This window comes from Tursiops truncatus, chromosome 2, assembly GCF_011762595.2.
Source record: "Tursiops truncatus isolate mTurTru1 chromosome 2, mTurTru1.mat.Y, whole genome shotgun sequence".
NCBI classification, from domain to species: domain Eukaryota; kingdom Metazoa; phylum Chordata; class Mammalia; order Artiodactyla; family Delphinidae; genus Tursiops; species Tursiops truncatus.
Window position 1 is genome coordinate 45,794,376 of NC_047035.1, and position 288,358 is coordinate 46,082,733.

Consider the following 288,358-nt stretch of genomic DNA (forward strand, 5'->3'; position numbering starts at 1 on the left):
CTTGCATCTCACCACACACAGCCAAACCTGGCACCTCCTTGCTGCCAGCGACACATCTGCAGGACTATACACAGGCCCTGGACAGAAACTTTCAACACAAGTGGAGGTGCTAGTCATCCTACTTTAGAAAGAAAATGACCAGAATGTGAGTGAGCAGACTACCCATTCCAGGCCCTGGCTCCACAGCCACAGGAGCAGAACAGAAATTTGTGAGAGGACAGGAGGAAGTTTCTTCTCTTTCGAGGTTTCTCCTACCTTTTCTTTTCCTCAGCCAAGCTTGGGAAATGGGAGAAAACTAACCAAAGGCAAGAAGGCAGAAAGTGGGAATTCCCTGGTGGTCCAGTGGTTAGGACTTGGCACTTTCATTGCCAAGGGCCCGGGTTCAATTCCTGCTCGGGAAACTAAGATCCCGCAAGTTGCATGCCATGGCCAAAAAAAAGAAGGCAGAAAGCATCTCTCACCCTTTGATCATGAGAGTGAAAACAAACATGTTTCATGTTTCTCATAGCATATTCAATGCCAGGTTCAAGATGTCCTGTTGGGGAGGTGGTGTCCATACCGGAGATGGGCGTGGCCATCACACCAGTGTGTTAGCCTCCGCATTCTCGGCTTGCGTGGACTCCTACTATTTGATCAATCGGAAACATTTCCTTGTAAGGATGAACGCTTAGTTTGGTCTCAGGGCCAGGTGTTCCCCTTCAGATCATTGCCTGAAAGAAATAGTTTTAAGCTACGAAGAAAACAAGTTAGGTCTGTCTCAATTATTCTACGTGAACCTTCAGGTTCCAGCAAACCTGCTTCTCAGGTGTACCGTATTTTCATCTTCCAGTTTCAGAGATCTGAACCAATTATGCCCTGGAAACAGATCTCAGTTTCAAAGCACTCCTCTCTGCCTGGTATTCAGGGTACGAAGGGCTACATCCTGCTTTGGTAAACTCTGTCCTGGTAGGAGTTCAAGACCAAGAGTAGTTAAAGCTGGAGCCCAGAGGCTTGTAAGAGATTTATCCAGTCGCCCTGAGAGAGGTCGCTTCTCAATCCTTAGCCCTTTTTATTTATTTTTTAAACTTTTTATAAATTTATTTATTTACTTTTGTGTGAGTTGGGTCTTCGTTGCTGTGTGTGGGCTTTCTCTAGTTGCGGCGATTGGGGGCTACTTTTCGTTGCCGTGTGCGGGCTTCTCATTGTGGTGGCTTCTCTTGTTGTGCGTGGGCTTCAGTAGTTGTGGCTCACAGGCTCTAGAGCACAGGCTCAGTAGTTGTGGCACACGGGCTTAGTTGCTCCGTGGCATGTGGGATCTTCCTGGACCAGGGCTCGAACCCGTGTCCCCTGCATTGGCAGGTGGATTCTTAATCACTGCGCTACCAGGGAAGTCCCTTTAGCCCTTTTTATAAGTAAGGCTGAATGCCCTCCCTCTGCTGGAGACTTCAGACCCCGAAAGGTATTTGCCTTTCCAGAGGCCTCTTCTTTCAGGTCAGCCCCGGGCTAACCTAACCTTGTGCAGTTCTGACCGGCTCTGCTAACCTTTTATTTCACTCTCACAGACCTGGTGAATGCCTTCGTGAACTGGCCTTGAAAAAGTTTTACAGACTCCACAGTCTGGATTTTCTCTGCCAGTACTCTGTTTGCTTGTTATGTTGCAGGAATGGGACCCAACAGCCTCCATACCCCACGACTCAGCCTCGCTCTAACGAGCTGTGTGTTGTAGGCCTTCCTGGGGCAGCACCCCCTCTAACGTCGGCCAGGTGCTGCCTAGGCCACCAGAGCCCTGCCTGAGCCGGGACGCGAGTCAGAAACACTCCCCACAGGCAGGCAGAGGGAAAGGGAAGGTGAATTCCGGTGTGTCCCACTCCCCAACACTGCAGCCACTCTTGGCCTTTCCCCGGCACCAGTTAAGGGTTAGGAAGAACTTCTGTAGTGAGATCCTTTTTTTTTTTTTTTTTTTTTTTTTTGCGGTACGCGGGCCTCTCACTGCTGTGGCCTCTCCCGTTGCGGAGCACAGGCTCCGGATGCGCAGGCACAGCGGCCATGGCTCACGGGCCCAGCCGCTCCGCGGCATGTGGGATCCTCCCGGACCGGGGCACGAACCCGCGTCCCCTGCATCGGCAGGCGGACTCTCAACCACTGCGCCACCAGGGAAGCCCGTGAGATCCATTTGGCTATCTCTGACTCTGAGAAAAGGCAGTGGTGATATCCACCTAGGGGTTGTGTGAAGAAGCCTGTCTTATTTTCAGCTAATTGTTCTTAGATTTGTGGGGCATCAATTTCCTGGAAAAAAAAAAAAATCAGACTGTTAAGCTTTTGGGGGCAAACCAGAGGAAATCATAGAATTAGCGATTTAGAGATTCTCAGAATCTCTGGCCAAAAAGAAAAAAAGAGATGACAGAGAAAAAGAAATCACTGTGCTCTAGAGCTGTGGCAGAAGGCCAAACACTGGATAATGGCCACAGAAGAGATATTAATGAATTACGTTTAAACATATGCTTCTCTTTGGAAAGGAATTGCTTAGGGAAAGCTTATGCCTTAATTCCTGCTACTGCTAAATGGGAAAACCTTGACTTATTTTACCTTAAATTCTTTTAACCTTAAACTCTTTTACCAGATTTAAAAAATTCAGGCCTCCTTGCAAACATGCAAACACATTTCTGTCTCTAGATGGGCTGTAACAAAAGCAGAAGACTTAAACAATAGTCAGTTTTATAAAAAGAGATGAAATCTGACCACAGTTCACACATTTCCCAATGATTTTCTGTTTGCTGCATCGTATCTATGAGTCATCTGACACAAAACAGCTGTAAGGCCTCTCTGCTATAAGGACATGATGGTATAAGTTCCATGCTCTACCAGGAACTGCACCCCAGTTTGTGGTCTAGTCGATGACAAAATTTACATAACACTACAGCCCACTAAGCCTACCCTACAGGGTGGCTACCCCTCCCCTCCTGCAGTCCCTGGAATGGCCATACTTTGGACTGGCTCCCGCCCCAGCAGGAAACACAGGCCTCTTGGCTGCTAGTGCCAGAGTGTTGCCTGGTTCCTGACCACACCCGTAGATTTGTTTGCTTTCTTTCATTTTGGGGAGGATCTTTTTATTTTTTTAATTTATTTTTAAAATTTCACTGAAATATAGTGTTGATTTACAATGTTGTGTTAATTTCTTCTGTACAGCAGAGTGACTCAGTTATACATATATATATTCTTTTCCATTATGGTTTATCACAGGATATGGAATCTAGTTCCCTGTGCTATACAGTAGGACCTTGTTGTTTATCCATCTTATATATAACAGTTTGCATCTGCTAATACCAGACTCCTAATCCTTCCCTTCCCCTCCCCCACCCCTTGGCAACCACAAGTCTGTTCTCTGTGTCTGTTTCTGTTTTATAGATATGTTCATTTGTGTTGTATTTTAGATTCCACATATACGTGATATCATATGGTATTTGTCTTTCTCTGTCTGACTTACTTCGATTAGTATGATAATCTCTAGGTCCATCCATGTTGCTGCAAATGACATTATTTCATTCTTTTTAATGGCTGAGTAATATTCCACTGTGTATATATATATATATATATATATATATCTATATATCTATATCTATATATATATATCTCACATCTTCTTTATCCATTCATCTGTCAGTGGACATTTAGTTTGTTGCCATGTCTTGGCTATTGTAAATAGTGCTGCTATGAACACAGTGGCACATGCATCTTTTCAAATTATATTTTGTCTGTCTATATGCCCAGGAGTGGGATTGCTGGATCATTTGGCAACTCTATTTTTTAGTTTTTTGAGGAACCTCCATACTGTTCTCCATAGTGGCTGCACCAATTTACATTCCCACCAACAGTGTAAGAAGGTTCCCTGTTCTCTACACCCTCTCCAACATTGATTATTTGTAGACTTTTTAATGATGGCCAGTTTGACCTGTGTGAGGTAGTCACTACCTCATTGTAGTTTTGATTTGCATTTCTCTAGTAATTAGCGATGATGAGCATCTTTTCATGTGCCTATTTGCCATCTGTATGTTTTCTTTGGAGAAATGCCTATTTAGGTCTTCTGCTCATTCTTTGATTGGGTTGTTTTTTTTGTTTTGTTATTGAATTTATGAGCTGTTTGTATATTTTGGAACTTAGGCCCTTATTGGTCGCATCATTTGCAAATATTTTCTCCCATTCCATAGATTGTCTTTTCATTTTGTTTATGCTTTCCTTTGCTGTGTAAAAGCTTATAAGCTTAAAGAGGTCCCATTTGTTTATTTTTTGCTTTTATTTCTATTGCCTTGGGAGACTCACCTAAGAAAACATTGGTATGATTTATGTCAGGGAATGTTTTGCCTATGTTCTCTTCTAGGTGTTTTATGGCATCTTGTCTTATATTTAAGTCTTTAAGCCACTTTGAGTTTATTTTTGTGTATGCTGTGAGTGTGTGTTCTAACTTCATTGATTTACATGTGGCTGTCCAAGTTTCCCAGCACCACTTGCTAAAGAGGAATTTTTGTTTTGATACAATTTCAATTTTACAGAAAAATTACAAGAACAGTACAAGGAGCTCCTACAATCTTTGATCCATTTATTTGCATTCTTGCCTTATTTGCACTTGGGCGCTCTCTCTCTCTCTCTCTCTCTCTCTCTCTCCTCCCACCCCTTCCTTCCCTCCCTCCCTTTTAAAAGTGAGTTGGAGATGTGGTGCCCCTTTACTGCTAAATACTGCAGTGTGCATTTTCCAGGAAGACATTCTCTTACCACAGTTCAGTTAACACAATCAGGGAATTAAGCATTAATCCAATATTACTATCTATTTCATCAATTGTTCCCAAAATGTCCTTACTTTTTTTTTTTCTCCCCAAGTCCAGGACCAAATCCAAGATCACACACAACATCTAGTTGTCAGATCTATTTATTTTCCTTTATTCTGGAACATTCCTTCAGCTTTTCTTTATGTTTCTTGACCCTAACATTTTAAAAGAGTACAGGCCAGTTATTTTGTAGAATGTCTTTCAATGTGAGTTTGTTTCATGTTTCCATGATTAGATTCAGGTTATGCATTTTTGGCAGGAATATCACAGAATTGTTGGTGTGTCCTTCTCCAAGTATCCCAATCCAAGGCACATGGTATTGGATATTGGTTTATATCAATATAGCGTTGTTAGGTTTGATTACTTGATTAAGTGCTTTCTGCCTTAATAATAACTGTGAAGTTGTTATTTTTTCCTTTGTAGTCAATAAGTAATTGGGGGGCATACTTTGCAACTCTGTAATTGTCCTTTTTTTTTTTTGAGACTCATTCTTTTTTTTTTAATTTTTTTGGCTGTGTTGGGTCTTCATTGCTGCGCACGGGGTTTCTCTAGTTGCAGTGAGCGGGGGCTACTCTTCGTTGCAGTGCACGGGCTTCTCATTGAGGTGGCTTCTCTTGTTGCGGAGCATGGGCTCGAGGCGCGTGGGCTTCAGTAGTTGTGGCGTATGGGCTTAGTTGCTCCACAGCATGTGGGATCTTCCCAGACCAGGGATTGAACCTGTGTTCCCTGCATTGACAGGCGGATTCTTAACCACTGCGCCACAAGGGAAGTCCAGTAATTATCCAATTTTCTGTCAAACTTTTCCCTATCAGTTTTCTACCTCTGTTGTTTTGGTGTTCTACTGTAGTGAAGAGGTTTCCCTTTACCTCCATTTATTTATTTGTTCATTTATTTATTTATATCAATATGGATTCTTCTTTTATTTAGTGGGGTATAATCCATTACAAATATTATTTATTTTGATGCAAGATTGTCCCAGATTGGGCCAGTGGGAGCCCCATCAAGCTAGCTTCTGAGTCCTTTCAACGTGATTCTTTGAGTATTTCTTTACTTTTTGGCTCAACAAGATGTTCCAGGCTCATCCTGTACTTTTCCTGCCCCCAACCCTGGAACAAGCCATTTCTCAAGGATCCCTGGTTCCTTCAGTGGGGAATGGTATTTAGAAACCAAGGTCTGGGAGTTAAATATGCTCATTCCCACTGTGTCATTGCTTCTAGTCCCTTTTAGCAGACAGAATTAGATTATATTACCTACATAAACACACAGAAATAGATTATTTTCTATCTATAAATAGATTATTATTTCTAATAATGTATTAGAAATATATTGGAGGCATATATAGAGCTATATTAGTCATATATAGTTATATGGATAACTCCAATTCCAATGCAAAAAACACCTTTTCTGTATCTGTAATTTCTCTCCCCAACAATTGGAAATCAGACTCCCACTTACCTCGTGCCCAAGAATATACAGCTTGTAGTTTCAGAATTGCTAATTCCTAGCACTACTAAAAGTAAACCTAACCAAGGTTCGATTTGTTTACTGTTTTTTTAGGTAAAATTTACATACATTGAAATGCACAAATCCTAAGTATACAGTTCAACGGCTTTTGACAAATAGCTGTACCCACATAACCCACACTTCTTTCAAGATATGGGACATTCATCTCTGTATCTTCTCAGAAAGTCCCATCATGTTTCTTCCCAATCAGTCCCCCCCACCCACCTTAGGCAACCACTGTTCCAGTATTTTGCTTAGTCTGAAGACATCAATTAGCTGCCCTGGTTTTGAACCCCCATCTTCATCTTGTGCTCTACTCTGGGCTCTCCCGCTCCAAGGCTCATGCCACCTCAGTGCCTGGACTTAGATTTTGTTGTGCTGCTCTTCCTTGGCAATCCCAGATTTGATTTCCAGTTCCTCTTCCAGTCTTTTGCAATCTCTGGTGCCAATGAGTCTGCTCCTCCTACAGGCTAGATGCTGATGCGGTTCCTGCACTAGTCTACACCCCTCATTCCTACTGGACTTTTGACGCAGCTCCAAAGAATATCTAACCAAGCAAGGTTAGAAGCTCCTTGAGGGAGGTAACAGTGTTGTTTTCCTCCTGTCTCAGCACCAGCTCCCTGTCCGGTGACAAGACATGTTCAGTAGATACTTCTGAATTAAATGAAGTCTTCTGGGACTTCCCTGGTAGCGCAGTTGTTAAGAATCCACCTGCCAAGGCAGGGGACACAGGTTCGAGCCCTGGTCCAGGAAGATCCCACACACCACGGAGCAACTAAGCCTGTGAGCCACGACTACCGAACCTGCGCTCTAGAGCCCACGAGCCACAACTATTGAGTCCACGTGCCGCAACTACTGAAGCCCACGTGCCTACAGCCCGCGCACTGCAACGAGGAGTAGCCCCCGCTTACCACAACTAGAGAAAGCCTGTGCACAACAGCAACGAAGACCAAACGCAGCCAAAAATAATAATAAATAAATAAAATAAATGGAGTCTTCTTAGTCACTTTAACGAGGTCTTCCTTCCACTGTATCCCAGTTCCCAGTGCAGTACCAAGCCCAGAGTAGGCATTCAAATTGGCTGAGTAAATCATGAGCTAATTCCATTAAATTGTTGCTGAATCAAAGTGTCGTTCCTTTTAGGAGTCCACATTTTCAAAGAGGACAGCTATGAAGGGGCAATTCTTAATAACCCAAGTGGAATTAATCTCATGGTGGAATTACAGGCAACAGGGAGCCTGGATGCCATAAAGGGGTCATTATATTCTGCTGATGGTTCCCTTTTGCTGTCTACCTTTCCTGAGTTTTCTCTCCTATTCCATTTTCATTTGTTTCCTTTGGCCCAACAGCAAATTTGCTGTCACAGCTTCTTCTAAAGAGCCCTGTAGAAACCAGAATCTCCTAGTGGCAAATCTTCTGAAGCTTTCTGCTTTTATCCCTGCTAGCAAGACTGTGGAGGTTGACACCAGCAGGCAGGCAGCCAGGGGCTCTGTAGGGCTGCATCCCCCCCTCGACAGATGACATACATTACGGGATTTGGTTCCAACTCTTTAGCTCAGGTGCCTAGCTGTGGAGGATCTGCCTCTGCCATGCCTCTCACCCCGTTCTGACCTCATGCATCTTACTGAGATTATCTGAACTATCTACTTCCTAATGAGTCTGCCGGCCTGCTGGTTGTGATAAAGTGTAAAGCTATCTGGCCCTAATCTCAAATTTATGATTAGCCTCCTACTCGGGGGGGCCACCACCCAACCCACTAGTCATTATATTTGGAGACAAGGCCAGGGGAACATAGGCCATTCAGTACCCCATGTAGAACTCCATCCAGTTGAGCTGGACTGGGCCACAACTGAAGTGGGCGGTCTCACTTTGATCTAAAGCCAATGGTTCTCTGTCACCCTTGGCTTCAATTAGAGTCACCTGGGGAAACATAAAAAAATTCTGATGTCTAGGCCCCACTTCCTGAGCTTCTGATTTAATTAGACTGGGATGAGGCCTGAACATGTTTATTCTTTCTTATGAAATGAGCTTTTATATAAGTACAAAATTACTTTTGTATAAAAAAAGCGCTACAAGGCCATCACTAGTACATTTGAACTTATTATTACAAATTTTCTTTATAATTTTAATTTTGTGCAATGTTCCATGGAGCACACATATTTTTTTTTTAAAAAAAACCATAATCCAATGTATGTATGTATGTATTTATTTATTTGTGTCGGGTCTTTGTTGCGGCACGCGGGATCTTCGTGTGGCATTCAGGATCTTTCATTTCAGCGCACGAGCTTCTCTCTAGTTTTGGCGTGCGGGCTTTCTCTTCTCTAGTTGTGGCACGCAGGTTCCAGAGCGCGCAGGCTCTGTAGTTTGCAGCACACGGGCTCTAGTTGAGGCGCGCAAGCTCAGTAGTTGTGGCGCGCACGCTTAGTTACCCCGTGGCATGTGGGATCTTAGCTCCCCGACCACGGATCGAACCCATATCCCCTGCGTTGGAAGCCAAATTCTTTACCACTGGACCGCCAGGGAAGTCCCGAGCACACATATTTAACCAGTCACCTGCTGTTTGTTGCACATTTAGTTTGTTTCCAATTTTTAGCTATAATAAAAGGAAACAATGAGAGCAATCTTCACATAAGTTTTCCTATTTGAGGCATTATGTATTTCATTAGGAGAAATTTCCAGAAGCTTTATTACTGGATAAAATAGTATGCAAATATTTTATTTTATTTATTTATTTTTTGGCTGCCTGGGTCTTTGTTGCTGTGCACGGGCTTTCTCTAGTTGTGGGGACCGGGGGCTACTCTTTCTCTGCAGTGGCTTCTCTTGCTGTGGAGCACGGACTCTAGGTGTGCAGGCTTCAGTAGTTGCAGCTTGAGGGCTCTATGGCACACAGGCTTCAGTAGTTGTGGCACACGGGCTTAGTTGCTCCGTGGCATGTGGGATCTTCCTGGACCAGGGCTCGAACCCGTGTCCCCTGCATTGGCAGGTGGATTCTTAATCACTGCGCTACCAGGGAAGTTCCTGAAAATATTTTAGACTCTTGATATTGTCCAGTTGCTTTTTGAAAGGCTTTTAACCAATTTACACTCGTTCCAGAATGGGTGAAAATTTCCATTTTACCCAGTGTCGGTCATTTGCTAACATAACAAAGCATTTATTCTATATTTCAATGTGTATATCTATATTTGAGGCTTATATTTTTTAAAAAACCTCCCCAAGAGAACAACAGTAGGCTTGACTAAAGGTTGGCCCAGTGCTGGGGGCCCTTTTCTTCAGTCCTTGGAGATCTTGTCCAGGGGTGGCGAAGGCCCAGGAAAAGAACCCCAAGGAAATGTGCACCAAGGAGAAAAGGAGGTTTCCTCTGAAGGCCTCAGGCCAAATGGGCCCCAGCCATCCTCCCTGGGCCTTACTAGAGAGGGGCTCTTCTCCTCCAGCTGCCTTGGGTTGGAAGTGACCCAAAGAGAACCAAGAGCACATGATCCCAAAGAGGGAAAACAGGAGAAAAATCTGTTATGCCTAACCAAGAGCTTGGAGCCTCTCCCAAAATTCTGGGTGAATCTACTTCCCAGCCCTTGGTCCTGACCCACAGAAGCCTCTGGCTGTGCTGACCACCCCCATCAGATGTGCCTCCTCCATACCCCGTTCCCATAGCCTTGGTTTTTTAGATTGCTTTTTAAATTACTATAGAGCTACTGGTACAGCATAAACAAATACTATAGAAACAAAAAATGGCAAATTTGGAAAGATTCCCCCTCACCTCCTACTTCCATTCCCTTCCCCAGAGGTAACCTGATAAGTGTGTATCCTTCTAGATCATTTAACAGTGCTAGCGTGTATGAGATTGTATGTGTATGCATACAGGATTTTTAAAATATATAAATGGAATCATGCTATATGTAGTTATCGCCAACTTGCCTTTACCATTTAACTTTAAAGTGTAGACCACTTTCTGTGTTAGTTAGTATAGAGCTGCCTGATTCTTTTTCATGGCTGCATGATAATCCATTGTATATAATGAGATCATATAATGTAACACATTTTGTTGTTGGATGCTTCACTTGCTTCTCACTTTTCTCTTTGACGACAGTGCTGCAGTGAACTCATTTGTGTGCGTGTTGTTGTGCCATCTACCTGACTCCTGGTGTTGGGCTTCAGCTATGCATACCCTAGGGTGTCTCCACTACAGCCAGTACTCACTTAGGCTTTGGAAGAGCTCGAGCAGGCTCAGTCCTGACCTCTGCTTTCGTCTTATTTTTCTGCTGTTGTGGTCGAGAATACCTTATGGCCCAGCTTCCAGAGTTCTGGCAACACCACCACATCATGCAAAGGTGCAAAAAGTATGGCTAGTGTCCCTCTGACCGTTGGGAGGGAAGAAAAGAAGGCCAGCTTTTCCAAATGCAATCCAGTTGGAGAAAGTCTGAAAGTGGCTGCCTATCCAAGTGGTTTTCAAGATCCTCACTCTTTTGCCCCTGGGAACTGATATAGGAGATACAAGGAGCTGAAGTGGTGTTAGAAGCTCTCCAAAGCAGCAGAGGGAGCCAGGGAGTATGGTGTGTGTGTGTGTGTGTGTGTGTGTGGCCCTAGACTAAACGTCCTTGGCCCATGGATGGAGATAGCCAGTCCTTGATCTAATGTGTTGTTGTACTTTTGTCCTTTAAGATTTTCAAGCCCCCTGGCCCTGTAAGAAGCAGTAAGGGCTAATGAGAAGCAGGCTGTACTCTGGGAAACAGGAAATCTGGTTCCATTTATGACTTCACCGGGCCCTACCATGGAAGTCTGAACAGCTTCAGTTTGCTGCCCTGTGCTTTGGGTCTCTTGTCTAGAGGGGCCATCTGCGTCTTTAGGGTGCTGGGGTTAGAGTTCTTGTTTTTCCTGCAAGATAGTGCTAGTGTCATTGGCTGTTAAAAATGGGACAGGCTGGGGAGCTTTGCCATTTGGGGGAGATGTTTGCTGTGTTTGGCTTATCCTGCTTGCGTGTTTCTTTCTTTTTTACTTTCTGGACACACAGAATGAACATATGTTTGTAGCAGTGGAGGCAGGGGCTGAACTTCCCATGTGGCAGCCTCCTGAAATGTATTCTTGCACGCACAACTGCAAAGGCAGATGTTGACCTGCTCTCTCAACCCTTTGGGAACTCTCTGGGAAATGGTGGTGTGGTCACTGTCAGAGCGGAGCAACAAGCAAGTCTGCTTTAATCAGGGATGAGCTACGTTTGAGCAGTACTAAAGTTGCTCATGCAAAAGTAATTTATTTAGACAAATCAGGATTTTAAAGCTTTTCATTGAAGTGTAACTTACATGCAGAAAAGTGCATGAATTATAAACATACAGCTTAGTGAATTTGTGCAAAGTGAACACACCTATGTCACCCACATAACTCCTACCTAGGTCAAGGAGTAGAACATTATTGGCACCCCAGTAGACCCCTGTATCCCCCCCCTCCCATTTACTAGTCCTTTGAGGTATAACCACTAACCTTTCAACACTTTATATTAATTTTGACTGTTTTGAACTTTATATATATTTGTGAAATTTATTCACATTTTGCATAGATTCTGTTCATTATTCTCATTACCACATGGAATTCATGATAGAAGTATACCACAGTCAATTTATCCATTCTATGTTGGTGGGATTTGGGGTTGGTTTTCATTTGGGGCTATTGCACATTATGTTGCTATGAACAGTTTTGCACATACCTTTTGGTGCCTGTGGGCACCCACTTCTGCTGTATACATTCCTACAGGTGGAATTGCTGAGTCACAGGGTTTGCATACATTCAGCTTTTTTTTTTTTGCGGTACGCGGGCCTCTCACTGTTGTGGCCTCTCCCGTTGCGAGCGGAGCACAGACTCCGGACGCGCAGGCTCAGCGGCCATGGCTCACGGGCCCAGCCGCTCCATGGCATGTGGGATCCTCCCAGACCAGGGCGCGAACCCGTGTCCCCTGCATCGGCAGGTGGACTCTCAACCGCTGCGCCACCAGGGAAGCCCTACATTCAGCTTTTAACAGACCTTGGAAACAGCAGTGGCAAGAGTTAGGAATGTAGTGGGGTTTTTTTAAAAAATAAATTTATTTATTTTCGGCTGCATTGGGTCTTCATTGCTGCATGTGGGCTTTCTCTAGTTGTGGCGAGCGGGGGCTACTCTTTGCTGCAGTACACGGGCTTCTTATTGCGGTGGCTTCTCTTGTTGTGGAGCAGGGGCTCTAGGTGTGTGGGTTTCAGTAGTTGTGGCACATGGGCTTCAGTAGTTGTGGCTCGCGGGCTCTAGAGCACAGGCTCAGTAGTTGTGGCGCACGGGCTTAGTTGCTCCACGGCATTTGGGATCTTCCCAGACCAGGGCTCGAACCTGTGTCCCATGCATTGGCAGGCGGATTCTTAACCACTGCACCACCAGGGAAGCCCAGGAATGTAGTATTGATAGGGGACAGAGCACAGGGCTAAGATCAGGCCCCAGACCTCTGGTCACCTCCCAGGCTTGGATTACAGGGGAGCCAGAGTAAACCACTCACTCTCTGTGTTTCCTCAACTGTAAACTGGAAATAATCAGTACCTGCTCTATTCCTTGCTGTGGGTGGGAAAGCCCTCTGCAAAGTCTCAAGCTGCATGAATGGAAGCTGTCATTAACATGGAAGCAGGGGAGGGAGACTTTTAATTATTAATGAGAACTAAAGAACAACTATACTGGTGTGAATTTCCGTTTCCAATGAAGAATCCAGAGATTAGATTAACTGCTCTGCTAGACAGAGTGGTATTGCCAGAGGGGCCTGTAATATTCTCTCAAACCCAGACACATAGAGTAACCTCCCAAGCCTGTCCTCCTCTGTATGTTACCAGAAGATTCCTCACCTGCCTGGAGCCCCAGGGGTCCTCCCAGTTTTTCCTCTCAGTCCCCAAGTGCCCAACTTCTTTGTTTCCTCTGCATCACCCCGAGTTGTCCTGATCTGGAAAATCTGTTTGGTTTGACTCTGCCCAGCTGGGCCAGTTTTAAGGCACCAGGAGAGCCAAAGGACACGAGCATTCCACACCCTCTTGCATTATTGAATGTCAGGTTTGAGTAATGTCAGGGAGGTGCTTTGGTCTCACAGTGACGCTAAAAGTTCACAGCCATTTATTCTCCCAAAGGTTGTACTATGCTAACTTAGGGGCTGTCAAAATTAATAATTAATTGAAAGTCGTGTCAAAACCTCTTCCACCCTATTGGTTCCCAAGCAGATAGTCACACAAGTAGATGGCAGTGCCCTCTTCTGGCCAAGGCCACACTTGCATGGCTGTGGCTAGGGTGAGGGGCTTGTGACACGGGGCTGGTCGTTCATTTGGGAGCAGGTTCATCTTGGGGTTAGTCTTGGATAAATCACATTTGGGGATCCACCCTTCCTTTCCTCTTCAAAAACGAAAGATCACAACTATGATGGTTAGTTTTGTGTGTGGTTAACATTTAAATCAGTCCTTTTTTTACTCTCCGAATGTGGCTGGGCCTTTATCCTTAAGAGCAAAAACTGAGGTTTCCCAAATAATTTCTCCTTCAAGGCCGCAACATAGGAACTCTGTGTTTCCAGCCTGCAGATTTTGAATTCAATACTACAACATCAACTCTTCCCTGAATTTCCAGGTTGCCAGCCTGCTCTACAAATTCCAGACTTGTCAGTCCTCACAATCATGTGAGCCAATTCCTTAAGGTAAAACTGTGTGTGTGTGTGTGTGTGTGTGTGTATACAGTTGACCCTTCAACAGTGTGCACTTTAATCCAGTATATAGTCAGCCCTCGTATCCATAGTTCCTCCACATCCACGGATTCAACCAACCACAGACCGTGTAGTACTGTAGTATTTACTATTGAAAAATATCAGGTAAAAGTGGACCCACGCAGTTCAAACCTGCATTGTTCAAGCGTTTCAACTGTATGTATGTGTGTGTGTATATTATATATATGTGTGTGTGTGTGTGTGTGTGTATATATATCTCCTGTTGGTTCTGTTTCCATGGAGAACCCTGACTGATGCAAAACCTAGTCCGAATTCCATTTTATATCAGTGACATCTCATTTGAATATATTGAATGTAAAGAGACACAAAGTATATAGCAGGTGACTTTCTCAGTTCAGGTTTAAGTTCACGTACTAGCTTCATGAACTAGCTACTCAATTATATTTAGCCTTGGTTTCTTCATTTGTATAAAAGAAAAATAGTAATATTTACTGAATAGGCTATTATGAAGATTAAGACAAAACATGTGCGTAGAATAGTGTCTGGCTCAGAGTAAGTACTCAGTAAATGTTAGTTATTATTATTAAGATTATTGAGGGAAGTTGTCAAAGAAGGGGATTTAAAGAGTGATGGGTCCATGGCACGGGAGTTAATCTTGCTCACCTCCCCCCCCTTGTCTCTCCAAACTCTCATGTACAGGCAGTCTCAGCTTTTCACTACCTGTTCCTGGGGGATATTATAAAGCAATTTCTTATAGAGTGTCCTGTTTCTTCCCATCAGAACCCAATCAAGCTTAAAAGTTGGATTCCAATTTAATGGACTAAGCCATTATTATGTCACCAAAGCAAAGTACAATAAATCTTGGTAATTATTTAAAACAGCAAAATTATTCTTTTAAGTCTTAATATGGGGCTTCCATAAAATTTAATCTTCACGCCACAATACAGCTTATCATCAGTTAGCAGTTTTGTTTGCCTTCTGACAATTTAGAAGGACTTTCACACGATGATTTAGTAGGTCAAAACCTGTTTTTTTTGTTGTTGTTTTTTTTTTATAGGGAAAACTTTGGTATTTAGAATTAGCCAGCTGACCTCAGTTTAGATGATCCCAATTTTGTTGGCAGTATCCAAAGCATCATAGTCAGGACCCAGTTAAACATATGCCTTCTTCTCTCCATCAGGCCTGATCAGGGTGTTGACCTTAGCCACGTCAATGTCATAGAGCTCCTTCACAGCCTGTTTAATCTGGTGCTTGTTGGCCTCGACGTCCACAATGAACACCAGTGTGTTGCTGTCTTCTATTTTCTTCATGGCTGACTCAGTGGTCGGGGGGAACTTGACGATGGCGTAGTGGTCAAGCTTGTTTCTCCTAGGGGCGCCCTTCCGAGGATATTTGGGCTGCCTCCTGAGCCTCGGTGTTTTGGGCCGTCGGAAGGTAGGTGACGTCCGGATCGTTTTTTCGTGGCTGTGTGTGCCTTTCAACACTGCTTTCTTGGCCTTCAAAGCTTTTGCTCTGGCTTCAGCTTTGGGAGGGACAGGGGCTTCCTTCTTCGCCTTACGTGCCATCTTCGTGCAGTCAAAACCTGTTTTTAAAGTTAGCCAGATGGCTATATCTAGGTGGAGGGATTTGGGTTTTAAATATATCTATATACGTAGTTATTTTTAAATATATACATAAATATATACATAGATATATTTGTGTTTCCTCCAGTGATTCATCAGAGGGATCCACGAGACCCAATAGCAGGTTATATACTCACTGGGATTTATGATAACAAAGGTACAGAGTAAAAGCAGCAGGAGAAAGACATGCATTAATGGCATCCAGAGAGGTTCAAAACAGGCTTCCGATGTCCTTCCTTCTCGGAGGTCACACAGGAGTACTCTTTCTCTTACTGTTGACTATGAACACGTGTGAAATGTCTTTGCCCATAGAAGCTGTTTGAGTCTCAGAGTCTAAAGCTTTTATGGGGAGCTGGTCACATAGGTATATCCTGTTATGCAACCAACCATGACAACCGAAACTCACGACCTTAATAATGAAACCAGGTGCAGATCGTAGATTTTGATGTTTGTGCAAAGCAACCTGACAAGCAGGTATGACACAGTCCATTGCTCCAGGTGTGTATAAGAAACCCATCAATCACTAACAAAAAGAACACTCTAAGCCCACATTCCCAGCGGTTGGCCAAGGGTTAATCATGGGTCCTTGAAGACAGGTAGGGAGTAGGCAACCAGACCTGCTGTGTTAACTCTTTCCTCACAGTCTGAATTTTCTTAAATGTCTATAATTCACCTCTGTTACTTTGGTAATCAGAAAAGTAACTAATAATATAAAGGCATCTGAAGTTAATGATTTTCCTTTTTAGTCATTTAATGATGCTGCTTTGTAATCGCAGTACATTTTCCTGTAATCAGCAGAGCTGCTGAGAGACGTCAAGTCACCTTACTAAACACTTCATGGATGGCCATCAGAGCCTTCATACTCTTTGGGAAAACCATAATAACAGGCTGGGACAGAGCATGTGAGACCTAGAAGGAACCACAGCAACACCTAGTTCAACTTTCCCATCTTAGAGATGAGGAAGTAGGAATACTGAGCAGTGAAAGGACTCACCCGAAGTTCTGAATCTTAGGTCTTTCAATTAAAAACCTCTCTTGGTGGGGGTGGTGGTGGGAGGAATTGGGAGATTGGGATTGACACATATACACTATTGATACTATGTATAAAATAGACAACTAATGAGAACATACTGTGTATAGCACAGGGAACTCTAATGCACTGTGGTGAACTAAATGGGAAGGAAATCCAAAAAAGAGGGTATATATGTATATGTATAGCTGATTCATTTTGCTGTACAGTAGAAACTAACACAACATTGTGAAGCAACTATACTCCAGTAAAAATTAATAAAAAACAAACAAAACAGAAAATTTTTTTATCCCTTTATCCCTGAAGTGGGATAAGGCAATGTCTGCCCAGTTGCTTCTGACTGTCTTTAACTTGGGCAGAAACTGGGGGAGCCCTGCCTGGTGGGACTGCCTGCACCGAGTGTGCACAGTCCAATCTCCTTTGGTCTACATAGAGGCTTCCCATCTTTTGCCAGCCCCTTTCTTCTCCAGTGGCCCTATAGAAGCACCATGACTCTGTATCTAGAGCCTTACCCATGCAGTGCCAATGGTCTGGTTTGGAACCTTGCAAGAGATTAGTTTCAGCTTTACTAAAATTTCTCTTTCTTTCCCCTTCAGTTATTCTCTTGTAGTTGGGGAGGGGTGGTGTCTCTGTCTCCCCTGGACTTTAAATTCCTTGAAGGCCTCCTGGAATCATGTTATCAAGTGGTTATGATTGTGGGTAGTGAAGTCAAATGGTCCAGGGTTCACATGCTGGCTTAGCATCTCACTGGCTTGTGTAATCTGAGTGAACTACTTAATGGAAACAATAGTACCTCCCTCATAAAGTTACCGGGAATGAAAGGAGGTAGTAACTCTTAACTAGCATAGTGTTTGGCATTTAAAAATGTTCAATAAATATTGGCTATTATTTTTTAAGTAAGTACTCCATTTATTTTGGAAAACTCTATCTATTCTCTGATCTTTCTACTCCTTTTTTTTTTTTTTTTTTTTTTGTCTTTGCCACGAGGCATGTGGGACCTTAGTTCCCCCACCAGGGATCGAGCCTGCGCCACCTGCAGTGGTAACTCGGAGTCCTAACCAGTGGACCACCAGGGAATTCCCTAAGCAGTTTTATTGAAGTAATTGAGATGTAATATACACTGTACATGTTTAAAGTATATAATGTCATAAGTTTTAACATGTACACATCTGTGAAACCATAATCAAGTTAATGAACATATCCATAACCCCCCAAAGTTTCCTTATATCTTTTGTAATCCATTTATTTGTCCTCAGGCAACCACTATCTACTCTCTGTCTCTACAGATTAGCTTGCATTTGCTAGAATTGTACATAAATGGAATCATATAGTATGCACTATTTTTTTGGCTTCTTTCACTCAGCATTATTTTGAAATTCATCTGTATTGTTGAGTGTATCTATCAGTTGCTTAGTAATTTTCCGCAGTTGAGTATATCAGATGCTAGGCAGATATACCCCAATTTGTTTATCCACTCACCTACTGATGGATATTTGGGTTGTTTCAGTTTTGAAATATTAGAAATAAAACTACTATGAACATTTGTGTACAAGTCTTTATATGGGCACAAACTTATGTTTCTCCTGGGAGTAGAATGGGTGGGTCATAAGGTAGGTAAATGTCAAATTTTTCAAGAAACTGCCAAATTAGTTTCCAAGTGGTTGTACCATTTTCCATTCCCCTTAGTAGCATATGAGAGTTCCAGCTGCTCCACATTGATGACAATAGTTGGTATGATCAGTCTTTTTAATTTTGGATATTCTAATAGGTATGTAGTAGTATCTCTTTATGATTTTAATTTTAATTTCCCTAATGAGTAATGATGTTGAGCATTTTAAAATGTGCTCTTTTTCGCCATATATATATATATATATATATATATAATTTTTTTTTTTTTTTGCGGTACGTGGGACTCTCACTGTTGTGGCCTCTCCCATTGTGGAGCACAGGCTCCGGACGCGCAGGCTTAGCGGCCATGGCTCATGGGCCCAGCCACTCCGCGGCATGTGGGATCCTCCCGGACCGGGGCACGAACCCGCGTCCCCTGCATCGGTAGGCGGACTCTCAACCACTGTGCCATTCATCATTTTGATGAATTATCTGTTCAAATTGTTTACGCAATATTGATGGGGTTTTGTTTTCTTATTTTTGAGTTTTGAGACTTTAAAAATATATTGTGTATATAAATCCTTTATGTGATTTACAAATATTTTCTTGAAGTCTGTAACTTGTCTTATTATTCTCCTAGCACTGTCTTTCAAAGAATAGAAATTCTTAATTGTAAAGAAATACAGTTTATCAATTTTTTCTTTTATGGGTCATGCCTTTCGTATTATGATCCAAGGTCACAAAGATTTCTCCTATGTTTTCCTCTAGAAGTTTTATAGTTTTAAGTTTTACATGTAGGTCTATAAATGTTAGGTTAATTTTTGTGTATGGTGTGAGATATGAATCAAAGTAGTTTTTTTCCCCCTTGGATAGGCAATATTTCAGCACTGTTAAGACAATCCTTTCTCTACTAAATCACTTTTACATGTTTGTTGAAAAATCAATTTACCATATATGTGTAGGTCTGTTTCCACACTCTATTTTTCCCCCAGTGATCTGTCTTCATGCCGATACTATACTGTCTTGATTACTGTGTCTTTTCCAAAGTTGTTTAGCTATTAGATTGTTTTCATTTTCAAATAAAATTTAGAATTAGCTTGTCAAGTTTTATACAAAAAACCTGCTGGGGTTTTGATTAGAATAGCATTGAATCTATGTGTAAACTCAGGGAGAACTGACATCTTAACAATACTGAGTATTCTGGTCCACAAATATAGAGTAGCTCTTTATTTATTGAGGTCTCCTTTAATTTCTCTCAGCTATATTTTGTAGTTTTCAGTTTACAGGACATGCACTTCTGTCAATTTTATTGTTCTGCATTTGACATTTTTGGTATTAGGGTAAATGGTACGATTTTTAATTTCAGGTTTCAGTTGTTTGCTAATATATTGATATACAGTTGATTTTTATATATTGAACTTATATCCAGGAGTCATGCTAACCTCACTTATTACTTTTATAAGCTATTTTTGTAGACTCCATAGGATTTTCTGCATCGACGATCATGTCCTCTATGAATAGTTTTACTACTTTCTTTTCAATTTGATTGTCTTTTATTTCTTTTCCTTGCCTTATTATACTGACTTGAACCAGTACAATATTAAATAGAAGTGATGAAAGCAGACATCCTTCCCTTGTTCCTAATTTTAGAGGGAAGGCATTCAGTCTTTTACCATTTAGTATGATGTTAGCTATAGATTCCCTATAACAGGTTGAGGAAGTTCCTTTCTATTCTTAGTTTGCTAAGAGGTTTTTTCTTTTAATCAAGAATTGATGTTGGATTTTGCCAAGTATTTTTCTGTGTCTACTGATACAATTATGATTTTTTTTCCTTTTTAGTCTTTAATATGGTGAATTACATAGATTGATTTAATAATAGCTTTACTAAGACATAATTCATAGAGCATAAAGTTTACCTTTTTAGAGGGTACAATTCTGTGGATTTTACTATATTTATAGAGCTGTGCACCCATTACTGCAATCAGAATGCCATAACATTTTCTTTACGCCAAAGAAAAACTCTGTACCTATTAGGAGTCACTCCCTACTTCCCCCCTGTCCCCAGGCCCTGGCAACCACCAATCTACTTCTACGGATTTGCTAATTCTGGACATTTCATATGAATGGAATCATACTCAGTGTGGTCCTTTGTGACTGGCTTCTTTGACTTAGCATGTTTTCAAGGTTTATCTATGTTATAGCGTATATCAGTATTTCATTCCTTTTTATGGCTGAATAATATTCTATAGTATGGATATACCACATTTTGTTCATCTATTTATCAGTTGATGAACATTTGGGTTCTTTCTACTTTTTGGCTATTACGAATAATGTTGCTATGAACATTTGTGTACAGTTGTTTGTGTAGACATATGTTTTCATTTTTCTTGAGTATATACCTAGGAATGGAATTACTGGGTCATATGGTAACTCTGGGTTTAACCTCTGAAGAAATTGCCAGCCTGTTTTCCAAGTGGCTGTACAATTATGGGAAGGTTTTAAACTACAACTTCAATTTCTTTCAAAGATAGGGCTATTTAGATTATTTATTTCATCTTGAGTGAGCACTGATAGTTTATGTCTTCCACAGAATTTGTCACTTTCATGTAAGTTGTTGAATTTATTGGCATGAAGTTGTTGATATTTCCTTATTCTTTTAGTATCTGCAGAATGTGTAGAAATGTCCTCTCTCTCATTCCTAATATTGGTAATTTGTGTTTTCTTCCTTTTTTTTTTTCCTGATCAATCTAGCCTAGGTTTACCAATGCTATTGACTAGATTAGCTAATTTTAAAAAAATCTATGTGTGTCACTCTGTTATGTGGAAAATTACCTTCATCCAATAGCAGCCTCTAAATACACTACTAGGCAAGCTATCCCGGGGTTCATGGAATATAAAAGATCACACACCAAATCGAAGGGCTTGGATCACAAAGCTTATTAAGTCACTGTGAAACACACTGTGAGAAACAAGGGAGTGGAAATGGCTACGTTAAACAAACACTTAGGATAGGGACCAGTGGAATTGATAGGATTGTGCTACTGAAATCCTGGGGTGTGCTATGTTCCTAGGACTTCTGTCTTTCTCTTTCTGTGCTGTATCAGCTTTCCCTGCTTGCTGGCAATGCAGATACAAAGACTAGAGTTGAGGTTCGAGCTAGGGGGTCCTATGTCAGTGATACATACTTGCTCTGTTGGAGACATGAAGTTATAGCCACAGTTGTAGCTTGTCAAATCGTCTGTTGAACAGCCATGGAGGGCACATGGAGCCAGACTAGGTATCACTAATGGGTGGCCGAATTAAGGACTCATGAATATTGATATCGAATGTATCGTTGAATATTTAGTGCCCAGGCACCCCTCATGTATGTTTATTACCTCATGTACTCTTGGTTCTTCTAGCCCTTTTTCATCAATGTTTAACCCACACATGTTCTATTTACTAATTCTGACCTTTACTTGATGTATCTTATGAGTTTATCCGTCCATTTCTTATCGTCTACAGAATTAAATATATTAAAACTATACATCAAATGTCCTAAACTCTCCCCATCTGTTATTCCTTCATCTCTCTGTGACACACTCACCTACTTTGGACATGGTGTACACTGAATAAATCTTAAAAAAATAAGCAATACCCTCTTGTAGTCTTGCCATAGAAATATAATTATTCAAACAAAAAGTTCCTGTAGTTAAATACACGTGGGAACTACTGGGTTTCTTTACTGCAGGACTTGTTAGTGCCTTAACACACTCATGTAGGGGTACCTTTCGTAGTGTTCCCAAACTTACTGACCCATGGAACTCTACTCGAGGTATATATCTAGCAATTAGTGTTCTATAGAACACATCCTGGGAAATGCCCCCTAGGGGACTGCTCTGCGCAAGGCCTTAAAGAGGGCTGGGAAATGTAGATGTTTCCTAAGGCAGCCATAGACTAAGCAGTTGATTTGAAATTCCCTTGTGTACCTTATATAGACTTCAGCTTTTCTGGGTTAGAAATAAATCTATGGGGACTTCCCTAGTGGCACAGTGGTTAAGAATCCACCTGCCAGTGCAGGGGACACGGGTTCGAGCCCTGGTCCGGGAAGATCCCACCTGCCACAGAGCAATTAAGCCCGCGTACCACAACTACTGAGCCCGCAAGCCTAGAGCCCGTGCTCCACAACAAGAGAAACCACCGCAATGAGAAGCCCATGCACCGCAACGAAGAGTAGCCCTTGCTCGCCGCAACTAGAGAAAGCCCGCACACAGCAATGAAGACCCAACACAGCCAAAAATAAATAAATAAAATAAATAAATTTTTAAAAATACCAGTTGAATGAAAAACTCTATGTGCTGATACATTTTTGCTCATTTAAGTTAGGACTGTTCTGTCTTCCTCTGTCTTAGCTCAAAGTCTTCTCAATTCCCTTTATCCGAGGCTCAGATCCTCCCGTATTCATTCCAAGAAATGCCTCTCTTATCTATTCTCTGATCAAAGTAGTAGTTGGCATCCCTGTATATGGGCTAAAGTCTCTCATGGAATCTGGAGCAAAGGAGCCTTGGAAAAGCAGGGCTCTCTGTTTAAAAATGCGGTGTTCAGAGTTCCTAGTGGCCTGAGACTCTGTAATGAATAGGTCTTGTGTACTCCCAAAGGCCAGCAAGAAGGAATGGTGTAGCTGTGGGCAGCCATGAAACAAGCTGTGTTCGCAGGTATGCTGCTGACGTCACTGGGAAATAATGCTGGGAAAGCCGTTCCAGGGTGGGGCTAGCTGTTCTCTGGAATGTTGGGAACACATAGTTACACTCAAGCAGCTTCAATCAGCTCCTCCCCAGAGTAGCTGCTTGCCTCGCATCCCTCCGGAAACTTACTCACATAACCATTCCTTAGCCTACCCCAAAGTCAGCTGCTTTCAAACAGAGTATGGATGTGATTAGGAAAATGTGGCCAGGGGCAAACAGGCTGGAGGTGAGGACAGTCTCCCTCTTGTATTCATTTTCTCTGAGACAGGACTTTTTCTGAAGTGCCAGATGCCTTGAATCACTGATGGAGATCTGCATCGCAAAGGGGAAAGAATGCGGCTCTGCATTCACAGAGCTGAATTTTACCCCCTGACTCAACGGGATAATGTGATTCAAGCCCTTAGGAGGCTGTAGTGCTCAAAATATGGTAGCCGCTTAACTCTCAGGTGCTGCTTGGGTCTTCTGAGTCATCTGCACCTCCTGCATTTGGAACATCACACCGAATGAAAACGACCTGTTCACTTTTCTCTTTCTTCTGCTAGACTGTTAACACCTAGAAAAGTGCCTTCCAGGTCCCGTGGTATATTCACATTTGTTGAGTGGTTATGACATCAAGCACTGTGTGCTTTACCTGGATTACTTCATTTAATTCTCAAAACCCTATGGAGTTAGGAATTATTGTTATCCACCTTTTATAGCTGAGGAAATGGAGGCAGCAAGAGGTTAAGTAACTCACCCAATGTGACATATCTAGTAAGCGGTGTATATGGCTGGTCAGGTTCCAGAACCTGTGCTCTTTACACGCTCCTGCACCACTTCATCCTCAGTCTGTGTTTTCCTCGTTTTTCTCCACTTATCCTAATATCACCATGGAGCATACCATCCCTATCCTCTCCTCCTGTGTGGGAGGGGCTATATTTATTCTGTGATTCTCTTTGTACTAGCCTAACACAATGCCTTATAAAATCGAATGCTTTTAATCGCCTCTCCACTTGTCTCGTGCTGGGTTTAGGTATCAGTTATGCTCTTTCACAGAACATTTCTTGTTGTCATTGTCAGCCTGGATGCTAGACTGAATGGACCACTGTGCAGACCCTTTATGTTTTGTGTTCTTAATGACAACCATCTGTCTCCTAAAGCAATTGAGATCTTCAGTTATGAGGACAAAGGAAAAACTGACGCTAGGCACAGCCCTATGATACTGTTACATGTCTCAGGAATCAGTCACACTGAAGCCTGGCCTTCCTACCTTTCTCAAAGGGAGTCTGGGTGAAACTGGGGTTTCCTTTCACTATTAGGTGCTCAGGCCCCATATGCTTTAACAAGTAAATTGTACATACAAAAGAGTATTACATATCTTTGGAGTTAAATAAATAGAACGAATACTCATGTATAGCCCTCACCCCACTCAATAGAACATTATCAGACTCTAACAAGTCCTCCATGTACCCATCCCAGTTGCATCTCCTTCCAACCCTCCCCCTGGTAATGCTAATATGCTTTTCATTATACAGAGTATGGGCTGTTTGAGAGCAATAATTTTCTGATGAGTAAGTCAGATGTGATTCCCAAGTACTTTGTTATGAAAGGTACTAGCAGCAAATGGATATTCAAACTTATTTTGAGGTTTCACTTTCTATTCAATCGGATGTTTTCAGTGAGCTGTTTCCGATTCTAACTTCACAACCACTGCAGCATAATAGTGTGCTGAGAACAGATGTGTCACTAAATTGTGGTCAACATGCAAAACTGATTTTTACCACCGTGGGGGACATGTACTTTTATGGCAATGCTGTCGGAATGCTAAGCTAAGAAGCCGCTGCCTGTGGTAAAGGGCAGGACTCAAACTGCAGGAGGGACGAGGCAGTGCGCTAGCACACCAGCACCGAGGAAACATGGTTTCCAGCAACTCCAAGTACTTCGCCATGCAGCCATGTGAGAGAACTTGATCGTTCTGAGAACTTGGTCGTGGCAGCAGACATTCTACCAACAGCTTGATGAAGACTAGCGTGGCAACCCCTGAAGCACTGAATCCTTACAGGAGATCCCAAGTTCTAGTATTAAAAAATGTGCTTAAATAGCAAAAACTGGAAAACGATTACTACAGCCAACAGATATTTCTGAAATGGTTTAAGTTTTCATCATTTATTTCCTGCCACTAATGGACCCTATGAACTAATAATTTCACTGTCCCCTCCCCTCCACCATTATTGTGAATTAGAAACACTCGTGTCAGCCCAGGACTGGAGGAAATGAAATGCAGTTCTACCAGAGATTTAGTGATGTTTGTATGTAGCAGCTAAAGACCCCCAAAATTGGACATGATTTTCAGTGCTACTGAGTTTGTGAGAAGATTAAGTTAGGAAAGAACTTGGAGCTTTAAGGGAAATTGCTTTCAGAATGGGGGGAAAAGAAACACATTTGAGGCTATGAGGCAAGAACCTTTGGACAGATGCCCAGAAAAGTAGGAAGCCTTATTCCCATCTCCCCTTCTCTATCTAGCTTCTCTGTTTAAAAAAGGCATGGCTTCCTGTTCTAGGACTAGAATGTGCTCTCTTCTTTGGGGATTTTCTGAAGACAATTGTGGCTGCAATTAAGTGACTGGGATATTTTTCTTCACCTTTATAAGATGCAGTATAAGTTGCACCCTAGATAATATATGTGAAGGAAAGGTTAATTCTATGCTAAAACATGTTTAGGATGTTTTTTATCTCAGGAAACAAACATGGAAAATCTTCACTTGCATTCTATTTTGTTATAGTTAAGATAACCATATAATTTATCCTTAAATCCGGGACACTTTTGAGAATGCAAGGAGGGTACTGTTAATAATTATGCCTGGGCTTCCCTGGTGGCGCAGTGGTTGAGAGTCCGCCTGCCGATGCAGGGGACATGGGTTCGTGCCCCGGTCCGGGAAGATCCCACATGCCGCGGAGCGGCTGGGCCCCTGAGCCATGGCCGCTGAGCCTGCGCGTCCGGAGCCTGTGCTCCACAACGGGAGAAGCCACAGCAGTGAGAGGCCCGCATACCGCAAAAAAAAAAAAAAAAAAAAAAAAAATTACGCCTGGACAACATAAACCAGAGTTGTCCCAGGCAAACTGGCATGTATGGCCACTTATAAGGCAATCTTTGTGTTTAATAAATATATCATCACATTGCGTAAATTTTAGCCTTCAAGCTTGACAATCTGATTTTTTTAAAAAGCATTAACAGTGATACTATATATTAGATGTGTAATCTTTTAGTTAATGCTAGTACACTAAATAGAATCCCTCCAAGAAAGAATGTTCCATTTTTCCCTCCTGGTGCTTTGAGTATTTTGAGCATGATTATCTGTTTTATAGATAAGGTAAATCAGCACAGGAAGCTAGTCAATTGTACCAAATCACACTGCCAGGCTGAGCTCAAAACTAAAAACTCTGCCCTTGAATCCCTAGCAATTGTGCTGCTCACTGAACCATGAAAAACTGTATTCTAGAATTTGATCAGATTTCTATTACGGACTCGCCAGAGGTGGAGACTTGTTACCACCTTTCAGGTAAGAAGTCTTGTGAAGTTTGTCAACAGGCTTCTCCTAGTTTACATTAATCTTCTTCATCCCCCTTCTATAAAGAGCCCAAGTACTGAGTCCTGATCGTTCGTCATGCAGTTTGGGCTTTTTTAGTAAAGATTTCTTTGTGCAGTCAAGAAGGGATCCAGGTATTCATTAAGTTTAGTACTTGGGATTTTTCTGTGTTGCAGTAACTAAGCAACAGTTTAGATGTTTTAACTTAGCATGTCCTGCATCGGCAAGTTTAAAAAAAGAACTGTCAAGCCATACTCGGTAGAACCTCCCTTGGACTCTCCCACCCTCTGTACAGTTCCTGTACATCTTGGCTGCTCATCTACTACTAACAGAAACCTCTTTTGTCTCAGCCGCTCTGACAGCCTTGTCCAAGCCTTTCCCACTTTGGGGCAGCTGGATAAGCAGTGTCTTCAATAATCGGTAGGGCTGAAACCAGTGATTTGATCATCCAGGACCTTTTGTAACAATTCTCACATCCATATTTTAACCTACTCTTAATGCTACACCTCTGAATATTATTTGTCTTTGTTTGTGAAAATACAACTCTCCAAGTTAGCAGTTTAAGAACTGTGCTTATTCACCAGACACTACGGATATACATTTCAAACAAACACTAGATTTTTAAAGTGAATATCTAATGAAACTTATTCAGTGACATAAACTGTGTGAAAGGTCTGCTACATAACATTCAATACATGTTAGATGGATTTGACTTTCCAGGTATACAATTTTGGAAGCAGAACTACAGCACTAAGGCAACCATGGCAGGCACGTGTAAGATGGAGAACCTGTTCTTAGGAAAGCAGCATTCTGCAGCAAACTGGAACAGAACAAAGCTTTGTGATCGGTCACACCTAGGATTCTCAGTTCCATAACATACCAGCTATGTGATCTCTACCTCTTAGCTGTAGTTTCATCATCTGTAAAATGAGGATTAAGAACTGTCCTTGTCTTAGAGGTTTGTTGTCTTAATTGGGACAGTGCATTTCAACAGTCAACTAGACTTGTCTTCTCCTAGACTGTGTATATCTCAAATGCAGGGTGTTAAGAGTTCCATGAGCTAAAGTATGTAAAGTGTACAGAAGAGCTATAGTTACTAGCTCCCAGGAAATGAAGCTGGGTAAGAAGTAGGACAATACATGAAGCTCAGTTTAACTTGGCCTCTTTATCTAAAAAGTTAACCAGTTGAGTGTTTTCCTAGTTTTCCCATAGCTTTGGAATCTACTCAGTGGTTAAGGGGACAAGAACAAGTCAGGATGTCTTGTGGAAGAGAAAAGGCAAGGGTCTAGATTGGTAATCAAGGAACTGCATATAAAGGGTACTGGATATCTGAGCAAAATATAATCTAGTGGACAAACCCTGTTTTGATGCCATTGTCATGTAAGGAGACCTTGGGATTTACTTAACCTTTTTTTTTTTTTTTTGCGGTACGTGGGCCTCTCACTGTTGTGGCCTCTCCCGCTGCGGAGCACAGGCTCCGGACGCGCAGGCTCAGTGGCCATGGCTCATGGGCCCAGCCACTCCGCGGCATGTGGGATCTTCCCGGACCGGGTCATGAACCCGTGTCCCCTGCGTCGGCAGGCGGACTCTCAACCACTGCGCCACCAGGGAAGCCCTACTTAACCTCTTTTAAAGATTTCCTTATCCCTAAAAAAAAAAGGCTGTCTTTTAAATCTACCTACCTATCTTTAAGGAATGCTCATCCAAATGACCATCTTAAAAAATAAGGCCTAATATAAAACAAGGCAGAGCAAGAACTTATGTTAAATAATCCTCTTTTCTTGTGTGACACACTTTAAGCATAGCTTAGAATTCTAGATGGATGGAGATTCGATTGATTTTAGCTAACCTCAACTAGGAGATGTGGTCATCTACAATAGTTTTTAAGAATTTAAAAGCAGCAAAACTTTGTGTCCCCTCAAACACCTTATCTGTAAGTGCTATGAACCAAATTGTGCCCCTGCCACCCTAATCCGTGTTTAAGTCCTAACCTGCAACATGATGGTATTTGGAGATGGGGCCTTTATGATGGGATTAGTGTCTGTATAAAAGGGGACAACTGAGAGCTTGCTTCTCTCTCCACATGGGAGGAAACAGTGAGGAGCCGTCTGCAAGCCAGGAAGAGCTCTCATCGAAACTGAGACCTGAACTAGCTAGCGCCTTGATCGTGGACTTCCTAGCTTCCAGAACCATAAGAATTTATACTGTTTAAGCCACCCAGTCTATGATATTTTGTTATGGCAGCCCAAACTGCCATACAGTGGAACTGCTCTAGAGAAAGCAGAGAGGAACTAAGCTGAACCTGCTTTGTCTCCTCCTCATTCTGGGAATCCCAGAGAACTGCAAGATACAGTATGAAAAGAAATTGTTTAATGCATCAACATAAAAACCTGCCCTCATTGAGAATACTGTTCAAATGCGATAGGAACAAACTCTATGAGAAGGCCCAAATTCTCTTCTGGTATTAGAATTCTATTGCCTTGTCTTATCTAAAATAAATGAGCTTATAGTTAGGATTCTATTTTGCAAAAGGACTGTTGCAAAAGGACTAGTGCTAAGTTTTAAAATGGTGGTAAAAAAAGAACTTGCTTGTGTCAGGTACCCAGGCAAGAATGTGTTGGTCAAAGGAATGTCATTTCACGATGGGAAACCCCCAGCCCTGCTCCAGAGTGATCTTATATTTCACTACCTATTTCACAGCTCCACTTAGGTGGGTACTTTTAGGAGATACGTTAAGACATCAAATGCAACTTTAAAAATTTATGTTTTTTTTGTCCAAAGGCAAAAAGCAGAAATCCTTTCCGAAAACAGAATATACCACAAATTATTCACTTGTTTATAGCCCCACGCACAATGGGTTTCAAGAAAGGCTAGCAAACCTTTTCCTGTGGAAAGAAAACAGCAACTATATACCAAGTTTAATAATGTGGTTATTTTCTTTCATAAAAGAAAGCGGGGTGGTGGCAGCAGGGGCAGATAGGGAAAGGTCCCTGACTTCATGTGTAGATAACTTGGTTACAAAGCAAGGCTAGCCTTGAAGGGAGAAAAGGAAATCCTCACAGTGGACAATGTGTTGCTGAAAGATGGTTTGTGGAGGAGGGGTTGTTCCCAGGCAGCCTGTTTAAATGCCTTAGTGAATGGCAGATCACATACAGAGGGATGTCTCGGGCTGTTTTTCTTTCTCTCTTTATGACAACAAATTTGCAGTTAATCAAGCTTTGGACTTGCTCTGGGAAGCCCAGAATTGGGCTTAAAGATTAAAAGAAATGGAAAAACTGTGAAACCATGAAAATACATTTAAAAAAAAAACTTTTCAGGTGTAATACACAAAAGCAAACAAGTTTATCTTAAAAAATATCAAGTATCACATCCATAGACTATTCCTAATTATAATTACGTCTTAAAGCAACATTTGTCTTTGTTTACAAATACAGCAGCAGGTGATAAAACCTAACATCTCAAACAGATTGCTTACAATTCATAATACAAACAAATGTGTATGTGTCAAATCACATTTTAGGCAGTTTAACTTAAAATGCATAGACAATTACATACATTAAATTTGTCATTATTAAGTCAATGAAAAAAATCACAATATCAAGAAAAAATACAAAAATATCAAGGAAAAAAAATGCTTTATAGAACACGCATAAGAAGTCAAGTTTACTTAATGGCAATAAATCAGGATCTACTAATCAGTGACAGGCAGTGAAAGTGCCTTTATCCAGGGGAAAATTACAGGAAAAACATCCCATTACTTTGCACTCTTGATAGTTGCACTGACAAACTCTACAGTCTTGAAAGCATTTTCTTACTTTAAAAAAAGGTATGCCCTACTTTGTTCTTTAAATGCTCAAAGGCTAGTCTATAAATTCCACCAGCGGCAATACTAAAATATGTTTGTCCAGGTAAACTAATACTGGATGTACTCATCAATTCTGTAATGCCTCCCCCTAGGCTGTAAGCCTCTGAAAGACAGGCATTCTCTTCGTCTCTGTATCTCTGGCATCTGGCAAAGCACCTGGATCATTGACATCTGAGTGTCTGCTGAATGAATGCAGTTTTCAGATGCTGTCTATTGCCAGAAGCTTGCATGGCCATTTCTTTAATACTGATTATTTTATTGGCAATTTTTGTTATACTTGGCAGAATTCTGAAAATAAAACAGTGTCTGTCTTCAATACTAAATATTGCTTTATTAAGATAAAATTATAGTCTTCCCTGAAAGCCACCCACCACTTTCTATGCACAGTACAGTGGATCAGTGTGATTCATCTGAAGCAAGCCTTACGCTTTTCAAAAACTTGAACACTTGAAGGTCTGTGCTTAGGTTGAATTTCCAAGGTTTATAAACCAGGCATTTTATAAATCTAGCACTAGATTATTCAGGGTGAGGAAGGAAGACATTGGCACGAATCTTTTGGAAGTGTAGGCAACTGATTGATATGCAAACTAGGCACAGTATTTTAACTGAAACTCTGAGTAGAGCTATGTTGATACACACGAATAGTTTCAAAAGCTGTACATCTGACTACAACAGGTAGCACTAATAACTGTGAGGTAAAAACAGCAGGGGAAAAACTGACTTCTTTCCTAGAAAATATTCTAGTATCCCATTGTAGTGGTATGACAGACCAAGGCCCAAAATTCACCCCCTTTCTTCTCTGCCCTTTTATTATTCTCTACTGAAAACAATAAACAGTAAAACTGACAAAGAATGAAGGAGGCCCTTGGGTAATTAAAAAAATGTATTGTCTATTCCCAAATAATCAATATATTACTTTACAGAAAACAGGGCTATGGAGTCACAGCTGTAAACAGCCATCTTCAAAAGCATGAAAAAGTGTCAGGCCGGGTCCAGTTCAGACAACCCAAGGCATTGTAAGCACTCCTTTAAGGAGCCTTCATTCTCGAGGACTGAGTGTGTGAATGAGGACCTAAGGTCTATACTTTAATTTTTCATTGTCATTTTTAGGCTCAAAATTTCAAAATCTAAGATTCTAACTTCAGAGACACTATTTCTCAACACATCTCAACTATCTCCATCAAATTTATCTTAAAATTCCTGCTCTGAAAGTCCAAATGGCAGCATATTCCGTACTTCATATCCCTTTAAGACCAAACATACTTTCTAACAAGCAGTCTCTTCCACAAACCAATCTCAGCCTAGCATAACTTGTTTTAAAAGCAACATTATTCCCTTGTAAAGACAAAAACCTTCTTAGATGCTTTCCTCCATTCCTCCCTTGAAACAACTTCTGCTTTTCTTAACTCCACCCTGAACCTAAAAATACCTTTTGCCCCCAAGTACCCACAAGAATTGAGATGCCCCTCCCTCAAGTTGAGAAATGATGCTTGAAAATTAAAAAGAATGTAAAAGTAAATTCTATTCCCTTTCATTTCAATTCTTATATTTAAAAAAAATTTCCCAAAAATCAGTTGGAAAATCCTCAAAAAGCCAAGTTTAAAACGGCAGTATCATCTAGGACACACGGGGCAGTATGGGTCACCAGCAGTTGATATACTTATAAGGGGTAATAATTCCAAATCTTGTATTCATGGCCCTTTAAATCCTTTAGCATAAGATTTTCTCTGATAGTAAATGGTCTCCACAATAAGAGATTCCCAAACTTCCTACCTATTCTTCTTGTAGTCAAACGTTATCCTCTCTAGTGTTAAATATTTTATCTAAAGCCAGAGTTGTCAACTTATTCCAAGGTAGGACAACCAAAATAACCAAAAGGAGAGATATCTTTGCTGCCATCTCACTTTGCCTTTCATCCCTCCAGAGTTAGCTGACATTATGATATTGATTGATAAGTTAAGCTATGACACCTTCTAAGGCTACTGCCTTATAAACTGAAGGCTACAACAGATTCCAAGAGTGTTGCAGATAGCTGCCACTTGTCCCTGCAAAGAAGTGAAAGAAAGACTGTGCCACTATGAAAGGGCTGTCTAACATTCCCCAGTCTGAAAATATCTAAACAGATTAGTTTCAATTCTGAAAGCCTGAATCTATCATCTACTTAAGGGAGGCCTAAAGACTGAATGTTCCTCTCAAAGGTGACAATCTTGCTTTCTTAAAAGGAGGTAGCTATCAAACCATTAAATTGGCAGCATTTGGCATTCTTGACATTTTAACTGTAAGAGAAATAAACTACTAAATATTTTATTTCTAAGCAAAGGTAAGAGCTCCAGCATAAATCTCTCATATACTGGTCAAGAAAGTCACAATACATTTTAGGAACCTAATGAATACATTCAAAATTTGACAAATAACATGGTCAGTTCTATCCCAAATCTAAAAATCGGATTTAAAGATAAGGTGCCAAAAAGCTATTCTGGAGGTTACAAACACCACTTATAAGTAACACAGTCACACTGCTTTAAACTCAATTGCAGAGATCTACACTTTATGATTATCCTCAGTGTCACAGCTAGAGAATAATTTTTGAGGATGGCACTCATTCTTCTACCTATTTACCTGTCTTACCTGTCAACAAATACAGAACTGAACTGTCAGCCATAAGCACGTTACAAACAGATCCAGGAAAATTATGCAAGAGACGATGACATAGCTTAACCAGACTCTGAAAGACGTAACGTGTTTCGATCACGCTTGTACAAAGAGAACAGTCATGTCTGTATGACTAAGGTTCTCTAAACATAACTTCTGTGTTTGTGATAGACCCCTAGAGTGTGCCAGTTTTCTGCATCAGGATGGAATGAAGGGAAGTGCTCCTTCTAAAGAACCGAGGGGGAGGGGACTACAGGAAGACTCCTGTAGAAGAGTGTTTTGTAGGACTGCAAATTACTTGTTACTATGAAGCAGTTCCTAGGGTCTCTTCTAGTTTGAGGTTCAAGACAAAGGAGAGAAATATTTCCGTCCTTGAGCTCTTTCCGAAGTAATATGGACACATCATAATCTATTCTACAAGTACAAAGAGATCACCAATTCTCTAAGAATATAATTTACATATACATGTTAGCCTGCATTAAAAAGAAAACAGTTTCCATAAAGGGCAGATTTTAGAGCTGTATGACCCATATGGCTAAAAATAAATCAGGTGGAACTCAAAATGAAGTTTTTACTAAAAGCTCAAGGATAAAAATGAACTCAACATCTGACAATAATTACCAAGTTTTAAAATGTATATCCAAAAGATAACCTCAGAAGGACCAGGTTTATTTATCCTATAGATAGAGCAGCTCAAGATGTTGAGAGGCATCATTTGTTTAAATTATGACAATGTGATTGTTTTCAAAGTGTGTTTATTTAGGGGAAAAAGTGATAAGTATTTAGTTTCATAATTTAAACAAATCGAAAATTTGTTTTAAACAAATTGTATCAAAGAGCTATTCAATATACTTAATTACTTTAACTTTCCATAAAAACCGAATAAAAATCACATTTGAATGATTTACTTTTACATTTTTATCTGATTGTTTCCATCAGATGTACTATACATCCAAGCACAAGAGGCAGATATCTTCTGAGAGGTGCAAGAGTTGTTCTTTCATGAATGCCCTCTAAGAATAGTGAAACAGCAATTTTTATATATGCATTCAAGTGCATATATATATATGTACTTCAAAAAGCAAAGCGTCATCTCTTCATCCATTGTTAACTTAATGGTAAGACTGCAATAGAAAAAAGAAAAAGTAAACTTCTAGATTTTGTAAATGGAGTTGATTAACTCCTTGCTGTGGCTTAAAATAAACTTATTGCTTAATAAAGCCAAACAGCTAATCATCTCACTTATTCTGGCATACAATTTACAAAAATAATTTTTTAAGACAATATATAGAGAGCAAAAAGTTACACTAATGAAAAGAAGTTTTAGGGGCACTTTATTAAGGTATTTCTCCTTTACAATTGAGGTGGATGTTTGATTAATCTGGCTGGAGATCTGATTAGTACTTTGTTAAGAATAAATAGATTTTTTCGCCCCTATGGAGCATCTGACTTGGCTCAGTTCATAGGGAAACAGGGTGCTTTTCTATTTGGTCATACGCCCAAGAAAGGGTCCTCAACTAAGATGTCAACCCTACTCCAGCCTGGCTGACAGTAAAGCACACAGCATTACATATAATTGGCAATGCAGAGATTGGTATAATCTTGAGATCAGTACTGTTAAGGATCTAACAAAACGTTGGCTGAGAAACACTATGGACAGTTGCGTGAAAGATGGGCAACGTTACACATTCACTGCCCTGGATTCTCTAAAAATCTACCTCTATATCTAGCCAGACTGGCAGAGATTACTTTTAGTGAACTTGTGCTTTGGTGTGATGCTATAAAACAGTACTGAGAAATGTTAAAAAAAAAAAAATCCAATGAAACACATCTTTGAGTTTACCTCAAGGATGCTGTTGAGGACACTGCTTACTACATTACAAAGTCTTTGGGGATATTTGGGGCATTTTTCTATTTTTAGTACCAGGAATATTGTTTTCATCCTTTTAAATGCTTTACCTAAGTTTACCTGAAGTTTGAAAGTTACTCTTTTTTAATATACACACACCTTTTTAAAAAAGGTTTAAAAGCTTTCTAATCTTCCATCCGAAAGTGGAGACAATCTTTCAGTTGTGCTTATGGGACTATTACTGCATGTTAAATAACAAATTAAACACTCACATGGGGGCCACCGGGCATCGGTGGAGCACCGGAAGGTCCTGAAGGCACTTGAAAAGGATTGTTGGGACTGGGATAGAGTCCTGGTGTGGGATATGATCCTGCAGGGGCAGGATATGGCGCTGGTGGTCCCCAGGCTCCTGGTGGAACAGTGCCCCATGGAACAGGTGGTGCAGCCCCTGGTGCTTGGGGAGGAGGAGGGGCGGGATACGGCCCTGGAGATGGATATGGCATATTAGGGGTAGGATACTGCCCTCCCATTCCTGGTGCCCAAGGTCCAGAAGACATGGATCCCCATGGACCTAAAGGACCAGCTGCAGCTGGATCTGTGGGCGCACCATAGGGTCTTGGAAGCTCTGGAAAGGGCATATTTGGTGTCGGATATGGCCCTGTGGGGCCAGGGCCTGGCACAGTTGGGGCTGGATAAGGACCACCAGGTGGGGGGCATGATGGTCCAGAAGGAGGAAAGGGTGCAGGGGGTCCTGGAGGTGGTCCGGTGGGAGGCACAGAGGGATACATTCCTGTTGGTGCTGGTCCAAAAGGCACAGTGGAGGGTGTTGCACTTGGTGGGAGTCCAGATGGCACAGAAGGTGGAGCACTTGGGTTATTCCAAGGGTTGGAACCTGGCCAGCCTTGAGGAGGTTGGCCGGGTTTTGTATTGCTCACAGCAGAGGTTTTGGCAGGGGAGTGTTCAGGTAGCGCATCTGCCAACTGGAATACAAAACAGGCGTGTCTTACTGACCTTATTCAGGGACAGGCAATGCCAAACATAATTACAAACCCATAAAGGATAGTAAGCTATAGGGTCAGGGATTCTTCAAAAGCCAAGCTGTTCAGTTTTTTAAAAAACAACTCATTTAATACAAAATTTAGGAGTTACCTCAAACAGCAGCTTTACAATGCAAATTCCTCAGAGAAGCTCAAGTTTTCTAAATACAACTGATTAACACAGTGTGATCTCGATCCTGGCTTTACCTCAAACAAGTTATATACCCTCTCTGAGCTTCAGTTTCCTCATTTTCAAAACAGTTTAGGGTTAACCTGAGGCCTAAATGAGATAACTCATTTAATGCACTTAACACAGTGCCTGGTATGTAATTTTCAATAAATGTTGGCTATTATTAACACTATCAGGTTAAAAGAGAACAGAAGTAACCCTTTAAAAATTTTTTTACTTAAGGATTCATAAAGAAATAAATACGACAGAATGCATTTTCAAACATAGCTAAGTAAATTAGGGCAAATCATCTATCAAAATCACATGCTAAAAAAACAAAAACAAAAACAAAAACCAAGAATCACAAAATGCATCTCTTTTACATTGGAAGACTTAGGGCCCACAGTTAGGACCATGTCTTTTTTCTAAGAGCCAAAAAACTTATGAAGAGTAAATGCATCAACTTACCGAAAATTCATCAGACATTTTCCTAAAAACAAGACCAAACAAACAAAAAAAAAAAAAAAAAGAAAAAAAAAGAAAGAAGGAATATTTCAAAACCAGTGTTTAATTTCTTATATATTCTTTAAGGAACTATGCATACACTATTTTTACTTAAATGGAATCTTAAATCATTTATATAATGATTTTCTTTATATAGGAAAAATTTCCATAATAGTTCATACACCTCTGTAAACTTCATCCCTTTTTACTGGCTGCACATCATATAAAAGTGATCCATAATTTAGTTTACAGTCTCAAGTTGGTGGCAGTTTAGGTTGTTCACAGTTTGAATTGTTTTAAACAATGACACAGTGAACATCTTTAAACACCTATCTTTTCGAGTCTATCACCAGGAAAAAGTACAGAAGTGAAATACATAGTCAACAGGTAAAGTCATCTAAGATCCATCTCAAAAAGCCCATGCCAATTTACACTCTACCTTTTTAAAACTCCTCTTCACCACTGGATGTTATTAAATTTATAAATCATTTTCCATTATAATAGGTTAAAAATTGGCATCTTGTTTTAACTTACATTTCTTTAAGTGGAAAGTAGAGCACCATTTAAATTTAATACCACATTTAGACTTCTTTTTCTGTGAATATGCTCATGCCCTTGGACCACTTTTATCAATTTTTATAACTGAAGTATAATTCACTTTCAATAAAATGCACGGATCAGTGTTCAGGTAAACAAGCTCTGACAGTTGCATATGCCCCTGTAACCATCCAAGACAGAACATTTCCTTCACTCCATAGGTTTACTCATGCCACATTCCAATCAATTCCCCTTTACCACTCAGCAATCACTTTCTTAGTTTTCGCTTGTTCCTTGACTTCACATCAATAGAATAACACAGTATGAACTCTATTTTGACTTTGATCATTTTACTACTTAGTAGTACATCTTTTTTTTAATGCGTTGTAAGACATTAAGGAAATTAGATGTCTGTCATATGAGACCAAAAAAAATTCACCTATGCCTTCTAATAGTACTTCTATGGTTTAACTTGTTTAAAATCTTTCTGTTCTTTCAAACAACAATTACTGAATAATCTATCTTATTTCAACAGACTTGACAAGCTACTTTTTTTAAAAAATTTATTTATTATTTATTTATTTTTATTTTTGGCTGCGTTGGGTCTTCGTTGCTGTGCATGGGCTTTTCTCTAGTTGCGGTGAGGGGGAGCTTCTCTTGTTGCGGAGCACAGGCTCCATAGCGCAGGCTCAGCAGTTGTGGCGCACAGGCTTAGTTGCTCCACAGCATGTGGGATCTTCCCGGACCAGGGCTTGAACCCATTTGACAAGCTACCTTTAACACATTATACAGTTGCTATTGACAACAAACACTGTATATACATACATACACACATATATGTAAATATATCATGGAACAGGCACCATGCTAAGTGCTTTAGGTGTATAATCTCGTTTAATAGATGCAGATTCTATTACCACTCCCAGTGTACAGCTGGAGAAAAGGAAGCTTAGCAAGTTACCCTGTTTAAGGTCAGAGCTCGTGACAAGCAGAGAAGAGATTCAAATCCAGGTATCGTCTGACTGCAGAGCCAAGGCTCTTTTTTTTGTTTTTTAAATATATATTTTAAATAAATTTATTTATTCTACTTATTTATTTTTGGCTGTGTTGGGTCTTCATTGCTGTGCATGGGCTTTCTCTAGCTGTGGTGAGCAGGGGCTACTCTTCTTGGTGGTGTGTGGGCTTCTCTCGTTGTGGAGCACAGGCTCTAGGCACGCAGGCTCAGTAGTTGTGGTGCATGGGCTTGGTTGCTCCGCAGCATGTGGGATCTTCCCGGACCAGGGCTCGAACCTGTGTCCCCTGCATTGGCAGGCAGATTCTTCTTTTTTTTTTTTTTAAATAAATTTATTTATGTATTTTTGGCTGCATTGGGTCTTCGTTGCTGTGCGCGGGCTTTTTCTCTAGTTGCGGCAAGCGGGGGCTACTCTTCATTGCGGTGCACTGGCTTCTCATTGTAGTGGCTTCTCTTGTTGTGGAGCACGGGCTCTATGTGCGTGGGCTTCAGTAGTTGTGGTGCTTGGGCTTAGTTGCTCTGTGGCACGTGGGATCTTCCTGGACCAGGGCTCAAACCCCTGTCCCCTGCATTGGCAGGCGGATTCTTAACCACTGCGCCACCAGGGAAGCCCCCAGAGCCAAGGCTCTTAACCACCAAGTCATAGAGCCTCCATCATTTCCCAAAGGTATTGTGAACTCTATTCTTTCCTACTGATCCACACTATAACATCTCATCTTATCAGGGCAGTTTTAAATTTTAAACAAATTTTATGACCTACTATTACTGTTTATTTCAGATTTTCCTGAATATTTTCATGCTTATTTTTTTCTAGATCATTTTGTAAAAAAACAAAACAAACAAAACACAACAACACAACAAAAAAACATTAAATTTACAGATTAATTTAGGGGACATTTCATACATTTAAAGTATAAAATATTCCCATTCAAGAACAAGGTATGTCTTTCTAGTTCCCATCACTGTCATTTATTATCACTCAGTAGTTATTTTTTTTTAAATAAATTTATTTATTTTACTTTTGGCTGCGTTGGGTCTTCACTGCTGCGTGCGGGCTTTCTCTAGTTGCTGGTAGCGGGGGCTACTCTTCGTTGCGGTGCATGGGCTTCTTATTGCGGTGGCTTCTCTTGTTGCGGAGCACGGGCTCTAGGCACGCGGGCTTCAGTAGTTGTGGCACATGGGCTCAGCAGTTGTGGCTCATGGGCTCTAGAGTGCAGGCTCAGTAGTTGTGGCACACGGGCTTTGTTGCTCCGCGGCATGTGGGATTTTCCCGGACCGGGGCTCGAACCCATGTCCCCTGCATTGGCAGGCGGATTCCCAACCACTGCGCCACCAGGGAAGTCCCCACTCAGTTTTTAAAAATCAAGACTCCTACACATTTTTTGAGTTAGATTTCTAAATGGTAAACGTTTTCTTGTGGTTGTAAATTGGTTCTTCCATTATATTTTCTAATTGGTTGTTCATATATGGGAAAGCCTTTCAAATTTTAGTGTGTTACTTTTGTAAGCAGTGACATTATTGAATTATTTTATCCTGAAAGTCTCTCAGTTGACTCTCTGGAATCTGCAGATAAAGGATTATGTCATTAGCAAAAAATCATTTTACCTTCTCTTTGCAGTATTTACACCTCTTTTCTCTTTGGCCTAAGCTAGGACTTAAACAATGAAATATTAAATAAGATAGTGTGAGCACAGCAGTCTTCTTCTCAACTCTCCTGGCAATGCTTCTAATGTTTATATATGACTCATTTTTAGTTTTGAGATTTAAAAAAAATTACAGTAAGGAAGTTTCTATCTATGCCTATTTTGCTAAACTTATTTATTCCTATTTTGCTAGTTAAAAATAAAAAATCCAACACTGAATTTCTTCAGATGATTTTTTTTGGCATCTAATGAGTTGATCTTGCAGTTCTTCTCCTTTGTCCCATCAATCACAATATAGTTACATATATATTGCTTAATATTGAGCCATCCTTGCATTTACAATTTTATTATTTATGATTTGGTTATCATGAGGAATGATAAAGAAAATGAACAGGAAGCCTACTGCTGCAACTGCTATAACCCTGCTCTTAATTCATAATATTAAAAAACACATCATGAATGTATAGCAAATACAATTACCTAGTCATTTCCATGTTAAGGTTTGTTTTATACTAAAATGTCACATCACACAATAGTAAATTCTTAGGACTAAAGTTTATCCATGCACAAGTTTAAAGTCTACCTAAGACTAACATTCTTTTCAAACAGGGTGAGCCTTTTCGAAACAGAAAATAGTTCTGTATCAAAGTTCACACTAATTCTGGAGCAGAAAACCTAACCAACTAAGCAACTCAATGAATTTCACGTGGTCTTACAGTTTGCGTTTTCAGAATTACTCATCTCCCTCTTAGTTTTTGAAAAACTATAGTTAATTAATCATAGCATTACATTAAAATATATTCCATTAGTTAATAATATCAAACTGATTCACAACTCTGGCTTTCAAAAGTTTAAATTCAAAATCAAATCCTGGAAGACAGAGGAAATAATAAAGCCCTGACCAAAGGGATTAGAAATAAGTCACTTCCTGTTCTACAGAACTGCATAGTAAAGTGACCTGCCTAGAATAAACAGTGTTCATATTAATTGGAAACATTCCAATTTATTACTTGGAGAATACTTTCATCATAAAAAGGTTAAAAAATAGAGTTGGGGGCTTCCCTGTTGGCGCAGTGGTTGGGAGTCCGCCTGCCGATGCAGGGGACGCGGGTTCGTGCCCCGGTCCGGGAGGATCCCACATGCCGCGGAGCGGCTGGGCCCGTGAGCCGTGGCCGCTGGGCCTGCGCGTCCGAAGCCTGTGCTCCGCAGCTAGAGAGGCCACAACAGTGAGAGGCCCGCGTACCGCAAAAAAATAAAAAATAGAGTTGGACATCACTATTCCAATATGAGAAGAGTTGCAGAATGTAAAAAAAAAAACACCACAAAAACCCCTAGGTTTTCTTATTTCTTTTTTTTGGCCGTGCCGCGTGGCTTGTGGAATCTTAGCTTCCCCACCAGGGATTGAACCTGGGATCCCAGCAATGAAAGTGCCAAGTCCTAACCAATGGACAGCCAGGGGATTCTCCAAACCCTAGATTTTCTAAAAAACGATTCTCAAACATATGGATTATGCTAATTAAGATGAGGCCAATGCAACCTTGAACTAGGAAAAAAAAGTGTAAAATCAAGGAAGATTTTAATTTTCTTTTCAGAATAATCTAAAGCTATCACTTCCAAAACTTTCTGTTAATACTTTATGGCAGTACATGTGTGAAGAATAATCACTGTATTTTTATTTTTTAAAATTTTTGGCTGTGTTGGGTCTTTGTTGCTGCGTGTGGGCTTTCTCTAGTTGTGGCAAGCAGTGGCTACTCTTCATTGCGGTGCATGGGCTTCTCACTGCGGTGGCTTCTCCTGCTACGGACCATGGGCTCTAGGCGCGTGGGCTTTAGTAGTTGTGGCACGAGGGCTCAGTAGTTGTGGCTCCCGAGCTCTAGAGTGCAGGCTCAGTAGTTGTGGCGCACGGGTTTAGTTGCTCCGCGGCATGTGGGATCTTCCCGGACCAGGGCTTGAACCCATGTCCCCTGCGTTGGCAGGTGGATTCTAAACCACTGCGCCACCAGGGAAGCCCAATCATTGTATTTTCTGAGGAGCAATTTTAAAACAAGAGTACAAAATTTCTTTCAACATGCACTAGAAAAGTAAAACATTTCTGTAAGTGTATGGCCTTTAGAGTAAAAATGGTAATTCCATCATGGGGAGGTTTAAAAAAAGTTGAACTCCATAAATTACTAGTGACTATTGGAAAAGGAATATTTCAACAGGCCATCAAATTGTAGTGGAGTCATAAACAGTATGGGACTACACAGTTATGAAACATGGACACCAATCCTTTTATCTGAATCTTTTGACAAAGGCAAACTTTTTAACCAGAGACCATCTTCCCATCAGCAAAACAGTTATAATTCCCGACTACTTCACAGATAAGTAAAATATTTAATAATCTACAGTTATAAACAAGTAACACATTTATTAAGAGTCACTAAGGGAAATCAGGATTTTTGCATGGTTTTGTTTAGTATGGAGAGAGGATACAGTAGTGGTAATATATTGTACTGAAAATATAAATTTTGAATGAGCATATAGGATAAATTTTAGTATTGGCGTTTATCAGATACACTCTAATTTACATTTGGGCAACTCAAGAAATTGGGGATCTACAAGTTTTTGAACATTTTAAATTACTTAAAAACGTGTAACTAAAAAATTTTTTTCCCCACAACCTCATGTCAGCCGTATTTTCTACACTCAGATACTTATTGGAACATAGGTGCCAGTACTGCGTTGGGCCTTGGGGAAATGAATAGTATTGCGTGGAATAAACGCTTAAAGGCGTTCACAGTATGGCGGAGAACTACCATTTAAACAGCAGGTTACCTGGGGTAAGCGCAGGGCTCTATGGGAGCACCTCAAAAAGCTCCTAAAGGAATCAAGGAAAGGAGTATCAGACAAGGAGTCCCGAGGAGTGGTGCCTTTGCAGTCTGGGAGAACAATGAGGTGAAGAGCTACGATAGGCCCTAGGGAAAGGAGAAGTTTGTGCAAAAGCTGAGAGGGGGACAAGGGATCTGTGGGAAGTGTAAGCCAGCAGTGCCCAACCTTTTCAGCACCAGGGGCCGGTTTCACGGAAAACAAATTTTCCACGGAAGCGGGGGTGGGGGGAGGGGATGGCTCAGGCGGTAATGCGAGCGATGGGGAGCGGCAGATGAAGCTTTGCTCGCTCACCGCAGCTCACCTCCTGCCGTGCGGCCTGGTTCCTAACTGGCCACGGACGCGCGGGTCCGTACGGGTCCGTGGCCTCGCGGTTGGGGACCCCTGGTGTAAGCACTTCCAATTGGTTAGAATGTAGAAAATGGAGGAATATGAAAGCCTTAGCAGAGAGTCTCTAGACCAAGGTTTGAATGTCTCTGAGTCAGCTCACCTGAATGAACCTGTTACTTCAACTATAAAGAACGGACCAGTAACAGGAGAGACTAAATGGGACTGGTAAATCAAGTGCCTATAATAAAAGTGCCCGGAAAACAGACACATTATCTTGTCCTCCTCTGTGTGTGGGCATATTGCTTATGGTTAAAAAGAGTGAACGCCAATAGTATGACAGACTACGTAACACTGCACTTCACTGGCTGGCTCTGAACAAGCTGAGCTGTGCCAACCCCAGAGGTGAAAGTAGACAGGAGTAGCACCCACTTCATAGATTTGCTGTGAGACTTACATAATAAACAACTCTCTTGGTCACTGTCTGGCACATAGCGAAAACTCAACAAATGTTAGCTTTTACAAATTGCTACGATAGGTCCACAAACCTTTATCTACAGTTCTCAGTTCAGAAACCTCTAAAAATGAAAGAAATGCTCCCAGGTCTGGCATAAAACTTACTTGGTGGCAAAACCTGACCTGAGGCTATTTTACAATTTCCATTAATTCTCCCCTATTCGCTGAACAAATATTACTGTTGGATTAGAGGATGCTGCCCCGACTCTGCTGGTGTGATCTCTCATCTTTGCACCTTATTGTCTTTCTAAAATCTAAAGATAAAATCCAAAGATTTCTGAATTCCAAAACACACTGGTCCCAAGGATTTCGGTTAAGGGGTTGTCTCTGGGTCTCCATTCCTCCTGGAGATGGGAAAAGGACATTCTAGTACACACAGCTCAAGTTTCTGAAACAAACTAATTTTGAATAGGAGGTTCAAGACACCAGTAGCAAGAAAAATGTCTGTTCTCCCTGCCCAAAGAACACTCCTAAACAAAGAACTTCTGAAAGATTTCTGAAGGCTACCTTCCCATGTAATGAGGCCCATACAACCACCACGTGTACGAGTATTTCTTTAGTAGCAATGCTATAAAAAAATTTTTTTTCAGTCAGGTGAGTACGATTCGATGCTCCAACATTAGAATCCTCATTTATTAAAAGCACTACGCTTGGTTTTCAGAAGAAAACGGTCCAAAGCCACCAAGTGCTCCTAAATCCTACAAAAAGGGAGTATTACAGAACTCAACACTTCTCATCGTTTCTGTCATGGGTATTCATCTGAGGTATCTGCTAGCAACTCCTCTAGAAAATAATGACCAAAACGTCACAATGCGAAAAATCTTAAACTAGCGTCACAGACTCCACCAAGAATCTGTTTAGGCCTCCCTCTCCCTTTCATTGGAAATTACTGAGTGGGGGAGGGGGTCAGGGCCAAGGGGCGGGAGGCCGGCAGCCCTAAAGGGCCAAACGAACAAAAGGAGTCCGGGATCAACCGGAGCGAACCGGCCTCCGAGCGGGTCGCGCCTGCCCGGGAAGGGGTGGGGGAGGGGCCAGGCCGCTCCCCGCCCCGCCCCCAGCCAGGCCTGACGTCACGCGCGGAGAAACCCATCGGGCGCGACGTCACCCGCCTCCGACGCCTTCTCCTTGGGGGGCGAGAGGGCCGACATCCCGCAGCCGGGAGGAAGACGACAGGGAGAAACCCTTAGCCCCCGGCCCCCAAAGAAGCGACTCAGGCATCTCCGTTACTGCGCCCGCGTCCCGCTTGGGCGTGCTCCTTTGCTCCCCTCCACGACCCCGCCAGCGCCGAGGCAGCCTCACCCGGCAAGATCCGAACCCGCAGCAAGGTCTAGAAGCGGCGATGGGTCCGAGGGAACTGATCGCTGAAGAACTGAGCGCAGCCCGACCGACAGCAGCGGCGACGGAGATGGGGGCGGCAGCAGCACCAGCAGCGCGCGGCTCCTCCTGGCGCCGGAACAGGAAGCGCAGAGCTTCGAGCGCGCTGCCCCCGCCCGCGCTCCGCCTCTCCTCTGGTCGGCCGGGCCCGGCCGCGCGCGCCCCTACAGGGCCCGGGTGGCACTGCGGCCCGCCCGGCCCCGGCGGCGCGGCTGTTCCTTGCGCTCGCTCTCGGGCGGCTGTTTTCTCTCGGTGGGCGGGAGGAAAGAGCCCCGATGTTACGGAGTTCTGAGGAGTCTGGAGGAAACGCCAGTGGCCGGTGGCGTTCTGGGCACCCTGGCGGAAATTGTTAACTTGTCTCCTGAAGAGAAGGTTGAAGGCAGGTTCTGGATTCCCTACGCTGGCGGTCTTTAGGGCCAGGCCTCGAAGCTGGCTAGGTGAGAATGCAGCCTAACCCCGGGACATGGATCCGTTGGCCAAAATTGGAGAGAGCTAAAAGCAATACAGGAAGGGGAAGACGTTTGCAAATGGCTTGACAAATCGATATTAACTAAAGGAACGGATGTCTCTGCAGATTTTTTTCTGATCAGTATTTCTTCTCCCACAGTTCAGTTTTGAATAAACCTTTACCTACCTACTCTATGTCAGGCCCAAAAGATGATGGATTGACACGTGGCCCCAGCCGTCAGGGAACGTGCTAGCTACTAATGAAGATGTCATAATTATGTGGTGTACAAAATATACACACATAACATATATTTTAATGTAAAACTTAAAAGTATGCAATATTCTTACAACATTTTACTTCTTTGTTTTCATTTGCTGTTAGTGGATCGGTGGGTGGACATTTTATATAAACTTCTTAAACGACTTGTTTGGGTTTACTCCACAGCACACATAATTCTCATTCTGAAAAATGAGCAACAGAGAAATTTCAAATACCTAAGCCTGGGGAAGACATGTTTTTGGTTAGGGGCAGTGGTCTATGGAAAATAATACCACTAGTGTGAACTACCTACCCTGCCCTAATGGGAGGCAGTGAATCAGCAGTGCCATAGGAAGCCTGAAGCAACAGTAAGTCAGCAACACAGTGCTATATTTAAGTTTTTGATATTTTGCTCATCATAGGGCCTTTTGTTTTGCATTAATTCTGATTTTTAAATGTTGCACACAAAATTTTCATTACTGAGTTTATGGTCAAAAAAAATTTGTACCCACGTTGTGTCTCATTCTACTCCTGGTCACGTGCATTAGAGTGACCAACAACCTCCAGCTTTTCCCATGTTCCCAGTCAATAACCGAGCATGGCGGGAGTTCTAGAGGTAGGCCATTCCTGTCCCATGTGGGCTCCTACAGGTAACCTGTTGGGAACTACATCCACGCCTAGCATTTTTAGAACTACATTGCCCACCCTACCCAATGCTTCCTTCAGTTTCTTTCACAGATGTCAGACATGCAGTTTGGTATGATTTCCCCACCTTCTCCTGCTCTCTTCCCCTTTATTCTTTTGTCTGTGTGTTTATGTGTGTGTAAGCCCAGAGTCTTAACCACTGGACCGCCAGGGAAGTCCCATTCTCATTTATTCTTCATAGATGTCCATCCCCCTCCAATAAATCTCTTGCACATTTAATCACATCTTGACATGTTTCTGGAAGACCCAAAATGACACAAAAAACTGAAAGGAAAATGTGTAATACAGATTTTAAAATTTCTCATATATAAAGTTGAATGTGCCAGGTAACATACAGTACAATGTTTTTAAAACTACAAAGCTTTTGGATTTTATATATGAAGTTTTAATTAATAAGAAACGAAAATTTATTCAGATCAATTTATTTGAACTCACATCCAAGAAGAAACATTCAACTTCAGGATTAGAAATAAAAATGGGAACACTCTACTTCTTTTTGGGTAAGGGGTGGATATAAGCCTGATAAGAGTACTAATAGCTTTGTGAAGTTACTACTTAAACTCTGTATATTCAAGTATATATCGAGTGCGTACTTGGTTTATACAGAATTTATCCAATTCTAGCAAAGTCAGAATACTTTAAGTAAATCTCCTTGAGTTTTACACTCTCAAGTCTGAAAGCTTAGATTTGATTATAACCATGGCAAAAGTGATTATCTTTACTTCCTGCAAATGTAATCAACTTTTAAAATAACTTAGGCAAACATCAATTTCACACAAACCTTATTAAGGGTAGGAGGAAATTGCAACTGTTCATCTAATTGCAGAGTCTAAACCATAAATTCAAATTGTACCATTATCTTTATTGTCAAATCAAGTCAAGAAAGCCTATTACAGGCTAAAAGAAGTGAATGTGAATCTGCAGGGTCCACTAAGGGAATACGTTGAAAACCTATCATCACATTAGTACTTAACAGCTGTACAGAAATTATTTTCAAGTATGCTCCAAGGGTCACCTCTTAACTGAAGAATTAACCTTCAGGAAGTCAAGAGACAAGTATTATTATCTATATTTTATGTGCTAGGAAATGAAAGTAAACAAAGATTTAGGATTGAGTAATCTATTCAAAATTAAAAAGTAAATTAAAAAGACTGGCTTTATTTGAAACAGGAGTCATGTGCCTTAAATTCCTTTCCATTGGGTTATAGCCATTAGTTTACTATTCTATTTAGTCTACATTTCTATTTAAAAGCCAAACCATTTCCAAAAGTTACCTCCATTTTGTCTCCAATGTCTAATGTGTTAAGAATAGTATAGACAGACTCTTGTAGTGTTGCTCATTTCTAGTAGACCATTAAAAAAGGAAAACCTCTTGTGCTTTCTGTTCTTTAGAAATAAAAATGGATGTAAAACTGATTATGTAAAACTAAGATTGTAAAGATTTTCTTCCAAAGTAGAAACAATAATCTGCTTGACTTAAAATCTTTTATTCATTTGGGCATTAAATTACCTAACACACAATCTATTTTACATTTAAACACTGTTTCCCTTGTGTTATCTCCAGGAATATTATATAATTAAGTCCACTTCCTGTTAAATTTGCTCTACCAAAATCAATATATAACCTATTTGACTCTGATTATAGCTAAAAGTGACAAAAAAGACTTTTAATGCAAACTAAGAGTATATTTGTAAGAGTTAGGTCTCAAGGCTTTTGTTTCGTAGGAAGGAAGCTCTCTATTACATGGATCTATAAAATGATCCAAACTTCAGACAGACAGGAAGCTGATAACTTGATTTATCTTCCTAATGGCTTTGGCTCATGAATAAATGATAATGGTTTGTGTTTTTCTTATAAAAAGAAATGTAATTTGTGTAATGATATGAGTCCTATTTGCCACATTTGCTCTACTTTTCTAAAAAGGATTTCTAATGACTTAGACATTCTTTATATTATTTACAATAAGAAGTCAAAACTTTTAACTGAAAGCCATTTTTTTGACCACAGTTTGCCATTAGCTGACATTCAGGAAGGAACACAGGTCTGATCACCAAATCAATAAATCTAGCCACAGACTGACTAAAAGCTTCCTTTAATCTTCTTCCTATTAGGTCTTCCTTTAAATTAAACCCTTCCCTCTGTGAATTATTTAAGTGAATGGCATGGTTATAGAAAGATCAGATATGATTCTTCATACAAAAATGCTCAAGGAACCTAAAAAATCCATTCAGCATGTTTCAGGAATTATAGTATGAATCAAGATGCTGTAGCTTAAAAAAGGAGAGGGGGGCTTGGGGGTATTCCTGAAAGCTTCAGAGAGAAATAGAAAAGTCAAGTTTATTTCCTGGTTAGGGCAGGATGATTCCCAAAGCACATTTAAGTGTCTGGTCCAGACTAGCTATTAGTGATCAAGTAGTCCCCTTTCACTATCAAGGCTTTCCCCTGAGGTAATGCCTAAAGTCTTAATTTTAATATTTTATCTTGTTTCTTTTAGCCCCATCCTCTCTCACCAATAAGGGCCACACATTCCCACCATGCTGAACGCTTTCTCAACCCTGCAATTTACACTTTTCAAACGCTCACCATGTCCAACTTAGTTACAAAATTTATTGGGTTGGCCAAAAAGTTCGTTCGGGTTTTTCATATACGGAAAAACCCGAACGAACTTTTTGGCCAACCTGATACATTTGTATCTCCCCACATTGTTCCTTTCAAAACTTATACTCATTTACTTATACATAATTTCAGTAATTACATTTTTAACGAGTTAAGTTTCTGAATACCGAATGCTCTTCCAAATGTGTCCACAAGTCACTGAGAAAGGGTTAAACCTTTCTAAATTCCAATTCCTTCACGCTTTAAAAAATGTATTATTACTCTTCTTTTTCCTTCATGGTAAACAATTCCTTTCTCAAATCTTACATTTCTACTTTCCCGATTTCTTTTCTGTAGCAAATACCAAAGGAAAAAATACAAACCGTTTCAGCGTAAATGAGTCTCCTTCCTGCTCTCATTTATTAGATCACCTACTTCAAGGCTATATAAATGGCAGTATTTTGAAAATGTTAACAGCTATCAATACCTTGAAGGTGAAAAAATAAGAAAGCCAGAGAAAATATATCACAAGCAACCAGTTTGAATATACGAAAGGCTACTTAGATCTTGATTTTCATATAAATACTAATTTTTACCATTATAAAAGACAATGTAATATTTTTCTTTATAAAATTACCTTTTAACAGAATATTCACTAGCTAGTCATTCCTTAGGTTCTTCTGTATTGATAAAAAGTTATTTTTAAAAGAAAAATATTTAAAACAATATTGTTTCATAGAAACAGAAAGTCTCAATATCAAATTCTGATAAAAAACTATAATTATGGGTAGAGTCTTACCATACTATTAATTTTCTTTCACCAAAGATGGACATTTAGGAAGTGCTATATTGGTAAATAAGATAAGCTTCTCAGTGATCTACAAAAGCGCCACAATAAAGATGAGGTAGTATGAGACTGTCCCACTCTTGTAAAAGGGAAATATCATCTTTAGAAGAGATATTTATCCTGACACTGGTGTTGATATCCCGAGCCTCATCACTGCTAAGAGAGGTGCCATTTTAGTAGCTAACCCTCACTGGAACCAAGACAATCTTGAGATCACTGAGAAAAAAATATGTTAGAAGACAATGGTAACAGATTTTAATTTTGTGATAATTGCTAAAAAGTTATTTTAAAGCAATTATTTTTAAATGCCATCTTTATGTTATCAGCAGAACTGCAGGAAAGGGAAATGCTACTTCAACACAAAAGCAATGATGCTTAAGAAACATCTATTCTAACGTGGAAATCTAAGTCAAATTTCTTTCAATACAGGTAGAAGCAGCTTCCTACTAGAGCTAAACTAGCATCAAGAAATCAGTTACTATGATATTAAAAATGCCAACTTGTACAAAGGGGTAGACAACTCACCAGAAGGAATAACTGTCTAGGATATTTATTATTCACTGATTCTTTAAAAAAGAAGAGTAGGCTATCATTCCATCTATCTTATTATATAACATTTCTAAAAATACTTCCCCGTTCTGGGGATGTTAAATTCAAAATATTACGCCTGGTGCCCAGTATTGTTCAGTATGGCATAAGCCACGTATCTCTCAAAATGTTTCCTTTTTGAAGCCATACTAAAGACATGTTAGTTCTGAAAATAGGAATAATTATCTGGAACCTGAAGATCAAAACCATTATTAAGCTCCCTGAATACTGAGCTCCACGTTTACTTCTGCAATCTGTATTCAAGCTCAATTCAAAATAATGAAAAACTACCTAGTTCTCTTTGGTTACCAATGGAAATTTGTGGCTGTTTATATAAACTGTGGCATCTCTCCAAACTAACAGGCTCAGAGTTTCTAAAACAGAGCTAAGCAGAAGCAACAGTTCATAAGTAAATTCAGAAAAACCTTAGTTGCTTTATTACTTTAGTAACTACTAGTTACTAATAGTGTTACCATTATTTTTAAAGCTTCCAGTGAGAAAGGAACAATACTTATGTTCTGAAGATGGTAACTCTTCCTAGTTTGAGAGAAAGATCTACTCAAGGAATAATAAATGACCATGCCACATTATAGAAGAATAAATTCACCCCCAAAATATCATGTCCTCATTTGATTCTTACCGACCTGATTAATCAAATTTAGTAATTCTGCTTTACAGTTAATATTTAAAATTAAAACACATGAAGTTTGATTTTAAGCCATTTTGCTAACCTTTAACATCCCTATTAGTAAATTATAGAAGTCAATTACATTAGTATGGATTGTAAATTACAACACACTCAGCTTTACTGAAGACTTTTAAACCAAATGAAAAGGATGATGGGGAAACTGTATCCTATGTATAGGAATGCCAATGGCATAGGTTAACAAAGCATTTTATATGTAAGAAAGGACAGGATTACTTTTAAAGAAAAGTATGAAATACAGATTATTTAACTGTGTTTGCAATGCCTACCAAACTTCAAATATCCCTGGATCATATGCAAATTACAGTTAAGAAAAGAAAAAAATTAAGTATACAATCTACATGGTAAAAACAAAAACCAAACACCTAGTCAAAAATATCCATTAACTCCTAGTGTGTAACAATTATTAAACAATTATTATTGTTAAACAATTATTGTATCCTAAGAAAAATAAACTGATCTGGAAGTAAAATTTAGGGCATAAGTTTATTTTGGACTTTAACTGCCCCTGTAGAAAAATTCAAAGTGGCATAATAAGAAAAATAAAATATTAAATGAAAATACGTATATAATCACTCCTGTGTTCCTACCCTTTTCCTAGCATTGCTGTTCTGGTGCATCAATCCTGAGTACTCTAACTTTTGATTTATAGTGATATTCTTTCAGATATAATTTCATGGAAGAAGGAATTGGAAGGGCATCAATGCCATCATAAGTTGTACAGTTACAAATAACTGTTCTGCATATATGCTGCAGGGGAAAGGGGAAAGTCCGAATTAAAGGAGTGGATAAAAGTGGTTCAAAGAACATACAGGCACTCGGGTCCTTATAATGCTCTAGGAGCCCAGTTATGTCAGGAGAATGGAAGACACAAGGATCATGTGCATCAAAGCTAAAGTTGTGATTCCACTGTTCAATTCTAGCATGAAGAGAACGACTATAGCGTCTAAAACTAACGGAGAATAAATAGTCTTCCTGTGCTGAATCTCGCAGTAAAAAGGTACCCTCTGGTTTTCCTTCTAGTAGAGCTTCAGCTGCATATTTATCCATAACGCCCCAGTAACATGGATTATTATTGATCTGAAGGAGGTCTGGTACAAGACAGTGGACATAATCAATCTGGGTATGGTACTTAGGAGGTGTTTCCAGTTGCAGGGTTTCTTCATCAATTTCCCATTTGGGTTTGTTTCTTTTCCTGGAACTTGTGCAAAGTGTTATAATTTCATCATCTGAATCCATATCACTATCTTCTATACTGTTATTTGAAGCCAGGTTCATTATAGAGCCAGTCCCAGGACCACCTCTACCCGAAGAATCGTTATTGGTTATGACACAGGGCTGAACACTGGTATGTGAGAAGCAGTTGACCTCTTCCATGTTTCTTCGTTGTTTTAGTTGACCATCCCTCAATTCAGTCTGAGACAAGTCTGTGCTTACCCATTCATCTGATTTGGGACTTATAGGAGCAGTGTGTCGTTTAATAAAATGCCACCTAAAGGCTAAATCTGATCGAGGTGGGAAAGGACACTTATCTAACATGAGTTCACTGATATGAATTTTTCTTTTAGACGGAAGCCCTGAAGAGTGCCGACTACTACAATTCTTTATTGGAAAACACTGCCCCACAGCATCTTGCAGCTTCTGTTTAAGAGATCGGCCTAAAAATCTATGCCCACAGGAATGATCTAAATCCAACTCGATAGATGAACAGCTGTGCTTCCTTTCTTGGCTCCTTAAAGGAACTTCAGTTTTCTCTATAGCACTCACTGTTTCAGCATCTGAACAACTTTCACTCTTTTTTGACCAAGATAACTTCTTTCCACTCCATACATAACCATCCTTTCTGTCAGCACTTCGACTCCGACTAGTTTTGGGCCTTACATCTACATTTTTACTATTACTTTCACTATTTTCTGCCATTTTAACAAACTGTCCACAAATTCCAGTGTTATAAATACTGCTCTTTCAGTTTTTCCGGTAGAATGTTTCTTCTGGGCACTTTCTGGATATATCTAAGGAAGAAAAAGATCATTAATCGTTTGTCATTAACATTGTATAGATTATATATCAAACCCCAATTATACATAAGATGAAAAGATGAAAAAGGATAATACATTAAAAACAAACTATTAGAAATGTTGGAAGGCAGTTCCAAGATATTTTGTTCCCACCTAAATAAACTACTTTACCTTATGCTAATAATTCCATAGTGCCATGGAGTCAAGAATCTGAGTTCCTTTCCCACAGCTAGTTTCGATGTGAATCAAAAAAGCTAAGCATCCTCTCAGCCAAAATATACATCTGAAATATGAACAATTTCCGGTTTTGAGGTACATCTTATGCCCATCTCTCCTCCCCTTATTTTTTAATTTCACAGCAGACCAAGAAATTCTTTGTTAAGAGATGAGAAACCTATGAGCTGGTGTATGATGACCACTACCCTCCTTCTCTCTGTTTTCTTTCCTATTGATTGAAAATATGAACAGTTTTAAGTTATAAAAGCTGTTAAGAATTTATTAAATAAATAATCATCACTGAATACTAGGAATGTCATGCAAGAATTCCCAATGCAATTTTTGTCAACTCATTTAAATATCTGGTCAACTTCACTATCAGTCTAGGCAGTTTGTAGAAAATTTGGAATTGGATAAAAATTTGTTATTTTATACACACATACACTTCCTTATATTCTTTTTTTTTTTTTTTTTTTTGCGGTACGCGGGCCTCTTACCGCTGTGGCTTCTCCCGCTGCAGAGCACAGGCTCCGGACGCGCAGGCTCACCGGCCATGGCTCACGGGCCTAGACGCTCCGCGGCATGTGGCATCCTCCCGGATCGGGGCACGAACCCGCGTCCCCTGCATCGGCAGGCAGACTCTCAACCACTGCGCCACCAGGAAAGTCCTATTCTTCTTGATAATTTCAAAAAACAAGCAGATAAAGTTCTATAGGGCAATGCCTTTCCTATGAAATTGGCTAGCTATACTAGAATTTATAATGTAAATAAAGTTTTATTAAGACTAATAGTAATGATTGGTCATAGGTAGAAACTACTTAACTATTCTTAGATGGAAAAAGATTTAAGCCCAGAATTGGGGGGAGGGATTCTATAATCTCAAATATTTTACAAATGAAAGTTGAATTTTGAGACTGAGAAAATCAGTTGTACTCAACATTCTGATCATGATTAAGCTTCTGATTATATCAGAGGAACATTAACAATCCCAATAGGGTTTGAAACAAGCATCTGCAGAGGCAAATATAATTGGGAAGTGCTTAAAAGTGTGAACTAATGACACAGGCTTGCCATATAAAGTACCCCATTACTAAACAATGAATAGCATGGGGTGATTATACGTATTATTTTGATTTAGTGAGCTCACTGGTACGTAATAATTTAAAATCCACAGGGAAAAAATATTTGAAAATCTAAATTTGAAAGAAACATCATCACTTAGTATACCAAAATTATATTCAACAGCATGCTTTGGTTGTTCATTGACTAAATTCCACTGAACAAAAATAAACAGGCAGAAGCTACAAAGTAGGCTGAAGTATATGAAGAGTCAGTGATCAGAAGAGACACTAGTTACTAACAGCTTACACTTGTATTTTTCAAATAAAAAATTAAAAAGGAGCCCCAAGCAGATATTTTTTTGTTAACATTACATACTTTCAACTTTTTTATTCAGCATAATAATGTGAAAAGTTATCATGTAAGGTTTAAAATACCTGGTGTTTTTATTTACTTTAAAAATATGAAAGTAGCAGATTATTAACTCTATGATCAACTTTACTCCACTGGGTGTGAGCATCTTCATCTTCCTTTATTTCTATATCAAAGCTAAGTCTGTACCTCTGCTCTCTCTCTCTTTTTTAAAAACATCTTTATTGGAATGTAATTGCTTTACAGTGGTGTGTTAGTTTCTGCTGGATAACAAAGTGAATCAGCTATACATATACATATATCCCCATGTATCCTCCCTCTTGCGTCTCCCTCCACCCTCCCTATCCCACCCCGTACCTCTGCTCTTGATGACATTCCCACCTTTACCAGGGCCTGCTTCCATTGCTAGCTCTTAACTTCTCTCTGCCTTCAAAAACAACCAAGTCTCCTATAAACTGTTTTAGTGATTCCAATGCTTCCTTTAGTTATAATTGCTGCATTCCATATTAAATTTCTTAATGAGTAGTATAACTTGATTTCCTCTCAAAAAGAAAATAGTTTTGTTTTTCTCTAATTATAAAAGAAATAATGATCCAGTTTAAAATAGCTATGTGAAAATCTTTTTGCTCCATCTTTCTCTCAGAAGTCAGCCCAAAACAAGGGAAAATGAGAAATAAAAACAAACCTCATCTTCAATGAAACTAGCAGATATCCATAACCTGAGTGACAAAATACAAGGACAGAAAATGAACAGAGGAGCAATGACTGACTCAGCAGTGGAGAGGAAGGTGACACCAGGCACAAAGGCAACGTTGATGAGAAGCAAGCCAACAGAGCAGGCAAAGTCCAGGACACCCAGAGGTACGAGGTGCTACAGAAAGTATGGATGGAGAACAGGGCAGAAAATGGGGAGGTAGGTTGAAAATTTGCATATGTGCAGTTAGATGTCTCTGGTTGTTACTCTCATACTTAGAGGAGATGGGAAATTTATCAATATTATTTGGAGAAGCTGAACCAGAGAGGCTCAGGACTTTGGATACTAGGCATGGTGAGGATAGATGGGAGGCTTGGGACTAAAATCAGAAAGAAAATTCCCTGCTTCCTTCTTCCATCCAGCTTCTAGAACTCCAGCAGCCAAACTTACACCTCCTAATAGGAGACTGGAAGATACTATGCTGGAGAAACAGAATGGCCAAAGAGAAAAGACCTATAGATGCTGATAACTGGAAATCCTCCAATAAGAAGCTGGAGGGCCACCCAGGCATGCTGTGAAGCTCATCCATCCATAAGCCCAGCCTACTTACATAGTGCTTTCAGGCAGCACTGCTGTGCTTCATTTACTCTAGAATATGGCATGTCACCAGACTTTTGAGGAAAGCCTCTAAAATAAACAAGCGAATAAAACAAAGAATTTGGAGAAAAAAGTAACCATGAAAGCAGCAGGTAATAAAATAGATCTCTTCCAAGTTAAAAGAATATATTATACCAATGAATAAAATGAGGTAGGGACAATCAGAGAATAAGAAAAATTTGGAAATTAAAACCATGATTGCAGGAAAAAAAATATTCAATAGGAAAGTTGGAGGTAAGCTGAGGAAATAATAGGAAAGAGGAAAAAAATGGTTAACTAGACAGAGAAGACAAGAAAATTAGAGGATCGATACAGACGTCACAGAAAATACCAAAATGGAGAGGGAAATTATAAAAGAAAATATATTAGAAAATTTCCCAGAACTGAAGGACATGAGTCTCCATACAGAAGGAGCACAATGACTGCCCTGCACAAGGGAAAATACACACCAAGTTACATTATTCTAAAATGTTAGAACCCTAGAGATAAAGAGGTGATACCGAAGTCTTCCTACCTTATAGACAACAATACTCTAAGTATTGTATGCTTATAAATCTGTTAAAGAGTAGACCTCATGTTAAGTGTTCAATCAATCGATTTATGTATGTAACCCAGCCAAAAAAAGAAAAAAGGCTTCCCGAGGGAAAAAAGTCACAAAGGACTGTAAATAAAATAACATCTGTTTTCTCAACAATAACAGTGGAAGCTAGAGGATAGTTTCCAACCTTGAAGATAACCAGCCTAACAATCAATCAAATAGGATAAAATAAAGAAATTTTCAGACATGAAAGTAACAACAATTTTACCTCATATTGGAGGATGTGCTCTTCTAAAATAAGAGTGTAAACCTAAAACAAATGGCATAACATAGGAAACAAGGTATTTAACATATGAGAAAGGAAATGTGAATTCCTGGGATGCTTAAGAAGGGAAGTTTCCAGACAACAGGGTGTTTGGCGCTGCTGGAGAGCAACTAGTTCGTATAACCACATAAGGACGTAAGGCTCTTTGTGTAATAAGAGAATAGAAAGAGAGTAAGGAGGCTAAAAGAGAGGTAAATCCTCATCTATCAGAAGAGGAACTCAACCAATAATGTCTAATAATTGATGTATCAAGAGAGAAGTATAAGCATATGATTTAGAAATGTGAAGATAAATACCAGAAAGACAAATTATGAAAGTAGAAGCCTTTGAGATGGGTAGGAGAGGAATGCGGCATTACTTAGCTTATCTAAGCTTTTCAGCTTAATTTAACTTGAACCTATGTACACATATCATTTTGATGACCATAAATAAAAATAACAGTACTTTATACTCACTGTGAAAAATTCAAACTTAAAGTTATGAAGAAAAAAGTAAAAACTATCCATAATCCTACCACCCAGCAGTAACCGTTGTAACATTTTCAGTATCTCTATACATGTACATGACAAGGATGCAGTTCCATAGCACAATGATGGCAGACATTAGAAATATGGTTTGAGCCCAGTTTATTTTGTACTAGCCATATGACCTTGAAAGCTCAGTTTCTTCATCTGTAAAATGGAGTTACTGATGCTATCTATTTCATTAGGCTGGTGGGAATTAAATGAAATAATGTATGTGAAGTATATACCTAGCTCAGATTCTAAATGTATCAAGTATAAAATAAAGTTTAACATATTTTTTCTTTTTTAAAAAAAGAAACAGATATTACATATGTTTTATTATAGCGCCCAAGCCAGTTTTATAGAAATGGTTCATAAAGGAAAAAATCACAGAAATACCTGTCTCTAGCCCATGCTAACTATAAAATTTATGAGCAAATATAATTTTCAGGATGATAACTAATGTTTCAAAATGAAAAAGGATCAATACACTAAATACAGCTGAAACTCAACAGACCATGAAGCTACAGAACAATTTGACATTTTCCCTCAGAGAACTGATTTCCAGCCTTACTCTATACAAGTTTACATGCTAACATAACAGATTTACTTTAGCAAGGCTTACCAACTTGTACATAATAGGTAGCAATCCATCAAGTATCTCTGGATTTTAGGTTAATTGTTCTTACGTATGCTAATGCTGCAGGGATCCATAAAATAAAGCAAAAAATGCCATTGCCCTAGATGAATTTTCCACACATTTACCTATACTTAAAGAGTTAATGCATAGAAAATCTTCTTTTGACTGCTTATCTTTTTGTATCTAAGAACTACAGCCTTATATAAATTTTACATAGCATTCTTGTGATAGAAAACTGAGTTCATGCTTCAGAAGTCCCACTTTTATAAATTGTTATGGTAAAAAATATATTTGGTGGAGCTCCCCTGGTGGCGCGGTGGTTGGGAGTCCGCCTGCCGATACGGGGGATGCGGGTTTGTGCCCTGGTCCGGGAGGGTCCCGCATGCCGCGGAGTGGCTGGGCCCGTGAACCATGGCCACTGAGCCTGCGCGTCCGGAGCCTGTGCTCCGCAGCGGGAGAGGCTACAACAGTGAGAGGCCCGCGTACGGCAAAAAAAAAAAAAAAAAAAAAAAATTTATATATATATATTTGGTAAAATATACCGTATCACTATATGGGCCAGAATGTCACTTAATGTTGTAATCTTCAAAGTAGGAAGAAAATTTAACTTCTATTTATACTTGCCTAAAAATTAGAAAACTTAAAATTTATGAATATTGAATATATGATTGACAATGTTCCCATCACTCATTGTGAGATGGTTATTTGTCTGATGAGGTGCTATTCCTGAGGGAAGAGTGGGAGCTCCAAAAAGCTAAGGACTTGATGGCAACCCTCTCCATTTCTTTGTGCCCTTTTAGTGCACCGCAACTGATTCCATGTTGCTGGAATACATTTGTGGATTATATTATCCTAGGTAAGAGAATCTTTGCAATACTTTGTAAATAGACACAATCACAGAAATTTTATAACACACGAGGTTTGCTAGTTATTTCAGGGCAAAGTACTTAAGTTGCTGAAATTTTAAGACAAGTTATGTATTTTTCTTTTACAAAATGACAAGTGTTCTAAGTTTGATGACCTTTATTGGGATAATAATTGGCTCTGAGAAGCTACTTAGCAGATACATTAAGAAAAAAGGCAAAACAAAACATTTAACTGGTCTCTTCATGGTTCAGGTAACTTAAAAAAAAACTTATGCTATGGTGAGATCTTTTTAGAAAAAAAGATATTCAGAATTTCCTTCACTATCCCATGATTTTATTACAATAATGATAAAAATGCATCATGTATATAACTCTCGCATCTTTACACTTTAAACAGATGGCAAAAGATCTTCTAATCTCTTCCAAAAGTTGCATTAAATCAAAATTCATAAAATTAAAAAAATTCAATCACATTTCTCAATAAAAATAACATTATTAATTTTTTAAACATCTTTATTGGCGTATAATTGCTTTACAATGTGTTAACATTACTTTTAGTGAAAAAATTTTTTTATTTTTAAAGACTAAAAATGAGTTTTAAAAAAGTGCTTTTGGTGTCTTGCCTATACATGTAAAATCTGAATGTTAAAAAAAAAAGTGTAAGGTTCTGAATCTGAATGAGTCCTTTCAAATACCCTATCATTAATCGTTGGAATTTTATACAAACTTCATAGAAATGAAGTAGAAGATGAGATACAAAATGGAAAAAAAGTGACTTTAATACCAACTTTATGTAGTATAGAAATCAACGATGATACTTTGAAAAATGTTCACAAATCAACAATCTTTGTTAGTAACTGCAAAGAAGCTTTTTTTTTTTTTTTTTTAAAGAAGGTGAAAGAATCACTTGGGAGAAAGTGCTTTGACTCTTGATTCAATAATTAATTTTTTATGAAGGCATCTAAGTTACAATGCCCTGGGGAATACACAGTGACTTTTTTTTATTGTTATTTCTTAATGAGCAAGAGGCAAACGTCTAAAGCAAGTTTATTTAAACCTTTTTCAAAAAATCAAGTTCTCAGATTCACTAGCCATTTGATCCCAGGTTCTATAATCAATTGCACTGAACAGTGATAAACGAATTAATACCCAATGTGACCCTTCTATGCTAACAACAGATTTAAATAACATTTAGTTAGTACTCTTGAATAAGGTTGGGAAGGTGATTTTAATTCAAATTCCTTGAAAACTTTTTTAAAAGCCAGTAATTAAAGGGTTAAACTTCATTCATCTAGAAACTGCATTGTATCTCTATGATGTTGGATAACAGAGCATTATTGTACATATTAATCATTCATTGAACTACTGTGTCTACAATGCTGATGTCTACCTAAGGCCAGAATTCATGTAAATATTAAATTTGATGTTATAAAGAATAATTTACTATACTACAAAGAATTCACAAATAACTTATTATTCTGGTAGTTATTTAACCCTGGGAACTACCTTATCAAATCTATGATTCCAAAGTTTACCTGCCATTATGTGTCCCCAAAACTCCTTGAATGCATTCTGATCACAGTCCATGTTATTTGAATTGGATTCTGTGGGTTAGAGCCCTTGATGTTTGATCATAGCCTAATATTTGAGTTGGATTCTATGGGAACACTTAAGAGTCCATGAATGGAATATACTGGATAGTACAAGAGAGGTAAATTCCTTGGAATGTTAATAAAAAAACATAAAAAATGGGTTTGTTCAAATGAGAAACATCTCTGAAGTATAAAGTGTTTTTTTCTCATTACGAAAGCAATACAGGTTCATTTTCCAGTAAATATTTTAAAATATCTCCTTTTTCATGCCACACACACACACACACACACACACACACACACACACACACACACACACTGATTAGCACCACTACACCCTTCCTTCCCTTCTCCAAACTTTCTCCACTTACTTTCCTAATTATATTTTGCTTAAGTCAGTGTCCCCCAATCTGAACTCCTGTGTACACTAGTGCTAAAAGATGTTAATATACACATGTTCTAGAGAAACAGAGGTTTCCTTATTAAACAAGTTTGGGAATCACTTCCCCCCTGAAAGATTACAAGGCACCTTCAGCAAAAGGTTCCAAGAGGTCCTTCAGTTAAGAAACCTGCTTAAGCAGGTTCCTTTATTTAACTCATCATAGAGCCGTTTTGTGGAAGAAACTGTGGGAGAAACATTAACTTGGGCTAACATTAAAATAAGTGTACATTCCCTGAGCATGCTAGCTAAAGATTAAGAGAAATGTCCAGGACCTGTCACTGAAGAGGGTTAATTTAGTGTGAAGAGGGAACAGAAAACTAAGAGCTGGCACTATAAACTTCTAAAAGTGCAAGAACCAGGACTTCCCTGGTAGCACAGTGGTTAAGAATCCATCTGCCAATGCACGGGACACGGGTTCGAGCCCTGGTCCGGGAAGATCCCATCTGCCGCAGAGCAACTAAGCCCATGTACCACAACTATTGAACCTGCACTCTAGAGCCCACGAGCCACAACTACCGAAGCCCGCCCGCCTAGAGCCTGTGCTCCGCAACAAGAGAAGCCACCGCAATGAGAAGCCCATGCACCACAATGAAGAGTAGCCCCCGCTCGCTGCAACTAGAGAAAGCCTGTCCACAGCAATGAAGACACAACGCAGCCAAAAATAAAAATAAAATAAATAAATTTATTTAAAAAAATTTTTTTAAAAATTAAAAGCGCAAGAACCTTAACAGAATCTTAGAAACCAGAATATTTAAGATATTCAATTGTGACTCTTAGAGAATAAATTGGATTGTACAGATGTACTTCTTCCTTTCAATTTGTAATTTTTTAATTATAAAAATAATATATGCTCATTATAAAATATATGGAGCATTCAGAAAAGTTCAAAAAGGAGGAAAAAAACCTGTAATTCAATTACCTAGAGGCACTCAATTTAGACATTTTGGCCAATTTCCTTGTAGTCTTTCTTCCTATGAGTACAATTTAGTCTAAAGAGGAAATTTTTAAGTTATAAAGATCTATAAAAAATTAACAATCTAGTTTTTCACTATACCATATTTAAAAATGAAGCATGGTGCAGATGAAACAACAGCATGAGTTGCTAAATCATCAAACATGATCTAAAATTTAGACTTTGTCACTTACTAGCTATCTCTCCTGACTTTTAGAATCTCATTTAGCTTCAGTGTTCACATTGTTAAATCTGGATACCGTCAGCTGCCCCATGTTTTTCCTGCCAGGATTAAAATCTATGAAAACAGCATACATTGAGCTTAATGAGAATACATACTACGTTCTGTAATACGTTGTCTTCTCAGAACCTTCCATGTAGAATAAGCTAATTTCTAAAAATGAGAGATGGGAAAGTGGCAAAATTAAGGAAAAAGAATGAAAGGAAACAAAGGCTACATATAAGGCTAGAAAATCCAGACAAAAACATCTCAAAAGCCTGAGGCTGAGGATGCTTTGGCATTTGTGAGATATCATAAAGCACTTTCTATTACTCCTGATACTAAACATGCTCTTTTAAAAAGTGTTTTTAAGCTTTAAATTCTTGAAAAGTAGTATGGGTGTAAATAACCAAACTTAATTATAAAAAGTTTGTAATTTCTTACAAGCTAACTTAGTAAATAAACAGGTTTCAACAGTAATAGTAGGCAAAGTTTTTTTTTTTAAAAAAACGATCATAGATTATTGTTTTCATTGCTTTATGATAACTACGTCTGCTTATATTTAAGCTTGGGTAACAAGTTTTACCTACAAACTAGTATAATGTTATTCTAGAATTAAATAAAATTGTTTTCATGTTCTGATAAAACTAAATTCTAAGTTTTATGGCAACAGTTATGACTTGGAGAGGCAGTATGGTAGACTACTTGGATCAGAAGTTAATAGACCTGGGTTGTATTTCTAGTTCAGACAGTTGGTTAGGTGTGTGACCTTGGACAACTCACAACCTTTCTGAGCCTTGGTTTTTTTCATTCATAAAACAATGATTATATCTGTCTCGCCGTAGTAAGGATCCACTGCCACTGTAACAACACAAGAGTCAAATATTAGCCGTCTTTGGCCAGCGGAACTGGGTAGGTTGAGAGTAGGACTTTCCTGTATTCCCTTTTACACCTTAGAAAGTTTATACATGCACAAGTATTATTTACCCCCAAAATAAATTAAATAGGCTGGTAAAATTCAGGACACTTTCAGAGATATAAAAATCTTCAGATTTCTAAACTGCCTTCAATGTTTTTTTTTCAATACTCTGTTCTCAGTTTTGTTATTACTCTCTTCTTCTAGCCTTATGTTTCATAGGATTAATAATTTTTACATCAAATATCAATACATATTTTATTAAAAAGGAATTTAAAAACTCCTCTCATAAGGCAATACTGATATGCCTCCTGGATAAACTAAGATTATATGACATTTATAGATAATACTGCCACAAGTAGAACGGTAATATATTCATGCTTTCTCACCCTATTGTCCTTGAGAACAACAATATTTGTGAGCCTAAGGGTACTATGAATGGTCACAACAGAGAAATGGTAACTAACCTTCACTGCAATCGAAGCTGCGACCTTGGCATGATTTTCAGTGAGTTCATTCAGCTATCCACTCCTATGAGACATGCACCTGACACCCACATTGGTGACGGACAGCTACACTGGTTTCTTTTTAAAAGCTATATTATCTTAAATAACCAGGCAATTTAAGATTTAAGTTACACATTTCATTACCACACTATTAGTCTTGTACATATTATTTGAATGTCTGTTTCCCTCACCAAGATTGTGAATTCACTGAGGACTTTAAAATTTGTCTTTTTAAAATCTGACTGAAATAGAAATGGACATGTGAAAACATACTGGCAAAAGCAAGAATACATCTTTTAACAGTTGAAAAAATTTAATGGATAATGATTCAAACAACTCCATTTTAAATGAAACCATTAAATGCCCACCCAAAGTACCCCATTAATAACACAAGACAATTAGTTTTATACATCCATGAGTGTCTTCTATATATGGAAGAAGGTGTCATCTTCATTTTAGAGATGAGGAATCTGACATTCAGTAAAAGTAAAGAAGTATATTCAAGGTCACACGAGTAACTGTCAGTGTCAAAATTAAAATCTAGGATTGTTCAACTCTAAGGCCCAAGCTCTTTCCATACATGTGAAATTTGTAAAAAAACAAACAAACAAACAAAACAAAAAACCCTATGAATCAAATGTGTTCATTGCTAAAGCAGAGTGAAAGGAGAGAAGCGCAAACACCATTCATAGTTTTGAAGTCACATGGTGTTAACATATTTTATAGTTACGGCATTTTATAGCTATAAATCTTGTTCCAAATTGGCAGATTCTTCTTATGCTGAGCTCTGAAAAGCAGTACACTGAAATCTCACGATGATTTATTTGATGTATTATCGGACTTCTTCTTGAACCCCAGTCTATCCAGTGATATTGGATTTAAAAAAAATTAGAAATCAGTCTATCTAAACAACGAATGCTATCCAAATAAAATTAAGTCACTCGGAAAGAATCATCTCAGGTATCTTTTGCTCTTGTGGGAAATCAAGGATAGGTTGGTTATTTTTCCACAAATCCCAAGTTCTTTTTCAGCCAACCACTCTTCCTCTTCATTCACGTACCAAACCTCAGTGTCTAGCAAGCCTATTTGGAGCCCTAGTACTCAAAGCAACACCTTTCACAATGCCACCACGGTAAGAACTATACCACGGTTTGTCTAAATCTGTTCGCAAGTTTTCCCAATGGAACTAGACTGAAAAACAATGGGGAAAACTCTACAACAGAAAAACGTTTCTCTTATGTCATAAACAAGTTCCGATTGAGAATAGAAGGTGGGTAGCACGAAAAATATCATTGTGAAGGTTTTCATCAGAGACAGGTCTCCCAACATGGAGAACGTGAAGACCCAAGCAAAGCATAAACTTAATGGCCAAGACCTTAGCAAAGATTGTAAGGATCGAATGAAGTATTCAACAATATACTTTAGTTCTAGCTCTTCTTTTACATCTAAATATGCACTTCAGTGAACTTTAGGTGGGGTTTGAATAGGGAAACCCGAATTACTTTCTTCTTAAGGGATATATGTAAAGTGTCCTATAGAGTAAGCATTAATGTACACGCCAGACCTCCAGGAACCATGAACTGAGATTAAGTCTTCCTTCCTTTACCGGTATAGAAATGACAAGATGAAGGCGCCAAGGATGCCAAGATTAAAGGCTTGAGAAGGGTCTCAGCTTCCTTTTCTCGAAAGAACATGCCCAAACATCTCGTTCTCTAGCCGGGTCCCAAGGAGGCGCTGGACCCGTACGGGGACCCGGATATGGCTGCCTGTGAGGAGCGCCCGGAAAGTAGAAGCAGACCCCGCTGAGCAAGGCCAAGCAGCAACCACCCTTCCCCCACTCACCTCTCGGAGCGCAGTTTAACTGGGGCTGTCCGAGTAACTGCCGCCATCACCACCGCCATCACTCTGGGTGCTCGCTAAGCTGGAGAAGGGAGACCCAACCACTCCGGCACCTCATGTAGGTCCTCTAAGACTGATGCCTGCCTGCAAGCCCCCACCCTTCGGTGCGGGGTTCTCATCTCAGACGTCGCAGTCACCGCCCCCACCTGCTTCGCCGGCGCTGCCGCCACTTCCGTGTTCGGGTCCCTCCCTTTCTTCCTCACTCCCCCAGCAACCGGCTTTTTCCCTGCCGGCGGGCGCGCAGCTGACGCCACCGCCCAGCGACCTGGGTCGGGACCGCGCCGGGCGTGGGCGGGCCGGCGCAGGCGCAGTGTGGGAGCACGCCGAGCGCGGGAAGCTCCATGCACCCGTGCTGCTCCTCCACGGGTGCTGCTCCTTGTCGCCTTTCCTCAGTCGCGGAGCTTCGGTGAGTGCTCCCTCCCGCTGCCCGCGTGCGTGCGGCCCAACGAAGAGAAGCGTGTCCTCTTCCCGGCTTAGTGTCGGACAGACCCATCCCTATTCCCTGTTTGTGCCCCTCGGGTGGGGGAAAAGGGGCTGCCGAGGGCGTGTCCCGCAGGAGACTAACCTCCCTTCTTCCTGTTCAGCCCCCGGCTTTCCTGTCCTTTAAAATAATACTGACTTTTATAAAACATTTTCAGATAGGTAAAGGAAAAAATGCCTGCTACAAAGAAGCCGATGAGATATGGGCACACAGAGGGACACACAGATGTCTGTTTTGATGATTCTGGGAGGTAAGGTACTTTGAGAAACAAAAAGAACGTTTCAGGTGTGAATGTTAGAAGTTATTCTTGTATGTCATGTAAGCAGTTCTGCCTAAAATTACTCATCCAGATAGAAATAAGGTTGATATTTAAAACGGCACATAAATGTTCTTAGATTTACTGTTTAATTCGGACCAGCATGGCAGTTTTAGTATATCAAGAAAGCCAACGAGTGTGAAATCTTACTTCCAGAGGAGTTGGAATGATATGAGCTTTCCCCCACATTTCCCCTTTGTTCACTTCCTTTCTGCATCTCACATTATCAGTTATTTTGTCAGAACGGTAGCTGCCTGCTTGTCAAATTTAGTGGCCCATTCTAACTTTTTGGTATTTTATCCTCCCTTGCCTTTTGTGATGCTCTTTTCTTTTTAAAATTGTTTTTAACTTTCTGACAGCTTTTTTTTCTAATTTATTTCCTCTGCTTGATTCCTAAATGATGATATTTTCTCAGGGTTATTCTAGTCCCTGTTAGAGGGGTATAATCAATAAACAATCTGTGCGAGGAATATAAAAGAGTTTTATTTGAGCCAAACTGAGGACTATAGCCCAGGAGACACAGATTAAAGAAGCATTTGAATTGCATTCTGTCGGACTACAAAATGGGGGAGGCTTATAACAGCACAGACTGCAAAATTACATGTTGTTTGTGAGAATTATAATTGGAGTTGCAAGAAGTAAGGGTGCTTGTTAAGTAAGGATTAGCGTCCAATATGGTTGCCTAGTTATAAGGGGAGACCTTGAGACCATAAGGTTGCAGTTGGCAGCTGCTCTCAGATATTGTTTTGAGAACAGCTGGTGGTATCCTTGAGTATGATACAGTTAAGAAAATTCAAGTTCTTAGTAATGTAGGAACGTGTCTAAAACCGTATCCACAATGGCCACCCAGCTCCATTATTGAATGCCTGAACTGTAGTTACTCCTTTTTGATTTTTTTTTTTTTTTTTTTTTTTTTTTTTTTTTGCGGTACGTGGGCCTCTCACTGTTGTGGCCTCTCCCGTTGCGGAGCTCCGGACGCACAGGCTCAGCGGCCATGGCTCACGGGCCCAGCCGCTCCGCGGCATGTGGGATCTTCCTGGACCGGGGCACGGACCCGTGTCCCCTGCATCGGCAGGCGGACTCTCAACCACTGTGCCACCAGGGAAGCCCTGTGGTTACTTTTATTCCTACAGCAAATGACAAAACATTGTAGGAAGAATGTTCAGACTACTCCAAAAGCCCTTCAAAGGACTTCTTAACTCTAATTCTTCCATATGTTTCTCATTAATTCCGCTATTATTTCATTGCAATTTCCCACTGGCGTCTCCAGCTGGCACCTGTAACATCTCCCTCGGTGCACCTAGCTGATACACCAAATAGCCAGTAGCGACGGGGATATGAAATGCTCCTCCCATCACCACTGGAGACGGAAAGAAATTGCTCTTTCTAGCGGCTCTTGTCTGACTCCAGTTTTTTATCAGTTAACACCTATTGTCCTTGAAAGGAGGTGTTATGTTACATCAGGAAAGGGTTGGAAAGGGAGAGATGGGTTATCACTGGTTGTCTTTCAGATTTACCTACATGTTGAGGTGAGAACACTATTCATTGCACATGTTATACTACCAAACAAGATCATGACAGAAGCTGGAAGTGCAAAGAAGTCTGTCAAACTCACCAATTTTGATTCAACTAGTACTAATGTGTTTTTAAGTGAAAAATCAGGACGAATGCCAAACCAGCTGGATGCATAAATCAGGAATGTCCTGGGCAAACTGAGACTTATAGTCCTCTTATTTATTTCTTATAGAACCGAGACCAAGGTCCTTACTCTGGCCTTAAGGTCATCTTAAATAGGATGACCCCAATCTACTTTTTTTCCCCTCAATTTCCTGGCCTGCCTGCTCCATGTAAACTCCCCTATGCTTTACTAACTTCATATTTTGGTTCATGTAGTTTTGTCTGTTTGGAACTGTCCTTTTTACCAATCTCAGCATATCCAGTCCTACCTGTCCTTTAATTTCCCAATGTAAATACTTTTCTTATGAACCCTTCTGATTTTCCAAGTGGGAATTAATTTTTGTCTTCTGAACATCCATAGTTTTTTATATGGCTTCTCTTTGCCATTTACCTTTTTAAAATTATTATTTTTTTATTTAGGCTGCACCAGGTCTTCACACAGGACCTTTGTTGTGGCATGTGGGCTCTTAGTTGCAGCCTGCAGGTTTCTTAGTTGTGGCCTGTGGGTTTCTTAGTTGCAGCATGCGAACTCTTTAGTTGCAGCATGCATGCGGGATCTAGTTCCCTGACCAGGGATTGAACCCGGGGCCCCTGCATTGGGAGCACGGAGTCTTACCCAGTGGACCATCAGGGAAGTTGCACCATTTACCTTTTTTTTTTTTTTTTTTTGTGGTACGCGGGCCTCTCCCGTTTTAGAGCACAGGCTCTGGACGCGCAGGCTCAGCAGCCATGGCTCACGGTCCCAGCCGCTCCGCGGCATGTGGGATCCTTCTGGACTGGGGCACAAACCCGTGTCCCCTGCATCGGCAGGCGGACTCTCAACCACTGCGCCACCAGGGAAGCCCCCCCCTTTTTTTTTTTAATGTGAAAATCTCGTTTTGTGTGTGTGTGTGTATGTGTGCTTTCTTATGACATTAGCTTATTTTCTTTTTTTTTAACATCTTTATTGGAGTATAATTGCTTTACAATGGTGTGTTAGTTTATGCTTTATAACAAAGTGAATCAGTTATACATATACATATGTTCCCATAGCTCTTCCCTCTTGCGTCTCCCTCCCTCCCACCTTTTTTTTTTTTTTTTTTAAGTACCAATGTTTTATTTGGGTGATGCACTCTCAGAGCATTGAGAGTGAGAAAAGGGACTCGACTCAGGAAAAATGGGAGGCAATGCCAGGTGATAGATTGAGTCTGCTTCATGACAAGCCTGGAAGAGGCACAGAAGGTGTGTCCACTGGCTACTTGGGAGGTCTCCCCACTGGGAGAAATGGTGTCTTGCACCAGTTCAGGGAAGGGAGGGAAGAAGAGGGAATTTATCGTCCTGGATTTCTCCCATCTCCCATTAGTTAAATATTACCCCAGGAGCACTAACTCTTCCACATTCCTGGGTTGCTAGTGGGTACTTGAGGTGCCAGATCCCATGTCCAGTGGGGGCATTCCATCCAAGTCTGCAAATGATGGGAGGAGGCAAACTCTGGGCATGAGGCTGGTGAGTGCCGGAGAGAATCTGATTTTGTACATAAGATGTGTTCACAACAGTCCAATACTGTTTTTCTTTTACCAGAAGAGAGAATCTGACATAATGATCAAAGACCTTTCCCAAAGTCACATGGCTAGTAAGTGGTAAATTCAGGATTTGAACATAGTCTGTCTCTGGAAACTGTCAAAGACCAAGATAAGGAACTTGGATTTTATGTAGCAGGCAAAGGAGAGTGGCTAAAGGGTTTCAAGCTGGGAGTGACATAAGATAAAGAGCTTTTTATAAAGCTCCCAATCTCTACTTTGCTCCATCTTCCCATGTGGCTGAACTTGGCACAAAAGTAGGTGGCCCCAGAGATGTGAGGACACCCAAGACAGTTTTTGAGGAGCCCCGACTAGGTCCAGAGCTCATATGGGCTTCCACACTGTCTCATAATCTTTCTGTCTTCATCAAAGCCTACACCTACCAAAGAGACTAGCTGGTCAGAGGCAGGCAGGATCTGAGCAGAGAAGCCAAAATGAGGGGAAGAGCAGATTGACCTAAAGACCAGAAGCAGGAGGACCAGCCAGCCATACGTCCACTGTCAGCCGGTGGGTCTGGGGATGTTGGCACCCGCATACGAGTCCTTTGGTGTTGCCTGAGATGGTCAGATCTCATGAATTGTCGGCCGCACTGGTCACATTTACGTCGTCGGTATTTGCTGTGTATCCGAGTATGTCTTCTAAGTTCGTTGGAACGGAAGAAGGGCCAAGTGCAGTCTTCTCACATGCATTTATAGGGCCTTTCACCTGTGTGTTTGCGTTGGTGACTCACGAGGTGGGAGTGCTCAGTATAAGCTTTTTCACAGTTCTCATAGTCGCAGCGGTAAGGCCTTGAAACTGGGGGTGTTCTCCTGGGAGCCCTTTCTTGGGCCCCGGAGTACTGCTCTGCTCTCTGTGGAGCAGGTAAGGGCTGCTTAGGTAGGAAGGGGTCTTCCTGGGAGACTGGCTGTCTCACAAGAGAGCCCTGGGATTCCAAAGCCAGCAATAATGGGGATCCAGCTGGGGGCATCGCAAAGTTGTGCGGTTTCTAGGAGGCAACATCTGATCCAAAGAGGGGAGCATTGCCGGGGCCTCAGTGGAAGGCATGGTTGGATCCAATAATGTTTTAGGTGTTAAAGGGCCTCTGTTAAGAAGTTACTGTTGGGAGGCCAGAATAAGGCATTGTTCACATTCTGATGTGGGACATCATTGGGATTCCACTGGCAGGTGAGAACTGGCGGCCCATTGGGGGGCATCCTTAGATTCCCAACAAAGGTCGGGGCCACCCCTGGAATACTGGGCTCTCCTAAAGGCATCACCTGGGGCCCCTTGAATATCATCATTCCTGGCTGGGCAGGAGACATTTCCTGAGTGTAAATCATCTGGGAAGGAGTGAAAGTCACTTGAGGGCAGTAGCTCACACCGTAGTCAGGCAGCGACGTACTGAAGTGTGGCCCCATTTCACTGGCATTCTGCCTGGGTGCCTCAGCAGAGACCAAGGGGATCCTCTCCAGCTCTGTGCACTGAGGAGCATGTTGAATGCCTGATGGGCCATGATTCCAAGAGGTGTGCACTCCACTGCTTCTGGAAGATGAAGACACGTCCAAGATGGACATTGACTTCTCAGTATCCTGAGTGGGAATGCTGTGGGCAGGTCTCTGAACTGGTGCAGACCCACATGCCACTGGCTTAGGCCCTTGGCTCCCTGCTCCATCTTAACCTGGGATCAGTTGCACATCGAGACTCCACCATTTACCATTTTATTTTTGTGTTTTATTTGCTTTTGTATGTGCCCAGAGAGGACACATACCGAATGAAGAAAAGCACTCAGAAAACAATTTGGGAGTTGACAGATAGCCATTTGAATAATCGCCTTTGGATAATTGAGCTCTTCCATTCATCCATTTATTCATTCAACATTTATCAAAGCTTCTATTTGTTAGAGACTACTTTGTGCTAGAGACACAATGGTAAGCAAAGTAGACCTGGTCCCTGTTGTTACAGAGATTACATTCATTTTTCTTACATTGTTACAAATGTATAAGGAATTTTATGCCAAGGAGAAACTGTAGGAAGCATAAATTTACCTTTCATTTTACAGAATAGGAGGTTAACAGTCCTTGTTATTGAGGTTTATGTATGTAAAATGAGGAAACATATTGGCTAATACCTTGATTTTATTAGAAAACAGATAAAGTAGCATTCCAAAAAAAGTAATAAGCCTAAAACGGGGTGACTTTTTAACGAGTGTGTTTCCTTCACAGTTGTATTGTAACTTGTGGAAGTGATGGTGATGTGAGGATTTGGGAAGACTTGGATGATGATGATCCTAAGTCCATTAATGTTGGAGAAAAAGCATATTCATGTGCTTTGAAGGTATTAAAACAATTACAGCAACTGATATGAAGTGTTACTGCCATGTGATGTTTTATACATGGATGAAAAATACTTTTATAGAAGTTTTGAATATAGATAAACGTTTTCATTTCTCTTCTGAAATAATAATATTTAAAAATGTGTAATAATGCCATAATTTGCCCAAAACTTTTACAGGTAAAATCTGAATGGTTTATTAAAGGTGATTAATGGATAGTAATGATGAGCCAATTAAAATATATGCAGGAAATTATACTTTATCTTTTAAGAGATTTAAATGTATCTTTTTTTTTCTTTGAAGGAAAACTCAGTGCAGTTTCAAATTTTTAGCTCACTAATTCAGATAATGAGGAATTGTACTGGAAAAAAGGACTGTTTCATTAACTTTTTCAAGATATATACTTATTTCACATTTCTAATGTTTTATGTAAAGTAAATATAAGAATGAGATGTACTTGGAGAATGGAGATATGTTTTCAGAAGGACTTTGCAAACTAACTATCTAACCTTTTTATTTGTGATGAATTTTAAGTTGAGTGTATTGTATTTGGATAGGAAAAAAAAATCTTTCTACATAATTCATATTTTTTTCAAACCCAGACTCATTAAGGTAGATGAGATGGTCTTTAGATACTTTAGATGCTTTTTAAAAAATGGTCATATATAATGGAAAATGCATTCCTAGGAGAAAAAATATAAATGACTAATGTACATTAAATATGAGCTAAATCTCACTAATAAGTAAAGAAATGCAAATTAAACAATTGGATTTTTTTTCCTGTAAGATTGACAAGGATGAAAAATATTCCTGATCCCAGTAATAGTGAGGGCTTGGAGAAGTATTTATAAAGGAAAAACAACTGTTTTCCTGTGTTTCTCCTTTACTCTCACACTACCATGCTCACAACACTTCTGACACCAGATATATGGGGTTTTCCCCATATCAATAAGTTCTTTGCAATACTGGGTGTCCTACAATTCAGTTCAATTTTGACATTAACTGGAGTTAGCTCAGACCTCACAGGTTAAGGTCTCAGTCCCACAAGACTATCCCCCACTTCAGACACCAGTCGCGAGTATTAGGTCCCCAGATGACCTACAACTTCTGTTCAGCTTGGCTGCAAATGGGGATTTCCATGACCCCCTCCTTGGATAAGATCATTTGCTAGAACAGCTCACAGAAATCAGGGAAATAAGTTTACCAGTTTATTACATAATAAAGGATACAGATGAACAGCCAGATGAAGAGAACATGGGGTGAGGTCTGGAGAATGGAGATGTGGAGTTGGGGTGCACCACCAACCTGGAAGCTCCTTGAACCCCATGTTATTGGGATTTTTATGGAGGCTCATCACATGGGCATGACTGATTATTAACTTCATTTCCAGCCCCTCTCCCCTTCCTGGATGATAGGGGTGTGGGACTGAAAGTTCCAAGCTTCTGATCATGACTTGATCTTTCTGGTGACCAGCCACCATCCTGAAGCTATCCAGGAGCCCACCAAGACGCACCTCATTAGAACAAAAGACATTCCTATCACCCAGAAAGTTCCAAGGGATTTGGGAGCTTTGTGTCAGGAATCAGTCAAAGACCAAAGTTTGGAACAAAAGATGCTCCTGGTGCTCTTATCACTTAGGACAGTTCAAGGGTTTTAGGAACTCTGTGCCAGGAACTGAGGGTAGAGACCAATATACATTTTCTGTTTCACAGTATTTTCACACAGCAGTTGCTGGAAGTATAACTGATGAACTTTTTTTGGAATAAATTGATAATGGTGTATCACAGTTAGAATGCACACAGTCATTTCTGGCTATTTACCCTAAGGAAGTACACACATTCATTTCTGTGGACAAGAATATTAGTAAAACCATTGTTTATAATAGCAAAAGAAACAATTGAAGTGTCCCTGAATAGAGAATACATTTTATAAATTTTGGTAGTCATATAATGTAATACTATGCAGCCACTAAAAAAATGCGAGAGTGCTGTATACCTTCATTTGGAAAGATGTTTACAATTAATTGAAAAAATGAAAAATAGAGTTTCATAACAGTCTGTTATAGAATAGTCTTATGTTTGTTAAAATAAAGGATTTAAGTACACAAATATTTGTAATTTGTATATCTATAGAATAAAGTTAAAAAGACTTAACCCCAACAAGTTAATGGAAATTGCTTCACAAGAGTAGGAAAACTCACTGTCTGCTCAGGACAGTTTCGTGGTTTTTTTCCTACAATAAGTATGTACTGCTTTTGTATATGAAAAAGACTTTAAAGAAGAAAAAAATGAAAGTGGACTTATGGTAGTTTCCTAGGGCTACGGTAACAGGTACCTGGGCTTAGGATTTAGACATGTCTTTTAGGGGCCACTATTCAACTGACTACAAGGCTCATATTCAGTGCTAAAATGTTTGGCTTTAGGAATGGAGTTTATAATTCTTCAATGAAATGATGTTACCAAATAGCCATGCAAAGTTGACAATTTCATTTAAAGCATAATTGCTTATAAATACGTAAATACATACTTTATGGATTCAGTGCTATAGGGAAGTACAATTAGGTGCTTTATTTGAGGACAAAGCAGAAAAAAAATCACCCTCCAAAATAGTGAAACTGGGATATATCAACATATTTGTAGGTAGTAATAGTTAACACTTGCATAGTATTTTACGTTGTCTTTAACAAAGGTAAGGAGAGGTATGTGGAATGATCTCCATTTTATTCTTGGGAAAATCAAAGCTCAGAGGAAAGTCAGATGACATAGTTAGGAACACAGTGGGCCCAAGTCATCCTGTGCTGGGTTCCATTCCTCCCTATCCACCAGGGAGAAGAATAGTCTGACCAGATCCGGACCACAGCTCTGATCCTTTGCATGGTTTCTTTTTTTAAAATTTTTACTAGTTGACACCGTATACTGGTAGTGATTTGGTTTCCCAGTAGATTTGTTTGAAAATGACTTCAAAGCAAGGCCTTTATTCAGATCTCCCAGGTGAGTTAGTGCTGTTATATACTTTAACATTTTCACATGAATAGAGGGCTAGTTAAAGTTTTGTTAAAGAATTACCAGGATTATTTACTAGAGCTAACTGAGGATGTTTAGTCAGTATTCTACTAAGAAATCTGTCTGTGAAGTAAAGCACAGCCAAGGTTGCAAAATTTCTGTACATGCACACAAGTAAATAGTTGGTGTTTCTGCAGTTTTGCCAAAGAACACTTAGCAGTATCAGTGTTGTGTTGAGTTGGTTATAGCATATTGTTGATTCTCTTCTGGTTTTCACATTTAAATTATTGTTAGCTTAACTTCAACATTATGAATTTAGTTTATTATGGATTTAATTATATACAGTAGTTGCAATGTAGGCATAAACAGTATTTTTCACCAGTTTTCCAGTAATTGAACTTGAAGGTGTTTATCACAGTTCAAATTTGAATCATCTGAACTGTTATTTGAACAAATGTACACATTTCCCCAAATGTTGCTATATAGTAACATGTCATTGTATTACCAGGTTCTTTTCCCATTAGAATGGGAGCAGATGCTGTAGATAAGCTAAGGGTCCTAAGTGTGCAAATACGGCTGAGACCTATTGCTATAGGGTAAAGTATGTTCATTAACAAACTTGAGTAGTTTGTTTCTTTTGGTAGTTATTTAACAGAAATTAATAAATTGACCATATGATATATCGAATTGTGTATGAGGTTGGTAGACTATGATTTAGTGCATCAGGACTTAATTCCTCCTGGGTAAGTAATAAAATTAAGGTGGTAGGGCAGATCCCTGACCTTTTATGATTCTTAGCTAAAAGCTGTGCAAAACAACAGTGTTTGCAGATCATTTTCGGATCCTAAAACTTTCTATTTAGTGTTTTTAAAACACTAAATAAACACTGCGCTTCCACTGCAGGGGGCACAGGTTCGATCCCTGGTTGGGGAACTAAGATTCCGCACGCCCTGCAGTGCGGCCAAAAAAAAAAAAAAAAAACAGGAGCCGTGGATTTATGGATTCGCATTTAGACTTTACCCTACTCTGAAAACACATCTAATGATTGTTTTCTGGAAACACAGGGCAATACTAATTGTGTCCATTGTGCTCTTCCCTCATTGAGATTAGCTATGTTTTCTTGTTCTGAGTCTCCTTCTTATGACATTTGGGAATCCACAAAAACACTATTTAAATATTTTTCTTGCCAGAAGTACAAGAGAAATCAGAGGCTAAAAGTTTGGCTGATGAAGAGGGAATTAAATTTTCTAAAGGCAGCAAGTAAATTTTTCTTGCTAATAGCCATTTCAGAAAAATTATATATTGATTATTTTTCTCTTGACATGAACTACATTTATAAGTTTTTTTTTTTGTTTTTTACCGGATTTTTAACTATGGAGAGACTCCCAATTAATTAACTAATTTTTGCCAATGTTTCTTTCATTTTTCTTTTAGAATGGGAAATTGGTCACTGCAGTATCTAACAATACTGTTCAAGTGCACACGTTTCCTGAAGGAGTTCCAGATGGTATATTGACTCGCTTCACCACAAATGCAAACCATGTGATCTTTAATGGGGATGGTGCAAAAATTGCTGCTGGATCTAGGTAAGGCTCTTTGATATCAGAAAATGAAATAATATTAGAACAAAATGGCCTCATTCATTGGATTCAGGGTAACATTTTCAGGACTCTGTACCGTCTTTGTTGTTGTTATTTAATTATTATATTCAAGTCTTCTTTCTGGTAAAGGTTTTTGATGACAAACTTGTGCTTCTTTGTGAATTGAGGTATATTGCTTTGCCGACAGCCTGCTCAGTAAATGCTGGAAAAGACTGGGGAAAGATGATAGTTGGATACAAAATTTTAAAAATTATTTTTGGTACAACCTAGACTGTACAATCAGGATTTTTGTTGTTTTTCTTGTTGCTTATTTGTCATAGGAAAAAAATGTAATTGATGAATTGCTGAGTTGGAGTAAAAGGCATAATGCTTTTAAAAATGGTTGTGGCTGTAATTAGATTAGCAAATAATAGAAGCTTAAGATCTAACTAAGGAAGCCACTTTCTAAAAGTATTTATATTTTAACATGAGAAATCTTGAGTTATGTTTTTAGCATCTTTATAGACCAAAACTAAAAGGTAATATGGGTGCCAAATTTCACATGTTGCTATAAAGAAATTATGGCATTTACTCATTACTTTGAAATATTTGGGTCATAGCTTTTGAGAGTCTTTTGTATTGACATTTATTGATGTACGTTACACTTGTTCTTAGTGATTTTCTAGTCAAAGTTGTGGATGTGGCGGATTGCAGCCAACAGAAAACATTTCGAGGACATGATGCCCCTGTTTTAAGTCTTTCCTTTGACCCTAAGGACATCTTTCTGGTAATCATTTTTTTCCCTCTCTTTTTGCATTCTTTGCGAATATGTTTAAAACTGTGAAAGAATTAGCAGAAAGTTTCACACAATTGTTAAAAGCCTCTTTAATTTATCAGTTGAACCAGTCTCCATATAGTATTATGGCTGTAACTATAGAGAAATCTATTGTTTTATTCTGCAGGCATCAGCTAGTTGTGATGGATCTGTAAAGGTGTGGCAAATTTCAGATCAGGTAAGCTCATCAATTTGAATTTAAAGCTTTTTGCCTACTTCCATCATATATTGGACGTTACATAATGTATTATTGGACCAAATTAATAATTCTTCATAGTTTGTTTCTTTTGAGTAGCATTAAATACTGGTTTTGTGATCAACTTCCCCAACAATCTAAGCAAAAGTAAATATGTTGACGACTAATTGATTCTGTATCTAATCATAAAGGGAAATTCAATCATTATATATTTATAAGCTAACTACCATATGTTGGTCCCCAGATGTTGGGGATACGAAAGTAAGGCATGGGCCACACTTGATTTGGAGAGTCACATAACTTACTCTGACCCAGCCTGGTAATAGCTTTAAAGGAGGTATGGAGAAAATGCTTTCTGGATTGGCAGAGGGAACAATGAATTCTTCCTGAGGCAATCAGAGAAGGCTTGGCATTTCTAGGAATGATGTAGCTGATGAGGAAAACATCCCTCACAGATATGCTTCAGCTCATAGCCACAGTTTCTTCCCTCACTTTTGAACTATTTAAAAGGATTGACTTTGACACCTTAACATTTCGTAGTAGATCTCTCAAGTTTATTTTCATAGTTACTTTAAGATTTTAATGTATTGAGGTTTTTTTTGTTTGTGTATGTTTATTCGGTGAGTATACTGTTTGCTTATTCTACATAGGAAATACTCCTATTTGAGTTAATTATTTAAGACTTGTGCTCTTTATAACTGTGAAAAACATAAAGTAACTTAGGTAAATCAAATATTATAATTAGGTTAAAGTGAATTAAGTTGCTTTTTTCCGAGCTATCTATCAGTTTGAAGAAACCACTTATTAAATGTACTCAGTGCTGCATATCTTTTTTGGAAGAATTTTCATAAGGGGAAATAAATTTTCTTTTTTTTCTTTTGGCATTTTATTTTTCATTTTTATTTATTTAAAAAGATTATTTTTCAGTCACAAGACTTACATTTTCTTTTTTTTCCTAAATCAGACATGTGCTATCAGTTGGCCACTGCTGCAAAAATGCAATGATGTGATAAATGCAAAATCAATCTGCAGACTTGCTTGGCAGCCAAAAAGTGGGAAGGTGAGTGACTCTTATTTTGTTTTTTGTTTTGTTTTGTTTTTAAAATATTTATTTATTTACTTCTTTGGTTGTGCTGGGTCTTAGTTGCAGCACACAGGCTCCTTAGTTGTGGCATGCGAACTCTTCAGTTGTGGCATGCATGTGGGATCTAGTTCCCTGACCAGGGATGGAACCTGGGCCCCCTGCATTGGGAGCACAGAGGCTTAACCACTGCACCACCGGGGAAGTTCCTTATTTTGTTTTAATTATATGTTCCAGTCCTTGTTATCTTTGAATGTAAGAATAGTTTTTTTAATTGTAACTATTTCATTTAGATTATAAATTTTAGAGCTCCAAGCAAATTAATTATTGAAATGCTGTAAGAAACATTTCAACTTTTTAAAGGTTCTTTTCTGAAGAGTACATTTGGCAGGAATGAATTGATTTTAACTTTTTCTTTACATTCATGTTTTTTTGGTTTTTTGGGTTTTTTTTTGTGGTATGTGGGCCTCTCACTGTTGTGGCCTCTTCCGTTGCGGAGCACAGGCTCCGGACGCGCAGGCTCAGTGGCCATGGCTCACGGGCCCAGCCGCTCCGCGGCATGTGGGATCTTCCCGGACCGGGGCATGAACCCATGTCCCCTGCATCGGCAGGCGGACTCTCAACCACCGTGCCGCCAGGGAAGCCCTACATTCATGTTTAATGGGGCAACTTTGGAAACAGTCTTGTTATATCAACTCTTACTACTAGTGTTTAACATTTTGGAGGTACTAGCTGATACAGTTAGACAATAGAAAGATATGAGAGGTTTGAAAGAAGGGAAGGAGAATGCTCATTATTTGCAAATGAAATGCTTATATATGAGGAAATCCCAAGAAAATCAACTGGGGGAAAAATATTACTAATAAGAAAATTCAGTAAGGTAGTTGGAAGCAAAATTAATATACGAAACCTATAGTCCTATATACAAACAGTAGCCATTTAGAAAACATGGTGAGAGAAAATAATGCACTAACTGTGAAATCAAAAAAGATTTTAAAATTTTAAAAAAAGATAAAATAACTAGGAATAAACTTACCAAAAAATGTGAAAGAGCTATGTAAAGAAAATTTAAACATGCTACAAAGAAGAGTAAAAGAAGACTTAAATAGAAAATATGTATCCCATTCTTTTTCGTTATTTATTTATTTATTTATTGAGGTATAGTTGATTTACAATGTTATATTAGTTTCCGATGTACAGCATAGCAATTCAAAATTTTTATAGATAATATTCCATTTAAAGTTATTATAAAATATTGGCTATATTCCCTGTGCTATATAATATATCCAAAAGGATAAGCTAAAAAGCTTATTTATTTTATACATAATAGTTTGTATCTCTTAATCCCCCACCCCTGTTTTGCCCTACCCCCTCCCCTCTTCCCACTGGTAACCACTAGTTTGTTCTTTATATTTCTGAGTCTCTTGCTGTTTTGTTATATTTATTCATTTTATTTACTTATTTTTATTTTATTTTTTAGATTCCGCGTGTAAGTGATAGCATACAGTATTTGTCTTTCTCTCTCTGACTTATCTCACTAACCATAATACCCTCTAGGTTCATTCAAGTTGTTGCAAATGGCAACATTTAGAAAAACACATAGAAAAATATATCCTATTCTTAGAAATGAATTTTTGTTATAAAGATGTCAGTTCTTCCCTGAATTATCTATAGTTTTGAAGCATTCAATATAAAATATCAGTAAGATGTTTGGGGGGACCAAATAGAACTGATTCTAAAGCCATATGGAAAAGCAAAAGTCTTGAAAAACAAAAGTGGTAAAGTCTAATTCAATCAGATATAACATTATAATGCTATGGGAATTAAAAGTGTGATACTAATTCATGAATAGATATCTATTAAACAGAGAGATAGATCCAGTATATATGGGAATTTAGTGTATTATAAAGGTGGAGAAAAGGAGATTTAATAAATGTACTGGCAAAGGGCATGAATACCAGGAGGTGAGAATTACTGAGAACCATCTTGGAGACTTCCTATCACATGGTGAATCTCATTGTATAGGTATTTGCTGTATCATCTTTTTAACTTCTCTGCATATGTGAAAATTTCCAGAAAAAATTTATAAACTCAACAATATGAAAAGTAAAAAAATAAATATTTCAGTGTCAAAGGACAAATGATAAACTGAGAAAAAGTTTGAAACAATATGACAGAGCTAATTTCCTTAATATTCAAAGAGTTCTTATAAATCAATAAGATCCCAGTAAAAAGATGAACAAGGACATGAGCAGACAGTGTACAGAAAAAGATACACAGATGGCTTTTAACATATGAAAATACATGCAACCTTTCATACTAAAAGAAATACAAATTGAAATATGATTTTCTATTTTTCATTTGTCAGATGGTCAAAGATCAGAAGTTTGATATATACTGTGTGGAAGAGGATGTGGCAGTTTTTATTAGAATGAATGACCAGTAGTACTAGTTCTAGGCATATATTCTATAAACATATTTATTCATATGCACTACAGAGTATGTATAATGAAAATGTTGTATCATTTATAGTAGCAAAAGATTGTAAACATCCTGAATGTTCATTAATAGAGAACTGGTTAAATAAACTGTGGAATTTATTCCTGAAAATGGAATACTCTGCAACTGTTAGAATGAGGTATATCTGTGTGTCTTCACATGGAATAATCAGTCTTTAGATATATTAAAAACATCAAGCTGTAGAGCAGTAGGTATAGATAGTAGATAGAATGCTACTGTTTAATTGTGTGTCTACTTGTGTATAAGTACATATGCATTCTTATATGGTCTATGCTTATGTTTTTTGCCTTTGGGAAGTAGAAATAGGATTTAGTGATTGGAGGGAGACTTTCTTTTCAATGTATGATCTTTTGTGTCATGTAAACTTTTAAGGGTACATTCTGCACTAAAGTGATAGTTGGGAAATCCAGTATGTATTTCTTCTTTGCTTATGAAACAATCTAATTAATTAAAAAAAATTTAAACATAGTTTTACTATTCATAAATAATACATTTTTCTTTCTTTTTTGATAAGCATGGAAAGAATATGTCAGTTTTATTTTCTACTAATCTGTTTTTTGGAAGTATATGTAAGAAGATAAGTTTCCTTTTCCAAAGATATTCAAAGTATTTTGGCTCTGTTTCTCTCCTGCCAGCAAATAAGATGAACTTTTAGATCCAAAGGGCTTATATTCCTTAAGAAATAGTGTTAAAAATATTAGTGACTATAAGTTCTCTGTCTTTCAGTGCAAGCAATAATGATCGTCTCCCATTCTTTTTTTTTTTTTTTTTTTTTTTTTGTGGTACGCGGGCCTCTCACTGTTGTAGCCTTTCCCATCGCGGAGCACAGGCTCAGCGGCCAAGGCTCACGGGCCCAGCCGCTCCGTGGCATGTGGGATCTTCCCAGACCGGGGCACGAATCCGTGTCCCCTGCATCGGCAGGCGGACTCTCAACCACTGCGCCACCAGGGAAGCCCCATCACCCATTCTTTATCAAAATTTTAAGTAGCTTTCTGAGTTTTGTTAGTTGCCAATTAAAATACAAATTTGCTTTTATGTTTTTTAGTCTTATTTAGATGAATTTTCTGCTTTTTTTCTCTTTAAACTTAATTTAGTGTAAACTTTTGTTTAAATCATTTATCTTTCCTAATAGTTACTAGCAGTTCCTGTGGAAAAATCTGTTAAGCTATATAGAAGAGAAACTTGGAGTAATCAATTTGATCTTTCAGATAATTTCATCTCTCAGGTAGGTTTTGTAAGTGATACTTTCAGTAGGCTAATGGGAATAGTTAATGCATACTTGTCTTTAATACAATTACAGCTAAATATTGTTGGAAATGGAGAACAACTCCGGACTGCTGTGCATGTGTCCACCTTTTACCCCTCAGCCTTTCTTCACTTAGTGAATAACTAGTAGATAAGTCTTTGCTAGGTCCTATCTGACCTTTCTCCTTTGTGAAATTTGGTAAGAAAAATCTTTTAATTTATAAGAAGTCAAATTTAACTCTAGCATAGTATTAGAATAGGTAATTCTCACATTATTAGTAATATTTATTGTTAAGTGAGTTTCACTGAGACTTGTGACTATGGACACTGGAGTTTTAGAGCAGGAAAGGTTGTTAGTCTGTGTTTCTTTCTCTCTCTCTCTCCCTCCCCCCGCCCCCTTCTCTCATGTATACCCATTTTGCAGTTAGGAAACAGAGACCCAGTAGGTCAGCAATGGCTTAGTACGATTCACTTCACTTCCTAGTTCTCTTCATCTTGATGGTGACTGCTAAGAGGATAACTTGTGTTGTCTTTCTTTCTAGGATAAAAACATTTTTTAGCTTTTGCTTTTAAAATTGTGCTAGTGTAATTTTCTTGTGATAAAGTAAAAGCTGCTATTACTTTGATTGTTGAATATTATTGAAAAAGAAAGTTAAAAAGTAAGCAAACTTTGTCTTGCTGTTTATGTATCAGATTTAATTAGAAATTGCATACAATAAGGGTTATAAAAATTTGAATTTGGTAATAAAATGAGTTTTTAGTTTTAAATTATATGAAATTATTATTTATTTATTGTTTTTCTTTACTAGACCCTAAATATAGTAACCTGGTCTCCTTGTGGACAATATTTAGCTGCAGGGAGTATTAATGGTTTAATTATAGTTTGGAATGTGGAAACCAAAGATTGCATGGAAAGGTATGATTCAGTAAATCTTTTGTCTCTTTTTTGCTTATTTCTATTAGATGTTTGTTTTTTTAATTATTAAACATTTCACATCTGCAATCATTAGATTGTTAAAATGCAGACATATAGCTATGTTTATCAAAACTTTTTCTAACTAAAATTTACCTAAAGAAATGTATAGCTTATATTTTCCTTGACAGTGTTTTAAGAATTCACTTTTTAATTTTTAGGGTGAAACATGAGAAAGGTTATGCAATTTGTGGCCTGTCATGGCATCCTACTTGTGGTCAAATAGCTTATACTGATGCAGAAGGAAATCTGGGAGTCCTGGAGAATGTTTGTGACCCCAGTGGAAAGATGTCAAGCAGTAAGGTAATAAGTAATAGGGTAGAACAGTTTCTTCAAAGTCTTTCTGTGGTCATATGAATATGGGAAATACCACAAACTACATTACTTTCTTTGAAAATTATAATTTATGTTATTAGATGTTCAGTAATGCTCTATCACAAAGAACGTTTAAACTTGTTTAACCTAATGTTTCCCAAATACGTTTTACTAAGGAACTTCTTTCCCTCCATATAATATCCATTAATATTTCATGGCTTTCCAAGGAATACCTTTGTGAAAAACTAATTTTTTAGTATCCTGGTGTTCTGGGTGTTTTTAGTTAAATAAATGTTTTATAGATGAAAATTAGTTAATAACTGTAACTTAGTTTAGCCTAAGTTTTTCTGTCATGAATTCCCTTAACTCTTAGAGCTAACTATATACTTCTTATGCTTAGCTGCACAGCCTGACTGAACTGCTTTAAACAGGCTGCCTTGTTTTATATTTCCTTGTTTTTGTTCATTATTTCCCCTGAGGTGCCACTTAGCTTGCCTGAGTCCTCAAAGATTCAGATCCAGGGACACTGGGTACAATTGAGTGGTGTTGGGTGAAGGAGGAATACTGTACTGAAAAGGATTAAATGAAAATGTATATACTTGAACGTTGAAATTCCCAGCTCACTTTTCATACTTGGCTCCCAGAGTGTTGTCAGCCAGTCTTATGTTTTTCAGGCAGGAGATTGGAAGATCTTTGGGGAATCCGTGTAAGAAAAAACCAAAAGAGAGAAATTCTTTATTTTATTTTATTTTTATTGAAGTATAGTGATTCATAATTTTTAAAGGATGTACTCCATTTATAGTTATTATAAAATATTGGCTGTATTCCCTGTTGTACATATCTTTGTAGCTTATTTTATACAGTATAGCTTGTGCCTTTTAATCCCCTACCCATATATTGCCCCTCTCCCCGCCCCTCTCCCCGCCCCTCTCCCCACTAGTTTGTTCTCTGTATCTGTGAGTCTGTTTCTTTTCGTTATACTCACTAGTTTGTTATATTTTTTATATTCCACATGTGATATCATATAGTATTTGTCTTTCTCTGTTTGACTTATTTCTCTTAGCATAATACCTTAAGCTCCAAGTCCATCCATGTTGTTGCAAATGGCAAAATTTCATTCTTTTTTTATGGCTGAGTAGTATTCCAGTATCTATCTATCTGTCTATCTATATCACATCTTCTTTATCCATTCAGCTGTTGATGGACACTTAGGTTGGTTCTATAACTTGACAACTGTAAATAATGCTGCTATGAACATTGGGGTGCATGTATCTTTTCCAGCTAGTGTATTTGGTTTTTTCCGGATGTACACCCAGGAGTGGAATTGATGGGTCATATGGTAGTTCCATTTTTAGTTTTTTGAGAACCCTCCATACTGTTTTCCACAGTGGCTACACCAATTTACATTCCCACCAACAGTGTAGGAGGGTTCCCTTTTCTCTACATCCATGCCAATGTTTGTTATTTGTGTTCCTTTTGATAATAGCCATTCTGACAGGTGTGAGGTGATATCTCATTGTGGTTTTGATTTGCATTTCCCTGATGATTAGCAATGTTGAGCATCTTTTTGTGTGCCTGTTGGCCATCTGCATTTCCTCTTTGCAAAAATGTCTATTCAGCTTTTCTGCCCCCCCCCCCCTTTTTTTTTTTTTTTGCGGTACGCGGGCCTCTCACTGTTGTGGCCTCTCCCGTTGTGGAGCGCAGGCTCCGTGCCATGGCGCACAGGCCCAGCTTCTCCGCGGCATGTGGGATCTTCCCGGACCGGGGCACGAAACCGTGTCCCCTGCATCAGCAGGTGGACTCTCAACCACTGCGCCACCAGGGAAGCCCTCTCCCCATTTCTTAATTGAGTTGTTTGTTTTTTTGATGTTGAGTTGTATGAGCTGTTTATGTATTTCAGATATTAACCCCTTATCGGTCATATCATTTGCAAATATTTTCTCCTATTCAGTAAGTTGTCCTTTTGTTTTGTCAAAGGTTTTCTTTGCTATGCAAAAGCTTTTTGGTTTAATTAGGTTTCATTTATTTATTTTTGCTTTTATTTCCTTTGCTTTAGGGTTCAGCTATGAATAGCATTTACATGGTCATAATAAATCTAAATACTGTAAATTGATCCAAGCAAAATGAGAATATATCTATATTGGGTGGACAGGAGTAGGAGAATGGTGTATATGCATACAAGGGAAGTAGTGGTGGTTGAAAAATGGCACCAAATCCTCATCTTTCTTAACAGAAAGAAGTTAGTAACATCATTAAATAGGTAATTAAAACTGAAAAATCAAAATATTTCACTGGAATATGATTTACAAGTGTGGAGGAAAGTATCAAAAGAAACAGTTGAGAGCAGAGAAGTAAGTCGGAGGCTGTGCAGAGGATTGTTTTCATTTTTATGTTAAATCTTATAACTGACTAATTTATATGCATGTCTAACGTTGATAAAAAAGAAAATTAAATTAAGAAACAATTTTTAGTTCAACAACAATGTCCTGTTGTATAGCACAGGGAACTATATTCAGTAACCTGTGATAAACCATAATGGGAAAGGATATGAAAAAGAATACATATACATATAACTGAATCAACAGAAATTAATACAACACTGTAAATCAACTGCGCGTCCGGAGCCTGTGCTCCGCAATGGGAGAGGCCACAGCAGTGAGAGGCCTGCGTACTGCCAAAAAAAATAAAAATAAAAAAATAAATTAAAAAGATTTTAGTTTAAAGGTCACCTCTTTCTTATAAAACCTTAACCCTTCTATCCAGAATTGCCCACTCTCTCCTTTTTGCTTTTACTCCTCATAGTACATGTTTCTGTTACAACACCTCTCACCGTAAGTTAAAACCCTCATTTTTGATAAGAAAGTCGAAAAAAGTTCGCGCAGGCTCAGCGGCCATGGCTCACAGGCCCAGCCGCTCCGCGGCATGTGGGATCTTCCCAGACCGGGGCACAAATCCGGGTCCCCTGCATCAGCAGGCAGACTCAACCACTGCGCCACCAGGGAAGCCCCCTCCCGAAAAAAGGTTTTGACCAACTTGAGTACATAAGCTTTTAGGACTATGGATAAAATAGTTAAATATCTTCTTATAGCATTTATCAATAGTTATTAATTTAATTATTCAAATCATTTGTTTAAACATATGAATTTAGAAGTATTTTTTCTGTTCTCTCATTTCTTTAAATGTCAACTTTCCAGAACACAGTTATATGCACTTCCATCTAAAAGATTTGTGATATAGTCCCTTTTGAATCCATTAATGGTGTTCTCATTAGACTTTTATACCCAACTATAAGTTTCCATTGACTTAACATTGTTCAGTTTTTATTCATTCTGTAGGAATAATTGTGATCCTTACAATGTATCTGCTTATTATTCACTTTTTAAAGTGATCTCAAAAATTGTTTACAGTGACATTCAGTACTTGCAATGATATGTTCATGTTCCTAGGAATCAATGATTAATGTTGGATTTATTTGCCACTTTTGTTTTTCTTTTGGTTCTATTTGTTTACTTCTATAAGCATCAAAAAATAACCCAAAGACAAGCTTTAACTGAGATCATTTAAAGTAAACATCTTACCTAAGCAGTATCTTGTTCAAAATAAAAGTAAGTGAGAGAATATCTTATAATGAGAGACTTTGTAAGTACTCATAGGTGACTTCTTTTCTGGAGAATGATTGTGAGGAATAAAATTTTGCTTTATATTTGGGTATACACATGTATTTCTTTACATGTCTGTCTTATACTTCCACCTTATCCGTAGACTATAGGCATTTAAAGTAAGGACTAGGTCTTATATAAATATAATACAATCCTCATAAACATATTTGTTAATTATTTTTACCAAGGCACTTGCTTACTTGGTAGAGTTTATAGGCGCATATTAAAAGATTGCCTTTTGAGTACTTGTGTTTATCTAAGTAGTTCACTAATACTTTCTAATTTGTATTAATTTGTTCAAGGTATCTAGCAGAGTAGAAAAGGATTATAATGATCTTTTTGATGGAGAAGATACAAGTAGTGCTGGTGATTTTCTAAATGACAATGCAGTAGAAACCCGCTCTTTTTCAAAACGGATTATAAATGATGAGGAAGATGATGATGACCTCATGCTGGCTTCAGGTCGTCCTAGACAGCGAAGTCATATCCTAGAAGATGATGAAAACTCAGTTGGTATGAATTGACTTTGTGAATGTGATGATCCATCTTACTGATCAGTATTTTCAATTTTTTATTAAAACTATTATTTAAAGTCAGTACTAGATTGGTAGAATGTAGCTATAGCATTAAATACGTATGTTGAAAAAGGTTTCAAAACAATGATCTAAGCTTCTGCTTTAGCAAACTAGAAGAAGAGGAAATTAAACCCCAAGCGAGCAAAAGGAAGGAAATGATAAAGAACAGAATTCAATGAAATTGACAACCAAAAGCTATAGAAAAGTCAGTAAAACCGAAAGCTTATTCTTTGAAAAGATCAATAAAACTGATAAATCTCTATCCTGATTGATCAAGAAAGAAAGACACAAATGACTAATATAAGAAATGAAAGGGGTATCATCACCATGTATCCCATAGACCTTCACTATCCAATATGATAGCCACTAGCCACTTATGGCTTTTGAGCACTTAAAATGTGGCTAGTTCAAATTGAGGTGTGTTTTAAGTATAAAATGCAACCAGATTTTGAAGACAGTACAAAAAAGAGAATGTAAAATATCTTGGTCGTTTTTTACATTGAGTACATGTTGAAATTATATTTTAAATGCAGTATATTATTACAATTAATTATACTTGTTTCTTTTTACTATTTATGGCTACTAGAAAATTTTAAGTTACATATGTAACTCACATTATATTTCTGTAAGATAGCACTGCTATTAATAACAAAAGTTTAATAGGTGAATATTATGAACAACTTTGTGTCCATAAATTCAACAACTTAGATAAAATAGATAAATTCTTTGAAAGACACAAACTACCAAGCTAACTCAAGAAATAGGTAAGCTGGCCGCAACTAAAAGATCCTGTGTGCTGCAACTAAAGATCCCACACGTGGCAACTAAGACCCGGTGCAGCCAATTAAATAAATAAATAAATATTAAAAATTTTTAAACAAAAAGCAATAAGTAACCTGAATAGTTTGGTATCTGTTAAAGATACTGGGATTGTAATGAAAAACCTTTAAATAAAGTGACTGTTATAACTTATATGCTAAAATTAACACATTTGAACATTACCAAGTGAAATGCCAGTGTACAGTGGTAAGTTGTGCTGCATTTAAAGCATATAGGGTTTATAGGATAGCACTCCTCAAATGTTTGGTTTCAGGAGCTCATTACATTCCTAAAATTTTTTGAGGACCCCAAAGAAAATTGTTTGTGGAGTTCTATTTATTGTTATTTACTATGTTAGAAATTAAAACTGAGAAATTTTAAAAATATTCATTTTAAAGTAACATTAATAAACTCATTATATGAAAATAACATTTTTTATGAAAATAAAACAACTCTAGAAAAATGATATTATTTTACCATTTTGCAGATCTTAGCATAGAAGACAGCTGGATTCTTTCATGTGCTTCAGGATTCAGTCTACTGCCATATATTTGTTTTTGTTTGAAGTATGTGAAAAAAATTTAGCCTCACACAATATGTAGTTTGAAAAAAGAGAAGTATTTTAATAGCCTATTGAAAGAATTGCGGATATTCTTCTTCGATGTTGCACCAAAACGCAACAAATGATAATTTCTTAAAGATTACTTGCAATGTGGAATCTGAAAACTTTTCGGTGAACTTTTCAACTCTATTATTACATTAAAATCCATTGGTCTAACTTGAATGGATCTTTTACCATATTTGATTTTTTCACATATGCATTGTTAATTTGGAAAATACTGTTTCCTGAGCTTTGCAGACCTTCCTAATATTGACACGTTATCCAGAATAATATTTGTTAGTATCATTGCCAATCTCATCAGAAGTTTTTAAATATTACAAAGCAGTCAAGCTCATGGTGGCAGATACAGGTTTTTCACTATTCTGATTTTCACTTGAAAGCTCCAGTTTTATCATTGACCACAAATTCTGTCAGTTATTTTTCTTAAATGACCAGCTCACTTCATTTTTAAGAAAATGTTTGCCACATACTTGATAAACCATAGTTTATCTGGTATTTCCAATAAAAATGGTGTTACATGAAAAAATTAGCTAGTTCAGCTTACAACTCAACTGCAGAATTGCTTTTTTTTTTGAGACAACCATCACAGTTCTTTTTTTTTTTTTTTTTTTAATTTTTTGGCCACACTACACAGCATGTTTTTTTAAAAAATTTTTTGACCGTGCTGCACAGCATGTGGGATCTAGTTCCCTGACCAGGGATCAAACCTACAACCCCTGCATTGGAAGCACAGAGTCTTAACCACTGGACCACCAGGGAAATCCCCCATCACAATTCTTTATGCACACTTCCCATTTTAACACAGAGAACATTTTTTAAAAATCTATGCAAAGATCAAGATTTAATAAAATTAATATTTTTACTATTTTTACTGCAATTGGTTAACAATATACTGACTACTAATACAGATTGGTGCCACTGCTTTGATTCATGCTAAGGTACCAGCAGTTATACCCTCCATTGCTTTTGAATGATCACTGCAGATGTTAACACAGTGAAAGAGGCAAATAGTATTAAAATGTTAGTATTACTAAATATGAATGGACAAGGTTATTAGATTTCGTAATGCTTTTCTTTTTCAAGGTAATAGGTATTTATGATTCTCTAATTATAATCCTTTGTTTTCTAGACGTTACAATGATAAAAACTGGTTCTGGTTTTCTCAAAGAAGAGGAGGAGGAGGATCAGGCAGGCAGCATTCACAATCTACCAGTTGTAACATCCCAAAGGCCATTTTATGATGGTCCTATGCCAACGCCCCGGCAAAAGCCATTCCAGTCAGGTTCTACACCCTTGCATCTCACTCACAGATTCATGGTAAGCCTTTCATCTACATGTAACTTTAAAATAGTTTTATCTCACTTTTAAGCATTTTATCTCACTGTAGTTAATTTTGTGTGGTAAAAATATTTGTTAAAAACCTTGGTTAACTGACCTGGAACACTTTGATTGATTATAATTTTGTGCTTGATTTATTTTATGGTTAACTCACAGTTTTAATCTTATTTCAACCTTATTATTGAATGTTGTGTTAAATAAAATTCTGCTTTGCAAAATGACATATAATGAACATAATAAATGTGACTGTATATCTTGTAGTACCTCTTGGCTATACTTCCAAACTTTACTTCTCATATTAGTTTTTATATAGGAGATTGTACTGATTCCAGCACACTAGTTAGAAGGTGTTTTTTAGAAAGCAACCACTGGTATGGTATACTATTAGAAGGTGATAAGTGCTATGAAGAAAAAAGCTATCTGCCCCTTTTCCCCATGCCAATGGAATATATTCTCCAGAAGCACAGAGATTTTTCTGTTTTGTTTACTGATAGCACTTAGAACAAGGTATGGCACAATAGGCATTCAATATATATTTATGGATGAATGACTATATTAACTTTTTGTTTTAAGTTTGAGAGCTAAAAAAGTTTAATATTTTTATTTGTTGATTATTTGAGGTTTTCCACTGAGGACTTTGACAGTTGTCCTTCTTAAATTGTATGATCCTGGCATAAATTTGTAGATAAATATTAAAGGTGATGTTTTATTAAAAAAAAACAACCTTTTTATTGCCATCAGTAATCATCATCAAGTAATAGATCTTAATTTTTCTAATGTTATCAAATACTTTATAGTTGTATTTGTGGTAGGGGAAAGGAAACACTAGGACCTACCCTGCGTAGTGTGAGCCTGTAGTGTACATGAGTGGAAGACAAGTTTTCCAAATGGTATCAATTTATGCTGCCTTTTTTTTTTAAATTCCTGTTTTGTGTGTGTGTGTGTGTGTGTGTGTGTGTGTGTTTAATTATTTTATTTAGTTTGGCTGTGTTGGATCTTCGCTGCTGCGAGGAGGCTTTCTCTAGATGCAGCGAGCGGGGGCTACTCTTTTGTTGCAATGCACGGGCTTCTCACTGCGGTGGCTTCTCTTGTTGCAGAGCACAGGCTCTAGGCATGCGGGCTCAGTAGTTGCAGCACATGAGCCCTAGAGCATGTGGGCTTCAGTAGTTGCAGTGCACAGGCTTTAGGGCTCATGGGCTTCAGTAGTTGTGGCACGTGGGCTCAGTAGTTGTGGCTTGCGGGCTCTAGAATGCAGGCTCAGTAGTTGTGGCACACGGGCTTAGTTGCTCCATGGCACGTGGGATCTTCCCAGACCAGGGATTGAACCCGTGTCCCCTGCATTGGCAGGCGGATTCTTAACCACTGAGCCACGAGGGAAGTCCTATGCTGCCTTAAAATGTATATATTTATGCCATAACTATAAACCAGTTAGTTGGACCAAAAGAAATATGCAGTCATATTTGTAAGTAAATACATTTTTGAAATGTTTTGTTTGATGAATTTAATGGTTCAGTTGTCCAAAGGTGAATTGTAAAGTATTTTTTTATGACAGTAATATAATTTTTTAAAATATTAGGTAAAATATTCCATTTGCTAATAAATAAGTATATATGTACCTTCTTCTCATGAGGAAGAGAATAATTAGTAATTGTTGCTCCGATGTTACTACTGTTACCTGAAACTATTTAGAGGTAAGTAAGCTGTGGTTGCTCCCATAACTTAATCCCTGATACAGACTACATTATTTGTTAATTTGTACTATTTTAGTCTGTTGATTCTAAGAACTTTACTCTTTCTCAGACTTGTATTTAACCTTACATGTTTGTAGGTGTGGAACTCTATTGGAATTATTCGCTGCTATAATGATGAGCAAGACAATGCCATAGATGTGGAGTTCCATGATACCTCCATACACCATGCAACACACTTAGCAAACACTTTGAATTATACAGTAGCGGATCTTTCCCATGAAGCTGTTTTGTTGGCATGTGAAAGCACTGATGAACTAGCAAGGTAAATTCAAGATTATTAGGAAGAATTTGTTACTGTTGAACTGTTGTACTAAAATGTTGAAATTCAGTACAGAAAGTTTGTAAGACAAAAAACAAAATTATGTCTTTTATAGTATGGAATTTCAGAAGGAAGAGTTTAGTACAAATAGCAGCACACCCATAATACCTCAGAACATATGTCTGTTTTTGCTTATTTGTCCCCTTCTTACATAAGAGTAATAAACGGATTAATTGTAAACAAGCAAGCTTAAGTAGTACAGAATTTTTAGAAAATGAAAATTCCCCCCAGAATTCTACTCTCAGATATAACTACTGTTAACAATTAACAGTTAATCTAATCCCAGCCTTGGACAACTACTGATGTGGGTTTTGTCACTATAGATTAGATTTGAAACTTCTCTTTAAAAAAAAAAAGGAAAAACACACTAAAAATGTTATTAGTACTATTTGTCATTTTGACTTTTTAATTTGAAAACCTTTAACTTAGATATATTGGTTGGTTGCTAGGTAGGTAGGTAGATATAGAGACAAGAAAATTATGATGGAAAAGCAGTGGATGCAGAATCTGTATTTTTTTTTTAAAGAAGAAAAAATATTTTATTCAGCTTTGTTATTTCAGCCAGTTTGCCCTGTTAATTTTTTCAGCTGATCATAGTGCTTATACACTTGATCATAGATTTTACTAACTCCCAGGTGATTTGAAATTAAAATCCTTCTGCCTGGATATATTAGTTCCTCGCTGCTCAAATTATGGTCCACAAACTAGGGGCGTGGGTCACGTGGGAGCATGTTGAAAACACAGCATCACAGACCCAAACCCAGACCTTCTGAGTCAGAATCTGCATTTTAACAAGATCCTCAGGTGATAGATTATGCATTAAAGCCTGAGAAACACCAAATTGGGTCATTTTAATATTTTAATTGGTTTCCTAATTTACACATTGTAAAATCAACTCCATACTTTATTATTGAATTAAATCAGTTTACTAAAATAATTGCTGTTGACTCAGTGTCTCTAACTCAGAATATCTTACATAATTAGAACATTTATTTCCATGGCAATTTTTTTAAATTGAAGTATAGTTGTTTTACAATGTTATGTTAGTTTCTGCTGTATAGCAAAGTGATTTAGCTATACATAAGTATACATTCTTCTTTATATTCTTTTCCATTATGGTTTATCACAGGATATTGAATATAGTTTCCTGCGCTATACAGTTGGACCTCAGTGTTTATCCAATTCTGTGTATAATAGTTTGCATCTACTAACCCCAGACTCCCAATCCATCCCCTCACATCCCTCTTCCCCCTTGGCTCCATGTGCAGTTTTGATTTCAGATTGTTAAGATTGTTATGGTTTCCTGATTGATCATTGTTCTTCTCTTTGTTTTCCTAGATATATTATTTCAGAGTCATATACAATGTTATCCTCTTATTTATTTTATTTTATTTTTTAAATATTTTATTGAAGTGTAGTTGATTTACAATATTATGTTAATTACTGCTGTACAGCTAAATAATTCAGTTATATATATTCTTTTTCATATTCTTTTCCATTATGGTTTATCACTGGATATTGAATATAGGTTCCTCTGCTATACAGTAGGACCTTGTTGTTTATCCATCCTGTATATTCTAGTTTGCATCTGTTAATCCCAAACTCCCAATCCTTCCCTCCCCCACCCACCCTCCCGCTTGGCAACCACAAGTCCGTTCTCTATGTCTGTGAGTCTGTTTCTTTTTCTTGGATATGTTCATTTGTGTTGTATTTTAGATTCCACATATAAGTGATATCATATGATATTTGTCTTTCTCTTTCTGATTTACTTCAATTAACATGATAATGTCTAGGTCCACCCCCCCACCCCTTTTTTTTCCGGCTGAGCTGCGTGGCTTGGGGGATCTTAGTTCCCTGACCAGGGATTGACCCGCATCCTCAGTAGTGAAAACGCGGAATCTTAACCACTGGACCGCTAGGGAATTCCCATCCCCCTTTATTTTATTTTTATTTATTTATTTATTTTGGCTGCATGGGTCTTCGTTGCAGCATGCGGGATCTTTTAGTTGCAGCACACGGACTTCTTAGTTGTGGCATGCATGCCGGATCTAGTTACCTAACCAGGGGTAGAACCCAAGCCCCCTGCTTTGGGAGCGCGGAGTCTTACCCACTGGACCACCAAGGAAGTCCCTCATCTCTCTTTATTTTAAATCTGAATTTTAAATTACTGTTTAGGAAGTCAGTACTGCCTCTGATTCTAAATACTATGGTATCTACATTTTGAAGCTTAAGTTTCATAATAACTTGCATGTATGTAAATATGCAAAGAAAAAAGACTGGAAACACAAATCAGATTGTTAGCAGTGGTTGGTAATCTTGCTGGTGGGATTATGATTTTTTTTTCTTTTTCTCTTTGTTCTCCCATATTGAATTTTCTTTTCTGCAAAGAGAGGACTCTTGCCTAACATTCTGATGCTTCCTTCCTTTTTAAAAATTTGGTTGTGATTTTTGTGTGTATTTGCAGCCTAGGATCACACTCTGCTGATTTTATCCTGCTTTTTTTCATTTAACATTATATTGTGAGCATTTTCCTGTATCTTTAAATATTCTTCAGTAACATGACTATTAATGGTTTTAACGTAGTTCATTTTAAGGATATTTCATAATTACTTTCTTAAAGCCATTTTTGTATTATTTGTGTGTAATAGAAAAATAAACTATTTGATTGTTACTGGGTGTAATGATTAGTTATATATATATATAAAATATCAAATGTGAAAGTTTGTTTCTGTCTTGTTTTAATTTTTAGCAAGCTTCATTGCCTGCACTTTAGTTCATGGGATTCAAGCAAAGAGTGGATAGTAGACATGCCTCAGAATGAAAATATTGAAGCCATATGTCTTGGTCAGGGATGGGCTGCTGCTGCCACTAGCGCCTTGCTCCTTCGCTTGTTTACCATTGGAGGTGTTCAGAAAGAGGTCTTCAGTCTCCCTGGGCCTGTTGTGTCAGTGGCAGGACATGGAGAACAGCTTGTCATTGTTTATCACAGAGGTAGATTTTTTCTACTATTTTATAGTTTTACCATGACCTGAAGTAAAATGGAAATTACTTAAGCTTTTTTTTCTCTGTTTTGGATTGTATCTCCTTTTGCATTTATTTTAGTGTTTGAATCAGTATAATCTTTGTACAGAATTTTGTTGTATTCACTAATAGCAATGAAAATGAAAACATTTTATTTATAGAAAAACTGTACTATAGAAAGAATTCTAAGGTAGAGTTTGGTTAATTGCTTCCATGTCTATATCTTATAAGAATTATCAGAGTTTAAATGCCTCAAAAAATAAACTAACTCCTCGTGTGAAGGACCAAAGCAACTTTGAATGTGACTTAAAAAGTTGTTGCCTCCTTTTCCTCACTTCATATTCTGTCCTCAGTCCCCATCGCTGTGCTAAGGCTGGTTTTATTAAGGTTAGCGACGATCTTTTTATGCTTATTTATTTAAATAATTCCACCAGAAATACTTTCTTCTCTTGGCTTCTGTGATGTCACTCGCCCATTTTTTTTTCCTTAGGAGCTGATAACTCTTTCAGCTCCTTTGCTGGCTCCTATTCCTATGCCCCCCGCTTAGCTGGAGTACTCCAGGGCGCAGTCACAGCCCCCTTCTCTTCCTTTCACTAGGTCAGGAGCTATTAGTCTTTCGACTGCTTAGCCCTAGTGAGAAATATATTCTATGTTGCTATTCTATACATACCTGCAGATATAACTAGAATGAAAGTCTCATGGACAATATTTACTCTTTGATTTCATTTTTCTTTAAATTCTGGTTGTAACTCTGGATTGATTTCATGGCTCACAGGTCAAAAAATGCAGTTTGAGAAACTACTTTGGGATATCTCATTAACACCCGTGGCTTTAATACATCTATATGTTCATGACTTCTAAATTAATATCACCAGCCCTACCCCCTCCTTGTGTCTCCAGACTTACATATCCAATTGCCGACTTGAAATCTCTATGTAGAGTTTTGATATTTATCTCATACTTAACTTGGTCACAATAAAGCCTCTGGGCTTTCTTTTTCCCTCCAAACTTGCTTCTTAGTTTTTCCATTTCAGTAAACGGCATACTATCAATCTAGCTACTCAAGCCAGAAATGTTAAGAGTTATCCTTTCTTTCCCTCACATCCCCACATTTCTGACTTTGTCAGCAAAGTCATTATCATGTCAGTTCACACAACGCATTGCACATCTGTCCCTTTTTATCTCCCCTAAAACCCCAGTGCAACCCAGACATCATCTCTTGGACTGTTGGAATAACCTCCTAACTAGCTTTTCAGCTTCAATTCTTGCCTGCCACAATCCATTCTCCACATAGCAACCTAGGTGATTTCTTAAAAACAAATCCAATCACTTCCCTCTTCTGCTCAGAATCCTCTGATGTCTTCCTATTGCTTTAGAATAAAAATCAAACTTGTTATCCCAGGTGGCAAGGTCCTACATGATCTGACCTTTGCCTGCCTCTTCAACCTCATCTCTTACCACTTTTTTTCTTGTTACTGGTTCTGGCCCTACTGGCTTCTTTGTGTTCTTCAAACTCACCAAGCTTGTTCCCAACTTAGGCCCTTTTCATTAGCTTTTCCCTGTCTACTGTAGTGCCCCTCCCCCTATCGTTTGGATGGCTGACTCCAACTTGCAAATCATATCTCGGTTTAAATTTCACTTTCTCAAAAGGCCACTTTTGTCTGTCCAATCTAAAGTAGCCACTCAGCCTGAAACTCTGTATCACATTAGTATTTTCATCTTTGATCATGACACTTAGTATTTTCTTTCTTTTTATATTAGTTTTTCCTCTCCTACCTGAATATGAGTTTCATGAGAACGCTGACTTTGTCTTGTTTACCATTGTAGCCTCAGTACCTGGTACAAAGTAAGCTCTCTTTAAATACTTCTTGAGTGAATGAATTACCACTTATAAACACTTTATATAAATAGTCCACGTAACATACTATTCTGCTTCTAATCCCTGAATGGTGCCTCAGGTAAGTGGATTATCTATAAAAAGTACTGCTAATTTAGGAATTTATCACAAAATAAAATTCAATTCAGAGAAAATAATTTAAACTACATCATAGCTAAAAAACCTTTGATACCTGATTTATATTTACATTTTCTCACTAGGTACAGGATTTGATGGGGATCAGTGCCTTGGAGTTCAACTGCTGGAGCTGGGCAAAAAGAAAAAACAAATTTTACATGGTGATCCTCTTCCTCTTACAAGGAAATCCTACCTTGTATGGCTTGGCTTTTCAGCTGAAGGCAAGATAAATTCATTTATATTAAAGTCATTTCTCAAGAAGAAAATTGCTTCATTATTTATTCCTAATTAATTTGCTTAAAGATAAATTGTCTATTTTATGTTTAAATTTATTTATTTTAATATATTGGCAGAGCTGGAAACTGGAATTTCCAGGCGAGGTAGCCACTGTTTTATGTACAAGATCTCTTCATCAGAATTCTGATTAGAAAACTTACAAAGAGGGAAATAAATTTTTCTGAAAGTTTATTAGCTAGCAAAAAGGAGATACAAATCCAGTGTTCAAGTTTTGGCTTTTTTAGCAGATTCTACGTGAAAATCAGGAATTTTCTACTGATTTCCACTATAGTAACCACTAACCACATGTGGCTATATATAGAGCACTTGAAAAGTGGCTAATTTGAGTTGAGATGTGCTATAACTATAAAATACTCTCCAAGTTTTGAAGGTTTAGTATGAAATTTAAAAAATGTAAAAATTTTCAATAATTCTTTTATATTGATTACATGTTAAAATGATAATATTTTGGATATATTGGATTTAATAAAATATATTATTAACTTCACTTTTTTTTCCCCTTTTGTCATGTGGCAGGAGGAAATTAAAAATGACATTTGTGGCCCACAGGATATTTCTGTTGAACAGTGTGCTGTTGTAGACTCACTTAACAGTGGGTTATGACAGATGATTTGAAGGACACTGAGGAGTACCTTATTTTAAGGCACTTGTTAACCCTGTCTTCTGGCTTAAATATTTCTATTATTGGAGATTCATGCCCTTTAATTACATCATTGGAAACTCCAGTTTGTCTTTAAAAAAACCCAACCATTTCTGGATGTGTTTTCTATTGGGATATTAATTAGTCACTTATGCTTTAATAATGTGACCATTAATAACTTCCATTCATATCGCTTTATTTTTTTCTCCCAGTTACCAATCAGATCTAGACCCTGAGGAAACTGCTGTTTGCAGAGTAAGAGGGGTGTGAAGTCGCAGATAAAAAAAGGATAATTAGGGAATTTGCCATGTACTTCCTGAAATGGGAGCAGAGTAGGTGGGGAACAGGGATGCTTACTTGTTTCCTAGGTAAGTCTAGGAGCAGAACAGTGGGGAACTGTTGGGGAACAGAACAGTGACAAGGCCGAGAGAGGGGGGAGGAAGAAGAGTACTAAAGACAGATTTCTCTACATCATCACCTTGCATTAGGTTCTCCTCATTTTTCCAAGTCTGTCTTGACCAAGGAAACTTCAGACTCAATTTTAACTTCTTTACTGAAATTGGCTTTGAAAAACTGCTGTATTCCAGCAGGTGGCATAGTTTTCTCTGAATTGATCAGGGTTTTTTTTCCTCTTTTTTTTGGATAAATTTTAGTCACATCACATGCAATTTTTTTTTCCTTTGATTCAGTTAGGTCTTACTCTATGTGGTTAGTGAAATTTTATGGGAAGTAATCTTGGATTATTTGCCTTTTGGGTTTTGGGAGGATTTTTTTTGTTTGGGTTTTTTGGTTTGTTTTTTGTTTTGCTTTTGAATTGAAAGTTGATTGATTGGTGTGTGTATTTGAAAAAGGTTATTTAACAGATATGTAGCTATGTTTCCAAGTGATTTGTTTTTCTGTTGGTATATAGGTACCCCATTTTACGTGGATTCAGAAGGCATTGTTCGAATGCTTAACAGAGGACTTGGTCATACATGGACTCCTGTATGTAACACAAGAGAACACTGCAAAGGAAAATCTGATCACTACTGGGTGGTTGGTATCCATGAAAATCCCCAGCAACTGAGGTGGGCTATTAGAAAATGCTTAGTTGACTCTTTTTAAAAAGTACTTTGAAATTCTTTATTATGCTTATCTTTAAAGGTATTTTTAAAATCTTTAACCTTAGCTCATTTACTTGCTTTCCATATTCACTAAATTAGGAATTTGTTTACATTCACTTTGAAGTTTTCAACCAGTTGCTTGACTTGGAACCTATTGAGCAAAATAGAAACTAAGGGAATTCCCTGGAGGTCCAGTGGTTAGGACTCTGCGCTTCCACTGCAGGGGGCATGGTTTTAATCCCTGGTCGGAGAACTAAGATCCTGCAAGCCGAGCTGCATGGCCTAAAAAAAAAGAAAAGAAAACAATTTTATTAGTGTGACTAGCATTATTTCAGCCAGATAGGGAGGGGAGTTTGGGGTAAACATCACATTTCATCTTTTATTATAGCCTTTTATTTTAAACTTTGATTTAGAATTGAATATATAATTTAGTTGCTTTTTGAGATTTTTAGCTTAATTATTGTTATAGGGGAGTGGGCTAGTAGAAATTTAGTAGTTGACTGCAAGTGTAGAATTCTCAGTACATATAGTCTCTATTCAGTATTGTGTTGAGTATTTACCTCTTTTTTGACACCAGATATCTTCTTGGTCTAAAAGACTGTCAGTGACATTGGACAGATACTTGGTGAACAAAGAAGTCTCTGCTTTCATGGAGCTTATAGTCTGACTGGGGAGACAGATAACAGAAACAACGAAATATTAATTACTATTAGAATAAATACTACCCATTAATCTGAGCAGACCCATGATAAAGAATAACAGAAGAGCATTTTCTAGATAGTATGGTCATAGAAGACTCTTTTTTTTTTAATAAATTTATGTATTTATTTATTTATTTTTGGCTGCATTGGGTCTTCGTTGCTGCGTACGAGCTTTCTCTAGTTGTAGTAAGTGGGGGCTACACTTCGTTGTGGTGCACAGGCTCTAGGCTTGCGGGCTCAGTAGCTGTGGCACATGGCTCAGTAGTTGTGGCTTGCGGGCTGTAGAGCGCAGGCTTAGTAGTTATAGTGCACGGGCTTAGTTGCTCCGCAGCATGTGAGATCTTCCTGGACCAGGGCTCGAACCCGTGTTCCCTGAATTGGCAGGTGGATTCTTAACCACTGCGCCACCAGGGAAGTCCCAGTCATAGAAGACTCTTAATGGAGGTAGTATTTAGAATGAAACCTGGTGGCCAAGGGGGTCTGTTATGGAAGAATGGATTGGAAAGCAATCCATGAAGAGTAAACAGCATGTACAAAGGCTGTGAGTTCAGAAAGAACTTGGTGTGTTTGAGGAATTAAAAGGATGTAAACATGGCTGGAGTACAAAGAAGCAAGAGGTAGCAGGGAATATAAATCCAAGTTGGTATCAGTAAGTTAGACATAGGCTGCATTATAGGCCATGATAGAGAAGTTTGGATTTTCTTTGAAGTATAACAAGAAGTCATTCAAGTGTTTTATCCAGGGGAATGATATAATCTGATTTACACTATAAAAAGAAAAATGTATGTGGTAAATGGATTGGCAAGGGTAGGACTGGAAGCAGAGAGACCAATTTTTCAACCAGGGGTTTTTCCACTCTTCTGGGGATGTTTAGAAATGTGGGGTATTGTTTTTAGTTGTCACAAGGATTAGGACTTACTCTATCATTCGGAGTAGGCTGGAACTAGTGTGGGGAAGTGGAAATGAAGAGAAGCAGATTCAAGATAGAAACAGGATTTGCTGGTAGTTTGGGGGTTGGGAATGAGAGAAGAATCAATGACACCTACATTTCTAGTTAAAGCTACTAGATAAAGAGTTGTACCATTTATAGAAATAAGGAAGATAAAAATGAATACTCTCTTGGGTGTGTTAAGCCTGCACAATATCCAAAGGAAGATATCAAGAAGGTATTGGGGGCTTCCCTGGTGAAGCAGTGGTTAAGAATCCGCCTGCCAATGCAGGAGACATGGGTTTGGGCCCTAGTCTGGGAAGATCCCACGTGCCACAGAGCAACTAAGGCCGTGCGCCACAACTACTGAGCCTGCTCTCTAGAGCCCGCCAGCTACAACTATTGAGCCTGCATGCCACAACTACTGAAGCCCACGCACCTAGAGCCCGTGCTCCGCAACAAGAGAAGCCTCCGCAATGAGAAGCCTGCGCACCACAACAAAGAGTAGCCCCCGCTCACTGCAACCAGAGAAAAGCCCGCTCGCAGCAACGAAGACCCAAAATGACCAAAAATAAATTAATTAATTTAAAAAAAGAAAAGAAAGAGAAAATGCTTAAGTTTAAAAAGAAAAAAAAGGGAGGTATTGGAATATATGATTCAAACTCAGAAATTTTGGCTGGTTATATACATTTGGGAATCATCAGATTATAGAAGGTATATAAAGTTATAGTAATAAATGAGAAGAAAGAGACAAAAGGTATGAGTCCAACCCCAAAGAAATTCCAGCATTTAGAGGTCAGTTATTGGAGTAGAAGCTTTTGAATGAGAAAAAGGAAGATTAACTAAGCAATTAAGAGAAAAATCTCCTGAAGAGGGTCATGTCATAGAAACTATAAGTGGAGACTATTTCAAGAAGCAATAATCAGAAAGTGAAATTAAAATGGCTTTCAAATATATGAAAAGATGATTGATGTCACTTGCAGTAAGATTAAACACAAATGAGAACTAAAAAGAGATTTCTCTTTTTACCTATTAAATTAGAAAAATCTGAAAATTTGACAACACTCTTAGCTGGTGAGGCTGTGGGGAAATAACCACGTTTATGTATTGCTGATGGGAGTGTAAGTTGGTCACAATCCCTGTGGAAGGCAATTTGTCAAGAACTATCAGAATTAGAAATGCATATGCCCTTTGATCCAGTGAATCTGTCTTTAGGATTTATCCTTCTGAAAAACTAGTACCTGCTATTTGAAGTATAATCCATGGAAAAGAACACATATAATAAATGTTGGCAAGGGTGTGGAGAAAAGGGAACCCACATATACTGTTGTTGGGAATGTAAATTGGTACAGCCACTGTGGAGAACAGTATGGAAGTTTCTTAAAAAGCTAAAAATAAACCCAGAAATGACGCAGAAATTCCACTGCTGGGTATATATCTGAAGAAAACCAAAAACACTAAGTGGACAAGATTCATGCATCCCCGTGTTCGTAGCAGCGTTATTTACAGTTGTCAAGTTACGGAAGCAACCTAAGTGTCCATCAACTGCTGAATGGATAAAGAAGATGTGGTATATATACATGATTTTTTTTTTTTTTGCAGTACGCGGGCCTCTCACTGTTGTGGCTTTTCCCGTTGCAGAGCACAGGCTCCGGACGCGCAGGCTCAGCGGCCATGGCTCACAGGCCCAGCCGCTCCGCGGCATGTGGGATCTTGCCGGACCAGGGCACGAACCTCTGTCCCCTGCATCGGCAGGTGGACTCTCAACCATTGCGCCACCAGGGAAGCCCTATATGATTTTTTAAAAGATATTTTATCAGGTGTAATGAGAGGGAAGAAGATAGGTGCAAATGCAGATAGATTTAGTGGATGAAAGGTGACAGGAATTCTTGTCTGATGCCTTCTGTTTTGGTGGCAGATTTTGAAGCAAGATAGAGGGTATTTTTGAAGGCATTGGTTGGCAGTGTGGATGTTTGAGAAGACATAGTCTTCTTAAAGAATATGAAATTGAGCTTAGTAGAAAATCATAGAGGAATTGCTCGTTATTATTTCTGTATGTCGTGTGTTTTCAGAGTCTCCAGATAGTCCATTATTGACATATTTAGTATCAGAAGGAATTTATTAAACTTTTAAAAAATTCTAATTAAGTTTTGGCTGCGTTGGGTCTCTGTTGCTGCACACGGGCTTTTCTCTAGTTGAGGCAAGCGGGGGATACTCTTCATTGCACTTCACAGGCTTCTCATTGTGGTGGCTTCTCTTGTTGCAGAACACAGGCTCTAGGCACTCGGGCTTCAGTAGTTGTGGCTCGCGGGCTCTAGAGCACAGGCTCAGCAGTTGTGGTGCACGGGCTTAGTTGCTCTGCAGCATGTGGGATCTTCCAGGACCAGGGCTCAAACCCGTGTCCCCTGTATTGGCAGGCAGATTCTTAACCACTGCACCACCGAGGAAGTCCCTAGTTAACTGTTTTTAACAGTTCTCAGAGTGTAGGTTGTTCTCAGGGATATTTTTACATGTCTGTTTCCAGGAATCAAGTTTTTAGTAACTTGAATGAAAGAATTCATATTTTATCTTAATCAGAGGTTTAGTTTTTAACCTAGAAGGATTTTTACTGTTCCATCTAATGTTTATTCAAGTAAGATGATTCATTTTGTTTGTTAATATTATTATCTTAAGTACATGAAGTTATTCATTTGCAATGAATAATTTTGGTTTTTCATTTAATATTAAAACTATTTTATCAAGTTCAATTTTTACACCCCCTAATAATTTGTACAGCTGGCTTTTTTTTCTTACTTGCTTTATAGTTAAGATCTGTGAAGTTTTAACTCTCATTAAAAGACATGATAATTACAGCTGGTAACATTTAACTTAAATTCAACATGGGAGGGCTTCCCTGGTGGCTCAGTGGTTAAGAATCCGCCTGCCAGTGCAGGGGACATGGGTTCAAGCCATGGCCCGGGAAGATCCCACATGCCACGGAGCAACTAAGCCCATGTGCCACAGCTACTGAGCCTCCGCTCTGAAGCCCGTGAGCCACAACTACTGAAGCCTGCACGCCTAGAGCCCGTGCTCTGCAGCAGGAGAAGCCACCGCAATGGGAAGGCCGTGCACCACAACAAAGAGTAGCCCCTGCTCACCACAACTAGAGAAAGCCTGCATGCAGTAACGAAGACCCAACGCAGCCAAAAATAAATTAATTAATTAAAAAAATTTTCAACATGGGATAAAAAAAATAATGGACTCTAAATTACAGTTTTTAGACTTGGAAGGATTTTAGAAATTGTCTAGGCCAGTGGCTCCTGACATTTTTAAGCATAAGAGTCCTTTTATATGTCAAAGCATTTCATGAACTACAGATGATAGCAGCTTGTACAGTGAGTATCAGTTGATAGAGAAAATCCATAAGAGCAGGAAGTTTCTATAGACCTAAAGATTATATTTGAACCTAAATTTGTATTATAAGTTACATCATGTACATGCATGTGAAAATTCTAGTACATAAAGTGGAAACTTTTTTATTCATTCTGCAGACAGTTCATGGTGCCCTTGTGAGTGCATGGTCATTTTGCAATAGCTCAGCAGCCCTACAGGGATAAAAAAATGAGAACCACCAGTTTCTTTTGGTCTAGTTCCTGTGCTCTGCCTTTACTCCTGGTCCTTTTCCCCAATTTTTACAGGTGAGAAAACTGAGGCCCAAAAAGATTAAGTAACTTGGGATCACACAGCTAGTTAGTAGCAAAAAAGTTCTTATATTTTCTCTTGAAATACAGGAACAGTGGAAGTTGAGTTGATAAATAGATTGAAAGAATAAACTTATTCCTTAAGGACTGGCTTATTCTAGGGGAGTAATTGAATTACTGAGGGGAATCTCATACAGCTGACGTTTGAAACACTGAGAAGATAATGCTGAAAAATATATGTACTTGTATATACTGTGATAAATTGATCAGAATGTTTTTCATTTTTTCCTGGCTTTATTCTGGAAGAATCAACTTGAATAAGAATGTTTTTCAAAGATTGGAAGTTACATTTCTCATTATGGCCTACTGCGCTTCTCATACCAGCTTTCCTTACATTTAGTCACACGTAGAGGATGGTTAATTTCCTTTCTATTGTTAGAGAGGTCCGTGAAAGCCCAGGGAAGAAAACTGTACAACCATCTTTAGTAGCCTGCTGCTGTGTTTAATGAGACTTAATTATCCTTGCTATCAAGAAATTTATTCTTGGGCTTCCCTGGTGGCACAGTGGTTGAGAGTCCGCCTGCTGATGCAGGGGACACGGGTTCATGCCCCGGTCTGGGAAGATCCCACATGCCGCGGAGCAGCTAGGCCCATGACCCTGTGCTCCGCACCGGGAGAGGCCACAACAGTGAGAGGCCCGTGTACCGAAAAAAAAAAAAAAAAGAAATTCATTCTTATATTTATTTAAATCTCACACTTCCGTTTGCTCTCAGTGTTCATGGTAAAGATAGCAAACCACTTGCTCCTCTGGAAAGGCAGCATTTCATAATGGTCCAGTGCTGGAGCCTGCTGCAGTATCCTGTGCTCACTGTGTAGCTCACTGTGTAGCCCTGGCCATGACATTTAGACTCTCTGTGCCTCTGTTTCCTCATTTCTAAAACCAGGATGAAGCTAGTACCCATCTCACAGAACTACTGTGAAGATGAAGTGTTGTAGGAGTACTTAGAACAGTGCCTGGCCCTTAGTGAGTGTTCATTGAATGTCAGTTGTTAATAACAACAGTAGTTTTCTTACCGTCACTACTTTAAGGCCTCGTATTTCATGGTTAATGATTATCTGTTTCTATAATCTTTCCATTTAAAATACATTTTCTAACCCAGATTCAGCAGTATTTATGCTTTCTTTTTGGTGAGGAAATACATTTTGTTAAAAATAATTTAAAATAATTTTTTTAAAAATAATTTTTAAAAAATTCATTTGAATCAGTACAAAACACCTGCCTTTAATTACTGATGTGTAGCATATCTGATTTCCTACCTCTGTTTGAAATGAACTTCAGTTTAGCAGAAATTGTCTTTATGGTTTCCTCTGAAGATTTTTTTTATTGTCACCATTGCTTAATACATAACTGAGAGTTTACTAATTTTCGTGCCACAATCTAATTTGCTTTCTACAAACATCAGTGTTCCTTTTCTCTTTAGTTTAGTTTTGTTTTTTACCTTATTCTGCTTTATTTTTTGATATTAGAACATATTTATTTAACAATATTTTATGCAGGCACTTCATATCAGGCATTCTCTTTGGTTTTTAAAAACTCTTAAGAGTTATTTAATGCCCTTGAAAACAGACTTTTTTTTGCAAGTTATGTTCATTTAACAAAGCATTTGCTAAAAGTACTGACTACATGTCCTATGCTACATGAAGATAAATTGGGCCAGCAGCCTGGAAGAGTTGGGTGGTAAAATCATTATCTACTCCTGAGTCAGTGCTCTAAAAGAGTTAAATCCCCTCGAACACTGAAAAGAGTCCCATGCAACACAGATGACAAGCAAAACTCACTAACTCTTAGAAACTTATTCTGGACATTGGCCCCCGTTTTCTCCAGTTTGATATTTTTCAACTCTTTAATATAAGAGAACAAATTTTTTGATTTGTTTGGAAAGGAATTGAAGTAATTTTGTCTCCTTAGTAAACTGTGGTTTATTTTTTCACATTTTATCCTCCGAATGGTTTAGCCACAGTTTCCAGGAAACTCATTCATTGTAGGCAGAACCCATCAAATTAGCAGTCAAATGAGTTTGTTTTTTCCTCTTCTTCCATGAAAGAGATATCTAACAGAGAAAAGGTCATTTTACTTCAAGTCTTTAAAGCTAAGAAAAGGATAAGAAATGTGAATTGGTGCTATGCTTTGATGTAAATGTGGCTTTAAAAAAGCTATTAGTAAAATCCTTATCAATTTTTCTTTATGATAATCTCTTACTATGACTAAATAAAGTATTCGAGTTGTAAAATGTTTTTAAACAGAGTCTAAGTCACTTTATAGAAAAAAGAATGTTGGGCTTCCCTGGTGGCGCAGTGGTTGAGAGTCCGCCTGCCGATGCAGGGGACACGGGTTCGTGCCCCGGTCCGGGAAGATCCCACATGCCGCGGAGCGGCTGGGCCCGTGAGCCATGGCCGCTGAGCCTGCGCGTCTGGAGCCTGTGCTCCGCAACGGGGGAGGCCCGCATACAGCAAAAAAAAAGAAAAAAGAATGTTAAGGCAATTAAGATTACTCCCAATGTTCCTCCTAGTTTTGTTAATGTACATATATGCATATGTAATTGCACTCGTCCTTTCTGAATGCACATGTTCTGTCTTCCGTTTTGCATGACTAAAATGGTTTTGTGAATAGGTGCATAACAATTACTACAAGAGGTTTTTCAAATGCTCAGTATTCACATTGCCACCTCATACTATGTGGTGAAAACCACTGATTTATGTGAAATCATAAAAGGGGAGGAGGTAGAAAGAAATGAGGATTTATGTTAAAAAATATTGTAACTCTAAAAACATGTTTGTTTTTATTATATTTTCGCAAAAAGAAGGAAAGGGAGTATTTAAATCTTACTAGAAAGGGAGCCTATGTAATATTCCTGGGTAATGCCACTTATTTATTTTTTAACTATTCTAGTGGACATTTGATAATATTAGAAGATATTTATGAAAAAAATTTTAAACCTAAGGGCCTAATTTCTACTCAGTATTTTCCTTCAAGAAAGTCATAACTTAAAGCCCTGATTAAAAGGCTGTATTACCGGATGGCTGTTAGTAAGCATTGAACAAGGGTGTATGTTTTTTAAATGACTTTATGAAAGTTAGAAAATTTGTCTATAGTACTTAGAGTGTGTAATTATGTTTTTCTTATGAATAATTTGGAGTAAATACATTAAAAGAATATTCTGCATGTATAAATCACTCTGATGAATGGATACTTTTTAATTCATAAATTGCATTAGTACTCAATCCTGATGGGCATATATGAGTGCCTTACATATTCTAGTCAGAAAAGTCCTTGCCAAGGGAACTATTACCGCATAAGGCAACCCTTCATTTAGCAGAGCAGATGTACAGTATAACCCTTTTATAATGATAATGGATTTTCTGCTTCACTCTCACCAATATCTAATAATAAACACTTATTGGACATTTCACCCTCTTTTTCTCTTATATGACACTTTCTACCAACAGTACCAATATTTCCAAACTGAAGAATGAAAGTGAATATGCTTTATCAGCATTTTATCTTAGGGCGATCTGTTTTATAATATGGATCCCATGACAAGTGTTTACGGCACAATTTCTGTATTTTGGAAGTGGGCATTTTGCTAAGGAAAATCTGAAAAGAGCTGATTTCACTTTTAGTGATTGTTAATTTAATAAAGCTGATGTGAGGAGGGATTTTTGAAGTCCTTGAAGTACGTGGAGGGATAATTTTGATACTTAATCAGGCCTAAAGTACTTTTTTAAAAGAGGAATCTTTTGTATATTATTAAGCCAGCTATTGGAATATTATTATTCCAAGTTACTAACTTTTGGAAAATTTATAATGTAGCAGTTTTTATGATATTTTGGAAAGTTTTTATGGTGAGACTGTTTCTTTCCTGACAGATGTATTCCTTGCAAAGGTTCCCGATTTCCTCCCACCCTTCCACGCCCTGCTGTAGCTGTATTACCCTTTAAGCTTCCTTACTGTCAGACTGCCACAGAGAAAGGACAAATGGAGGTATGCACAAATCTTACCTTGACACTCTGAGTTTGATAATACCCTGCCTGTGACACAGACATTTAAAATTATTCTGATGACCGGTGTTGAGTATTCATTACTTTATAATTAAAGAAATAGCAGTAGCTGTGAGGGAGGAGGGCTGCTTCCAGGGACTTTATCTAAGAGGTAAATGGGTGTGACTGTCAGGGCCTCCCTAGGGTAAGGCGCTCACTCTCGGGCTTGGACAAGTGCCTAAGAGGACAATGCCTTCATGAATTTTGTACCCTTAGGTGCCAGGCTTGCCTCACCTTACTCCTAGCCCTGCGTCATCAAAAGTCATTCGATATCTTGCAGTTAGTTATTCTAAACAAGAAACAAATCAGCTTATAAAAATCTAGTTTACCAAGTTCTCTGAGCATCAACTATGATAGCTAGGAAACTTTAAAATGCTATATACAGTTGACCCTTGAAGAACATGGGATTGAACTGCGTGGGTCCATTTATAGATGGGTTTTTTTCAGTAGTAAATACTACAGTACAGCACCATGCAAGATTGGTTGAATCTGAGGGTGCCGAACCTCAGATATGGAGGAACCGCATATATATGGAGGGCTGACTATAAGTTATATGCAGATTTTCAACTACACAGAGGGTAGGCACCTCTACCTGCTACATTGTTCAAAGGTCACTGTATTTCCCTTTTTTTTTTTTAAGGATAGAAGATAAAGTCAAGCCATAATATCACATTAGAATTGTAAAATAAGCTGTAGAAAGGAATATTTCAAAAAATATTTTATTCAGAAACTGGTGTCATATGATAAATGTTTAACACTTGCGTGGTATTCAGCTGATAGTTGGCTCTAAGCAGTTTTTCCACTTTTGCAGGAACAGTACTGGCGTTCAGTTATGTTTCACAACCACCTTGATTATTTAGGTAAAAATGGTTATGAATATGAAGCGAGCACTAAAAATCAAGCAATAAAAGAACAACAGGAACTTTTAATGAAAATGCTTGCGGTGAGTAAAATAAGTATAGTGGGGAAGAAAAGTTAATTTTTTTTCTCTAGGTTGAATTTCTTAATGGGATGTGAATGAGCACTAGGTTCCACAACGTAGAATTCCTAAGTTGTATCTGGTGGTGTTTTTCTCCCTTAAAAGTTCTGTTTCCCAGTTCACGTTGCAGATAAAATATTTACGACATTGCCTTGTATCTAAGATCATAGGAAGAAATAAACTCTTCTGGTGCTACCTCCCTGTTTTGTTTTTGCCGACTGGTCTGTGTTTTAATAGGCCCTGTAGGTGATTGAGATGCTTATTAATAAAGTTTGAGGACTGGCCCTAGCTCCTGCTCTTATCATGTGCAGCAAATAAAGTTTGAGTGTAGACTTTTAGGTCTGCAGGCTGAGCAGTCTTAAGAACTTTGATCAGGCTTTTAGACATGCCTGCCTTTTGTTATCCTCTTAGGTAAAACTTTGTCTGTAGCCAGTGACCAGGTTTGGTCCCCTGGATATTTAAATACATTTATCTTTAGAGATAAAAAACTTTTTGAAACATAAGATTCATAAGTTTGTGTCCTCATTCCAGATTGGCTTATGAGGAGGAGTATAATGTAATTTCTTCTGTGCTCTTCTTGCACTAGACTGTAAACACCTTGAGGGCAGTGACCATGTCCTGTTCACTAATGTATGCCAGGCACTGATGTAGTGTCTGATACATAGTGCACCTCAGTATTTCCTAAGAGAGTAAATGGCCCAGACTTTCCATTTTAAAGTTGAGGAAAAAAACTTCTGAGGGCAAAGTGATATCTGAGACCACAGAGCTTATTGTAACTTGTCTCCAAAAGGTGATATTCACTACTGTCACCTCTATGCAACACTGCCTTGCATTTAGTATTAAAGAAATTTAATTAGTTTACTATAGAGTAAGTTTTGTTCCATTCACAAAGTCCCATTTGTACACCAACATGAACTAGTAACCTTTTTATTTTCTACAACATATGTAAGGAAACATGTTTGATTTATTTACCATTTAGCCTTAGAGGAGCTTTTCCGCTGGAGTGCAGTGTTCCTCAGCAGGGTGCTAGTAGCATCCTGTTAGTTCTTTAGCATTCCTGCCCCCAGGCAAATGCCCATAGTTCCACCTAATTACTGGGAAAACCATACTATCATTTCCAAATGCCCTCTGAGGCAGAGTACTACCCTGATTGAGAAGTACTGCTTACAGATAAGTGATTCTGGAAAACTTGAGAAGGACATGCAGGTAAATATCTAAAGCATCTATGCTGATGAATCAGACTTGACATGTCTAAGTAACAAAGTAATACTTCTGTGAATTATGAGACCTTTAGTAGTCTTCAAAATATTAGTTTTCCTCACATTGTACTTCAGTTGCCTCACTTAGAGTCGTCAAAATTCATACCAAAAGAAAAAGTCATGATAAATGAATGTTTTTCATTTTATATTGTAAGTATAAAAAATAGAGCAAGAAAAAGGAGGTTGTTTGCTAATTTGGAAGTTGTATAACTGTTTCTGGTAGTTAGAGATCATAGACAATCATACTTAAAAAGCTAATGGGTAAATCTATTTGCCCACCCACATTCACTTAGTAGCATTTGTGTGCCAATTCTAGGCAAAGTAATAACAAATCATTTACAATTTATTCTTTCTTTCAATTTGCTACCCTGTTTTGTGAGTGCAGGTGATGGAATGGGCAGGAAAACAAATTTAGGAGAACCATTTTTGAATTTTTAAATAAATCTCTTACTCTCCTTGCAATCAATAACTTGAAATGATATGTCATATTTCATTGTTGATTGTGAAATGCACCAGTATTTTACTTATTTAAGTCACTAAGACAGAAAGAAATGCTTCCATTTAAACTGACTCACCATCAGTTGTAAGATGGTTCTCAACTTCAGAGACAGATGTTAAAATGTGTAAAAATGTGCCTCTTAGAATTAGGGATACAATATCTAGAAGACTTTTCTCAGTTCTACTAGTGGTATCATTCTTTTATTTTTAAAAAGTTTTACTCAGCATAATTTGACTTTTTCCCCCCTTTTTTTCCTTTAGCTTTCTTGTAAACTGGAGCGGGAATTTCGTTGTGTGGAACTTGCTGATCTAATGACTCAAAATGCTGTGAATTTAGCCATTAAATATGCTGCTCGTTCTCGGAGATTAATTTTGGCCCAGAGACTTAGTGAACTGGCTGTAGAGAAAGCAGCAGAATCGGCAGCCACCCAAGCTGAAGAAGAGGAAGAAGAAGAAGAGGATTTCAAAAAAAAGTTGAATGCTGGGTAAGAAATGTTTGAGTTTTACCATCCTGAATATTGACTTGGTCTTTTTATAGCCCTTTATTGAATAATATCATTGTCTTTTAGTTACAGTAATACTCCTACAGAGTGGAGTCAGCCAAGGCTCAGAAATCAAGTTGAAGAAGATTCAGAGGATACTGGAGAAGCTGATGATATAGAAGAAAAACCAGAAATACATAAACATGGTAAGATAACATCTTGAAGGCAGTTGAAAGATGAGATGTGTCATGTGTGTGACTTCTCCCCTTTTACTTGGCTGAGGGAAATTGAATACCCATACTTTTTCAAGACATCTTTCCTGTCTGATTGTTGATTACAGAAGATGACTTTATCTTCCCATTTACATTATATTGTTTTATCTTAATTATTCTGTAGGAGAAAACCCGTTTTTCAAAAGTGTAAATTCCTCTGATATGCCAGCTATTAAGTCAGGTAAGAAAATTTGGATTTTGTAATATCGAGAAAATTTTGAAGTAGTCTTTACAGTGATACATCTACTCAAATACACCTTACTCTTCAGGCCCTGTTTTGTTGTTGTTGTTTTTAATCAGAAATGTTTGTGAAACAGTGGTCATTTAACAAATACTTATTAAATGCCTATTTTGTGTCTAGTATTTGCCTGGGGTGGGGGGCTACAGTGGTCAAGTAGACATGCATGTTTGATCCCTGAATAAACATTATAGTACCAGCTGGCTTTTAAAAGTATACATATATATATATGTTTGATTTTAATATACTTTTACATGTGTACAGATTATTGAAAGAGCATATAACAGGTAGCTGTAATCTAGTGAGTGGTGGGGGATGGTTTGGGACCCCAAGGAAGGCCTCATGGAATGTTTATTTATTTTATTTTATTTATTTATTTATTTGTGGTACGCGGGCCTCTCACTGTTGTGGCCTCTCCCATTGTGGAGCACAGGCTCCGGACGCGCAGGCTCAGCAGCCATGGCTCATGGGCCTAGCTGCTCTGCGGCATGTGGGATCTTCCCAGACCGGGGCACGAACCTGTGTCCCCTGCATCAGCAGGCCGACTCTCAACCACTGCGCCACCAGGGAAGCCCTATTTTACTTTTTAAATTTATTTTTGGCTGCACTGGGTCTTCATTGCTGTACGTGGGCTTTCTCTAGTTGCGGCGAGCGGGGGCTGCTCTTCCTTGTGCGCGGGCTTCTTATTGCGGTCGTTTCTCTTGTTGTGGAGCACGGGCTCTAGGCCCGCGGGCTTCAGTAGATGTGGCACACGGGCTTAGTAGTTGTGGCGCAGGGGCTTAGTTGCTCTGCAGCCTGTGGCATCTTCCCAGACCAGGGCTGTAACCCGTGTCCCCTGCATTGGCAGGCAGATTCTTAACCACTGCGCCACCAGGGAAGCTGCCACGTGGAATGTTTAAAGCAGAGATCTAAAGGATGAATGAGTCAGCCAGGCAAAGATGGGTGGGAGCAGAAGCAGAAGAAAAGCATGTGGGCTTAAGGAACAGCATGTGTGAAGACTATAAGAGAGGCTTGAAGAGCACAGAGAGCAAAGAGGAAGTGGTGCTGAATGGTTTTGGAGCAATGAGCAGGAGCCGAACCTTGCAGATCCATGTAGGCCATGGTAGGATTTGGACCTTTATTCTGAGGTTGCTGGGAGGCTGTTGTAGGTTTCAATGAGGGGCAGAGTATGGCACACTGTGAAGAGGAGGACTGCGTATAAGGAGACTTCTGAGGTAGTCCCAAGTGAGATTGAATAGACTGGGGTGGTGGTGATTGCTGGTAGAAAGCATGGGAGGAATTGAAGAGGTGTTTCTGAAGATGATATAGAGAGGATGGAAGTTCAGAGTGTGAAGAATAACTGTCAGTTTCTGGCTTGAGTACTTGAGTGAATGATGGTGCCATTTACTGAGTCAGGAAACACTAGGAAAACGTGGGTTTAGATAGGAGGACGATGAATTACTATTGGCTGTTCAGGAAAGTAGTATCTCTGGGATGGAGATATAAAGTGAAAATTGTTGACCTAAGTATAGCAGTTTAAACCATGGGTATGGGTGAGTGAGCACTGGGGGAGGATCAAAGTGAGGAGAAAAATGAGGTTAGGCCTAGAGAGGAGGAGGACGAACCATCAAAAGAAAGTGAGGAAGGAGGTAAGCCAGGGAATGCGGTATCTCAGAAGTCAAAGGGGAGATAGTATCAAGAAGAAAGGAACACTCCGCTATGTGGAATGCTGTTGAGAGGTCACACAAGGTGATGGCTGGAAAAGATCCACCAGTTTTGGCTGCATAGGGTTTACTGAGTTCTTAGCAAGAGCAGATTCTGCAGGGTAGTAGGGCTGGAAGCCATGTATTGGATGGAGGAACATGTGAATAGTGAGGAAATGGGAATAGCTGTGTAGACAACTCTTGAGAAATTTGGCTGCTTAGGGGAGGTGAGGGAAAATTATGTGGGGGGCGAGAAGGGGATGTGGCAGAGAGCGTGTTTGGTTTTTGTTTCTTTAAGTTGGGAAACTTGAGCCAATAAAGAAGGAAAAATCAAAGATGACACGTGTAGCCATTGATAACACAGGTTTCTTGAAAAGCAGGAGTGGGTGGGATCTAGAGCATTTGTAGAGGAATTATTAACTAGCTAAAATAAGGCACCATTCTTCCCTGGTAACAGGAGAAAAGAAGAGATCTCTACATATTGTATCTGTCTATTTCATAGTGGCAAATTGGGATAGTTCCCATCATCTAATAGCTTTTATTTTGTCTTAGAAATAGGAAGGAGGTCATATATAGTTATTAATAGTTTTAAAGTTGCAAAGTACATTATTTTCATATAATACAGATTAAAATATTCCATAATTCTTATAGAAGTCATAAGTCTTCTGAGTTTTACCACTATTAAGTGAGGGTTTCTTTCTTACGAAAGGTGCAGTTACCTCTAGCAACCAAGGACGAATAAACCCCTTCAAGGTAAACTCTTTCCAGTGATGTTTTCTATTATTTAAATACATTTCCATACAGAGAAATATTTCCAAACTACCAGACGACCCTCCCCAGACTTAAGAGGCATTAAAGACTGCAACAGATTAAATTTTAAAATATTTAAGTAAGTAAATATTTTAAAATAAACAAAGATGAAAGCAGCACTAGTTCCTGCTTGGACCAGGAGTTACATTTTCTACTTATCTTCTGAGAACCTACAGTTTTGAAGGTTTTCAAAACTTGGGGATGTGGTATTTGGGAATATGCGCATCAGTCTTAATTTGGATTATACCAAATATATTCATTTCCGAAGGCGAGACTACAATACAAACTTAACAGAAATTTAAAGGAAAAATAAATCTCTTGGCATTTTTTTTTCTTCTTTAAACATTAAATGCTAATATTAGTTTGCTTTGTAGGTATCAGGCAATTCCAAAGAGCCATCCATTTCAGTGAATTCAGTACGTTCAACTAATATTTTAGACAATATGAACAAATCATCCAAGAAATCTACTGCACTTAATCGAGCTACAAATTATGAAAAGTCTCCAGTTATAAAGCCTCTGGTTCCAAAACCAAAGTCTAAGCAGGTATGATTTCACCTGCCCCCATCTGCAGTACACAACTCATAGTCTGTCTGTCTTACTTTAGTTTTGTTCACTCTTTCGGGTATGAGACAGGAGGCTCCAGTTGTTTATAAGTGATTGTCTAGTGAGGGCAATGGTTCTCAATTCTGGTTTTGCATCAGAATCACTTTTTAAAAATATGTAGACCCAGGACAGGGACTCATGCATCTATCTGTATTTTTTTTCATTTTCCAAATGGTTCTGATGCATGTCCCTATTTAATGACAGCTGGTTTAGTACCTAGCCCTAATCTTTCCTTGTTTTGTATTCTGATTTTGCCTCCCAGATTGTGTCCCAGTTTTGGTATTTTATCACAGATTTGTCATCAGTAAAATAGACCTATCATTTGTAATTTCCATTTCATATAATTTTATTCATCTAGAATACATGAAATTTGAGGTACAGTTTTTTGGGGTTTTGTGTGTGTGTTTATACATGTTTATTTTCAACAGAGAACCTCTCGGGACTTCACATGTTGGTGTAAGAATTCTAAATAATTATATTTCTCCACATTTTTCAAAATTCGCTTGTAACATATAAAATCATACTAGATTTTGTTGCGGTGTTCATTATGTTTGTTTTTACAGGCATCTGCAGCATCCTTCTTCTGGAAAAGAACTTCCCAAGCTGATAGGACTGAGGAAGTAAAAGAAGAAAATCCTAAAAATCCATCATCTGAAACCCCAGCTATGTGTCCTCAAAACACTGAAAACCAAAGGTCAGTACATAGAGAAATTTAGTGGTCTCAAGATGTAGTATTCCAGTAAAAGGCATACAGAAGTAGCAATACAAAATTATGTGGCCCTATTATTCATTCATGTAAATAATACATTGGCACAGGTAGTAGGCATTCTGAACACTTGTAACTTTAGGGAAGCCACAAATATTGATTAATGTCTATTTATATTACTTATTAAAGTATGCTTTGATAAACTGCATACATGTTTTAAATTGTGGATACGTTTTGCTGGGACACTATATTTTATAATTAGTTCATTTTTTCATTTGTTTGTTTTCAAATCGTTAGTATAGTTACATGGGAGAAACACAGTCAAAAGATAGAAAGAGATTTGTGATGAAGAGTAAATCTTTTCCCTACCCACCCAGTTTCCCCTCCACAAATAGTCACTGCACAAGTTTCTTATGTAGCCTTCTGGAAATATCCTATGCATGTACACTTAGATTTATCTGTTTTTTTTTAGTTTTACAGAAATGGTAGTGTACTCATTGTTCTGTGCCTTATTTTTTTCATTTAATAGCTTTTGCAGATGATTTCTTATTACTACATGAAGAGTTTCTTTAATCTTTTTACTTCCATTGAATGGCTATACCATAATTTATTTAGTTCTCTACTGGTGGACAAAAGGTAGTTGCTGGTCTTTTGCTAGTACAAATAGTAGTACAGTGAATAACTTTATATGAATATTATATACCTATAGCTGTAAGATGGATTCCTGTGTGGTTCAAGCTAATGTACAATTGTAATTTCGATAGATATTGCAAAGTTGTTCTGCATGGATGTTGTATTATTTTATACACCCCCAGCAATATGAGGGTTCCTATTTGTCCATATCCTGTTTGTCCACCAACTCCTTGTTACCAAATTTCTTGATCTCTTGTATGCTAGATTTATTTAAAATACATCAGCTAAATTGAAAAAGTCACCGTTTCATTTTTAGTGTTATGTATCTCATTTAACCAATATCTGATGTTAACCAATTTAATTTGAAGGGATAGCTGTGGTTTTTATTTTTTCCTATTTTGTTCTGAATTTAATTTAGATATTAAACAGTGAAATTTTTATTTAAGAAGATTCCATTTTTTATACTATCAACAGGCTATACAGAAAAAAAGTGCTCAGTAAATATTAAATGTTTGCATTAAATCTTCACTTGTGACCTAAAGACAGTTTATGTCAGAACTGAAATCTAATGAAACTGACAAGTATGCTGTGTCCATGCTTTACATAATAATGGTACAAGAAAGGACCCACACTCTCAGGTCAGCTGTGAGGGCAGGGGTGAGGAGCTTGAGAGAAGTCATGACGATTTCCAATAGCTGGTTTGGGAAATGAAGAAAGGCTACCAAAGATACATGGAAGGGTTATATTGGGCTAGAGGGGCGAAGTAGGATTGGAGACCTTGAGCCTGTCAACATTCATAAAAGAGTTGAAAGTTCAGAGTTTTGCTGCACTTGGAAAATACAAATGTGAGTAATCCCTTTGAATTGATCTTATAAAGGATTTTTTCAGCTCATTATTCCTGCAGTCTCTAGGCAGTTTTAAGTAATATGTAATTATGAATATTAACAAGTGTAATTAACTGTGTCTCTCTTACTTTATATATAGGTATGCTAATGGTTAATCACTAGCCTGAAAAATCATGAAGCACTTTTAAGACTGTCTTAATTATAAAATTTTTTTACATAACTGCTATTTTAGGCCAAAGACCGGGTTCCAGATGTGGCTGGAAGAAAACAGATGTAATATTTTGTCTGACAATCCTGACTTTTCAGATGAAGCAGACATAATAAAAGAAGGAATGGTTCGATTTAGAGTATTGTCAACTGAAGAAAGGAAGGTAAGTAAGGATAATTGTATTGAGAATGAGACTTTAGTGAATTCCCAGGGGTTTTTTTTGTTTTTTTTTTAATTGGGGTATAGTTGTTTTACAGTGTTGTGTTAGTTTCTACTGTACAGCGAAGTGGAGTTCCCTGTGCTATACAGCAGATTCTTATTCGTTATCTGTTTTATACATATTAGTGTATATATATCAATCCCAATCTCCCAATTCATCCCCCCGCCCTCACTTTCCCCACTTGCTGTCCATACATTTGTTCTCTACATCTGTGTCTCTATTTCTGCCTTGCACACCAGTTCATCTGTACCATTTTTCCAGGTTCCACATATATGCATTAATATACGATATTTATTCTTCTCTTTCTGACTTACTTCACTCTGTATGACAATCTCTAGGTCCATCCACATCTCTATAAATAACCCAATTTCATTCGTTTTTATGGTTGAGTAATATTCCATTGTATATAAGTACCACATCTTCTTTATCCATTCCTCTGTTGATGGACATTTAGGTTGCTTCCATGACCTGGCTATTGTAAATAGTGCTGCAGTGAACATAGGGGTGCATGTGTCTTTTTGAATTAGAGTTTTCTCTGGGTATATGCCCAGTAGTGGGATTGCTGGGTCATATGGTAATTCTATTTTTAATTTTTTAAGGAACCTCCATACTGTTCTCCATAGTGGCTGTGTCAGTTTACATTCCCACCAACAGTGCAAGAGAGTTCCCTTTTCTCCACACCCTCTCCGGCATTTGTTGTTTGTAGATTTTCTGATGATGCCCATTCTAACCTGTGTGAGGTGATACATCATTGTAGTTTTGATTTGCATGTCTCTAATAATTAGTGATGTTGAGCAGCTTTTCATGTGCTTCTTGGCAATCTGTATGTCTTCTTTGGAGAAATGTCTATTTAGGTCTTCTGCCCATTTTTTGAGTGGGTTGTTTGTTTTTTTGATATTGAGTTGCATGAGCTGTTTATATATTTTGGAGATTAATCCTTTGATTGTCCGTTGCTTCATTTGCAAATATTTTCGCCCATTCTGAGGATTGTCTTTTTGTCTTGTTTATAGTTTCCTTTGCTATACAAAAGCTTTTAAGATTCATTAGGTCCCATTTGTAAGGATAATTGTACTGAGATGGGGACTTCAGTGAATTCCCAGGTTTTAAAAATTCTTAAAGAAAGTGCCTTTTTCTGTTTTTAGAAATTGAATACATTCTGATAAACTCTTGGTGGAGAGGAAATACAACAAGCAAAATGTCAGCTTTGAACCTATGGATATGTAATAATTATTATTTAGTGCTGATGGTTAATTTTTTGGCAGATGTACTGCTTACATCTGTATAAGTTTCTGCATATTGTAAGTTAGGGGAATACCCCAAGAAAAAGTGCATTACTTATCAAAAGCAAAAAAGATTAATAAGTAAAAATGAAATTAATTCACATTTTTGGACTACTACTCTTAAAGTCCTTGTAAGCAGAATTTCTTAAAATGCTGTTTACTTACACATTGAATACTAAATGAGAATACTGCTTTGGGGGGAAAAATCTGGTGTTCTGTTCATGTGGAAATTAGGACAGGTGGCTTGTACCTATTGCTCCTCATGTCAGTTTCTGCCATGTGAAAGAAGGCTAAGAGCAGCTTTCTTTTGCAAGGGGAAGGATTGTGTGTGTTGTATCAATAAATCTCAGACTTCCCTTCCCTAGGAATGACTGCGTGCAGCATGGGCACCTTGTGACGTAGTTACTTACTTTGATAAGCTGGTTTTTACGAATAAAACTAATGCAAAATTAGAAAGCTAGAAACTGGTCTTACCACCTCTAGCCTCCTTTAGAATCTCATTAGCATCTTTGTATTTCTCATTTTTTATAAGTATTTATAAAAGGATAAAAATTGTGAAGAATTAGATAAAATGACATCTGAATGAATAAGACCTTATTAGGAAAAGAGGAAGAGATTTGGCAAAAGTTGTGATTGTGTTCTTGAATACTTAAAAATGTAATCAATATTTTTAGTGTAAACCTTAAACATTTCTTAAATCCAGTCTGTTAATGTGAAAAATACTACAGGTCAAATGGTCCCATTTCAACAACAATGACTAGGAAGGAAAATAAAGTAGGAGGAGGAGGAATTGTTACAGATTAAAAGAGGTTTAAGAGGTAAATGAAATGAGTGAAGCTTGTTAGGTTCTTGCTTAGTGAGTGGAAACCAATCCCAAAAGAGTGTATACTGTATATAATGTTCCTGATATGACAAAGTGATGGGGATGAAGAACAGAGAACTGATTGCCAGGGGTTAGGGCCTGGGAGAGGAGTGGGGTGGGGCAACATGTGGGATCCTCATGCTTATGGAACTACTGTTCTGTATCCTGAATGTGGTGGTAAATACACAGCCTACAATAGAATTATACACACACACACAAACAAGTAGAAGTAAAAAAGGGGATTTTATCAATGTCAATATCCTAGTTGTAATAGCACACTACAGTTTTGCAAGATGCAACCATTGAGGGAAACTGAGTAAAGGGAACACGGTGGCTTTCTGTATTATTTCCTACAACTGCATGGAAATCTATAATAATGTTAAAAGGTTTTCTTTCTAAAAAAGTACCTGCAGTTATAGTGTTTTGCACTTAATATGCTTAAATACAAGCAGAGTTTAGATCGAAATATTATAGAGGTAGAATGTAAATTTTTTAACGTGCCCTGCAATTAAGTAATAAAAGATTTGTTTAAAAAAGAAAAGAACCCTTAATGATTAGTTTAACAATTCAAATGCTAATTATGCTGCTTTACATAAAGGAATGTTGCCTGCAAAAGCAACGAAATCTTGTCCTTCCTATTTCTTTGTTAGTGCCTAAAAACTTTTCTCCTGCAATATTTTTATAAAGGCATGGGCTGCCAAGGCCAAAGGAGGATCTGCAAGTGATGGAGCTGAAGAAAAGAAACGAAAACGTGTGGTCGATGATAGTCACGAAACTGAAAACCAGAAAGAAAAAACGAAGGAGAATCTGAATTTGCCTAAAAAGCAAAAACCTTTAGATCTTTCTACAAATCAGAAACTGTCAGCTTTTGCATTTAATCAGGAATAGAGTAGGGAAGTGTACTTAGGAAAGTAATGGATTTTTTACTCATCTTTGATGAATCTAGACCTTTTAAAAAAAATCTTTAGGAAACTCTTTATATATTTTTAAAAGAGTTTAAAGACTGCTATTTGTCTTTATAAGATACTGTAGTAATTCTATTGGTGTAGGTAGCAGGGCATCTGTAAAAACTATCATCTCTTCAGATTGCTCTGCCCCCAAATGGAGGGCCATTCAGAAGCATTGTGGTCATGGTCACTGACTGGAGGCCACTGTCATGTCCCATTGGAAGCTGATCTGTTTTTGTTTCTTACCTTAAAAATCATCAAAGCCAAGGTCTTAAAACCTCTGAACATTGAAGTACCTTGTAGGGTTTTCCTTCTTTGGTTCATGTCATGTACTGGGAAGTACTACAAAAGTCCTCTTCCCAAGTGTGCTACCATAGACTGCTCTCTATGTCTATACTGGCCCCAGGGGACCATGTTTTTTTTTTTTTAGTATGGGCCCTAAACATGTAAATAATTTTGTAGATGAGACCTTTTGTTTGTTTTGGCAGTTTCTTCACATATTACCTTTAATTATTTGTGTAGCCTTTTTTTTAAAATAAAATTTTCACATTTCCACATTTAGCTTGATATGGTCTTCACATTGTATTTCCATGAAATGGAAGTATTTCTAGAAAATATATTTTATATTTATTACCGTAATTTCTACCACCCCCCATCCTATTACACAGTATACACACAGAAGAGAATTGAAGATACTGTTTTGATAGCATTACAGCCCAGCGCGTAATGTGCTCCTTGTAAGCTACTCTGGTTATCAGCATCAGCAGTGCTTTTCTGAGCAAGTCTTTGAAGCCTTGATAAGAGAGTGGTTGAAGAGTAATGGAAAGTGTTTAACTCCTCTTTTATTTTGAACAAACAAGATTTAATTAAGTAGTTTATACATTTTTTGGTTAGTATTCTAAGCAGAACTTAATACAAATGCAGCCACTTAATGAGGGCAAAGTACAAGGGGTGAGGTTGGGGTAGACGGATAGTAGTAAAATAAAATCAGGTGGCTCAAAATCTAGGGTAGTTTTATAGGTTGGAAGGAACAAAATATGTTGAAAATTTAGATGTATAGGAGCCAAAGGATATTCCTTGTCTCATGATGATTAAGGTTGCGAAGGAATACATTTCTGATTTTTTAGTTAGTACCTGGTATTGAGAAACATTGTAGCATAGAGGTTAGGAGCACAGATTTCAAAGCCGGACTACCTGGGCTCAAAGGACCACTGCAATACTACCAGCTAAATAACCTTGGGTAAGTTCTAGCCTTTGTCCACTCATCTGTAAAATGGGTATATTAATAGTAACTACTTTAGAGGGTTGTTCTGAGAATTAAATGAGGTAAAAGCACTTACCTGGCACATAGTAATGTTTTATATACATATCAGCTATTGTTACTATGCTGTTGGCTGGTTCATCTTGCTTTGTCATTAGGTTTGATTCTGAATTAATTATGTATGAATTAATTTTGATTTCAAGATCCTGAAGGAAAAGTTTATTTATATTACTTTGGAAAGCATGTTTATAGACATGTATTTTGTTTTTACTTCCTCAACTTGCTTATTACCACAGTGTATAATACTTAAGGATATAATCCTTGAGTGTTATATTTCAGATCCATAGGAACCTGATAACACCAAGGATTTTCAAAAGGTTTTTTCTTTCTTTTGTTCCTTTGACCACGCCGTGCGGCATGCAGGATCTTAGTGCCCCGACCAGGGATCGAACCCATACCCCCTGGAGTGGAAGTGTGGAGTCTTAACCACTGGACCACCGGGAAGTCCCTGCAAAAGGTTTTTTTAATCTCCTACTTTTGTTTGGTTGAAGGAAGGTTTTTGTATTGACCTGGTTTAACTTACAAATCAGAACTTTGAAACCAAGAAATATCATACTTATTCCTTTTCTATATAATATTAAACTTCTTTTAAGAAAAAAAAATCTTTGGGACTTCCCTGGTGGTCCAGTGGGCAAGACTGCACACTCCCAATGCAGGGGGCCTGAGTTCAATCCCTGGTTGGGGAACTGAATCCCACATGCTGCAACTAAGAGTTCACATGCTGCAACTAAAATCTGGTGCAGCCAAATAAATAAATGTTAAAAAAAAAATTCCCCCAAAGTATCCTTTTTAGCCTTCCCCCCCGCCAAATCTAGGATTAATCAAGAATGTTGAATTGGGACTTCCCTGGTGGTTCAGTGGTTAAGAATCCGCCTGCCAATGAAGGGGGCACATGTTCGAGCCCTGGTCTGGGAAGATCCACATGCCATGGAGTAACTAAGCCCTTGCACCACAACTACTGAGCCTGCGCTCTAGAGCCCATGAGCCACAACTACTGAGCCCGTGTGCTACAGCTACTGAAGCCCGTGCGCCTAGAGCCAGTGCTCTGCAGCAAGAGAAGCCACTGCAGTGAGAAGCCCGTGCACTGCATCAAAGAGTAGCCCCCACTCACCACAGCTAGAGAAGGCCTGCATGCAGCAACAAAGACCCAATGATGAAGACCCAATGCAGCCAAAAATAAACAAACAAAATATTTTTTTAAAAAAGAATATTGAATTGTATTTAATTATTAGAAGTATATACTTTTTAATACAAGAAAGAGTGAGGAAGAACATCATCCCTAATCCTAATATCCAGAGATAACCACTGTTAACATTTTAGTGTATGTCATTAGGCGTTTTTCTGTATATGTGTTTTTTGTTTTTTGTTACATAGGTGTGCAGTCCAAATTCATGCTGAGTAGAGGCGTAAAGGAAAAAACAAAACAACTCAAGCCTGCAGTTTAAAGTGTGGCCTTTTGCTTGTAGTGTTCCTGTAATTGACACCAATTTCTACCTACTCTGCAGCTGTGTCATAAAGGGCAAAAACGTATGGAGTAGAAAGTAAACATAATGGAATCAGAAAGCCAAAAGTTGGTTCTTTGAAAGACTGATAAATTAGAAAAATATCTGACAAGATTAATCATGATACAAAGAGAAAAGCATGAATAAGTAATATTAGGAATGAAAAGGAAATTATTAACTACAAAAACAGTACAGATTTTTTAAAGGTACGAGGCTTATGATGGTCAGTTTTGTGTGTCAACTGGCTAGGCTACAGATGTTATTCAGTCAAACACCAACCTATGTGTTGCTGTGAAGGTATTTTATAGATTGTCTTAAAGTTCATAATCAGTTGACTTTAAGTAAGAGATTATCCTAGGTAGTCTGCGTGGTCCCAACTCAATCAGTTGAAAGGCCTTAAGAGCAGAACTGATACTTCCCTGAGGGAGAAGAAGATACCACACCTGTAGATCGCAGCTTCCACTCAGGCCTTGAGATTTTTCAGCCTGCCTTTCCTGAAGGTCTCCCCTATGGTTTGGGATTTCAGACCTGCCTTCCAGCCTCCATAATCATGTGAGTCAATTTCTTGCAATAAATCAATATATATATTCCTACCGGTTCTGTTTCTCCAGTTGAACACTGACTAATTCGAGACTTTTAAACAGCTTTCTGACAGTAAGTTGGGAAATTCTGATGAAATGAACAAGTTTCTACAAAAAAGACTAAAATACTTAGGAATAAATTTAACAAGTGCAAAACTTATTCTTTGAACTATAAAACATTGTTGAAAGACATACAAGAAGACCCAAATAAATGGAAAGATCCTGTGTTTAGGGAGCAGAAGACTTACTAGTGTTAAGATGGCAATACCCCCCAAACTGATCTACAGATTCAATGCTATCCTATCAAAACCCCAGCTGGCTTCTTTGTAGAAAATGACAAGCTAATCCAAATGTTCATATAGAAAATCAAGGGACTTGGAATAGCCAAAATAATATTGAAAAAGAACAAGTTAGAGGATTCATACTTCCCAATTTAAAAACTACAAAGCTATATTAATCAAGACAGTGTGGTACTGGCCTGAGAATAGACCTACAGATCAATGGAATGGAGAGTCCAGGAATAAACTCTCACACTTAGAGTCAGTTGATTTTTGACAAGGTGCCAGGGCAAGTAAATGGGGAGAGGATAGTCTTTTCCACAAACGGTGCTGGGACAACTGGAAACATGCAAAAGAATGAAGTTGGACCCCTCTCTCACACCATATAAAAAAATCCCAGCTGTATCACGACATAAATGTAAACTAAAACTACAAGTCTTAGAAGAAAACATAGGTGTAAATCTTTGTGACCTTGGACTAAGTAATGGTTTCTTAGGTATAGCACCAGAAGCACAAGCAAAATAGGTGAAGTCAACATCATCAAAATTAAAAATGTTTGTGCTTCAAAGAACACCATCAAGAACGTGCAAAAAACAAGCCACAGAAAGGGAAAGGTTTTTTGGAAATCATATATCTGATAAGGAACTTGTAACTAAAATGTATCAACAACTCTTAAATACATCAACATTTCTCCAAAAGACAATATACAAATGGCCAATCCGCACGTGAAAAGATACTCAAGATCCTTAGGCATCAGGAAAATGCAAATCAAATCACAAAGAGATACAACTTCACATCCACTAGGATGGCTATAATGAAAAAGATGGACAATAACAAGTGTTGGTGAGGATGTGGAGAAATTGGAACCCTCAGACTTTACTGGTAGGATGTAAAATGGTGGTTTGGCAGTTCTTCAAAAGGTTAAACACAGAGTTATCAAATGACCCAGCATTTCCACAACTAGGTATAAACCCAAGAGTAATAAAAACATGTCCACACAAAAACTTGTACATGATTGTTCAGAGCACCGTTAATCTATAATAGCCAAAAAGTTAAAACAACCCAAATGTCCATCAAGTGACGAATGGATAAACAAAAGTGGTATGTCCATACAACGGAATATTATTTGTTAATAAAAAGAAATGAAGTACTGATACATGTTACAACATGGACAAACCATGAAAACATGCTAAGTGAAAGAAGCCAGTCACAAAAGATTATATTTTATATGACTTCATTTCTATGAAATGTCCAGACTAGGCAAATCTATAGAGACAGAAAGTAGATTGGTAGTTGCCTTGGGCTGGAGGTTAAGAGGAAAGGGTGGGTGGCTGACTGCTGATCGGTACAGGGTTTCTTTTTGGAGTGACAAAAATATTCCGGAATTGGATAGTGGCAGTGATTGCACAACTCTAAATTTACTAAAAACCACTGAATTGTACACTTTAAGTGGATGAACATATGGTATGTGAATTATGTCTCTATAAAGTTGTTATAAAAAAACTGAATCAAGGTACAAACTTCCAGTTGCAAAATAAATGAGTCATGGGTATGAAATGTACAGTGTGAAGAATGTTGTCAATAATTGTGTAATATCTTTGATGATAGATCATAACTAGATTTATGTGATCATTTTGAAATGTATAAAAATATCAAACCACCACATTGTGTTAATGGGAACCAACAAAGTATTGTAGGTCAATTATACTTCAAAACAAACAAACTTATAGACAAAGAGATCAGATTTGTGGTTACCAGAGGCAGGGGTGGAAGGGAGGGGAATTGGATGAAGACAGTCAAAAGGTACAAACTTCTAGCTGTAAGATACAAATAAGTACTAGGGATGTAAAGTACAACATGATATATATAATTAACACTGCTATATGTTGTATCAATATATGGAAGTTAAGAGAGTAAATCCTGAGTTCTCATCACAAGAAAAATATTTAATTTCTTTAATTTTTTATCTATATGAGATGATGGATATCCATTGAACTTATTGTGATAATTACTTCGTGTTGTAAGTCAAATCATTGGGTTTTTTTGTTTTAATTTATATTTTTATTTTTGGCTGGTTGGGTCTTAGTTGCTGCACGCAAGCTTTCTCTAGTTGCAGTGAGTGGGGGCTACTCTTCATTGCAATGCGCAGGCTTCTCATTGTGATTGCTTCTCTTGTTGCGGAGCACAGGCTCTAGGCGTGCAGGCTTAATAGTTGTGGCACATGGGCTCAGTAGTTGTGGCACACAGGCTCAGAGTTGTGGCTCGCGGGCTCTAGAGTGCAGGCTCAGTAGTTGTGGCTCACGGGCTTAGTTGGTCCACGGCATGTGGAATCTTCCTGGACCAGGGCTCGAATCCATGTCCCCCGCATTGGCAGGCAGATTCTTATCCACTGCGCCACCAGGGAAGTCCAAAATCATTATGTTTTACACCTTAAACGTATACACTACTGTACATCAGTTATGTCTCAGTAAAACTGGAAGAAAAAAAACTGACTCAGAGAAATAGAAAATCAGAATAGTCTATAACCAATTTTAAAAATTAGTCTATATTTAAAATTCTGGGTGAAGAGTCAAGTTCTATCACAGTCAAGTAAAAGTTATAATCTTCTACAAATTATCTAGTATAGCAGCTGTCATAACCTTGATGTTGAAACCTGACAAGGTTAGTTTTAAGAAGGAAAATTTTAAACCAATCTCACTCATGAACATAGAAGAAAACTCCTAAGTAAAAATTTTAGTAGACCAGATCCAACATTGTATTAAAAAAGATACTATTTAGTTACCCCATTGACTTAATCACAAGAATACAACATTGGTCTAACATTAGAAAGTCAGTTAATGTTGATTAAAGAACAAAAAGTGTCTTGCATAAAGCATGTATCTTGTTTAAAGGGATTTGTGCATTCTGGTTTTTTCTGACACTGTATGGAATTAACTTTGTATGTTACTGAACCATTTCACCCAAGGGCTCATAAACACATTAATGTATTTTTATAATGAGGGTAATAATATAAGCATAAATTTAAACTACTGCCAAACTTTTTTAAAAAGAGAAGAATGCTATTGTTCTTTTAGTTGTAAATTGTATTTCATTTAATAGACCTCTGTCTGCTGTTTTCTCCGGGTATATTTTTCTGTCGGATTGTATGTGTCTCTATTATATCAATAATTGTAGATGCTTGTTGATCTCACCAAGAGACCCAGGTTTTCAAGGTCAAGAGCTGTGTTGGTGGCGTGATTGGCACAGTCGATACAGTGTAATCTTTGGAACTTGGTAGGCTTAGGGTTTATATACTGCCTCTGCCACTGGAGCCATGTGGCTCTGGGAACCACTTAATCTCTCTAACTCCTATGGTCCTTGTAATAAAAATGACAGCAATTTTTTGCTCCGACCTCCTTCTCAGAGAACCATCCCAGGATAGTCACATATCACTTGCTGTCACTTCCGCAGGCCACACTGCACCAGAATTGCATGACTGACCCCAGTATTCAGTGATCCCATCTCTCTCCCTGATATTTGGAATTTGGACACAGAAGCAGAATTCTTTAATCTGAGGAACTGAGCTGCACAGGGATGTAGAGGCAAGTGTCATAGCAACAGCAGGGGAAAGCTAAAGTTGTGGGAAAGCAGAGAAACAAGTGAGCAGAAGAAATACATCTAGTGAAAGTGGAAAAGTGAGGAAAAAATTAAAAACAAACAAAAATTGTCAGGTCAACGTTATCTCAGCTGCTTTTGTGGCCCTGGTAACAAAAGTCCTAGAGAAAGGAAGATGAAGAGTGGCACTCCAATTCTTCAAGAATAGCGTGGAGCATATCAGTGGCAAATAAAGTGTTCACCGAAGGTTGGAAACTGGCCCCCACAAAGAGTGTTCCTCTCTGAAAACAGCTGGATTGGAATTGATATAGATGGGTTTTCTAAACAGGGAGGAGTATTAATGTGCTTCAGTGAGATAGAGACTCTTCATGACATCATTTCTCCCTCAAATGTTATAGCAGCTGATTAAAAATAGTAGCTGGGCATATCTAGAATATATGAAGAACTCACAAACTCAGCATTAAAAACAAAACATATAATCCAATTAGAAATTAGGAAAACACATTTCACTAAGAGGGTATACAAAAGGCAAACACATGAAAAGATGTTCAAGAGCATTAATTACTAGAGAAGTACAAATTGAAACTACAGTGAGATTTCACTGTACACCTATCAGAACAGCTAAAATGAAATATAATGATAACACCAAATACAAGTAAGGATGCAGAGAAACTGGATCACTCATGTTGCTGGTGGGAACGTAAAATGGTACAGCCACTCTAGAACACAGTTTGGCAGTTCCTTTCAAAACTAAAAGGGACTTACTGTATAACCAGCAATTGCCCTCTTAAGCACTTATCCCCGAGAAATGAAAACTTATTTTCACACAGGAACTTGTGCAGGTTTTTTTTTTTTTTTTTTGGGTTCGCGGGCCTCTCACTGTTGTGGCCTCTCCCGTTGCGGAGCGCAGGCTCAGCGGCCATGGCTCACGGGCCCAGCCACTCCGCGGCATGTGGGATCTTCCCGGACCGGGGCACGAGCCCGTGTCCCCTGCATCGGCAGGCGGACTCTCAACCACTGCGCCACCAGGGAAGCCTGCAGCTTTATTTTTAAAAGCACCAAACTGGCAACTACCCAAATGTCCCTCAATGACTAAATTTTAATCTATAGTACATTCATACCATGCATGGTATACTACTCAGCAATGAAAAGGAACAAACTATTGATGAAAGCAACAATTTGGAATAACCTCAAGAAAATTAAGCTGAGTGAAAGAAGGCCAATCTCAAAAGGATGTTTTGATTCCATTCCACTGCATGATTCCATTTATATAACATTCATGAAATAATAGAGAGATGGAAAATATATTAGTGGTTGCCAGAGTTAAAGATGGGGCAAGGAGGGATGTGGCTATACAGGGATGAGTGAGAGCAAGTCTTGTGGTGATGGTATAATTGAGTATCTTGATTATGGTGGTGGTTTCACAAGGATTTACACATGATAAAATTACATAGAGGTACACACACACACAAGTAACTCTGTACTGGTAAAATCTGAATAAATTGTACAGATTATTTCAGTGTCAATTTCTTGGTTTTGATATTATACTATCGTTCTGTAAGATATTAACACTGGGAGGGGATATCTGAGGATATCCTACAACTGGAAATGAAAAACCCTAATGAGGCATTTGTAGCTAATGGAAGAGAATTTATATTCCTGACCCCCAACAGGGTTATAAGCTCTTTAAGAGCAGACCTGTGTTTCCTTGTATTGTCAGAACCTGGCACAGTGCCTCTCCTAAACAAGATAATCAGTATGTTTCTCTTGTCAACACTGATAAAGGATTTTGAGCTCACAAATGAGAAACCTGAATGTTCTTTGTCAATATACCAAGAAAAATATTCATTATATTTTTGAAGTCATTTTATGATTAATTTGCAGAAGAATAAAGGGATAGTAAGAAGAAAACTTTATTAGGAATGTCCACAAGAATTAAAACATACCAAACCTCTTCAACTCAAACACCGGTGCACAATCAATAAAAAAGATGAAAGAATATCATCATACATCATTTTGACAAAACAAGACAGTCCAAGTTCTTATCACAAAATATTGCATGATGACATGCTTCCTGTCAAATGACTAACTGGATGAAAATACCACATTGCTTTTGTGTCCTTAGGAATATATAGGTCACATTAATTCTTGAGTTTGAGAACAATTCATCTACGATAACTTGATCTGAAAACTCATAACCTGAGATTCCATTTATATGACCAATTCCACCATCATTAATAGAGTCTAGGGTGCTGCTATTTGTCTCCTTGCATTTATCTTCTGATTCATCTAATAACTTTGAAACATCTTCCCCTGTCAGTTTCCTTTTTTTTGCCACTATGGATGGAAAATGAAAAATTCTGAATTCTCAACTTGTTCTATGAAATCTTAAAGCAAACTATAAAGATAATCCCTCCAGTCTTCTTCTTTTCCTTCTTGAAAATGAGGCAATACTTTGGGCATTATAATAAGAAAACTGCAATATAGCATTTTTGTAGACATTGCATCATCCTTTTAGGTGATTCCATCATTTTTCCATTTTCTTATAATTTAATTCCTTTTTTAAATATAGCTGGGAAAAATTGAAGTGTATGATAAAAGAATTTCTTAGGGCTTCCCTGGTGGCGCAGTGGTTAAGAATCTGCCTGCCAACGCAGGGGACACGGGTTCAAGCCCTGGTTCAGGAAGATCCCACATGCCGCGGAGCAACTAAGCCCATGTGCCACAACTACTGATCCTGCACTCTAGAGCCTGCGTGCCACAAATACTGAAGCCCACATACCTAGAGCCCGTGCTCCGCAACAAGAGAAGCCACCGCAATGAGAAGCCTGAGCATCTCAGCAAAGAGTAGCCCCTGCTCACCACAACTAGAGAAAGTCCGCGCGCAGCAGCGAAGACCCAACACAGCCAAAAATAAATAAATTTATTTTTTTAAAAAAAGAATTTCCTAAGTGATGAAATAGCAAAATCTGAACTAAGAAAAATGAGATCAGTAAAATCCCCTAATGTATCTTAGATTTATAAAAGCGTCAGTGGCCCATATGGTAATCACCAGGATAGAATGAATTTTATTCTATTTTTTAAAATTAAATTTTCCCTTTGTTATTTGGAAGACCTCTAAGAAAGAAAAAGTCAAAAGATTACTCCTTACAAATAGTTAGAACTGCTCCAAAAGGAAATTTAAAAACAAATATCAGGTCCAATGGAGCCTGATGGTATTCCACGGGTTAATGATGAATTACATCATTAACATATGAACAAGTTCCCTACATACGAACGCGTTCCGTTCCTAGAGCATGTTCGTAAGTCCAATTTGTTCATAAGTCCAACAAAGTTAGCCTAGGTACCCAACTAACACAATCGGCTAATTTGCTTTGGATAACAAGGCTACAGAGACGCTGTTGGTTGCCTACCTAACAGCCTTTTCCTCTTTTTACTTAGTGTAATGGCACCCTCATTTTGTTTTGTAACAGCAACAATTGATGTAAGCCATTCTTTGCCAGCAGTTGGTCTTTGGGTGGCTGTGTTTTAACCAAAGAAATAAGGAGAAATCTCCTGGGGTGGGTGGCGGTGGGGAGCTTCTTAGAAAGTCTTCCTCGCTGACAAAGAGGAGGAGGCGGTTTCATTTTCCCTGCTGTGTTTGAACACTTGATGCTCAGAGCGACAGCAGCCATCTGTGTCTGGAAGGGCAGGCACTGACAACATGCTGAGAATGACTAAGGAGGAAGTCGGGGAGAGCCTGGGTCCTTGATAACACTCTTGAGTCTCCCATCCATGCCTACAATGCCACCTCCAGGACTCTGGTTAAATGAAACAATGTGTCTGAATTGTTTAAGCAGGTGGTTCTCAACCTTGGCTGCACTTGAGAATCCCTCTCAAGGCCCAAGTCATACCCCAGGCCAATGAAATCAGATTTCACCATGTAGGAGTCAGGTTTCCCAGGTGATTCCAATGTGCAGCCAATTTTGAGAACCACCAGTCCAGGCCACTTTTAGTTGGGTATTCCATTTTTGGCAGGAAAAAAAATATCCTTCATGATACAGTTTCTGATTGCAAACATTTATTTCAGCCAGATAAAACTCAGATTCCCCAAATGGTGAAAAGATCAGAACCAGTTTGTTTTCTCATCAGTTTTGGTTCATCCATCTGTGAAACATTCATAACATTGCAGTTAATTTCCACAAAGACTTGGATGACTGGCTGGGACAAATGTACAGTAGCAGTCGTGATGCTAAAAATACAAATACACCCAGAACAACAAAGAAACATGGCTTTGCACAACTCTGCTAAGCTGTTCCATTCCCTTTGTCTTTATTGTAATTTCCAGTTTGCTTTTTTTAATGCTGATATCTTCTGGCAAAATGGTGGCCACCAGTCTTACAGGCAGCAATGTCTCTGAGTTTTTCAGGTGTAAAGTAATCAACTGAAACCAGGTCCCCCTAAAAACGAGCTCCCCTGAAGAGTTTATGGTTAACCTCTCTGTACAAAATTTTATTCCCTGTCTTGTCCCCTCTGACCTCAGTCCTGTGCATACTGAAGACTAATCAACCAGAGTCAGAGGACTAAAATTGCTGTTGTCAATAACATCGTTAATGTGCTAAAGTTGCTGTTGTCAATTACTTATCACTAACATACAGGTTGTTTTCTCTAGGGCAGGATGAGCTAACAGATCACCCGGCCATTGGACCCTCAGACCAGAGACTCATAAACTGTAGGCATCCAGACTCTTGAAACTACGATTAAGAAATGTCACAGGGACTTCCCTGGGGGTCCAGTGGTTAAGACTCTATGCTTCCAATGCAGGGGGTGCCGGTTCGATCCCTGGTTGGGGAACTGGGATCCCACATGCCACTTGGTGCAGCCAAAACAATAAAAATGTCACAAGACAGAGAAAGGCAAATATCATATGATAGCACTTATATGTGGAATCTTAAAAAATGATACAAATGAACTTATTTACAAAAATGAAATAGACTCAACAGACATAGAAAAATAACCTCTGGTTACCAAAGGGGATAGAAGGAGGGTGGGATAAATTAGGAGTTTGGGATTAGCATAAACACACTACTGTAATATAAAATAGGTAAACAACAAGGACCTACTGTATAGCACAGGGTACTATACTCACTATCTTGTAATAACCTATAATGGAAAAGAATCTGAGAAAGAATATATACATGTATAACTGAATCACTTTGCTGTACACTTGAAACTGACACAACATTGTAAATTAACTATACTTCAATTTTTAAAAAATGAAAGGAAATGTCACAAAACGATACTTAATCCCAGTTTCTTTGTTCTTCCCATTTAAAAACCCCCCTAACTCAAAGACCAGGTGGCAATGGATCTGAGGCTTGTCTCCCACTCCCTTGCTTGGCGCCCTGCAGTAAGCCCTTACTTTGCTGCAAACACCTGCGTCTGCCCACAGGCACACAAGCCCTTGCTCAGTTAGGCAACCAAAGGGCATCAGGAGACTCTCACATGAGGAGCTCTTCCATCAAGATCATAAACATCTATCATCCCCTCTCACATCTGTGTTCTTACTGAGATAACAGCTATAAAACACAACCAAGCCAACAAAACAAAACAAAAACAGGGCATAGCAACACTTTCTATTACTCTAGTGTTTTAAGACCTGTGTCTGAAAACTGTCAAACTGCTTGCTGAATTACTGACCATGCAAAATTGTTTTCCCTTTGCCTCCAGAGATCCCACAAAACAATGGAAAAGAAATGAATATAGAAAGTAAATAAATCCACAAAATTGATGAAGTGAAAGGGATGAGGGACATCCATGAATGAGAGAATTCAGTAAATTTAGGAGGACAAAAAGCGAGGGATGCCCAATGAAGCAAGGCAGGGAAATTATAACCTAGGCCAGCTCTTTTCTTAACTGGCCTACTAATCACCAAGAGAGCTCATTAAAATGCAGATTATAGTTCAATAAGTCTAGGGTGGGGCATGAGGTTCTGCATCTCTAAAAAGCTCCCAGGTGATGCCCCTGAGGCTGTTCTGGTCCGAGGACCGCCTGTTGAGTAAGTAACAAGGGAGAATATATAAAGAGGGGCTATGGCCCAGGAGGGCACAGTCTGCCCTGTGGAACATGAGAGAGGCTTCCGATCAGGGCAGGAGTGAGGCGTGGGGCTGGAGCCAAGGAGATTAAGTCTGTATTTCAAGGGTTGAGAACCCATTACCATAGGGTCCAGACAGGTAAAGGGAAGAAAGCTAGTACAGTTGCACCCTAGGCCATTGCTGTAGGATTTGAGCCCAGAGTTACCCAATCTTACCATTTTCAGTAGAAGACAGAAATCTAGAATTTGTGTGAAGTCTCCTGAATTTGTTTCATTTTTGGCAACTAATTAAAATGGAAGGCTATTCTAAAGAAAGTGAGCAAATTTCCTAGGGAGAACCAGAGCAGTGAGTTCTGGTATTCCGAAGGCAGAGGTGGGGGGCTGAGGGGGAGGCGGAGGGTAAGGGAGTGGTGTTCCTGATGCTCACAAAGACTGAGAAGGAAGGAATAAGCCAGAGACAAAACACAGATGCCACGACAATGACTGATCAGCTAGTAGCCAGGAGTTGGAAATCACAAAGATACGATTCAGGGATTTGGTGGAGGTAAAAGGTAGAATCCCACTTCAGTTTGACGCAGGGAACTTCTCCACTAAGTGACCGGCGGTCATGATCCCACCCTGCGGAGAAGGACTCCTAGCATGCTACTTGGTCACATCGTCATGGAAATGTAAGTTATTAGCTTTCCACCTTGTAAGGTGAACTCATAGACAAATTATGGACGTTTGAATGGTGCTTCTAGAACAGAATGATAATGTTATATATTGACAATGTAAAAGTAAAGGTACAGCCTTTAAGTGAAGGGAAGAGGGTAAGGAATTAGAATGCTAATATCCTCTGCTTACTAAGCAGGTCGTTTCACTTTCCTTGGTAACTGGAGCCAAAGTTGAGACTTAAGTATGTTGATTGAAGATACAGAGGTGACTAGAGTAAGAACTAAGAACAATGATATCACTAAGAGAGAGAGGGATTAAATGGGCTAAATTCTTGTTTTTCATGTTGGGAACTTAAAACTAAATGTCCGAAGTTGATTAGTAAGAAATAGCAGTAGAAGCATATTGTTTTGAGATTGTGTGGGTTTGGGAAAAACCCAGAGCAAAAAGTGTTGCTTAAAATACGCCTCTGGGGGCTTCCCTGGTGGCACAGTGGTTGAGAGTCTGCCTGCCGATGCAGGGAACGCGGGTTCGTGCCCCGGTCTGGGAAGATCCCACATGCCGCGGAGCGGCTGGGCCCGTGAGCCATGGCCGCTGAGCCTGCGCGTCCGGAGCCTGTAAAAGGCATTTCAGAATCTTTGAAAAGTAGCTTTCAATAAATTCCAAATGTGGGCTCCAAATTACAAAATTGTGTTTGGGATAACATCTAGATATTTGAAGCCTAAAGAGAAATAACAGGTCCTGTGCTTTGCAGGAAAACATTAAGATCTGCTTGATAGCTGAGAGGGACAGGACGGGCAGGCTTGGTGGGAGGCACTGAGCTGACCAGTGCAGAGCCCCGAGGTGCCGCTGTGCTGTGGTCTGTGATTCTGCCAGAGACAGAGCTGGCAGGGGCTGAGGAAGGCAAGCTTGACACTGCTGGATCAGGAGATAACATTCTCCACTGACTGTACAACTTACATTCCTTTAGCTGCCCCCTACACATTGGGCAAGATCGTAACCTAATTGGACATCTGTTAGGAAAAGTCCAACTGTTCCTTTTCCGTTTATTTTGATGGGAAATGAATCCTGTTTAAAACATACATTTATCAATAGCATTTATTGATTGCTTAGCGTATGAGAGGCACTGATCTCACATCTTCTTGAGCTGGGGTCTCTTATTCCCATTTTACAGATAAAGAGGCTGAGTTTAGAAGCTAAATAACTTACACAAGGTCACATTGTTTGTACTTTAGATTTTTATGTAAGTACAGAATAAGCAAAAATACCTTACAAGCAAACAGTAATTTACTTATCAATACAAATTGAAGACCCTTCTGCTGTACAGTGAAGTGAATCAGCTATACGTATACATATATCCCCTCTTTTTTGTATTTCCTTCACGTTTAGGTCACCACAGAACGTTGAGTAGAGTTCCCTGTGCTATACAGCAGGTTCTCATTAGTTATCTGTTTTATACATAGTAGTGTACATATGGCTGTCAGTCCCGATCTCCCAATTCATCACACCCCCTTTTCCCCCCTTGGTGTCCATACATTTGTCCTCCCTTTTTTTTTTAATTTATTAATTTATTTATTTTCGGCTGCTTTGGGTCTTCGTTGCTGCACACGGGCTTTCTCTAGTTGCGGCGAGCTGGGGCTACTCTTCATTGCAGTGCACGTGCTTCTCATTGCGGTGGCTTCTCTTGTTGCGGAGCACGGCCTCTAGGCGTGTGGGTTTCAGTAGTTGTGACACGCAGGCTCAGTAGTTGTGGCGCATGGGCTTAGTTGTTCTGTGGCATGTGGGATCTTCCTGGACCAGGGCTTGACCCTGTGTCCCCTGCGTTGGCAGGTGGATTCTTAATCACTGCACCACCAGGGAAGCCCCATACGTTTGTCTCTTAAAGTGATTGTCCTTGAGCGATAGTCAGTGATGAAGTACTCTATCGTTAATAGATTTTATCAAATTAACTGGGTAGTAAGCCAGTTTTTTTAAAAAGTAGCTATGAAAGTTTTGTTGTAACATGGAAAAATTAATATAGTGGTAAAAGAAAAAAGTAGATTGCCAATGGAATATAAAAATACAAAATAAAACCACCATTTGTACATAGGAAAACTATTAAAAAGAAATATAGCAAATTGATAACATGGTGGTGAGATTAGGGAATATTTTAATCCTATCAACAATAATTGTCATCATTTTTCAAATTAAAAAACCTATACATCATTATTAAAAATATGATATGTTTGCTTAGCAATCACAAAAACCTATTTGATGAATATCAAAGTAAAAGTCTTGCCTGCAGGGATTCAAACAACATAAAATTTTTTTAAAAAATCAGACTTGGAAGGATAAACAGAATTTAAAGTGAAGAATATTTACACTTAAAACATGGAAAATTCATATACTGTTTGCTAAATGGTTTAGCAATAACTTGACTGTTACTTTGCTTTAAACGTATTTGCCAGCCTGCTCCCAGTGGAAAGAAAGAGAAAATGTCAGGGTAGACCCTTGTTCAGGAAAATCAGATTATTTCCTGGGTCTCTTCTGATCATCAGCAATAGTTGTTGAGGATTCACTGAGGGTACTCCTTTTGCTTCTGGTCAGAAAACCCTAGGAATAAATCTGTTCTGCTCTGTTTGCATGGCACAAAAATACCCACCCAGCTGCTTTCAAAGAGACTGTGGTGGCCTCAGCTGATGGCTCTTTGCTCAGTGTTGTAAAATCCCAAGAGGAAGACGGTGTATAAACATAACCTTTGCTCAGTTTCCCTGTAGCCAACATAATTCTAATATTTATGGAAGGTTGCAAGGAGCCGCTTGATGCAGGAGCCAGGTGACCATAATGACAGAGAAAATTCACCTGAATTGGCTCAAGATGTGTGTTGCCGGGAAACTATGTCCAGGGGCAAATAATCGTATTGATTCCCAGGAAATGATGACACTAAGTAAGTGAATAGACAGGTGCAGCCACACAAACACCCTTTAGGCTTTTTTTTTCTTTGAAAGACGAAAGCCTTGGTCTCGTTTTGTTTTAAAGCTGAAGGAAGATTTTGAGGACAAAGAGGCATAAGGAATGATCATTTACTATAATCATCATCATAATTATTACTTATGGTACTTTTGCAAGGTCCTTTGCATACATTATTTCTAATTCTCAAAACAACTTTTCCCTTTTTGAAAATGAGGAGATTGCAGCCCAGAGAGATTATTTCCCCAAGGTCACACAGTAAAGGGCAGAATTAGGATGTGGAATCCAGGTCTGTCAGACATCAGCCTGGACTATTTTTACCATATCTGCCAAATGGTCATTTCCTTGTGGTCAGAGGAAAATATTAAAATAAAAGAAACTAGGGCTTCCATGGTGGCGCAGTGGTTAAAAATCTGCCTGCCAATGCAAGGGACACGGGTTTCAGCCCTGGCCCAGGAAGATCCCACATGCCGCGGAGCAACTAAGCCCATGCGCCACAACTACTGAGCCTGAGCTCTAGAGCCCGCGAGCCACAGCTACTGAGCCCATGTGACACAACTACTGAAGCCCGCGCGCCTGGAGCCCGTGCTCCGCAACAAGAGAAGCCAAGACAATGAGAAGCCCGCGCAACGCAACGAAGAGTAGTCCCCACGCACCGCAGCTAGAGAAAGCCCACACTCAGCAAGGAAGACCCAACACAGCCAAAAATAAAAAATAACATAAATAAATAAATAAATTTTAAAAATAAAAAAATAAACTACTTTGTGGGCCCAAAAGGATGTTGAATATGGCCTTAAATTTTGTTTATGGAAATGAGTTGGATGTATGTTTGCCAGTGAAAATTTTTTCTGATGTTTTCCTGATAATACAAGAGGAAAATATTTTGGGTCCCAATTAGATTTCAAGTGTGTAGAGGGTAGGATCACATTTCTCTTGTGTCCATGATGCCTATTGCAAAATGGGAGCAGATGGAAATAGCAAAGCCTCCAAGGTTGACGTCAGCTATGTGTCACTTGCTAGCTGCATGACCTTGGGGGGGTCCCTTACATCATCTGAGTTCCATCTACATATAAGGATAACAGTACCCATGTTGCAGAGGTGTGTAAGGGATCTGAATTCTACTTCACAATCCTGGAGGCAGAAATCATGTTGTTTGGGGCTTCCCTGGTGGCACAATGGTTAAGAATCTGCCTGCCAATGCAGGGGACACAGGTCCGAGCCCTGGTCTGGGAAGATCCCACATGCTGCGGAGCAACTAAGCCCGTGTGCCACAACTACTGAGCCTGCGTGCCACAAGTACTGAAGCCCGTGTGCCTAGAGCCCATGCTTTGCAACAAGAGAAGCCACTGCAATGAGAAGCCTGCACATGGCAATGAAGAGTAGGCCCCGCTCGCCGCAACTAGAGAAAGCCCCCGCGCATCAACGAAGACCCAACACTGCCAAAAATAAATAAATAAAATGAATAAATTTATAAAAAAGAAAAAAGAAATCACGTTGTTTTCTAAATCAAATTTAACCTGACTTCAGCCCCTATGTCAAGGTGGGGCACTCTTTTCTTGGAGGACTACACCAGAATGGGGTGTTGAGGTGGGTGTTTGAGGGGGTATGGAAAATAAAGAAAGGTCTTTATTACTCAGTCCACCTGCTTGCTGCTGAGATGCTTGCCATCTAAGCTGTCTGAATCCCCGTAAGAGAGGCAGCTCCACGCCTCCTCGGAAGCTCAGATCCCACTCTGCCTCACTGCTGCCTCCAGGGCCACGGCTCGTGGTGGCCAGTCTTTGGGTGGCCGGAAATAGCACTGTTCAGGAGTGGGCCTAGAGCTTCTACCACCCGGAGAGATTCCCCCCAAACTCCTCTTCCTTCATCCAGGGAAGAGTTTCCCAACACATGTGGGTCTGTTACTACCACATCATAACATGATTTCAGAGGTACACTGAGACAGAACATTTCTTTTTTCTTTTTTCTTTTTTGGACGCACCACACGGCATGTGGGATCTTAGCTCTCCGACCAGGGATGGAACCCGTGCCCCCTGCAATGGAAGGGCGGAGTCAACCACTGGACCACAAGGGAAGTCCTGAGACACAAGCAATTTTTATTTTAAGGGTTATATATTTACTTAATGTGTATTAACAACTTGAGTTCATATATTAAGCCCATGATATATGTAGCTTCCTTTAAAAATAACTTTAAGTAAAAATGTGAGTCAATATTGAGTACATAATAATAGTACCACCAGTAATAGCAGATATTGCAAAAATCTTACAGGGCTCTGGGGATGCCTGGGATGTGGGAAGCATTTGTCTAGGCACAGAGCTGTTCGATAGAAATATGTGAGCCACAAATGCAAGTCACCTATACAATTTAAATTTTTCTAGTTAGCCACATTAAAAAAGAAATAGGTGACATTAATTTTAATAATATATTTCATTCAACCTAGTACATCCAAAATATTATCATTTCAACAGGTAATCAATGTAAAAATTATTGATGAGATAGTTTACATTTTTTAATACTAAATTTTGAAACCCAGTATGTATTTTACACTTATAGCATGTTTCTTATTCAGACTAACGATATTTCAGGTGCTCAAGAGTGATATTGGCTAGTAGCTACTGCACTGCACGGCACAGGTTGAGGGGAAGTGAGGTTACATGCTGCCACTTAAGTTTCCAAATCCCACAGTGGTTGTCACCAAACATTTTTGCTCAGGTACCTCCAAAAGAATTTTAGAAATCTATGTGTCCGTCTACCTTTTCCCTGCCTCACACATACACTGTTAGACTGATTACTAAAAGTTTTATAAGATTGTAGTTGTAAAGGATATTTTTGCAGTGTATTTTATTTTATTTTTTATTTTTACTTTATTGAAGTATAGTTGATTTACAATGTGTTAATTTCTGCTGTACAGCAAAGTGTTTCAGTTATATATATATTCTTTTTCATATTCTTTTCCATTATGGTTTATCACAGGATATTGAATATAGTTCCCTGTACTATACAGTAGGACCTTGTTGTTTATCCATCCTATATATACTAGTTTGCATCTGCTAATCCCAATGCTTCCCTAGCCCTCCCCCCTCCCCCTTGGCAACCACAGTCTGTTCTATATGTCTGTGAGTCTGTTTCTTTTTCATAGATATGTTCACTTGTGTCATATTTTAGATTCTACATATAAGTGATATTATGTGGTATTTGTCTTTCTCTTTCTGACTTACTTCGTTTAGTATGATAATCTCTAGTTTCATCCATGTTGCTGCAAATGGCATTATTTCATTCTTTTTTATGGCTGAGTAGTATTCCATTGTATATGTGTACCACTTCTTTATCCATTCATCTGTCGATGGACATTTAGGTTGTTTCCAAGTCTTTTCTTTTTTTTTTTCCAAGTCTTGGCTATTGTGAATAGTGCTGCTATGAACACAGCAGTGCATGTATCTTTTTGAATTATAGTTTTGTCTGGATATATGCTCAGGAGTGGGATTGCTGGATCATATAGTAATTCTATTTTTAGTTTTCTGAGGAACCTCCATACTGTTTTCCACAGTGGCTGCACCAACTTACATTCCCACCAACAGTGTAGGAGGGTTCCCTTTTCTCCACACCCTCTCTAGAGTTTATTGTTTGTAGAATTTTTAATAATGGCCATTCTGACTGGTATGAGATGGAACCTCATTGTTGTTTTGATTTGCATTTCTCTAATAATAAGGGATGATGAGCATCTTTTCATGTGCCTATTGGCCATCTGTATGTCTTCTTTGGAGATGTGGTGTATTTTAAACACGAACTTTAAAACAAAACCAGAACAGCATTCTGAGAGTAGCCAATGGAATGTAAATACATAGTAGTTTGTTACCACCATCCAGTTAAACAAATTATTGAATAAGTTCTTCTTTTTCTTCGTTTTTCTCCTTAAATTTACATTTCCATTTCTCTTCCCTCTACTGAACTTTATTCAACATTCTTTTTTGAAAGTCTCTTGTTGATTGCCCTTGTCAAGCCTCTGTGCAAAAAGAATTTGTGTATAATTTTTTAAATAAATTTATTTATTTTTGGCTGAGTTGGGTCTTTGTTGCTGCATGCAGGCTTTCTCTAGTTGAGGCGAGCGGGGACTACTCTTCATTGCAGTGCATGGGCTTCTCATTGTGGTGGCTTCTCTTGTTGCAGAGCACGGGCTCTAGGCATGTGGGCTTCAGTAGTTGCAGCACGTGGGCTCAGTAGCTGTGGCACACGGGCTTAGTTGCTCCATGGCATGCGGGATCTTCTCGGACCAGGGCTCAAACCCGTGTCCCCTGCATTGACAGGCAGATTCTTAACCACTGCACCACCAGGGAAGTCCCTTATTGATGTATAGTTGATACACAATATTGTATTAGTTTCAGTTGTACAACATAGTGATTCAAAAATTTTATAGATTATATTCCACTTAAAGTTACTATAAAATATTGGGTTGGCCAAAAATTCCTTTGGTTTTTAAGTAAAAATAAAAGACACATTTTTCATTTTCACGAAGAGCTTTATTGAACAACGTATTCACTGTTCCATTATCTTCTGCAATTTTTCTGGCAACTTCATAATTCCATCTTCCCAAAACTTTTTATCCTTTTTTTTTTTTTTTTTCGGTACGTGGGCCTCTCACTGCTGTGGCCTCTCCTGTTGCGGAGCACAGGCTCCGGACGCGCAGACTCAGCAGCCATGGCTCACGGGCCTAGCTGCTCCGCGGCACGTGGGATCTTCCCGGACCGGGGCACAAACCCGTGTCCCCTGCATCGGCAGGTGGACTTTCAACCACTGCGCCACCAGGGAAGCCCAAACTTTTTATCTTTTTGAGGAAAGAACTGTCCCGGGTATCTTTTACAGTCTTCCAAGTAATTTACATTTTTTCCATTAAGAGAATTTTGTAAAGACCGAAATAAATGGATATCCAAAGGTGCAATGTCTGGTGAATAGGGCAGATGAATCAGAAGTACCCAGCCAAGCTGTAACAGTTTTTGCCTGGTCATCAAAGAAACATGCAGCCTTGCATTATCCTGATGGAAGATTATGCGTTTTCTGTTGACTATTCCGGACACTTTTTGTTGAGTGCTGCTTTCAGTTGGTCTAACTGGGAGCAGTACTTGGTTGGAACTAATCATTTGGTTTTGTGGAAGGAGCTCATAATAGAGGACTCCCTTCCAATCCCACCATATACACAACATCACCTTCTTTTGGTGTGGTTGGTGGTGGTTCATTTCACTTGCTGCACGATCTCTTCTCTTCCACATTATTGTGCGGTATCCACTTTTCATTACCCGTCACAATTTGTTTTAAAAACGGAAAGTTTTCGTTACTTTTTAAGTAGAGAATCGCATGAGGAAATATGGTCAAGAAGGTTTTTTTCACTTAACTTACGTGGAACCCAACCATCAAAGCGATTAACATAACCAAGCTGGAAAAATGATATTCAATGCTTGATTTGGATATTTTGAGTATGTCGGCTATCTCCCACGTGGTATAACGTTGATTGTTCTCAATTAATGTCTCGATTTGATTGCTACCAGCTTCAACTGGTCTACCTGACTGTGGAGCATCGTCCAGTGAGAAATCTCTAGCATGAAACTTCGCAAACCACTTTTGACATGTTCGATCAGTCACAGCACCTTCTCCATAGACTGTACAAATCTTTTTTAGCGTTTCAGTTGTGTTTTTACCTTTCTTGAAATAATAGAGCACAATATGCCGAAAATGTTGCTTTTTTTCTTCCATCTTTAATAGTAAAATGGCTACACAAAGATTCACCAACTTTAATAATTTTTTTTTAATGCACGCTGATGTGACAGCTGTCACAATACAATCTAACAAAATTGTTTCAAATGAAGTTACAGACAACTAAGCGCTACTAGGGCCATCTTATGGAAAAAGCTGAATGAACTTTTTGGCCAGCCCAATATTATAAAGTATTGTCTATAGAGTCCCTGTGCTGTACAATATATCCTTGTAGCTTACTTGTGTTATACATAGTAGTTTGTACCTCTTAGTCCCCTACCCCTATTTTGCCCCTACCCCATTCCCTCTCGCACTGGTAACCACTAGTGTGTTCTCTATATATTGGAGTCTGTTTCTATTTTGTTATATTCGTTTGTTTGATTTTTTAGATTCCACATAAAAGTGATAACATACAGTATTTGTCTTTCTCTGTCTGACTTATTTCAGTAAGCATAATATCCTCCAAGTCCATCCATGTTGTTGCAAATGGCAAAATTTCATTCTTTTTTTATGACTGAGTAGTATTCCTATATATATATGTATATATATATACATATATCACATATATATATAGGAACATATATTCCTATATATATATGTGATATATATATATATATCACATCTTTATCCATTCATCTATTGATGTACATTTAAGTTGCTTCCATATATTGGCTATTGATACTCATCATCATCATCCTGCTATGAACATTGGGGTGCATGAATCTTTTTGAACTAGTGTTTTTATTTTCTTTGGATATATACCCAGGAATGGAATTGCTGGATTATATGGTAGTTCTATTTTTAGTTTTTTGAGGAACCTCCGTATTGTTTTCCATAGTGTCTGCACCAATTTACATTCCCACCAACAGTGTACAATGGTTCCCTTTTCTCTACATCCTCGCCAACATTTGTTATTTGTGTTCTTTTTGATGAGAGCCATTCTGACAGCTTTGAAATAATATCTCATTGTGTTTCTTTTTTTCAAGTAAACTTTTTATTTGAGTGTAACATACATAAAGAAATGTACACAAATCATGGGTGTCAAAAAGTAAGTACACCTATGTAGTTTGCTCACAGATAAAGAAATAAAACATGACTAGCACCCAGAAATACCTCTCAGGGTCCTGTCCCAGTCACTGGGGTCTCCCAAGGGGATCTCACTGTGGTTTTGATTTGCTTTACCCTGATGATTAGTGATGTTGAGTATCTTTTCATGTGCTTGTCGGCCATATGTATGTTTTCTTTGGAAAAATGTCTATTCAGGTCTTCTGCCCATTTTTTTTTGTTTTCTTTGTTTGTTTGTTTGTTTGTTTTGCGGTACGCGGACCTCTCCCTGTTGTGGCCTCCCGCTATTGTGGCCTCTCGCGTTGCGGAGCACAGGCTCCGGACGCGCAAGCTCAGCGGCCATGGCCCACGGGCCCAGCCGCTCCGGGGCATGTGGGATCCTCCCAGACCGGGGCACGAACCCGTGTCCCCTGCATCAGCAGGCGGACTCTCAATCACTGCGCCACCAGGGAAGCCCCTTCTGCCCATTTTTTAATTGGGCTGTTTGGTTTTCTGATATTGAGTTGTATGAGTTGTTTATATGTTTTGGATATTAACCCCTTATTGGTCATATCATTTGCAAATATTGCTCCCATTTGGTAGGTTGTCTTTTTGTTTTGTCGATGGTTTCCTTTACTGTTCAAAAGCTTTTGGGTTTGATTAGCTCCCATTTGTTTATTTTTGCTTTTGTTTCCTTTGCCTTAGGAGACAGGCCCCCAAAATATTACTATGACTTATGTCAAAGATTGTTTAACCTATGTTTTCTCCTAGGAGTTTTTTGGTTTCTGGTCTTCCACTTAGGGCTTTAATCAATTTTGAGTTTATTTTTGTATGTGGTGTTAGAGAATGTTCTAATTTTATTCTTTCACACATAGCTGTCCAGTCTTCCCAGCACTACTTATTGAAGAGACTGTCTTTTCTCCGTTGTATATTCTTGCCTCTTTTGTTGTAGATTTATTGGCCATAAGTACGTGGGTTTATTTCTTTTCCATTGATTTATGTATCTGTTTTGTGTCAGTACTGTACCGTTTTGATTACTGTATCTTTGTAATATCGTCTGAAGTCAGGGAGTATGATACCTCTAGCTCTGTTCTTCTTTCTCAAGATAGCTTTGGTGAGTGAATGCTTTTTAATATTAAAGGTAAGCTGGTAAGAAACTAGAATTTGATTTTCTTTCTGTTAAGAGGACAGAGTTTTCTTAGAATATTGATCTGCTTTTGATAACAGATAATAAAGTTTTTTTTACCTTTTAAGTAATGTGTTGTAACTTTCTGTATTTGCCTTTGAAACCTTTTATTGTCACTTTGATTATATGAATAAATATTGTTTCACAGTGACCTATGATCCTATTTGACCAAGTGTTTAAACAAATTTTGATATCTTTGACAACCTTTCTGCAATTAAATTCTAAATGAAGTCCTTTTGACCTCTAGCTAACTTTGGGATGTTTCAGAGGGCCCTGAAACATCTCAAAAGAGCAATATTAAATTAATTAGTTTTATTTAGTATGTTAAATTACATGGGAAGCATTGTCAAAGGGTGTTGGTAAACCTTCTTAGGTTATATTATGTGGATAAACGTTATTAATATAAATGTTCTAGAAATTATATGAAATTTCTGAAATTCAGATATGTCCTGATATAATATTACCCATCACAATTCTAGTTATTATCTTAAAATATTGTATATTGCAGAAATAACCAAATTTCTTTGTCAACTGCATTGTGATTAGATCTTTAACCATGCCATTTTTGTTATTTATAAACAGTTATTGTTTTACTCTGATGCTTTTGCAAAAAAACTTCATCTTCAAGAAGATTCATAGAATGGACTTTTTGACATATATAGTTTTCTGATAACTTTCAGATCATACCACTGAATTGGGCAAGAAATTACAGAACACTAATGAAAAACTTGATGGCTCCGTAAAACTGCTAAAAGAAGACCAAGATCAACAAAAATTAATCACATGAAACTGAATAAACTGATGAATATGATTATAATTTTTATGACTCTTTGTCTGAAATACTAAATTTTTGTTCTCCAAATATAAAGAAACCTTTCCTTTTATACTATGACTAACAGCAATTTAGTAAATGATGCATTTGTAAGCAGAGTTCAAACATTTGTCCCTACCTGATTCCTCCAGAATTTGGAAACTCTTAGTGAATATTCTTATTCTCATGGCAATATAGTTATTTACATAAGTTCATTAAGAATCTATCTTCTTTATTATAATAGGACACATTTGGGAACATTGGTTATATTACCAAGGCTTTGACTGGAATGTCGTATTTGAGAAAGACATGCATAGACTCAGATATGACTGGATGGCTTTAAGGAACCAAGGTTGACTTTATGAAGCCATAAAGCCCCTTGGAAAAAGAGCCTGGTACCTTGCTTACAGGGTTCCCAGCAGCCTTACCAGGTGAGTAAGGGAGGCCACTTCCCAGCAGATGCAGGAACCTCAGGACCTTTGGGGGACCTTAAGAAGAGAGGAATTGACCCAAATCTATAAGTATTACAGACAAGTCTGATGGCATGTTCTTGGCATGGTCTCCTGGTCTCGAGAGTCATGTAAAAGTTCAATCTGGGGATTCCTTATGAAACGTGCACGCAAAGCAGATTCAAAAGAACCTCTACGGTCAATTGCTTTTCTTGCTGGACTTATATAAATAAGCAGGCCAAGTTTAATGAGACTAAACTTATTTTGCAAACAAATTTGTCTTCATTTGGCTATCTTTGATAGAACTGAGGGTGAATTTAGAGAGAAAAAATTGTGTTTCAGCAGAAACTATATTAGACACTTGTGGATATTAGATTCTAGTTGTTAATCATCTTTGAGGTTTTCTTTTTTTTTTTAACATCTTTATTGGGGTATAATTGCTTTACAATGTCTGTTAGTTTCTGCTTTATAACAAAGTGAATCAGTTATACATATACATATGTTCCCATATCTCTTCCCTCTTGCGTCTCCCTCCCTCCCACCCTCCCTATCCCACCCCTCCAGGCGGTCACAAAGCACCGAGCTGATCTCCCTGTGCCATGCGGCTGCTTCCCACTAGCTATCTACCTTACGTTTGTTAGTGTATATATGTCCATGCCTCTCTCTCGCCCTGTCACAGCTCATCCTTCCCCCTCCCCATATCCTCAATTCCAGTCTCCAGTAGGTCTGTGTCTTTATTCCTGTCTTACTCCTAGGTTCTTCATGACATTTTTTTTTCTTAAATTCCATATATATGTGTTAGCATACGGTATTTGTCTTTCTTTTTCTGACTTACTTCACTCTGTATGACAGACTCTATGTCTATCCACCTCATAACAAATAACTCAATTTCGTTTCTTTTTATGGCTGAGTAATAGTCCATTGTATATATGCTGAGCAGCTTTTCATGTGCTTCTTGGCCATCTATATGTCTTCTTTGGAGAAATGTCTATTTAGGTCTTCCGCCCATTTTTGGATTGGGTTGTTTGTTTTTTTGTTATTGAGCTGCTTGTAAATTTTGGAGATTAATCCTTTGTCAGTTGCTTCATTTGCAAATATTTTCTCCCATTCTGAGGGTTGTCTTTTGGTCTTGGTTATGGTTTCCTTTGCTGTGCAAAAGCTTTGAAGTTTCATTAGGTCCCATCTGTTTATTTTTGTTTCTATTTCCATTTCTCTAGAAGGTGGGTCAAAAAGGATCTTGCTGTGATTTATGTCATAGAGTGTTCTGTCTATGCTTTCCTCTAAGAGTTTGATAGTTTCTGGCCTTACATTTAGGTCTTTAATCCATTTTGAGCTTATTTTTGTGTATGGTGTTAGGGAGTGATCTAATCTCATACTTTTACATGTACCTGTCCAGTTTTCCCAGCACCACTTATTGCAGAGGCTGTCCTTTCTCCACTGTACATTCCTGCCACCTTTATCAAAGATAAGGTGTCCATATGTGCATGGGTTTATCTCTGGGCTTGCTATCCTGTTCAATTGATCTATCTTTCTGTTTTTGTGTCAGTACCCTACTGTCTTCATTACTGTAGCTTTGTAGTATAGTCTGAAGTCAGGGAGCCTGATCCTTCCAGCTCCGTTTTTTGTTCTCAAGACTACTTTGGCTATTCGGGGTCTTTTGTGTTTCCATACAAATTGTGAAATTTTTTGTTCTAGTTCTGTGAAAAATACCAGTGGTAGTTTGATAGGGATTACATTGATTCTGTAGATTGCTTTGGGTAGTAGAGTCATTTTCACAATGTTGATTCTTCCAATCCAAGAACATGGTATATCTCTCCATCTATTTGTATTATCTTTGATTTCTTTCATCAGTGTCTTATAATTTTCTGCATACAGGTCTTTTGTCTCCTTAGGTAGGTTTATTCCCAGATATTTTATTCTTTTTGTTGCAATGGTAAGTGAGAGTGTTTTCTTGATTTCACTTTCAGATTTTTCATCATTAGTGTATAGGAATGCAAGAGATTTCTGTGCATTAATTTTGTATCCTGCTACTTTACCAAATTCATTGATTAGCTCTAGTAGTTTTCCGGTAGCATCTTTAGGATTCTCTATGTATAGTATCAGTCATATAGTATCATCTGCACACAGTGACAGCTTTACTTCTTCTTTTCCAACTTGGATTCCTTTTATTTCCCTTTCTTGTCTGATTGCTGTGGCTAAAACTTCCAAAACTATGTTGAATAAGAGTGGTGAGAGTGGGCAACCTTCTCTTTTTCCTGATTTTAGTGGAAATGCTTTCAGTTTTTCACCATTGAGGACGATGTTGGCTGTGGGTTTGTCATATATGGCCTTTATTATGTTGAGGAAAGTTCACTCTATGCCTACTTTTTGTAGGGTTTTTATCATAAATGGGTGTTAAATTTTGTCAAAAGCTTTCTCTGCATCTATTGAGATGATCATATGGTTTTTCTCCTTCAATTTGTTAATATGGTTTATCACATTGATTGTTTTGCGTATATTGAAGAATCCTTGTATTCCTGGAATAAACCCCACTTGATCATGGTGTATGAACCTTTTAATGTGCTGCTGGATTCTGTTTGCTAGTATTTTGTTGAGGATTTTTGCATCTATGTTCATCAGTGATATTGGCCTGTAGTTTTCTTTCTTTGTGACATCCTTGTCTGGTTTTCGTATCAAGGTGATGGTGGCCTCTTAGAATGAGTTTGGGAGTGTTCCTACCTCTGTTATATTTTGGAAGAGTTTGAGAAGGATAGGTGTTAGCTCTTCTCTAAATGTTTGATAGAATTCGCCTGTGAAGCCATCTGGTCCTGGGTTTTTGTTTGCTGGAAGATTTTTAATCCCAGTTTCAATTTCAGTCCTTGTGATTGGTCTGCTCATATTTTCTATTTGTTCCTGATTCAGTCTTGGCAGGTTGTGCATTTCTAAGAATTTGTCCATTTCTTCCAGGTTGTCCATTTTATTGGCATAGAGTTGCTTGCAGTAATCTCTCATGATCCTTTGTCTTTCTGCAATGTCAGTTGTTACTTCTCCTTTTTCATTTCTAATTCTATTGATTTGAGTCTTCTCCCTTTTTTTCTTGATGAGTCTGGCTAATGGTTTATCAATCTTGTTTATCTTCTCAAAGAACCAGCTTTTAGTTTTATTGATCTTTGCTATTGTTTCCTTCATTCCTTTTTCATTTATTTCTGATCTGATTTTTATGATTTCTTTCCTTCTGCTAACTTTTGGGGTTTTTTGTTCTTCTTTCTCTAATTGCTTTAGGTGCAAGGTTAGGTTGTTTATTCGAGATGTTTCCTGTTTCTTAAGGTAGGATTGTATTGCTATAAACTTCCCTCTTAGAACTGCTTTTGCTGCATCCCATAGATTTTTGGTCGTCTTGTCTCCGTTGTCATTTGTTTCTAGGTATTTTTTTATTTCCTCTTTGATTTCTTCAGTGATCACTTCATTATTAAGTAGTGTATTGTTTAGCCTTCATGTGTTTGTATTTTTTACAGATCTTTTCGTGTAATTGACAGCTAGTCTCATAGCGTTGTGGTTGGAAAAGATACTTGAAACAATTTCAATTTTCTTAAATTTACCAAGGCTTGACTTGTGACCCAAGATATGATCTATCCTGGAGAATGTTCCATGAGCACTTGAGAAAAATGTGTATTGTGTTGTTTTTGGATGGAATGTCCTATAAATATCAATTAAGTCCATCTTGTTTAATGTATCATTTAAAGCTTGTGTTTCCTTATTTATTTTCATTTTGGATGATCTGTACATTGGTGAAAGTGGGGTGTTAAAGTCCCCTACTATGAATGTGTTACTGTCGATTTCCTCTTTTATGACTGTTAGTATTTGCCTTATGTATTGAGGTACTCCTATGTTGGGTGCATAAATATTTACAATTATTATATCTTCTTCTTGGATCGATCCCTTGATCATTATGTAGTGTCCTTCTTTGTCTCTTCTAATAGTCTTTATTTTAAAGTCTATTATGTCTGATATGAGAATTGCTACTCCAGCTTTCTTTTGGTTTCCATTTGCATGGAATATCTTTTTCCATCCCCTTACTTTCAGTCTGTATGTGTCTCTAGGTCTGAAGTGGTTCTCTTTTAGACAGCAAATATATGGGTCTTGTTTTTGTGTCCAGTCAGCCAATCTGTGTCTTTTGGTGGGAGCATTTAGTTCATTTACATTTAAGGTAATTATCAATATGTATGTTCCTATTCCCATTTTCTTAATTGTTTTGGGTTCGTTATTGTAGGTCTTTTCCTTCTCTTGTGTTTCTTGCCTAGAGAAGTTCCTTTAGCAGTTGTTGTAAAGTTGGTTTGGTGGTGCTGAACTCTCTCAGCTTTTGCTTGTCTGTAAAGGTTTTAATTTCTCCATGAAATCTGAATGAGATCCTTGCTGGGTAGAGTAATCTTGGTTGCAGGTTTTTCTCCTTCATCACTTTAAATATGTCCTGCCAGTCCCTTCGGGCTTGCAGAGTTTCTGCTGAAAGATCAGCTGTTAACCTTATGGAGATTCCCTTGTGTGTTATTTGTTGTTTTTCCCTTGCTGCTTTTAATATGCTTTCTTTGTATTTAATTTTTGACAGTTTGATTAATATGTGTCTTGGCGTATTTCTCCTTGGATTTATCCTGTATGGGACTCTCTGTGCTTCCTGGACTCGATTAACTATTTCCTTTCCCATATTAGGGAAGTTTTCAACTATAATCTCTTCAAATATTTTCTCAGTCCCTTTCTTTTTCTCTTCTTCTTCTGGAACCCCTATAATTCGAATGTTGGTGCATTTAATGTTGTCCCAGAGGTCTCTGAGACTGTCCTCAGTTCTTTTCATTCTTTTTTCTTTATTCTGCTCTGCAGTAGTTATTTCCACTATTTTATCTTCCAGGTCACTTATCCATTCTTCTGCCTCAGTTATTCTGCTATTGATCCCATCTAGAGTATTTTTAATTTCATTTATTGTGTTGTTCATCATTGTTTGTTTCATCTTTATTTCTTCTAGGTCCTTGTTAAATGTTTCTTGCATTTTGTCCATTCTATTTCCAAGATTTTGGATCATCTTTACTATCATTACTCTGAATTCTTTTTCAGGTAGACTGCCTATTTCCTCTTCATTTGTTTGGTCTGGTGGGTTTTTGCCTTGCTCCTTCATCTGCTGTGTGTTTCTCTGTCTTCTCATTTTGCTTAACCTACTGTATTTGGGGTCTCCTTTTCGCAGGCTGAAGGTTTGTCGTTCCCATTGTTTTTGGTGTCTGTCCCCAGTGGCTAAGGTTGGTTCAGTGGGTTGTGTAGGCTTCCTGGTGGAGGGGACTGGTGCCTGTGTTCTGGTGGATGAGGCTGGATCTTGTCTTTCTGTTGGGCAGGTCCACATCTGGTGGTGTGTTTTGGGGTGTCTGTGGACTTATTATGATTTTAGGCAGCCTCTCTGCTAATGGGTGGGGCTGTGTTCCTGTCTTGCTAGTTGTGTGGCATAGGATGTCCATCACTGTAGCTTGCTGGTCATTGAGTGAAGCTGGGTGCTGGTGTTGAGATGGAGATCTCTGGGAGATTTTTGCCATTTGATATTACGTGGAGCTGGGAGGTCCCTTGTGGACCAGTGTCCTGAAGTTGGCTCTCCCACCTCAGAGGCACAGCACTGACTCCTGACTGCAGCACCAAGAGCCTTTCATCCACATGGCTCAGAATAAAAGGGAGAAAATGTAGAAAGAAAGAATTAGTAGAAGTAGAAAGAAAGAAAGGAGTGAGGGAGGGGGGAAGGAAGGAAGGAAGGAGGGAAGGAAGGAAAAAAGAAAGAAGAAAGAAGATAAAATAAAATAAAGTAAGATAAAATATAATAAAGTTATTAAAATAAAAAAATAATGATTAAGAAATTTAAAAACGGACGGATAGAACCCTAGGACAAATGGTGGAAACAAAGCTATACAGACATAATCTCACACAGAAGCATACACATACACACTGACAAAAAGAGGAAAAGGGGAAAAAATCATAAATCTTGCTCTCAAAGTCCACCTCCTCAATTTGGGATGATTCATTGTCTAAAGGAGGGAAGGAAGGAAAGAAAGAAGATAAAGTAAAATAAAATAATTAAAATAAAAATAATTATTAAGAAAAAAAATTAAAAAAAAAAAAGGAAGGATAGAACCCTAGGACAAATGGTGGAAGCAAAGCTATACGGACAAAATCTCACACAGAAGTATACACATATACACTCACAAAAAGAGGAAAGGGGGAAAAAATAAGAAATCTTGGTCTCAAAGTCCACTTCCTCAATTTGGGATGATTCGTTGTCTATTCATGTATTCCACACATGCAGGGTACATCAGGTTGATTGTGGAGCTTTAATCCGCTGCTTCTGAGGCTGCTGGGGAAGATTTCCCTTTCTCTTCTTTGTTCGCATAGCTCCCAGGGGCTCAGCTTTGGATTTGGCCCCGCCTCTGCGTGTACGTCACAGGAGGGCGTCTGTTCTTCGCTCAGACAGGATGGGGTTAAAGGAGCCGCTGATTCGGGGGCTCTGGCTCGCTCAGGCTGGGGGGAGGGGGGAGGCACACGGAGTGCAGGGCGAGCCTGCGGCGGCAGAGGCCGGCGTGATGTTGTACCAGCCTGAGGCGTGCCGTGCGTTCTCCCGTGGGAGTTGTCCCTGGATCCCGGGACCCTGGCAGTGGCGGGCTGCACAGGCTCCCCGGAAGGGGGGTGTGGATAGTGACCTGTGCTCACACACAGGGCTTTTGGTGGCGGCAGCAGCAGCCTTAGCGTCTCATGCCCGTCTCTGGGGTCCGTGCTTTTAGCCGCGGCTCGTGCCCGTCTCTGGAGCTCCTTTAAGCGGCACTCTTAATCCCGTCTCCTCGCGCACCAAGAAACAAAGAGGCAAGAAAAAGTCTCTTGCCTCTTCGGCAGCTCCACACTTTTCCCGGACTGCCTCCCGGCTAGCCGTGGTGCGCTAACCCCCTTCAGGCTGTGTTCACGCTGCCAACCCCAGTCCTCTCCCGGAGCTCTGATCGAAGCCCGAGCCTCAACTCCCAGCCCCGCCCGCCCCGGCGGGTGAGCAGAAAAGACTCTCGGGCTGGTGAGTCCCGGTCAGCCCTGTTCCTCTGTGCGGGAATCTTGCCGCTTTGCCCTCCGCAGCCCTGTTGCTGTTGTCTCCTCCGCGGCTTCGAAGTTTCCCCCTGCGCCACCCACAGTCTCCGCCCGCGAAGGGGCTTCCTAGTGTGTGGAAACCTTTCCTCCTTCACAGCTCTCTCCCACTAGTGCAGGTTCCATCCCTAATCCTTTTGTCTCATTTTATTTTTTTTTTCTTTTGCCCTACCCAGGTACGTGGGGCTTTTCTTGCCTTTTGGGAGGTCTGAGGTCTTCTGCCAGTGTTCAGTAGGTGTTCTGTAGGAGTTGTTCCACGTGTAGATGTATTTCTGATGTATCTGTGGGGAGGAAGGTGATCTCCCCGTCTTACTCTTCCGCCATCTTCCCGGAAGCCAAGAAATATTTAAACAAAAAAGTTTTTAAAAAATACATGTAGTAGAGGAAAAATATTAGTTTGAGTTAATACAATATTCTTATTTATTTATTTTTTTGGTTGGAGTATAGTTGATTTACAAACGGAATTCCTTTTAGGGGGGAAAATTACCTACAATAAGCAAAATATCTTTTGGGAGTAGAAAGTACATGTTCATCAGCACTGAGCTAGGCTGAGGTCTGGAGTGGTAAACTGACTAATTCACAGGATAAATGGACAGGAACGAGATGGTTCAGGTGGTAGGCAAACAGAGCTAAACTTGAGAAGAGGGGAAGTGGTAGGAGAGGGATCCAGCATCTGGAGGGAGATGTGAGCCCGAGTGGGATTGAAGAGGAATATGGCCAAAGGCTGTCTGCTATTATCTACAATGATGTCTGCATATTTTGTACTATGTCAGAAAATTCTTACTCAATAGCAGTTGTGGGTATATGACTGTTAATACACTAAAGTTATCACTAAAAATTTGACTTGTTACTTATAACTGTTGTGTTTAGGTTTAACTTCATATAACCCAACCCCCTAAATAGCAGTGGTTGTAAATACACAAAAGATTAGTTTCCTCTCTTGTAAAAGTTCTGAGGTAGGCAGTTCAGGACTCCTGTGGTTGCTCCACAATTATCAGGGACCAGATTCCTTTTATCTTTCTGATCTGCCACCATTAGTGCACTCATTTTGAAAGATGCCTCATGGTCCAAGATGTCTGTGGCACTGCTAGTCATCACCTCTGAGTTCCAGCAAAACAAAGAGGAAATGGCAAAAGAGCTTGCCCAGCTGTCTGTCCCTTTTTTTTTTTATAGACAGCCAATATATTATTTTAAAAGATATATTTCTATTCACTTACTAATCAGTCTCCTTGAATTTGACTTTTTTAAAATTTTTTTAACATCTTTATTGGAGTATAATTGCTTTACAGTGGTGTGTTAGTTTCTGCATTATAACAAAGTGAATCAGCTATACATATACATATATCCCCATATCTCCTCCCTCTTGCGTCTCCTTCCCACCCTCCCTACCCCACCCCTCTAGGTGGTCACAAAGCACCAAGCTGATCTCCCTGTGCTATGTGGCTGCTTCCCACTAGCTATCTATTTCACATTTGGTAGTGTATATATGGCCATGACACTCTCTCACTTTGTCCCAGCTTACCTTTCCCCCTCCCCAGGTCATCAAGTCCATTCTCTACATCTGCATCTTTATTCCTGTCCTGCCCCTAGGTTCTTCAGAACCATTTTTTCTTTTATTTATTTTTTTTAGATTCCATATATATGTGTTACCATATGGTATTTGTTTTTCTCTTTCTGACTTACTTCACTCTCTATGACAGACTCTAGGTCCATCCACCTCACTACAAATAACTCAGTTTCATTTCTTTTTATGGCTGAGTAATATTCCATTGTATATATGTGTCACATCTTCTTTATCCATTCATCTGTCGATGGAAGGCAACTTAGGTTGCTTCCATGTCCTGGCTATTGTAAATAGAGCTGCAATGAACATTGTGGTACATGACTCTTTTTGAATTATGGTTTTCTCAGGGTATATGCCCAGTAGTGGGATTGCTGGATCATATGGTAGTTCTATTTTTAGTTTTTTATGGAAACTCCATATTGTTCTCCATAGTGTCTGTATCAGTTTACATTCCTACCAACACTGCAAGCGGGTTCCCTTTTCTCCACACCCTCTCCAGCATTTATTGTTTGTAGATTTTTTGATGATGGCCATTCTGACTGGTGTGAGGTGATACCTCATTGTAGTTTAGATTTGCATTTCTGTAATGATTAATGATGTTGAGCATTCTTTCATGTGTTTGTTGGCAATCTGTATATCTTCTTTGGAGAAATGTCTATTTAGGTCTTCTGCCCATTTTTGGTTTGGGTTGTTCGTTTTTTTGATATTGAGCTGCATGAGCTGCTTATAAATTTTGAAGATTAATCCTTTGTCAGTTGCTTCATTGGCAAATATTTTCTCCCATTCTGAGGGTTGTCTTTTCATCTTGTTTATGGTTTCCTTTGCTGTGCAAAAGCTTTTAAGTTTCATTAGGTCCCATTTGTTTATTTCTGTTTTTATTTCCATTTCTCTAGGAGGTGGGTCAAAAAGGATCTTGCTGTGATTTATGTCATAGAGTGTTCTGCCTATGTTTTCCTCTAAGAATTTTACAGTGTCTGGCCTTATATTTAGGTCTTTAATCCATTTTGAGTTTATTTTTGTGTACAGTGTTAGGGAGTGTTCTAATTTCATTCCTTTACATGTAGCTGTCCAGTTTTCCCAAAACCACTTATTGAAGAGGCTGTCTTTTCTCCATTGTATATTCTTGCCTCCTTTATCAAAAATAAGGTGACCATATGTGCATGGGTTTATCTCTGGCCTTTCTATCCTGTTCCATTGATCTATATTTCTGTTTTTGTGCCAGTACCCTACTATCTTGCTTGCTGTAGCTTTGTAGTATAGTCTGAAGTCCGGGAGCCTGATTCTTCCAGCTCTGTTTTTCTTTCTCAAGATTCCTTTGGCTATTCGGGGTCTTTTTTGTTTCCATACAAATTGTGAAATTTTTTGTTCTAGTTCTGTGAAAAATGTCATTGGTAGTTTGATGAGGATTGCATTGAATATGTAGATTGCTATAGGTAGTATAGTCTTTTTCACGATGTTGATTCTTCCAATCCAAGAACATGGTATATCTCTCCATCTGTTTGTGTCATCTTTAATTTCTTTCATCAGTGTCTTATACTTTTCTGCATACAGGTCTCTTGTCCCCTTAGGTAGGTTTATTCCTAGATATTTTATTCTTTTTGTTGCAATGGTAAATGGGCATGTTTCCTTAATTTCTCTTTTAGATTTTTCGTCATTAGTGTATAGGAATGCAAGAGATTTCTGTGCATTAATTTTGTATCCTGCTGCTTTACCAAATTCATTGATTAACTCTAATAGTTTTCTGGTAGCATCTATAGGATTCTCTATGTATAGTATCATGTCATCTGCAAACAGTGACAGCTTTACTTCTTCTTTTCTGATTTGGATTCCTTTTATTTCTCTTTATTCTCTGATTATTGTGGCTAAAACTTCCAAAACTATGTTGAATAATAGTGGTGAGAATGGACATCCTTGTCTTTTTCCTGATCTTAGTGGAAATGGTTTCAGTTTTTCACACTTGAGAACGATGTTGGCTGTGGGCTTGTCATATATGGCCTTTATTATGTTGAGGTAAGTTCGCTCTATGCCTACTTTTTGGAGGGTTTTTATCATAAATGGGTGTTAAATTTTGTCAAAAGCTTTTCTGCATCTATTGAGATGATCATATGGTTTTTATCCTTCAGTTTGTTAATATGGTGTATCACATTGATTGTTTTGCGTATATTGAAGAATCCTTGCATTCCTGGGATAAACCCAACTTGATCATGGTGTATGATCCTTTTAATGTGCTGTTGGATTCCGTTTGCTAGTATTTTGTTGAGGATTTTTGCATCTATGTTCATCAGTGATATTGGCCTATAGTTTTCTTTCTTTGTGACATCTTTGTCTGGTTTTGGTATCAGGGTGATGGTGGCCTCATAGAATGAGGTTGGGAGTGTTCCTCCCTCTGCTACATTTTGGAAGAGTTTGAGAAGGATAGGTGTTAGCTCTTCTCTAAATGTTTGATATAATTCTCCTGTGAAGCCATTTGGTCCTGGTCTTTAGTTAGTTGGAAGATTTTTAATCACAGTCTCAATTTCAGTGCTTGTGATTGGTCTATTTACATTTTCTCTTTCTTCCTGGTTCAGTCTCGAAAGCTTGTGCTTTTCTAAGAATTTGTCCATTTCTTCCAGGTTGTCCATTTTATTGGCATAGAGTTGTTTGTAGTAATCTCTCATGATCTTTTGTATTTCTGCAGTGTCAGTTGTTACTTCTCCTTTCTCATTTCTCATTCTATTGATTTGAGTCTTCTCCCTTTTTTCTTGAGGAGCCTGGCTAATGGTTTATCAATTTTGTTTATCTTCTCAAAGAACTAGCTTTTAGTTTTATTGATCTTTGCTATTGTTCCCTTCATTTCTTTTTCATTTATTTCTGATCTGATCTTTATGATTTCTTTCCTTCTGCTAACTTTGGGGGTTTTCTGTTCTTCCCTCTCTAATTGCTTTAGGTGTAAGGTTAGGTTGTTTATTTGAGATGTTTCTTATTTCTTGAGGTAGGATTGTATTGCTATAAACTTCCCTCTTAGGACTGCTTTGGCTGCATCCCATAGCTTTTGTGTCCTCATGTTTTCATTGTCATTTTTTTCTAGGTATTTTTTAATTTCCTCTTTTATATCTTCAGTGATCTCTTGGTTATTTAGTAGTGTATTGTTTAGCCTCCATCTGTTTGTAATTTTTTTACAGATTTTTTCCTCTAATTCATATCAAGTCTCATAACATTGTGGTCAGAAAAGATACTTGATAAGATTTCAATTTTCTTAAATTTACCAAGGCTTGATTTGAGACCCAAGGTATGATCTATCCTGGAGAATGTTCCATGAGCACTTGAGAAGAAAGTGTATTCTGTTGTTTTTGGATGGAATGTCTTATAAATATCAATTAAGTCTATCTTGTTTAATGTATCATTTAAAGCTTGTATTTCCTTATTTATTTTCATTTTGGATGATCTGTTCATTGGTGCAAGTGGGGTGTTAAAGTCCTCTACTATGATTGTCTTAATGTCTATTTCCCCTTTTATGGCTGTTAGCATTTGCCTTATGTATTGAGGTTCTCCTATGTTGGGTGCATAAATATTTACAATTATTATATCTTCTTGTATTGATCCCTTGATCATTACGTAGTCTCCTTTTTTGTCTTTTGTAATAGTCTTTATTTTAAAGTCTATTTTGTCTGATATGAGAATTGCTACTCCATCATTCTTTTGATTTCGATTTGCATGGAATATCTTTGCCCATCCCCTCACTTTCAGCCTGTATGTGTCCCTAGGTCTGAAGTGGGTCTCTTGTAGACAGCATATGTATGGGCTTTGTTTTTGTATCCATTTAGCCAGTCTATGTCTTTTGGTTTGAGCATTTAATCCATTTACATTTAAGATAGTTATTGATATGTATGTTCCTATTACCATTTTCTTAATTGTTTTGGGTTTGTTATTAGGTCTTTTCCTTCTCTTTTGTTTCCTGCCTAGAGAAGTTCTTTTAGCATTTGTTGTAAAGCTGGTTTGGTGGCACTGAATTCTCTTAGCTTTTGCTTTTCTGTAAAGGTTTTAATTTCTCCGTTGAATCTGAATGAGATCCTTGCTGGGTAGAGTAATCTTGGTTGTAGGTTTTTCCCTTTCATCACTATAAATATGTCCTGCCACTCCCTTCTGGCTTGCAGAGTTTCTGCTGAAAGATCAGGTGTTAACATTATGGAGATTCCCTTGTATATTATTTGTTGTTTTTCCCTTGCTGCTTTTAATATGTTTTGTTTGTATTTAATTTTTGACAGTTTGATTAATATGTGTCTTGGCATATTTCTCCTTGGATTTATCCTGTGTGGGACTCTCTGTGCTTCCTGGACTTGATTAACTATTTCCTTTCCCATATTAGGGAAGTTTTCAACTATAATCTCTTCAAATATTTTCTCAGTCCCTTTCTTTTTCTCTTCTTCTCCTGGGACCTCTATAATTAGAATGTTGGTGTGTTTAATGTTGTCCCAGAGTCTCTGAGACTGTCCTTAATTCTTTTCATTCTTTTTTCTTTATTCTGCTCTGCGGTAGTTATTTCCAATATTTTATCTTCCAGGTCACTTATCCATTCCCCTGCCTCAGTTATTCTGCATTGATTCCTTCTAGAGAATTTTTAATTTCATTTATTGTGTTGCTCATCATTATTTGCTTGCTCTGTAGTTCTTCTAGGTCTTTATTAAACGTTTCTTATATTTTCTCCATTCTATTCCCAAGATTTTGGATCATCTTTACTATCATTACTCTGAATTCTTTTTCAGGTAGACTGCCTATTTCCTCTTCATCTGTTTGGTCTGGTGGGTTTTTGCCTTGCTCCTTCATCTGCTGTGTGTTTCTCTGTCTTCTCATTTTGCTTAACCTACTGTATTTGGGGTCTCCTTTTCGCAGGCTGAAGGTTTGTCGTTCCCATTGTTTTCGGTGTCTGCCCCCAGTGGCTAAGGTGGTTCAGTGGGTTGTGTAGGCTTCCTGGTGGAGGGGACTGGTGCCTGTGTTCTGGTGGATGAGGCTGGATCTTGTCTTTCTGGTTGGCAGGACCGCATCCGTTGGTGTGTTTTGGGGTGTCTGTGGACTTATTATGATTTTAGGCAGCCTGTCTGCTAATGGGTGGGGTTGTGTTCCTGTCTTGCTAGTTGTTTGGCATAGGGTGTCCAGTACTCTAGCTTGCTGGTTGTTGAGTGGAGCTGGGTCTTAGTGTTGAGATGGAGATCTCTGGGAGAACATTTGATATTATGTGGAGTTGGGAGGTCTCTGGTGGACCAATGTCCTGAACTTGGCTCTCCCATCTCAGAGGCACAGGCCTGACACCCAGCCGGAGCACCAAGACCCTGTCAGACACACGGCTGCTAGTGTTGAAGGGTCTCCTGCAGAGGCAGGTGTTGGCTGTAGCTCACCGTGGGGACAAGGACACTCTGTCTGTCCCTTTTAATCAGTTTTCCCACCCATCCAACAACTTCTGTTTGCATTTCTTTAGCCAGAACTACTAGAACTTGTTTCTGTGTGGGAGAAAGATTCAGATAAAAATTTCATAAAAGATAAGAAATAATGAATAATGAGCATCCTTTTCCTGGATTTGTTTTATACTTATCTTCTGTTCAGATTAAAGTTCCATTAAAAAGGAAGGATTGGGCTTCCCTGGTGGCGCAGTGGTTGAGAGTCCACCTGCTGATACAGGGGACCTGTGTTCGTGCCCTGGACCGGGAAGATCCCTCATGCCACGGAGTGGCTGGGCCCGTGAGCCATGGCCACTGAGCCTGCGCGTCCGGAGCCTGCGCTCTGCAGTGGGAGAGGCCACAACAGTGAGAGGCCCACGTACTGCAAAAAAAAAAAAAAAAAAAAAAAAAAAAAAGGAAGAATTAAGTGGATTAAGTGGTAAGAGGCAACTACTCAGCAACTTCCCTGCTTGATGAACATCTAATCATTTTTAAGATGCAGATGAAATGTCCCCTTCTCTATGAAGTCCTTTCCTAAATCACCCAGTACCTTAAATTACTACTTCTGCATTCCCAAAATATTTCACACTTACCTCTTCAACTGAATGTACTATACTGTATTATAATTAGATTTATACATCTGTTTCCTTTAGTAGATGAAAACTTCCTGATCCAACTACTCTGTGTACTTCTCCAACACCTAACATTATACTTGACACATACTGGACAACAAATGACACATGAGAATGAAAGTAGAAAGGTAGCGGTAGATAAAAACTGAGAAGCTCTGAGAAAAGAAATAGCATAACATATTTAAAGTGTGACCAACTATCCTGGTTTGATCAGGAATCAGGGGTTTTCTGTCATTCCAGGCTTTCAGTGCCTCTTTTTTTTTAAACATCTTTATTAGAATATAGTTGCTTTACAATGTTGTGTTAGTTTCTGCTGTATAACAAAGTGAATCAGCTATATGTATACATATTTCTCCATATCACCTCCCTCTTGCGTCTCCCTCCCACCCTCCCTATCCCACCCCTCTAGGTGGTCACAAAGCACCGAGCTGATCTCCTGGGAAGATCCCAGGCAAACTGGGATGGTTGTCACCTAACACTAGAACCTGGTTGTCAACTCTAGAGATTCGAACCCTGAATCAAGCAAGAAAAAAACAAAGTCAAAGAGAGTGGCAAGATCATTTCTCCAATCGTGGTAAACGGAGTCCTTGACAGCTACAGAAAGGAATCTGGAGGCTTTGAGACTGTAAGTCATCAGGAAGGGGTCTGATTACAGGAAAGATTCAGGGTTGTTTTTATTCAAATGTGGGATTTTCCCTATTCAACCCAGAGTTATACAACAGTGATGGATGTCAATTAAAGATTGCTGAGTCAGGTAAATCATGCAGGATACTAACATGATATGATTGACATTTTCATTTCTTTAGGTCTGGCTCTGATTGTATACCTCAGTTGTATTAATTAGAATTAATTAATAGGCTCTGCTGCCAATAATAGCGGTCCAAAATACCAGTGACTTCAGAATTCCCTCACGGTCCAGTGGTTAGGACTCGATGCTTTCACTGCCATGGCCGGGGTTCAATCCCTGGTCTGGGAACTAGGATCCCACATGCTGTGCAGTGTGGCCAAAACCAAAAAACAACAAAAAAGCAAACAAAACCAAAACCCCCCCCAAAACCCCAAAATACCAGTGGCTTAAACAACAGAGGAGTTTATTTCTCTCTTGAGTATATGACTGGATTAATAAGGTGGCTTTGCTCTGTAATGTTAGCAAAGCTCCAGGCTCCATCCATCTGGTTGTTCCACCATCTCTAGGAGACTGCTCTTTCTACATGGTCCATTATGTTCCCATTCCAGGGCATTAGAAATGAGATGCAGCCTGCGAGGTGTATACATCCCCTCCGTTCACATCCCGCTGACCAGCACTCTGTGGCCTCATCTAAGTGTGAGAGTGGATGGAAGTGTCATTATTCAGAGTGGCCATGTGCCCAGGTTAATAATAGGATCTGTTACTTTAGAAGAAGGGGAGCAGGGATACAGGAATATCTAGAATTCTCTGCCACACTAGTCAACATAGTACCAGCAAATGATTATGCCTCACTGTTATAATAAACACAAACATTACGATTTTGCTTTTCAAAAAGCATCAAGTGTAAACATTAATCATCCCTACAGAGAACCTGCCTCCAGCGGACTATGAGGTCTGAACCCAGGAATCACCTCCTCACAGGTGAGAAGAAGAAATACACAGCCTGGCAAAGCAAAGACTTTAAACACCCAAACTCACAGGGTGATAGCAACTGTCACAGAAGCCCAAAGCCTGGAGTGACGAGGAGGATGAAGAATGAAGAAAAATATACTAAAGCAAAGTTAGAGTGTAGTAGCTGAGAGCTAGAACACCTGGATTAATCCTGGCTCTGCCACTCACTAATTCTGATTGTGTGATCTTGGACAAGTGACCTAGCTTATCTGTGCCTTCTGTACCTAGAAAACTACTATAATAATAGTTTCCCACCTATGGAATTATTATCATAATAATCATATGTTATAGGATGGTAGTAAGGATTAAATCAGTTAACAAATTTCTTAGAACAGTGACTGGCACATAGAGGGCATTCAAAAACTTAGCTATCATCATTGTCTTATGGTTTCGTCGAGGGCTAGATATCACAAAGTCCAACCTCACTTTTTTTTTTTTTCTTTTGCGGTACGCGGGCCTCTCACTGCTGTGGCCTCTCCCGTTGCGGAGCACAGGCTCCGGACGCGCAGGCTCAGCGGCCATGGCTCACGGGCCCAGCCGCTCCGCGGCATGTGGGATCTTCCCAGACCGGGGCACGAATCCGCGTCCCCTGCATCGGCAGGCGGACTCTCAACCACTGCGCCACCAGGGAAGCCCCCAACCTAATTTTTTAATCAATCTGTAAACTGTTTATTTTCCTGGAGCAAGGCATAATAAATTGGCAGATAAGTAACAGTAAAACCAACAAAAGCAAGGTCCTCATTTATGTACATTCTGAAGTGAGACGGATAGAATGATAAGAGTTTCCCATTTAGTTATTCAACAAATTATTTTAATCTTTTTTAAAATTTAATTTAATTTTTATATAGCATGTTCTTACTAGCTATCTGTTTTATACATATCAGTGTATACATGTCAATCCCAGCCTCCCAATTCATCCCACCACCACCGCCCCCCAACAGATTTCTATTAAATAGTTTCCATATGCCGGGTACCATGCAGGGTATTTGGAATCATTCCTCTCATTTATATGCCTTAAGTAGAATGCACTCCATAACGTAAAATGCAAAGAAAATATAAAGGATCATTCTTCTTACCCAATAAGAGGTCTGGGTGTGGCAGACCTGGTCTAGAATAACTTGGCAATACTATCAATGAACAAGGTCCCATCTCTCTTCCTCTTCTGCCATCAGAGTGATGACTGACGTACTGCAAGAAAGGTACAGCAGAGAACAGTCTGACCAAATGCTTTGCCTTGCTGAAACAGGGACCACTAGCCTTCCAGGCTCCAGTGGGTGGATCTTTAAAGCCCTCTGTCAAACACTTAGTTTCCCATTTTACTTGCAGCATTCCACTACAGGTTAGGAACTGTGTTTGGCTTCTAATGACAGGGACTCAAACGCCAGTGGCTCAGTAAATTGTTTCCCTTTTCTCAAATAATGGCAAGCTGGGGTGAGGTGATCCAGGGCTGGAGCAGAGGTTCTTCTGTGTCACTGGGGACTCAGGATCTTCGTATCTTTCTGCTCAGTTATCCTGAGCATGTACTTGGGGCACAAGATGGCTAATCCACTTCTGCATGACCTCTGCGTTCCTAGCAAGAGAAAGAACGTGAAGGGCAGGAGGCACCTATAGGCTGAGCACCTATCTTCACCCTTTCAAAGGCCTTTCCCAGAAGTGCCACCTAGCAACGGATAACTCATTGGACAGAATATGTGATCATTGCAGCTCCAGGAAACTTGGAAAATTTGTGTTTTTAGCCAAGTCCAGGCACACTGCCTCTCTGAACTAAGTTGGAGATATTTCGGTAAAAAAAAGAAGGGGAGAAAGAGTATTGGGTAGGCATCTAGCAGTGACTTCCAGAAACCAATGGTCCACCCAGTACTGGGCTTCATCTCACTATATGAAGATGCATGACTGGCTTCTAAGATTTGATCCTGCAAAGGACCAACCATGGTCTTGGAAACATCAGATCAATACAGATTCGCCTATATCTTCCCAGACATCTCTTCTGGTAATAAAGATGTTTTCAATTTATATAGGATTCTTTCTCTGGTTATTTAACAAGTTAGTGGGATTTAAAAATGTATTAAAATTGCTTCAGATCCATCACTGTCGTGAATGATGTTAGGAAGTATTTGCCAGAAGCCAAACATTTGAACAGCTTTAAGCACGGCATCAGAAAAACTACAATTACACTCAGGAAAGATCTGCTTGACGTGCGACATCAAAATGCAGTTCCCCGGGCAACTGAGACGGAGATGCATTCAATAACGCAGAGCTTCCAAGAATTGCTAAGATCATCCAGAATTCGCAACACCATTTATTTATTTTTCATTGACAGTTAAATTACCACTTGAAAGCATCTGCTGACTAGCAAACAAATCCTTGACTCTGGATAAACTAGGCATCCTCCAGAAATAACTCCCACGCTAATTGATAGAGGGGATCAGGGAGAAGGCATGAGCCGTGGAAATATGTGGCTGGATGTACAGCCTTGCCATCAGACCTGGCTGTGTTGGACATGGCACTCTTTGCAGATAAATGTTGGTCAGTGTTCAGATCATCTTTGTCTCAGATGACAGAGCGCCAGCCCAGTGTTCTCATCATACATGAGTCTGACAACCTTTTATTGAACTGTGCCATTTCACAATGCCTGGTTGGGAACTCAACAAATAAGGTGTTTACTAGGAAACCATATTCAGCAAAATGCATTGTCTAAAGTATAATTCTGTACTTCCATGATCGGGGGTTGCACCAACTGTGCTTAAAAAAAAAAACAAGAAACCAAACTCACAGTATTTACAATACAGTATTTACAATACACTTAACACAATCTATTACTGAAAAACTTGAAACAAATCATATTCTTATGGATTTACATTATAATTTCAGAAATATTTTATTTCAACTTCTGATTAGTTTTCAGTTAATAAGAGATAACACTAAGTTTTTTCTGGTCTGTACTTAGGTTCCCTTAAGTAAATTAGCAGTTAAATACTCATTTTCCAAGGGATCTTTCTATAATCAGAATATTCTTTTTGTATTTTAAACACTCTTGCCATTAACAATGGCTAACATTTATCACTCAATTGTTCTGTCTCTAGTACTGTTGCTAAATTCTCTACATAGATTATCTCAAACTCCCACAACAAGCCTATGAAGAATATTCCATTATTAGTATACTCATTTTACAGATGAGGAATCTGAGGCTTAAAGAAGTTAAGAAATGTGCCCACGGTCAACAAGCTGATAACCGATGGAGGCAAGGGCACGAACTCAGGGAGGGTGACACCTCAAATTGTTTCTTAACCACTACATGACATGGCCCTTATTTTTTCTAATTTGTGAGCTTACCCGGTTTTACTTTTTTTTCTTAATAAATTTATTTATTTATTTATTTTTGGCTGCATTGGGCCTTCGTTGCTGTGCCTGGACTTTCTCTTGTAGGGCGCGGTCAGCTAGCTGCTACGCAGCAGGAAGCTGAAATAAGCTGAGTCATCCTTCCTGTGGCCACTGCGCTTGCGCTAAGTATACTAATGAGGTTTTAAAGTAGCGACCTATCCGATGCTGGCTCACAAATCGCACCATCGGCGAAAGCCAATCACAGAGCGACACATGTTCTTAATCCCTATATAAGCAGACTGCTCTAGGATTGCGGGGTCTTCCTTCCATCTTTCTTCAACCAAGCTGTGCTCCAATAAAGTGTGATACGAGAAGAATCTTGCGTGTGGCGGCTCGTTATTCTGCCGGTCAGAAACGGCTCGCCGCAAGTGGTGCCGAAACCCGGGAACTTCGCGCCCTGCATGGAGGACCGATTCAGAACTCGACACACGGAGTGAACCGTCGGTGAGTAGTCCAGTCAGGTATGTTTTCAAGATAGCGCATCAGAGAATGAACAAACAGGGACTACGGTAGACAGGCCTGAAATTATGAAAAGAGAAAAAAGAAAACAAAAGGAAAAGCAAGAAACGGTGCCAGGATTATATCCAATCCTAGATGAGTTTAAGGAATTATATTTGTTTCAACCTGATATCTAATAGAGGGATAGGACGTAAGTTGTAAGGCATGGCCGCCCCTATAGAAGCCCGCGGAAATTTAAACCGCCGAGGCTTGGGTTTTTCTCAAGGGTCACTGAGTTTATGATTACATGGAGGACCACAACACCTGTGTGGGTACCTCAGTGGCCTTTGTCAAAGGAAAAGCTGGAGGCGGCATCCAAACTAGTGGATGAGCAGTTACAATTAGGGCATTTAGAACCCTCCTAGTCACCCTGGAATAATTAAGAAAAAATTAGGGAAATGGCGTCTTTTCTATTCCTTTGAATAGTCGAGATAAAGCCCCTTGTATGGAGTTGCTTGAACAGGCCTTAGGCGTTTTGATTAAATATTTAGGGAATGGGGGATTGTTTCTTGCTCCCGAGGGAATACAGAAGGGAGATGTTGTAAATTTTTTAGGAGCCTGATCTTAATTCCCCACGCCAATTGACCCCAGAAGCCCATCAGGCACTTCAAAAGGTAGAACAAGCTATTACAAATGCACAATTAGAACGCTGTGATGATTCTCAACCTGTTTGGATGTGTCCTTTTAATTTAATTTCCACACGCGCTCTGGCAGCGCTGGACTCTACGACACAGGCTCAAGAGTTTCATAAGCTATATCATGTGTCATCTACAGTCTTAAGAAAAAAATTTAACATTACCAGAGCTTTGGCTAGGAATATTGTGAAGAGTTGTTCTGCTTGCGCCCAATTTTTGCCTACCCAAAAGACTGGGGTTAACCCCAGAGGCATTCCAAAAGCTTTGCTCTTTTTTGTCAAAAAATGCAGGTGATTCATATTACAGGCTTGTCCTATAATCCACAAGGACAAGGAATTATAGAACGCACAAATCGCACACTTAAAGAACTCTTAATAAAACAAAAAGGGGGAATCGCAGAGAACTGTACCCCTAGACAGAGACTTTCACTTGCCTTATTTACCATAAATTTTTTACATTTAAATGATGATAAAGAAACCTCTGCTGAACGCCATGTGGCAACAAACCATAAAAATTATGGCAAAGTGATGTGGAAAGATGTGTTGTCCAATCAATGGAAGGGCCCGGATCGTGTTATTACTCGATCCAGGGGATCTCTTTGTGTCTCCCCACAGGATCAAGATCCGATCTGGGTGCCATCAAGACTGACGAGAATTGTTGAAGAAAACTTCGGAGAAGATGCTGAGCTGGATGTTCCTGATGATTCTTAATCGAAGTCTTTGTATTAGTTGGAATTCCACAAAGGATTATTCAAATTGTGCTTAATCGTTGCCTTTGGAGATTTTGCCTCTTGGCTCTCTTCTGCCTTTTCTTTCTTTGGGGAGTGGGTGGGGGTAGGAATCTTTGGAGTCTGCTGTGTATTTGGGATTATGCTGTGTCTCTGGTTGGTCTGTCGTGTGCGCATCAGGGCACATCGAGATAGGGTCCTGCTCACTCAGGCACTTCTGGCTATTAATGAAGGAGATTCTCCCGCAGCCTGGCTCTCCGCCCTGAATAATTCGAAATGATTGCCCTTGCACAGAGAGGCCTTGTTGCCATTGCACCTCTATAGGGAGTCATTCATTCATTGTCCTGATTGCCCTTGCACAGAGAGGCCTTGTTGCCATTGCACCTCTATAGGGAGTCATTCATTGTCCTGATTGCCCTTGCACAGAGAGGCCTTGTTGCCATTGCACCTCTATAGGGAGTCATTCATTCATTGTCCTGATTGCCCTTGCACAGAGAGGCCTTGTTGCCATTGCACCTCTATAGGGAGTCATCCATTGTCCTGATTGCCCTTGCACAGAGAGGCCTTGTTGCCATTGCACCTCTATAGGGAGTCATTCATTGTCCTGATTGCCCTTGCACAGAGAGGCCTTGTCGCCATCGCACCTCTATAGGGAATCAGCCATTATTCTGAGTCTCAAACATGCCAACAGAAAACTGCCCTCGAACAGTGAGCACATCATGAGGTGAACACTTGTACGGGCTACATTCTGTTTGGTGTTCTAATAAATAAAAAAGGGGGAGATGTAGGGCGCTGTCAGCTAACTGCTACGCAGCAGGAAGCTGAAATAAGCTGAGTCATCCTTCCTGTGGCCACTGCGCTTGCGCTAAGCATACTAATGAGGTTTTAAAGTAGCGACCTATCCGATGCTGGCTCACAAATCGCACCATCGGCGAAAGCCAATCACAGAGCGACACATGTTCTTAATCCCTATATAAGCAGACTGCTCTAGGATTGCGGGGTCTTCCTTCCATCTTTCTTCAACCAAGCTGTGCTCCAATAAAGTGTGATACGAGAAGAATCTTGCGTGTGGCGGCTCGTTATTCTGCCGGTCAGAAACGGCTCGCCGCAAGTGGTGCCGAAACCCGGGAACTTCGCGCCCTGCATGGAGGACCGATTCAGAACTCGACACACGGAGTGGTAACCGTTGGTGAGTAGTCCAGTCAGGATCAAGATCCGATCTGGGTGCCATCAAGACTGACGAGAATTGTTGAAGAAAACTTCAGAGAAGATGCTGAGTTGGATGTTCCTGATGATTCTTAATCGAAGTCTTTGTATTAGTTGGAATTCCACAAAGGATTATTCAAATTGTGCAACTGAGTGCTGCCGGGCTGGAGCCCGTTGCCTTTGGAGATTTTGCCTCTTGGCTCTCTTCTGCCTTTTCCTCCTTTGGGGAGTGGGTGGGGGTAGGAATCTTTGGAGTCTGCTGTGTATTTGGGATTATGCTGTGTCTCTGGTTGGTCTGTCGTGTGCGCATCAGGGCACATCGAGATAGGGTCCTGCTCACTCAGGCACTTCTGGCTATTAATGAAGGAGATTCTCCCGCAGCCTGGCTCTCCGCCCTGAATAATTCGAAATGATTGCCCTTGCACAGAGAGGCCTTGTTGCCATTGCACCTCTATAGGGAGTCATTCATTCATAATAAATAAAAAAGGGGGAGATGTAGGGCGCGGTCAGCTAGCTGCTACGCAGCAGGAAGCTGAAATAAGCTGAGTCATCCTTCCTGTGGCCACTGCGCTTGCGCTAAGTATACTAATGAGGTTTTAAAGTAGCGACCTATCCGATGCTGGCTCACAAATCGCACCATCGGCGAAAGCCAATCACAGAGCGACACATGTTCTTAATCCCTATATAAGCAGACTGCTCTAGGATTGCGGGGGTCTTCCTTCCATCTTTCTTCAACCAAGCTGTGCTCCAATAAAGTGTGATACGAGAAGAATCTTGCGTGTGGCGGCTCGTTATTCTGCCGGTCAGAAACGGCTCGCCGCATTCTCTAGTTGTGGCGAGCCGGGGTTACTCTTCATTGCAGTATGCGGGCTTCTCATTGTGGTGGCTTCTCTTGTTGTGGAGCGTGGGCTCTGGTGTGCTGGCTCAGTAGTTGTGGCTCATGGGCTCTAAAACGTAGGCTCAGTAGTTGTGGCCCACGGGCTTAGCTGCTCCGTGGCATGTGGGATCTTCCCGGACCAGGGATCGAACCTGTGTCCCCTGCATTGGCAGGAGGATTCTTAACCACGTGCCACCAGGGAAGTCCCCAGCTTTACTTTTTAAGTGGCAATAAAGTCTCTAGAATTCTTCCAAAAGCAATGGAAAAAAAAATCACATATGCCTTAGAGGTAACAACATCAAAGAACTTGTTGAATGAATGAATGGAAGCTCCTTGAAGGCAGGGAGTTTTTGTTTCTTTTGTTCACTGTTGGACTCCTTTATGCCTTATACACACCCTGGCATGTAGCAGATGGTCACTGAATATTTGTTGAATGACACCTAATCCTGATGGCATCATGAGGGCAATCTTTCTCCATGTCAGTAGAGCCCCTCTCTGAAATTTAACTCTGCCAGAGTAGATTACAAGCTTAATTTTTGTTAATCTTTAAAACCACAAATATTTTGCACATTGCAGGTGATAGACCAAAAAGGACATATACCTGATTCTGGAACTGACTGAAATCCTGAGTGACTTGGCTCAAAGTGAAAACATTTGGACAATTATATGAAATTTAAAATATCTCCTTCTTGGCTTGGATTCTGAATCTCAATGTTCTCATCTGGTTTGGGATCCAGTATAGAATAGGGGAAACTGTCTCCAGGGAGTCTTCTATCTGTGCCTACTGATATGGACAAGGTTAGATGGCATATGGATGGAAAGAGCCTTGTTGTATTGTAATACACCTGTGGGTGGGCGGGTGGTCCTGAACCAGGGCAGTAAGTGGAGGAGGGGATCCCAGGACTGAAGCTCCACTCCCAGCCCCCATCATCAAGCAGACTAAAGAATGCTTCACATTCAGCTCTCCCTATGAATTCAACCTAAGGCACCTCAGAGTGTGACAGCTTGTGTTGCCTGACCTTTTTTTTATAGCTCATCAGGAAACAGAAGCTTGGATTTTGTCCTCTCTGACCATATTTCCTGTGCTGCAATTAACACGTGGTACACCCAGAGACGAATCATTGCTAAAACAGCTTTCAGTGTTTTGGTTTTTTTTGGCGGTACGCGGGCCTCTCACTGTTGTGGACTCTCCTGTTGCGGAGCACAGGCTCCGGACGCGCAGGCTCAGCGGCCATGGCTCACGGGCCTAGCCGCTCCGCGGCATGTGGGATCTTCCCGGACCAGGGCACGAACCCGTGTCCCCTGCATCGGCAGGCAGACTCTCAACTACTGCGCCACCAGGGAAGCCCACCTTCAGTGTTTTAAATCAGTGGCATTTACCTGATTGCTCACTGTGGGCATGAGGATCCAATCTTCGGTTGGGGTTCCACATGGCTTATTCTGTACTTGGGACTTTTTGTTTTTTCGGTCCTGCTGCGGCTTGGGGGATCTTAGTTCCCCAACCAGGGATTGAACCGGGCCAAGCGCAAAGTCCTAACCACTGGACCACCAGGGAATTTCGACATACTTGGGACTTTAAAGTGATTTATAACCGAACCTACCCAGCAGGCTGAGAACCAAATACAGTTTATTGGATCAGTAACTATGAATACCATGCAGTGGCATCCCAATGTGAATTTCTAATTCTTCACTACAAACTGGTTGAAACCCTTTGCCAAATGGCATCCTACCAGAAATACTATTTTTAATAGAAACACTTAAATTCATTTTATTTGAATTTAATAGAAGAAAAGGGATCTGAAGCACATCTGAAGGAATCTATTTTGAAAAATCTGTATTAGTAAGGATTCTCCAGAGAAACGAAGCCAATAGGATATAAATATATATATAAGAGGAGATTTATTATAGGAATTGGCTCACATGGTCATGGTGGATGAGAAGTCCCATGATCTGCCATCTACAAGCTGGAAGGCCAGGAAAGCCAGTGCTGTAATTCAGCCTGAGTCCAAAGGCCTGGGAACAGGGGTGGAGTGAGGGGGCGCTGATGGTGTAAGCCATGATCTGAGTTGGAAAGCCGGGGAACCAGAAGCACTCACTGATGATTGAGGCCCAGGGCAGGAGAAGATGGATCTCTCAGCTCAAGAGATTCTCTCTCAAGTGAATTTGCTTTTCCCCTGCCTTTTTGTTCTATTTGGGCTCTCAAGGAGTTGAATGATGCCCACTTGCATTGGGGAGGGCAATCTTCTTTACTCAGTTCACTAATTCAAAGGCTAATCTCTTCTGGAAACACCCTCCCAGACATGCCTAGGAATGTTTGACCAGATATTTGGGCATCCCTTAGCCCAGTCAAGTTGACACAAAATTTCTTCACTCCCCCAGTAATATTTCTTTAACAATCTCTCTGCAGTTAAAAAAAAAAAGAAATCATAAACTCCATGAAGATTTTTTTACTACTATGTTTCAGTTTAAAGAATGTTATTGACTTCTTTTTCTGCAGGGTGAAGACTGTGCCTATCTCCTTTTCTCCAATTCTTAGTTTTGGTTGGTTGTATTCTTATTCTCATGTTGTCCAGGTTCACACTGTTCATGTTCTTCTGTTTGTAATGATGATTATCAAAGTTATTTAGTATTGGCTTTATACTTAGCACTGTTTTCATATTTAAATATTTTAAATTGGTTTTATACTTAAATGTTTACCATAATTTCTTCACTCTTGAGTTCTTTATTTTGATTATCTCAATTAACGAGATCTCATGTCAAGTGGTTTTCTCAATAAGGAACTTATAGGAGTTGTGCTTTCTGAGTTCATACATCTTTGAGATGGTGCACCCTTATAACTTGAATGCTTTCTTCATTGAGTATAGCTTACTTTCCTTAAAGCTATAAAGCTGTCTCCTCCAAATTTTTGTTTGTTTTTTGGCAATGGACGTTGCTGTGGAAAATTTGGAGAGTAGCCTATGTCCTTACTCCCAACCCCTTTCTTTTAGGCAATTTGTTGTTTTGGTTTGGCTTGGTTTTTGCCCGGATGCTTAAAACACTCTATTCTTGAAGGTGTCTTTCAAATTCAAAATTTTATCTAGCTTGGAGTTAAGCCTTCTGTCTCAATGTTTTCTAGAAAGCTATTGGGTTGGCCAAAAAGTTCATTCGGGTTTTTCTGAAACATGCAAAAACCCGAATGAATTTCTTTTTGCCAATCAAATATATATATTTTTTGCCAACTGTATTTTTAAGAGAACTGACTTTTTTTATTGAGATATAATTCACACACCATAAAGTTCATCCTTTTCAAGTGTACAGTTCAGTGATTTTTAGTATATTCACAAAATTATGCAACCGTCACCACTATCTAATTCCAAAGAATGTTTATGACCCCAAAAGAAACCCCATACCTGTTAGTGGTCACTCCCTATTCCCCATTCTGCCCAGGCCATGGCAACCACTAATTTACTTTCTATCTTTATGCATTTGCTTATTCTGAACATTTCATGTAATAGTATCACACAGTATGTGACGATTTTCACCTGACTTTTTTCACTTGGGATAACGTCTTCAAGATTCATTCATGTGGGACTTCCCTGGTGGCACAGTGGTTAAGAATCCGCCTGCCAGTGCAGGGGACACGGGTTCAATCCCTGGTCCAGGAAGATCCCACATGCCGCGGAGCAACTAAGCCTATGCACCACAACTACTGAACCTGTTCTCTAGAGCCCGCGAGCCACAACTACTGAGCCCATGCACCTAGAGTCCGTGCTCCACAACAAGAGAAGCCACTGCAATGAGAAGCCCGCACACTGCAATGAAGAGTTGCTGCCAGCATGCAGCAACAAAGACGCACCGCAGGCAAATAAGCAAATAAATACATTAAAAAGAGATTTATCCATGTTATAGGCTATGTTAGTATTCAGTACTTCATTTTTATGGCTGAATAGTATGCCAGTGCATGTATATATCACACTTTGTTTATCCATTCATCAGTTGATGAACATTTGGGTTGTTTCCACTTTTTGGATATTATGAATACTGGTGCTATAAGCATTCATCTATAAGTTTTTGTATAGATATATGTTTTTATTACTCTTGGGTTTATACCTGCTGTAGAATTGCTGGGTTATATGGGAACTCTATGTTTAACCATTTAAGGAACTGCCAGACTGTTTTTTAAAGTAGCTGGACTATTTTATATTTCTACCGGAAGTGTATAAGGATACTAATTTCTTTAGTTCTCAGAAACACTTGTTATTACCTATCTTTTTGAATATAGCCATCCTAGTGGGTATGAGGTAGTATTCAGTCATACCCTAATTTACATTTCCTTGATGGCTAATGATGTTGCGCATCTCTTCTCATGCTTATTGGCCATGTGTATATCTTCTCTGGAGAGACGTCTATCCAAATCCTTTGCCCATTTTAAAATTAGATTATTGGTCCTTTTATTATTAAGTAGTAAGAGTTCTTATATATTCTAGATACTAGTCCCATATCAGATATATGATTTGCAAATATTTTCTCCCAACTGTGGGTTGTTTTTTTCCTCTCTTGATAGTGTCCTTTGAAGCAGAACAATTTTTAATTTGGTGAAGTCTAATTTATCTTTTTTTTTTCTTTTGTTGCTTCCACTTTTGGTGTCATTTCTAGTAAATCTAATTGCCTAATCCAAGGTTATGAAGATTAATGCCTATGTTTTCTTCCAAAAGGTTTGTAATTTTTGTTCTTAGATTTAGCCTTTGATCTATTTTGAGCTGATTTTTATATGTAGCATGAGACAGAGATCCAACTTAGTTCTTTCCCTTTTTTATTTAATTAATTAATTTACTTATTTTAGGCTGTGTTGGGTCTTTGTTGCTGCGTGCGGGCTTTCTCTAGTTGTGGTGAGTGGGGGCTACTCTTCGTTGTGTTGTGCAGAATCTAGGCCCACGGGCTTCAGTAGTTGTGGCATGTGGGCTTCAGTAATTGTGGCTCGTGGGTTCTAGAGCGCAGGCTCAGTAGTTGTGGTGCACAGGCTTAGTTGCTCCGCAGCATGTGGGATCTTCCTGGACCAGGGCTCGAACCCATGTCCCCTGCATTGGCAGGTGGATTCTTAACCATTGTGCCAGCATGGAAGTCCCAACTTATTTCTTTTGCTACATGCAAAAGGATATACAATTGTCCCAGTACCATTTGTTGAAAAGGCTCTTCTTTACCCCATTGAATTGTCTTGGCACCCTTCTTAAAAATCAGTTGAGATTAGGAACCAAGATGGTGGAGTAGAAGGATGTGCTCTCACTCCCTCTTGTGAGAACACCAGAATCACAACTAGCTGGACAATCATCGACAGGAAGACACTGGAACTCACCAAAAAAGATACCCCACAGCCAAAGACAAAGCCACAATGAGATGGCAGGAGGGGCGCAAACACAGTAAAATCAAATCCCGTAACTGCTGGGTGGGTGACTCACAGACTTGAGAACACTTATACCACAGAAGTCCACTCACTGGAGTGAAGGTTCTGAGCCCCACGTCAGGTTCCCAACCTGGGGGTCTGGTAATGGGAGGAGGAATTCCTAGAGAATCAGACTTTGAAGGCTAGTGGGATTTGACTGCAGGACTTCGACAGGACTGGGGGAAACAGAGACTTCACTCTTGGAGGGCACACACAAAGTGGTGTGTGTATTGGGACCCAGGGGAAGGAGCAGTGACCCGAGGGGAGATTGAACCAGACCTACCTGCTAGTGTTGGAGGGTCTCCTGCAGAGGCAGGCTGTGGCTGTGGCTCACAGTGGGGACTAGGACACTGGCAGCAGAAGTTCTGGGAAGTACTCCTTGGCGTGAGCCCTCCCAAAGTCCACCATTAGCCCCATCAAAGAGCCCAGGTAGGCTCCAGTGTTGGGTTGCCTCAGGCCAAACAACCAACAGGGAGGGAACCCAGCCCCACCCATCAGCAGTCAACCAGATTAAAGTTTTACTGAGCTCTGCCCACCAGAGCAAGAGTCAGCTCTACCCACCACCAGTCCCTCCCATCAGGAAACTTGCACAAGCCTCTTAGATAGCCTCATCCACCAAAGGGTAGACAGCAGAAGCAAGAAGAACTACAATCCTGCACCTGTGGAACAAAAACCACATTCACAGAAAGATAGACAAGATGAAAAGGTAGAGGGCTATGTACCAGATGAAGGAAGAACATAAAACCCCAGAAAAACAACTAAATGAAGTGGAGATAGGCAACCTTCCAGAAAAAGAATTCAGAATAATGATTGTGAAGATGATCCAGGACCTCGGATAAAGAATGGAGGCAAAGATCGAGAAGATGCAAGAAATGTTTAACAAAGACCTACAAGAATTAAAGGACAAACAAACGGAGATGACCAATACAATAACTGAAATGAAAAATACACTAGAAGGAATCAATAGCAGAATAACTGAGGCAGAGTACGGATAAGTGCCCTGGAAGACAGAATGGTGGAATTCACTGATGTGGAACAGAATAAAGAAAAAAGAATGAAAAGAAATGAAGACAGCCTAAGAGACCTCTGGGACAACATTAAACACAACAACATTCGCATTACAGGGGTCCCAGAAGGAGAAGAGAGAGAGAAAGGACCCAAGCAAATATTTGAAGAGATTACAGTCGAAAACTTCCCTAACATGGGAAAGGAAATAGCCACCCAAGTCCAGGAAGCACATCCCATACAGGATAAACCCAAGGAGAAACACGCCGAGACACATAGTAATCAAACTGGTAAAAATTAAAGACAAAGAAAAATTATTGAAAGCAGCAAGGGAAAAATGACAAATAACATACAAGAGAACTCCCATAAGGTTAACAGCTGATTTCTCAGCAGAAACTCTACAAGCCAGAAGGGAGTGGCATGATATAGTTAAAGTGATGAAAGGGAAGAACCTACAACCAAGATTACTCTACCTGGCAAGGATCTCATGCAGATTTGATGGAGAAATCAAAAGCTTTACAGACAAGCCAAAGCTAAGAGAATTCAGCACCACCAAAGCAGCTCTACAACAAATGCTAAAGGAACTTCTCAAAGTGGGAAACACAAGAGAAGAAAAGGACCTACAAAAATAAACCCAAAACAATTAAGAAATGGTCATAGGAACATACATATCGATAATTACCTTAAATGTGAATGGATTAAATTCTCCAACCAAAAGCCACAGGCTTGCTGAATGGATACAAAAACAAGACCTATCTATATGCTGTCTACAAGAGACCCACTTCAGACCTAGGGACACATACAGACTGAAAGTAAGGGGATGGAAAAAGATACTCCATGCAAATGGAAATCAAAAGAAAGCTGGAGTAGCAATACTCGTTTCAGATAAAATAGACTTTGAAATAAAGAATGTTACAAGAGACAAGGAAGGACACTACATAATGATCAAGGGATCAATCAAAGAAGAAGATATAGCAATTATAAATATATTTGCACCCAACATAGGAGCACCTCAATACATAAGGCAACAGCTAAGAGCTATAAAAGAGGAAATCAACAGTAACACAGTAATAGTGGGGGACTTTAACACCTCAAAAACACCAATGGACAGATCATCCAAAATGAAAATAAATAAGGAAACACAAGCTTTAAATGACACGATAGACCAGATAGATTTAATTGATATTTATAGGACATTCCATCCAGAAACAGCAGATTACACTTTCTTCTCAAGTGCACATGGAACATTCTCCAGAATAGATCACATCTTGGGTCACAAATCAAGCCACAGTAAATTTAAGAAAATTGAAATCATATCAAACATCTTTTCTGACCACAACACTATGAGATTAGAAATGAATTACAGGGAAAAAAACATAAAAAACACAAACACATGGAGGCTAAACAATATATTACTAAATAACCAAGAGATCACTGAAGAAATCAAAGAGGAAATCCAAAAATACCTAGAGACAAGTGACAATGAAAACACGATGATCCAAAACCTATGGGATGCAGCAAAAGCAGTTCTAAGAGGGAAGCTTAGAGCTATACAAGCCTACCTCAAGAAACAAGAAAAATCTCAAATAAACAATCTGACCTTACACCTAAAGGACCTAGAGAAAGAAGAAAAAACAAAGCCGAAAGTTAGCAGAAGGAAAGAATTCGTAAAGATCAGAGCAGAAATAAATGAAACAGAAACAAAGAAAACAATAGCAAAGATCAATAAAACTAAAAGCTGGTTCTTTGAGAAGATAAACAAAATTGATAAACCATTAGCCCGACTCATCAAGAAAAAGAGGAAGGGCTTCCCTTGTGGCGCAGTGGTTGAGAGTCCGCCTGCCCGATGCAGGGGACACGGGTTCGTGCCCCGGTCTGGGAAGATCCCACATGCCGTGGAGCGGCTGGGCCCGTGAGCCATGGCCACTCAGCCTGCACGTCCGGAGGCTGTGCTCCGCAACGGGAGAGGCCACAACAGTGAGAGGCCCACGTACCACAAAAAAAAAAAAAAAAGAGGGAGAGGACTCAAATCAATAAAATTAGAAATGAAAAAGGAGAAGTTACAATAGACACCACAGAAATACAAAGCATCCTAAGAGACTACTACAAGCAACTCTATGCCAATAAAATGGACAACCTGGAAGAAATGGACAAATTCTTAGAAAGGTATAGGTTTCCAAGACTGAACCAGGAAGAAATAGAAAATATGAACAGACCAATCACAAGTAATGAAATTGAAACTGTGATTAAAAATCTTCCAACAAACAAAAGTCCAGGACCAGATGGCTTCACAGGTGAATTCTATCAAATATTTAGAGAAGAGCTAACACCCATCCTTCTCAAACTCTTCCTAAAAATTGCAGAGGAAGGAACACTCCCAAACTCATTCTATTAGGCCATCATCACCCTGATACCAAAACCAGACAAAGATACTACAAAAAAAGAAAATTACAGACCAATATCCCTGATGAATATAGATGCAAAAATCCTCAACAAAATACTAGCAAACAGAATTCAACAACACATTAAAAGGATCACACACCATGATCAAGTGGGATTTATCCCAGGGATGCAAGGATTCTTCAATATATGTAAATCAATCAATGTGATAAATCATATTAACAAATTGAAGAATAAAAACCATATGATCATCTCAATAGATGCAGAAAAAGCTTTTGACAAAATTCAACACCGATTTATGATAAAACCTCTCCAGAAAATGGGCATAGAGGGAAACTACCTCAACATAATAAAGGCCATATATGAGAAACCCACAGCAAACATCATTCTCAATGGTGAAAAACTGAAAGCATTTCCTCTAAGATCAGGAGCAAGATAAGGATGTCCACTCTCACCTCTATCATTCAACATAGTTTTGGAAGTCCTAGCCACAGCAATCAGAGAAGAAAAAGAAATAAAAGGAATACAAATTGGAAAAGAAGAAGTAAAAGTGTCACTTTTGCAGATGACATGATACTATACATAAAGAATCCTAAAGATGCCACCAGAAAACTACTAGAGGTAATCAATGAATTTGGTGAAGTTGCAGGATACAAAATTAATGCACAGAAATCTCTTGCATTTCTATACACTAACGATGAAAAATCTGAGAGAGAAATTAAGGAAACACTCCCATTTACCATTGCAACAAAAAGAATAAAATACCTAGGAATAAACTTACCTAGGGAGACAAAAGACCTGTATGCAGAAAATTATAAGACACTGATGAAAGAAATTAAAGATGATAGCTACAGATGGAGAGGTATACCATGTTCTTGGGTTGGAAGAATCAATATTGTGAAAATGACTATACTACCCAAAGCAATCTACAGATTCAATGCAATCCCTATCAAATTACCAATGGCATTTTTTACAGAACTAGAACAAAAAATCTTAAAATTTGTATGGAGACACAAAAGACCCCTAATAGCCAAAGCAATCTTGAGAGCGAAAAACAGAGCTGGAGGAATCTGGTTCCCTGACTTCAGACTATATGACAAAGGTACAGTAATCAAGAGAATATGGTACTGGCACAAAAACAGGAACATAGATTAATGGAACAACATAGAAAGCCCAGAGATAAATCCAGGCACCTATGGTCAACTAATCTATGACAAAGGAGGCAAGGATATACAATGGAGAAAAGACAGCCTCTTCAATTAGTGGTGCTGGGAAAACTGGACAGCTACATGTAAAAGAATGAAATTAGAACACTCCCTAACACCATACACAAAAATAAACTCAAAATGGATTCGAGACCTAAATGTAAGACCGGACACTATAAAACTCTTAGAGGAAAACATAGGAAGAGCACTCTTTGACATAAATCACAGCAAGATCTTTTTTGATCCACCTCCTAGAGTAATGGAAATAAAAACAAAAATAAACAAATGGGACCTAATGAAACTTAAAAGCTTTTGCACAGCAAAGGATAACATAAACAAGATGAAAAGACAACCCTCAGAATGGGAGAAAATATTTGCAAATGAATCAACGGACAAAGAATTAATCTCCAAAATATATAAACAGCTTATGCAGCTCAATATTAAGACAACAAATAACCCAATCCAAAAATGGGCAGAAGACCTAAATAGACATTTCTCCAAAGAAGGCATACAGATTGCCAAGAAGCACATGAAAAGCTGCTCAACATCACTAATTATTAGAGAAATGCAAATCAAAACTACAATGATGTATCACCTCAGACAGGTTAGAATGGGCATCATCAGAAAATCTACAAACAACAAATGCTGGAGAGGGTGGTAGAAAAGGGAACCCTCTTGCACTGTTGGTGGGAATGTAAGTTGATACAGCCACTATGGAGAACAGTATGCAGGTTCCTTAAAAAACTAAAAATAGAATTACCATATGATCCAGCAATCCCACTACTGGGCATATACCCAGAGAAAACCATAATTCAAAAAGACACATGCACCCCAATGTTCATTGCAGCACTATTTACAATAGCCAGGTCATGGAAGCAACCTAAATGCCCATCAGCAGACGAATGCGTAAAGAAGATGTGGTACATATGTACAATGGAATCTTACTCAGCCATAAAAAGGAACTAAATTGGGTCATTTGTAAAGATGTGGATGGATCTAGAGCCTGTCATACAGAGTGAAGTAAGTCAGAATGAGAAAAACAAATATTGTATATTAACGCATATATGTGGAACCTAGAAAAATGGTACAGATGAACCGGTTTGCAGGGCAGAAGTTGAGACACAGATGTAGAGAACAAATGTGTGGACACCACGGGGGAAAGCTTCAGGGGGGTGGGGATGGTGGTGATGAATTGGGTGATTGTGATTGACATGTATACACTGATGTGTATAAAATGGATGACTAATAAGAAGCTGCTGTATAAAAAAATAAAATAAAATTCAAAAAAAGGAAAAATCAGTTGAACATAAATATAAATGTTTATTTCTGGTAGAGAAATATGCTTACATTATATCTTTGACTACATTCTCTCATTTGTTGGGTTCTCTACCTCAGAAACACTGATTTTTCTTATGCTAGATCATCCTTGTCTTCTCTAACAACTTTCATCTTTGTCTTTTATTCTGCATTCATTCCCATGCCTTTCTTCAATGTCAATAATTACATTTTCAACAGTGTCTATTTTGTACATGGTTCTAATTAATCCCATAATAATGATGGTCCTCTGTTTTCTTAGATCTGTAACTCCTTTTTCAATTCTATCATTTTATTATCTTGCTTTTTGTGTAATTTTTTTTTTTTTTTGGCAGTACGTGGGCCTCTCACTGCTGTGGCCTCTCCCGTTGCAGAGCACAGCCTCCGGACGTGCAGGCTCAGCGGCCATGGCTCACGGGCCCAGCCACTCCATGGCATGTGGGATCTTCCCGGGCCGGGGCACGAACCCGTGTCCCCTGCATCGGCAGGCGGACTCTCAACCACTGTGCCACTAGGGAAGCCCTTGGTTTTTGTATTGAACTCAATGTTTTTATTATGTTTTTCTGTAGCAGAAAACATTTATGAGCCTCCATCTTCCACCCTGCACCAGCTGTCAGTGCGACCATGGCCACGTTCCATCATCGTTCTGCCCTTGCAGCACCCCAGCCTGCAATGTTGGGCCCCAGTGGGGACCCGGGCATGCCGGTAGAGGCAAGCGTGGAAGGTGGGGACAATGACTTCAGGGAAGCAGAATACGCTGCCATTAACTCCATGTTGGACCAGATCAACTCCTGTCTGGACCACCTGGAGGAGAAGAATGACAACCTCCACGCCCGCCTCCAGGAGCTGCTTGAATCCAACTGGGGAGGCCCCCAGTGATGCCAGCCCCTAAGCTCGGGAGCCCCCAGCCATGCCCCAGCCCTGCCTCCCTGGGCCAGGCTCTGGCCTGAGCACTCATTCTCTGGCTTAGACACCTTCTCCAGGGCTGGCCTATGGGTCTCCTGGGGGTCTGCCTGCCTAGGCCACCCTCTGGTACTTCCCTTGGCGTGCCTGGGTCAGCCCCCACCTCTAGCACCCCCTCTTGGGGCCAGGTGTGGGCCAGTGACCCACCCACCTTGCCCACCTGCCCAACTCCTGCATGCTCCCTAGTCTGCCCAGGCCTTGAGTGTCCACATTAAAGGGGTGTCCAACACCAAGCAAACAAACAAAACATTTGTGAAGAATTTTCTTCTATTCTGTGAGTTTGTTTTCAGTTGCATTTTTTGATGTTGTGCTTTTTATATGCTACATTATTATCTTTCTTTGTTTAGTTTTGTTCCATCTGGCCATTGTACAGTATGTTTGCACGGTTGCCATGCTGCTTCTCTGCCTCCTGTCCCTGCCTCATATTATTGAGGGTGACTTCTTTGTGTTTCCTATTACAGTGGAAGCCTGTTTGTTTCCTTCACTCTGCTACAGTCTGGGGCTGGAGGAGGTTGTGTTGTATCTCGTTTTCCCTGAGGGATCGTGACGATTAGGACAGAATTCAGCTGTGGTGGCTGGACTCTCCATTAACGTCCCCTTTTTAGCATCTGCCCTTTCTTCCGAGATGGTATTGAAGATCCTCTACCAGGGACAGGTGACTACCTGGCGTATGTCTGTTCTTCCCTTGTGAGGTACCTTTGGGCTATGGATAGTTTTCTCAACACAGTGAGGTGCCCTCGAGCCTTCCCTTCCATCTCAGAAAGTCAGCTCGGTGTTCACATTCTCCCATTTTCTCTCTTGTTCCATTCCTCCTCATTCAGAAGAGAAGAAACGTAAGGGCTTCCATTCACTTTGCTTCTCCCTACATTTGGGGGGTTTAGTGAGACATCTCAGGATTGCATTGACTCCACAGGCTAGCTTCTGGAAGTTAGGAGTGGAACAAGGACACTTTCCCTGTGTCCACCTTGTTATTATCTATGTCCAATCTTTAAATTATTTTTATTTATTTATTTTTATAAATTTATTTATTCATTTATTTAATTTTTGGCTGCATTGGGTCTTTGCTGCTGCACGCCGTTTTTTTGTAGTTGCTGAGAGTGGGGGCTACCCTTTGTTGCAGTGCGCGGGCTTCTCATTGCGGTGGCTTCTCCTGTTGCGGAGCACAGGCCCTAGGCACGCAGGCTTCAGTAGCTGTGGCTTGCGGGCTCTGGAGCGCAGGCTCAGTAGTTGTGGCACATGGGCTTAGTTGCTCCGCGGCATGTGGGATCTTCCCAGACCAGGGCTCAAACCCATGTCCCCTGCATTGGCAGGCAGATTCTTAACCACTTCGCCACCAGGGAAGCCCTATGTCCAATCTTGATCCAGAATCTCCTCCAAAGTTTGGATTTCAAATAAAGAACCTTCATCAAGCACACTTGGAGAAATTTGCTTTTTTCCAATTACCATTGCCAAATGCTTAATGTTAGTTTACCTGTTACCCTTGGCAAGTGACTACATATGTCTGTAGCCCTGCAGTATTTTCAGTCTTTGGTGCTGTGTATCTCACTCATCTGCTTCTCTGTTTTGCTACTGCCCAAGAAATGGGAGAACTTAAAAAAAAATTCCTTGGCTTTTTGATAGAAAGCAACTCGCAGGTTGGGTCCAAGGTGAAAATGAGTCCCCTTACTGGGTTAAAAACATGAATGCTGTTGTAATTCCTGGTTGTGAATGCTCATAGTTTCACTGCTGAACCATTTTATGCTAATTAATTCTGTGGTATATATCCCTCCTCTTTTAATTTATTCCCTCTTCTTCTCCCATTTCTACTTATAACCATCCCTGCCAACTACCTACATTTCACTGTTAAACTGTTTGCCTAGTGTTCATGATTTTAAAGCTTCCTTGTATTGCCTTTGGGCATTTGGCTGAAATACACTGCCTCCAATTTACAAGTAAATATAGAACAAATCCAGAGACCTTGTACTGGTAACTGGCAATAAAAATGCTAATGACTTAGTGGCAGTGTTTATAAGAAAATGTTAATTTTTAGGGTAAAATTTCATTAGAAATTGCTTTGGGAAATATATTAGTTAATGTTTACAAGTGTGTTTTTTTTTTTTTTTTTTGCGGTACGTGGGCCTCTAACCGCTGCGGCCTCTCCCATTGCGGAGCACAGGCTCCGGACGCGCAGGCCCAGCGGCCATGGCCCAAGGTCCCAGCCTCTCCGCGGCACGTGGGATCCTCCCAGACCGGGGCACGAACCCGCATCCCCTGCATCGGCAGGCGGACCCTCAATCACTGCGCCACCAGGGAAGCCCTACAAGTGTTTTTAAAGGAAGGCAAATGATTGCCTCTAAAAAAAAAAAATCTCATGGAAAGCATCTCCATTGAATCCCTCTGTTTTAAAAATACTTCACTTGGTATCTTTATTTTCATTTGTTAAATACAAGGCCATCCTTTAATGTTGTCTCCAGCTTGAAATAGTTTGAGACCCAGTGGATAATTCTGACCAGGAAGTATCATTGGACAGTGGGCAGAGCAGTTAGAGGGAAAAAATATTATAGGACCTTGACGATGGGGACGGGTTGGAACACTGACAATAAATAGTAGGAGAGTGACAAAGAGGCTTTCCAAGGGATGTTCATATTTCTTGATCTATGTAATTTGATATTTACTGTATATAGAAATCCAATAACTATTTTGAAAAACCCCACTTACACCAATAATTCTTCTACTTTAGATTAAAAGTACCTAGGAGGCTAGGTATTTCCCATATTTCTTTCCTTAATGTTTAGAACAGGAATATGCCTGGAGCAGACATCCAATAAATACAAATTACTAATAATAATGACTGAGCTACTTTATTAGCATAGAATAATTCCAGGGGCTTCCCTCCTGGTTTGTCTGATCCTAAGCCTTTAAATACGTGTTTATATGTCAGAAAATCAGCATTAGAAACTCTCTGGGGCAAATCATAAAATATTAATTTGATACATGTTTTAAAACTCACCTTTGGTGTTATGAAATAATCCCTCTAGCGAGAAAAAAAAAGTCCATTTAAAAAATCTTAAACAGTCAAAGCAGATGTCACTGGTTAAGAGTCCAATTGATCAATAACGTTTCACAATCTCTATCAGCATCAGGAGAAAGGCACTTAGCATGTCACTCTTAAAACGATCAGCACCAAATTTCCACAGTTGCGTTTCCACAAAACGCAAATGGGTTTTTAATGAGACCCCTAATTTTTCTTCGCTCGCAAACCAATTTCTGCAGGGTCAAAGTTCTGGCCACCACAGATACCGTCCTCCTAGATATAGGGACTCACTTAAGGACCACTTGGTGTAACATTCTGACATCCTGACAGCGGCTGGAGGCAGGTGCGTTGGACATGTTTTTAACTAACGAACGCAATCGTTTCAATTCATATTATTCTCTTGCCCTAAAAGTATGAGTTGGTTTCCATACCTACATTTTAACCCAGTCTCTTCCCCGGCGAGGCCACCTGTTTGCTCATCTTTCACAGGGCGAGGCGACCAGAACACTTCTGATGCAGCGTACTCTTTGCCCTAAGAGGAGAGGGCTGACGGGGCACCCAGACTTTGCCTCCCCTCGCCGAGGTTCCAGCTCCGAACACCTGCCCCCTTTAGGATTCAGTTCATCCGGCAATAGCCAGAGGGGTCCAACCCAATCCTCCCGCCTGGCGCGGAAGGGACTCGGACAAGGTCCGCGCCACGGACCCGGACAAGGTCCGCGCCACGGACCCGGACAAGGTCCGCGCCACAGGGGCCTGCTTCCAGAGCACCCGGCGGAGGGCAGGGCGAAGGGGCGGAGTGAGCGCCATGACGCCAGGAGCCTCGGCCAATGGAAACGACCCGCGGCGCCGGCCGAGCCGCCAGCCCATAAAAAGGAGGCGCTCCGGCATTTCTCAGTCTCTTCTGTTCCGGGCTCGGAGCCTACCCCTGGCACGAGGCCTACGTTATTCAGGTGATTGCGGTCACAGTCCACTGCCCGCCGGCGAAGTTCAGTTGCAGCCCCTGACGCGTCCGAAGGTCCCTCCGGGGCGGCAGTGGCAGGTCTATGGAGAAGGGCCCGGGGCGGGTGCAGGCGAAGCCGCGGGACGCCCGGTGCAGCAATGGGTTCCCCGAGGGGGAGCTGCCGCGGCCCAGGCCCAGTACGCCCACCGAGAAGCAGCCGCGGCCGGAGAGCAAGAGCGTCCAGCCGGCGGACGGCTGGAAGGGCGAGCGGCCCCGCAGCGAGGAGGATAACGAGCTGAACCTCCCCAACCTGGCGGCCGCCTACTCGTCCATCCTGCGCTCGCTGGGCGAGGACCCCCAGCGGCAGGGGCTGCTCAAGACGCCCTGGAGGGCGGCCACGGCCATGCAGTTCTTCACCAAGGGCTACCAGGAGACCATCTCAGGTCAGTGCGCCCGCCGGCCGGCGTGCCGGTCACTGGGGAGGTGGCTGCAGGAAGCGCGCGCCGGCTCCAGTTAGTTCCCGGAGTTGCTCACTCTTGGCGGAGGAAGCCGAGTGCTGTCACTTTTCCGAACCCCGCCCTCGGCCCTGGCCCAGCCGTCCGGCCAAGGAGAGGGCCCTGCGTGGGACGCATTTCGGCCGCGGTGGGAGTCAGCGGCCTCTCCACCCGGGGACTAGTTGAAGCGGCCCTCGCGGGGTCCTCCCCGCTTGCTGCACGCGGCCCTCTCCTCCAGCCTCGGGTTGGCGGGACCGCAGTCACAGAGCCTCCCCACGTCCCTTACCCCCGCCCCCGGGTGGGAGCCTGGAGCCCTTGTCGCCTGAACGCCCAGGGCCGGATGCCCGAGGAACGTGCACCTGGGCTCGTGGAAGTGACGGCTTCCTAGGTCATCTCTGCTCTGGAGGTCTCATTTTTGGTAGGTCTGGGGTGAAGCCTTGGCTTTGTGTGTCTGAAGCCGGGGGTGATTCTTTGCTGTAAACTCGGGGACCCTCACTCTTGCTGACTTGCCAGGGTACCCGGGTGTTCCGAAGGTCGTAATTCTCTTTTGTTCACATCCAGTTCACTCCAGCTCAGGACTTGGCCAGAATTTGGCATAGTTCTGGGCATGGGCTTTCCTGGAGTTTGAAGTGTTGAGGTTTTCGGGGGGTTAGTTTGCTGCTTAAAGCGTTCGCCGCCTTTTCTCCCCCACTCCCCAAACCCCAAAGCAGGAAAGCGACTTCCTGGAAGTCTGGGAGGTTCGCTCGGCTGTGGGACCCGGAGTCTCTCTATCACGCACTTCCCACCCACGCATCCCAAAGGAGCCGGGTTGGCCCAGTGCTTTCGGCGCCTGAGGAGGGTCAGGCTTTTGCCCAGGAGGCCGGGAAGTAGGGGCCGCGGGGTGGCAGTGGAAAATGATTGAGAACTTCGCTGCCTAATTGCTGGGTGAGCGATGTTGGTCACTAATTAAAAAAAAAAAAAGTTAAAAAAGATCTGACTTGCACAGCTCGGACCAAGGGCCTTGTTTTCCAGTCCACATCTTCTGTACCTCTTGGTGACATTTATTCCTTTGGCCTAAGAAGCCTTCTGCCTTCACCATTTCTCAAAGAATAACAGTGCTGCTTTGCGAGGTAACCTCCCTGCTCAGATTATTTCCCCAATCAAGTTTCTGGAGACTTCCTGAATAGATTCTGGGAAAAACTGTTATTTTTGCCCAGTCTCCCCCACCCCAAAGGAAGGGTGAGAAATCAGTGTGAGAGGGGTGAGGCACATAAAGGAAATGACACTACATTTTAAAGCCAAGAAATGGATATCTAGTTCTTTGTCCAAGTTTACTTTTTAAACCTTTGTTGGTAAAAGTTTGGAGCCTCAAATACAGAATTTCAAAATGCGAAGACTGAAGAATACACATTCTTCATTTGGTGAATATTCTACCATTTGGTGATATTCCACGAATGTAATGAAGAAACATCTTCTTAGGGCCTTGCTCAGTCTGCCTCTTGTGGACACTGAAAGTGTCCGCCGCACTTGGTCAGGCTTTGGGAATCGCCCTAATAGAATTCACAGGAGAGAGGGATTTCTGACCTCGAGAGTAGGGGAGGCCCTCCTGACTTTTGAGACCGAAAGTGTCTCAAAAGGTTTACTTAAGAAATGATTAGCAGAAGTTTGTCTCATGAGCCATAGGACTAATGACTGCAAAGAACACTTCATTCTACCTTAGAAGACGGTTCTAGTCAAGTGTTAATTTATTATTTAAAAAGTCCATGGACCTAGGAACAGAAATCAGGTGAGGGGGACTCTAATCATCTCCCTACCCAAGAGGACCTGGGGGCGAGGGTGGAATGGGGAGGGACTGCTCAATGGGTTCCAGCTTTCCTCTTGGGATGATGAAAACGTTCTAGGACTAGAGAGTGGTGATGGCTGCACACATTGTGAACGTGCTAAATGCCACTGAATTGCACGTTTTAAAATGGTTAAGATGATGAGTGTTATATGTATTTTACGACAGTGAAAATGTCACAGACCATTTAAGAATTATTAATAGCCATTAATTGAATACTTTTTATGCTCTAAGTGCTTTTTGTGGATGGTCTTTGGTTAAGCCTCATTTTTGAGGTAAACGCTGTTCTTTTACCCCATGATAAGGAACCTGAGGCAGAGAGGTTGACAGCTTCAGGTGGTAGAGCTGGTGTTGGAATCTAGGCAGCCTGAATGCAGAACTCTTGCCTGCTTCCTTATGTTGCTACTTGGTGAGATACGTCAGTGTATCTTCTCTACTAAGCATTTCACACTGAGTTTGGACCTAATACTTGGCTCACCAGCATTAAAATAAGGTGGAGTAGAATGGAGAAAATCAGTCTATCATATGTAGTAAGGGTAAATGTTTTGAGAAGCTTACAAGTAGGTTTTATAGGTATGATTTTTTCTGGTATGTACTGGCTCCGGTTGTAGAATGTAGTATTTCTTGTATTTGTTGTGGTCAAAAGTTTGAAAGCCTCTGTCTAGAGGATCACACTTAAGGACTTAATATTGATTTCTTAGAGGTACATAAATAGAAGACAGAGAGGAGAGGGTGACAAGGATGATGCTGAACTTAAAGGAATGAACCTGAAATGGTGGTGGTCCAGGCCTTGGACCAACCTGGGTGGGAGAAGGAAGGATACTTTAAATCTATAGAAAATACAGAAGTAAGTAATAGAGAAAACACTCCTACCCAATCCCTAATTTTTATTTCTTTAGAGAGTATAAGTCAATGACCACTATAGATTATTTTGGATAGAAGCAAACTTCTTTGAAACTGTCACTTTTCTATGCTTGTAGATAAGATACTTAACATCTTTTATATCTCTGTATATTAATTACTTGTTACTAGTGTTGACTTAAGTTTTTTAAAACATAAAATAAATAAAATAAGTTGGTACTTTACATTCCCCAAATTATTTTTTTTAAGCTCCTCTTGAGTGAATTGATGCTAATTTCTGATGTTTGGGGAATTTGTCAGTTCTCCCTGCACTGTAGCGTATTTTCATGACCCTTGCGTGGTACAACTTTCTTTACTTTCCAGTATGTACCTCATTATGGGTGCATCTGTGGTCACCTGTAATGGGGCTCTGTCAAGGTTGTGCAAGTCTCCTGGTTACTGTTCACCACTGGGCTGTAGCTTGTAGTGGAGGGAGGGCTGGAAGAAGACACGATCACCTCTCCCAGGAATGGCTGTCCTTTGAATAGCATCACAGGGTAATCCTTGGACCAGCTCATCTTTATCTGTTGCTATCCCATTTCAATTTAACCATATCCTAGTTCTCTTACATATTCAGAGAACCTTTGATGAGATCTTCTTTTCTATATATTTCCTGTATTTCCACTATTTTTTAAATTCAGAATCCTAATTAAATTGGAGGGTCTGCTGTTGCCTGAGGTCTTTGATCTTCATGTTCTTGTGTCTGACCCTTCTCTTTCCCTGTCCTCTCCTGGGTATAAATAGGAACAACCTCTTAGATAGTATTATCCATCAAAGGTTAAGTGAATGTAACTTGTCTCATCAGTCGTCCTTTTTATAAGTTTATGGGAGTACACAAGAGTCTTGAGTCTTCTGTCACATTTCTAGTTGAAGTAGGTTTTAGCTTGTCTTATCCAGGATGCCAAGGCAGTTTTCATAAATCAGGTTGACAGTGTCCCAAATTTGGGAAGCCTGTATATAATGCAGGAAGAGGAGATGGTATCACAGGTGATGGACTTCTTATAAATTTATTTATTTTATTTTTTAAATTTATTTTTCGCTGTGTTGGGTCTTCGTTGCCGTGTGCGAGCTTTAGTTGTGGCGAGCAGGGGCTACTCTTCATTGCAGTGCGCAGGCTTCATTGCGGTGGCTTCTCTTGTTGCGGAGCACGGGCTCTAGGCACGTGGGCTTCGGTAGTTGTGTCACACGGGCTCAGTAGTTGTGGTGCACGGGCTTAGTTGCTCTGCGGCATGTGGGATCTTCCTAAACCAGGGATCGAACCCATGTCCCCTGCATTGGCAGGCGGATTCTTAACCACTGCGCCACATGGGAAGTCCCAGTGATGGACTTCATGACTTTCCCCACCCTGCCTCAACCATGTTCACTACAAGATGAGAACTATTCTCTAAAGCTAAAGCGAGGCAATTAGATAGTTTATTTACACAAAAATGAGTCTTAGCCACTTCATACTGAAACGTGCCAGCACTCACAGAAGGATTTTCTTTTTGAATCATGAACGTCTGTGATTTACCAAATCAGACTGCCATGATGAACTAAGAATTGTAACAACTTCTAAGATGTGATAATACTTATTTATCATAGCCTCCCATATTGTGGGCAAAAGGTAAGTTTATGTCCCATGTTTTAAAGTAGGTTGTAGAAAAGTTAATCTCATTATTGAGAGGTGCTATTTTAGAGGTGTATAGTTCATTTAAATCTTGATTCACTAATAAGCTTCATTTTCATTTTGTTAATGAATACTCTTACATAGGACTTAGTTCTGTGTATTGCCAGAAAACGTACTATGAATAAAGAAGAAAAAATAACAAGACCATTGAAGTTTATGACTGGAACTTGGGAGTAGTCAAAGTTGATTAAAGCTGTTAAGAGTCATTGAGAATGGAGGAGAAAATCTAGTCTTACTAGTTTCTTTTAAAAATGTATTATCAGGGGCTTCCCTGGTGGCGCAGTGGTTGAGAGTCCGCCTGCCGATGCAGGGGACACGGGTTCGTGCCCCGGTCTGGGAGGATCCCACATGCCACGGAGCGGCTGGGCCCGTAAGCCATGGCCGCTGAGCCTGCGCGTCCGGAGCTTGTGCTCCGCAACGGGAGAGGGCACAACAGTGAGAGGCCCGCGTACCGCAACAACAAAAAAAAGAAAGTACCACAGACTGGACTGTTTAAATAACAGAAATCTATTGTCTCACAGTTCTGGAGACTAGAAGTCTGAAATCAAGGTATTGGTGGAACCATACTCCCTCTGAAAATCACAGGGAATGGGGAGGGGAGTGCGGTCCTTCCTTGCCTCTTCCCAGCTTCTGGTGGTAGCTGTCAATCCTTGGTGTGCCTTAGCTTGCAACTGCATTACTCCCATCTCTGCTTCTGTCCATGTCCAAATTTCCCTCTATTAAGGACATCAGTCACATAGGAGTGAATCCACTTTACACCTGTATGCCTTATCTTAATTTAGCTAATTACGTTATTCTATTTCCAAGGTCACTTTCCAAGGTACTGAGCTTTAGGACTTCAACTTAACCTTCAACACAGTTTAACCTATACCAGTGTTAAATGCTATTATTCGTAAGACTGACTGGGAACTTTATAATTTCATTTAATTTATTCACTGAGTGCCAACCACTGCGCTGAATGCTGGGAAACAGGCTCAGCAAAACCAGATATGGTTCCTTCCCTCATGGAACAGACAATCTATTAGACTAAAACAGATATTCATCAGAATCACATGAATGAGTGTGATTATAGATGGAGAAATCTAGTGATAAAAAGAACACAGCTCAGTGAGAGCATTTACCAAAGGAACTTGATCTGTGCTAGATGGGAAGTGTGGATGCTTGAGCTGACATCTGAATAACAACGAACACTCCTGATTACTATGTGCTGAGCACAGTTGTGAGTTCTTTACATGTATTGCCTCACTGATCCTCACAATAACCCTACGGGGTAGGTAATATTAGCCGTGTTTTTAGGGATAAGGAAACTGGGGCACAGAGAGAACTTGTACAAGATCATATCTGAAAAGTAGCAGCACTGGGAGAATGATAGAGAATGAGAATCATCATAATCTCTCATAGTCTATTTAATTTTAATCATAATATTTTACTGATTTATTTGAATCAACTCCCCTCCCCTTCCCTTTTTGTATCTTCTCTGCTGTTTTCTTTTTTATTTTATTTTATTTTATTTTATTTTATTTTATTTATTTTTGGCTGCGTTGGGTCTTCGTTGCTGCGTGCAGGCTTTCTCTCGTTGCAGGGAGCGGGGGCTACTCTTCATTGCAGTGCGTGGGCTTCTCTTCATTGCAGTGCGTGGGCTTCTCATTGCGGCGGCTTCCCTTGTTGTGGAGCACAGGCTCTAGGCACATGGGCTTCGGTAGTTGTGGCTCGTGGGCTCTAGAGAGCAGGCTCAGTAGTTGTGGCGCATGGGCTTAGTTGCTCCGCGGCATGTGGGATCTTCCCGGACCAGGGCTTGAATCCGTGTCCCCTGCATTGGCAGGCGGATTCTTTTTTTTTTTTTTTTTTTTTTTTTTTTTTTTTTTTGCAGGCGGATTCTTAACCGCTGCGCCAGCAGGGAAGCCCTCTGCTGTTTTCTTTGTCCAGCTCTAGAAACTCTTCTATGCCTGGGCATTCCCCCACTGACTCATTTGCAGTATACCTCTATTTGAGTCCAGTATTTGGTTGAGTCAGGCTGCAGTAATAAAATTTGCCAGGAGAGGGCAACTATCTAATCTTTGATGAATCCTAGGTTATGAATCCTAGATTATATGAACAATTCATAAGTCCAGCTTATGTAATGAATATGTTCCCTATGGTTATACATTCTCTACTGAGTTTCGGGCAATTAGATGGAGGGATAATTTAGATTGGGGTTAATCAAAGATTGTCTGAATCAAGGTAAATTTGTTATACTCAAGATTGAGAGGACATTTACTCACTAGAATTTGGTTCTGTTATAGCCTCAGTCACAGTTTTTTAGAAGAAGGACTGTCTGTACTCACCTTTGAATGCCTAGCAAATTGCCCAGCACATGTAGATGACTTGATGAATGTTTGAATTAATTTCTTAAAGACAAGGACACCTTCTTGGGACTTCCCTGGTGGTCCAGTGGTTAAGACTCTGTGCTCCCAATGCAGGGGGCCCGGGTTTGATCCCTGGTCAGGGCACTAGATCCTGCATACCGCAGCTAAGAGCCTGCATGCTGCAGCTAAAGATCCCGCAGGCCGCAACTAAGATTCCGTATGCAGCAACTAAGACCTGGCGCAGACAAATAAATAAATATTGAAAAGAAAAAAAGACAAGGACCCTTTCTTAACACTTGTCTTTCTTCTACCACAGTGCTCTGTACATAGGTGCTCAATAAATGCTGGCTTTTTTATACACTAAAGAAAAACGTAGGGGATTAGCTTTATGGAAAAGCCACGGAAGTTATTTCTACTGGATCTCCTGAACACTTCTCTTCTAGGCCAGAGGTCATCCTTTAGACATCTTTGTGTCCTTCATAGAGTCCTGTGCCTGTAGAAACTCACCTGTTTGGCGAGATGGCTTCTTCTATATCCAGTCAACATATTATTCCAAGGTATCAGTTGAAGCAACTGGGGTGTTTCCCTGGCACATCAAAATTCTCATGGGGAAGAATCTCTAGAAAATCTGTCAGGATTGCAGTTTTTAAATTATTGTAGAAGTGTTCAAATGTACACAAAATTAGAATAGTATAATGAGTTTCTATGTGCCCATCACCCAGCCTTTAACATAAACATAGGTTTTGCTTCGTTCCTCTTGTCACACACCTTCCCCCACTGAATTATTTTAAAGCAAATCCTAGATATATCACTTCATTGATAAATACTTTACTATATCTTGAAAATAGAGACTTAAAAATATTATCATACTTGAAATCAACAGTAATTCCTTAATAGAAAATATCTAACCAATATTTACATTTCTTTGATTTTTCTCACAGGTATCTCTTTACAAATTGGTTTGTTTGAATAAGGATTCAGACAAGATTCACGTATTATATTTGATAAATGTCTTCAAGTTTTTAAAAAATTTGTTAGTTTGGTATTCTTTTTTATCCCCTAACAATTTGTTGAAGAAACAGGGTCATTTGTCCTATAGAATTTCCCACATTCTGGGTTCTGCTCGTTATTTTTCTCACGATTTAATTTAACATGTTCCTTTAGCTCCTGTGTTGCTTATATACTAGCAGTTAGATTTAGACGCTTGCCTTCCTGCTTCTCCCCACTCCCACCCCCACCAAATAACTCTTAAATTTAGTCAAGAATACTTCATAGGTGGTGGCATGTGCTTCCATCGGTAAGCAGTTGAATATCTAGTTGTCTTTTTGTGATGTTATAATCGATTAGCTTTAAGTGTTATCAGCCAAAGTTGTCCATTACAGAGCTTTTCACCAGCATTTCACTTGACTTTAGAAGCCATTGGTGATTGCCTAGATCCAGTATTTTTTAGAAGTTGAAAAATAATGATGTTTGGTTCTTTAATTCCTTCTGAATTTATTAACTGGAGTTCTTCTATAAAGAAGATATATGGGAACTCTTTAGGCCATCTTTGCAACTATTCAGTAAGTTTAAAAGTATTTTAAATAAAGCTTAAAGATATATAAGGTTGTTAATTTCTCTAATATAATTCTTTAATTCTGCATTGGAGATTGACCTAATTATGCCTCAATCTAGAAGCCATAAAAGAAAATAATTGTTACTTTATATAAAAACTAAGAACTTTTACAGGTCAAATACCAACAGAAATGACAAACTGGGAAGAAATATTTACAATTCATATTGTAGACAACAGGATAATCATACTAATATAAAAGAGATGCTAGAAATTAATTTGAGAGAAAGGCCAAAAACACAATTGAAAAATTGGCAAGACATGTAAGCAGACAATTCACAGGAAAGGAAATACAAATGACTTTTAAATACATGGAAAGATGCTTGACCTCACCTTCAATAAGAGAAATGCACACAGACCACCCAAAGATATACTTTTTCCTTGTTTGATTGGCCAAAGTCTAGAAACTTGATACTGCATTACATTATGGAAGTTATAGGGAAACAAATATTACTGTTGAGAGTGTAAGCTATCTTTATGGAGGATAATTTGGCAACATCTATTAAATTCAAATACACATATCCTATTTGAAAATCCTGCCTCTGGGAATTGCATACACGAAATGACATATGCTCAAGGTTAGTCACTGCAGCCATGAAAAGAACCATCCTATATGTCTAGTCCCTTAGAATGGCTAAATGATGGCTAAAGGAGTTATGTTGGGGGGGACAATAAAATGTTTATATTGACATTAAGAATTGGAGGATACACAAGTGGTTATATGTTAATCAGGGATATGAACTGGGCAGATGGCAGACCAGAGTAGAAGCAAGACTTTTCACTATATTTTCAGTTTGTTATTTTTGAAGTATGTACATGTATTTTCAGATAGATAAATTAAAAACATTGTGACAAAGTTGTTTCAAATCTAGGAGCAAAGGAAATACAACTTTTTAAGGGCTAGCTAATAAGAAAAATCTGGTTACTGAAAACCTTTACCCTGGAATTAGAGAAAAATAGTTAGATGTATATATTTGCAAGCCTGATCTTCATTGTGATCCATATAGTGTAAAGAAAGAGACTGAGTTTGAATGTGACCTTGTCCCTTAACTATCTGTATAATTCCTGGCATGTCTCCAAACTTAATTTTCATCTTTCTCTTTTTATAAAGAATGGTAATACCTGCTTTGCCTGGGCTCTTACAGGAATTAAGAAGGTATGCGAAAAGCACCTGATGCTTAATATATTCCTTCTTTTGTGATGAGGAAGAACTATGGGGTTGGATTAATTGGAAAGTGTTCTAAGAATGTGGGATACTCTGGAGCCCTGAGCCACCATGTAAAAAGTCCAGTTACTCTGAGGCTGCCATGCTGTGAGGAAGCTCTGCCACATGGCGAGGCCACAACTGGGTGTTCCGGCTGATGGCTTTAGCTGGGGTCCCACCCAACAGCTAGCACCAAACACTAGACATGTGAGTAAAGACTCCTCCAGGTGATTCCAGTCCCCAGCCAACTAGTCATCCCCACTGAGCCCCAGACATTGTGGACCAGAGGCCAGTCATCTCTCCTGTGCCTTGTCTGAATTCCTGACCCACGGAATCCCAGGACATAATAAAATAGTTGTACACCACTAAATTCTGGGATGTTTTGTTATGCACCAAAAGCAACTGGACCAGATTTTGAGATGAGGGTGGTTAGAATTTGCATTTGTGCAGAGGAAAAGGGAGTGACTTAAACAGGCCAAGAGATGGCATGGTGGTTTAAGGCTAGAAATTCAAATTTGTGAATTATCGGTATAAATCTGAGAGTTAAGCTTGGAGAGTGCCTGAGCTCCTCAAAGGAGTGAGAAGAGGAGATGTCAGCATTCCGACACTAAGGAGAGTGAGAGAAGAACCAGCAGAGACTGCCCGAAAGAGAGATGTGAGAGGCAGCAGATCCAGGAGTATAAGTGTTGGCAGAAAATGGTTTTAAAAGGAATGTGGAACAGAAGGAAAAGGTCCCGAGACATAGTAGACTGGAGTCAGATTGCCTGGCTTCAAATCCTGTTACTGACCAGCTGTGCCTTAATTGCTTCATCTGTAAAATGGGGCAGTTAATAGTAATCATCCATCTTACAGGGTTATTGTGAGAATTAAGTGAGTTAGTACATATAAAGTGCTGAGAGAAATGCCCAGCATGTATGAAGTGCTATAGACATTTTGTCTGTGTTAGCAGTGAGTACTGAGATTTTATTTGAAGATGTTGTTAGTAGTTTCAATAGCTTAATGTGCTCAGAAGCCAGATTGTAGGACTTTAGGGAGTAATATAACAAATTACAGAAAATAAGAAATTTTTTGAGGTATTTTTTCCTGACTGGTAGGATCATGTGAGCTTCCCCTTGGTGTGTATCAAGGCAGCAATGTGCTGGTTGTTGGTGAATGAAAGTGTTAGGTGTTGAAGAGAAGAGTATGGGCACCCAAACCCTGGGAAGTGGGCCAGGTTGTATGCGTGTGACCTCATATGATCCTCCTGTCAACTTGGAGGCTGTACTCATTATAGAGTTGGAAACGGAGAGGCCTCTGGTCAAGTCACTTGCCAGAGGGCACAGAGCAAAACCCAGGTGTGTGTGATGACAGTGCTCATGTTCCAGTGGACACCGTGCCCCCTCAGGTTTTAAGTGCCTATGTTACATTTTCATATGAAGATCCATTTAAGATGTGAGCAGTGTAATCCATAGGCATTCTGTTTTTCTTCTTGAATTCTAGCAAACAGAAAGCCAAGTAGTTTTAGTTTGAGGCATTTCTTAACATCCTGACTTTAAGATAGTTCATGAAATTTTTAATCAGGGGAATTTGTGAATAATTGCAAAAAAATTTAGCTAAATTACATTCAGTTCAAAGGTGGATTAATAACTAACAAACTTTTCCCCACTTAATCTTTTTTTGTTGTTGTTGCGGTACGCAGGCCTCTCACTGCTGTGGCCTCTCCCGCTGCGGAGCACAGGCTCCGGATGCGCAGGCTCAGCGGCCATGGCTCACGGGCCCAGCCGCTCTGTGGCATGTGGGATCTTCCCGGACTGGGGCACGAACCCGTGTCCCCTGCATCAGCAGGCAGACTCTCAACCACTGCACCACCAGGGAAGCCCTCCCCACTTAATCTTTTGAGGGAGATATTTGAAAACCAAAATTTTATACATTTTGTCTAAAGCACATTTAATTATATTTTGATCATTTATACTTTACAAATGTGAGTCTGTTTTAATGGTTTTACTATTTGGAAACTTCAGTTCTGTTTTAAATCTTTGTTTTTAGGGTTTGTACTTTTTCTTAAATGCAGTTATAAATTCTTAATCTTTCCTTTTATTTAAAGTAATTTTTTCTGTAACTACAATGGTATGTAAGTTTGAGATACAATTTATTTTATCTTCTCTTTGAATAATTAGGCAAAATAATACAACATAATTATGTTGTATCTCTACCAACTTACCCAGTTGTGTTTCCTACAGCATGTTTGCAACTGTGTTGAAGTGCATACAGTTGAATGTTGTATATTCTTTTTTTGATTTGTTTGCTTTAAAGCATACACGACATAAAGTTTACCATTTTTAAGTATATAGTTCAGTGGCATTAAGTACATTCGCATTGCTGTGCGACCATCACCACAGTCTATTTCCAGAATATTTTCGTTATCCCAAACTGAAACCATATTCATCAACCAATAACTCCCTGGTCCCCTTTTCTCTCAGCCCTTGGCAACCTCTGTTTTACTTTCTGCATTTGAGTATTCTAGGGACCTCATATGAGTGAAATCATATCATTTTGTCCTTTGTGTCTGGCTTATTTCACTTAGCATAATGTCTTCAAGGTTCGTCCGTGTTAAGAGCATCGTTTTAAAGTTAGAAAAGAACCGTTTGGTCCTTGTTTGAGCCAGTAACTCATCTATAGAATGTTGTATGTTTTTAAATTTGTAAGTATTTTATTTTCTTATTTTAAGAAATCTTTAGAATTGAAGATATATTAGCTGTGTGCATATTTATTTTTCAAACATCAGGCCTGTGAATGACCCTGAGCTAACTGTTAAAAGGGAAGCAAAACTGGTTGACACTGGCTTGGCCCTCAGGGAGCCTCTGGTCTGTGCTAGCCGGGACCAGCACTAAGTTCCTGCAGAGAGGAGCAAGTGGGGTCCTGTGTGGTCAGAAGGAAGGTGGGTTCTTATGGCAGAGAGACTTGAAACCACAGATGACTATGGAGGAGGTAGATTTTGAGCTGAACCTAGAAGGAAATTCATTTTGAATTTTTTTTTTTAAACAAATAGTCCGTGATAGTTAAGAGAAGATTACTCTCTTAGGTGTTCTGGAATAAAAGGAATACACTAATATTCATAGTTTTGTGTACCATAGAGTTAAAATTAAATGAAGCTTTCAAAGCAGGTTTATTTTAAACTTTTTAAAGATCAGCATGGGAAGGCATTAGGGCTGGCTTCTTTCTCTGACGTTTCTAAAGTCCATTTTGACCAGTCAGCCCTTCTAATGAACAACTTTACCTGAACACATGTTGCTTGTCCAGGCTTTATAATCTGGTCGTTCATTTCCTCTTGCAATTCTTCCTTCTCATTAATCCCCTTGGTTACTCGTGCCCCAGGTCCTGACTCTTATACTTCCTGAATATCTCTAGACTCTCTTACCTTCTCTTGCTCTGACTCTTAGTCATCTCTCACTTCTTTACTGGCTGTCTTGCCTCCTAGCTTGTCCTGCTCCCATCTATCAGTGCCAGAGTGATTTTACAGACATCGAGTAGATCTCTTCCTTCCAGAAACACTTGACTGATTTCCTCCTGTCTTTCCTCACCACGGCTGTAATGTTTCGTTGTGTTCCAGCCTCTTGCCTGCATTTTTAAATTCTCTTCCATCACCACCTCCTCACGAGGGCAAGTGAGCATTTTAGTTTAGTGCATAGCTTAGTGCATAGGCTGTTTTGAAAATCCACTCTGTCTCCTTCTCACACTGGAGCTGGAGACTGAGGCAGAAGTCCTACATGAGGCTTGTTCTGCAATATTTGGCCCTTATGCCTGCTCTCTTCCTCTAACTGTTCCTCTATTTTTGTTTTTTTTTGGTTTTGGCTGCTAACCATGAGAATCCTCCCCCCTGCCACCTCCACCAGTCAACACCTTTTGCCTCTCTAGAGTTCTGTGAACAGACATCCAGGTTTAGGTGAGGAAATTGGCAGTTGCTGAGTTCTGGGTTGACATGTTTTGAGATCTGGTTGGTCCAGATGCTGTTTCAGTGAAGTTCATGGCTACTGATGTGGGGCATGATCATACATGTATTAGTTTTTATTCTAACTAGGAATCAGAGCCCAGTTCAACAGAGGCCATTGACAAATGTCCCAAACAAGGAATTTGTCACTAAAATAGCTTAAAAGACAATTACACCGATGGTATAGTTTATGCACTCGCAGTAAGATGTTCATGAGCAGTGATGAAGGTACTGGGTGCTGGAGTTCAACTGAGAGGCTGCAGACTCGGCGAGGGCTCTGCAGAACTCCAGGCCGCTTTAAGGTAGAGCTGCTGTAGATCACACCTCTCTAGCTGACCACCCCTTCAAGATATAAGTGCTTCTGTTAATGCACAGGCAACTGTGGAGGAGTGCCACTCTGGTTGCCCATCAAAAACAATTTGCCTTTCAGCCATAAGGGTAAGGTGCAGTTAGCTGACAGCCTCCAGCGCCTTCAGGACTTGCCTCAGTGGAGGCCAAGCTTAGCCCATGCTGTTTTTTTCTCTCATTTTAATATCTAACTCTTTCTATACCCCTCCAGCACAATAAACTGAGCCTTTTCAAGGGTGGCCCTTTACAAGTGAAGTAGTTTATAAGAGGGCGACAAGTCTTTTAGCTACATATTTAGCATGTTAGAAATGTTCACTGATATAATATTGATGCTAAGGGTCCGTTGGGTGTTTCTCAAACCATTTTAGTGTTAGCAAAGACTCATCCTGGTATAATGGGAAGAACAACTACTCTGGACTAGTCACAGCATCTGCACTAACGAGTTTATGACCCTGCACAAGTCACTTTCAAGACTATTGTGGATCTGGTCTGTGGGGAAAAGCAGTTAGACTAGAGTTGGATTGTCTCGCCAAGGTCTCTGTAGTACGGGCACGCTTGTTGGCATTCTCTCTTTGCTCACTCTGTTGACTTCCAGCAGCTGACAGGTGAGGTCCTAGCAAGGACCTTAGGCTTCTTTTGTTGCTAGAGGCGCTGTTTTCCTTTGAAACCTTCAAGCCACACAGATGGTTTCTACGGTAACAGGTCTCTCTTATTTTTCTTGTGACGCAGATTTTTTGAAAGGTTCTTCATCGATATGCTCTTTAGGGTTGGTGATCTTCTAACCTATAGCCCCTTTGCTTGGACAAAACATTTATTTAAAGACTTTCCCCTCAGGAGTATTGTAGACACTTCTCCAAGAAGAGTAAGTAGTTGCTAGTCATACTAGCACTTGAGGTTTCAGTCTATTAATAAAGCTTTTTATCAATTAGAAGAGGAATTGTTGGATTCGTTGGTTAAACAGTAATGCCAATAAAACTGATATTCTGTTAGAATCATGACATTTTATTTTACTTTTTATTATGTAAAATTTCCAAACACAAAAGTAGACAAAATTGTATGAGGGACAGCTGTATACTTACTACCTAGATTCAAAATTAACATTTTGTCATATTGGTATGGTCTGTTCTTGTACTGAGAGCAAATCAGAGATGTGTATTTAGAGGTAAAATGTCACCCTTGAAGGTGTTTTTCTTCTTAACCGTTTATACTATCCTATACTAACTAGTAATTCCTTCTTATCATTTAGTACCTGATCTACATTCAGATTTCGCCAGTTGTCCCAAATGTCTTTCACTCATGATTTGTTCAAACTAGGACCCACTCAGTATCCATACGTTTGCATTTGATTGTTAGGTTTAAATCTAGAAAAGTTCCTACTACCCTCCTCCCCCCGATTTATCAGAGATTGTCAGCTATCCTGTAAGATACTCCACCTTTGAGATGTGTGTGATTCTTTTCTTCTTGTTTTCATTTAATTTGTTTCTCTATCCCTCATATTCCTGGAAACTGGAAGTTAGGTCTAAAGACTTGATTAAATTCAGGGAAAACCTTTTTATTAGGAATGCTGTTTTCTTCATGCAATATCACAATCAGGAGAGACACAATATTTGGATCTTGAAGATTGTAAGACTCTAGTTGGTTTGAAAAGCTATCTTTTACTGGTTTCCTAGGATAAACTTCCATAGAGAAGTTCCTTTTTTTAAAAAAAAGTCTTTTTATTAGTTTGAAGATTTAATGTGATTCTCCTTTTCCCCTGAAACTGTTCCAGTTTGATTTTGGAAAGTAAAGGTCAAAGTAGCATTAAATTACTGAATTTTCCTGCATATAAACCAAATAAATAGTTGGCTAAACAGTATTTTGTGACTGAGGTGCACCAGCTCTGGGCTCTAGCAGATGGTTGTGATCAGGCCACTCTTCCTAGCTGCTCTCCTGGGCTGGCGGTTAGCTTGACCCTCTCTTCTCCTTCAGCCTCCGTATACATAACTATTGATATTTTATTTTTCTTTTAAAGAATCGGATTTGCTCTCTTCATTTCCTTTGCTGTTCTAGGCCTTGTCACCTCATGGCTGCAGCAACTCCTGGTTTGGCTTTCCAGCCACTGGGCTCACCAGGTTCAGACTTCCGGTGGCTGGTGATCAGGCTCTCACCTGGCAGTCAGAGGACAGGCGTCAAAATCCAGCCCTCAGACCAGCAGTTGGCTCTTCTTCAGCAGGCACTTAGTGTTTCCAGATAGAGCATCAGTTTCCTCATCTGTCAAATGAGGATAATAACTTCTGACCAATGCAGAGTGTGGCAGGACTTGAAAGAGGTTATGAACTAAATGTAAATTTTAACTTGAAAAATGCTCTAAAACAGAAGGGAATTTGGTTTCTGCCCAGTGCATGACCCATTCAGGCAGTGTACCTCTCCTTTTATTGTTTCTCACCTCTGTATTTCATCTCATATAGTACCTCCCTTCTTCACGTCCTCTAGAAAACCCTCTCTTCCTTTCCTCGTATCCATCCTTAAGGCCTGGCTCAAATCTTTATCCAGTTTAGCCGTATTTCTTCTCCTGGCCCATAATTTTCCCTTTTTGTAAACTGTTGCTTTTGTAGTTTAGCTATAGTCATTATCCAAATATTTTTACACATAGACTTCTTATTTCCTCAGATCTTAAGGTTCTTGAGGTCACAGTCTGATATATTTGCGTCCAGCTTGGAAATTAGTACAGGATTTCTATGAAAACATGATCATGTTACCTTTGAAACTGGTTTCTGGTGCATTGGCTGTGGGGGCCAATTGGTGTCTTAAATGGCTGATATTTTTCCTGGGAGATGGGTACAACTTTCTTGTGTGAGGTCTTCCTTCCTCTATGTTTTGCTGGGCCATGTGGCCCTCTCTGCCACCCGCTCTGAAGGTGGCTCCAGCTTCTTCCCTTTGTCTCTCCTGGTCACTCACCCCACCACCTCCAACCTCAGTCTCTCTTCCAGGCCTCCTGGGCAGAGCTCACAGTGTTCCGTGCAAGTTGTCACCCTGTGACTTGGGGACTGTAGTGAGGGTTTATGGTGAAGAATTATATTGCCCACTGTTTGGCCTTGCTGAACAGCAAGTTAGAGCCAGTAGTGGGTCCATTTTCAACCTTCATCCTCTTTCACCCCTTAAAATCCTACGCTCCCAGCTTGACTGGTTATCGGAATCATTTCGCTTTTTAAAAGACGTAATCCTGGGATCACCCCGACACCCAGTGAATCAGACTTTATCAGGGTGGCTTGGGAAGCTGTGTTTTCCAAGGCTCCCTATGATTGGCTGTATTTGGGAGCCACTGTTCTAAAAGATGCTCCCTTGTCCCTTCATCATTTTTCATGAATGATAGAGACTTGCACACCCTGCTGGTACTTATTTGTCGGATAGCATTACAAATGGTTGCATGACATCCGTCAGTGTGAAATCTCACGGCATAAGTGAAAGTAGGATGATAAGGGATGAGCCTATTAAAGGCTTTGAAGCAAATGGATAGTTTATCAGATTGGTGTGCTCTTTCTCTAGAACTGCTGCACACCAGACCGTGTTACCATCTGTTTTGTAAATTCCATTTTCAGTTAAACAGCTGGATTGTGAAAGGTATACAGAATTATCCAATTAAAAAACTAAATTTGGGCTTCCCTGGTGGCGCAGTGGTTGAGAGTCCGCCTGCCGATGTAGGGGACACGTGTTCGTGCCCCGGTCCGGGAAGATCCCACATGCCGCAGAGCGGCTGGGCCCGTGAGCCATGGCCGCTGAGCCTGCGCATCCGGAGCCTGTGCTCCGCAGCGGGAGAGGCCACAACGGTGAGAGGCCCGCGTACCGCCCCAAAAAAAAAAAAAAAAAAAAAAACCCTAAATTTGACAGGTGTGTATTTTTTTTAATGATTCCTTGAATACACTGTGTTTCTTTCTTTAAACAGCCTTTTAAGGATCTTATTTTCCACAAATAAGAAACTTTTACCACAGATTTTCAGAGTAGTTAAACTGTGACCAGAATGAGAGTTCTTTGGCTTAGGTAACTTTGAGAGTTAATGGTGTATATGATTGGGAACCTTCGGTTTTATCCATGAATAAATCTGAATAGTTTAAAACAGGTGCTTTTGTCTTCCTCAGTACAGAAAGCCACTAGCCGTTGCTGTGCACGTCTCAGAAGCTGACCAGTGGAGCGGGAGGGTAATCCTGTTGTAATTTGGCATTGATCTCCAACACTCGCAGACTTGTGCAAACCAGGAACCTGGGAGTCATGTTGAATTCCTTTTTCAAAACCATCCTCTTACTTGTGAGGACCCTGCCACCCAGGGCACAGTCGGCACAGAGCTTGAAAGAGAACGCGGGTCTCTGGACTCTTTTAGCTCATTCCTTCTACTTTACCATACTATACTTCTTGAACTACTGTGCCTGTGGTTCCCTAAGAGCCAGTTAAGTAATTGTGGGTAGAGAGATTTTATGTGCTTCCATTTTCTCATTTCAGTGTTTTAATGTCTTATAGATAAACTGTAACAAACATTACTGTTGTGATCAAGGAAAAGGTCTTAATTAACTTCATATATGAAACTTGTCTCTCAGGGAGAGATGTTGTGTTCATGAAAACGGCTGCTGAGAGGATGGGAAGAGCATACTGCTGCTGTATTTGCTGAAACATGCATATCAATACTCTTTTGAGGGCAGCTAGCACATTTATTTCCATAGCCTTGGCTCTGTATTTTTTCCCCAGCTTTATTAAGATATAATTGATATGTAACATTGTATAAATTTAAGATGTGCAATGTATTGATTTGATACACTTAGATGTTGCAATATGATTACCACCCTTTTAAGATCTACTCTCTTAGCAACTTTCAAATATTTAATACAGTATTGTTAATTATAATTAAAAAGCTAGGTGTTAAATCCCTAGAATTTATTCATCTTCTAACTTGAAGTTTGTACTCTTTGACTAACCTCTTCCCATTTCCTCCACCCTCCCAGCTTCTTGTAACCATTATACTCTGTTTCTACAGGTTCGGCTTTTTTAGATTCCACATGTGAGATCGTACACTGTTTGTCTTTCTCCGTCTGACTTATTTCACTTAGCATGATGCCCTCAAGGTCCATTCATGTTGTCTTAGCTATATTTTAGTTGCTTAGGTGCAACATGGGAATTTATCTCTGCCAAGGATGGCAGGAAGGAAAATTTCCCAAATAACCAAACTTTGACTTTCTTTGCAATGCACTGGATCTTTCCTGCTGACAAACTTGCAGTTTATGAAGTACGTTCATGGAGCATATCAGAGCTGTGCAGCAGCTCTGCCTACTTCAGCAGATGGTGCGAATGGTTGTCTAAAGTCATCTTAGTTTCTATCATTATGTCAGTCTGTGGAATATTCGGGTTCATGCTTATTTTGGCCAGTTTACAAATGTTAGCTCTGTCTTGTTAAGTGCAAAAAGCTGTGCCTGTTGGAATACTAACAAGAGGTGTATTACCATGATGGAAATGAAAGCAGAGATAGTGATTTTCTTTTCTCTTTTAATTTGTTTTAATGTTGCTCGTACTCATAGGACAAACTTTTCAAACAGGAGGTAGAAAGCAAAAAGTTTCAGTGCCACACTCAGGGCAGAAGCCTTTGTTTTAATTGCAGAGTGTGATTTAGGGAGGTTTCTGAAGGCGTTTGCAGCATTGCGTGAAGCAGGCTGTGTCTTTCCTGTGGAATCCTTCTCTAGCCCCAGTCTTGTGCAAGGGTAACCTCAGTTGCTTGCTTTTCTTTCAGGAAAAAAACAAAACACCAGCATGTGTAAGAACTCCTCAGTTTAAAAAATCTTTTTTTTATTAATGAAATATCTCAAATATACAAGAAAAGGTATAAAGAACTAATTTAGCCAACATTCATCCAATTTTAGCAAACCTTAATATTTTGCTATAATTGCTTTAAAAAATACAGATAAAGCTCATAGTTATCTCTTTCTGATCCTGCTAGCCTCCCTGTGCAGAGTTAACCACTATCCTGAATGTGATCTCTTACTCTCATGTCTATGTTTTTACTTTCATTTTATGTGTGTGTCCACAAACAACAGGTAGTATTGTTTCTACTTCATTTAAATGGACATACTCTTGTCAATGAAAAAAATTAATCAATAGTCAATCTAAGTAAGAAATGGAAAATTTTATTTGAGCCAACCTGAGGATTATAACCTGAGGGACAGTCTCTCAGAGAACTTTGAGAACTGTTCTGAAGCGGTAAGCGGGGAGGTCAGTACATATGTGATTTTGACAAGGGATAATCAAGCATACATCTTGGTCGAAGGTTACTGCTACTCACAGGGAAGAGATACCTTAGTTAATGGTTTTAGTGCTTTTCTAAGTAAGATGTATAATTGTTCTTCTGATGCACATTTAAATTCCTAATATTTGTTATTACCAATAATGTTGCAATGAGAATTCTTATGTTCCCTTGGCCACATGAGTGTCTTTGGAGTCTTCTAGTTTAAGGAAGTAAATCACAGGATAAAGACTGAGATATTAATTAGATAAAATGGAAGATCTCTGTTTAGCTCTGGCTCTGTGCATGGTGTGTAGGGTATTGTGTGGAAACTCCAAAGCCTTCAGCTACAACACTTACCTCCAAGGTTGGGAGAAATCAACACAGATAAGTGGTACCAGGAAGTACAATGAAGTAAGTACTCTATGCTGGTTGAGGCAGCTCTAATGTTAGAGGGTTTGGGCCAGTGATTCAGATCTTTCTCCCCTAAATCAGGTGGGCTTATCTTTGTTAGCCCCTTGAGTTGGTTTAATTCCAGCCAAGAGCGAAGAGGCCTGATGCCTTGTTAGGTCTCACTCTCTGCGTCTTGTTCTCTCTTAATTCGAAAACCAGTAAGCAGACCCCATTCTCTCTTTCCTGTCCCTTAGGATGGACGCATGTTCAGCGTTCCAGGTCTTCTTCCATTGTCTAAATGCTGTCCTCCAGGAAGATGGATCATCTGTGCAAATCTGACTTCCTCAAAGATCTCTAATTTTTAGTGCTGATCACAGAACATCCAGGATAGTGCTAATTACTGTTAACACTCATGCAAAAGAAAGTTCCTTAGATATAATTTTCCTTTTGTGTGGAATTTCCCCTAGGAGTTTCCTTTTACCCCAGCAGAAACAGGTCTGTGTTCCTTAATATCTATGCTGTATCAGTAGGAGCATTTTCAAGATGTAAAGATTCTGTGTAGCAGCACAGAACATGGAATACCTCAAAACAGCGGCTCTCAAAGTGTGGTTCCCAGACCGGGAGCATTAGCATCTTCTGGAAACTTGTTAAAAACGTAAATTCTCAGGCTCACCCAAACCTCCTAAATCAGATGCTCTGGGGGTGGGGTCCAGGGATTTGTGTTTTAACAAGCTCACTGGGGGAGTAAGAACTTCTGCTTCAGAGGGTGCTTAAATACTTTGGGTCATTCGTGGGCCTGCCTTAATGCACTTTCAGGAAGGGACAAAATGCTTGAGGGATGGCTGCCCAGCAGGGCTGTTTGTTGTCATTGCTTAGTCATTAATGACATGAGAAAGGTATACTTTTATACTTTTTGTGTGTGGTGTTGTTATAGATAGGCCTTCAACTTTTGGAGGTGGCTTTGGTTTCTTTTGTTGGTTATGACCAACAGTGGGAAATAGAATACCATAAATCCTTGTTTCCAGGGTTACCTCCTTGCTGCTGATAACAGACAGGAAATTAAAACAATCCATGATAGTGTTTTGTTCTTATTAGCCACAGATAGTAGCTTTCAGATAATGTTGGAGCAAAACATAAATAAATATAGCAGGGAGACTTCATTACTGAAGAAAAATGATTAGGCTGGGTCAAGTTTATAGTCTGGATCCATTTTAATGAAATAGGATAGAGGCAAAGCATCAGTGCTCCATTATCGCACAAAGCATCACAACGTATGGGGCCGCTAGTTGTTTTCTTTTTAGTTTAGTTTTGAGTATGTAAAACATTTACATGATTTCAAAGTCAAAATTATGTAACAAATTTTATTCAAAGATGTCTCATTTTATCATATCCCTTTTTGCCTGTTCTTTTAGTCCTTTATGGGTAATCATTTTTATTTGCTTTTTGATTTATTCTTCTAGTGTTTCCTTTTGAAGATAAGCATATATATGTGTGTATATGTTCGTATCTCCTTTCGACTTTTACACAAAAGATTTCATAATATACCACAACTTTTAAACTTTTCTTGTTTTTTTTTTAATTTTTTTATTTTTTGGCCACACTGCACGGCACACAGGATCTTACTTCTCCAACCAGGGATAGAACCAGTGGCCCTGGCAGTGGAAGTGTGGAGTCTTAACCACTGGACTGCCAGGGAAGTCCCTTATGCTACAGTTTTTTTTTAAGTTAGCTCTATTAAGGTGTAAGTTATATTCAATAAAATTTACCAACTTTATGTGCACAATTTTAATTTTGACAAACTCATAGCCACCAGTACAACGAAGATGTAGATGGTTTCCATCAACCAAAAAAAAATGTCTTCCTATCTTTTTGCAGCCAATCCTCTGTGGTCTCTGGTAAACTTTCTGTCTGCTTTCTATCACTATATTAGCTTTTCCTAGAATCTCACATAGTTTTTTGTGTGTGCAGGTCTTTGACTTCTTTTACTTAGTATAATTCTTCGGAGGTTCAACCATCTTAGTACATGAATCATTATTTTATCCCATCTTATTGCTGAGTAGTGCTCCATTGCTTATATATTCCAGTTGATGGGCATTGTTCTGTTGTGTGTTTTTTTTTAATTAATTTATTTTTTAAAATTTATTTATTTATTGGCTGCATTGGGTCTTTGTTGCTGTGCACAGGCTTTCTCTAGTTGCGGCGAGCGGGGGCTACTCTTTGTTGCGCTGTGCGGGCTTCTCATTGTGGTGGCTTCTCTTGTTGTGGAGCATGGGCTCTAGGTGCACGGGCTTCAGTAGTTGTGGCTCGTGGGCTCTAGAGCGCAGGCTCAGTAGTTGTGGCACACGGGCTTAGTTGTTCCGCGGCACGTGGGATCCTCCTGGACCAGGGCTTGAACCCGTGTCCCGCACATTGACAGGCGGATTCTTTTGTGTGTGTGTGGTACGCGGGCCTCTCACTGTTGTGGGCTCTCCCATTGCGGAGCACAGGCTCCGGACGCGCAGGCTCAGCGGCCATGGCTCACGGGCCTAGCCGCTCCACGGCATGTGGGATCTTCCCGGACCAGGGCACGAACCCGTGTCCCCTATATCGGCAGGCGGACTCTCAACCACTGCGCCACCAGGGAAGCCCATGGCAGGCGGATTCTTAACCACTGCGCCACCAGGGAAGTCCCTCTGTTGTGTTTTTTAGAAGTTTTTATTCTGAAATAATTTTAGACTTACAGAATAATGATAAAAATAGTAAGAGAGATTCTCTATATACCCTTTCCCAAGCTTCCTCTAATGCTAACATCTCCCATGGCCATGGTGCAATCATCAACACTATGAACGAAACTACAGGCTTTATTTGGATTTTAGTTTTTCTGTTGCTTTTACTTGTCATGTGTCTTTAGTCTCCTCTAGCGTGGACAGTTCCTTAGTCTTTCCATGTCTATTTTTAAATTATTTATTTATTTTTTTGGCCACGCCGCGTGGCCTGTGGGATCTGAGCTCCCCGGCCAGGGATTGAACCCAGGCCCACAGCAGTGAGAATGCAGAGTCCTAGTCACTGGACCACCAGGAAATTCCCTCCATGTCTTTTTAAAAAGAGTTCTTCTTTAGATATTTTGTAGAATGTCCCTCAGTTTGTGTGGTGATTAGACTGCAGTTACAGATTTTGGGGAAGAATTCCACAGAGGTGATGTGCCCTTCTCATGGTCTTATGTCAGGAGCTACGTGATATCAGTATGTCTTATTACTGGTAAAGTTAACCTTAATTATTTGATTAAAGTAGTATCTGCCAGGTTTCTCCATAGTAAATTTATTACTTTTCCTTTTCTGCAGTCTGTTCCTTAGAAGCAAATTATTGCTTTTTAAATTCTGGTGTACATCAATGTGTATGGGAACATAGCTTAGCAACTCTCTTATTCTTAATTATAGTAATAGTAATAATATTATCTATCGCATACCCCACCTGCATATTTCTAAACACGAGTGGATTATCTCATTTAATCCTCAGGATACCTCTCTGAAGTAGATACTTTTTTCATGCCCATTTTATAGCTGAGCAGATTGAGGCACAGAGTGCCTTGCCCAAGGTTCTGCAGTTAGCAGTGGAGCCAGATGCTAACAGAAGCCTAACTTGAGGGCCAGCATTTAACACGTGCCATATGGTTGTTGTCAGAGCTTAGAATGGGGATGCTCTCATTTTTTGCCAGAGAAAACAAACGAACACTTCCTATATTTGACAATTCTCTTTTGTTCTTTAAGAAAAATTTTTTTGTTTTTACTTTCAGGAAGATTCCTTGTGTGACTAAAGATTTTATTTAGTCAGCTATGCATGGCAGTAACATTACATTAAAATCACGGAGAACTCCAAGATACTTTGGGGAGCACTGAGGATCTATTTTTGGACTTCTTTCAAAAATAGGACTGAAGGTTAGGACAGAGTATTCAGAAGAGAAAACTGCTTTTGGAGGAGTATTTACTTAAAGAATGGCCCTGAGCCTTTTCCTCCCTGGATTTTTTTAGCCTCTCTTAACCAGGGTGTCATGTTTATCTCTGTGTCCAAACCCCACATGTTCACTTTTGTTTATCACACTAATAACTGCTGTATCACACAGTCAAATATGTCTCTGAATAGCCTAAATCGGGGGATGACAACTGTGGTTAACTGATAACTCAATATCTGTGAGCCTCTCTTCTGGTAGCAACGGAGCCACTGAAGGTCAGGCTGTGTGGGTGGACATTTGCACATCTTCCCTGTGACTTACTCAGCAGCCTGCCTTTCCAAGGGGAAATAGCAGTATGTGGCTACAAAGCTCTGTTCATCTCTTCCCTTCTGTCTCATGCTGTGTAGATTGGGTATCCCCAAATCCTTGAAATCAAATACCTAGATGACTTGAATGTATCTAGTCTGCCAAGCTGTTCAGATATGAGTGCAGTTTTTAAAAATAAAGTTTTTGTTTCTAAATGTCTGTTGTAAGCCTGGCCCTATATGACAGAGTCCACAGGTTAAACAAGACACTGTTCATCACCCAAAGCCAACCTGGACAGGCACACACATAAAAACTATAGAATTGATTTCCTTAGGAAGGAAGGAGGAAGGCAACTGTTTAGAATGAGTCTGATGCTTGCATACAATAACTAGAAAATTTTATAAGAATAGAAAATTATTTGGGGTGGTAATAACAGAGGTCAAGTTTATGGGTATCTGGATCTAGCTTCAGCAATCAGAGAGGTAAGAATTGGTTTTTTCTCAGATATAGTTTTCTACACATTTGTTATAGAGAAAGTGTTAGGTACAGGAAAATGTAAGGAAGGAAGTGAAAGTAGACCATTCCTATCACTAGAAATACCCACTCTTTTGTTTTGCATAATCTATCTCCTTTCTTCCCTCTCTCTTTTTCCCTTCCTCTCCTATGCTACAAATACATTGGTAATCCTGCATTTTTTATGTAATACCACATCATAAGGATTTTCCCCACCATTTAAAGAAAAAGACTTTGCTAATGTGGTGGGAGAAAAATAACTAGTTTTAATTTGCATGCCATTAATATTTTAGTTAGGATTCTTATGTTGACTGTCAATTTACACGTACCTACAGGGTGTTAGCTTTTCTATTCTTTATCTTACTGTAAAATTGGAAATGTTACTAAAGCAAGCCTCTGATTTCAGATGTCCTAAATGATGCTATATTTGATGAAGATCATGATGAGATGGTGATTGTGAAGGACATAGACATGTTTTCCATGTGTGAACATCATCTAGTTCCATTTGTTGGAAGGGTAAGTTTTTCTATGTTGTCTCCTAACAGTGTTTAAAAGCACAATGACAGTTTTAAAGTTAGGATAATTATATTTTAAATTGTCACCTGCTAATTCCTAATATCCCAGATATTTAGAATTACACATAAACAGTTACTCTTTATCAACCCTACTAATCTAATAGCTGGAAATTAACAAAATAAAAACAAAGTAGCAGAAGGCCCTCTGGGCAAGCATTTCACAGTAAATACCATGTTAATAGGTTAAAATAATGAGATTAAAGACCATCTTTTTTTTTTTAGGTAGCTGCTGCAGGCTCTGAAAACCTTTGCCCTTTATTTTGACTTGATCCAAGATATACTTTTGTATAATATGACATGAGCAGTAATGATTGCAGAATGTCTTGTGGCAGAGGTTATAGTATTAGTGGGTTTAATTTGTTTCCAACCCTTTCTATTTTAGGAAAAATGAATCTGTGAGCTAGATAATGTTATCTAGTTTGCTGTAGTTAAACATACTTTTGAGAACATGTGGGTTACCAAGAGTTGTCCTTTTCTCTTCCCTCCCCCCATATAATTTTATTTTATTTTGACTTTTTATTAATAATTTTCAAATGGAAGACTTATAGGAAATAGTGGTATGAATATCTAAACACCCATCACCTAAATTTAATGTGTTAACATTTGCTTCATATTTTTTTGTTAAAGTATTTTTTCATTTTTTATAGAAGTGAAACGTAGAAAAATGCACAAATCATTAGGGTACTTCCTACTACCTCACAGATCAAGAACTAGAACATTATCAGTGTCCTAGAAGCTCACCTTGTGCCCCTTGTTAATCCCTAACCCATCTTGTCCCCACAGGTAACTAGTATATGGATTTGTAACATTATAGATTGATTAGTTTTGCTGGTTTTTCAATTACTATATATAAATAGGTGGGGTCTACAGAATGTACTCTTTTGTGTTTAGCTTCTTTTGTTCCATATTGAAAGAGTCATTGATGTTATGTTATTGCCCGTCATTATATTTTCATTGCTATATATAATTCCATTGTACAAACATACCACACTTTATTCTGTTCTTGGAGGACATTTGTATTGTTTCCTCTCTCTCTCTCTGTTTGGGTGTTTTGGTTGTTGTTGGTGGTGGTTTTTTTGTTTTTGGCTATTGCAAACAGTACTGCTATCAGCATTCTTTTGGTGCACAGATGTATATATTTCTTTTTTAAATTTTTATTTATGTTTTAATTTTCTGAAAGAATTTATTTATTATTTATTTATTTACCGAGCCACACAGCATGTGGGATCTCAGTTCCCTGACCAGGGATTGAACCTGGGCCACGGCAGTGAAAGCCCAGAATCCTAATCACTAGGCCACCAGGGAACTCACTAATTTATTTTTGAATTTTAGTTGATTTACAATATTGTATTAGCCTCAGGTGTACAGTAAAGTGATTCAGCTGTATGTACGTGTGTGTGTGTGTGTGTGTGTATTTTTTTTTCAGGTTATTTTCCATTCTAGATTATTATAAGATATAGAATATAGTTCCCTGTGCTATACAGTAAATCCTTATTACCTATGTATTTTATGTATAGTAGTTTGTATCCTAATTTATCCCTTTCCCCTTTGGTAACCATAAGTTTGTTTTCTATGTCTATTAGTCTGTTTCTGTTTTGTCTATACATTCATGTGTATTATTTTTAAGGTTCCACATATAAGTGATATCATATGATATTTGTCTCTCTCTGTCTGACTTAATTCACTTAGTATTGTATTCTCTAGGTCACCCCACGTTGCTGCAAATGGCAATACTTTATTCTTTTTTATGGTTTAGTCGTAGTCCATTGTATACATACACCATATCTTCTTAAACCAATTGTCTGTTGATAGACACTTGGGTTGTTTCTGTGTCTTGGCTATTGTAAATAGTGCTGCTCTGAACATTGTGGTGCATGTATTTTTTTGAGTTAGAGTTTTAATCTTTTCTGGATATATGCCCAGGAGTGGGACTGCTGGATCATATGGTAACTCTAGTTTTTGAAGGAACCTCCATAGTGGTTGCACCAATTTACATTCCCACCAACAATGTAAGAGGGTTCCCTTTTCCCCACACCCTCTCCAGCGTTTATTATTTGTAGACTTTTTGATGATGGTCATTCTGATCAATGTGAAGTGATACCTCATTGTGGTTTTGATTTGCATTTCTCTAATAATTAATATGTTGAACATTGTTCATGTGCCCGTTAGCCATCTGTGTGTCTTCTTTGGAGAAACGTCTGTTTAGACCTTCTGCCCATTTTTTGATTGGGTTTCTTTTTTCAGTATTGAGTTGTATGACTTGCTTGTATATTCTGGATATTAACCCCTTGTCGGTCACATCGTTTGCAAACATTTTCTCCCATTAGGTAGGTTGTCTTTTTGTTTTGTCGATGGTATTCTTTGCTGTGCAAAAGCTTGTAAGTTTGATTAGGTCTCATTTGTTTATTTTTGCTTTTATTTCTTTTGCATTGGGAGACTGATCTAAGAAAATATTGCTATGACTTATGTCAGGGAATGTTTTGCTTATGTTCTCTTCTAGGAGTTTTATGGTGTTGTGTCTTATATTTAGGTGTTTAAACTATTTTGAGTTTATTTTTGTGTACAGTGTGAGGGAGTGTTCTAATTTCGTTGATATACATGTAGCTGTCCAGCTTTCCCAACACCACTTTTTGAAGAGATTGTCTTTTCTCCATTGTATATTCTTGCCTCCTTTGTCATAGATTAATTGACCATAAGTACGTGGGTTTATTTCTGGGCTTTCTATCCTGTTCCATTGACCTTTGTGTCTGTTTTTGTGCCAATACTATGCTGTTTTGATTACTGTAGCTTTGTAGTATTGTCTGAAGTCTGGGAGAGTTATGCCTCCAGCTTTGCTCTTTTCCCTCAGGATTGCTTTGGCAATTCTAGGTCTTTCGTGGCTCCATATAAATTTTAGTATTACTTGTTCCAGTTCTGTGTAAAATGTCATGGGTATTTTGATAGGGATTGCATTAAATCTGTAGATTGCTTGTGGAGTAGTATGGCCATTTTAACAATATAAATTCTTCTAATCCAAGAGGATGAGATATCTTTCCATTTCTTTGAATCATCTTCAATTTACTTAGTTTATTAATGTTTTATAGTTTTTAGCGTATAGGTCTTTCACCTCCTTGGTTAAATTTATTCCTAGGTTGTTTTTTTTTTTAATTGGATGTGATTTTAAACAGAATTTTTAAACTTTCTCTTTCTGATATTTCATTGTTAGTGTAAATAAATGCAACAGATTTCTGTATATTAGTCTTGTATCCTGCTACCTTGCTGATTTCTTTTATTCTGATAGTTTTTGTGTGGAGTCATTAGGGTTCTCTATATAGAGAACTGTGTCATCTGAAAATAGTGACAGTTTACCTCTTTACTTCCAACTTGGGTACCTTCTCTTTTTCTTATCTGATTGCTGTGGCTCGGACTTCCAATACTATGTTGAATAGGAGTGGTGAGAGTGGGCATCATTGTCTTGTTCCTGAATTTAATAGGAAGGCTTTAAGCTTTACACTGTTGAGTATTATATTGGCTGTGGGTTTGTTGTAAATGGCTTTTATTATGTTGAGATATGTTCCCTCTATATCCACTTTGGTGAGAGTTTTTGTCATGAGTGGATGTTGAATTTTATCAAATAATTTTTCTGCATCTATTGAGATAATCATGTGGTTTTTGTCTTTCCTTTTCTTAACGTGGTGTATCACATTGATTTGTATGTTGAACCATCCTTGCAACTCTGGAATGAATCCAACTTGATCATGGTGTATGATCCTTTTTATGTATTATTGGATTCAGTTTGCCAACATTTTGTTGAGGATTTTTGCATCTGTATTCATCAAAGATATTAGCCTGTAATTTTCTTTTATTTGTAGTGTCTTTGGTTTTGGTATTAGGGTGATGGTGGCTTCCTAGAATGAATTTGAGAGTGTTTCCTCCTCTTCAGTCTTTTGGAATAGTTTGGGAAGGATAGGTGTAAGTTCTTTGTATGTTTGGTAGAATTTCCCCAGTGAAGCCATCAAGTCCTGGACTTTTGTTTGCAGGGAGGTTTTGTTTTTGTTTTGTTCTGTTTTGTTTTGTTTTGCAGTATGTGGGCCTCTCACTGTTGAGATCTCTCCTGTTGCGGAGCACAGACTCCAGACGCGCAGGCTCAGTGGCCATGGCTCACGGGCCCAGCTGCTCCCCGGCATGTGGGATCTTCCCGGACCGGGGCACGAACCCGCGTCCCCTGCATCGGCAGGCGAACTCGCAACCACTGCGCCACCAGGGAAGCCCGGGAGGTTTTGTTTTTAAATTTTTTTATTACAGATTCTGTTTCACTTCTAGTAATTGGTCTGTTCAAATTATCTTTCTTCTTGACTCAGTTTTGGCAGGCCATTGGTTTCTAGAAACTTGTTCTTTTCTTCCAGTTGTCCAATTTGTTGGTATACAACTGTTTATAGTATTGTCTTATTTTTTTTTATTTTTGTTATTTCTGCAGTATTGGTTGTTATTTCTCCTCTTTCACTTCTTGTATATTTGGGTCCTATCTCTTTTCTTCTTGGTGAGCCTGGCTAGAAGTTTGTCTATTTTATCTTTTCAAAAAACCAGCTCTTGGTTTTATTGATCTTTTCTATTTTTTAAAAATCTCTATTTTATTTATTTTTTTCCTGATCTTTATGATTTCCTTCCTTCTGCTTACTTTGGGTTTTGTTTGTTCTTCTTTTTCTAATTCTTTAGGTGATAGGTTAGGTTGTTTGAGATTTTTCTTATTTGAGGAAATCCTGTATTGCTATGAACTTCTCTCTTAGAACTGCTTTTGCTGCATTCCATAGATTTTTGTAAGGTTGTGTTTTTATTGTTGTTTGTCACAAGGTATTTTCTGATTTCTTCTTTGATTTCATCATTGACCTATTGGGTTTTTAGTAGCATATTATTTAGTCTCCATGTGTTTTTTTTTGTTGTTGTTTTTTCCTGTTTTTCTTTGTGGTTGATTTCTCATGTCATATCATTGTGGTCAAAAAAGATGCTTGAAATAATTTCTGTCCTCTTAAATTTGTTGAGGTTTGTTTTATGACCTAGTATATGGTCTATTCTAGGGAATGTTCCATGTGTGCTTGAAAAGAATTTTTTTTCTAATAGATATCAGTTAAGGCCAACTGGTCTAGTGTCATTTTAGGACCTCTGTTGCCTTATTGATTTTCTGTCTGGAGGATCTATACATTGATGTCAGTGAGGTGTTAAAAGTCTCCTACTATTATTGTTTTCCTGTCACTTTCTCCCTTTGTTAGTATTTTTATATATTTAGGTATTCCAAAATGGGTGCATATATGTTAATGAGTATAATATCCTCTTCTTGTATTGATCCCTTTACTATATAATGTCCTTGTCTTTCTTTATGGACTCTGTTTTAAAGTCTATTTTGTCCAATATGAATATTGCTGCCTCTGTTTTCTTGTCATTTCTATTTGGATGAAATATCTCTTTTCATCCCTTCACTTTCAATCTGTGTGTGTATCTTGCCCTGAAGTAAATCTCTTGTAGGCAGCGCATTTTAGTTTCTTTTTATTCAGTCTGCCACTCTATGTCTTTTGATGGGAGCATTTAGTCCATTGACGTTTAAAGTAATTATTGATCGGTATGTACTTATTGCCATTTGAAACCTTGTTTTCCAGTTGGTTTTGTAGTTCTTCTTTGTTCCTCTCTTTATGTTTTTCCTTTTGTGATTTGATGGTTCTTTTTTATATTATGCTTGAGTTCCTTTCTTTTTGGTTGTTGTGAATCTGTCATGTGTTTTTGATTTGTGGTTATCCTGGTTTTCAAGTATGTTGACCCATAACTATATCTACTTGCTTTAAACTGATAGTCATATCATCTAAGTTTGAACATGTTCTAAAAGATCTACATTTTTATACTCTCCTTTCTCATATTTTATGGCTTTGATGTCCCATTTTACATCTTAATGTTTATTCTTTTGCTGTTAATTGTAGTTATAATTGCATTTACAAATTTTTTTGATTTTTTTTTTTTTTGCAGTGTAAATAGTGTAAACCTTATTTACAATGTCATCTTAGTTTCAGGTGTACAGCACAGTGATTCAGCTATTGTTTTTTAATCTATGTACTGGCTTATTTAAGTGATCTTCAGTCCTTTTATATATTTGCTTTTCTTTTTTTTTTATATTTTATTTTTGGCTGCATCAGGTGTTAGTTGTAGCATGTGGGATCTTTCATTGCGGCATGCAGGCTCTTCATTGCGGCTCTTGGGCTTCTCTGTAGTTGTGGCACACAGTCTCCAGAGCGCATAGGCTCTGTAGCTACAGCACACAGGCTCATTAGTTGTGGAGCATGGGCTCAGTTGCCCTGTGGCATGTGGGATCTTAGTTCCCTGACCAGGGATCGAACCCACATCCCTTGCATTGGAAGGTGGATTCTTAACCACTGGACCACCAGGGAAGTTCCATATATTTGCTTTTCCTATTGTGATTTTTCCCTATCCTATAGATTCTTTTATTTTAAATTGAGAACATTTTTAAAAATTAATTTAATTTTGGCTGCATTGGGTCTTCATTGCTGCACACAGGCTTTCTCTAGTTGCGGAGAGCGGGGGCTACTCCTCGTTGCAGTGTGCAGGGTTCTCATTGCGGTGGCTTCTCTTTGTTGCAGAGCACGGGCTCTAGGCGCGCAGGCTTCAGTAGTTGTGGCTCATGGGCTCTAGAGCACAGACTCAGTAGTTGTGACGCACGGGCTTAGCTGCTCCGCGGCATGTGGGATTTTCCCAGACCAGGGCTCGAATCCGTGTCCCCTGCACTGGCAGGTGGATTCTTAACCACTGTGCCACCAGGGAAGTCCCCCTATAGATTCTTGCTTCTCTGCTATTTAGAGAAAACCTTTCAATATTTCTTTAAGGGTAGGTTTAGTATTGCTGAATTCTTTTAGTTTTTGCTTGTCCGAGAAATTCTTTATCTCTCCTATTCTAAATTATATTCTTGCTGGGTAGAGTTGCAGGGTTTTCCCTTTCAGGACCTTGAATAGATCATGCCACTCCCTTCTGGCGTGCAAAGTTTCTGCAGAGAAATCTGCTGCTAGCCTTATGGGGGTTCCCTTGTAACTGACTTTTTCTCTTGTTGCCTTTAGAATCCTTACATTAACTTTTGCCACTTTAATTATGATATATCTTGGTCTGGGTCTGTTTGTGTTCATCTTGTTTGGAACCCTCTATCCTTCCTGTACCTGAATGTATTTCATTCTTTAGGTATGGAAAGTTTTAAGCCATAATTTCTGATACATTTTTGATCTTCTCTCTTTTCTCCATCTGAAACCCGTTACGAGTTGGTTGGCACCCTTTATATTATCCCATAGTTCTCATATGGTGCTTTCTTTTTTGTTTGTTTGTCTTTCCATCTGCTGTTCTGATTGGATGAGTGCCATTATTCTATCTCTCAGATCACTTATTTGTTCTGTTTTATTGCTTCTAGATTGTTTTTTATCTTGGGAATTGAGTTACCTAATTTTGATTGGTTCCTCTATAGTTTCTAGTTCCATTATAGTGATCTGCATTTCTATCTATAATCCTTTAGCATTTTTATTACCTATATTTTAAACTTGGGGTCTAGTTGGCTGGTAAAGCCTGTTTCATTATTAGTTCTTTCAGGGGATTTCTCTTGTCCTTTTAATTGGGAATAGTTCCTCTGCTTTTTCATTTTACTTAACTGTTTCTCCTAAATTCATAAAGTTAATCTGCTGTGGTCTTGAAGGGGTGTTTTAATGTGGGAGTGTCCCTGCGTAGACTGTGTGAGTCCAGTATTTTTGATGCAAGGGCTGTTTTTGGTATGCATGCCAACCACGTCTTTCCTCAAAGTATACTGGCCATCATCCTCCTGATAGCGGATGTGATTGGTGGTGTGTCCAGAGCCTGAGCTGGATGTCGGGTGGGGCCTTGTCTTTGCTCCGTGGCTGTCACACACGGGGTGGGGTGTGCTCCCCAGTTGTTGGAGCAGAAGCCCAGAGGGTCAGGTTCAGTAAGGCTCCACGTTCCTTGAATGCATGCCCTGTCTCAAAGCATGTGGCTGCTGAAGCAGGTGAAGCCCACATGGTCACAGTGAACCCAGGCACTGCCCACACAGGTGTCCACACCTCTGCTCAGCAGCAGCCCAAGGCCATGACCCTTTCTCCGTTGTGTTCATCCCAGGCCTAGCTCTAGGCTGTGATGTGGAGTGGCCTGGTGCAGGGGGCCAGGGTGTGATGACTGCAGGAATCCAGGTGCTTGTGCTGCTGCCTGGGACCTGGGCTGCCTCTGTGGTGGACCTCTTCCAGGACCTATCTGCCCCAGATCTGGCACCGAGCTGTAGTGTGGGGTGGGCGGACCTGGAGTGCTCCTGGCAGGTAGTGAGCCACTGTTTACTCCTCCCCAGAGGCTGTCCACCCAAGACGTTTCTGTGGTGCCACCCAGTGTGTGTGCTGACCAAGTCTGCCATGGCTGGACTGCCCCTACCATGTGAATGCTGACAGTGGACTTTGAGTTTTGGCCCAGACCACACCCCAGGCCCTCTGGACTATCTCTTTGCAGCTAGGCTGGGTCCTCTCTCAGGACTTGTCCATCCGGGATTCAGTGCCTAAGCCCTGTGTATACTAGCAGCACCCCTCCCAGCCCTGGCAAGCATTTTGGACTGGAAGTGTGGCCAGGTGGAAGCCAGCAGTGCCCTCTCTCCTGATTGCTGGCCAGCCGGCTCGCTCACTCCTTGCAAGCAGAGTCCAGGCCCCTCTAGCCCTTCTGTCTATTCCAGCAAACCTCCCAGCAGGCAAGGGGGCCCCTCAGGGCTTGGGCCTGCCCCTGTGGACCTTCCCTCCTTCACAGATCCCTCCCAGGGGCACTGGGTCCTGTCCTGATGCCTTTTTTTTTTTTTCTCATCCTACCTGGTTACACAGAGAACTTTCTTATATAACCAACGTTATAAGAAATCTGCCAGTTTCCAGTTGGTTTTCTGCATGAATTGTTCCAGGTGTAGATGGATTTTTGATGTGCCTGTTGGGGGAGATGAGCTGTACGTCCTTCTGCTCCGCCACCTTGATCCTTCTCTTGCATGCATTTCCATTGGAATATACCTAGGAGTGGATGTACAGGGATACAGGGTATACCTGTGTTCAACTTATTAAATACAGACTTTTAGTTTTCCAAATTGGTTGTACCAGTTTACATTTCATATACTCTCGTGAGTCCTAGTCACTTCACATCCTCATCAACACTTGGCACTTTCAGTCTTTTTAAGTTTAGTATTCTGATGTGTATGTAGTGGTATCTCTTTTTAAAACCTTTTATTACAGAAAATTTCAAACATATCTAAGAATAGGTATATTAGTATATAACGTTCCATGTTCCCATCAACCAGTTTCAACAGTTATCAGTAAAGGACCAATCTTGTTCTATATACGTCCCCACTGGACTATTTTGAAGCAAATCCTAGATAACATTGTTTTTTTCTATAATTTCTTCCAGCATATTTCTCTAAAAGATAAGGATTTTTTTTAAGAAACATAACTGATTTGATTATCAACCTAAAAAGTTGGCAGTAAATCCTTCAATATATTGAAGTATGTTATAGACAACACGACTCTTCATTACTAATCATTAATACCTATCTCTAAAATATTCTTACTTATCCTCAGTAGCACTGCCATAGACAAAAGTAACAGTAATTCCTAAATAGCATCTAATAACTGATATTTACATGTTTCCAGGTGTCTCAGCTGGCTTGTTGGTTTAAACCAGAATCCAAATAAGGGTTACACATTTGCACTCACATTGCATTTGGTTGTTATGCATCTTAAGTGTCTTAATCTACAATAGTCTCCTCTGCCAGCCCCACCTCCATCCCCACCCCAATGACATTCTTTACCTGAGAAACTAGGCCAGTTGCTCTGTAGCGTGTCTCAGTTTCCGGATTTGCTCCATTCAATCTCTGCATTTTTCTATAAACTGGATTAGATCTAAAACTTCCTAAGTTTAAGATTAAACATATTTGACAAGAGTAGTTCATCAGGGTGCTGAGGATTCTGTATTCCATCACATGAGGAGGCATATATGGTCTGGTAGTCACACAACTAATGATGCTGGGCCGTGACAGCAGGGCTATGTATTTTCAGAAATGAGGGAACCTTTGAGCTCATGGCTACCTTTTATTTTAAGTGAGAATACCAGGCCCAGGAAGCTGTGAATTGTCCAAGAGGACATAGGGAGTTAGTGACTTGGCTGGGGTCAGACCCAGGAACTTGAGCCTGTACTCAGCCTCTCTCCACTATATCCTCCTACCTTCTGCTCTGATTACTTCTGTGTCTGTGTTCTTACTAACTCGGTTTTTAAACATACTGTTCAGTGATGATTGCCTGAAGTGGCCATTTACAGGAATTCCCTGGTGGTCCAGTGGTTAGGACTCCACGCTTTCACTGCGAAGGGCCCAGGTTCGATCCCTGGTCAAGGAGCAAACATCACACAAGCCACACGGCATGGCCAAAAAAAGTAAAAAGTGACCATTTAAATGACAGGATCTTTGGGAAGACTAAAAATATTATAAACAAATAAATTATAGCTCTGTATATAAGTGTATAGATGTTAAGTGGTACTTCTGTACCTTGGTTCTATGGGAAAGTTTCAACTCTAATTTTTCTTTGACATACCCAATGCTCAGGTGCTATTTAACTTTCTCCTTCTGCTGAGCAGGAAGGCAATGCATTGGTATTCTCAGACTCCCAAAGCATAGTGCCTAATAGATGGAAAAAAACCCACTAATTACTCCTGGATTATTCAAGTGTACAGTAAATATTAGGTGAACAAATGCAACAAATGCTGGCAAACCATGATGCAAATGAGTTGAAAATTTTATATTACTTAAATTGATTGCCTATAAGTGACCATTTATTAATCTTTTTGGAGAACTAATATTCTCTCATACTTAACACTTGGCTGAAAGACATGTAACTTTTTCATATTAGATATTAATCAGTGCTTTTTAAGCCATAGAAATGGCTTTGCCTTATCGTAAGTCCTACAAGAACTTAGGCCTTAGGACCCAGATTTCTTCTGAGTCACAACTTGTAGCCGTGTCCTTTTCTTCCTGTCAGGAGGATGGTGTTCTCTAGCAGCTTAGAAATGGGGCTGCCCAGGATGACAAAGAGCACAGAGACCCTCTTTCTGTGCAACAGGGCAAGGTTTTTAAGGCCACCATGATGTGTAGAATGGCAATATTTATACTTACAGTTTCAGCCATTTAAAGGTTTTCTTAGCTACATTTTAATGTTGCTGTGGGATAATTAGCATTTTCCTGAGAAAGTTTCCCCTCAACAGAGGAAAGATTTTAAGAATTGTATCAAGAGCTTAACTTCACCAGGAAATACCACAACTATACTTCAAATTTGTCATTTTATTAATAGTCATTCTTATTTTCCTTTTACTTAATTTATGTGATTTTTTAACTGCTTATGTAAGTGCTTCATTTTCTATGTCTTAAAGCTTCTAGATGTTTTAAAAATATGTTTTCATTGTGTTGAACCGCACTGTAAGTATACTGTATTACGTTTCCTTTCGTCACAAAGAAGTACTGTGTTTTCACTTAGCTCATGATTTCTGTCTCTTCTCTGAAGGTCCATATCGGTTATCTTCCTAACAAGCAAGTTCTTGGCCTCAGCAAACTTGCTAGGTAAGTATGACTGTGTAGTGAATAAGGTGACAGGTTTATAGGACCTGCCCCTACATGGTGAGAATCTTATCAGGCTTTGTCTCTTGATCACTGTGGATCTAACTTGGAAGGTACATTCCAACTTACTTTATAGTTGCAGAGACAATATATAGACAATAAGTATAGTCTAAGACAGACTAAGAGGACCTGAAAACACAAATGCCCTTTCCTTCTCGCTCCCCTATTGCCTGCCTGCCTTCTCCACCTCCCACCTGCACATCCTTGAAGCCTTACCTCACACTTCTCTCAGTAGAGCCTTCGCTGACTGGAGAGGACCTGAGGGTGCATTCAGTTCAGCCCCCATTCTTTAAGGGTGGTTTAGCTACCTGCGGGGGAGAGGAAACCGGCACAGAGGTCTAACTGCACTGCTCTTTGAAGTGGGGGCCTTAACCCTGCCTTCCACTTGGGTACCTCCACACATCTCTGCATCCTGTAGGGCCAGTTGGTTTATGTCTGGCTCCGTTGCTTCTGCAGACCCAAGACCATGCCTTCCTTGGCTTTTTCAGCTTTTTTTCCCCCCCCTCAGCTCTATTCTGAGACAATACTAACTCTCTATTTCTCTTTCTGCTACAGTCTTTTTTCATTCTTTATCCTGTGGGTTCTGGCCTTTGCTACCATTTTTGAGTTTTAGGAAAGAGTGGTGATATATACAAGCATGGTCTCCTGTGTTTAACTAGAAGTCAAATTGAGGGTCAGTGTTCATATATCTCTGATAGGGACAATAAAATATTGGGGACTAGACCTAAATACCCTTTTGTGTAGTTTCCTTGTATAGAGTTAGCGAGTTGTGGGTGATGGGGAAATATTGGGAGGTGTATGTGTTAAAGGAGAGTTAAAATGAAGGGGCAGGTAATGAAATGACATCAAGAGTCCCCCTCCTTCTAAAAATAAACCAAGCTAAGTTTGGATAACTTGATTGAGGTGAAAGTGACCATATCAAAATTGGAATAAACATACCTTTGTGACCAACTGACATCTGTGGCTCTGATATGTTCCTGCTTCTTCTCCACTTAGACAATCCTGAAATGGTGGTCCAGATCTTTTTCAATTCTGTGTTGGATTCTGTAAACACCGCCCCTGCAATCTGATGCCTGCTCTCCACAGCTGTTCGTTTTACGTTGTTTTCACTTCTACTTTCTTACTCATTTCTTCTAGGGATTAAGGAGAAAGTAGGTAGAAGAGAGAAATTTAACTTCCCTAGTTTCTGACTAGTTTCCCTAGTTTCATTCCTACTTGGCAATCTCACTACCAGACAGGACTACTTGGTAGCATGAAAGGATGTTCTTACATCATAAATATAATTGCTTCACTGCAGTCAGGCTCTTAATACAAACGCAAACATGTTGGTGCCTTTCAGTGATCTGTACCCAATGGCAGTGCCAAGGAGTGGCTGAAAAATAGTATTGGTGGTGATGGGGGTAATCAACCTTATTATAATTTCTATTAGCAACCTCCTCTCCAATAACTTACTCCCAAGCGATAAAGTTATATCAGCTGAATACAAGTGTCTTTATTATAATTGGTTATTCTTACTGTTTTATAATACATAGTCTAAGATCAGCAGGCTTGCTGTGCAAACACAGCTGTAGGCTCACTCCCCTGGTTCCCCCTCTTCCAGCAAGATGGCTAATCCTCCACCTTATATAGAAATCCTGGCACTGCTCCTGCCTGTATCAGACTGCCCACGTGTGAAAGGTGTAGCATAGACAGTCTTCATATTATAAAAACTTGGCAGACCACACTCGGCCATGGTCGTAATGTAAGCAGTCTTCTCTAGAAGACCACACTATGTAGGCCATGGGTAACACTTTATAGAAATGGATTCGAGAGTAATCTAGTGAGATCTTGGAAAAAGTGGTGACTTGGGGGTAGAAGGGAATAGCCTTTGGTTATTTCCTTTCCTAGTGAAAGGAAAAGCTCTCCAATAATTAAGCTTTTATGAACAGAGGAGTTAATTATTAGCATGGGGATTTGTCCTTACACTAATAGGATTAAAATGTAAGAAAAAAAAATGGAGCGTAAACCAAAGAACTGAACTCAGATATTTTGTAAAAATTTTGAATAAAGGGTCTATTAAATGAAACAGGAGACTAAGATATTATCCAACTGCTTATTCCTTATAAGAAGGTGGAATATTTAGGGAATGAAGAGGAATAAATAAAGCTAAATGTCTTAGCAAAACTTCACTGCTCATTTTAATCTTGTATGTGAAGTTTGTTATATGCTTGCCTTTAAACGAATGACCTTTCAGTGCCAGGGAAGTCAAATATCAAACAGTAAAGCTTTAAGTAACAAGAAAATGCCAAAAGTGAGTTGATCTGGTTTAACTCTAGTAGAATTCTAGAGTAAATTTAGTTTGAATAGAAATTCCTTCTGTTGCTGAAAATCCATTGAACATGTATTCATTTTCTTGAATTGGAAAATTGAGTGAACACAATTAAATCTTGAATATAGAATTGTAGTGCCTCAGGTAGCCATGGTTCAACTGTTGGGCACCTGTGAAAGGACAATGTGCCAGTTATCATGGCTGCTAGAGGGAAGTAGGACAGAGCCACTGCCCTCAAGGAGAGTGGACAGTACTCGGCAGCAGGTGCCACAGACGTGCCTGGTTAGGAGGTCTGAGGTCAGAGAAGCCAAGATGGCTGTGGCCAGGCAGGACTGAGGAGACCCAGAGGTAGAGGGCTGAACAGAATTCTGAACAGAAGAGAAATTCCTGTAGGTATAGTTAATGCCTAAACAAAGGCAAATCAGAGGGTAGGAGCAAGGCATCTCCCAGTGGATGGGGAGTAGGTTGATTGATACAAGAGATTTAGGCAGAGGTGACTGGGAGATAGTGAACAAGGGTAGATTAGATCACAAAGGGAACATTAGATTACAAAGGGAACATTTTCTTGTTTCTCTATGCTATAAAAGTAACATACCAGTTAAACTTAAATACAAGTGAGTGAGTAGAGGGAAAACTTTTCTTTCCTATTTCCATTCCCCACTAGAGATCTTTCACTATCCTTCTGGAAGATTTCAGTACAAACACAAACGTGTAGCCTTAAAACTACTAGCTAAACAAGGCGAAAGGGGATCATATCCTATATTCTATACTACTTTTTTTAAAAACTTAAAGTACCTTGAAATTCCTTGGACGTCTTTTAGTCTAAAAAAGTTCCTTTTAATGGCTACATAGTATTTCTTTAATATAATTCATTTAACCAGTCTTTGATATAAGTATAGCCTACAGTTTGAGACTACTGTCAAAAATGGGAAAAAGAAGAACTTTGGTGAACACGTCCTTATCTATTTCCTTACTCTGAGTCTGTAACATTGGAGTCGGATTTGCTGGGTTAAGGTTAGCTAACTTTTTGATATTACCAAATTGCTCTCCAGAGAAGATCATACTGAACTATACTCTAATAATAGATTAAAGGTGTGTGTTTCTCTACCCTTTTGCCAACACTGGCAAACATTGAAGAGTGTGAAACCCAAACAGGTAAGTAAAAAATGGTACCTGTTGTTTTAATTTGCATTTAATCATGTGAGGCTGATTTTTTTCAGGAACTTCCTGCTCTTAGTCTTTGCTAATTTTTCCATTGGGTTGTCTTTTTATTACTGATCTGTATGAGCTCTCTGAATATTAAAGCTACAAATAATTTGTCCAGGCTTGTCATTTGTCTGTTTTCTAGTAGTATTTTTCATGAAGTTTAAAACCTATGTAACCATAAACTCATGTATTTTTGGGTTATTTTTATGGCTTTATTTTTATATTTAGATCTTTGCTTCATCTGGAAATTATTTTGGGGCAAGGAGTAAGGGGGAATCCATCCATTGCTGTTGTATGCTCACTGACCCCCTGTAACACCTCCACTTCCCTCACATCATCACCACGCTGCCTTCTTGCTATTCTCGCTGCCACTCTCTGGGCCTTCATGTTCCTCCTGGGTCATGTGTTAAACTCCTAACTCCTGTCCTCTCATCTCTTAGGATCCCTAAATCTGCTCTCATATGCTGCTAGGATGTTCTTTCGCAAGTGTGGATTTGACAAAAGCTATGGAGCTGCAAAGGGGCAGCATTAATAAAGTTCAGGCTTCTTACCTTAGCTGACAAGTCCCACTGTGATCTGGCTGTATTCTTGCTCTTCTTTCACTTTTTGCTCTAGCCACACTTGAGAATTTGCAGCCCAGTGTCAAGTCTAGCTTGTCAAGTTATATGAAGGCATCAGAAACACTTCGAAGGTTTGCAAGGGTTAAATTATACCATCCATGGGTTCTTCCTGCAAAAGTATCACCAGATTACTTTCCCAGTTGCCAGAGGAGGAAGAGGAGAGAAAGCATAATAATGCAAGAGAAAACAGAGGATCGAGCACAGATGTTATAAGACCAGTAAGTAGGCTATTTAAATAAGCTGTCCACTGGGTTAAATCTAGTATCCAACCATGTCCCCCTTTTAAAATAATAAAATGTTAATAAAAATCAAGGCAAAATTTATCAAAGGGGATAAAGTGAGTCCTCTTATTTTGAGAAGGTTGTATAATAAAAGTGGTCATGAATCTTCATCAAATGGGTTCAAAACAAAACATGAACTGGCTAAAATGCATAGAGAAACTGACAAACCTGAAAGGAGTAGGAACACTAATTACCTCTCAGTGTATGAAGTGGACAAAAAAAGATATACACAGCCGAGTAATAGAATTTTGGCCAAAAGGTAAGCTTAAACTTAAAAAAATTGAAAAGGCTGTTGTGTAACAAGAAAACTAGAAATTCAAGATTAAAAACCCAACTATTTAGAAGTCAAAATTTTTTTAAATTCCTTAGACATGATAAAAAATCATGATGCTAACACTATATAAATTGTATACAGTATTTACTGCAAAGCCATTCTTTGGAACTAACACCAACCCTCCCCAAACTCTTCCAAAAGGTTTAAGAGGAACCCTTCCAAACTCAGTTCAAGACATTATCCTGATACCAAACCAGACAAGGCCACTACAAGAAGAAAATTACAAGCCAATACCCCTGATTAATATAGATGCAAAAATCCACAATATATTAGCAAACTGAAATCAGTAATTCATTAAGAGGATCACACACTATGATCAAGTGGGATTTATTCCAGGGGTGCAAGGATGGTTCAACATTTGCAAACCAATCAATGTGATACACCATACTAACAAAATGAATGATAAAATCATCTCATTAGATGTAGAAAAGCATTTGACAAAATTCAATATCCATTCATGATAGAAACTCAGATTAGAAAGACAACCTACCTCATTGCCTGTGTAATAAAGGCTATATATGACAAGCCCACAGCTAACATCTTACTCAATGGTGACAAGCTTAAAGTATGAAAATCTATCATAAGTTGCTTATAAGTCTGAGAGAATAATTCTATTTAGAAATGAGGGGTTATGTAACTAAGAATATGCTTTAAAAACTTTAAAAAACAGGTTAAAGAAAAAGATGGACAGGAATGAAGCAAGCATTAGAAAACCTGGATCAGCTAGTAACCATTAGAAAAAGTAAAATTAATGTTGGGAGAGCGGTGGAGGGGAAGGGGCTGGACCCAGTCAATTTACTAGGCATTCTTTCAAACTTCTAAGTAACCACTAGTTTTCATGTTGTGTAAGTAATTCAGGAGCATGGAAAAACCTGAAAAGCTATACAATTAATTAGATGAAGCTGTCCGTCCCTGATAACAAAGCCTGATAAAGCTGTTAATTATAGACTACCCTCAATTATGAGTAGTCATAAAAATCCTAAATATCAAAAAACCTACTTCAGTAGGCTCCAAGTACTGTTTTCATCATCCAAGGAGCTTTACTTCAAGAATACAAAAATAGGTTACATTAAAATTTGAGAACTACTGATTCCAAGAGTATGGTAAACTAGATTGTAATGATATCTTGGTGTAGCATACTAAGATACAATGTGTATTAACATTTCACACATTGGGGGAAATATGAAGCAGTTATTGTAAGAATCCACAGGAATTCCCCAGCACTGGGGCCAAAGTCAGGGTTTTGTCCTCCCTATTTTCCCCTAAATATTCTGGGGAGAGCAGGAAGAACCACCCCTAGGCACATAGTCACTTAGGTGTGGGGTCAGAATTCAGATTACCTGTGTGGTCCTCAAAAAACCCAAGGCAATTATTTAAGATGTCACTAAGGAGGTAGCCTTCTAGCACCTAGCAGAAACAAGTGCATGTTTGGATACTTTTATCCAGGCTTCAAAGAATTCCCACAAATGTTCCTAAGAGCATGTGTTCACTGAAAGTAAAAGAAAGTCACCATGAGCCAGATTCAGCTTAAAACAATTGGTCAAATAGGGCAGATTCCAGAGTTATCAGATACAGAATATACAAGTGTGTTAGAAAAATAAGAGTACTGAGGGGGCTTCCCTGGTGGCACAGTGGTTGAGAATCTGCCTGCTAGTGCAGGGGACACGGGTTCGAGCCCTGGTCTGTGAGGATCCCACATGCCACGGAGCAACTAGGCCCGTGAGCCACAACTACTGAGCCTGCGCGTCTGGAGCCTGTGCTCCGCAACAAGAGAGGCCGCGATAGTGAGAGGCCTGCGCACCATGATGAAGAGTGGCCCCCACTTGCCACAACTAGAGATAGCCTGGCACAGAAACGAAGACCCAACACGGCAAAAATCAGTAAGTTAATAAACTCCTAAAAAAAAAATACTGAAAGTTTGACAAAGGGGCAAGAAACTTTCAGAATTAACTAGGCAGATTGGAAAAGGAACCAAATATAACTTGTAGGAAAAAGAGATGAGGTAATGGAATCCGAAGTCCAGTACGCTCACATCAAACAGATTTGGCACAGCTGAAAATGAGTTAACCCAAAGAAAGGTCTGAAGAAACTACATGGAATACAACACAGACAGGTGGGAAGTATGAATGAGTGTAAGACATGGAAGAATAAGAAGGTATAATATGCCGTTCATTGAAATTCCTGGGGGTAAGAGGCAATCGGGTAGGTGTACTATTAGAGAAGTTAACAGCTGAGACGTTTCTAGAGCATATGCATCCTATCAGTCTTCAGATTCAGGAAGCCTAATGGATCCCAAATAGGAAAAATGAAATTAAACCCCCATCTAGACACAACATAGGCAAGAGTGCACATACTCAAATATCATAATAAAAGCAGCCACACAGAAAAGCGTTACCTACAAGGTAACAGCAACTAGACTGACCGTTGATTTGCCTGTGACAGTATTGAAAGGCAGATAAATGTCGGTGTCAAACTAGAATTCTTTTCCCAATAATTACCTCTCAGCAAGTTGACAGATGAGGGCAAAATAAAGTTTTTTTTTTTTTTAATTCAGTGAAGCTATATGTTGGGCTGCACCTTACAGGCCTGCAAGCCCTGTAGTTGCCCAGCCTCAAAACTGAAGAAAGAACCTAGAAACATCAACAGTTTAGTGGACAGAGGGATCTTCCTAGTCCGAAGAAAGGTCCTGGAGCGACACCTCACCGTGCTCGGCAACAACCTTCTCTACTCGGGGTAGAAGGCTACCACTTACAGGGGAAATTGATGTCAGGTTGGCTCATGAGTTACCAGGGAAACTAGCGGCTAGGGCAGGGAGCAAGCACAAAGGCGGTAACTGATGAAGCCCTATAACTAGGAGGATTGGATAGTCATGTGAGTGAAGCAGGGACTGATCAAGCAAGAGGACAGCCATCTTGAATGGCCTGACCATACCCTCCACCCTTACATATCCTGCACGACCCTTACAATCTTGGTCCACCCCTCTTGCGCAGTATCCCTGGGGTCAGGTATGTCGAGGGGCACTGCAACCAGATACCACAAATGCAGTACAGACAGCAGCAGCTAAAGAGTAGCAAGAGAAAGCAGGGCGCTTAGCAGGTCCATTTACCATGGAAGCCCAGAGGAGGAGGACAACGGCATCTCACCGTAGACCCAGCAATCAGACTCATTTTGCGGCGAGCCCACTGTTGCCACCCAGCCCTGGAACAGATTCCCTCCTCTCAGGCAAGGGACAAAATATATAAGATGTTTAGCAGGCACAGTACAGGGGAGGTCATGACCATTAAGCAAAACATAAGCAATAATAGCATCCTGAGATAACGCGGGTTTTGTCCTGGCCTGCAGGACCACGTCGCCTGTCCACCCTCAGTCCCCACAGCCATGCCTAGTATTGGAGAGGTGGTGTAACAACCGACCACAGGGTTAATTAATATAACACCGCCTTTCTCCAGTAGGGGCCCAGATTGATTACCTCAGCAGTCTTCGGTGGGGCTGGGTAGGAGACAGGTGAAATCGCTAAGCCCCTTTCTAATCCTATTTCCCAATGGGGCGGCAAAGCCAAACCACCTGGGACTTACTGTCAGTTCCAGGGCCATTTTATAATGTGTTCCCCTTGGGGTTAGATCCTATGATAAGGGCAAAAACAAGTTATTGTCCTTCTGTGGTCAACAGCTGAACTCAGATGGTGTTGACTAGTTACCTCTGGGTGAACATGACGTAGACATTGGTTATAGTTATAGTTTGTAGGGCTTGAGTTAGCCTCCTGGCCCATGCATTGAGAGAGCTGGTTTCCCATCTCAGTTGTTAAGTAGTCCATTCAGCCTTTCAATTAGCCGGCAGCAGTGAGGTTGTAGGGCAGGTGAAAATGCCAGTGTGTCATTTCTATCAGCCCATTCCTGAACTTCGTAGCTGGCAAAGTGGATTCCTTGGTCACTGTCGATGTCCACGAGGGTCCTGTATGTCACAAGCAGCTGTTCTAGACCCCAAATCATGGTTTTGTGCATTGCTCGACTCGGGTAGGCCTTTTGCAGCGTCTTCCACCTACTGTAATGCACTGTAGACTGCGCATGGCTGTTGTTCCATGACACCATATGGTTGCTCCGCCCCCTTCCACAGCTGGGACCAGAAGCCCATGGGTACTCGTATTAGTTTGCCGTTGCCACAGACCCCAACCAAATCCTCCCAGGTAACTGGCCACGTCCAATTCACAAGCCTGCCCCTGAGTTAGTATCCCTAAAGCCTGTGTCTGTAATTGTTTAGGGATGGTGAGTTGGCGTATGCTTATATATTCTAGATAGTCCAGGTCCTTGAGTTTTGTCTGTGTTCACCAGCCAGCCCAGTGCAGTCAGATGAGCTATGAGTGCGGGGCTGGTACTTTTTTTTTTTTTTTTTTTTTGCGGTACGCGGGCGTCTCACTGTTGTGTCCTCTCCCGTTGCGGAGCACACGCTCCGGATGCGCAGGCTCAGCGGCCATGGCTCACGGGCCCAGCCACTCCGCGGCATGTGGGATCTTCCCAGACCGGGGCACGAACCCGTGTCCCCTTCATCGGCAGGCGGACTCTCAACCACTGCGCCACCACGGAAGTCCGGGGCTGCTACTTTTAAATAGGAAAGAGACTCTGAGGATAACAGGCTGTCATCAGTATAATGGAAGAAGGCATCTCTCATGGCAGTCAGCTGCCACAGGGCCCCACATAGCTAGTGGACAGCCACCTCGCGATTCCCGCCCCACCCCCAACTTTCCGTTCCTCACCCGTATTTCCCGACATCTCTGCATTCACGGGAGTTTCCTCGGCCTCCTGGCTGGCTCAGCAATTATTGGGCTGCGCCTCGAAGGCCTGCAAGCCTTATGATTGATAGCCCAGCCTCAAGACTGAAGAGCGAGCCCCGAAACAGTGACAGAGACATCAGCGGTTTAGTGGAGAAAAGGATCTTACTAGTCCAAAGCCAGGTCCTGGAGCAACACCTCACCGTGCGCGGCAACAACCTTCACTACCCGGGGGAGAAGGAGGCTACCATTTATAGGGGGAATTGACATCAGGTTGGTTCATCAGTTACCAGGGAAACCAGTGGCTGGGGCAGGGGGCAAGCATGGAGGCAGTTACTGATTAAGCCCTATAATGAAGAGGATTGGATAGTCATGTGAGTGAAGCAGGGACTCATCAAGCAGGGGATGTAGAGAGAGCAAGACAGCAGCCATCTTGAATGGCCTTCATACACTATGTGATTATCTTTAATGCTGAGAAGACAGAAATCCGACACCTATTCTTTACTTGAAAAAGAAAAACAAACTAGGAATAAGAAATGATAAACTCTGAGCATAGGGGCCCTGTTCGCCACATAATCATATACACAGTAGGTACTCAATAACGAATGACCCTCGTCCGGCACAGTCACCAGCAACAGGCAGGCACCCGGGCTGGCAGTGAAATGTTAGAGGCATTCCTGTTAGGGTAGGCAGCCCCCCTGTCACTGACTTCATTGGCTGTCGCAGGTATAAAGAAGCAAGTCATCAGTTCTGTCTGAGTGGCACAGTGGGGGAAAGGGCCATAACATACCTCATAGGTAAGCTGATCCTTAAATTGAGTCCAAATTCATGACTAAAAGGCCAAATTTTAAAGAAAAGACCCTTCACGTGAATTGCAATCCTCAAATGTGTAATTCTGTAACCATTTTACAGCCAGAGTAAAAGATGTTGAAAGGGGAAATTCATCACTTGACAGATTGTGTTATGAGCTAAGATCAGGGGCTTTTATTTGGAGGGGGTGGTTAATCCTACTGAGTGCTTATGTAGACCTATATTATAAAGAGATGTCTGAAGAGGTCTGTTTAGCTCTCATCTGATTATCCTAATAGGTTTAGTTGGTACATAGTTGATATTTGTCTGCTATTAACAAATAGTCTTTATTTTTAACTTGAGCTTTAAGCTCTTATTAAACAATATGATTAATTAGAACACGTGAGATGTGACCTAAAATTGATGACATGGGAGCTTGAAAATTACTCACCTCTAATTGTTGTTTTTCCTAAGTGAATGTTACACTTAATTCTCTCTGTCTTTGGGGACTTACGGAAGTACCACTGTATCATGGTTGGTGGTCTCCTTTAGACTCTCCCTCTTCTCATTTCCTTGTAGTTTTTGTATCTTTCTATCCTCCTCCTATAAGCATTTATCTCCTGCCCAGACCCTACAATTACTTCAATAAAGCAATTATTCTTTAGACTTATGGGGAAGCCTTGCCAATTTCACTTCAAACAATTTATAATTAACTAAAACAATTCTTTCTTTTCTAGGATTGTAGAAATCTATAGTAGAAGATTACAAGGTAAACTTTGAAACTACTTTATTTACAGAAAAACATTTTTTATTAAGGAAAAAGTATTTTTTGTTCTTATTACAAGTGTAATACATATGGCTTATAAAAATCAAGGGAATTCCCTGGCGGTCCAGTGGTTAGGACTCGGTGCATTCGCTGCAGTGGCCAGGGTTCAATACCTGTTCAGGGAACTAAGATTCCCCCAAGCCGTGTGGTGTGACCAAAAAAAAAAAAAGAAAACTTTATAGGAATATAAAACAGAAAGTCTGCTGTGTTTCAAGCCTCCAGAACAAATCATTGTATTTGCACATTCCTTCACATTTTATTGCATATACCAACTTTTAAAAAATCAATCTACTTTTATTATAGTATTTGAAAATTGGTGTCACCTTCTTTTTCCCCTACTTTTTCACTTACCAAATCTTAAACATTTTTTCACATACATGTAACCATCTCATTCATTTTGCTGGCTGTTCAGCATTCCATTGTACAGCTACGCTGTGGCTTGATTTAACCAGTTCCTGCTCTGATATTTGGGGATTTTGTCGGTTTTCAAATAGAGGCAGTGCTGAACACTTAATGTTTTCAAAGATGTTGTTTACTCAGCACAGGAACTACGTTATTTAGGTTAAATCGTTGATTTTCAACATTGCTCTAAGTACAATTCAATAATTGGGCTGTAGCTCCTTTGTTAACCCTGCTTCAAGCTATTTATTCATTTACTTTACCCTGCCTCCACGGGGGTGCTTGTTATCAATATCTGGTCAGTCTTTCTGCACACCTAAAGAGACAGTCATCATTCTGATCTGTTCCCTCCAGTGGTTCTGGTGGGCACTGGGGGTTCCTTAGTTCCCCTTGGCACCTGTACTGCAGGTGAGGGGACTGAACAGGGGCATCCTGTGGCCCAGACAGCAGAGCAAGCAAACTGGTAAAAGGTGGTGCGTCTTGGCTCTTAAACCTCACCAAAGTCTTGCTTTTTAAGATTTCAAATATTCTAGAGACAACAAAAGCTTCCAGGTCTCTGTTCGTGTCAGACTCTTAAACTGAGCTCCTTGTCACATCCACAGTTCAAGAGCGCCTTACGAAACAAATTGCTGTAGCAATCACAGAGGCCTTGCGACCTGCTGGAGTGGGGGTAGTGGTTGAAGCGACGTAAGTCCGTGTTTGCCTTTAATAATGTCCCAGTGGTGTTTTGGGCTGGAGGTGTAGAGAGTCATAGACTTAGGTGTAGTGAATTTGCATAACAGTGCAAATCAGTCTTCTCTTGATTTCTTCTTTAGCTCTTTGTTGCTAAGAGCAGAGTTTTCCCAATATTTTGCGACACATTTGAAAAATAAAGAGTTGTACTTAAGAATAGGTACAAAGGGCAACTGAAGACACTTCTTTAAGTTAGAATGAATTATGAGAATTGCGAACATCTTGTGGGCAGTTTTCACCCATTCTTTTGTCATGGCGTGAACTGTGCACTGTGGGTGCCGTCCAGCTTCACCCACTGTGGTCACTGTTCTCTGGATTCTGCCTGGTGAGACCACCGTGCCTCAGTATTTCTTGGAACACCTAAGCTAGCTTAGTGCTGTCTCGGTCCTGAAGATGGATCAAGTGAGAATCCTGAATTTCTTTTTATCTAGAAGTTGTGTATCTCTGTAGACACTTTGTATTAGTTTCACCCAGGAAGAAAATCCTATTTTTCCCCCTCCGACTGGATGCCTTAAGGACTCAACCAGTGATAAGAATAAGAGCTGTAAGGCTTAGGAACTTAAAAAAAAAAAAGTTTTAGACCAAATTTGTCTAAGAAGCGACATTTTGATATACTTGGTAACTGTGAACTCAGTTGAATCAGATTTAATCTTTCGGGCTGCTTTTATTTTAAAAACCAAACCAGCAACTGTCTACTCCTTGAAGCCACATTTGTTGCCTTGTTTTGTAGACACATGTGTATGGTAATGCGAGGGGTACAGAAAATGAACAGCAGAACCGTGACCAGCACGATGCTGGGGGTGTTCCGCGAGGACCCGAAGACCCGGGAAGAGTTTCTGACTCTCATTAAGAGCTGAACCTCAGCATGTGCCACATGGTTTACAGATTGTGCAGCTAGTAGCATCATTTGGTCTTAATTGTTTGTACATTCCATTTCCAGTTGTTGCTTATCCCTTGTCACTAATTGTATTTAATAATTATTTAAAGCAAGTCAAATAAAGATAATTAATAAAGGGGTAATTAATCTACTTTCTTCTTGCCACCTTTTAGTGGCAACATTCAAGCAAACTGCCAATAGTGTAAGTTACTTGCATAAAACCACTGCCTTTCAGGTAACCTGAGGGTGCTGGGAAGGGAGAAGAATTCATGTGTTTTGTTCAGAGTATGGTAATTTGATTCAGAAGCACAGGTGTGTTGGGAATGGGAGAAAACTATGACCAATATATTTATTTTATCCTCCCCAAACAAAAATGGCATAGTGCTTAAAATAATTTATGTACACTGTGCAGCATTGCTCTGCAAATTCAAAGTCCAACAGCTCCATTTTAATCATGTTTATTTAACTGCCAGTGATACTTTATTTTTTATATATTTATTTTTTAACTATCCAGTTGTAACATATGTCACCAAGGGAAGGTGGTGGAATATCTATGTTTTTTAATTTCACTGTGAGTTAAAAAAGCAATTTCTACCTTCTATTCTTTTTAAAATTCAAGTACAGGGAATTAGTTCCTGGAGTTGTTTACGAGTGTATTCTCATGTCAATATACAGGGATTTAGACATTTAACTCTCTGTGCCTTGATGAGAATATCACACCATTTAGAGTGTAGATACCTTTGCCTTTTTTTTAAAAGCCATTATTTTATAAGACTTAGTACTGACCTTGCAAATAACTAGCTCTCACAGTTCTACCTTTACACGTTTCTTGGGAGCTTACTTTGTGAGTTCCTTGTAGATGCCTCAAAACTTTTTTTTTTTTTAACTTATCAAATATTTTTCTAAGTATTTACAGAAGCTTTTGAAAGTGTCCATCATTTTCAGGTCTGCAGAACCATAGCTTCCGTGAATATGAAGGAATGCAGAATTGCACTGTGGACTGCTTTGAACTATGTCCCATGTCTAATGAAAGCTGTATTGTTGGTGTCTGTAAAAATGCACCGTCATTCTCTGGAGTGATTGGAAGCTACTGGAAGCCAGTGTTCTGGTTTCCCTTGTGGTCCACGTGGATCTTGTCTTCTGTGTAACTGTTCAAGTGGGATAGGTCTTTTAGTCCAGGAAGCTGCTGCCTTATTAATGATTATCTTAAAATTTCCTCCACTGGGGCAGTGTGGGCCAAATTAAAACAAACAAACGAAAAAAACCCCAACTCTCTGCAAAAACAAACACAGTTATTCCATGGAGAAGTCTCTTATTTGGTTGACACTGTGCTCTTCAAATTTATCCTGTTACCAACAAGGATTAACTACAATGCTTGCTGTAACTCTGGTAGTCCTGTCTCTGCCACTCTGATGCCATTTGGCTTATGCTAGGGCCAGATGGCAGGTTTTTTGTTTGTTTGTTTTTTTAATTTTAAATCTACCCTACTTCTAGTTCCTATATATATATTTTTTTCACTTGGAGTTTCTAAAGTAGAGTGGTGGTTGATTCTGAGTACCTTTTAAAATCTAACCTGATATAAACATTATCCTGCTTAACATTTAGAGATAGAATTAAACATTCAGCTCACGTTTGGTATTTTAAAGTTTTTACACCTGTGACTTGGAGGACCAAAGAAATTGTTAGCTGTTAATTCATCTTTCTGAGATCAATTGTATTCCTTTTTAATGACTGTTTATTCTAACATTCCTTAGAAGTGTTCTCATAAAGGTCTACAGTATCCACAGTATTGGTCTAGAGTATTGATAAATGCAAAGTAATTACCTTGTCTGTTTTACTCTGGTCTGTAGTACTTCAAAATTACTTTTTCATATCCGTGGGCTTGAACTCATTTGGGGGATTTTTAAGAATTCGATGCATTTAAATACACTGTTCAGTTTAATTGTTCAAATTATATGTATATTGTTCCTGAAGTTGGTTTTATTCAAATTATTAAAGTGTTATGGCTGTTCTTGTGAAAGTAGTTTCTTTTTGAACCACTGCTATAGATAAATCAATAAATTCAATTATTTTTACTGCATTCTGTTTTAGCAAAGATACCCTTCGTAAGGGCTTCTCTCAGCCATCAAGCTATTAGAAAATAAATCCCAGACATAAATTTACCCCAGGCTCTCTGTTTCCCTTTGGTATTCAGTTTGGGTATTACTGTCCTCACCCTATTGCAGTTATGGGAAGGACAGATCTGGGTTAAGAGTAAGGAATCTGAATGGCCCACATGTCCTTGTTCTAAGCCTAACTTTGCATAACTGCAGCTCCTGAGAACTCCACTGCTTTCTGTGTGGGAGCAGCTGAGGAGGGAAGAGCTGGCTGGGGCAGGGAGCTGGGCAATGCAGGGAGTGGAAGAGTTTCCCTCCCTTTTATAGGGAAGAGCCTGCCTGGGCAAAACTTCCAAGTAGTAGCAAAGGTTTTGCTGCCTCTTTTCTGTCCATGCCTGGTGATCACATCATTCCCTCTATTGGGTGGACTTCCCATTCCCTGCTCCACCTAGGCAGAGGCCCCAGCCGTCACTGATTGTCAGTCTGTCCGGGTGCTGGGGCCAATGGAGTGGCCTGCTGCTCTTTGAAGGACCCTGTAGCCTGTAGGTAGTGAACCTAATCACCTAAACTAGGAATGCAAGAAACATTCCTTTTTTTTTTTTTTTTTGCCCCACCATGCAGCTTGTGGGATCTTAGTTCCTCAACCAGGGATCGAACCCATGCTTTCAGCAGTGAAAGTGCAGAGTCCTAGCCACTGGACCACCAGGGAATTCCTAAAACATTCCTGAAACCACAACTCACACGTGTCAATAAAACAATGAGCTGCTCAATAAGCCCAAGTTGCTGCTCCTGAGTTTTTTCACTAAAGATTGAATTGGCTGAAAAAAGAACAGAGCTGGAGAAATCACACTCCCTGACTTTGGACTATACTACAAAGCTACAGTAATCAAAACAGTATGTTACTGGCACAAAAACAGAAATAGATCAGTGGAACAGAATAGAGAGCCCAGAAATAAACCCATGCACTTATGTTCAATTAATTTATGACAAAGGAGGCAAGAATATACAGTAGAGAAAAGACAATCTGTTCAATAAGTGGTGCTGGGAAAACTGGACAGCTACATGTAAAAGAATGAAATTAGACCATTCTGTAACACCATACACAAAAATAAACTCAAAATGGATTAAAGACCTAAATGTAAGACTGGATACTATAAAACTCCTAGAGGAAAACATAGGCAGAACACTCTTTGACATAAATCGCAGCATATTTTTTTTGGATCTGTCTCCTAGAGTAATAGAAGTAAAAGCAAAAATGAACAAATGGGACCTGATTAACTTAAAAGCTTTTGCACGGCAAAGGAAACTATAAACAACATGAAAAGACAACCTATGGAATGGGAGAAAATATTTGCAAACCATGCAACTGAAAAGGGATTAATTTCTAAAATATACAAGCAGCTCATACAGCTCAATATCAAAAAAATAAAAATAAAAAACTGGGCAGAAGACCTAAATAGACATTTTTCCAAAAGACATACAGATGGCCAACAGACATATGAAAAGATGCTCAATATTGATAATTATTAGAAAAATGCAAATCAAAACCGCAATGAGGTATCACCTCACACCAGTCAGAATGGCCATCATCAAAAACTCTGCAAATGATAAATTCTGGAGAGGGTGTGGGGAAAAGGGAACCCTCTTACACTGTTGGTGGCAATGTAAATTGGTGTAACCACTATGGAGAACAATATGGAAGTTCCTCAAAAAATAAAAATAGAGTTACCATGTAATCCAGCAATCACACTTCTGGGCATATATATCCAGAAAATACGAAAACTCTAATTCAAAAAGATACATGCACTCCTATGTTCATAGCAGCACTATTTACAATAGCCAAGACATGGAAACAACCTAAATGTCCATGGACAGATGAATGGATAAAGAAGATGTGGTATATATATATATGAATATTACTAAGCCATAAAAAAGAATGAGATGACGCCATTTGCAACAACATGAATGGACGTAGAGATTATTATACGAAGTGAAGTAAGTCAGACAGAGAAAGACAAATATATATCACTTATATGTGGAATCTAAAAAAAATGATACAGATGAACTTATTTACAAAACAGAAATAGACTCACAGACATAGAAAACCAACTTATGGTTACCAAATGGGAAAGGAGGAGGGAGAGATAAATTAGGAGTTTAGGATTAACCTATACACACTACTATATATAAAATAACAAGGATTTACTGTATAGCACAGGGAACTATATTCAATATCTTGTAATAAACTATAATGGAAAAGAATCTGAAATACATATATATGGATCACTTTGCTGTACACCTGAAACTAACAAAATATTGTAAATCAACTACAATAAAAAAAATTTTTTTTAAGATTAAATTGGGTGAGTTCCTTGTTTTATCACTTAATGGAAAAGCAGTTGCAGACACCAAAGGTTTTAGAGAAGGCGGTCCATCAACACAGAACACCAAGATTCACCATGATGGGCCTGGTCCTGCTGATGGTGAAGAGGAAGGTCTCAGTAGATGAGCTCAAGGGCACAGTGTAAATGCCTGACAGCCCCAACCCTTCCAGGGGCACTTGCTTTGTGTTTTAGTCTTTATTATGGAAAAAACGTACAACAGTAGACAGTACATGAGTACATGAGCCTCGCGTACCCATCATCCAGCTTCAGTAAGTCTCAACTCATGGTCATCATGATTCCTCCATCTGGATTTCAAAACAAATCACAGACATCCTTTCACGCATAAATATTTCAGATTAACTAAAAAAAGAGGAGAGACTTCCCTGGTGTTTCAGTGGGTAAGACCCCGTGCTCCCAATGCAGGGGGCCCGGGTTTGATTCCTGGTTGGGAACTAGATCCCGCATGCATGCCACAACTAAGAGTTTGCATGCTGCAACTAAGAAGCCTGCACACCGCAACTAAAAGGTCCCATGTGCCGCAATGAAGATCCCGTGTGGCATAACTAAGACCCGGCATCAAAGTACAAATGAGGTCTATACACGGCAATTGCTTGATCTGGGTTTTTTAAACTGTGTTAAAAACACATAAAATTTACCATCTTAACCATTTTTAAGTGTATGGTACAGTAGTAACTATATGCACATTGTACAATAGATCTCTAGAATTTTTCATGTTGCAAAATTGAAACCCTCTACCCATTGAACAACTCCCTCACTTTTCCCCTCCTCCAGACCCTGGTAACTGTTATTCTACTTTCTAAGAGTTTGCTTCAGATTCCTCATATAAGTAGAATTAGCAGTATTTGTCTTTTTTGTGACAGGTTTATTTCGGTTAGCATAATGTCCTCAAGAGTCATCCATTTTGTAGTATAAGGATTTCCTTTTTTTTTTTTAAGAATTTCCTTCTTTTTAAAAATTGAATAATATTCCACTATATACATATATACTATATTTTCTTTATCCATTCATTTGCTGATGGACATTTAGATTGTTTCCACCTCTTGGCTATTGTGAATAATACTGCAATGAACATAACTATGCAAATATCTCAATATCCTGTTTTCAATTATTTTGGATATATACCCCAGAAGTGGAATTGCTAGATCATATAGTAATTCTTTAAAATTTTTTGAGGTAACGCCATACTGTTTTCCATAGCTGCTGTACCATTTTATATTCCCACCAACAATGCACGAGAGTTCCAATTTCTCCACCTTCTTGCTAAAACTTGATATTTTCCAGTTTTGTGATGGCCATCGGAATGGGTGTGAAGTAGTATTTCATTGTGGTTTTGATTTGCATTTCCCTGATGATTAGTGATGTTCAGCATCTTTTCATGTGCATATGACTATTTGTGTATCTTCTTTGGAGAAATGTCTATTCAAGTACTTTTTATAAATCGGGTTATATGATGTTTTTGTTGTTGAGTTGTAGGAGTTCTTTATATATTAATCTCTTATCAGATAAATAGTTTGCAAATATTTTCTCCAATTTTGTAGGTTTCCTTTTTACTATGTTGATTGTTTCCTTTGCTGCACAGAAGTTTTTAGGTTTGGTGTAGTCCCATTTGTCTTTTTGCCTATACTTTTGGTGTCATATCCAAGAAATCATTGCCCATTCTAATGTCATGAAGTTTCCGCCTCTGTTTTCTCCTGGGAATTTTACAGTTTCAGTTCTTAGGTTTAGGTTTTTAATCCATTTTTAGTTAACTTTTGCATATGATGTAAGGTAAGGGTCCAACTTCATTCTTTTGTATGTAGCTGTCCAGTTTTCCCAGCACATTTGTTGAACAGACTGTCTTTCCCCCATTGTGTAGCACTTGTACCTTTGTCAAAGGTCATTTGATCATACACTTGAGGATTTGTTCTGGACTGTTTGATTCTGTTCCATTGGTTTATATGTCTGTGCTTATGCCAGTACTACATTATTTTGATTACTGTAGCTTTTTTTTTTTTTTTTTTTGCGGTACGCCGGCCTCTCACTGTTGTGGCCTCTCCCGCCGCGGAGCACAGGCTCCGGATGCACAGGCCCAGCGGCCATGGCTCACAGGCCAAGCCGCTCCGCGGCACGTGGGATCCTCCCAGACCGGGGCACGAACCCGTGTCCTCTGCATCGGCAGGCGGACTCTCAAACACTGCGCCACCAGGGAAGCCCTGATTACTATAGCTTTATAATATGTTTGGAAACCAATTGAGACCTCCAGCTTTGTTTTTCTTTCTCAAGATTGTTTTGGCTATTTGGGGTCTCAGAGATTTCATATGAATTTTAGGATTTTTTTTCTATTTCTGCAAAAAAAAAAAGCCATTGGGGTTTTGATACGGATTGCAGTAAATCTGTAGCTTGCTGGACCTTTTAGCAATATTAAGTCTTTTGATTCATGAACATGGGGTATCTTTCAATTTATTAATGTCTTAATTTCTTTTATCAATGTTTTATAGTTTTTCAGTGTACAAGTCTTTCACCTCCTTAGTTAAGTTTATTCCTAAGTATTCTATTCTTTTTTATTAGCAGACTTTATTTTCTAAAGCAGTTTTAGATTCACAGTAGAATTGAGTGGAAGGTACAGAGATTTCCCATATACCTCCTACCCGCCCCCACATGCCCAGCCTCCCGGTATCAACATTCCACACCACAGTGATACATTTGTTACAACTGATGAACCTGCACTGACACATCATAATCACTCAAAGTCCATAGGTTACATTAGGTTTCACTCTTGGTGTTGTACATTCTGTGGATTCAGACAAATGTATAATGATATGTATCCACCATTATAGTGTCACACAAAGTAGTTTCACTGCCCTAAAAATCATTCATGTTCCGCAATTATCACCTATTTTATTCTTGCTGATGCTATTGTAAATGAAAGTATTTTCTTAATTTCCTCTTTATTTTTTTATGAGTTAACTGCTATTAATTTGCTATTTATTCATAGCAAATTCAAGGACATTCATTTGCAGTTGCCATTCATATAGATGTCAAAAATGCCACTTTTTGTTGTGTATACAGTGAGAGGTTAATTTCCTCTGTAGATTGTTCATTGGTTGATGTGTTTTCAAAGCCTTTAAAAAATATTTAATTAATTAATTTATTTGTTTATTTGGCTGTGTTGGGTCTTAGTTGTGGCACGTGGGATCTTTGTTGCAGCATGCAGGATCTTTTCGTTGCGGTGCACAGGCTTCTCCCTAGTTGTGGTGTGGGCTCCAGGGTGCGCAGGCTCAGTAGTTGCGGCACGCGGGCTCTCTAGTCGTGGCGCACAGGCTCTAGAGCACACGGGCTCAGTAGTTGCAGCACGAGGGCTTAGTTGCCCCGTGGCATGTGGGATCTTAGTTCCCCTACCAGGGATCAAACCCGCGTCCTCTGCATTGGAAGGTGGATTCTTAACCACTGGACCACCAGGGAAGTTCCTCAAAGCCTTTTTTAAAGCTGTAGATTCACCTCTTGCTCCCTCAGTCCCATATTCTCCTTTACAATTTATTTGGTCATTTGCTTTTGAGAAGCCCTATGTTTACCCCAAGGAATGTCAAATGCTGGAATGTCCATGGCTGTCCAGCTAAGTGAAACTTCAGCTGACCAGAAGACAAAGGGTTGTTCTCTTCTACAATACTCCTCCATGACCTTGTATTCCTACTCCCGAGGCAGCCCCCCTCAGCCTGGTCCTGCTCAGCCTTTACCTTAGACACAGCTCTCCTTTGTTTTGTAACTCAGAGTCACCCTCCGAGGTATGGAACAGAGTTCTCTCCTTTTTTGGGAGGGTCTGTCCTTTCTGGATCATACACTTCAGTTTTAAAACATCTACCACGTGACTTCCTTGGCTTCATTGTGGTGTGTTCCTTGGCTGTCAAGATTTGGGTTAAGGAGGAAGTGTTATTGTAGGACTGGAATTGGTGAATCCCACAAGACTGGACATCACTTTGTGGGCCTATTCCTGGGGAATTCCAAGGTTTGGGTGACGGTCAGAGTGTTTGGGTGCCTGACTTCAGTTATATGTCCATGGCCCTCTGAGTAAGAATACCAGGCTCTGGCTGACTGGGGTGGGGAGGGAAGTGACACACCCAGTCTTGTATTTAAGTAGCTTCTTTTATGCTCTGCATAACAGTGTAGTTATGACTTGCTTACAAATCCTGTTGGGATGACTCCTAGCACATGCAGTACACAGCCTTAATGCGTCCATCTGCTTTTCCTCTTATTTCTACATTCTCCTGTTTGGTTTAAGCAATGTGTCCACAACTCTGACCTTTTGAGAAATCCTTGAACTTCAGGAACTGACCGTGCTGCCCAGAGAGCCATGGTTTGGCTGTCGATCAGTGTTGAGAAGGCTGTGTTGAGGGAGAGCTGTGATGAAATGCCAGGGTGTGTATGAAAACTTCCTCTGAGGCTGTCACACTTAGGCTTTGTTGATTTTCTCCTGATTTTAGAATGAGTTTCTTCTTCTTTCTCCTTTTCCTGGATCTTTTCATGTTTGAAAATGTGCCAAATCAATAGACAAATGAGATACTTTTCTTTCTAATTTGTCTTTTCGAGGGGTTTCCAATGTCACCCATGTGATGACACTAATCTTTAAAGTCATATTTGATCTTGACTGGTAAATTTCTTTATGGGGATTTTTCTTTTTTGCAGGGCCATTTCACTTCTAAAGCCCAGATAAACTGAATAGGAAACAGAAAAGCTAGTAGATAAAAATCAGTTTAAAACGATCAGGGACCACAGAATTATTTCATAGTGGCCATTTGGAAAGTACCTTTAACTAAGGACAGCTAATCTCAGAGAAAAATTTCTCATTTCTGGGTCCTTCTGAAAGCTGATTCATCTGTGAGCATGGAACATGTGAGCTTGAAGTTCTCATCCAAATCTTATCTGACCTTCTCTTGCTTAACAGTTGTCAAAATCACCTCCTAATGAAGGAGTAGGAAAGAGAGACTTCTTATGTCAATGCTTGATTATTTTAACAGAATTTCCATATAAATTTAGTAGTTAGAAAATAATTAGAACATTAAAAGTATCTGGCGCACTTCAAGTATCGATAGGTCAACAATGAATTCTCGGGACTTCCCTGGTGGCTCAGTGGTTAAGAATCCACCTGCCAGTGCAGGGGACACAGGTTCAATCCCTGGTCCGGGAAGATCCCACATGCTGCGGAGCAACATGCCCATGCACCACAACTACTGAGCCTGTGCTCTAGAGCCCGTAAGCCACAACTACTGAGCTTGCGTGCCACAACTACTGAAGCCTGCGTGCCTACAGCCCGTGCTCCACAACAAGAGAAGACACCGCAATGAGAAGCCCATGCACCGCAATGAAGAGTAGCCCCTGCTCGCCACAACTAGAGAAAGCCTGCGCATAGCAATGAAGACCCAATGCAGCCAAAAATAAATAAATAAATACATAAATAAAATTTTTTAAAAAAAGAATTCTCATGGCCTTTTTAACTAGAACACTGTAAAAGAGTGTTAAATTAAAATCAAGGGACTTCCCTGATGGCACAGTGGTTAAGAATCCGCCTGCCAATGCAGGGGACATGGGTTCGAGCCCTGGTCTGAGAGGATCCCACATGCCACGGAGCAACTGGGCCCGTGTACCACAACTGCTGAGCCTGTGCTCTGGAGCCCACGAGCCAAAGCTGCTGAGCCTGTGTGCCACAACTGCTGAGGCCCCTGCACCTAGAGCCCATGCTCCAGGCTCAATGAGAAACCCCATGCACCGCAACGAAGGGTGGCCCCCGCTTGCTGCAACTAGAGAAAGCCCGCGTGCAGCAACAAAGACCCAACACAGCCAAAAATAAATAAATAAATAAATAAATTTAAAAAGAAATAAAATCAAGGTGAAACCCTGAATCCTGAGAACTGATAATTTACGTTTCCTGCATTTTAGTTTTTTTGAGGATGGAAGAGAAATCTTCCAGATTTAATGTTGTGTGTGTGTGTGTGTGTGTGTATATGTGTGTACACGTGTGTATTATGTGTGTATGTGTGTACATGTGTACGTGTGTGTTTGTACCCTACATTAAATCTGGAAAAATTGTTATAAAGTGCTACTTCTTTTATGGGATGTATTAAACTTTTAATAGTACTTTCCACAAGTAGTATTTCCTCAACAGCTTTCTTAAGAATATTTATTTCATTTTATCGGTGAGCAAATTGGGCCTCAGGGAGGATTAGATGACTTGCGTTCCTGCCACTGGGTTAAAGAGTGGAAGTTCCTGTCCTGACTCTCCATCTGTTGGTCATCTTGTTAACCAGTGGGCCTAAACCATGAGGTCACCTCTAGCTCACCATTGTAGCTGGTTAATCTTTTCCAGTTGACCTCTGTAACTCTGAGGCCCCACTTTTTTGAATTGGAATCAGATTTGCTTTTAAATTTTAGATTTTATGATCATGGCGCAGCCACATTTAATTATTGTGCGGTATTTGCTAAAACTGAATTTCCTGCCCACAGAATGTATTGGCCTCGATCTGTGGAATCAGATTTTTGAAGATGTATGCAATTGGCTTTGCCCTTTGAACTCAAAAGTGCTGCTGGGAGTAACTTTAAGATAGGGCTGTGAACTGGCCACCTGTAGTTCCATCTGATCACACAGTCTCAAATGTTCATATTTTTAAAATACTGTGTAGAGATTTTAAACTGGTAATATGTGTACTTAGCACAAAATTCAAACAGCACAAAAGGGTGTTAAGGAGAAGCTTACCCACCTCCACCCTTGAGTGAGCCAGGCAACTGCTATCACCAGGGATATTTTATGAAATGCTTTACTGTTACTGAACAATGAGAACCCTTCCCTTCTCCAGCCAGCTGACTGTATGTTCTTCCCAATGGTAGGCTGCGTGCCTCTAAAGTGGTGAGTGGTCTCTGTAACTGCCAGAATGTAAGATCCACTACAGTGATTATTTCTAGTGTTCTTTTTAAGTCAATGTTAGGTGCTTTCTCAAAAAATTGTTTAGCAGAAACTTCTGCCCCCAAAATGTGTTCATTTTACAGAACTTTGACTATCTTAGCAAAAGAAAAATGCTTCTGGTGAACCGAGTGTCTAAAGCAGAGACTCTTTTAAAATTTGGTTTTCTTTCACTTTTCACCCTTTTTTTGGGAATAGGCAATACATTCGTTTGCATAAAATGTGAACTCACAAAAGGATAGACAGTGAAAAGTCTCTCTCTTTTCCTAGCCACTGCTGTGGACACCCAAAACCACTATTTTTGTATCACCTTCTTAAATATACTTCCAAAAATATTTAAGGCACATGTAAGCAAAGTCATACACACAAAATTATTTCTATATTATATATATATTACATATCTGTTTGCTTATTTAAATCAGGGGTGCTTGACCATGTGTGTCCATCAAAATCACATGGGGAACTTTCAGATAATCCATGTGCCTGCACCCTAGGAGGACTTATTCACTATTTGTAATTGTTATTTTAAAATAAATCACAGGACTTCCCTGGTGCACAGTGGTTAAGAATCCACCTGCCAATGCAGGGGACATGGGTTCGAGCCCTGGTCTGGGAAGACCCCACATGACACGGAGCAACTAAGCCCATGTGCCACAACTACTGAGCCTGTGCTCTAGAGCCCGAGAGGCACAACTACTGAGCCCACGTGCCACAACTACTGAAGGCTGCACACCTAGAGCTCATGCTCTGCTACAAGAGAAGCCACCGCGATGAGAAGCCCACGCACCGCAACGAAGAGTAACCCCCGCTCTCCGCAACTAGAGAAAGCCTGTGCGCAGCAACGAAGACCCAATGCAGCCAAAAGTAAATAAATAAATTTATTAAAAATTGCCCTTGATTATTCTGGTGGGCTCCCCCAGTTGTAAACCACCAGCCTAAGATACAACCATTCAGACCTGTGGAACCCACCAGAAAGCTACTGGGCCCATACCCAGGCGATTTGGGCAGGAGAACAGCTGTGTGGATCACTCTGTGAGAGATCGGTTCCACCACCCAGGGTTAAGGGCATCTGCAACCACTCAGTTGATAAGTCTAAAGGTAAATTGCCCCTTAAAAGGGACTGTCTCCAGATTAATATGATCAGTGCTGCAATTACCTGTGTATAAATCACTTAGTTCTCTGGCCTGATTTTTCTAAACATATCCTACTTTTCTTCCTCTGATTTTTAGTTGTTCATCATACAAAACATAGAAAATATAGTAAGGCATAAAGAAAAAGATGAGGTACCCATAATTACATAGCCCAGAAAGAACTACTGTTGACATTTGTTTTATTTTACTTACTTTTTAAATTGTTCAAATAATATATGGACACTTCTGGAGTATTGAAGCAAATCTATCCAGACATTACCTGTATGTGCTTCAGTATGTAACACTAATGGATAAAGGGTAAGGAAGGATTTAAAACACACACACACACACATTATTACACCCAACAAAAATCTGCCATGATTACTACTTATCATACCCATAATGCACTGACCCCCTGGATTGTCTCAAATTTCCTTTTAGTGTTCATTATTAACACTTTGATAGCTACTCTGCCAGTCTTTGCCTCCTGCTTCTCCCCATATAACTGTACAATACTTGGATACTCTAAAGTACACATAGCCTTTCCCTCTCTTATCTTGGTATCTTATATTGTAGATTTGTTTAAATGGTTACATGACATTCCATGGTAGAAATGTCCTAATGTCGCAATCAATTTCATAATGATGGACTTTTAGGTTGTCTCTGTTTTTTTATTACTATAAATAATGCTACAGTAAACATCTCTATTTCTCAAGAATAAGGCTCTAGATATGGATTTACTGGGACAAAGAAGTCACCACCTTTTCTCTCTTCCCCTCCCCTAAGTGACAAGAATAGACGGCTTAGGGTGAGCTATTCGCTGCTCATCCCCTGCAATGTATAGCTATCCTCTGTCTTATAGCCAAAATTTTTATAGCACACAAATTAATTTCTTTCTTTACCTAGGGGTACTTTATACCTCATTTATCTTGGCAGGTTCACATTTTTAAATGGAACATTTTATCAAAACGATTGTAGATTTACATACAGTTGTAAGAAACACTATGCAGAGATCCCTTGTATACTTTGCCAGGTTTTCTTTCCCCAGTACTAAATTTAGCAAAACTATCATACAATCTCTCACAACCAAGATGTTGACATTGATAGAATTCACCAGTCTTATTCAGTTTTCTCTACTTATACTTGTATTGACACATGTGCGTATTAAGTTTAATGCAATTTTATTTTTTATTTATATATTTTAAAATAAATTTATTTATTTAATTTATTTATTTTTGGCTGCGTTGGGTCTTCATTGCTGTGTGCGGGCTTTTTCTAGTTGCGGTGAGCAGGGCCTACTCTTCGTTGTGGTGCGCGGGCTCCTCATTGCGGTGGCTTCTCTTGTTGCAGAGCACGGGCTCTAGGCACACAGGCTCAGTAGTTGTGGCTCATGGGCTCTAGAGCGCAGGCTCAGTAGTTGTGGCGCATGGGCTTAGCTGCTCCGCAGCATGTGGGATCTTCCCGGACCAGGGCTCAAACCCACATCCCCTGCACTGGCAGGCAGATTCTTAACCACTGGGCCACCAGGGAAGCCCAAGCTTTGTGCAATTTTATCACACTTATGGGTTGGTGTATCCACCACCATAGTCGATATTGAATGGTTCCAATGCTGCAAGTCCAGAGATAAAGCCACGCACCTATGGTCACCTAATCTATGATAAAGGAGGAAAGAATATAAATGGAGAAAAGACAGTCTCTTCAATAAGTGGTGCTGGGAAAACTGGACAGCCACATGTAAAAGAATGAAATTAGGATACTCCCTAACACCTTACAGAAAAATAAACTCAAAATGGATTAAAGACCTAAAGGTAAGGCTGTATACTCTAAAACTCTTAGAAGAAAACATAGGCGGAACACTGTCTGACATAAATCGCAGCAAGATCTTTTTTGATCCACCTCCTAGAGTAATGAAAATAAAAACAAAAATAAACAAATGGGACCTAACTAAACTTAAAGGCTTTTGCACAGCAAAGTGAACCATAAACAAAACGAAAAGACAACCCTCAGAATGGGAGAAAATATTTGCAAATGAAGCAACTAACAAGGGATTAATCTCCAAAATATACAAACAGTTCGTGCAGCTCAGTATCAAAAAAAAGACCCCAGGGGCTTCCCTGGTGGTGCAGTGGTTGAGAGTCCGCCTGATGATGCAGGGGACACGGGTTTGTGCCCTGATCCCACATGCTGCGGAGTGGCTGGGCCTGTGAGCCATGACCGCTGAGCCTGCACGTCCGGAGCCTGTGCTCTGCAACGGGAGAGGCCACAACAGTGAGAGGCCCACATACCGCAAAAAAAAAAAAAGAAAATGGGTGGAAGATCTAAATAGACATTTCTCCAAAGAAGACATACAGATGGTTAAAACGCACAGGAAAAGATGCTCAACATCACTAATTATTAGAGAAATGTAAATCAAAACTACAATGAGGTATCAGCTCACACCGGTCAGAATGGCCATCATCAAAAAATCTACAAACAATAAATGCTGGAGAGGGTGTGGAGAAAAGGGAACCCTCTTGCACTATTGGTGGGAATGTGAACTGGTACAGCCACTATGGAGAACAATATGGAGGTTCCTTAAAAAACTAAACATAGAGCTAACATACGATCCAGCAATCCTACTCCTGGGCATATATCCAGAGAAAACCATAATTGGAAAAGATACATGCACCCCAATGTTCATTGCAGCACTATTTACAATAGCCAGGACATGGAAGCAACCTAAATGTCCATCAACAGAGGAATGGATAAAGAATATGTGGTACATATATACAATGGAATATTACTCAGCCATAAAAAAGAATGAAATAATGCCATCTGCAGCAACATGGACGGACCTAGAGATTGTCATACTGAGTGAAGTAAGTCAGAGAAAGACAAATATCATGATATCGCTTAGATGTGGAATCTTAAAAAAGGCTACAAATGAACTTATCTACAAAACAAAAATAGAGTTACAGATGTAGAAAATAAATTTATGGTTACCAGCGGGTAAAGGGGGAGGGATAAATTGGAAGATTGGGATTGACAAATACACACTACTATATATAAAATAGATAACTAATAAGGGCCTCCTGTATAGCACAGAGAGCTCTACTCAATGCTCTGTAGTGGCTTATATGGGAAAAGAATCTAAAAAAGATTGGATATATGTACATGTATAACAGATTCACTTTGCTGTACACCTGAAACTAACACAACGTTGTAAATCAACTATACCCCAATAAGAATTTTTAAAAAAATCCTTTGTATTCCCTTATTGTAATCACACCCCCTCCCTTCACATTTTAAAAAGACTCTTGATAAATATTCCAAATTACTTCCTGGCAAGGTATTACCAGAATTGGGTATCATTTAAAAATGTAATATATTACTAGGGGGACAATATTTTCACTGTCCTACCTTTATTTAACATAAAAGACTTTAACAGTCTTTTAGTGCATTTATTATCAAATTGGGTCTCAAAGAGTATTACAAATCCTCTCCTAGAGCATATGGGACAGCCGTTTCTTTCATTTCTCTGGTTATCCAATACTTTGAAACATTATTTTCAGCAAAAATCATATCACTGAAGCTGCCAACTGCAATACGCATACAGACTTCTACCTTCAACAAAACTGGTACTAACTTTATAGAAACTCTTTTCATGGAGTTGAGACAATAGTATTTTGCTTAGTGAGGTTTTCTGGCTAAGGACAGACTGGAAGACTGCTAAAATTATTTCTGAAAGGGATTTGATCTAAATCAAAGAACATTTACCCTTTCTAAGTACACCTGAATGAAAAATAATTTTATTTTCTTTGAGTGGGAGGTAATCTCTGGGAGGAGGGCCCCTCACAGTCTCTGTCTCTGAGAAATGAGCATATTCTTTCTGCTTGTTACTGGTCAGGGTAATCCAAGTCATCACGGCAGCAGGCTCCTTTTGTGGGGTCAGAATTCTTACTGGTCTAGAGTGAATCAGTGGGGATCTACCTTGTATTATAAGCTATCATTGCTCCTAAAGGCAGAGCATAGCTGAACTTGGAATTGAGGCGATCATAAACAACAATATAGGGATGAACTTGGACTAGAAGGGATCTAAAGAACAGTGTAGCGGGGGATAGGTGGAATTAGAAGGGACTGTCCTCAAACAAATATATCATGGGGAGTTATGTGGGCCAGAAAGGCAATTTAGGATAAATCATTCCCCAGTTAGCCTGGAAAAATGAACACATACAGTGCATTGAAGATACAATTTAATTTTAGCCATGTAGTCGTGCACATTTTAGATTTAGAAATCATATATGGAATATAAGCAAAGAAGATCTGATTCTGAAAGACTCTCTCTCTCTCTCTCTCTCTCTCTCTCCATATAGACATATTTAAATTTAAAACATTAAATGCATATATCCCTTGCCTCAACAATTCTACTTTCGGGAATTTATCCTCTACATGTATTTGTACACATGTGAAAGTGACATTTGTGTACAAGGTTATTTGTTACAGCATTGTTTGTAATAAGAAATCTCTTATTTATAAGTCAGCTCTGAACCCAAAATATGTGAAATGATCTCATGAAGTTTGGGTTGTGATTTTTAGCATCCTTCTACCCAGAGATAGATCAGAGTTTGATCCACTGTCCATTTTTTTTTTTTTCCACTGTCCATTTTTATCCCTTGGGCTCCCATGTAACAAAGTTCTGAGGTTGGGCAGGACTCTTGGTTGGTTCTTTTTGAGAACCCTTCAAGGAGTCAGTTAGCTTTTCATTATAAGTGTAGCATGTGGCCGGGAGCTGTGGCGTTCTCAACTGTATTTTACACTAGAGATTCGAGCAGGGAGGTTTGGGGGAATTTGTTCTTTGATTAAATGTTCTGTAAGCAGAGGAAGTGAGGGATGCAGAACTGTCTTCATCATCATTTCCTTCTTACTCTTTTCCCTCAGGATCAGAAGCAAAAGGCCAAAATCTACCTTATATAAATGCCACATGAGATATTACGATTTGGAAGGGAAGTTCAGGCCTGAGTTCCTGTAATTTTTGAACAGACTGTTTATTTTTTTAAGCAACATCTGTGTTTCACAGTCTGTTTTAAAGACATGTAATTGCTCTCATAATTTGCAGTGTCCTGAGTTTGGGGAAGATCATTGTTGGAGGTCTAGAACTTCTGATAGTATTGGGACACAGCGTTCCCCTTCTTAGATTTTAAATACATGCAACAAAACAAAATGAGGTATAACTTAGAAATATAACCATGGAATACTACTTGTCTCTGTGGTGAGAAATATTTACATACTCATCATGTAAACACTGATTACTGAGGTATCTAAAAATTGTGAGCAAAACTCTCTTAGAGGAAGGAATATGAGTTAAATCCTCATCTGTCATGACGCAGCTTAGAAAACATCTAAACTGAACAATCAAGAAAGAGCAATTATGCTCAATTTTTAGGTAAGTAAATACAGGAGAAACAGCTAACTTTTCAGCTATTAAGATTTAACAGCGACTTTTAAGGAGTTGTCTGTTTAACTGGGGCGGTGGGGAGGACTTTTGCTTGAATTATAAGCCTTCTGTCGCTATTTGACTTTTTAAAAAATCATATGCCTGTACTTAATTAAAAGTTAAAAATATATCTATATCTTTTTTTTTTTTTTTTTGCTGTACGTGGGCCTCTCACTGTTGTAGGCTCTCCTGTTGCGGAGCACAGGCTCCGGACGTGCAGGCTCAGCGGCCATGGCTCACGGGCCCAGCCGCTCCATGGCATGTGGGATCTTCCCGGACCGGGGCACGAACCCGTGTCCCCTGTATCGGCAGGCGGACTCTCGACCACTGCGCCACCAGGGAAGCCCTATATCTATATCTTTATCTACATATATAGAGCCAAGAGAATAGGGTGACTATAGTGTCTGTAATGATTATTTGAAATACCTTTGAATGTTACAACTAAAGTAAAGTTTTGGGGGAAAAATGATAGAAGTGAAGTATGTGAATTCTTGGATGAAATAAAGGAGTCATTGCTTTCATCTAATCTTAGTTGGCCTGAATTTTCGCATCTTTATTTCTCTGTAATTCATGAGCCTTCTGTGTTCGAGAACACAGCTTGGCAAACTGTTTCTGCAGAGGGCCTAATAGTAAATATTTCAGGTTTGGCAGGTTACATGGTTTCTGTTGCGGCCACTCATTATAGTATGAAAGATACCCTAGACAATACATAAGTGAATGAGTGTGGTTGTGTTTCAGTATAACTTTATCTATGGACACTGAAATTTGAATCTCATATCATTTTTCTGTGAATATCTAATATTCACATATAACTTAGTGTTCTTTTGGTTTTTCTTCTTTATCATTAAAAAATGTGAAAATCATTCTTAGCTCCTGGACCTTACAAAAGCAGGTGGTGGGCAGGATTTGGCCAGCAGGCCGTAATTTGCTGACCTCTGCTCTAGCTGTAAAACAATTGTGTTGTTCCCCCCAAGCATAGCAAAGAGCTGTGGCCATCTGGACTTCAAGGAGGAATTGGCATGGAATAGGTCAGCATCCGTTCCCCAGCATTCACAGCTATGGAAATGATCTTTAAATTCCTCACTGGTTGTAAAGAGTTAAACTCTGTTTCTTGTCTCCTCCTCCATTATTCTCATTTATTTTTAATGTCTAATTATAGAAACATCTCTGTGAATGAAGCTATATTTCAGTGAGTTCATCATTGCTGGAAATTTCATTACCAGAGATAGGAATAATAAGGTGGTCATAGACATAGAGCCCTGAGTTCCCTTTGCTCCAGGAGAGCTGGATTGGGCCACCTTGGCTCCAGCAGCTTCTGAAGGGTTGGGCAGAAAGGAGGCTTCATGGATGTCAGGCTCTGTCTCCACCCACACGTGACCAGCCCAGATGAGTCCTGGGAGTGAGGTCCTGCCTGCCCTGAGAAGACCTCCCTAGAGACAGCACATAGCCCCCTGCCTTGTCACCATAGTTGCCATCAATGGGGAGGACACAGATCTTCCCTACATGGCTTTGTTCCCTTCGGTCTGTGTTTTGTGTTGGAATATAAAGATGAGTGAGACTGCCCTGTCCTCAAACCTAGTGAAGGATGCATGTCAAGAAATATTTGAAGAACATAAAGAGCTCCAATATATGTGGAACCCACAATGGAGAGGGGAGAGTGAAAAAAGAAGGTGGAAGAGGTAGGCAGAGGTCCAGTCACAGAGGTCCCTGCCTATGTCCTGCCCAGGAACTGATCTGGAAGCTGTGGAAAGCTGGCAGAAGTGTGGGTTGTCATCAGAGTTGGAGGACAGTGAGGTGAGCTATTTAATTCATTCAGAGAGGATAATGAGACTTCAACTAGATCAGTGGCAGTGGAGGCTGAGAAGGGGATAGCAGACGGATTTAGGAGGTAGAACATGGAAGAGCGTGTCTGCAAACAGCTGAAGACAATTAGTGTGGGACAACCCCCAGTTTGGGGGGCTTGAGTGTCTGGGAATCACAGCATCACTGATCACTGAGGTAATGATAGTAAGAGAAATGGGCTTCGGAGGGTACTGGGAGTGAGGAGAAAGGTGGCTATGGAACCTTCGCTTAGACATGACCGTTGAGATGGGACATCCAAGGGCAGATGTTTAGTAAATAAAGCTTAGGAGTGAGGTCTGGGCTGGAGGCAGAGATGTGAAAGTCAAGTGCAGACCAGTGGAGCCGAGGTCAGCCAGGGAGAGGATACAGAGTAGGGAGACTGGAGACGTGAGAACTCCCCAGTGACCATCCACAAAGGGACTCAGGGAACCCTGAGAGATGGGTGTGCCCAATGCCAAGGATGGGGTTTCCAAAAAGAGTGAATGTGAGGGAATCAAGATGGATGTGTGCATAGATATGTGTCTGTGAGGATGTTTATTCTGGAGTTGCTCCTAATATTGAAAAGCTGACATTGCTTAAATATCTAACAACAGGAACTAAATCATGGCATGACCCTATGGTAGACTACCAGGCAGCTGTTAAAATATGAAAATGTATATGTAAAACCTCAGAGCAAATATACCAAAGTGAGTAATAGAAAATTCTCTTTTATTATTTATTTAGTACTCATACAAGTTTTCCTATTTGCCTCTTCTCTTTTTCAAATTATATACCATGAACTTGTATTGCATTGATAAGCACACCCATGTAAGTAGGCAGGACCACACTGCAGAAGTGCTGTTTGGGTCTAGTACCGGGGAAATCATTAACCTGGTAGCACCAATGCTGCTCGAGGAGCGGATGGGAACAGAGGAGGTAGAGGCTGCAAGTGTAGATTCCTTTTTGAAGAGGGTCAGTTCTAAAGGGAGAGTGAGATAAAGGGGCCATATCTAGAGTGGATGAGGAGTTGGGGAACTACTTATTCAGGTAGGAGAGTCTTGACCAGGTTCATAGGTTAGAGAAAAGAGTTAGTCTCTAGGGAGATGTTGAGGGGTACAGGTATGAGACAGGATTATTGATGGGCTAGGGGCTCAAGGAGAAGGAAGGAAGAAGGGTCTAGAACTTGTTTTAGGGATGACTTGTGGGCAGGATATGGGAAAGAGGATGGAAAGAATGCAAAGACATTTGATGGTGTATGAGTGTGGGGAGCAAGGGTGGAGCCGGGTGCCTACTGAAGCATTTCTGGGTGAGAAGATTTCATGTCTGGGATTTGCTTTTAAATACTCTGTTGGGGGTGGGGTCTGGATGGGGGGTTGGGATAGATGAGACAAGATTAACAAATTAGTGATAATCGTTGAAGCTGGGTAATGACGGTTGACCATATAGTCCTAAATACTTTTGTGAACTTTCAAAACGTTCCAAAATTACATATTTAAAAAGCAGTCTTCTTACCCGAGGATAGCTGCAGAGTCTGATCCAACTCCTACCTGTGGCTATTAACCCAACTGTTTCCATTTACCTACCCCCACATCCCAGACAGTAGATACTTCAGCTTCCCGGCTGCTTCATTCTTGTCCCAGCCCCTCTGGGCAGGAAGGGGCCCAGGGCAAGTTCCTGCTACAAATGGCTGGCTGTTTCTGAAGCAAGGGTTCAGTGGCCAAACTAGACACCTTAAAACAGAAGGGAATCTTGAATGCAGAACCCCCAGGTAATCTTGGGCCAATAGCATCGAAACATGCAGTAAACAGTGGGCTGTGGCACCGCTTGAGCCCCCCTTTTACCACCCCCCACCCCTGTATTATGCTGTCCAGAGGTTCTGTGGGCCGAGGGGTCTGTGGGCTTGAAATCACAGTAGAATGATAATTTGGGGAAGAATTATCACATTTGTGCTTTGCTCAGGTGTCCAATTCTCCGTCCCAGCAGCCGGGCATCATTCTTAGAAACTCATCTTCTCATGTAATTATAGTACCCAGAATAAAAACTTTAGACCTTTTTTCTTGAGATGATGCTTTTAAAGATTTTGGCACAGAATGAACGTTCAGTGAATGCTACCTCATCACCATCATTCCCTGACTGCATAGAATAGAACTTTCAAGAGTCATAAAGTTTTAGGGCCGACACCTCAGAGCTCATTCCTTTCAGATCACTCATTTTGTAGATGAAGAAACTGGGGGAGCTTGACTGACTTGTCCCAGGTCACACAACTGTTAGTGGCAGGTTTGATGACAAACTTTTCTCCTTGAACGTCCCAGAGTGAGTAAATCTGTTTGTAATCCTTTCAAACCCTGGGCCCAAGTGAAGAGTGATATGGTAAAAGAAACAGTGTCCAGGATCCCAAGGCAACTTAAAAACAGCTCAAGTCCATTGCTTAGCCTTCTTTACAACTGTCAAGAGCAATACTACAAAGCTACAGTAATCAAAACAGTGTGGTAATGGCACAAAAACAGACATATGGATCAGTGGAACAGAATAGAGAGCCCAGAAATAAACCCACACACCTACAGTCAATTAAGCTTCAATAAGTGAGGCAAGAATATACAATGGAGAAAAGACAATCTCTTCAGCAAGTGGTTTTGGGATAGCTGGACAGCCCTGTGTAAATCAATGAAGTTAGAACACACCCTCTCACCATACACAAAAATAAATTCAAAATGGCTTAAAGACTTAAATATAAGACATGACATCATAAAACTCCTAGAAGGGAACATAGCCAAAACATTCTCTGACATAAATTGTATCAATGTTTTCTTAGGTCAGTTACCCCGGGCAATAGAAATAAAAGCAAGAATAAACAAATGGGACCTAATCAAACATAAGCTTTTGCACAGGAAAGGAAACCATAAACAAAACGAAAAGACAACCTACTGAATGGAAGAAAATATTTGCAAATGATGCGACCAACAAGGGTTTAATTTCCAAAATATACAAACAACTCATATGACTCAATAACAAAAATACAAAGCAAAACAAAAAACAAACAACCCAATCGAAAAATGGGCAGAACACCTAGAATGACATACAGATGGCCAACAGGCACATGAAAAGATGCTCAGCATTTCTAATTATTAGAGAAATGCAAATCAAAACTATAATGAGATATCACCTCATACCAGTCAGAATGACCATCCTAAAAAAGTCTACAAATAACAAATGAGGGAGAGGGTGGGGAGAAAAGGGAACCCTCCTACACTATTGGTGGGAATGTAAATTGGTGCAGCTACTATGGAAAATACTATGGATGTACCTCAAAAAACTAAAAATAGAGTTGCCATATGATCCAGCAATTCCACTCCCGGGCATACACCCAGACAAAACTATAATCCAAAAAGATACATGCACCCCTATGCGTAGCAGCACTATTCACAGTAGCCAAGACATGGAAACAACCTAAATGTCCATCGATGAATGAATGGATAAAGAAGATGTGGTACATATATACAATGGAATACTACTCAGCCATAAAAACGAATGAAATAATGCCATTTGCAACAACATGGATGGACCTAGAGATTATCATACTAAGTGCGGTAAGTCAGAAAAAGAAAGACAAATACTATATGATATCACTTATATGTGGAATCAAAAATATGACACAAATGAACTTATCTACGAAACAGAAACAGACTCACAGACATAGCGAACAGACTTGTGGTTGCCCAGGGGGCTGGGGGCTGGGAGGAGGGATGGACTGGGAACTTGGGATTAGCAGATGCAAACTATTATATATAGAATGGATAAACAGCAAGGTCCTACTGTATAGCACAGGGAACTATATTCAATATCCTGTAATAAACCATAATAGAAAAGAATATATATATGTGTATAACTGAATCACTTTGCTGTACAGCAGAAATTAACACAACATTGTAAGTCAATTATACTTCAATAAAATAAATTAAAAAAATAAAACTGTCCAGAGGATTCCATAAATCACATAATAAATCATAAATCACAGAAACAATGATAAAACCTCTTGCCTTCATGTACCACGTGCGCAGTGTTTCCAGCTGCCCAAGAACATCCCTCACTGTAATTCAAACTCTTCCCAAGTACTGCTCCCCTCTCCCTCCTCTCACCCATTCCTCCAGGAGAAAGGACCCTCCCTGTTTGGGACGGGGAGGCAGAGGCAAAGTCTCTTGGCATTTGCAGGCTGGCAGAGGAGGCAAGGCTGTGGACACTTTCATAATAAGATCTTATCATATCCTTAGAAGAGCAGCTGGAAGTGAGAGGGTAGTGATGATGGGTGGGGCATACATGCCCAAAGTGGGACCTTTTCAACAAACATTCAAGGAAAAAACATTGACTTGCAAGTTCTGAGACAATGATGAAAAGATGTTGAGAGAGCAACACTGTGGGATACAGAAAAGGTAGTCAAATGGAGACGCTTTTTTCACATGCTGGGTCCCTCAGCAAAATGACAAATGGTCCAGTGCATCCCCCACCCATAGCTTAGGACTAAGCTACACGTCTGTACACCTTCCTAGATCCTCCTCCATCAGCTTTAGAGTTGGTGCTGCTAGATGAAGCCTTTCCCTGCCACACATGGGTATGTCTTATTGGGCCTCTTGGCTATGCTCCCTTCCCAAGTAAACTTGAGATTTGGGGCCGGTCATCCTGATGTCCGGGCTTACCTTCTTGTTGAGCTGGAGCATTTAGTGGCCAAGGAAGGATGAATATCCAAGACATCACCTATGGCTAGTCAGGGCGGGCCCTGCCCTCTAGGGATCCTGTGGAGGGCTGACCATGCCGTGCTGGGTTCACGGAGGTCCACGGAGGGAGCACGTGTTGAATTACTGCAGCTCTGTCCAGGCTTTCCGGAGGATTTGGATGGAGTTGGAATCATTCAGTCTATAATTCTCTGTTTCTGTCTATGTGAAAGAAATATGAAGGACTGAATCATATCTACCTTCCTAGAATATATGTGCTTTCCAATAAATATGAAATGAAATGAAGGCCAACAAGCACATACACACATTCTGCAGATAAATGAGTAAAGAGCTTTTATCTAGTCTTGTAATTAAGGATTAAAATGTTCTACTCTCACGCAAAACCTGCCATGTCTCATCCAGAGTAATTATAAAATTCATCATCATCGTGACTGAGCCGTGGCTCCTTCCATCCAGGGCAAGGTGCTCCCAGATCACCAGCTCCTATTCCACATGGGAGGTGGGCGAGAGCGAGGACTGTCTCCTGGTCAATCAATCTGGCACCCTACTGAGCTGGGATTGTTAAGCAGCAGCCACGGTGGAGACAACAGTCTCCCAGGTGCACGCAGAGTGTAGAGAAGATGGGACCAAGGCGTGTATAGCGATCTGAGAAGGGAGCGTTTCTCATAAGCGCCCACTGTGTTCATTTCTTCATTCATTCAACAAATCTTTAATGAATGTCTACTATATACCAGACACCAGGGGTAGAGCAGAGAAGAAAACAAATTCCCACCTTTTATGAAGGGTGCCTTCTAGTGGGAAGAGAGAAAACAGGAACAGAGGATATATGGCATGTCCTAGGGCTGAGTGAGAAGGACAAGGGGACGGAGGGTGATGGGGAGATTGCTATTTGGGGTAAGTGTCCAGGAAGATCTTTCCAAATAGGTGGCAATTGAACAGAGTGAAGAGAGGATGAGAGATAAGAGGATACCTGTGGGGAGAGACTCCGAGGGAGTAGGAGTGCCAGGGCCTGAGGTGGGAGTGCATTTGAATTTGGTATGTTTGAGCTACAGCAAGGAGGAAGCAGTGTATCTGCAGTCCAGGGAGAGAGAGGTGGGAGGTGGGGCCAGTCTGAAGGCCGTTTAGGACTTTCACTGAGTGAGATGGAGCCGCTGGAGGGGGGTGATCAGAAAAGTGGCCGGGTCTGACTTAGGTTTTACAGGAGCGGGGTAGCTGTCCTGGGGAGAATGGAGTAAGGGGGGAAGCTGGGCGTAGTTGGTGGCTTATTGGCTCATGATTTCCAAGTAAGAGATGATGGTGGGCTTCCCTGGTGGCGCAGTGGTTAAGAATCCGCCTGCCAATGCAGGGGACACGGGTTCGAACCCTGGTCCGGGAAGGTCCCACATGCCGCGGAGCAACTAAGCCCGTGCACCACAACTACTGAGCCTGAGCTCTAGAGCCTGCGAGCCACAACTACTGAGCCCATGTACCACAACTACTAAGCCTGCACGCCTAGAGCCTGTGCTCTGCAACAAGAGAAGCCACTGCAATGAGAAGCCCGCACACTGCAATGAAGAGTAGCCCCTGCTCACTGCAACTAGAGAAAGCCCGCGCACAGCAACAAAGACCCAACACAGCCCAAAATAAATAAATAAAAATTTTAAAATAAATAAATAAAAGTCCCTTTAAAAAAAAAAAAAGAGATGATGGTGACTTGGACCAGGGTGGTTTTGGTGGGGGTGAGAAAAGTGGAAGATTCTGGATAAATTTTAAGGGAGAGCCCACACGACCTGTTGACAGATCGCCTGTGAGATGTGAGAAAAGAGAAGGTTCCGAGGGTGACACTAAGACCGTTATCCTGAGCTACTGGAAGAATGGAGCTGAGGCTCTAGAAGGGACACAGCTAAACGAGGCTGATCCAAGGGCTGGGGGGCCAGAGGCACATGGACGCAAGGCTGAAAAACTGGAGTGTACCTATTTATTTATTTATTTTTTACGTATGCACGTATCTCTTCTTTTTCAAATTCTTTTCCCGGTTAGGTTGTTACAGAATATTGAGCAGAGTTCCCTGTGCTATACAGTAAGTCCTTGTTGCTTACCCATGTTGGAGTGTACTTATTGATGTACAAGTGTACTTGTTCTAATGAGGAAGAAGTTGCAAACTGGTGGCATGGGCCAAATCTGGCGGGCAGACGTCCTTGGTTTGGTTCTCAAGGTATTTATTAAACAGCTGAATTAGCTGGTGAGGTTTAAAACTCATGGCATTTTATATAAAAATCTGGATTTCCTGCTCTTTTAGAAAAGTGGCAGATCTGGCAACCAGGTAAGAGCTGATTGGCCCTGAATGACAGCTGTTCCCTCCGGCAGGGCGTGCCCTGTTTAGTGGGCAGTCACGCCCCTACTCCCTATTATCTTACAACTGAGGCTACCCTTTCAGTGCCCAGTCTTCTCATTGGAAAATGGGAATAACAGTAATACCTACCTCTTGGGGTTGTTAGGAAAATTAACAGAGATGATTCATGTAAAACAACTAGAATGGTGTCTATTAATTGTTCAAAAATGTTTGCTCTTATTACTGTCATGACGATTGTTGTGATTATTAGCTGTCTGTTCTTACAGGTCTCTGAGTTTGTAATGCTAGCAATGAGGATTTCAGAAAGCTGGAAGAGGATTCTGACAGGGGTTGAGAGGTGAGTGAAGCTTCCCTTAATAATCGATGGCACCAAACCAGAAAGCAGGAGAGGAGGCAGCACAGCTCCCAGACACTTTAGAAAACCGTGACTGCCCGAGCGCCATTGGCCCCACAGATCAGGGTTCATTTCCCTTCTTCTGCAGAGCTCAGCACAGTGGCCTCAATCACCCGGTGACTCATCTAATAGCCCCATGAGTTTGCCCAGCTTGCGGCATCACAAATTACATTTGCAGCCTCCTTATCGGGCAAGCTAGGAAATTAAACCTAAGCGGCTATGGTGTTGCTAAGTAATATGGCTGCATACACAGACACCCGAGGCTCAGACCATCACAGCCCCATTAAAGCATCATTTCCCACTGTGGCTAATAAGGTTTGAAACCTTCAAAGGAAACCTGCTGTTCTTTTTTAAGGTCAGAAAATGGGGTAACTTTGTTATAAGCAAGAGATAGAATTTCCCTTCCTAGATGCTAGGGGTGTGTGTGTGCATGCATGCTGGAGATACTAGCTCATGGCTGATGGAGGCGGAGGGCGGGGGTGGGGGGAGATCATAGACAGCCATCTTGCCATCAGGGCCCCTCTGCCCTGGGCCATGAGGGCCTGGTCAAATCTACCTCTGTGTCTGGCACCTGGCCCTCTGGAGGTGTTTGCAGAGTGGCTGTTGGCTTCCTTCTTCCTGGGGATACTTCTCAGTGGGTGTGGCACTAGGTGATGGGAGCATTCCTGGCAATTTCTCCCTCAGGGCAGTTTTTTCTTTAGGGGGCTTTTCTCTTTCTACAGCAGAGCCCTTGAGCTCAGAGTGGGGATCCTGGCCCATGGGATGCTTGGGCAGCTGAGCTGGTCCAGGGGTTTCCTTTCCTCATCTCTCTCCGGTCAAACCATCTGTGTCCATTTCAGCGTTCGGCTCCTCCTGGATCCACCAAGTTTAGAGCTTGAGGGCACAGCTCCCGAGTCAGGCAGTAGCTCCACGGCCGCCTTAGTTCAGGCAGGTAGGGACTTAGCATCTTAGTATCTTCACCCACCCCACGTAGCTCTTCTGCAACCCCACAGTTACACTGGGCGGGGAAGTTGTCCAACGATTTGGGGCCATGTGGTCAGAGGTTTGGGGCATCTGGAGCCCTCCCCAGCTCCCCTCTCTGGGAGGACTCCCTCCATCTTCTCTGATTTGGACTCCTGGGATGGGGCAGGAGGGTGAAATTCCTCCTCCTTAATTTGTATTTTAAATCACATCTTCTCCACAATGCTGAGGATTATTCTTCAAGACTCATTCAGATAGGCTGGGCCTCACAGGACTTCTGGTTACTGAGACAGGAGAGGGTGGGGCTCGTAGGCACCCTGGAGGGAGATTCCTGCAGCACAGAGGATGCGGCCTGATCTGAGCTCTTGAGAATCTGGCCTAGCCAGTCCCCATCTTCACCGAACGGAAGAAAGGGGAAGGGAATTCCTTCTGGCATTTGTTGTATGATAGGAGACTTGGCTGTGCCCAGAGGGGACAAAGACTTTGAGGCTGGGGATGTCTCCCAATCAAACCTTCCATGAGGATGCATTCTTTCCACTTTTTTGGCCAGCTGCAGGCTCGGAGCCATCTCCCCGGGGAAGAGCTGTCCTTGCTTGAACCAGACTGCCCTGGGGGGCTACCTGGGCTGGTCAGTGCTCTGAAGGTTTTCCTGACATCCCCCTGTTCCACCCTCACATATCACACCAGGAAGCACTTCACCAAGCAAGGGTCAGATTTCAGTTCAGCCTTTTGTTTTAACAAATAATTGAGTTTAGATATTGACATTCAATCCTTAACTGCTAACATCCCATTTAGTAGTGCTTTGCAAACCTTGTGTAGCTGTGCACTGTGATTTGTTTCATAGGAATGTGCCTTGGTGCTTGGGTCTCTTTGGTTAGTTCTAATATAACTATTTTTGCTAACTGTTTTCACTACTAATTGGCTACTTAATAAGTCAAAGGGCTGCATGTTTTCTATCTCCTCTTCCACTATTTCCATGGAAGAAAATGCTGGCTATATTTAAACAGCGCCCATTTTAATCCTCTGGAGAGCAGACACTTGCTGGGTTGAAAAGATGTGTTTCCCTGGGTGGTTCCTTTATGACTTCTGTTTGTCCTGCTGCTGGAAAAACTTCCAAAGTGTGAGTTGGCTCTAAGCTGAGTGTCTCCACGGCTCTGCTGACCTTCTGGTGAGTTGCTAAGCACATACATCTGCCTGTCTATGTACTTGCCCGTTTCCAAGATTGTCAACTGCAGCTGAATTCCCTGGGCTGGTAAACGGATGGGACCAGAGGCCCCGCCCACACTGGCAGGGTCCCAGGCCTGGACAAGAGCAGCTTCAGGGCATCCTGATTTTCTGAGGGCCCTCAAGGCATCACTCTCACCTGTGGATAGCAGCTCCTGGGTGGAGTGGCCTTTCATTCTTGAGACAGTCCCACCGCATTTAGAGGTGTTTCCATCACTACTGCTGTTGGAATATCCTGGCCGAGTCTAGGGTACCCACCCTTCCTTCCTTTCCTTCAAAGTGAAGACTGGTAAGAACCCTAGAGATGGTCATGCACCTTTAACAGTGAAAACCTTTTACAAAATTCAGATCATAAACTGTTGCACGTTCATGGTGGAAAAATGCTGAAAAAATAGAAAAGCACTATAAAGATGTAAAAATCCCCCATAACCCAATGTTAACCCATAGATAACCACTAATAACATTTTGAAACATTTATCTCAGAATATATATATATCTATATATACTCATATTTACATAGGTATATATATAATTTTAAAAAATGGGATCATACTACTTTGCACCTGCTTTTCCCATTTAACATTGTACTATAAACATTCTGCCATGTCATCAGATTACACTACATCATCATTTGGATTGCCTAATGTTCATGATATGAACATGTTCTGATTTATTTAACCAGTTCCCTGTTAGGTGAACTTTAGGTTGATTCCAGTATATATATTTTTGCCATTATAATCTCTGCTGTAATGAACATCCTTGAGGTTTCCTCTTTATGTCAAAGTTAAGCACATTTTAAAAGACTTTGATTGATATTCCTAAATTATTCTGAAAGTGCATATTCCTGACCAGCTGTGTATAGACGCTTTTTATTGCAATTTAAAATATACTTGTCGGGACTTCCCTGGTGGCGCAGTGGTTAGGAATCTACCTGTGCAATGCAGGAGACACAGGTTCGAGCCCTGGTCCAGGAAGATCCCACATGCCGCGGAGCAGCTAAGCCCATGTGCCACAACTACTAAGCCTGCGCTCTGGAGCCTGCGAGCCACAACTACTGAGCCTGCGCGCCTAGAGCCTGTGCTCTGCAACAAGAGAAGCTACCTCAAAGAGAAGCCCGCACACTGCAATGAAGAGTAGCCCCTGCTCGCCGCAACTAGAGAAAGCCTGTGTGCAGCAACGAAGACCCAACACAGCCAAAAATAAATAAATAAATTTATAGAGTTAAAAAAAATTTTTTTAAATAAGAAAATAAAATATACTTGTCAATTTTATAGGTGAAAAATGAGCATCTCATTGTTAATTTTAATATCTTGGATTCCACGAGGTTAAACATTCTCCTTGCGGTTAATTGGCTGGCAGAGATATCTTGTGCTCCCTTGCTTCCAGACGATGGAATTTAAGTGTCATTAGTTATCACTTAGTAAGATGAAATTGGGGCGAGCTGCCAGGGAGCTGAGGGCAGTTAAAGTAGCCGCTAGTAGGCTTCAGAGCCTAAAACCAATCTTCCTAAGTGTCTGTTTTCAGTCATCCCTGAGTGGGCCTTCTAATCTGAGGGCAGGGCTGGATGGAGCATGATATGGGATGCAAGAGGCTTGGGGTGGCTTTGGGATACAGGCAGGGTGCCTAGCTAACTAATAGACTGATTTTCTACAGTTCCAGTCCTTCCCCCTTTTCTTCCCCTCATTCATGCAGAAAATCATATGTCAAAAATGTTTCATTGTGTTTTGTGGTGTCTGTTTCCTTGATGATGGGGTACATAGAGTGTTTGGGGCCAGGGTTGATATGTCGAGTCTGAGGTGGGTGGATAATCTGTTGAGTAGGTAGTTTAGGACCAGCTGTGTATGGATGCCAGGCTTCTGGTGTTTCTATGTATGCAGGTCCTCAGGCCCAGGTGATGGGCATGGGATCCTCTCTGAATCAGACCTATAATCTGTAATATGTAACCAGCAATGTGTGGGGAGAACTAGCAGTCCTGGGGTGGTGTGGCTGGGCTTTGAGGAAAAGTAGATACTCTGTGCTCTTTCCATGATACAAAAATGACTTTAGTGCAACTCATTCTAGTTAGAAGGTCCAGGGATGGATCTGGATGGCAAAATCACAAGGTGTTTTGTCCCCAGTTCCAATAACTGAGTTTATGAGGAGAAAAGCAATGGCTGTGGCCAAGGCCTGAGAGGCAGGGAAGTCTGAGGGGACACTGGTCTCCCTCCAGCCGAAGCAGGTGGTGTGAGCCACGCCCGTGAAGCCTGGGCTAGAATGGCCCCTCCATCATCCCAAACCGGCAAGTGCTCCCAGAAGAGCAGCCGAGGTGTGAGAGAAACTGCATCATTACCCGGAATGTGGGAGAGAGGATGGAGGTTTTATGTATAATTTCCTGTCATCAGAATCCAATATAGTCATAAATAAGCTCGGAGAGGCAACCTGTAGGAGAACTACACACGAATGCCTCTCGTTTCTGAGGCGCTGGAGACTGAGAGGAATTCAAATTGCATCTTTCACGTTGGGTTATGACACTCAAGTAACTTGGCCAAAGCTAACTATAGTCGGCTGACATAAAGGGCCCTGCAAGGTGACGTAATGCCATGGGGATGAAGACTTTTCACCATGGAAAAAGCAGGTTTGGCATAGGTAAGCTCTGAACTCTTCTGAGGTGATAATCCTGGACTCCCCGTAGTTCTTTAGGGGCCAGGGGTTGAGGAACCCAGCAGGAACCACCTCACACCAACGGGCCCGCCTCACAAAGGGGATGAGCCTAAGAATATCAGAGCATCGTGACGGGCATGTACATCAGCCCTCCTTGCTGGGAAGGGACTTGGGGGTCTTTTGGTGTTGAGTGCACAGAGGAGAGGTTTTGGGAGGATGGGTGGCACACACAGTTGGCTGCCGTGGAGAGGAAAACTGCCTCCTGGAAGGCATTTGGTCAAACTTAGCACTGTGCCAGTATTTATTATTAATCACCATGAAACTGCTTTGTGTTTTTCATAGGGCTTTCTAGTAGATCTGGTTTGATCTTCCTAATATAGACTATTTTCCACAGGGTTATTTAATTTCAGTTTTTCAGTCGGTATTTGACCAACGGCTCAGCCTCACGGGATGGGCAGTTTTACAACAGGCGTGTTGAGGAAGCTATGTGTGTTTTCCAAGCCATGACAGTGCATGTTTGAGGAGTCAGGCATGGACCCCTAGTTCTGATGGGGGCTGCGTACGGCGGGGTGAGGATCACAGAGTCAGACCACAGTAGATGCCATTGGAGGCTTAGCTTCCCTCCGCCTTGTAGGCATTGAGACCTTGTTTTCTGCCCCAGGATGTATATGTAACTAGAATAGAGATCCCTTCACCTGAGAGCTGTTGTCTTTGCTGTTTCTGGCAGGTTATTTAAACTCTCCAGCCCTTAGTTCTCATTTGTAAAATGAGATAATTATAGTATCCATCTCAAGGAATTGTGTGAAGATTAACTGAGTTAATACCTTAAAAAAAAGAGCAGTTAGCACAGGGAGTTTGCACTCAATGCATATTAACAATTATAATGACGATGATGATGACCGTGAATATTAGATTTCACAGATGGAGGCAGCCTAGGATCCTTAGACAGTTTCCCTGTCTCCAAGCAGGCTTCCAACTAATACTTATTTTACACCTTCATGGCCTTGCCAGGGACATGGTCAAGAGCCTAAGGGGAAAGGGCTATGGTTCTATCTACTTCTGGAAGGGGCTGATGGAAAAATAATCAAGCCTGTGAATTCACGAAATAAAAGGTCAAATGGGAAACTTGACCTTGAGAATTTCATTCTCTCTCCAACTACACTGAAGGCAGCAGAGAAGTGACTTCTCACAAGGGACCCCAAGAATTGAAAAAGCAGATGCTGTCCTCAAACTCTTGGCTCTGCTACTTATCAGCTGTGTGACCTTGGGCCAGTTACTTAACCTCTCTGAGATTCAGTTTCTTCATTTGTAAAATAGGAATAATACATTACAGAATTGCTGGAATTACTAAATCAGATGACATCTGTAGAGTTCTTGGAACCTGCTGAGGGCTCAGTAAAAGCCAGTTTTCATGTATGTTGTCGTGTTTATTATAAATGCTTATTATTATAAGCTACTTTACAGCTTACAGTTGACAAGTTGGAAACTGGTTACTTTCACGACAGGGATTGTCCTATGATGGTCCTCTCTCTCACCTTGAAAGATGTTAACACTCAGGGGAGTTCCCCCACCTTGGCTGGACCTGACCCTCCGAGCCTGGTGCTTGTGCATGTGAAGATGGGGAGAAGGTACTTCCCACCTGGTTGCACAAGGGCTGGGACCAAGTCATCTTGCCTCTGCACGGGTCAGAAATGGGGAATGGCGCATGGTTCCTATTGGATGATAGGGACTTCTGAGGATTTTTTGAGGTGTCCAGACTCAAATCTTCCTCATCGCTGGCTCATCTTGCTGGGCAAATACATAGGAGTAGAACGGAAGGATTACGGGGTAGATGTGTGCTTAACTTTGTAAGAAACCGCCAGCTGTTTTCCAGCCTGGTTGTCCCATTCGATGTCCCCACCTGTTCGGTTTTATAGTCGCTTCGGCCACATTTTCTGGTCTTCCTCATATATCAAAGTCAGTTCTTTCAAACTTCAAAAAGTAGATATATATATTTTTAAGAAGCAGAACCTTAAAAAATAAAAAAGGTCATACCTACACCCTCAATAAATAAAGCAGATGAGGAGATAGAAATTTGGCTGAAGGGTTAGGGAGGTGCATGGAGCCTGAAGGCCTCTGTTTGCCCCGGGGCCCAGGGGAGCCCAGAGCGATGACCCCACTCTAGGTACAAGTCTGAGTCAGCTTTCATCAGATTTAACTTTCAGTTGAGTTCTGAGTCGACCACAGGAGCAGTGATCCTGGCCAGGCCTGGGCTGCCCACATCTCTGCCTGCCGTGCCCAGAGCTCTCCTCGGGGCCCTCCAAGCTGGCGGCAGAGCCGAGGCCCCCGGAGGTGACCAGGCACAGCAGCCCGGCTGTGGGGATGTTTCCTGCTGGCTGGCATTGGTCTTTCCACCACCACGCTGTGTCCCTTAAACTAGCTCCATCTCCTAGACAAACATCAGAGGCTGTGCGACTCCAGACACCAGGAACAAAGAAACAAATTGGGAACATCGTGCGCAAAAAAGATTTTAATAAAGATTAAACCGGCTCCGTGCATAGATGCTGCCACTCTTCTTATTGTGATCTTGACAGTGACGTGGGACAAGCAGGCAAAGGCTGAGCCCGAGGCAGTTCACATTCCTGGCACTGACGCCGAGCACAGCCTGAGTGGCGGCTGACAGCAGACGGGCCTTTGCGGGGGTGCTCCAGGGCTCCAACCCTGAGCTTTCTCAGGGCGCCCTCAGCTTCACTCAGCCACCCCGGGCAGGGGCCTGAGATGCTGCATTTCACCAAGCTCTCTGCACACTCCCTCCTCCTCCTTCTACTTTCTATTATGGAAACATTTAAACATGTACAAAAGTAGATAGAATCGTATCATGAACCCCATCTACCCACAGCCCAGCTTCAGCAGTTACCAATATGACAATCTTGTTTCATCTCTACCCCGACTCATGCCCCTCCAAGTTATTTTGAATCAAGCCGCAGACATCCGATTATTTCATCCGTAGACAGCTCAGTACATATGGCTAAGAGATAACTTTTTTTTTTTAAAGGCATAACCATAGTATCATTATTATGCCTTAAAAAATGAGCAATGGTTTCTGGGTGTTTCTAATGCAGAGTCAAGGGTGAGGACCACAGGCCAACTGGGAGATCGCATCTTCTGGTGGCAGGAGGCATGCCTGACGTGGTAGAGGAAGCTTGGCATTTTTAGAGGAGGCTGGCAGGAGCCTGACTTCTAAAAATCCACACTCACAAGAGAAAATAGAACACAGTCAGGCTGACGACTTGCACTGCGCAAGGGTCCCTGAGTACTAGGCCCAGGAATCTTGTCCTCTTGTAGTCGAAGCCTTCTAGTTATTTTTCGGACAAATTTTGTGTTTTAACCTAAAGGGCAGTTGATGTTGGGTTCCATCGGAATAGTCTCTTGAGGGCTCCCGGTCTGATGTCACTCTGCGGGCTCCCTGACATGACCCTGGGTTTCAAATGTCCAGTCAGAAAACCGGGATTTGATTTGTGGCTCTGCCGTATGAAGTGCTGGGTAGTTTCCTTGTCTGTGTTACACGGATGACAGCATTGCCCCAGTCAGCAGGCAGCGGTGTGCGCTTGAAGTCATGACAGTGGCTGCTGTGCCAGGGAAGCGAGCCGGGAGAGTGCTCCCCTGCGTGGCTGTGCTCACCGCCTGCCCCAGAGCCCGGAGCCCGTCCAGGCCTCACCTCCACTCCCAGATCTCCAGTCATGGCTTCTTCCAGGTGCTGAGTGGGAGCCAGCTGGGCTTCCCGGACACCCAGAGCCCCCAAGGCTGGTGGGCTGCACTGGCCCTGCTGGGACTCTTGCTTCACCTCCCCACCTTCTGGAACCCTCCAAGTGTATGGTGTGGATCTCCTTAGTTGACTGTCTTCTGTGCTGGTGAAGGTGTCCTTGCCCACACCTCCCAGTCCCCTCAGCAGTAAGACTGCTTTGGCCTTGACTCACCAGGTGTCCCTGGATTCCAGTGGGGGACCGGGAGAGAGGAGAGGGAGCTCTGCTGGTGAAGGAGGCTGCATGAGGGGGCAGTGCGTCGCCAGGGCCTTCTCTTGCCGTCTCTCCTCACAGGCGCATGCCGCTTGGTGGTAGAGGCATCCAGCAAGACGGGCTCGTCGGTGTGGGAGACAGTGCGGTGAGGCCAAAGTCTCAAAGGTGCCCTGGTAACAGAGCCTCTTCCTCTCCGCAGGAGCCAGAGTGTGTGCAGATCCTTGGAGAGTGGCCGAGGGAGGGGCTGGTGACTCTGAAGTCCGGGGATAGAGGTCACTTCTCTGCCTCTTTTTAGATGCTTGGGGAGACCAAGGTGCGTCCCCAAAGGGCCATGTCTGTCCAGGAGCTATGGCTGGAGGGACATTCTACCTTTAGAGCGGGGAAGGCTCCCCTCCTCCATGAACCCCGTGCTTCCAAGGTGGTTCACGAGAGCCTCCTGGCACAGCTCTGGCAAAGGTGTTTAGGGCCTGTCCAGCAGGTCCGAGTTGTGACTTTGAGGGTTTGTCGAGGAGGGGCATGCTATAGGAGAGACAGCCTTGGCTGTGGAGTCAGGAGGCCCTGGGTTCTATTCCCTGCCAGTGGTGGAGCCTGGGGTCAGGTGGTACAGCCAGATTGGAGGGAAGATGGTGACATCTCTCAAAATCACAAATGCACATATCCTTTTACGCAGCAATTCCACTTGTGTGAAAGGGGCATACGTGCAAGGATGTTCATTGTGGTGTATTTTTTTTTTTAAAGAATGGATGCACTCATAAATTTATTTTATTTTTGGCTGCGTTGGGTCTTCGCTGTTGTGCACGGGCTTTCTCTAGTTGCGGTGAGTGGGGGCTACTCTTCATTGCAGTGCGCAGGCTTCTCATGGCGATGGCTTCTCTTGTTGCAGAGCACGGGCTCTAGGCGCGCGGGCTTCAGTAGCTGTGGCACGCGTGCTCGGTAGTTGTGACTCGGGGGCTCTAGAGCGCAGGTTCAGTAGTCGTGGCGCACTTAGTTGCTCCGCGGCATGTGGGATCTTCCAGGACCAGGGCTCGAACCTGTGTCCCCTGCATTGGCAGGCGGATTCTCAACCACTGTGCCACAAGGGAAGTCCCCATTGTGGTGTATTTGTAATAGCAGGAGACTGGCAACGTCAAAATGCCCATCCATGGGCAATTAAATGACCTGTGGTTATTCCATACAATAGACTCTTGAAAAGAATGAGTCAGCTCTATACATTTACTGCTACAGAATGACCTTCAGTGATATTGTTGAGTGAAGAAGGCAAGGTTGAAAAGAGCGTATAGCATGCTACCTTTTGTGCTTTTTAAAAAGGACTCCTTTGATACGCATAGAATATTTGTGGGCAAGTTGCAAGAAACTAAAAACGGAGGTTGTCTCTGGCGTGGTGACCCGGGGGGACAGTGGGGGGGGAGATGTGTTTTTACTGTGAACTCCTTTGTAAGATTTGAGTTTTGTACCATGTGTATGCATTTTAAATAAATACATGTAAATAAAATCTCTGGCATTTCTCTGGTATTTATGGGCTGGCTGTGTGACTCTGGGCAAGTTGCTTACATGCTCTGAGCCTCATCTGTAAAATCAGATAAGATTAAAGTCACAGTGAGAACTGGTGGATGAGAAGAGCCTTGTGCAGGATGTGGACATAATGGGGATTCAGTGAGAGGAGCTTCCATGATTGTTTACTGGTTATGTTTAAGTTGTTACCATCCGGATTCCCCGGGGGCGGGGAGAACAAGTCAGGCTAGGAGAGACATGATGGGGGAGGCTGTGGGCACCTCAGAAGCAAGCATTGCCTCTTTCTCACCCTCGCCTTCTCTGCAGCGCCCCCATCAGGCACAGAAAGGTGTGCTGACTTGAGTTGTGCTGTTCATTTGCGCTGTGCTGTTCCCGAGCACATGTACAGGCAGCTGAGCCAAGACTGTCCACCAGAGGGCATCAGCTGCCACGCTGCCTCCCCTCCCGTTTCTGGAACCACTTCTTCAGCCGCCAGAATGTGACAGGAGGTTTGCCAGGGAAAAGATTTAAGGTGAGCTTTTCTTCCTTTTTACGTCCACTGAATACGCTGATTGGTTTCACTTAGGCCTGGGGGATTCTAGTCACCAAGGTGCTGCAGGAACTGGAGTAACACCCCTGGGGATGGGTGTGTGTGTGTGTGTGTGTGTGTGCATGCATGGGCTCGCAAGGTGTATGACGTGTGTGTGTGTGTGTGTGTGTGTGTGCATGCATGGGCTCGCAAGGTGTATGACGTGTGTGTGTGTGTGTGTGCATGCATGAGCTTGCAAGGTGTATGACGTGTGTGTGTGTGCGCAGGACCCTGGGTTGTGAGTTCCAGGTCAGTTAGCATCTGCCTGAGGGTTGAGTCTGCCTGGAAACAACCAAGCCTCCCCACGCCTCTCTGCCCCCAGCAGTCAGAATGCCTTACGTTCCCAGATCCCACCATCCCACCCTGGACTGCGACCTCTCCCTGGCTCTGAGTCTCCCTCATTTCTTACCTCCCTGTGGCTTTGTCAACAACCTCTGCCCAGACAGTAGAAGGAAGGAATCCCCAAGGAAATGCCATGTCCCAGGTTCATCATACTCCAAATGTTCTTCCCTCTGCAGGATGACGTCCCCCAGCCCTTACTGGCCGGGGCACTTAATAGGCTGTGTCAGCGCCCTTTGCCTCCACCTGCCTGCTCACAGGAGATACAGGGGGCTAGAGGACGTTTTCTCTCAGCAGCCCCTGGGTGGCATCATTGCGGGAGCTCACGGCTCCTGTCTCTAAGCCTACAGCCACGGCTGTAGATTCCAAGGAGAATGAAGAGAAGGTCAGTCCATAGGATGCCTGGGTTTGTGGGTTTTTCTAGGCTGGGAAGAGTGCTGGGAACGGCCCTGAGTTCTGTCTTTGTAGCTTATGACTCTTGCCATTGGCTGGTGAGGCTTGGACTGGACCGCACTTGGGGTTTGTAATGATGATAATAATGTTAGCCACTAACAGTCAATAAGAGCACAACCTATGTGACAGGCACTGTTCTAGGTGTTCTGCACACATCAACTCATTTGCTCCTCTGAACAGAGGACTAAATATTTACCTCACTATGTATTTAGAACCCCACTGGGTATTACCCCTATTTCACAGATAAAGAAACGGAAGCACAGAGAGGCAGAGTAATTTCCCCAAGGACACAGAGCTGGTAAGAGGCATAGCTGGGACTTGAACTCAGGAAATTGGGCTCTGAAGCCCCAGGGATTTGAAGCCAGTCTATTCAGTCTTGCAGCACTTTCTTCAAGGTACCCAGACGGGGAGTAATCCCATTTTCAAGGTGAGAGAAACTAGATTCCAAAATGGGCACAAAGTTTCTGCGTTCCTAAGATCTTCTCAGAGTCCTGGTCAAGGAATACCCCCTTCAGAAAAAATATGAAGAGCAAAGTGTCTTGAAAATGTGCCCAAGTTGGGATTTGGGGCCCATCTGGGGGAGCTGGAGGCCCTTTCCGGCTCAGGGCCAGGGTCCTGTGGGCAGCTTCTCTGAAGGGACATCTGAGACCACAGTGGGCACCAGGCACCTCCCACACCTCTGTCGGCGGCAGAGCGGAAGTAGGAAGCAGCTCGTCCTCCTGGGGCTCCGCTGGCTGCAGGGAGGTGTGGAGCTGGAGCCTCTCCACTCCCGGCATATCCAGTGGGTAGGAGGCCGCCGCAGGCACTTCTGCTCTCTAGCACTTGTTCCTTTTTATTTTATTTTTTGGGTCAGACCCTCAAACGGTCAGGTTGCTGGCTTCCTGCTGGCTCTCCATTGAATCCAACCTTTGAATGGGAGACTGAGTCAGAGCTGCCTCAAATACGCCTGGAAGGTGAGAACCGCTGCTCATAAAAGCACTTTTCATAGCATTAAATTCCTCTGCTTTGGAGTCTTTGAACCTGGAGTGATCCACAGGCTGCAGCCCAGCTGGAGACGTGTGATAAAAGAAACTGGCCTGCTCAGAGCCCAGGGGGAGCTGACAGAGGAGGAGAGTTTAATGCAGTTGAGGCTGGGTCTGACTCTGAGGTCTGGTGATTCCACCATGTGCCACGGGTGGGACAGGAGGTCAACTGGCCAGTCAGGATACCACCTGGTCCCATGAGGCCACTTCAAACTCCTCCAGACTTTGAGAGCTCGAAGAGAGACAGTGAACTTAGATAGAGTGACCAGAGTTTGTCTTGATAATGTGCCCAGGGGGGTAAGGACACTGGCCAATCAGGGAGCCTAGGACCTCACCCACCTGGGCAGAGGGGAGGATTATACTTTCCTGTGCCTGTGAGGAGACAGTGAGGAGAACTTGGGGCTGAGCAGCTGAGCAGTGACCAAAGTGTTCGTGGCGGAGATCGCAGGAGGCTTGACTACCTCCTGAGGGCAGTTCCAGGCACCCTGGGAATTGGGAGCTGCACTGACCATTGCCTCAATCTCTCTCTTTTCTTTTCTTTTGCTGAACCGTGCGGCATACAGAATCTTAGTTCCCTGACCAGGGATAGAACCTGTGCCCCCTGCAGTGGAAGCACGGAGCCCTAACCACTAGACCGCAAGGGAAGTCCCCAGTGTTGCCTCAATCTTAATGAAAGTGTCCCTGACAGCGTGGAGTCAAGGCCCGTTCTCAGCCCATCATGTACCTGAGTTCTACTTCGTGTTTGTTCTCTTGCACCGACTGTATTTTAGTTCCCTAGGGAGCACTCCATTTCACCAAAGCTGGATGCCCCAGAGCGCCCTCCTTTCTCCACCTGTCTGGCTTCACCTACTCTTGCTGCTCTCATTCTGCAGAGGACTCTTTGCAATTCCTCTTGAGGAATTGGGAAGAATGAGTATTTATTAGGCACTGTCATAGTCTGCATTTAAAAATACATTTTAAAATGCCTGAGAACTTATTAACCACCTTTGTGCATGCTGTGAATTTGATATTTGATCTCAGCGACCTCATTAAATATTTTTGGAAAAATAAATCCTCAACAGGAGATCAGTCAAGATGGCAAAGTAGAAAGACCCTGAGCTCACCTCCTCTCATGGGCACACCAAAATCATAACCATTTGCAGAACAACCATTGATGAAAAAGACCAGACCCTACCAGAAAAGATGTTCTACAACTAAAGACATAGAGAAGGAACCACAGTGAGACAGGTCGGAGGGGTGGACTCACGATATAGTCAATTCCCATATCCCTGTGGGTGATCCACAACCTGGAGAATAATTACATTGCAGAGGTTCTCCCACAGGAGTGAGAGGTCTGAGTCCCGCATCAGGTTCCCCAGCCTGGAGGTCCTGCACTGAGAAGATGAGCCCCCAGAGCATTAGGCTTTGAAGGCCAGCAGGGCTTACTTTCAGGAGTCCCAGAGGGCTGGGCAAAATAGAGACTTCACTCTTAAAGGGTGCACACAAAATCTCACACGGTCTGGGACCCAGGGCAGAAGAAATTTGATAGGAGCCTGAGTCAGACCTACCTGCTAATCCTGGAGAGTCTCCTGGAGAGGCAGGAGGCAACTGCAGCCCACCTTGGGGACACAGACACTGGTGGCAGCCATTTTGGGAGCTTCTACCATATGGACACTGATGCTGGCAAGTACCATTGTAGAATCCTCCCTCTAGCTTATTAACCCCAGGACCCAGCCTTGCCTTGGCCCTACAGCCTGTAGGTGCTGGTGCAGGGACACCTCAGGCAACTAACTGGTGGGGACACAGCCCCACTCATCAGCAGACAGGCTGCCTTAGGACCCCCAGGCCCACAGCCACCTCTGGACATGGCCTGGTCCACCAGAGGACCCAGGACCCAGCTCCACCCACAGTGGGTAGGCACCAGCCCCAGAATCTCCTGGGCCCTGATCCAGCCCTCCAGGAAGCCTGCTTTAGCCCCTCTACCAGCTTCAACCATCAGGGGGCAGACACCAGACTCAAGAAAATCACTATCCCACAACTTGTGAACCCAGTTGTTCACAGCAGGCCAGAACCTGCCCTGAGAGCAGCTAGGCCTTGACCCTGCCCACTAGAAGGTCAACACAAGCTTTGAGACACCCCAGACACTGTACCCAACTGTGTCAAGAACAACCCCACCCCACCCCCAGAAATCTGACAACAGCTTGGGGACTCCTGGGCCCTGAAACCAGACACCAGGACTTGGCTCTGCCCACCTTTAGGCCAGCACTAACCCCAGGACCTGGCTCTACCCACCAGCGGGCAGGCAACAACAGCAGAGTCTTTTGGACCCTGACTCCATCCATCACTGAGCCAGCACTAGCCCTGGAGCTACCTCCTGGAGTTCTGTAGTCAGCCACCTTATGACATGGTCCTGTCCACCAGCAGCTGGCAGCCTCCACAGGAGGCAGAGCCTGGCCACCAACCAGAATGGGGGCCAGCCAAGTCTACCAGACCACCCACATAGTCAGCATGCCACAACAGAAGGACACACACAGCCCTTGTAGGGGGAACCCTTAGGGCATACAACTCAGGTGACAAGGGGAGTGTGCTGCTGGGAAACATAGGACATCTCCTACAAAAGGCCACTTCTGCAAGGTTGGGAAACATAACCAACCTACAAGATACATAAAAATACAACAGCAAATTAGGCAAAATGAGGTGACAGAGGAACATGTTCCAGATGAAGGAAGAAGATAAAACCCCAGAAGAAGAACTAAGTGAAGTGGAGATAGGCAATCTACCCAAGAAGGAATTTAGGGTAGTGATTGTAAAGATGATTAAAGAACTCAGGAGAAGAATGGATGCACAGAGTGAAAAGTTAGATGTTTTCAACAAAGAATTAGAAAATATAAAGAACAATCAAACAGAGATGAAGAATACAATAACTGAAATGAAAAAATACACTAGAAGGACTCAACAGTAGACTAAATGATACAGAGGAATGGATCAGTGAGCTGGAAGACAGAGTAGTGGAAATCACTGATGCTGAACAGAAAAAAAAAGAATGAAAAGAAATGAGGACAGTTTAAGAGACCTCTGGGACAACATCAAGTGCACAAATATTTGCATTATAGGGGTTCCAGAAGGAGAAGGGAGAAAGAAAGGGGTTGAAAACATACTTGAAGACATAATAGCTGAAAACTTCCCTAACTTGGGAAAGGAAACAGATATCCAAGTCCAGGAAGCCCAGAGATTCCCACACAGTATTAATCAAAGAAGAACACACCAAGACACACAGTAATTAAAATGACAAATATTAAAGATAAAGAGAGAATATTAAAAGCAGCAAGGGAAAAGCAACAAATAACACACAAGGGCATTCGCATAAGGCTGTCAGCTGACTTTTCAGCCAAAACTCTGCAGACTAGAAGGGAGTGGCATGATATATTTAAAGTGATGAAAGGGAAGCACCTACAGTCAAGAATACTCTACCCGGGAAGGCTCTCTTTCAGATTTGATGGAGAGATCAAAAGCTTTACAGATAAGCAAAAGCTAAAACTTCAGCACCACCAAATCAGCTTTACAAGAAATGTTTAAGGAACTTCCCTAAGTGAAAAAGAAAAGGCCACAACTAGAAACACAAAAATTATGGAAGGAAAAAGACCATTGGTAAAGGCAAACATACAGTAAAGTTAGGAAATCATCCACACACAAAGCTAGTAGAAAGGTTAAAAGACAACAGTAGTAAAATCATCTAGATCCACAATAAGCAGTTACGGGATACCCAAAACAATTAGATGTAAAATATAATATCAAAAACAGTAATCATGAGGGAAGGACAGTACAAATGTGGGGTTGTTAAAATGCACTTGAGATTAAGAGATCAGCAACTTAAAACCTCATGGTAACCACACACAAAAAACCTATACTAGATACACACACACACACACACAGAGAAAAAGGAATCCAAACATAACACTAAAGATAGTCATAAAATCACAAGAGAAGAGAACAAAGGAAGAAGAAAGAAACAAAAATAGACCTACAAAAACAACACCCAAACAATTAACAAAATGGCAAAAAGAACATATATATCAATAATTACTTTAAATGTAAATGGACTAAATGCTCCAATCAAAAGACATGGAGTGGCTGAATGGATACAAAAACAAGACCCATATATATGCTGCCTACAAGAGACTCACTTCAGATCTAAAGACATATGCAGACTGAAAGTGAGGGGATGGAAAGAAAATCAAAAGAAAGCTGGGGTAGCAATACCTTTATCAAATAAAATAGACTTTAAAATAAAGACTGTTACAGGAGACAAAGAAGGATACTACCTAATGATCAAGGGATAAATCCAAGAAGAAGATATAACAATTGTATATATGCACCCAACGTAGGAGTATCTAAATATATAAAGGAAATATTAACAGACATAAGGGGAGAAATCAACAGTAACACAATAATAGTAGGGGACCCCACTTACATCAATGGAAAGATCATCTGGACAGAAAATCAATAAGGAAACACTGGCCTTGAAGTAAGTCAGAAAGAGAAAAACAAATACAGTATGCTAACACATATATATGGAATCTAAACAACAAAAACAACAACAAAATGGTCATGAAGAACCTAGGGGCAAGACAGGAATAAAGATGCAGACCTACTAGAGAATGGACTTGAGGATACAGGGAGGGGGAAGGGTAAGCTGGGACAAAGTGAGAGAGTGGCATGGACATATATACACTACCAAATGTAAAATAGCTAGCTAGTGGGAAGCAGCCACATAGCACAGAGAGATCAGCTCAGTGTTTTGTGACTACCTAGAGTGGTGGGATATGGAGGGTGGAGGGGAGGGAGATGCAAGAGGGAAGAGATATGGGGATATATGTATATGTATAACTGATTCACTTTGTTATAAAGCAGAAACTAACACACCATTGTAAAGCAATTATACTCCAATAAAGATGTTAAAAAAAAACTGAACAAATTTTAAAAAAAAAAAAAAAAAAAAAAAAAGGAAACACTGGCCTTAAATGATACATTAGACCAGATGGACTTAATAGATATATAGAAAATATTCCGTCTGAAAGCAGCAGAATACACATTCTTTTCAAGTGCACATGGAACATTCTCCAGGATAGATCACATGCTAGGCCACAAAACAAGCCTCAGTAAATTTAAGAAAATTGAAATCATATCAAGCATCTTTTCCAACCACAATGCTATAAGACTAGAACTCAACTAAAAGAAAAATACTACAAAAGCACAAATATGTGGAGGATTAATAATATGCTACTTAACAACCAGTGGGTCACTGAAGAAATCAAAGGGAAATTAAAATTACCTGGAGACAAATGAAAATGAAAACACAACGATCCAAAATCCATGGGACACAGAAAAAGCAGTTCTAAGAGGGAAGTTTGTAGCACTACAATCCTACCTCAGGAAACAAGAAAAATCTCAAATAAACAACCTAACATTACACCTAAAGCAACTAGAGAAAGAGGAACAAATAAAACCCAAAGTTAATTAAAGGAAAGAAATCATAAGTATCAGAGCAGAAATAAATGAAATAGAGACTGAAAAAACAATAGAAAAGATCAATGAAACTAAGAGCAGGTTCTTTGAAAATATAAACAGAATTGATAAACCTTTAGCTAGACTCATCAATAAAAAAAGAGGGCCCACATCAATAAAATCAGAAATGAAAAAAGAGAAATTACAACCCATGCCACAGAAATACAAAGGATCATAAGAGACTACTATGAACAACTATACACCAATAAAATGGACAACCTAGAAGAAATGGACAAATTCCTAGAAAGGTACAATCTCCCAAGACTGAACCAGGAAGAAATAGAAACTATGAACAGAACAATTACAAGTACTGAAATTGAATCAGTAATTTAAAAACTCCCAACAAACAAAAGTCCAGAACAAGATTGCTTCACAGGTTAATTTTACCAAACATTTAGAGAATAGTTAACACTTATCCTTTTGAAACTATTCCAAAAATTTGCAGAGGGAGGAACACTTCTGACTGTATTCTATGAGGCCACCATCACCCTGATACCAAACCCAGACAAAGATATCACAAAAAAAGAAAATTATAGGCCAATATCACTGATGAACATTCATGCAAAAGTCCTCAACAAAATACTAGCAAATCAAATCCAACAATACATTGAAAGGATCATACACATGATCAAGTGGGATTTATCCAAGGATGCAAGGATTCTTCAATATCTGCAAATCAATCAGTGTTATACACCACATTAACAAAACTGAAGAAAAAAATCATATGATCATCTCAATAGATGCAGAAAAAGCTTTTCATAAAATTCAACATTTATTCATGATAAAAACTCTTCAGAAAGTGGGCATAGAGGGAACAAACCTCAACAAAATTAAGGCCGTATATGCCAAAACCACAGCAAACATCGTACTCAATGGTGAAAAACTGAAAGTATATTCTCTAAGATCAAGATCAAGACAAGGATGCCCACTCTCACCACTTTTATTCAACATAGTTTTGGAGCTCCTAGCCACAACAATCTGAGAGTAAAAACAAATAAAAGGAAACCAAATGGAAAGGAAGAAGTAAAACTGTCACTGTTTGAAGATGACATGATACTATACATAGAAAATCCTAAAGACACCACTAGAAAACTACTAGAGCTCATCAATGAATTCAGTAAAGTTGCAGGATACCAAATTAATATATAGAAATCTGATGCCTTTCTATACACTAACAGGTACTATTAGAAAGAGAAATTAAGGAAACAATCCCATTTACCATCACCTAGGAATAAACCTACCTAAGGAGGTAAAAGACCTGTACCCAGAAAACTGTAAGACACTGGTGAAAGAAATTGAAGACAACACCATCAGATGGAAAGATATTCTGTGTTCTTGGATTGGAAGAATTAATATTGTTAAAATGACCATATTACCCAAGGCAATCTATAGATATTGCCTTGGGTAATATGGTCATTTGCCATAATATTTCTGTGAAAAGTACCAAGGGCATTTTTCACAGAACTAGAACAAATAATTAAAAAATTTGTATGAAAACACAAAAGAACCCAAATAGCCAAAACGATCTTGGGAAAGAACAGAGGTGGAGGAATCATGATCCCTGACTTCAGACTATATTACAAAGATACAGTAAGCAAAACTGTGGTACTGGCACAAAAACAGACACATAGATCACTGGAACAGAATAGAGAGCCCAGAAATAAACCCACACACTTATGGTCAATTAATCTATGACAAAAGAGGCAAGAATATACAATGGAGAAAAGATAGTCTCTTCAATAAGCATCCAGCTACATGTAAAAGAACGAAATTAGAACATTCTTAACACCATATACAAAAATAAACTCCAAATGGATTAAAGACCTAAATGTAAGACTGGAAACCATAAAACTCCTAGATGAAAACATAGGCAGAACACTCTTTGACATAAATCATAGCTATATTTTTTTGGATCTGTCTCCTAAAGTGAATGACACAAAAGTGAAAATAAACAAATGGGACCTAACTAAACTTAAAAGCTTTTGCACAGCAAAGGAAACCATTGACAAAACGAAAAGACAATCTACTGAATGGGAGAAAATATTTGCAAATGATATGACCAGTAAAGGGTTAACATCCAAAATACATAAACAGCTCATACAACTCAACAACAAAAAACAAACAACCCAATTAAAAATGGACAAAAGATCTAAGTAGACATTTTTCCAAAGAAGACAAGCAGATGGCCAACAGGCAAATGAAAAGATGCTCAGCATCATTAATCATCAGAGAAATGCAAATTAAAATCACAATGAGATATCACCTCACACCTGTCAGAATGGCTATCATCAAAAAGAACACAAATAACAAACGTTGGGACTTCCCTGGTGGCTCAGTGGTTAAGAATCCACCTGCCAATGCAGGGGACATGGGTTCAATCCCTGGTCTGGGAAGATCCCACATGCCACGGAGCAACTAAGCCCATGCACCACAACTACTAAGCCTGCGCTCTAGAGCCCACAAGCCACAACTACTGAGCCCTCATTCCGTAACTACTGAAGCCCGCATGCCTAGAGCCTGTGCTCTGCAACAAGAGAAACCACCACAATTAGAAGCCCACACACCACAACGAAGGGTAGCCCCCGCTCGCCACATCTAGAGAAAGCTCGCGTGCAGCAACGAAGACCCAACGCAGCCAAAAATAGATAAATTTATAAAAAAGAACAAAAAACAAACAAATGTTGGCAAGGATGTGGAGAAAAGGGAACCCTCGTACACTGTTGGTGGGAATGTAAATTGGTGCACCCACTGTGGAAAACAGTATGGAGGTTCCTCATAAAACTAAAAACAGGGACTTCCTTGGTGGCACAGTGGTTAAGAATCCGTCTGCCAATGCAGGGGACACGGGTTCGAGCCCTGGTTCGGGAAGATACCACATACCGCGGCACAACTAAGCCCATGCACCACAACTACTGAGCCTGTGCTCTAGAGTCCGCCAGCCACAACTACTGAGCCCACCTGCCACAACCACTGAAGCCCGTGCGCGTAGAGCCCATGCTCCGCAACAAGAGAAGCCACCACAGTGAGAAGCCTGCGTGCCACAATGAAGAGTACCCCCGCTCGCCTCAACTAGAGAAAGCCCGCTTGCAGCAATGAAGACCCAATGCAGCCAAAAATAAATAAATAAATTTATTAAAAAAAACCTAAAAATAGAGTTGCCATATGTTCTAGCAATTCCACTCTTAGGTATAGGTCCAAAAAACAAAACAAAAACAAAAACAATAATTCAAAAAGATACACACATCCTGATGTTCATAGTAGCATTATTTATAATTGTCAAGACAGGGAAGCAACCTAAGTGTCCTCTGACAGATAAATGGATAAAGAAGATGTGGCATATATATATATATATATATATATATACACACACACACACACACACACACACACAATGGAATATTACTCAGCCATAAAAGGAGTGAAATTTTGCCGTTTGCAACAACATGGATGAATTTGGAGGGTATTACACCAAGTGAAATAAGTCAGAGAAAGACGCTGTGTGATATCACTTATATGTGGAATCTAAAAACTACAACCAACTAGTGACTATAACAAACAAGAAACAAACTCACAGATATAAAAAACAAACTAGTGGTTACCAGTGGGGAGAGGAAAGGGTATTATTATACAACACAGGGAATTTAGCCAATATTTTATAAGACCTATAAATGGAGTATAATCTTTAAAACTTGTGAACTACTATGTTGTACACCCGTAACTTACATAATATTGTACATCAACTATACTTCAATAAAACAATAAAATTCCCCAACAGTTGGGAATTGGCCAGACCCGATTCCCCCAGGGTAAGGACCCCAGGACCTTACCCACCTGGGTGCAGGGTAGGACTGTGCATCTC

General features: G+C 40.2%; 4 protein-coding genes, 1 long non-coding RNA gene and 2 pseudogenes across 13 annotated transcripts; 3 read left to right on the top strand and 4 right to left on the bottom strand.

Annotated features, from left to right (window-relative positions):
* Window positions 1-14,891: 14,891 nt before the first annotated feature.
* Window positions 14,892-15,569, bottom strand: LOC117311194 (large ribosomal subunit protein uL23 pseudogene; annotated as a pseudogene).
* Window positions 15,570-29,876: 14,307 nt separating this feature from the next.
* MAPK1IP1L (mitogen-activated protein kinase 1 interacting protein 1 like) lies at window positions 29,877-44,963 on the bottom strand. Its single transcript, XM_019923840.3, has 4 exons — window positions 44,832-44,963; window positions 36,594-36,615; window positions 35,192-35,899; window positions 29,877-34,194 (listed from the first exon to the last, which is right to left on the bottom strand). The coding sequence occupies exons 2-4, from the start codon at window positions 36,609-36,611 to the stop codon at window positions 34,183-34,185; spliced, it is 738 nt and encodes a 245-aa protein (XP_019779399.1). The 5' UTR covers window positions 36,612-36,615; window positions 44,832-44,963; the 3' UTR covers window positions 29,877-34,182.
* Window positions 44,964-47,785: 2,822 nt separating this feature from the next.
* On the bottom strand, window positions 47,786-65,623 carry SOCS4 (suppressor of cytokine signaling 4). Of its 5 annotated transcripts, none has more exons than XM_073800441.1 (4): window positions 65,413-65,623; window positions 53,786-53,961; window positions 53,244-53,355; window positions 47,786-53,066 (listed from the first exon to the last, which is right to left on the bottom strand). In XM_073800441.1, the coding sequence occupies exon 4, from the start codon at window positions 52,972-52,974 to the stop codon at window positions 51,652-51,654; it is 1,323 nt and encodes a 440-aa protein (XP_073656542.1). In that variant the 5' UTR covers window positions 52,975-53,066; window positions 53,244-53,355; window positions 53,786-53,961; window positions 65,413-65,623; the 3' UTR covers window positions 47,786-51,651. The 5 variants fall into 5 exon arrangements, with proteins under 5 accessions (XP_073656542.1, XP_073656540.1, XP_019779394.1 ...); XM_073800439.1 differs by having other exon boundaries at window positions 53,786-53,964; XM_019923835.3 differs by lacking the exon at window positions 53,786-53,961.
* Window positions 65,624-65,738: 115 nt separating this feature from the next.
* WDHD1 (WD repeat and HMG-box DNA binding protein 1) lies at window positions 65,739-147,385 on the top strand. 3 transcript variants are annotated; one of them, XM_073800437.1, is made up of 26 exons: window positions 65,739-65,875; window positions 66,108-66,200; window positions 71,704-71,815; window positions 76,250-76,401; window positions 77,071-77,182; window positions 77,358-77,408; window positions 78,391-78,486; window positions 82,160-82,252; window positions 83,082-83,188; window positions 83,407-83,548; window positions 87,522-87,732; window positions 90,365-90,552; window positions 92,402-92,586; window positions 95,393-95,634; window positions 97,762-97,899; window positions 99,526-99,682; window positions 108,955-109,069; window positions 109,937-110,068; window positions 112,123-112,346; window positions 112,431-112,549; window positions 112,740-112,796; window positions 115,245-115,288; window positions 115,720-115,890; window positions 116,514-116,644; window positions 118,367-118,505; window positions 147,254-147,385. In XM_073800437.1, exons 2-26 carry the CDS (start codon window positions 66,124-66,126, stop codon window positions 147,314-147,316), a joined length of 3,258 nt encoding a protein of 1,085 aa, XP_073656538.1. In that variant the 5' UTR covers window positions 65,739-65,875; window positions 66,108-66,123; the 3' UTR covers window positions 147,317-147,385. The 3 variants fall into 3 exon arrangements, with proteins under 3 accessions (XP_073656538.1, XP_019779391.2, XP_073656539.1); XM_019923832.3 differs by lacking the exon at window positions 147,254-147,385 and adding an exon at window positions 121,392-122,208; XM_073800438.1 differs by lacking the exons at window positions 82,160-82,252; window positions 83,082-83,188; window positions 83,407-83,548; window positions 147,254-147,385 and adding an exon at window positions 121,392-122,208.
* On the bottom strand, window positions 69,894-71,153 carry LOC109548070 (Krueppel-like factor 17; annotated as a pseudogene).
* Window positions 147,386-162,239: 14,854 nt separating the features above from the next.
* Window positions 162,240-168,060, top strand: LOC141277973 (uncharacterized). The gene is made up of 2 exons (XR_012329976.1): window positions 162,240-163,190; window positions 164,120-168,060. It is a non-coding gene; the product is annotated as an uncharacterized lncRNA (long non-coding RNA).
* A 19,676-nt stretch (window positions 168,061-187,736) lies between these two features.
* Window positions 187,737-239,173, top strand: GCH1 (GTP cyclohydrolase 1). Of its 3 annotated transcripts, XM_004324472.4 has the most exons (6): window positions 187,738-188,230; window positions 213,927-214,036; window positions 225,687-225,742; window positions 236,840-236,871; window positions 237,930-238,014; window positions 238,790-239,173. In XM_004324472.4, exons 1-6 carry the CDS (start codon window positions 187,891-187,893, stop codon window positions 238,914-238,916), a joined length of 750 nt encoding a protein of 249 aa, XP_004324520.1. In that variant the 5' UTR covers window positions 187,738-187,890; the 3' UTR covers window positions 238,917-239,173. The 3 variants fall into 3 exon arrangements, with proteins under 3 accessions (XP_073656543.1, XP_073656544.1, XP_004324520.1); XM_073800442.1 differs by lacking the exon at window positions 237,930-238,014 and having other exon boundaries at window positions 187,737-188,230; XM_073800443.1 differs by lacking the exons at window positions 236,840-236,871; window positions 237,930-238,014; window positions 238,790-239,173 and adding an exon at window positions 226,796-229,428 and having other exon boundaries at window positions 187,737-188,230.
* Window positions 239,174-288,358: the final 49,185 nt, after the last annotated feature.

What these genes read in the sequence shown, in the direction of transcription:
- SOCS4 (XM_019923835.3), bottom strand. Translation starts at nt 52,974, where the DNA reads ATGGCAGAAAATAGTGAAAGTAATAGTAAAAATGTAGATGTAAGGCCC.
- WDHD1 (XM_019923832.3), top strand. Translation starts at nt 66,124, where the DNA reads ATGCCTGCTACAAAGAAGCCGATGAGATATGGGCACACAGAGGGACAC. An exon ending in ACCAAAGATTGCATGGAAAG is followed by an intron (nt 83,189 to 83,406) that starts GTATGATTCAGT and finishes TTTAATTTTTAG; the next exon opens with GGTGAAACATGAGAAAGGTT. An exon ending in ATCTCACTCACAGATTCATG is followed by an intron (nt 90,553 to 92,401) that starts GTAAGCCTTTCA and finishes ACATGTTTGTAG; the next exon opens with GTGTGGAACTCTATTGGAAT.
- GCH1 (XM_004324472.4), top strand. Translation starts at nt 187,891, where the DNA reads ATGGAGAAGGGCCCGGGGCGGGTGCAGGCGAAGCCGCGGGACGCCCGG. An exon ending in GGCCTCAGCAAACTTGCTAG is followed by an intron (nt 225,743 to 236,839) that starts GTAAGTATGACT and finishes TTTCTTTTCTAG; the next exon opens with GATTGTAGAAATCTATAGTA. An exon ending in CTATAGTAGAAGATTACAAG is followed by an intron (nt 236,872 to 237,929) that starts GTAAACTTTGAA and finishes TCACATCCACAG; the next exon opens with TTCAAGAGCGCCTTACGAAA.